This window comes from Drosophila obscura, unplaced genomic scaffold (genome assembly GCF_018151105.1).
Source record: "Drosophila obscura isolate BZ-5 IFL unplaced genomic scaffold, ASM1815110v1 contig_150, whole genome shotgun sequence".
Lineage (NCBI taxonomy): Eukaryota > Metazoa > Arthropoda > Insecta > Diptera > Drosophilidae > Drosophila > Drosophila obscura.
Window position 1 is genome coordinate 8723286 of NW_024542736.1, and position 276235 is coordinate 8999520.

The following is a 276235-nucleotide window of genomic DNA, read 5'->3' on the forward strand; positions in this document are numbered from 1 at the left end:
GATAAGTGGCAAGGAGTCACATTTTTCTAATCATATGGCAAGGAACATAAACATGCACTACCCCCACCCGACACACGAGTTCTGCTGTCACCAGCTTAAGTTCCTTTTATAGTCTTTTATGGACAAAACTTCTATCAGACTGTGTAAAATCAATTCCTAACAATTAACAATTAATTAACAATTAATCGCAACTGAGCATGAAACAGATGAAACCCTCATTAATTTCTATATTTTTAATTATATTAAAAGGAAATATTTACACTATATGTATAAGTTAATACATCTGCCTATATATATATATTTAGTCTGTAACATGATTCCATGGTTCTATCCACTAGCAGCATCCCCATCGTTTGCCTCCAGTTTAGTCTTGCTCTCCCTCTTCAATGGGGGTGCCGAAGCCGATTCTCTTCTTTCACTAGTTTGAATCGCTTCTGGAGCTGGAGTTTGCCTCTCAGCATCATTACCCAACTGATTAGCCTTTGGATCAGTTTCATCTAGAGGCACTTTGGGTGTAGGAGGTGCCCTGCGATTCGGCAAAATCAGACTACTCAGTCCGCCAAAAGGAGCTTCGACTAGAATATACATAACGTACGCAAGCAGCAGGGAGAATCCAAAGTCCTGCCAGAATCGCAGCATCTGAAGAAAAGCGTAAAATTCGTTTATGTTCAAAGGATTCCCAGCAAGAACTAGGCCAAGCAATTACCACATCGTAGTCGGAGAAGTAGGTGTTTACACGGGTGCGTCCAGCGTTCAGGTTCTGAATGAACAAGTGCCACATATAGACACAGTAGGACAGCTTGGATAGCGGCTGCCACAAGGGCGAGCAGAGAAACGAATTGGCCAATCCTCCGTATCCTTGCATGCAGGCAAAAACGACCCAGCTCAAGCCCAGGGGCCAAGCAATCCGTGACAGTGACACATAGAACGCTTCATTCAAAATGGGCAGAGCTTTGGAGTTGGTCCCGCTGTACGGATACATGGCAAAGATGCAGGTAAAGAGCAAGGCCAAGCTGGTCAGCCATCCGAGCCATACAATGGGGCTACTGTGCTTTATCGATTTTCCCCGGATAGTGTGCAGGTAGTACCCAAAAAGGAAGCCAACAAGCCATCCTGATGCTCGTAAGTGTGTGTTTTGAGAGAGACCTAGGTCCCATCCTGAAATTCTGAAGAGTATATGGATTAGATGCGAACGACTTGGTCACGATTTTGAGCACTTACAATGAGTTGTTTTTGATCACCATTATGCTGAAGAGGTAAGCGGCTAGCAAAAGGGTCAAAAGCAGGACAGCGGCGGCGCCTTTTGTTCCCCACTTGTAGACAACAATCAGGAGCAACGGAGCGATGATATAGAGCTGCATATCGATGGCCAAATACCATGTTTGAGCGAGGCACTTTATACAACACAAAAATACTGATTAGTTGAGGCGAATATATGAAATATTAACGACTTACGATCCGGTCAGCGGCATAGTTCTGTATGTAGAGAAGTGTCCAGTACCAATTTTTAATACAGCTATTATAGTAATCAAAGTTCCATGTGCCGAACAGTGGGCCATCGGCCATGAGAGGCAGAACTTTTAGATAGACGAGAATGGCCACAGCCACGATAGGAGTGAGTCGTAGATAGCGATGAAGGTACATCAGCGGAATGTTCAGTTTTCCCTTGGCTCTGCAATGAAACCATTGTTAAGATTCATATAAAAAAGGGTAATATCGAACCTACTTCTCCATTGAACGCAAGGCGACCATTGAGACCAGCATGCCGCTTATAAAGAAAAAAGTATCCACCGCGAAAACGCCCTCATATATTACCACCATGAAAGGTGACTTGGCCCACTGAAAATTGGTGCGAAAAGAGTTGGCCACTTGAGCAATATGAACTATTTAGAAGTGCTTACCTTATACACATCCAGAAAATTGATATTAGGCGATGTTATTCCTATTAAGTAATCATGACCAAAACACACCCAGATCAGGGACATGCCACGCATACCGTGCAGGCAATGGACAACATTGGGGTTGGAATTATTGGAGATACGGAAGAGTCCTCTGGAATTGTAGCGTGCTGAGAATACCCTCAAAATGGCAGGGAGTTTCTCTGCAATAAACATCCTAGAGAATGTCCATAAGACACCATTGAACTGATCGACGTACCTTGATCCTCGCAAAGGAAGTAGTCGTAGAGCGTGGAAAGGACTACGGCTGCACCGAGTACCGACAAAAAAGCACTGAAAGGGGATAGAGAACAATTAACTTCGATTAAGGAGTAAAATCACTTAATTTACATGGTAAAAATGGTGAGTCCATCGTAGGGCTCTCGCTCAGCCGTCTTGCAGGTTCTTTCCTTGACAAAAGTAAGGTCTGCGCTCAGCTCCACTCCAAGTAGTTGCTTAAGGAGTCGTAGCAGCAGCGTGTCCATGTTCGCGGCCGAGCAGGAGGCGGGAAAGCAGACAGCTGTCTGTACATTCATCGGTAACTGCAGCGGTAACTGGGCAAGGCAGTACTTTCCCATCAGATTGTAGTTGGAGGTGATGGCCTGCTCGATGTTAACGCACTCGTCGTAGTGCCCCAGATCCCTGTAATGACCAACTAGAATTCCCGCTGGCAGCGATCCCCACGAGTCAAACACTGTGGAATGAATACATCGATTAGTTAGCCATATACTCCCAAGGGATCAGTTGGAGATCAGTCGTCAACTCACTTCTATATGCCCAAAGGCTGCCGTTAACCAAAGCGGCGGTCAGGTGAGCAAATTCCGCATAGCATTGAAGATCCTGCTGCGTAGGCAGCCGTGATTCGGGCACCAAATCAGACAGAGTTATATTCTGATAGAAGCTCCGGAACTCCTCCGACAAGTGGCGAAGCTTGGCCATGCGCTGGAATTCCTCCACATCCATTTCCATACCCTTGTGTAGCTCCACATCCCAGTTGCTGGCCGTGGCCACGGCCAAGCCAAAAATAAACAGCAGGAGTGTAATTCTAACCATATCTCCCAACGTCTGACTAGCGAATAATTTGAGTCAAGACCACCCCGACCCTTTTTATAACCGATCGATGGAAAATAGGCTGAGATGTCTGACTCTGGCCGGTGATAAGGATTCCTAATAATTCCTAATAATTCCTAATTCCTAGTACGATCGGATTTTTATATCAGATTTCTTAAACTTCAATCAACACACAAAAGTGGGCTTATATTTACTTTTTACAGCACAATCAGTTATTTCTCTCTTTGGTGGTATCTCGAGGGGCAGTGGCACCTCCAAAATCGTACTGATAGCGCCTCTACCACTTTAAATGTATTATTTAATAGAAGAAAATAGTCTTTCCACTCAAATGAAGACTACATGCGATAGCATGTGCCTGAAAGCCTCAAAGTTTAAGTGAAACACATATGAACCAGCTCGGTCATGTGAGTCTTATTTTTGATAAGTGGCAAGGAGTCACATTTTTCTAATCATATGGCAAGGAACATAAACATGCACTACCCCCACCCGACACACGAGTTCTGCTGTCACCAGCTTAAGTTCCTTTTATAGTCTTTTATGGACAAAACTTCTATCAGACTGTGTAAAATCAATTTCCTAACAATTAAATTATTATAGTCTGTCAATCGACAGACCGTGATCGCACCTGAGCATGAAACAGATGAAACCCTCATTAATTTCTATATGGGGGGGCCCCCCCCCCCCGCCCCCCCCGCGCCCCCCCCACGCAACCAGGCACCGCCCCAGCCCCCCCCCCCCCCCCCCACGGCGAAAGCACGGCCCCCCCCCCCCCCCCCCCCCCCCCCCCCCCCCGCCCGCCCCCCCGGGCGACCAACCTATAATATTTATAAATTCTGCTGTGGGGCCCCCCTCGCCCCGTTTTAATTATATTAAAAGGAAATATTTACACTATATGTATAAGTTAATACATCTGCCTATATATATGTATATATTTAGTCTGTAACATGATTCCATGGTTCTATCCACTAGCAGCATCCCCATCGTTTGCCTCCAGTTTAGTCTTGCTCTCCCTCTTCAATGGGGGTGCCGAAGCCGATTCTCTTCTTTCACTAGTTTGAATCGCTTCTGGAGCTGGAGTTTGCCTCTCAGCATCATTACCCAACTGATTAGCCTTTGGATCAGTTTCATCTAGAGGCACTTTGGGTGTAGGAGGGGCCCTGCGATTCGGCAGAATCAGACTACTCAGTCCCCCAAAAGGAGCTTCGACTAGAATATACATAACGTACGCAAGCAGCAGGGAGAATCCAAAGTCCTGCCAGAATCGCAGCATCTGAAGAAAAGCGTTAAATTCGTTTATGTTCAAAGGATTCCCAGCAAGAACTAGGCCAAGCACTTACCACATCGTAGTCGGAGAAGTAGGTGCTTACACGGGTGCGTCCAGCGTTCAGGTTCTGAATGAACAAGTGCCACATATAGACACAGTAGGACAGCTTGGATAGCGGCTGCCACAAGGGCGAGGAGAGGAACGAATTGGCCAATCCTCCGTATCCTTGCATGCAGGCAAAAACGACCCAGCTCAAGCCCAGGGGCCAAGCAATCCGTGACAGTGACACATAGAACGCTTCATTCAAAATGGGCAGAGCTTTGGAATTGGCCCCGCTGTACGGATACATGGCAAAGATGCAGGTAAAGAGCAAGGCCAAGCTGGTCAGCCATCCGAGCCATACAATGGGGCTACTGTGCTTGATCGATTTTCCCCGGATAGTGTGCAGGTAGTACCCAAAGAGGAAGCCAACAAGCCATCCTGATGCTCGTAAGTGTGTGTTTTGAGAGAGATCTATGTCCCCTCCTGAAATTCTGAAGAGTATATGGATTAGATGCGAACGACTTGGTCACGATTTTGAGCACTTACAAGGAGTTGTTCTTGATCACCATTATGCTGAAGAGGTAAGCGGCTAGCAAAAGGGTCAAAAGCATGACAGCGGCGGCGCCTTTTGTTCCCCACTTGTAGACAACAATCAGGAGCAACGGAGCGATGATATAGAGCTGCATATCGATGGCCAAATACCATGTTTGAGCGAGGCACTTTATACACAACAAAAATACTGATTAGTTGAGGTGAATATATGAAATATTAACGACTTACGATCCGGTCAGCGGCATAGTTCTGTATGTAGAGAAGTGTCCAGTACCAATTTTCATTACAGCTATCATAGTTATCAAAGTTCCAGTTGCCGAACAGTGGGCCATCGGCCATGAGAGGCAGAACTTTTAGATAGACGAGAATGGCCACAGCCACGATAGGAGTGAGTCGTAGATAGCGATGAAGGTACATCAGCGGAATGTTCAGTTTTCCCTTGGCTCTGCAATGAAACCATTGTTAAGATTCATATAAAAAAAGGGTAATATCGAACCTACTTCTCCATTGAACGCAAGGCGACCATTGAGACCAGCATGCCGCTTATAAAGAAAAAAGTATCCACCGCGAAAACGCCCTCATATATTACCACCATGAAAGGTGACTTGGCCCACTGAAAATTGGTGCGAAAAGAGTTGGCCACTTGAGCAATATGAACTATTTAGAAGTGCTGACCTTATACACATCCAGAAAATTGATATTAGGCGATGTTATTCCTATTAAGTAATCATGACCAAAACACACCCAGATCAGGGACATGCCACGCATACCGTGCAGGCAATGGACAACATTGGGGTTGGAATTATTGGAGATACGGAAGAGTCCTCTGGAGTTGTAGCGTGCTGAGAATACCCTCAAAATGGCAGGGAGTTTCTCTGCAATAAACATCGTAGAGAATGTCCATAAGACACCATTGAACTGATCGACGTACCTTGATCCTCGCAAAGAAAGTAGTCGTAGAGTGTGGAAAGGACTACGGCTGCACCGAGTACCGACAAAAAAGCACTGAAAGGGGATAGAGAACAATTAACTTCGATTAAGGAGTAAAATCACTTAATTTACATGGTAAAAACGGTGAGCCCATCGTAGGGCTCTCGCTCAGCCGTCTTGCAGGTTCTTTCCTTGACAAAAGTAAGGTCTGCGCTCAGCTCCACTCCAAGTAGTTGCTTAAGGAGTCGTAGCAGCAGCGTGTCCATGTTCGCGGCCGAGCAGGAGGCGGGAAAGCAGACAGCTGTCTGTACATTCATCGGTAACTGCAGCGGTAACTGGGCAAGGCAGTACTTTCCCATCAGATTGTAGTTGGAGGTGATGGCCTGCTCGATGTTAACGCACTCGTCGTAGTGCCCCAGATCCTTGAAATGACCAACTAGAATTCCCGCTGGCAGCGATCCCCACGAGTCAAACACTGTGGAATGAATACATCGATTACTTAGCCATATACTCCCGAGGGATCAGTTGGAGATCAGTCGTCAACTCACTTCTATATGCCCAAAGGCTGCCGTTAACCAAAGCGGCGGTCAGGTGAGCAAATTCCGCATAGCATTGAAGATCCTGCTGCGTAGGCAGCCGTGATTCGGGCACCAAATCAGACAGAGTTATATTCTGATAGAAGCTCCGGAACTCCTCCGACAAGTGGCGAAGCTTGGCCATGCGCTGGAATTCCTCCACATCCATTTCCATACCCTTGTGTAGCTCCACATCCCAGTTGCTGGCCTTGGCCACGGCCAAGCCAAAAATAAACAGCAGGAGTGTAATTCTAACCATATCTCCCAACGTCTGACTAGCGAATAATTTGAGTCAAGACCACCCCGACCCTTTTTATAACCGATCGATGGAAAATAGGCTGAGATGTCTGACTGTGGCCGGTGATAAGGATTCCTAATATATGATTGGCCCAGTACAGGGTTTCGCATCGCGGACATGACTGTGCAATCTAACCGAATTTCCAGTATTCCAAATAAATTCCTAGTAATTCAAATCATTTATGCATATGTAAGTACGATCGGACTCTTCTCGTCTAGTGTTTTGTTTGGGCTTTTGCGATTGTACTTGACTATCTTATCGTGAACATGCATATTCAGGTCCGGATTAACCCTTAGGCAGAAAAGCCAGTTGCATAGGGCCCCCGATTCAAGGGGGACCCTGAATCAAATGCTAACATAACAAATTTTTTAAAAAACAAAATTCCAAATAATGAATAACAAATATATTAGACACTTAAAGTGAACAAAAAAAAAATACAAAATAATCAAACAAAGAAAAAAATGTATACGTTTTTATTTTAAATGATGGTTGGCAGAGTAGAGGGTTAATCCTGCCCTGTGCATATTTAAGGCCTCCTGGCATACAGTATAATCAATGGTTCATCAGAAATCCACTCCCGCACTTTCTGATTTGGATGAATAATAAATAAATAATTTACGATTAACGTTTGGGAAATACCACAGCAACAGTAAATAGTCCAAGAGTCCGAATTAGTAAGTCGGAATCGCCAAAGAAGGGTTGGGGTTTGGCCCAAGGCAATCAGGTGGAAAAAAAGTTAGAATCTTTTCTTATCTAATACTCGTAGTTTCATATGGCATGTGTCTGGTGCCTTTCATTCAAATTAGGGGCGAGTATTGATTGGTTTCAGGTGCTAGTAGCTGTTACTTCTGGATTTAGTTTGATTTAGATTTTTAATTACTTCATTAGCATTTTGCGACATTTGCATAGAACCTAATACTAGTAGTCGGCTGCGTTGGCACGTTTCGTCTCTACAACCACGCCCAACTTTTTATATATGGTTATATATGGTTGCAGACTCGTGTGCCAACTGGCTGAAACCCGCTGAGGATAGTTTATGGGATCATATTTTTCAATTAGAAGTGCCACTACAGACAGGTGGTACAATCGTTAGTCAGCCTGTCACTTCCGTAAGATTCTTGCATGCAATTATTCAAGCTGAGGATTGTCTGACGATTGGCTATGATCTTGATATGCCTGTTTACGAAAAAGTGTCACTGTCATTCATTGCCATGTCCGCGCCATAAGCGAAACTAATCAAAACGTTTCTATGGACGCGACTCTACTTTTATACCCGTACTCAGTCAGTATATGAATTTGTGAGCTTATGATTTATGAAGAATTTTAAGATATTTTTCATTTAACATTTTTTTTTTCTACAACTGTTATCTACATCTACAAAGTACACATATAAAATTTAAGTTATACATACACAATGTAGATTCTACATCTTCTTCACAAATGTCGCGCATTGCACAAGGCAGAGTGTGTGCGAGCGAGAAAGACAATGAAATTAGTTTGCTCTAGCTCTTATAGTCTCTAAGATCTAGGCGCTCATCAAGACGGACAGGCGGAGAGACAGACAGAGACTCGGCTATTGACGATGATCAAGAATATATATACTTTATGGGGTCGGAAACGTTTCCTTACCACAAATCTAATATACCCCTTAACTCTTTTTGAGTAATGGTACAAAAAGGCGAAATCATAGAACACAACAAAGACAACGAAATCGAAATCGCACAGCCAAATATGAAAACAATTAACAATGGGGCGCCGTCGATATGACATTCGTGTTTGATTCGACAAATACCCGATCCGATCCGCTCGCCGGCAGCAGCTGTTAACAGTAAATCTTCCCGCGTCAACTTGTTCAGGGAAATACTTGTCGGGTCGGAAACAAGTTCGATTGCCCAGAGCAGGCAAGTCACAAGCGTGCCTCAGAAATTACACTTTGATCAAAACAGCAGAAAACGAATGGAATCCGAACAGCAGAGGCAGTTGCGTAGAATTATCAAACCCACTTGGCAGATGCGTCATGCTTTCTCTTTGGGGAAGTCCGGATATTGGCGACCGACTAGCCGGCTCCAAAGATGCCTCCTCACCGCTGCTGACGTTGCGCTCTGGAAACGTGACTTAGGTGTGAAACAATCCGATCCGAACCGCACAGAGCTGAGCTGTGCTGTTCTGATCCGAGGTGAGAGATCTCAATCTTTGCATTAGCATAGACACCTATGTATGTATGTACATACGGACAAATGAGGGGAGGAGTGTGTTGGTAGTTCCAGTTCTTGATTGATTGGGCGCACCCAGCTCCGACAATTAGCTCGTGTCTACTCAAATCAATTAGATTTCGATAGTTTGATAATGAACCGTTCTTTCAGATCATTTTTTTAAGCAGCAATCCAAGAAATCCGGCTATATATGTTAATGCCATAACTTTTTCGGCAGGAATGATTCATTAAGTTAAAAACAAAATCACATGAAATGCAAGCACATTTATTCGTAATGCGCATGACCCAAATCTCGTGGGGGAATCCTTTGTATCGCACAGCCCAAACATCCCCTAAGATGATATTATGATGTGTATGCTGAACACGATCTTCCATTGCTTTACTGAAACAATCGACGGAAGGAAGTACATACTACGATTGTTTAATCGTGCGTTTTAAAGCCTGCACTGCTTACAATTTCGCAGAAAATTCAGCGATTTTTATGGGCAATCAACGACGAATACCAGTATGTTTGAGCTTGTTTAAGTGCCGCCAATTATTTTGTTAAATCGACTTATTATAATGCCGTAATTAATGTTTAAGTCTCCATGCTGTGACTTAATTAATACGACTATAAATGTACACACATGTAAATGTGTCTACGGTGCAGTAAAACCAACGCCGAGAATGATATACAACCAATTAATTGGTCCAGTTAGCCATATGTATATTAAATATAAAATTATAACAGATTTGCATCGGCAGAATTATATTAATCAATATCAATTTGGTTCTTTGGATGCATTTGAATTCATAAATTATAATTGATAACCTATGGCATTTGCAATTCAACACAGCTGTCACAGCTGTACTCCTACTCATATCGAAATACAATGGGATACATTATTATTCTTGCTACACAATGTTCGATAATAATGATAATGATGATGGTGGCAATCAACAAGTCCAGGTCCCAGCCCGCAGCCCTTTATTTGTGATCGGTTGACTTGGTTTCTTGCACAGCACTCCCAATAATTATTAATAAAATATGCAATTAATGAAGTAAAATATTGCTCTTTAATTTCCGTATTCAACTTTGTCGTCATATCAATCAAACAAATCTGAACCACAGCTTAGCCTTGTCCGATGCACTTTAAAAACATCTAACAATTAGGAGCAGATTCAGATTCACATTCCAACATAAAAAACAGTTATTAATTTTTTTTATTGAGCATTGATTGTTCTAAAATGTAAGTGTAATGCTATAACTGCAAAATTTCACACCAACTCCATGATGGGAATAAATCATGACTGTTGGAATATGTTAGCATTCTAAAAATGGAATAAACTAAAAGTCAGTGGCGTCCCTCTCACATATGTAGTATGTATGAGTCTGACAAGTACAGCATCGATCTACAAATTGCACAAGACGCGATATACCAAAGCAGTTCTGTACTGCGGCGTGGGTAATTGAAAATCGATTATTTAATTGCGTTTTTACTTTCGCACGATTTAAAATTCTGAAACAATCACACATGAATGTTGGGCCATAAACCGCAGTCTGTCTTGGCCGGAGAGCGACGAGACTCAAGCATGGTCAGTCATAAATTCGACTTTTTTTTAACTTACAACTTACAAACCTTCACAGTCAAGTTCAAATGCATAATTAAGCTGGAAAGGCAGCGTTTAGTTTAGAATAGTAAAAATTTGATAACTGTAAGGCTGAAGGACAAATCGATTTGAATACGTAGAGAGAGATAAATCACTTTCTAGTTTGCTGATACTCGTATCAATGCTATGCTCACTTTCCCACTACCACCACCTTCAACCTGTGTGTCATAGAAATTTAGTTCGATTCCAAACTGCCTAGGGATTTCCAGGCGTGTCAACTAAGCAGAAAAACTTTTTATTGAGAACCGATCAAGCTATGACTGCTCCCGGGGGGGCTGGTCCACATGTCCACGTGTCTGTGAGTTTTGCCTGCCAATTAGCGTGTGTGCGACGGAGACTGCCAGGAATTCCATTTCATTTCCTACGTCATAGAGCGCTGGCCCAGAGCTAAACTAAAAATCCACATATGTATGTACATATGTATGCTGCGAGCGGTAATTGCAGCAGCCCATGTAAGAGCAGGAACTGGTTTGGTTTTTTTTTCTGTCACTCGGTTCTCGTTACCCGTACCGCCATTCTTCATCGAGCGCCGACGACGCTTCGCTTCGCTGCGACTGCGCCGCTGGCCGCGACTGAGTTTGAGGCTGCGGTTGGGGATCGGATATAAAAGTTAGGCGGGTGCTGGGATTCTGATTAGTCTGCGAGCGCCGTTTACAAGTACATAGTACGAGAATTTTTGGGTGTGCGTTACAAGTTTTTTTGGCTGCCAAGCAAAATCAAAGTGAAACGCAAATGAAGTGACCCCCAAAGATATTAAGCAACCAAACAAGAATCAGAAAAGGATTTTCAAATAACAGATAAACGTGCTTAGTGTCAAACGGCAGCAGACAAAGACTTAAAAACAAACAAAAAATTATAACAGTTCGATAAATCCAGTGAAAGTAATTTTACCAATACACACAGTACGTATACGTGATAATTTCATATATTTTTAAGACTATAATATTTTGTTAAGCTTATATAAAAACGATTCTGCGTTCATGCTTACAAACTATTAACTAAATAAGTCCCTGAAAATTTAATGATCAAAGTGAATTACAAAATTAAACAATTTCCGATAGAAAAATTCATCAGGCAAAAAATATTAATGCTAGAAATAATTAAAAAATAAAATTGCAATTAGTTAATTGACAAAATAATTGATTGAAGAAAATAGTTTTCCCTTTTCTGTAGCCATAAAGAACTCATTTAGCTTTAAGTTTATAGATTTTCTTTGAGGTAGGTAACAGCGAAAAACGGGCGAGACCTTACTCGGCTGTTGCCCTTACAAAATTGCAAAAATTCTCACTCTCTGTTCTGTTATTGACAGTAAGCACTTGAATGAATCTGATTATTGAGCTTATATTTTCATTAAATTTAACTAACTCCCGCGTATCATACTTGCTCTGGATGTTTAAATGGAGAGTGAGAGAGAGAGAGAGAGAGAGAGTGCGACAACCCAAAAATATAAACCCAGTTTTTGTTGCTGGCTTCCGTAATTTGTTCCGTTCAGAGGCAAACAAAAAATCGTCACAACCAAGGAAGTGAATGCACTGAAAGTTAACAATCAATTTGCGGGGAAATTAGCTTAAAATACATATACAAAAAACAAAAAGGAAACTTGATTTTGTGGGCCGGTCGTTCTTTGGGAATGCACTCGTAATGCAAACGACAGACAGCGCTCAAGGCAAAAGCAGGGCCATAAAAAGCAATTACCCAAGGAAACACTTGATTAACGATACACTAAATGTGGTCAAAGGCTGCCTGCCAGTTGACAGAATATGAGTTACTACTCTTAGTGTTAGCTAACTGCTTAGCACCTGTTCTTGGCTAACTAGTTGGCTTGTTAGACAAACCATCGTCATACCGAATGTTAGACAATGTATCAAACAATTGACATTTAATTTGCTCCACTAATTTTCCAGCGATTAACAGGGGCTGCAATGGCAGCATAACGTATTGATGGCTTTTTAATTGCAATTGAGTCATTGGTAAGACCGAACGGCTACTAATTATGTTAAGTACGTGCTTTGTGAGTGTCGCTATATCCATTACAACCGCTTAAGACTGAGATAAATAGTGCTGCATAATTTGCATTTGACAGAACAGAATAGAACAGAATGGAATGGATTCTTTTAATGAGCTGCGCTGCGCTAAGCTGAACTTCGCTTTGACGCAAGACATGGGAATATTTATTCATGGATTGGTGTTTGTCTGTTCTTGTGTGGTTTTTTTTCAACCGAGACTTGTCATCCAATTGACTCACAATCGGAAACACAGCGAGCACGGGGGGAACAATAACAAAAACATCCAGCGGTGGAAAAAATAAAAACCCCCACACAGACATGAGCAGATCACAGTCACCCATCGGGTCCGATGCCAGGCGACCCGTGCAGATGCAGGGCGCCCTGCCATGGCTTAAATTAGGAGCTTTTTTTACTCAATTAAGCAAATCAGTCAGGGCACAAACAAACACATACCGCAATCATACTTTTGTGTGTACATACATCGGCAACGAAAATAGAGCGTTTCTAATGTGGCATTTGATTGGTTCGCCTCCCACGACAGTTCGACAGTCGCGAGGCAACAAATTAATTAGCCACACACTTTGAAACAATCACAAGCGGAAAATTTTTTACCCAAATGCTTACGAGACACTACGTATGTATGTAATACTAGATGGATGGATGGATGAATGGATAGATGACTGACCTTAGGCAGTGTTGTTGATCCACAAACGGAGGACCTGGCAGGGGACATGGGCATGCCCGTTGGTAATGCAATCTAACACCCTGCCAAAAGGCAGTTAATAATTATGTAAATTACAAATTACATGGCAGCTGATAATTATGGAACGATTTTCCGAAAGCCTCAAAACTCACTGAAAACAATCTAGCACAAATGCAACCTTGAGCGGAAAATTATAAGCACTGCTGGGTACAGTGGCGGTACTTACACATACTCAAATGTACAAATGTCTGTTCATTTGTAAAGTTGGTCTTAAATGCTTTTCAATCGAGTCGCTGCTGGTGCTGGTGCTGCTGCTGTAAGCCACCTTTGGTAGTTCTGCTTAGCATTTTATGTTTGATTTTTTTTAACGGCAACGGAGGCAATAATAACATTAAATCAGCCGCTTAGATTTCACCTCATCAACGGAGGCAGCGAAGGTGAACAAAAGTCGTTGCCGCTGCTGCTGCGGATGCATTAAACCGATGATGTGAAATGCAGAGACACGGGCGAGCGGTCTTAAGAATACATGCGCCCGGACCACAAACAATGGACATACAGAGATGCGAATAGAGAACACTTCATATATGGCATACACCCATAGCCTTACCCCTATGTGAGCTGCTGCATTGTATGCAGTTAGCACACAGATAGATGGATACTCGTATATAATCAGGCAGACATGGCAGAGTTATGTATGCAAGTGAACAAACTAATTGGACTCACACGGCGCATACGTAATGGGCGCTTGGGAAATAATGTTCGCTGGGCATTGCTTTTACCTTGCCTCGCCTTGCCTCCAATTTGTTACGTATACGCCCCGTCAACGGCTGTAAATTACTTGGCTGCCAAAAAATGTATGCCAAACCAGAATTAGAACCCAAACAAACTCAAAAACCAAAACCAGAACCAAAAAAAACTTGGCCAGCAGCAAAAATTTCGGTTTTTTGTATTGCGCAATTGATCAATAACTTGTTTGGTGCTTAGTAGGCGCCGTCGTTACACCGAGCTTCCACCCACTTGCCACTTGCTTCCACTTGCCCCCCAAGAAGAGGCGGAACCAAATAAATAAATAATTCATTGACCACTTGTCCAAGAAGCCTCCACTCCCACCGCTTCCTGGCCACCTTCGACGCCTGTCTGCGCGCCAGTCTTTCCTGCTTCCCCCTAATTCATGGAAGTGTAATGAGTTCTCAAATCCAATTCCGAAATTAAATCAGAGATTAACATGAGCTAAGGCCAGGGGTACAGGTACAGGTAATTGTTGTTCTTGAGCCTCTGTAGCTCAGTATTTCGGATTAGAGCGCATGGCATTGGGGCCGAACAGACGCAGGCAACTGCCACTGCCACCGACAGCGATACAGTCTCGGTCTCGGACAACCAGAAATTGTCGGCGCAATGACATTTCAGCTGAGTTTTATGACATGCCAATGGAACTTAAACATAAGGTTGGTTGTCTATAAAAGCCTTAACTATGTATTTTGGTCTTGTGGTCAACGAGACTTTATTGCCGCCGCACAGTGCTAACGCTCGGCAAATGGGACAGAGGCGGACTTGGCCAATTGAAATATTTAATGCAATTAACGAGCTTATATGCCGCATTCCAAGCGGTTCTTTAGGCAGCGAGCCAAGTGGCTCGTATACTAAAACTGAAAAAACGTTTATTGTTACCCGAGAAATCCCCCATCCTATCAACGTAAAAAGAGGAAGGTAATAGAGGATGGTTATCTAGATCAAACTTAAAATCGATTCAGTATTCAAAAGGAATCGTTAATGTTAGCCATATGCAAAACAACTTGTCGCTATCTGTATAACATTCCATATTCAACGGCATAATCAAATTATATGTTCTATTTAATCATCCCACGTGTAGGCCCACACACATGTGTAGATAAGTCAGTGCAGTCCGTAATAGTTATGGTCTTATACACATATGTATGTATATGTGGCTATGTAAATGAACTATAAAATATACAGCTGAGCTCCGAGAAGAAGGCTCGTCTATACTCGTAGTTTTCAAGTTGTTTGCCACAAAAGTACAACTATTCCTATTAACTATGGAAATTGTTTGTCAATATTAAAATCTATAATGCTGAAAGAATGAGAACAATTTAATGTGACGGCTGTAATTTATTTTGCATTTACTTGCTGATGCAAATAAGAAGGCAAATCGTTTTACATATACGATTACTCGTAGTAGATTTATTTATGTGATTTCGTAACCGTTTTCGATAATAAAACAGTTTAAAAATGTGTTGAGGAAATTTATTGAATGCTTATCAAGTGTACGATTATTTTCAAATTTGTTTGAGCAGTTGGAATTTACAGCAATACAATTAATTTAAATCTCTGACATACAGGCGATCAGTTCAAATGATTTATTGGGCAATTTTCCAAGTTGAAAAGTGATAAATTTGTATTGGAAAAATTCCACCAAAGAACTAGGTGGGAAAATCAAAAAAATTCTAGATCGACCCTGAACCAGTTGCTTGCCCATGTACGGCTAAAGTATACCCTACACTCGATGAGAGATTTCTTAACTATTTGCCATAGTCCTTTCAAGGCTCCTCATTGCAATAATTGGAAGCTGATATGCGAAATTATAGCCACAACTTTTTCGATTTGGCTGGTATTGTTCATTCGTTATAAATGTGTATGTAGATCATTTAGGACAATACTCTTTACACAAGTTTGCATGTTAAACTCGTTTATATTCATGGGAATTAATTGAATTGCCGCCTCGTGGCCGCAAATAACCTGTCTCTGGGTAATACAAGTTCCCAATTGTAGTACGATCAACCAATATCAGTCAGTGCGGCAAAACTCCACTTTTTAATAATAAAATGATGCAATAAATGATTCAAACCGAGATTAGTTAAGCGATCAACGCTCATTGACTTCCTGACAAGCCCAATAAATATTGTAATGTTTATCCACAGGCACTCGTACGCGTAGCAGTTAATACCGATCCGATATGGGCTCCCTGCCACAGTTGTCGATCGTGAAGGGTCAGCAGCAGGACTTTGTGCCGAGAGCGCTGCACCGCATCTTTGAGGAGCAGCAGCTGCGACACGCCGACAAGGTGGCGCTGATCTACCAGCCAGATACGCCCGGCATGGGAAGGCCTCCCAGCCAGAGCAGCTATCGCCAGATGAACGAGCGGGCCAACCGAGCAGCACGTCTGCTTGTGGCGGAGACCCACGGACGATTCCTGCAGCCCAACAGCGATGGCGACTTCATCGTGGCCGTGTGCATGCAGCCATCGGAGGAGCTGATCACCACGCTGCTGGCCATTTGGAAGGCAGGTGGTGCCTATCTGCCCATCGATCCCAGCTTCCCGGCCAACCGCATCCACCACATTCTCCTGGAGGCTCGCCCAACTCTGGTAGTGCGCGACGACGATGTTGATGCTGGCCGCTTTCAGGGCACACCCTCGCTGTCCGTGACGGAGCTCTATGCCAAGTCGCTTCCACTTAGCGGATCCAACCTGCTCTCGGAGGAAATGCTGCGCGGTGGCAACGACCACATCGCCATTGTGCTCTACACCTCTGGGAGCACGGGCGTACCCAAGGGCGTGCGATTGCCGCATGAGAACATCCTGAACCGCCTGCAGTGGCAGTGGGCCACGTTTCCCTACACGGCCAGCGAGGTGGTCAGCGTGTTCAAGACAGCGCTCACCTTCGTGGACTCCATTGCGGAGCTCTGGGGACCGCTGATGTGCGGACTGGCCATTCTGGTTGTGCCCAAGGCCGTCACCAAGGACCCCCAACGTCTGGTGGCCCTGCTGGAGCGGTACAAGGTCAGGCGTCTGGTGCTTGTGCCTACTCTGCTCCGATCGCTGCTCATGTACCTGAAGATGGAGGGTGGCGGAGCCGCCGAGAAACTGCTCTACAACCTCCAGATCTGGGTGTGCTCCGGCGAGCCGCTCTCCGTGGCGCTGGCCAGCAGCTTCTTCGACTACTTCGACGAGGGCGTTCATCGGCTGTACAACTTTTACGGCTCCACCGAGGTCATGGGAGACGTGACCTACTTCACCTGCGAAAGCAAGAAACAGTTGAGCCTCTACGACAATGTGCCCATTGGTAAGGCAATTTAAAGAGCACCTCCATCTCCTTTGCACAGTCTTACACTCGATCTCTTCTCGATGCACCCCAGGCATTCCCGTGTCCAATACGGTCATCTATCTGCTGGACGCCGACTACCGCCCCGTCAAGAATGGAGAGATTGGCGAAATATTCGCATCGGGATTGAACCTAGCCGCCGGTTATGTGAATGGACGCGATCCAGAGCGCTTCCTGGAGAACCCTCTGGCTGTGGAAAAGAGTAAGTCCTACTTTAGTTACTCGCGATCCATCTTAACCTTTTCTCTGCTTGGCAGAATATGCCCGACTGTATCGTACCGGCGACTATGGCGCTTTGAAGAACGGCAGCATCATGTACGAGGGCCGTACGGACTCACAGGTTAAGATTCGCGGCCATCGCGTGGACCTATCCGAGGTGGAGAAGAATGTGGCCGAGCTGCCACTGGTCGAGAAGGCGATTGTCCTGTGCTACCATGCCGGGCATGTGGATCAGGCCATTCTGGCCTTTGTGAAGCTGCGCGACGATGCGCCGCTCGTAACGGAGCTCCAACTGGAGGCTCGCCTCAAGGACAAGTTGGCCGACTACATGACCCCACAGGTTGTCATCATGGACCACGTACCGCTGCTGGTGAACGGCAAAATCGATCGCCAGGCCCTACTCAAGTCCTACGAGACGGCCAACAACAATGAGGGCGACTCGAGCATTGTGCTGGACTTTGATTACACCCAAGTTCCGGAGGAGCTCAAGCTGACGGCGCGCGATCTATTCGAGACCGTGGGCGGTGTGATTGGCCGCTCGACGCGTGCCACTTTGGCTCCACAAAGCAACTTCTACGAGCTGGGCGGCAACTCCTTGAACTCCATTTTCACCGTGACCCTGCTGCGCGAGAAGGGATACAACATTGGCATTTCCGAGTTCATAGCGGCCAAGAATCTGGGCGAGGTCATTGAGAAAATGGCAGCCAACCACGATGCGGTGCAGCTCGAGGAGGAATCTCTTAATGCCTGTCCGCATCTGAAAATGGAAGCGGTGGCCTTGCGCCTGGACCACCGTCAGCAGGTGATCGAGTGAGTAACCAAAGCCCCCACAATATGCGTGAATAACCAATCTGACATCCAAAATGCTCCATTCCATTCCAGTATCATTGTGGCCAGCTTTTACAACAAGGCAGACTTGGAGCAGTGGCTGAAGCCGGGCGTATTGCGCAGCGACTACAGTGACATTCTCAACGTAAGTGAACCCCCCAAGTCATGGTAGGGTGTGAGGTAATTCGAAGTTATTTTTCAACAGGATATCTGGAACGAATTGGTGGAGCGCGACCTGAGCTTTGTGGTGTACGATCGCAACACAGAGCGGATCATTGGCACCGCCTTGAACTTTGATGCCCGCAATGAGCCCGAAGTGGACATCAAATCAAAGCTGCTCACTGTGTTTGAGTTCCTGGAGTTCTGTGAGGGTCCCATACGGTGAGTACTTTTAGATTTGGATATCAATCAGACAGAATCAATGTTAAACTGGTTCGGGCTTTCAGCGATAACTATTTGCCGAAGGGCCTCAACCAAATCCTGCACTCATTCATGATGGGTACGGCCGAGAAGCTGAATCCGCGCGAGAACATTGCCTGCATGCACTTCATGGAACACGAGGTGCTGCGCGTGGCCCGGGAGAAACAATTCGCCGGCATCTTCACCACCAACACCAGCCCTTTGACCCAACAGCTGGCCGATGTTTATCACTACAAGACGCTCCTCAACTACCAAGTCAATGAGTATGTGCACTCCGACGGTAGCCGTCCCTTCGGCGATGCGCCCGACGATCAGCGCGCCATTGTCCACTGGAAGGAGGTGGGCAAGTAGCACACCATGGACATGGAACCAGAACCAGATCTGCAGCGAATTTAACCCGCACCACGTATTATATTTTCCTAGCCTAGGTTACCCTCTAGTATTAGCTCTAGAAATACTACTGCATAGTGTAACGTCTAATGAAGTTCATAAGTTTGTGTTGACTAGTTGTAAGCATCCGATTTCGAGACAATTAAAGAAATATAAATCGCAGATTTAGAGTCAGTTTTTTCTGCGCTTATTCGACCTTGGAAGGGATTGGGGGGGAGTGCTTCCTACGAATGCGCTAAAGGTTTCAAATTCCAGAATAATGGCAGCCAATCATAAGGTGTTACACGCAGGTCGACTGCCCAAAAGCAACAAATTCGCAGACATTCTCTGCAGCATTCGCTCGGTCGCCCGTCGCTTGTTGTCTATAGCGGCAGACATCAATAGATGGCTTCCCAAGTGATTGATAATGCAATACACAAAATGTTAACATTAAAGCCATAAATACATCTGCTAGGTTTATTTTTGCCTATTACGCATTTCAAGATTTCAGTAATTTATCTGTGGTTAATCTTGTTGTGGCTCATACATACATACATGCATGTACACTCGTATATACTTGCTAGTATACAATATATCTTCTATAACTATTATATATATTTTCATTGAAGTTTTTTTTTAATGAATATCGGAGCTCTTCTGAGGCTCTAAATTTTATGTTGCTGCTAGGTTAATTATACAATTTCTTTGACAATAATTACATAATGCTAGATACACGTCTAAATATATGCAGATTTAAAGTTTACGTTTTTGTTTTGTTTCTTGTGTATACGGGTGAGTGTAAATGTGAATGCGAATGGGCGGGCGTACGTTCTGTCCAAACGAAGCTTCACTATTGGCCTGGCCGCCGTCTTCAACTGCTCTCCAGTGAAGCGTTCAGCCAGAGTACAATGAATGCATGCATGTCGGATGTTCGGGGCTTTGGGAAGCGGGTTTTGCCTAATAAGAACTTGGGTATTTGTGTAAAGGGGTGAAGTGGGCGGGCATGTTTACTACATGATTTAAGCGCTAGTCTTTACTACATACTAAACAACTGTACAGCTAATTTACCTTAATTATTACTTTATAGTTTTCATTATTTCCAGCATTTCTTGGGGTATGGGATTGTGGGCTCTGTGCTGGGGCTGGGGCTTTGGGGGAGGAGGATATCGTGCTGGGGGAGAATGGGAAGGGAGCGGATGATTAGTAACCTAATTGGGGGGCAACGACGCCGATCTTTTTGCCGCTGACGGTGCAGAACGGATGACAAACCAAAATCCATATACGCATATTTTCCAGCATCAGCTTCAGCTGGTTTGGCTGCCTTTTTTTACTTAGTGCTGCGCACTATGCGTATAACCCTTGTGGACTATGAGGCGGCAGTCTGATCCTGCATCCGATAATTCTGGAATGTCTTCCACTCGCCGGTGTTGTAGTCAAGCCTAATGTGCGATTCCACAAGACACAGCGTCGTGTTGCCGTCATCCTGCCGTACTTTTTCCTGAATCAAGGAAAACAAAACAATACAATTACAATGGAAATTCCGATCGCGTTGATGGGAGGAAAACCTTACCTCTGATTCGCCTAATTTAATGACCAAAACGTTTTCATTATTGGGTCGCGGATTCTCACGCAGACCCGCCATGAAACCCAAAATGAGGGCCTTGTCGGGCCGCGAGACACGATTTGCCTTGCGGAACATTTCATGCGCCTTATGTACATGCTCATTCTGGAAGGGATTAAGCGATGGTCAATTTAAATGAAAAACCTGAAAATTGCTTCCAATTCTTACAGAAAGCGAAAGTCCCCGCCGTTGTGGTGCCTGTTGCGTCTGCTGCTGCTGTTGTTGTGCTGCTTGTTGCTGCTGCGGCTGTTGCTGCTGCGCCTGCACTTGCACCTGCACAGTGCGTGGTATAACCGTATTTGGGGTGCCCTGTTGGCCGGCACTGTTCGTGGAGGTGACCAATCGCTGCTGCAGAGTCGGAGCTGGCTTGTGTTGAAGCAGAATTTGCTGCTGCTGCTGCTGGCGCGGCTGCTGTTGCGGTGCCGTTACTGCCGCACCGGCCGATTGAGTAATAATCGTTCGCTGCGTACTGTTCGGCGCCGCCTGCACCTGCACCAGCTGCGGCTGCTGGCCTGGCCGCTGTATCAGCGTCAGGCCCTGCGGCAGCGTGGTCAAACCTCCACCAACGTTCGTCATCACCGGGCGAATGATGGTCTGCTGCGGGGACTGATATTCAAATGGTTTACAAAATGTTTAATTTAATTTATCAACATAATATATTTGTTGCAATCAGCAGCTTTGCAGCTGGACTGCCACTTACATTTCCAATCACATTACTTGGCTGCTGTTGCTGCACAATAACGTGCTGGCCGCCAAGCGAACTGGTTGGAATCAGCGTGGGTAGCATCTGCTTTCCAGGCTGACTCGAATGTTGCTGCTGCATGTGCACTCCCGTCGACGGAGTGGTCTTGACCAGGCTGGGCGGACCTGCCGCCGTGGTTGTCATAAGCGTGGTGCCGAGTCCCTGCAGACCGCCCACATTGCTAATGGGAATCTGCTGGTACATGTCTCCGCCAATGTTCCGCAAAATGACACCCTTTTGGGTGAGTATGATCGTTTTGTTTTTGCCCGTCGTCGGCGACACATTCAGCGCCGAAACTCCACCAGGTCCCACGGTGCTGGTTGGCTGCATCAGTACCTGCGACAGTTTTGGCTGCTGCGTGGCCGTCGTATTGGCCACGATTGTGTGCTGCGGATGGGGCTGCTGCTGTTGCAGCTGGGCCTGCAAGTGCTGCTGCTGTGCGGCCTGTGAAGCTGGCTGAATGGTGACCGGTCTGTTCGGCAGCTGAACATTCTGGATGTTCAGTGTCGTTGACTGCCCGGCGGCGGCGCCAACAGCCGCGGACGTGGCCACCAATGGCGGTGGGTTCGATGAGACCACAGTTGTTGTCTGCTGTTGCTGGCGCACTGGTGTCATCACCACTCCCGACGTTCCCGAGGTCTTTAGCAATATCTTGGTGGGTGCCTGACCATTGCCGCCGGCCGTGGTCTGGTACAGCGTTGTCGTTTGCGGTAAGGGACGCCCGTGTGTAAATGATGTCAGCGTGGGCAGCATCGGTTGCTGTTGCTGTTGCTGCTGCGTCTGCTGCTGATGCTGCTGGGGTGTGGCCAGTATATACTGCGTCTGTTGCTGCTGCTGCTGTTGTTGTGGCTGTTGAGATGTGACCAAGTGCTGCTGTTGAATCTGTTGCATCTGTTGTTGCTGCTGCTGCTGTTGCTGCTGTTGTGATGCTGCCGCTGCTGCGCTCGATGTTCCAGCCTGCTGCTGAGCCCGCTTTGCTGGCTGAATGATCGTCTGCGATATTATCACCGGTCCACTGTTTGTGGCCTGTCTTCAGTTGGCTCAGCGGCATCGTTTTTATGGCTTGTGACGGTATTGTTGTGGTGGTGGTGCCGCTGCTGCTTGCCGTAGCCAATGACTTCTGCGGGGGACAGAGGGAGGGAATTCGTTATTAGCCAACACAATAGTGAAGGAAAGTAAGGAAAACTTACCGCTCGCTGGGCACTGGGCGATGAGGCCAGTATGACGGGTGTCGAGCTGTTGATCAGAATGGGCTGATGTTGTTGCGACGCCTGCTGGATCTGTATCTGTTGCGCTTGACCCTGACCCTGACTGCCGCTTGCTGCCGTAGCCGATGCCGCTCCCGTCGCTGCCGCAGCGGCCGCTTTTGCCTTTGTAGATGTAATTTTTACGGAAATATTATTGGGTAAATTGGCCAGCGGATTGGCCGCTTGTCTCAGCTGCTGCGGGGTGAGTATGGTGGTCGTGGTGGTCGCTGTGCTAGTCGATGGCGATGCCGTGGTTCGCAGCATGGGTTTGATGTCCAGTTTTTCCATTTTGATTGTGGTGTTGCCCACGGTTGTTGTTGCAGTTGCCGTTGCCGTCGTGTTGTTCTGTCGCTTCTGCGGTGATGTGCGGATAAGCAAATGGGGTGTCCGCTGCGCTGCAGCTACTGGTTCTTGCTGCTGTATGATGACACGCTTTTGCTTCTGCGACGGAGACGCCTCGATCTTTTCCAGCTTAATGGTGGCGGGCACTATGATTTCCTCGCTCTTGATCTCGATCTCCTGTTTAATCCGTTTTGGTGTATGGTTGAAGCTGTTGTTGTTGTTATTGTTGTGGTTGTTCAGCTTCTTTCGCGGCGTTTTCTGCTTACTAGCCTCGGCCGCTGGAGTCTTGACCAGCTGTGGTTCTGCCACCACAGTGGCCGGTGCCTGTGCAAAGTCCAGCGTGGTTGTTGCATACTCTGGTGTCTCCGGATCGCACTCCATCGCAATTGCAGTTTTGCCAGCCAGTTCGGGCACCTTGAAGTCATCGTCCTGCGGCTCCTCCAGGCTGCCTGAGCTTTGGTTGAGCCCCTGCGGCTCCGTCTTGATTTCGAAGCTGTTGTTGGCCGATGTGGGCGTGACAGGCGTCTCCCCACCGCTGGCCGTCGCTCCGTCTATGGGCGAGCTATCGCCAGTGTTCGCCGCTGCGGTTGCTGCCGCAGCGGATGCAGCCGCCGCGGCAGCCAGCTCCTTTTTCTCCTTGTTCTTTTGCTGCTCCTCCAGCTGCTGCTCACGCTTGCGCTTCTTGGCCGCCGCGTAGCCCAGCGGCTGTTCTGTGAACTCGATTAGCTTGATGCCGCCATCCTTGCGACCGGCGGGAGTGCGGCTGAGATTGGGTCGCTGGGCCGCGTTGGCCGGCACAGTGGCCGAGCGAAAGCCTGTGGTGGGCATGCGGGAGGGTATGCCCTTGAGGGGCGTGGTATCCGTCATCTTGCGGGGCATGCCGCGCGATCGCAGCGGAATTGTGGGAGCCGAACCCTTCTTCAGCGACGACTGCGCGTCCGCCGACTTGTGGAGCAACTCTGTCCGCAGCTGAACGCTCTTCGGCTTGCGCTTCAGTGTAAAATGCTTCACGGGAGCCGGCTGCTGTCCAACCTAAAGCCGGGTGAGTGAACAAAATGATAAGTTAATGACAAAAATAAAGATAAACTTCATTTACCACCTACCACTGAGATCAACGCATTCTTATTGAGGTACTGACACTCCAGGGGCAGCATTCCCAGGTCGGAATGCTTGTTCACCAATTTTCGCAAATCATTGACCATGTCTGTGAAGATGGGACGAGTGTCCTCGTAGTCGGAGATTTCTGTGTTCAGCGAGCTCGTGGCCGGAAACGTCTTCATCGTCTCGGCCAGCATGGAGACCCACAGCTCCGAGTCGAGCCCGGCCACCTCAATCACCTCCTCCAGCTCGGCCTTCCACTGCAAATGCAACACAACAAAAACAAAAAACAAAGTTAATAATTGGTCGCAGAAACCACCCACAACACACTCACGCACCAACCCACCCACTCACGTACACGTACACACACACACAAATCCATAACGAGAGAGTGTGAGATAGAGAGCGAGAGAGGAGATTGGTAGAGAGAACAATGTGTACACAAAAGTAGAAGTGGCGGGAAACATTTTGTTAATATTTATTTCCCCACCAGAGACCGAAAAACATGAAATTGATGGCTACAGATAAGCTACGAGCAAACAAACCCATGCTCTGGCTGATTAGATTTACAAGTATCACAATTTACGGTTATTTACAGCATTAATTGTATTTCAACAACGAGCGTGGGTGTGTGTGTCTGTGTGTGTATATGTTCTGGTGTACTACCCTTGCAGGTGGGAAGATGGTATAATTGTAGTCATATTTCTATGCGGATGACCTTATCACTTTGGTTTCATAGCATTTTTAAATAATTAGACACAGTGCATCGAATTGCAAGGGTATATACACTTCGGCGCACCGACGTTCGTGTTCATGCACTTTTTCTCATTCATTTTTTTTTTTACACCAACGCCAACCATTTACCTCTTCCACCAGACGGCGCGGAATATGCAGGAAGCTGAGCAGCAACTTCAGTTTAACCTGCGTCTGCAAATCGGGAAAGCATTCCTTGATGTTGCGCAAAACCTCCTTGTTTAATTGCGAGCATATTGAGCCGTTTATCCACGAATCGTTGGATGTTCCCAGTTTATTATGCAGCCACAGTGATGTGTCGCTGTCCCTTACGTTCGCCATTTTTTACGTTTACGCCAATCCCCGCGCGGAGCACATACAACTTTTAGCGTTAAACGATGTCCCGTACTGTTGCACGACACTATTTAATTGAATTTCCCAATTTTAATTATTTTTAACGACACCAAAATACACGTAAAATCCTTCGAAAAATTGTTATAGGAAGCGCACGCACACGCACACAGATGAAAAAAGTGTTGCCGCCAGTGTGACCGCGGATTTTTCTATCGAACATACCGTCTAACCCTCAGAAAAATACCCAAATATACCGTCTCATGTACACAGAAATGATGATCAAATATACCGAAATTTATTTTTTCAAGACTTTACGTTTTTCGTCACTCGTAGGGTTAATAGCAGGGCTGCCAACTTTTAAACTTTTCATGTGGTAAAATATAAACAAAATAGTTAACTTTAAAGCAAGAAATTTAGTTGATTTATGAAATTTCCATTGTTTTGTCTATTATTTGTAGCTAATAATAATAAGCCAAATTTCCAAATCGAGGAATATGATTTCCGAACATGGACAACGATTAACCCATTGGCGACCAGTGGGCACTCTCGATTATGAAACTTGACGAATTTTAGTGCAGTTCAGGTGAAAGATATTAATTCTTATGGGATGGATATTCTAAATGATGGTGGCCAAAAATCGGTTCAGAAAACACCTAGGAAAGGCATGTCAACTGGCGGAAAAATCCTAATCGCAGCCACAGGGGGCGTTGGCATCGGACTGTCAATTGTTTGCGCCTCGTTTGTAGCTCCTGCCTTTCGCAGGATATGCCTTCCATATGTACCGGCGACCACAGAGCAAATCCAGAACGTCCTTAGCTTTCTGCCAAAGAACGCCACCGGCAAGCTGCTGGACATTGGTTCGGGTGATGGTCGCATCGTGTTTGGTGAGTTGCTCCGCTCCCGTTGTGCGACAACGGATCGACGATCAAAGTTATGTTATCTTATATAATCCATTTCAGCGGCGGCCCAGCATACAAAGAGTCTCAAAACCGATGGCGTGGAGCTGAATCCTTGGCTTGTCTACTACTCGCGCTTGGCGGCGCTTCGTCATGGTGCGAGCAGGCAGGCCAGCTTTTACCGGCGTGACCTGTGGAAGTTCGACATCAAAGATTACAACTTTGTGGTCATATTCGGTGTGGAGCAAATGATGAAGGACCTGGAGCACAAACTGATCGCTGAGTGTCCGCACAATACAAAGATCATCGCGTGCCGGTTTAAGCTGCCGAACCTAGAGCCTGAGCGCACCATTGAGGATGGTGTGAACACGGTGTGGTTCTATGACCTCAACAGGCAGACCCGACAAGTGAGCGGCAACAGTTGAGGAATAAACCCGAGTTTATTATTAAATAGTGTAGTTTTATTGTTCTCCATGCTAAGAAAAACTATGCTTAAGATAAATGCTTGAGAGAGAGAGAGGAAAGGGCCCTCCGAGGGCTACGCACGGTAGCAGCGTATTCCACTGAACGAACCACTTTAGTTGGCCAGTAATACAAAATTGTACGAAAATACAAAAAGAGACCAAGGATGGGGGACGAGCTGTGGCGTGGCCAGCGGGAATACAGAATATTAAGGAACAATGGGCGAGGAAAATTGACACGTTTACCACAGAGAAAAGCGGCGAAAACCGCGAAACTGTTGAGGCTAGAAGCGGCGTCCCAAGTAAATGCATTTGCTTCTCTCCTCGCGATAGACCTCGACGAACCCGATCTTTGTATAGAAGTTCAACTGTCCGGGATCCTGATCGGGCACACAGACATGCACACCAAAGCATCCGTTTGCACGCAGTGCAGCCAGCAGGACGGTCAGAATGCGTTTGGTGATGCCGCTATCCCGATCCTCGGCCTCTTTTAGGGTGGCCACAGTCAAAAGGGCCGGAAAGGAGCCGCTCACTTCGGCGGGACACTCCTGCACCTCATCGTAGCTGTTGTGAAACTGATCCAAAAAATGAGCGATTAGCTTATTCAGCTGAACGCTTGACTCATTCACGTCCGCGTCCAGCGTGGGAATATTTTTGGGATACTTTTCACGCAGCTCCGCCATCCAGCACATTTGCATGTTACGCCGAAATACGGCGACATCCAGGGCTGCGCAAGCATAGCCCACAAGAGCACCGTTTTCGTCGTACGCCACTATACAGAGCTGGGGATTGAGCGTTATGTATGGGCCAACAATAGCGTCTGCCACAATATTGGCCACGCTCGAGGGCAGTGGAAAGTTGATGTGGATGTGCTCGGCGCCATCCAGACCGCTGTGCCACTGCAGATAGGTGCGCGTGCAAACGTTAATCACGTCCAGCTCATCGGTATTGCGGTAAGGTCTCAGGAGATAATAGTTGGCCGTCGGCTGCTCCGGCAGCTTGTAGACGAACAGATCATTGCCAGAATCCACAGGCATCAGACGCTGCAAGTCGGCAATCAGTCCTCCGCGAAAGACCCACGGTTCTTGGTCGCCCGACATGAAAGCCTCTTTCCACCCCTTGCTGAACCCTGCGGGCAAAAGATTTGTTAGATTTCCATGCGGATTTTGAGCAATGCTCACGGCACACTTACACGTATAGCTGCCCTCCGTATAGGAGGATATGTTCGGCGGGAACTGCCCCAAGGCCAGCCATTTAATGTAGCAGTTCAGCAGCGAGAGAGCACCAGAAATGTCCCACACATACGAGTACAGCTCGTGGCAGATTTCCTTGTTCTGGCAGTTGGCAATTTTGATCAGCAGCTCCCCGACGCTGCCACATAGCACGTCAAAGTTCTCGCACCGTTGCATCCACTCGCTTACCTCGTGCTTGTTGCTCTTGCTGCCGGCGGAGCGCTCTTTCAGTATGACATTAGCATTGGTCTTTAGCCAGTGGAACTCTTCCAGCAGCTTGAGCGCACGGCTGCCATGCTCAAAGGGTAAATAGAATAGATCACAGAGCAATCCCAGATCTTCCGTAGTTATCTTCGATGCCTCCATAGTCGTTCTGGAAGAAATCAGAGGGAAATGGTCTGGCGTCACTTACAATAGATTATGGCTATAACAGGCACCTACTCAAGATCATGTTCACACATTTCTGTGTTCGATAGCGGTGATGAGGTTGAACTTTCCACGTGCATGCTCTGCAAGCAAAAGAAGTGATTGTCTTTACTTTACTTTGGTCCAAGATTGAATTTAATATTACTCACGTGCACATCGTTCACAGACTCCATGAGGACATCATCGGTGCCCAGCTTGGTGATCTCCTCCTCTTTTGGTGAGACCTGGGAGGCTATGCTGCTGCTGCATTCCATGGGCTCGTTGCCGCCGCCGCTAAGCGGACTCAGACTTGTATCATCCAGCATTGTGTAAACGCTGAGGCTGGCCACTGGCTCCTGCTCCAGCTCCTGCTTCTCCTCCTCCTCCAGAGATGCGTCTAGTTCTTGATCCTTTGATTCGATTTCCAGTTCCACTGCCGGATTTCCCCTGGATGCGATTGACTCGAAGATTTGATTGCCCAAATTCAATCCCACAGACTCAGCCTCAGCGCTCTTGGCCTCCATAATGGGCACTGGAACAATGGAGATTGGTATCTTTTTGGGCAACTCAATGTTGCAAGCAGCTGTGGTTGGTATGGGATTAATAATGTCATCGTTGGTGACCACTTTAGTGGGCGATACCAGGGAGTTCATCACCGGATTGGATATCGGGGTCATCGAGGAGCTGACAGTGCTGCAAACATCGGCCAATGCCTGCAGCTGGGTGGTATTCACTTCGGGCACAGTCCGGGAGTTCGTCGATGTGGTTGTGGTGGTTGTCAGACTCATGCAAGTATTAATCGATGGTATGATCGGTATAATGGGCATGACCATTTGAACTTGCGGCTGTGGCTTGGTTATGGGTCCCCAGGCCTCCTTCTCCACAAAGAACTCTGGCAGCCAGTCCGAAATGGCATTTCTAAAATGAAATATAATCACACAAAATCCATCGGACGCGCTCTAGTACTTACTTGAGAGCCACTCGTGGATGATAAACGTTTTTTGAGAGGAACTCCGTGGGCATTTCATCCTCATTTTCAGTCTCCAGTTTGATATCGGAGCTCAGCGAGCTGTTCATCTTGGAATCCATGCTGCAACGCGACCACGAGGCCAGCGAGTGGATAGCAATAAAGTTGGCGTAGAACTCACAGTTGGGATTGGTCATTACGCCGCGCAGATGGGGGATAAGCTCGGGCGATCGACCAGTGTACGGACCGAGAAAGACACGCTTCTGGTCGTAGTCGTTGGCATGCAAATTGTCCCAAATGCATGGAGGACGTCGCAGGACCTCCGTTATCTCCTGTATGGATGCAATGGATATCGTCTTTGAGATGACTTTGTCCCCCGTCCAGAGTATGTCGATATCAATGTTGAGCTTTGACCCCAAGGTATTTAGATACTCCGATTCCTGTACCGTAGGCACTGCACGGGTGCCACAGTACTGCGTTGGGCAGAACAGAAACTTGGGGCCGCCCAAATGGGTAAAAATCTCATTGGTCACCGAGACATGGGCATTGGCGAATGTCTGGAACACCTCCTTATCGACCTTGGACAGTTCCGACTCAATGTCATCGAAGAGCAATGCATAAGCATCGCATCCGAACTGCGAGACCTGATCCAACTTGCGTTTTAGCGTTGCTATCTCCTTCGGGCTGCTATAGGTCATGTCCAGGCCGGGCGATAGAGCGTAGTAGAAGGCAATGCCGGCTTCCTTTGCGGCCGCAATCAGACCTGAACGCAGAGAAATTAGAATAAAAACAAGACAACGCAGGGAGGCAACTGCTTACTGGATAGATGATCCGCTTCTTCGACAGTGTATAGCTCTCGCCAAAAAGCTCGGTGTTTGTAGTCGTCCTTGGGTGCGTACATGTACGAGTCCATTCCCATCTTTTTGAGTTTGCGAAATAAACCTTTGCGCTGCTCCGTTGTCCAGGGGCGCCCGTAGAAACCTTCAATCACGCCGCAAATAAAGTTCCGCTGAGTATCCTGCTGGGACGCAAGCTGTGGGGCGGCGCCGTGTTCCATTTTTCTCAGGATTTTTAAGACGTGCGAAAACAAAGTTATTTACTTTATTGATGAAATATACCGCATGACCCTTAGAAATATACCGAAATATATACTTGTCATTATCAAAATATACCGTAAATATACTGACGGACACGACCAGATTCGTTGTTATTCCGCGATTTTGATATTCGCCTTAATGTTACTAGTTAGTTAGCCCTCTCAGCCCCAAACAAATAATTTTATCCAATTTCTTAATAAATTTTGTTCAGGATTGGGTAGTTTTCCAAACTCCTTTTTATTGGATTGTTTACATAAAAGGGTTCAAACAAAAACGGCCAAAGCAAGGGCTGTAAAACCATCGATAACACCATCGATGACACATCTATGGTTTTGCATCCCTGATTTCTAAAGTTTTGTTTATCATTTATTTTATTTAGTTTATGAGAAAATGCAGCCTTTTATCGTTATACGCACTTACCGGGAAGATGACGAACTCAAGTGTCAGGATCTGGTGCGGGACTACATTCTGTCGTTCTACACGAAATCCTTCTTCGCTCTGATGGTCCGAGAGGTAACGTTCAAAATCGACTTGGTTGCCTGTTCATACAGGGCTCCATTTAGAATTAGATTCCACTAAATGTTTGTTATGTCTGGCTGTCCAGATTACACTTCAGTTCATAGTCATCACATGGGCGATATTCTTCATATTTCTGGGAGTGCCCCTGCTCTTCTGTACCCTGTCGATACCCGGATGCATCTTCTTTCTATTTACCAGCACGTACTTCGCATTCTACGCCAAGGCAATGGAGCTCATGAAGGTTTGTGGCATCGAATACTGGTAGACCCTCAACTCTTAACTCCTTCCTTTATTTTAGGTGAAACCCTCTCAATCCCTGGTGGCAGAGTGCTATGAGCCATTTATTTTTCGCTGTTCCCCCAAGGAAGCCAGCTATAACATCTTCGTGGAGAACTGCCCATACGATGAGGCTTACAAAAAGAAATTCCGTCGTCGAATTGTGGCCACCATAAGTGTCAAAGACCACCATGCTGTGTACAATGCGGCTTGGATATGTCGCTTTGCGATTGCTTCGGATTATCCCTATCAAAAGATCATGGAGCCCATGATCAGTCTTGTATCGAAGAAATGCCACAGCGGTGGCTATGGCTCGCTAGAGTGCACCATTTCCGAGTGGCAGGAGAATGAACGCGACTTCTATGACGAATATGGCTTTGTCACGCGTCAGATATACCATAAAAAGATCATTGGCAGCAGTCTTTCGGTGATGAAGACACAATTAACGTTCCGTTTGCACACCGATGACAGCATCCAGAAGCGAAACTAAAGCGATGCGAGTGCAATATATAGAGAATCTCGATCAACTGTGAACTTGTAGCACAATATTTAGATATTAATTTTGTTGACTTCTCAGATTCCTTTAACATATTTCGACTCTCCCACCCCACCCGCTTCCAACAGGTTGTAATATATGTATATGTAATGTAAAAAAAACACAGATAATAGCGCGTACATTGCTTTTGTCCTGTTTTTATTATCTCTGGTTTATTCTTTGATTCTATTTAAATAAATAAATAAAATATTTAGTAATAAATAAAATTTGCATAATGGTTTAGCGTTTATTTTGATGCCCGCACATGCAACTATTGGCTTGGCTTGGCTGGCTGGCTGTTCTTTTAGCGCATTTTGCTGTTTATGTAAACTTTTGCTGAAGGTACATTTATTTCTTTCTTTGATGCTTTACAGTTTTTCTTTAGCCCTTGAACGTGTTTTTGTGTATTGTGTTTGAAGTAAAATGTAATTTAGCAAAACGAATCCAATTAATATGCAGCTGCCATGTGTACAAAAAGCTTTAATGCCAGACATGCAATTGAAATCTGTATACATTTCGTATTTATTTGGGATTTTCCTTAGTGTTTCATTTTAGTTACAATCTTCTCTCTGCAGGCGCAACTAATTCTTAAAAAAATAAACTGGAGCTAACCCAGGTCGTTCCGCTCCGCTCCGTTCCGCACTGTAACTGTAACTATGTGTTTAAATTTAGTTTTAGTTTTAGCTTCACTTGCATCAACTATTTAAAGCGTGTTTCAAAACTGGCTGTGAAATTAGCATAGTTTCCCATTATTTATATCTGTTTCCTCCTTTTCTTTTAAGGTAAAATGTATTATTTTGGTTTCGTCGCAAGCAGCCTCCACTAGAGCAGTGCAGTTGCAGATCCTCTCCTGTCCTGCAGTGCAGTGCAGCGTTCGCTTAGAAAAGCTTCACACGCCGCTTCAGCTCGTTGCGCCTCCACTGGGGCAGGCGGTAGAACTCGGATCGGGCGCACTGCAAAATGTGCTCAAACTCAATGTCCGACAAATGACGCTACAGATGATAAACAAATCAAAGGAATTAGCTAACATTCACACGGTGCAAGAATTACACTGGAGTTTACCTCTAGATTACAGCGATCAACGTCCGAGGGCAGACGATAGTTTGTAATAAGCAGTAGATGGTAAGGATAGATCTTGGCTGGCTCATGCACCAACATCGAGTGTGCCATATTGGGCAGACTTCGTCGAATGAGTCCCGCCTGCGGATAGTGGTACGAAAGTGCACCTGAATATGTGCTCGAGGCGGGCAGGTCGCCGCCCATCAAGGCGCGTCTATCTCCCTCGGTAATCGAATCCACAGAAGCTATACAAAAACAATCAAATCATTAGCGGGGATTATGGAGGAGTTAAGTATGAGCAAAACTTACCTTCCGATTTGCCACAGCTCAGGTCTGTGCTGTGCGTTTTGTCGCCCAGTCCTCCATAAGAGAAATCCTGTTTCAAATCAAAAATAAACCAACGTTAATCTCCTTATACTTGGTCTGTGAAAGACTCATGCAAAAACAGGAAGAACCCATAAACAAGTGCAGGGCGAAAGTAACTAAAACTAAAACTAAAAAAAGAAGAATGCCGATCATACGCATACACCAAATAGATATGGAAATTAAAAGAAACTATGGCATTGGAAGCACAACAACAATAGCATATTACGTTACAACGTTACAACGAAAGCAGTCTTACAGTGGCACCATGCATCGTGGCAGCAGCAGATGTTGTGGAACTGAATGTGTGAGATCGTGGGGCCAGGCCGTATCCAGGTTTGGGTACATGACGCAGGGCGCTCACCACTGAGCAGAGTAGTTGTTTTAGCAGTACGAGTAGTCGGATGTATGGATTGGATGATGCAAATGTACGAGTTCAGTTTTGGTTAGTGTGGAATGCGATTAGTGTTCAATGAATGTTTGGGTTTATTTTTGTGTGTGCGTGTGTGTGTGTTGGGAGCGCGGGTCAAGGCAACAAATATGCATACACACAGAGATTTTTGGATAGCATAGAATTAGATTTAGACACACAAGAAAGCAGCAGACCAACCAACCAGTTGAGATGTTATTCAAAATGTTTTTGTTAATTGTTATGCAACGGGGGGCCAACAGGATAAGATCATCCATCCAAATGGAGGAGCAGCCAGCCACCAGCAGCAACAGTAAAAGGATGAGAAAGACACAAACGAATGCAGTCAGCCAGAGGTTAAGGTTAAATGTTAAGAGTTATGGGTTATAATAGAGTGATTCCATTGCCAAATACGTGTATAGTACGAGTACGAATATTGAATAGACTAAGGGACTACAGCACAGCACGAATGAGAATCCAGCACCGGAGAGTTGATCTAGCAACTGGGGGGCAGGGCAGCACTTACTGAGCTGTAGCCGTTGCGTATATAGGGCAGAGTAGTCGTTTTGAATCCGTATCCGGGCTTTGGCGGCGATCGATAGGAATGTATGGCTATAAACGTAATTGGCTATATATAGTATCGAATCGAATCACACCCTAACATACGAGTACGAGACTGGAATATAAGGCTATTAAAGCTAAACGATTTACCATTGTAACTGGGCGCATTTCCCAGCGATTTGCCCAGCGAGCCGCGATAGCTTGTGGACCGATCAAACATTTCATCCTCATAGAAGGGCTTCTGTGAGTCCAGATGGCGTGATGGTGATGCTCCAATGGGTGATTCGTATCTGCAAAAGGCGCATACGAGTCAAAATGATACCAAAGCCATGCAGACGAACGAAAAGGACCTACCTCAACTTGTAGATCGGCTCCTTTGAGGCTGAAGGCGTGCGCGATGCATTGCGAGGATCAAGGTTGTTCTGCTTCCACTTTCGGTACTTGGCGTGCTCCTTCAGATCCTTGGCAATGACAGAACCAATGCCCGAGTTGAGCTTTTCCAGTTGCTCGGCTTCACGTTGAAGGCGTCTGCAAAGGATTTAAAGTTTCATAGTTTGCTCTTATCTTCTCATTTTCTCCACTTACCTTTGCTCTTCGCCATTTTTGGAATTGCCATTCGTTTGCTTGCCATTCTGGACATTCTCATCCTCGTCATCCGAGACGGGCACTCCCTTGTAGGTGTCGCTGTAGCGTCGCCTGCGCTCCGGATCAGTGTATGGATAGGGCGGTGCTGGGAAGTCATCCCTTTCGATTTTCGGCTGCTCTCCGGGCAATGGCTTCTTGGCGTCCGGATAATGCGACAGCTCAATGGGTTCTTCGTTGTTCATGCCCGGACTCTTGGGACGTGGCGTTTCCGATCGTATGGCATCCACCAGCACCTTCATGGCACTTCGCGTGCGCGAATGGGGACGCGAGGGCGGACGACTGCCGGCCACAGAGCCCGCATTGCTGGTCGTCGCATAGGATGCTGGCCGGTGAAAGTGCGGCGAGAGTGGCGTCTTGTCATAGGGATCGATCGGCTTGCGCAGATAATGCGGCGCATCAGTCAGATAACTGTAGGTGTAAATGCGCGATATATCTTCACCGATCGGTCGGCCATACTCGCGGAGTATCAGACCCGGACTGACCGTTCGATAATGCTGAAAGAGTTGCCACATTATTAGCCATTGATTCGAGTACTCGTGGGAGGGGTTTGACATGCAGAGTGCCGTGGGTTTTTGATTATAGATTTTAGTATTCAAAATTATAAATAAGAGAAAATGGCCAAACAAAGAAAAATCATAACCATAAAAATCATAAAACAAACCTTGCGGCTAGAGGAATAAAGTGAACCGTTTATACTCGGAGTTCTGGAGCGGATGTACTGAAAACGAACAGAAATCAAAACGCAAGCTCAAAATAAAGTGAACTAAAATGCAACAAAAGAAATTATAAAATCAATAAAATCAAAAAAAATCAATTGCAGTGTGGTGTGTCGTGATGAGCGATACCAAAAATCGTTCAGCTGAGGAGTGTGGAGGAGGAGGGTGTGTGTGTGGGTGTGCTTAAATGTGCGCAGCATTCAAATTAGTAGCAAGATCAGCAGCCGCTTTTGTGTGTCGTTGGAATCGTTTGCTGTCGAGGATGCCATGTAAAACTATTGGATCTGCATTTACATACCATTTCGCTCAGTGCACTGGAACTCATGCGATCACATTCGGTGTCTGTAAAGTTGCCATTGGAGGCGCCGCCAGCCACCGAAGTGTGGCCGCCACCAACGCCGCCGCCGCCGTTTAGTATAATGCCAGACTCTGAGGGTCCGGGGCCGCAGCGTGGATGCCAAATGGCGCTGCCCTGCAGGTACATTTCCTCACCGTCGCCAAACGGATCGCCGCACTTGGTGCAGCGTGCGCATGTTGGATGGAAGTGATGGTTGTCGCCGGCCTGCAGCACCTTGCCACTGATGAAGCGGTTGCAGTAGGCGCACTTGACGCCGAAGCCCTTCTGATAGCACTTCTCGCAATACGGCACAGCATCCTTGCCCATATACTCGCCGTTCAGCACCACCTGGCAGGCCTTGCACCGGAAACAGGAGACATGCCACTGCCTGTCCAGAGCGACCAGTGCCTGACCCTCCTTCAGCAGCTCCCCGCACCCGGCACAGTCATTGGGATCGTAGTCCTCCTTCAGGTGAGCCTTGTGCGAGACAACGCCGCCGGTTAGCTGCTGGTGGGCGGTGGCCCGAGTGGGACTCTCCGCTGGCGGTGCTGGCGACGACACTGCCGTTTTTCGTGTCGGCGAAACAGGTGCACCGCCGCCACCGCCACCGCCTGACACACAATTCTCGCAAAGGACTTCCTTGCCGGTGTTGGTCACCTTGCTGCCGGATTTGAACGGCTGCTGGCACTTGGAGCACGTAAAGCACTTCTGGTGGTACGTCTTGCCCATGGTGCTGACCACCTCGCCCTCCACATACTGCTGGCACGTGGCACACTTGGTGCCGTACAGCCGCTGATAGTCCGGTATGCAGTAATAGGCGCTGTCTTTTGTAAAGAAACCGCCGGTGGCCAGGGACTTCTTGCACTGGCAACACTGGAAGCAGGCCTTGTGAAAGTGATTGTCGGCCACGCGCAACACCTCGCCGGAGCATTTTTTTGTGCATTTTGCACAGTAAATTTTTTGTTTACCTGCCAGCAGAGAGGAGAGGAGAGAAGAGAAGAACATCGATTATAGATTATTTTAATGCAGATACGACGAGATTAGCGTTCGCTTCTGTTTTAATCCAATTCATTCAATTGACGCCACCCACCGTCGTCGTCCAGATTACGTATGCCGAACGGCAAAGCACTGCTGATGTCATATGCATGTGATGCGATAATGCCCCAACCTTGCCCCGTTTGGCCGGGCACAGCCCCGGGCCCGGGTCCGTTCGAAAGCCCCGTTTGAATGATATATATTCGTATGTGTATGTTCATTGTGTTTGAATAGATATGTAGTACATAAGAGTATGGAACATTTATATATCCCTTTTGGTTTTATTCTACTGACAGTCTAGGCAAAACTCTTTGATACTCGGCACAGATAAATATCGCCCGAAAGGCGGTATGACTCATGCGCAAGGCACACAATTAATCTTATCATTGATAAGGCCAAGGGCGGTATGGTATGCATGCACACACTGTCAGTACACGTACAGATATACATATGTATTATATGTATATATTTTTACTGTTCATTAATGTAGAGTGTACACACAAGTGTGCAGGCGCACTTCACACAAGTGGAACAGGTTAAATAGAACTGACATGTACATATAATACGTATCCGAACAGTTGTCAGCCACTCCACTCCACCACATGTGGGGATATACCTATATTCAGAACAGCCAATATACATTTTAAATACTTGTTAAAATCGATTCAAAAATGGAGCTGATTCGGAGAAGTGCATTCAGATGGTTTGTGAATGTAAACACAGATAAGTTTTAGTTCTTATCAACTGTTTGATCAATGACTGTGTGGGCTTATTCTATCATCAGAGAGCATTGCATAATAGCCACAGGCAGAGAATTTCCAAATATTCATATTTATTGTATTTCCAAACAAAACAGAATTATGTATACGGTTACATGCTTCCACTCGCAAACAAATTCCCCGGCATTCCCACAACGATCAGATTGTCGGAGGGGAGACCAGACCCAGACTCAAAGCCATGACGGCATCACACAAAACGTAACGAAACAATTTGTTGGCCATGACTGATGATGGGTTGATGTTGATCTACCAGTCGGCCGGTTTCTTGCCGGTGCCAGTGCCAGTCCCAGTCGACGCGTCGACCGGCGGGGCCCCAGTGTGCGCTTGATTAAATATACGTAGTAGATCCAACAGATCTAAAACCAGCCAGTTGCAACCGTTCTCTGATTCTCTGGTTCGCTCTTTCTCTTTGCTACTTTGTTTCTGTTTTTCCCGTCTTTTGTCTACGTTTTGTGGGTTTTTCGGTAGAAATGTTCGATAAGCCTCCCCTCCCTCTCAGGTGTGTGTGTTGCTGCGACGAATGAAAGACCAACAACTCAAACGTTAGCTTTTATAATTATTATGACGTACATATATGGGTTGTTATCGCATACAAAAATTCTTGTACAGTTTTTTTTTAAACTTTTCTTTTGTATTTAATTTACAATTTCCCAAAGCCTAGAAAAAACCCATAAATAAATGCCTAAATAAAAGCTTTTCACTATGGAGATGGTAAAAGAAATATGCCGCCGCATTTAGAACCTTATCTTTGTTTGTATTTATAGTAACGCTTTTAATCGAATAATGTTAATCAAAGAAATAGCTTGAATGTTTGCAAAGTATGTTTATTGCCATGGAAAAATCGTTGCGCTTGTTCAAGCCTAGATTAAAATTGAAACTTAATATTATATATATTTTTTGCTCTTATTCTAAGCAATAAAAAATTACTGAGATAGGCTGGGCTGCGATCTCATGTTGCTACCGGAGTAAATTACAAGTACAATGAACTTCAACAAAAAAAAACAAACACTCAAGGGAAACAGTCCTGGGGTGTGTGTGTGTGCTTGGAAAGGAGTAGTAAAATCAATAATAAGTCGTTGACATTAGGCATAGTCATGTACATATGTATGATCCATATCTGTACATCATTGATGATGAACGTAAATAAAGGTCTGTGTGTATATTATTTCAGTTCGATGACGTAAACAGAGAGAGAGAGAGAGAGAGAGAGTCAGTTGTTCAGCGAATTGTCCAATTAGAATGTCCGAACATCTGATAATACGGATATTTTGTGTACAATTGGCTTTTTACGGTGCTGTGGCTTTCGTCACCAGCTTGAACTTCCGTTCAAGGTAATATGTATACATATATATGTATCAAATATTGTGTGTATTTGTGTTTGTTTAAATTTTGTTTGTGTACGTGTTTCGTTTCAATTAATTTCATTTATGTATGTTGTTATCTGCTTGTTTATTATGCAATCTCAGACACTGGAATTTGCATATTGATTTTGGCATTTTGTTTATTGGGTTTTCAGTGTTTTCCGCTCGCATTAGCAGATCCATGATAATTACAACCCAACTCTAAACAATTCCAATGTGAAAATTACATTTTCATGCAACAGACAGACTGACGGACAGAAAGAAAGAGAGAGAGAGAGAGCAGCGCCGAGTTGCCGCCTAGTTAGTATAATAAAACTTTGAGCGCACATTTTCATTTCATTTTTATTGTAATTACGGAGAGGAGAGCGATGTTGTTTGTTGGTAGTGAGTGAATGCCTAGTGCCCCGATGATGTCATCGGCGTCTATATCGCCGCCATCGACCAGCGACAACACGGAGCGGAGCTGCTGCTTTTCTTTATTATTATTTTGGAGTTGTGGCAGAGCAGGCCCGAGCATGTGCCTCACAAACTGGTTAGTGGAGAGGCACACTCGCATTTGAAATACAAACAAAAAATCAAACCGAAAACCCGTCCAGCAACAAGAGCCAGAGCAGAGCAGCAGACAGGGGGCAAGTCCAAGGTTAAAGTCGCGCCTCGCCTGCATGTAGAACGCACATTTAAAGCATAGACGACCCCCCAAACGATTCGATTCTATTCCACAAAAACACACAGTTCGGTGTCGAAATGTCAGTCTGCAGTCGGCAGAGCGAATATTTTAATTAAATTTAGCCGCGCCCCAAAAAGCTTGAACATCCCTAACCTTAAACAGAACGAATGACCTTCTGCGGAAGAAACCGAAACCCCTCACGGGTACACAACACTGTCATGGTCATGTCATGCAGCACAATGTGCACAGAACAAGTGCGTCGTCAAATCCTTGACAGTCTGTTCCCGGGATAATGCAGGTCAAGGCAGTTTGCGGAAACAGGTGGAAGTGAAGCCTGTTGGGGGGATTAGAGTCGAGTCGAATCGTCACAACAATACCAACCCAACTGAAGAAGAGCGTGTTTTTAGCCAAACAATAAATAATCCCCAGAGCAAAAGCAAACATCTCTTTCCACCTCTCATTCATTCCACGCCCACATATCCCCACTCCCACGAATGGTTCTGTGGAGAAGAGCAACAACATAATATATACAAATATATATTCCGGATTGTACATATGTGTGTGTACGTATGGCTGTTTATTTTATGTGTTCTCCGCATTACTCATCAAATTTATATTGCTCTGCAAAGTGTTATTTTATGCTGTGCTACCTGACGATGTACCGCACTGTGGTTTCTACATAAGGTCGGTTTAGAGATCATTCGAAAGTGCTTCCTGTATGCTTATTAGACGAAAAGTGAAAAGAGCCGCCGCCTGCTCGGCAAGAGCACACAGACACACACACGGACGCCGATGACGCTGCAGTCACAAAAATAGCATTCAATTAGGCGAGTGAAAGGAGAGGGCTGAACGAGTTGCCGTGCCTGAAGACGACACAACACAAGAGAAGATGCCACTTTCTATGCAAGTGCTCTGACCTATATAACCCCGCCTGGGAAATGGGGAAATGAAATGAAGGCGAATGCACCACACCACACCGCACCGCACCGCAGCATACAACTCGAACAAGTACTCGTGCACCAACAAATCAACGGATAAATAAATGGGAAAGATCCACTAAATGAATAAGAGGGGCGGACACGGAGGGGCAGGCGGCGAGGCAACTCGTTTGGGTTGCCCCTTTCGTTTTCATTTGAGCACTAGCTAAAAAGGAAACCCCATGCAAGTCAATGTGCGCCTGTCATGAGTTCATTTTGAGTAGTTGCTGCCTGACTACAAGCAATACATGGGGACTATATGGCTATTGTTGAGCCTTTTGCGTGGAGAGCGACGAACGGCGCTGCACATTATGGGGTCCCAGTACCCCCCTACTCCGCTCCGATGTGATTCAAAGCGACTCCTCGAAGCGAAGTCCAAGTCAATTAGGCATTTTAGGCACGCATACAACTACAAGTGTCTCCCGCCCAGCCCAAGCCCCAACGGCAGCCGCAGCACATGAACTCAATTAGGGCCAGAGGCCGGAGAGACGGGACGAACGGATTGTCGAGTAATTAATCACAGCATGGAAGCGAGAGAGAACCAACGGTACATGGTAGGGCTCGTTCATGCACTGAAAGCCATAGAAAAAGCATATTCAGCGCCAGATTCAACGGTAGATTCACAGGTATGGTATGGGGACGGCTCTCACGGGGGGACACCCTAACGGTATCGTGTGTAATTGCAGTTGCATGCACAAGCACGTTGAGGTTTATTCGGTCAGGTTTTTTTCTGAATCGAGTTCTCCCTCCCTTCTCGGATATCACACGTCGATTTGGGGCGCAGCAGTCGATGGCCGACGACGAAGCGACAAACAAAACTTGTTCTTACAACAACTAATATATGACGTCATCATCGCCGTCGCAGCTGAGATATAAAATAGGGAGTGGACGTGGACGAGACCAGACCAGACCGTGCCAATCACATGTGAGAGGGTATGTGTGAGATAGAGAGAGAGGCCCAAAGATCCCCCCACCCCCTAATTTCGAACGTATATTACGGATTCCCAGCTGTCCAATATTGATTAACGGTATTCGTTCCCTTTTCTCGTACTCATTCTTGGATAACTTGCCATAGTCTGCCACTAATACCGATAATGCCATCAGCTTCGCTTCTATCTGAGAAGCAGCAGGGCCCACGGCCCACCACCACCCTCTTTCGATGGCTTTGCGCAGACACACACACGCAAGCAGTGGGAGAGAGAAAGAGAGAGAGGCACAGTATGGCCAGATAACTTACCCATAGCGAGATACAGATACTGCTATGCTCTTCGGACTTGCGCCTGCAAAATGGGGGAGGGAAAGAAACACGCACACACTGACGACACGCACGGGGAAAACACAACTACACGCGCACAGGTCACCACTACTTCCTCTTCACTTCACTAACAAAATTTTTCTTCTGCTTAGATTTTTTCTATTTGTATCTTTCGCCGTATGCATTCGCAATATCTACGTAGCGGGGCAGAGTGCGCGTGTGTGGGTGTGGTGTGGTGTGCTCAACGCGAACTTCCAACTCGATTCGGATTCGGATGCGTGTTTCTGCTCCTTGGGTTCACTAATGTCTTTTGCCGACAAAGATCACAGTGGAAAATGGTGGTTTAATATGCTTTTCATGCGACACAATTTCAAACGGAGGAGCTGCGACCAGACAAAATACCGCACCAGCACCAAGCACCGACAGCAACGACAGGGTGTCAATCGAGGGCACTATCGATAGTATCGATATTTTGCTGCCAGCCTCTACTGTTAACGGTTTTGCGACTATCAAAATAGTATCGAGCTTTTAAAATGTTTGGATTGTCTGCTATATAATACGAAGACACATTTGTAAACAAATCGACAGGTGGCATCTAATTTTGACAATGGAAAAGTTCCTAAAAAGTTTCAATGGTTTTTTAATAATTATTAGAGCTATCACGATAGTATCGATTGTTTTTTGAAAACATTCAACGTTGATATTCCTTGAATTTGATATTCAGTTTAATATTACTAGATAGTTGGCCCTTTCAGCCTTAAACATATAATTTTATGCAATTCCTCAATAAATTTTGTTTATGATTGGCTAGTTTTCAGAACTATTTTTCATTGGATTGTTTACATATTAAGGTTCAAACAAAAACAGCCAAAGCACAAAACGTAAATGTTGACTAAATGTGACGTCAGTTTTGCTGGTCAACCAAGTTTCTTCTATGCGTATGTACTTTTGTATACCTTATTTATTTTAATTGATGTTAAATTTTTTGTTTCAAGCTCCATTGAAACATTATATATGATTTGATCCTAGATTGACATGGTTTTTACCTATTAATGCACATGTTTTGTTTTATAGATATATGTACATTTATCCCGGTTCTGGTGCTGCCAAATTTCGTTGATGTCTTTAAAAAAGAGACTGACCAGTTTCGGCATTAATTGGAGCCTGAAATTACAAACAATATCTCAAGTCCATAATATCCATTTTCTCAAGGTATGCAGATTGTTGCTCATCCCGTGCCAAAGTTGCACAACAATGCTGCTACTTCATTTCCCCATGGAATGACGCAACAATGAATCTTTATTCCATTTGATTTGTATGGGAAAAATTTCAGCAACATGTTGCTGACACAACGATAATGAGGGGAAAGTAGATACTTTTTATCTATGGACTACATTCGATTGACAAGCTTATCTATGGTAATATTCGATAGTTATGTACTGCAAAACTATCGTAACTGTCACGGGTTTTGTGTCATCGATAGATTTGGTGGCATTAAGGGAACGAACTCGTCAAAAATTCAAATTTAAATTTACCAAACTTGGTTGCGACCTAACTTCCGGCCTTGGGAATCTTATCCTTCCGGGTAAACGAAATCACTCGCAACCACTCGCATATATTTTGACTAATTTTGGACAAACTGAACGAACGCCTTCCGAGAACTCTCCACTTTATAAAGTTTAGATGTAAGCATCACATTCACTTTCAGCTTTCCATTCTTTTTGTTGATCGAATACCGCTTCGATGGCCTGGATGGCTTGGCCGACTATCCGGCTGTGACGAATGAGTACCATGGAAAAGTGGACTGGAAAGAAACTAGAGAACGTTCCCGCTCGTTTTTGTGTGTGTTTCCGTTTGAATCTTTACTTAAAACTTTTATTTAAATATGTGTTTTTGTTTTTCATGCGCTTTGCGTGTACATTTGCACAATAAGCTTTCTTAGAAGTTCTTAGTTAACATTACTAACAAATAATTAAATTAATCAATGAATTAATTAATTCATAATAATTCCAAGTGTTTTAAAAACTATCAATAAACTTCATATTCACCCCACTTTGTTAAAATTTAATAGTACATCGAGATTTCGAATAAGTTGAAACATACATACATACATACGCACATATGTACATACGAGAGTGCATGAGGGGGGATACATATATCCACATCATATCTATGTAGGTATCGTACAATATATATATATATATATGTTATTTACTGCATACATTTGCATCTTCTATACTTTCAGTTGCATCCCCGTCGGCCCTGCAGCGGCCCTAGATTGCACCCAATGGATTGTTTCATTTCAGTTAATGTATAAGTGTAATTTCATCTACCAGTGTGTGTGTGTATAGCTTCAATTTCGTTTACTATAATGGTCTTATCGTACGCTGATGCCGTCGCGCCGTCGACCCAATGAATGTGAATAAATTTGACTAAAATCAACGTTTGTTGAATTGGGAACGGATATGATATATGCATGTGTACCTACCGACAATGAATGTGTCTTCGCACTTTGATTCTTAACCTTTAGTTTTTCTTTCAAATTAGTTACAACTACAAATTTCAACTGTATGCATATGTACGTATTTTCTATAGTTTCCATTAGCTAACTCCAACTGCAAGTGGGTGTAGGATCTGCACTCCAAAACTCATCTTGAACTACATCTCTGATACGATACCGACTTGGTAAAAGTATAAGTAAGAGACGTAAAATATATATATATATATATGAATATGGGGGTGTGCAATATCTATTCTTCATCCGAGTCTCCCTCGCTCGAGTAATGTGTTATTTGGGGGCGACGAACAAACGGCGCAGTTATCACTTGTCTACGGGGCGGACACAAATCAGCATTGATTAGCCATTAGCCATCCATCAATCAAGCCATACTTACGCAATGCGTCTGTAATGATTCAGCCATTCCTCCAGCATTTGTGCCACCAGGAGGGGACGTTTGCCCAGTTTTTGTTGCGCCACAAGCAGACCGCCATCGGTTACGCAAACATCCAGCCATTGGCGCATCATCGACTCCTCATTACCCACCTGCCGAAGAGATTTTAATGAATCAGTTTATGAGTCATCGCATGTTTTATATGTAGGTCTCACCTCTGACTGAGTGAGAAAATGAATGGGCAAGAGTTTGAGCTCGCAGTCCATCAGTGGCAGGTAGGTGACATCCTCAACATCGTCGCGTCGACCATCGATGCGAGTGAATGGTTCCATGGGCACCAAAGCGCTAAAGTGACCGCGGGTATAGCCCAGGGCAATGGGCGATTTGGTGCAGAAGTTTTGATCCCAGAACAAAGGCAAGTAGACACCTGGCATGCAACGAATTAGAATTAGAAATATACAAATTTTATATTAGATGTTTGCTCACCTTCGAAACGCGCATATCCAATGTCTTCGCCACGAAAGCTCTTTACGTACTTAACGCCATAAACAATAATTGGACGTCTAAGGATGTGCGCCAGCGCAAAAATGTGCAACTGCTCGAGAGATGAGCCTGGTTGGCTGGCCAGCGAAAGCAGTGTGCTCCAATCATCCTCCCACTGTGATTCCTCCAGAGTGAAGTGCAGCATGGAGGCCTGCAACATTTCGTACTCCTTCCAGCGCGTGAAGAACCTGAAAACACACACGCTCAATGGTAAGCGAAATGCTGCTTCTGCACTCACTTTTGCTTCACTTACACATGTCCACACTGATGCAGTGTGTCGGCCAGGGTACGTCTGAGGATATTGTCGCGATCGAAGACTCCCCATGTGGCCTGCATGGCCGAGTCCAAGAGACAATCGCCAGCACTACGGTTCCACAAAACAAACATACGTGAGCTGAGACGTGCCGTTATCTCCAGCGACCAGTTGAGAGCTGGCGGCGGCGTCTCCAACTGCTTCTGGGCATCTCTATCCAGGAGTTCATCGTACAGCTGCTCCTGTATGGGAATGGGCAATTCCTCAATCTCGGCGGGAAGGGCAAAGGTGGCATGCTTTTGCACATAGTGGCAGGGCAGGCCAGATTTGCGCAATCGAAGCGTATTGGCAAAGTGGCGGCGAATGTCCGCAGCCAGATCCGGCGCCACGTACGAGGGCACACGCTTTATTCCTGGCCCCGAACCAGAGATCTGAGCCAGCAGCATGGGCAGCATTTCCTCGCGATGGAATCGTATGGCCAGGTGGATGAGCGTGTGACCCACATCAAAGGCAGAGTTGCGATTCAATGCGGCTATCTCGTTGCTGGTCAGTGAGCGAGCCGGATTGCCGCCACACGAAAGATACGCTTCCACAGCGCTGTAGTTATTCTCGACGACGCCCAAGCAGGCATTTAGCCACTGCCAGTCCACCTGTCGCCTGATTTGACGCTGACGCCGTTCCTGCCGCTCTTGTAGCGTATCACAGTTGTTGATGGTTTCCGAGGAACCTGCAAAGGCATCCCGTTTAGTTAATTAATGGATAAATATATCAGGGTGTGTTATTGTATGCCTTACCCAGTTGGTAGATGTGCTTTTTATTGAATGAGTTATTGACGCTGACGGTGTCTACGTTCTGCTGCAGCTGCAGCTGTTGCTGATGTTCCTCCTGGATGGTCTGGCTGGAGGAGGCATGCAAGTCGTTTTGTGACCCCCCGATCTCACGCTCGCGTGTCTTGCCGCACATAGAACATTTGATGCTCCTGGGCCAGTTCTCGTAGGTGCACGACTGCAAGAGAATTATTACATACAAGTAGGATATAATATATACACAGGCTTAGGGCCAACCCACATTACACGCCCATTTGGCCATATAGCAATGCTTCGGCTGCAGTGGAACAGTGACAGAGGAAGAGTCCCGCTGCTGCTGCTGTTGTTGTTGTTGTTGATTGGCAGGCCTTTTATTCGGCGACTGGTTGTGTGATGCATTGGCGAGATTGTTCAGATACGTGGCATCGTCGATGGTTGGACTGGGACTCAGACTGAGGCGATTCGAGGCAGTGGCTCCTCTTAACTGTTGATGCTGCTTCTGTTGTTGTCTCGCAGCCGTGTCTATGGTGGATACGAGTTCCGTGTCCGAGCCGCTGATGCGCAGTGCATGCAATGCCTCTCCAGCTCGATCCACGCAATCTGCATCCGCCTCATTGTCATTATCATTGCTGCATTCAATGACATCGCCGCCGCGGTTCGTGCAGCACTGGACGCAACGCACACTACGCGGCCAATTGAGATAGGTGCACACCTTGCATTCCCACTTCTCGCTGTCGGCCACATTGCTCTGCCGTGTCGAGGGCTGCGCATGCAGTGTGTAGCAGGTGGACGTCGGTGTTGGTGTTGGCTCGACGGCAGCCAGCCCAGAGGCTGTCTCCTCTGGAATAGAGCTGCTCTCCTGCGCTGGACTGAGCCTACAAACGAGAGTAAATGGTAGAAATGGCTCAAGGTAGGGGTGGTGTCAAGGCCATACCGAAAGATATCCTCGCTCAGCAGCGCCTTCGATGCCAGGCACATGGTGCATTTCAAGGAGGAAGGGTAGTTCTCGTAGGTGCAGATTTCACATTTCCATTTTTGTGCCTCGTCTTTGGTATCGCACATTGTTTTGTCCGCGGAAACAGCCACAGCGACGCAGCAGTTGCTGTTGCTCCGGACAGTTGTGTGCTTGGTACGTGCTCCTCTAGCTCCCCTAGCCACTCACCTAGTTCTAAGCCTTTGTCCCCGTTCTGTGGCAATCGTTCTAGTTTCGGGATAGAGAGGACGGAGAGCCAATTAAATAATTTCCCTTGTTTAATAAGGTCAAACAATGCAAACGCCACGAAATGTATGTCCTTGACCCTGAGACACATTTCGCGGATACAGATACATTTATATGTACATGTTCATTCGTATGCATTCTGTTGGCCCGAGATGTTTTGATTTCTTTCCTACTGTCGTCACAGATAGCCTTCAGGGGGCCTGGGGTTGCTTACAATTATTTGTTGCTATTTGTATGTACTCGTACATCCATGTATGCACGTATGTATGTATATTTGACAGAAGGAAAGGCGCGCGGGCCTGGGTGCACTGTTTTCCGCGCTAGTTTCTGATTGGATTCATTTTCGTGTCGTATCAGTACCTGGCGCAAACCTATGCAAGGAAGGGAAGGGAAGGCCTTATGTAGCAATGCAATCCAATCCAAGACATCGACTGCATCTGCACTGCAATTCGAATTAACTTTGTGGGCAAATTGACGAAAACTGTTGTCAGCGATCAATGCAGCGCGCTGTTCGCACGCGCCCGTTATAACGTGAATATATTGACTCAATATTGGCAGTAGCGCGCGGGGCAAGTGTAATTGTGGGTGGGAGAATTACACTTACAATTACAAAACAAAGATGAAAAAACTTTCACTCGATTTTGTGGGGCCAAAATATGACTTTTCTCGGCATACACAACAGCACAACACACCACGCACACACTGTACTGTCGATATTTCTTCGATGCCAGGTGTTCGCAGTACAAGGAACTTGGAATTTGGATTATTTGGAAATTCGCTAATTATTTATTTTTTTTATTTATCGTCACATTGCGAGGGCTGGTGTGGATTTCAATCATCTGGTGCAGCTATCGATAATACCATTAAAGTCTATCGATGGCCATCGCATCCCTGGCTGACAGGGTTGACAAACGAGTCGAATAGTTAAAGCGGGAATTAACCCATTGGCATAAATATCCTACCGATATTATCGTATCAAAAATTAAAATTATCGATATAATATCAACTCCATATATAAAACATTTAAAAACATGGATGCATCGAAGCTTTTATCGATGTTTCTCCTCCACTCCTAATAGTTATTCGCGGCAGCTGTACCAAAAAAATAAACAGAATAAAAAAAATCGGTAAATAAATGGTTATAAGGTCGAATAATCCATACATTTTGGCAGCCAATGCGATGGCAGGAACAAGCTGAAGTCGCACTTAAGCAAAATACGCAGGAGTCACCTCCGGCACAATGGCCGCCACGCCGACTACAATGCCTCGCATTCGAGGATGCGTAATTAAAATAAAACGCATTAAGTTCGACGAAGGCGTAATAGAAAAGGGGAAGGAGCCAGTTGCTATCCCATCGCTTGCCTCTCCAGCCGAGGCAGACGCTGGAGCATGCGACACGAGTGTTTTTGAGCCAGCTCGCAACTCCACGATGTGCGTTGCCAAAACACAAACAAGGCAAAAGATGAACGCCACGGCAGCGGATTTAACAAGTAAGTTTTTTGGTACGCTCTAATTCCTTAAAATGTGATAATCCATAACACTTTTGCAGACTCAAATATTTCACCATTTCGCATTCGGGTCAAGAGATTGCGCCTGCCCAATCCCGAGCCAGTGGAGACAGTGCAGCCTACAACTACATCGACAGTTCAATTTCGCGTCAATAGAATCCCCTTGACTAAGCCGGCAGAGACAGCGACATCAGTGCAGGGCACATCACCAGTTCGAGTTCGGATCAAAAGACTCCCCCTGGCTCGGCCAGCGGAGACGACAACATCCGCGCAAAGTACAACGACGCAGGGTGAGCGAGAGAAACGGTTCTTCCACAGAGATCAGCCAGCGCCACGATCACGGTCTTCCGTCACGCGCAATGTCTATGAGTTCCTCTCTCAATCTCAGATTGAAGATGATACAAATCGCGAGGATCCTGCTGCTGATATAATCAAGAAAATGGTAAAGGCCGGGAGGGCGTGCCTAATGGTGCGCTCCAAAAAGGATGGCAGACAACGCGCCAAGCCCATCAAGAAGGTTAGGCCAGTGGGGAAAAGAAGGCAATGCTCTCTAAAAAATTTGGAAAATGCAAAGCCGCAGGAGACTCCGATAGAGAAACATATGCCTATGACGGCGGCCTTGTCGCCGATTCTCGAGCCCGACAATGATGAGGATAGCAGTGATGTTGAAGCACCCAACGCTGGACCATTTCAAGTATCAGTGAGGGTGCATAGCCCTCCACAGGCACGCTTATCTGTCCAACGAAAGGCATCAATGCACCACCCCAACACATCCGTAGTCGAAGGCGCCTACAGTCATTTGGCACGTTCAGTATTGCTTAATGAAACCAAGGCACACGATCCACAAAACTCAATTGAGAGACGCCGCCAACTGGTGAATATGGCGCGCAAATTCGTGAGCACACCGCTGAGTCGTAAGAGCCCAAACAACAATGTCACGGCATCGGCGATTTCCCCAATTCCCCGACAGACTGTGCTGTCCAGTCCTTCAGGTGATGGAGGGGCCTCACCCTGGCGAGTTTCTGACGAATCAGCCATGCCGAATACATTTGTATTCGGTTTCAATACATCCCAGCTGCCATCGTATTCCAGCGATCATATTCAACGCCGCCAGCATGTCTATGTGCCAGACGAAGCAGCAGAAGCAGTGCCAGAGGAAGAGGAACCAGTCGAACAGAATCCAGTCAACGATGAGTCAATTTGTCCGGCCCTGAATGAGCACAGTCTGGGATCGAATGTAAACGATTCGAACGAGGAAAATATGCCGCCGCCAGCTAGTGCAAATAAGACGCTGACAAAATTCAATGATCAGGAGGATGTGGAGAACATTGAAAACGTTGTACATTTGCCAAATCCACGCCGGACGCTGCAGGAACGTGCTCCATTGAAAGACATCAACATATTGGAAGTGGTTACATTGCCATCGTGGAAGAAAAATATCCAAACAGCACCAATAACGCCCACGAAAGCAACTCTCACTACACCAGCTAGGGCGAGTTCTCCGGCGATTCAGTCTTTCGGATTCGATGAGTTCTTGGAGCAGGAAAATAGTCCCAAACGCTGCACCAATTCACCACTAAAAAGGAACAAGACGGTCCACAAACCAAGTAAATCCGGAAATCTGTTTGGCTTTGAGGAATTCATCGAAGAGGATGAATCTGCCGCGTGTAGCTCTCAATCCGCCGCCAATCAAAATGTGACGTTGCACGAGAAACTCCAGCGACTGAAGCAGCTGCGGCCAACGGGCAAGGAACTGCCTCAGGTTTCCAACGCTCCGCTGAGCCGTGAAGTCGATCATTTTGGTGAGTTGCAGCCAAGACAGCGCGACATTCGGGACGTGCTGTGCTCCACCATGTTGGCCGACACGCCGAAACGGCAACCTGCACTGGCTGCAGACGAGTCGGCTGGATTATTCAGAGATTCCGAACCCGATCCGGAGACAACATTTGACGAAAAGGTAAGTGAAATACTTAGTCAGGTCTAGCCAGAAAGTCCATTAGATAAGCGCCCAAAGTCGTCGACGTTGCACACAGTATACAACGTCGAGCCTGATTGGCGCTAGATTAAAACCAAACTGAAACACGTTATTAGTTCCAGTTGAGCCAACAGGGCCGCAAAGATTCAAGTTTATCTTTGTACGGTAGTAAGCAGCTTGCACATAAATCCAATAGCTTCTAACTGTCGCTTTGTTCCCTCTGTAAAAACATTTTGTAATAAACAAAACCCTTCTTTACAGGCACACAGACGCACTTATGTGAAGGAGAAACCCAAGCGCAGGCGAAAGCAACGTGTCCAAGTGCTGTACATCGACAGTGGATCGTCCGAGGACGAGGACGGGGAGAACGAGCCGGACTCGCGTGATAACAGCATCGAATCTCCAAGGAAAAAAGGCCCAGGGCCGCCAAAAAAACGATCACGAAAAGATATCGAGCACGAGGCTAAAATGCAGCAGTATATCACCAGCTTCAACAAGGAGTGCGAGGAGGTGCAGAAGTTTCCACTCATCATTGAATAGCCCATTGGATTATTGTTTTTTATTGTTTTTACTTCCCCCTTCCATCGAAGGAACTTTAAGTTAATGAAGTTAATCTAGCTAACAATATCAGTTTTTCGTATAGGATTACACCTTCATTCTGATAGAGTGCATTAATTATTATGTAATATCCATTCCATGTAAATAACCGGTCAATATTTTGACTAATCTGTGTTCTAACGGAAACGCCCATCTTTCAAAAATATAAAACTGAATTCTGTTCACACAAGTCCAATGCCAAGAAGCGAGAAAATATAATTTTGTCCACAGTGTCAAACAGCATTAGTGGCGATTGTGAAACAATATTCTGATTTACATTAAAAAATTAATTGAATTTTTTTTTTTAAATATAAAAATAATTTATTTTGGACTTCTAACTTAAATATTTAAAATTGGTTGCTAACATAAGACTTAATCAATTCAGTCGCTAATACTCGGAAAGTCTATGTTGGAGATCAACCCAACATCCTTATCACTTTTTAAAACATAAAATGAACTTCAAAAGAATCCATTAATGTAGAAATCTCTATGGCTTCGGGCTCTGATTACGATCGTTAGGAGGGTCCTTAGTCGACCTCCTCGACAGTGGGTCCAGAGTAGCCCCCAAATCCACCGGCCTGCTGGCCACAGTTGGCTCCTGCCGCAGGACCTTGCGCTGCTCCCTGCTGATGCATCTTTGCCATTATCGGGGAACAGTGCTTGGTGAGCTCCTCCATCTTGTGGTCGAACTCCTCCTTCTCGGCGGTGGTGTTCGTGTCCAGCCACTTGATGGCCTCGTCGCACTTCTCCAGGATGGATGCTTTATCGGCCTCGCTCAGTTTATCGGAGCCGGCCTGTTCCACGGCCTGCTTAACGTTGAACACATAGCCCTCCAAGCTGTTGCGGGAGGATATGCGCTGGCGCTGCTTCTCATCCTCGTCGGCGTAGCGCTCTGCCTCGTTCACCATGCGGTCGATATCAGCTTGGGATAGGCGGCCCTTGTCGTTCTGTATGGTAATGTTCTTGGCCTTGCCCGTGCTCATTTCCTTGGCCGTGACGTTGAGGATGCCGTTGGCGTCCAGGTCGAACGTGACTTCGATCTGGGGCACGCCCCGTGGTGCTGGGGGAATTCCCGACAGCTCGAAGGTGCCCAGAGCGTTGTTGTCCTTGGTCAACGCACGCTCGCCCTCGTACACCTGGATGGAGACTCCGGGCTGGTTGTCGGCGTACGTGGAGAAGGTCTTGGTCTGCTTTGAGGGAATGCGGCAGTTGCGCTCGATCAGTTTTGTCATCACTCCGCCAGCAGTCTCTATGCCGAGGGAGAGCGGCGCCACATCCACCAGCAGCACGTCCTGGATCTTGCCGCTTTGGTCGCCACTGAGGATCGCGGCCTGGACAGCAGCCCCGTAGGCCACCGCCTCGTCTGGATTGATGGACAGGTTGAGGCTCTTTCCGTTGAAGAACTGTTGGAGGAGGCTCTGCACTTTCGGAATGCGCGTGGAGCCGCCTACGAGCACGATGTCATGGATCTGGCTCTTGTCCATCTTGGCATCGTTGAGGGCCTTCTCCACCGGCTGCAATGTGTTCCTGAAGAGGTCTGCGCACAGTTCCTCGAAGCGTGCGCGGCTCATCTTGGTGTAGTAGTCGTGGCCCTCGAACAGAGCATCTATCTCAATGGTCGCCTCCGTGCTGGAGGAGAGGGTGCGCTTGGCCCGCTCGGCCGCCGTTCGGAGGCGTCGCAGAGCACGAGGGTTGGTGCGCAGATCCTTCTTGTATTTACGCTTAAACTCATCTGCCAGGTGTGTGACCAGTCGGTTGTCGAAGTCTTCGCCGCCCAGATGGGTGTCTCCGGCAGTGGCCCGGACCTCAAACAGGGATCCCTCGTCGATGGTCAGGATGGACACGTCAAAGGTTCCGCCGCCCAGGTCGAAGATGAGCACATTGCGCTCGCCCTTCAGATTCTTGTCCAGTCCATAGGCTAGCGCGGCCGCCGTCGGCTCATTGACGATTCTGAGCACATTGAGGCCTGCGATGCGGCCAGCATCCTTCGTGGCCTGGCGCTGTGAGTCGTTGAAGTAGGCAGGCACTGTGATGACTGCGTCTGTGATGCTTTCGCCCAGATAAGCCTCGGCCGTCTCCTTCATTTTGACCAGCACCATCGAGCTGATCTCCTCCGGGGAAAAGCGCTTCGGTTCGCCCTTGAACTCAACGCCAATCTTGGGCTTGCCCCCATCGCTTACCACCTTGAACGGCCAGTGCTTGATGTCCTCTGCAATCTTGGGATCGTCGTACTTGCGCCCAATCAGGCGCTTGGCATCGAAAACTGTGTTCATCGGGTTCATTGCCACCTGGTTCTTGGCGGCGTCGCCAATCAGACGCTCCGACTCTGTGAATGCCACATAGCTGGGCGTCGTCCGGTTTCCCTGGTCATTGGCGATAATCTCCACCTTTCCGTGCTGGTAGACACCCACGCAGGAGTACGTGGTGCCCAAGTCGATTCCAATAGCCGGCATTCTGTTTCTGTTTTATATGCGTTTAAGTTGCACTGAAACTTGTATTAATTTCGCTAGTAGTTTGTTCTTCTCAATTGGTATATTTATTTTTTCTTTTGTTCGAATTGAGGAAACTGTTCACTTTGCTTTTTGCAGTTAGTTTTGGTTTTTAGTTTGTTTTGTTTCGCTGTTGAGATGTTTTCTCTTCGCTTGTTTGGATTGAATTGCTGCGAAGAGAATCTGGCGGCTGTATTTATACCCGGCCGCTCTACCAGCGAAACTTCGAGAGCTCTCTTCTAGAAATATCTTGAATGTTACCCTGAATCGCATGCGTCAGAGCGAGACAACAAGTCTTGGCAGCTGACAGCAAAGAGAGCTAAAACAGCTAGTACTCGGAAGAGAGGGTGAATTGTTAACGAAATTTCTCGACTTTTCTCTGTGCCAAAATATCTGTAAACTGACCTAACGCAACAAGCGGTTTTATTTTGTCAATCTAGAAATTTCGGATGATTTCTGGAAACAAATTGGTACAAATTTGTGTCCAGGTGAACTTGCTTTAACTTTATTGCACTTTTATTATTGAATCGACGGTTAGTTAAATGAGAATCACTAAGGAAGCTACAAGTAATTTCGCTGCGCTGTATTTTGTATATACATGCACATATGTACATATGTATTTACAGTGGAAGTTTGGAAACAAATTAAAATTGTCCAGAAATTTCCTGAAAAATTTTCAAAACAATTGTAAGCTACAGTGGATGGAAAATTTGCTGTCAATAAAAATACTGGCTGTATAAAATCACTCGATTACTGGTAATTTGAATTCGAAACCAAATTTTGTCTGCGATAAATGGTCTGCGGGGTCAGTGATCCGGTGGTTTGGTAAACAGGGACATTTCCCCTAGATTAAATATACACCCCCCACCACTTGAATAGAACACCTCATTAAGTCAGTTGTCAATCACCGACATCTCACAAGCCTTACAAACATTTTAGAGACTTAGTTTCTTTTTTTAATTAAAGTCTATTAAATGATTGTAATTTGAAGAGGAGAAGGATTTAGTTCTTATGCTTAAACTATTTTAAAAATATTATCAATAAACAATATCAAAATTCGGGTTTATAATGTGGTGTGTGCGCAGTCGGCGATAGAAAAGATCAAGGAAAGACCAAGATCAAAGAGCGATTGAACGCCATAGAATAGAATGTGACACTTAACTGGACAGATGCACGGGATATAAATATGCCAAGCTATGGACCAAATTCTTGAAATGGAGAAAAGCTCCAGATAACTGGCTAGGGGGTGAAAATTGTGTAGAACTGGCACGTATATCTCAAACGGAACCAATGGGAATGAACGATTGTAATTGTTAAAAAAACTACAGTAAATTTGTGAAAAAACGTTTTAAATTAAACAATTCTGCTTTAAATAAGCCAAAGGGAACACTTTGTAGCGCTGCATGCAGCAGGCTTGAGTTTGCTGCATACAGCGCTCCAAACTTGACAAATGCGTCAAGATTTTTCAATTTGATTAGCACAACAACGATTGTTACTAAACTCATAAATTTTAAATAAATGTCTAAAACAATTAATTCTGATCGTGTTTATATACATATTACTGTTTACTTTTTGAAGAACTTAAAGACGTACAGCATTAATATATATGGGAGCACTGTGGCTTTAAAAACTTGTTTCTTACATAAAAACATACATTTAGCCCACCGAAATTACTTGTAGCTTCCTTAGTGATTCTCATTTAACTAATCCGTCGATTCAATAATAAAAGTGCAATAAAGTTAAAGCAAGTTCACCTGGACACAAATTTGTACCAATTTGTTTCCAGAAATCATCCGAAATTTCTAGATTGACAAAATAAAACCGCTTGTTGCGTTAGGTCAGTTACAGATATTTTGGCACAGAGAAAAGTCGAGAAATTTCGTTAACAATTCACCCTCTCTTCCGAGTACTAGCTGTTTGTGCTCTCTTTGCTGTCAGCTGCCAAGACTTGTTGTCTCGCTCTGACGCATGCGATTCAGGGTAACATTCAAGATATTTCTAGAAGAGAGCTCTCGAAGTTTCGCTGGTAGAGCGGCCGGGTATAAATACAGCCGCCAGATTCTCTTCGCAGCAATTCAATCCAAACAAGCGAAGAGAAAACATCTCAACAGCGAAACAAAAAAAAACTAAAAACCAAAACTAACTGCAAAAAGCAAAGTGAACAGTTTCCTCAATTCGAACAAAAGAAAAAATAAATATACCAATTGAGAAGAACAAACTACTAGCGAAATTAATACAAGTTTCAGTGCAACTTAAACGCATATAAAACAGAAACAGAATGCCGGCTATTGGAATCGACTTGGGCACCACGTACTCCTGCGTGGGTGTCTACCAGCACGGAAAGGTGGAGATTATCGCCAATGACCAGGGAAACCGGACGACGCCCAGCTATGTGGCATTCACAGAGTCGGAGCGTCTGATTGGCGACGCCGCCAAGAACCAGGTGGCAATGAACCCGATGAACACAGTTTTCGATGCCAAGCGCCTGATTGGGCGCAAGTACGACGATCCCAAGATTGCAGAGGACATCAAGCACTGGCCGTTCAAGGTGGTAAGCGATCGGGGCAAGCCCAAGATTGGCGTTGAGTTCAAGGGCGAACCGAAGCGCTTTTCTCCGGAGGAGATCAGCTCGATGGTGCTGGTCAAAATGAAGGAGACGGCCGAGGCTTATCTGGGCGAAAGCATCACAGACGCAGTCATCACAGTGCCTGCCTACTTCAACGACTCACAGCGCCAGGCCACGAAGGATGCTGGCCGCATCGCAGGCCTCAATGTGCTCAGAATCGTCAATGAGCCGACGGCGGCCGCGCTAGCCTATGGACTGGACAAGAATCTGAAGGGCGAGCGCAATGTGCTCATCTTCGACCTGGGCGGCGGAACCTTTGACGTGTCCATCCTGACCATCGACGAGGGATCCCTGTTTGAGGTGCGGGCCACTGCCGGAGACACCCATCTGGGCGGCGAAGACTTCGACAACCGACTGGTCACACACCTGGCAGATGAGTTTAAGCGTAAATACAAGAAGGATCTGCGCACCAACCCTCGTGCTCTGCGACGCCTCCGAACGGCGGCCGAGCGGGCCAAGCGCACCCTCTCCTCCAGCACGGAGGCGACCATTGAGATAGATGCTCTGTTCGAGGGCCACGACTACTACACCAAGATGAGCCGCGCACGCTTCGAGGAACTGTGCGCAGACCTCTTCAGGAACACATTGCAGCCGGTGGAGAAGGCCCTCAACGATGCCAAGATGGACAAGAGCCAGATCCATGACATCGTGCTCGTAGGCGGCTCCACGCGCATTCCGAAAGTGCAGAGCCTCCTCCAACAGTTCTTCAACGGAAAGAGCCTCAACCTGTCCATCAATCCAGACGAGGCGGTGGCCTACGGGGCTGCTGTCCAGGCCGCGATCCTCAGTGGCGACCAAAGCGGCAAGATCCAGGACGTGCTGCTGGTGGATGTGGCGCCGCTCTCCCTCGGCATAGAGACTGCTGGCGGAGTGATGACAAAACTGATCGAGCGCAACTGCCGCATTCCCTCAAAGCAGACCAAGACCTTCTCCACGTACGCCGACAACCAGCCCGGAGTCTCCATCCAGGTGTACGAGGGCGAGCGTGCGTTGACCAAGGACAACAACGCTCTGGGCACCTTCGAGCTGTCGGGAATTCCCCCAGCACCACGAGGCGTGCCCCAGATCGAAGTCACGTTTGACCTGGACGCCAACGGCATCCTCAACGTCACGGCCAAGGAAATGAGCACGGGCAAGGCCAAGAACATTACCATACAGAACGACAAGGGCCGCCTATCCCAAGCTGATATCGACCGCATGGTGAACGAGGCAGAGCGCTACGCCGACGAGGATGAGAAGCAGCGCCAGCGCATATCCTCCCGCAACAGCTTGGAGGGCTATGTGTTCAACGTTAAGCAGGCCGTGGAACAGGCCGGCTCCGATAAACTGAGCGAGGCCGATAAAGCATCCATCCTGGAGAAGTGCGACGAGGCCATCAAGTGGCTGGACACGAACACCACCGCCGAGAAGGAGGAGTTCGACCACAAGATGGAGGAGCTCACCAAGCACTGTTCCCCGATAATGGCAAAGATGCATCAGCAGGGAGCAGCGCAAGGTCCTGCGGCAGGAGCCAACTGTGGCCAGCAGGCCGGTGGATTTGGGGGCTACTCTGGACCCACTGTCGAGGAGGTCGACTAAGGACCCTCCTAACGATCGTAATCAGAGCCCGAAGCCATAGAGATTTCTACATTAATGGATTCTTTTGAAGTTCATTTTATGTTTTAAAAAGTGATAAGGATGTTGGGTTGATCTCCAACATAGACTTTCCGAGTATTAGCGACTGAATTGAGTTAGTTTTATGTTAGCAACCAATTTTAAATGTTTAAGTTAGTAAAAACGACTAAAATAAATATTTTCTATTAATATTTAAAACAAATGCAAAACTCTTTTGATTTATTTTGCCGTTGCTCTGACTTTGCGCTACTTCCCGAAACCCAAAGAAGAGCATATATTTCTCTCGCTCATACTGCCTTGCTTACCCATAACGTATCTTTTAGCGGAATCTAACGGAAAAATGTGCGCCCAGCAGCACATTTTGTGATGTGGAAAATGAGTGGGCAGCCCAATCAGCTGGATAACATCCACAAATTCGCAACCGCCTACAATTTATTTTCATTTGTTATTGAAAGAAATTTAAAGAATGGAGCCGCCCTATGCACCGTTGAGTGAATCCTGCGCCAAGGCGCTGGGCGACAAGGTATACGAGAAACGGAAATTGGCCTCGCAAGAGATCGAAAAGTACGTAAAAAGCAAACAGATTCGAACCAGATTCGTCACTCCTAATCAAAACATTTTGTTGCACTTCCATCATGAAGAATGGTGACGGAATTCAACCACAAGAACAACTCGGGGCAGATTCGTAAACTAATTGAAGTTCTCTCTAATGACTATGCCACATCACGGGACGCGAATCGGCGGAAAGGGGCTCTTATCGGACTGGCAGCAACTGGCTTAGGGCTGGGAAAGGTATGTGTCAGGAATGCACACAACAAATATGTACATAAATTTTAACTGAGATACAAAACCGTGTGTTGTTTTCTCGATGCCAGGACTCGGATAAGTACGTCAATGAACTTGTGACGCCCATACTGAATTGCCTTTCCGATCCAGATTTGCGCGTGCGTTATTTTGCCTGTGAATCGCTGTACAATGTGGTCAAGGTGGCCCGATCCGCTATTATACCCTTTTTTCCAGAGCTATTTGGTGCACTTTCCAGGCTAGTCACTGACTCTGATCAAATGGTGAAGGATGGCAGCGAACTACTGGACCGTTTGCTAAAGGTAAGCTTGGATTACATTTATTTAATGGTCGCAGAATAAGGTCACAACTTTCCTTCTATAAAGGATATTGTTACAGAATCCTCACAGACCTTCAACCTGGAGGCTTTCATTCCACTGCTCAGAGAGCATATCTACGTTAAGGATGCGTTTGGACGCCAATATGTAATCTCATGGATATCGATCTTAAATGCAGTCCCAGATATCAACATGGTCAACTATCTCACGGAGATCCTGGATGGCCTGTTCGTCATGCTCGAGGATAACACACCCGAAATACAGCGCATGTGCGAGACGACAATCAGCCAGTTTCTAAAGTCGATACGCAACGACTCGTCCTCGGTGCGGATGGAGGACACCATTAATACGCTGATCACCCATGCCCAGTCGCCCAACGAGCTGATCAAGTCGATTGCCATCACCTGGATTCGGGAATTCGTGCAAATATTTGGCCCAAATGTATTGCCATTTGCTGGCGGTATATTCACCGCCATTCTGCCCTGCCTCGAATATAATGTGGAATCCAAACGCAGTAAGACACATCAGATTTGGCAGTGCGAAAGGTTAAACTGTATTAAATTACAGCCGTATATTCTTTTGGTTAGGCATAAAGGAGTGTGCCGTGTCTGTGAACAGCTCGATGATGCGACTCGTTTCCACCAAGGAGCTCAAAACGCAGACCATTGCCAAGATTGACTTGCGCTCCATTATGGATGTGCTGTCGCAGTATCTCACGCATAATTCCATGCATACAAAGATCGCTGTGCTGAAATGGATGCATCATTTGTTTACCAATTTTCCCAATGAAATGTCTATGCATGCCAGCAATTTGAATAACAATCTCCTATCCACGCTCGCCGACAACTCTGATGAGGTGGTGCTCCAAAGTCTGTCCGTTCTGGCGGAGATTGTCAACTCGCAGGACACAAGGGGTGAGCAGAAAATCAAGCCCTAAATAATGCAAGTTACGAATTATTTTTTGTAGATCTAAATGACTTTAACAAGACACATTATCGCAAGTTTTTACTTAGCCTTTTGAACCTCTTTAGCGAAGAGAAACTGATTTTGGAAAACAGAGCTAGCCTGATCATAAGGTAAATTCATTTATTCTTGTCAGAAATATGCAAATAAATTAACTGGTTTGCCCATCCAACAGAAATCTGTGTGTGCTGCTGAATGCTGAATACATCTACCGCACATTTGCCGAGATCATTGCAGAGGAAGTGCCCAATTTGAAGTTTGCCTCCACTGTGGTGCGCCTGCTGAATATCATACTATTGACCTCCACGGAGCTGTTGAGTTGCGTACCAGCTTGCGAAACATTTCCAACGAAAAGTCTGCCGATCTGTTTCAATGTCTCTACAAGAGCTGGGCCCACTGCCCGGTCTCCACCCTGTCGCTGTGCTTACTGGCGCAAAGCTATCAACATGTCTCTCAGCTAGTCGTATTATTGTAGGTAATTTCGGCATATCCGTACAACCCTTTCGCTTACCATTTACTTCTCCACTCAAGTGCTGACGTTGAAGTGACTCTGGAACTGCTGAACGAACTGGATAAACTTGTGCAGCTGATCGAATCGCCAATATTTGCACCGCTGCGGCTGACGCTGGTATCGAAAGCGAACAATGGCGCCGATGCACAATATTTGGCACACGCTCTGTTTGGGATTCTCATGTTGCTGCCGCAAACGGAGGCCTTCGACACTCTCCGCAATCGTCTTCAGTGCGTGCCCAACTATTGGGGCCAGGATCGCATGTAAGATGATTGTATTTACTCCGACTTATAGCTACTTACATCAGTGTTTTTTGTGTCTGCCTTAGCGATGAGCAAAGCTCGCTGGAATACAAAAGCGGAATCGATTTTGATGCTCTGCAACAGCACTTCATTAAATTGCAAAAGGCCCACCGGGAACAGCGAATCGTGCATCGAAAGCGTAGCGTAATTACGCCGGAATAATACACCTCTTTAAGCATATTCTATTTAAATAACCTGTGATTAATCGTGCAGTCAGTTCAATCGCATTTTTGTGTGTTTTAATAAACATGATTCCCCCCATATTTACCTAAAACAGGAGATCCCAGAAGTTGAATACAAATTTAGCATTTTTCAATAAATAAGATGATTCGAATAATCGTATTCTTCGTTTGCTCTTCGATTGTTATTTATATTTGCCAATGCCCGTTGGTAAAATTGTACAATGATGCTGATACATTTGCAGGAGGAAGATGGTTTGGTCCATGGTCAGTTCAGCCTTCGACAAGGTCTTTATGCGATGTTTAACTTTATTAAGGATCTCAACTTCGGGTGGTGTGAATGTCTCCACAATCTGAAATACAAGGAGAACACGTAAGACATCATTGTTGTTTGGTAAAAGCCTGGATTTACCTCAGCTATGTATTCGTCAGATTCTCCCCGTTCCTTCATGGTCTCCACAATGCTGTCCAGCCTTTGGGATTTTTCTATAAGACCCTTGTGCTCATTTTTCTCAAAATTGGAACGCTCGATGGTGTTGTAGAGGGACTTGTAGCAAATGTCCAGTAACATCCTCGCAGACTGCAATGAGAAAATAATATATATGAACACTTTCTGAATCAGTGAAAGTGTCTAAATTGTCTTACATCCTTTTCCTTGATCTGAAAGAGATAAAACGACTTCGCCAGACCATTGCCACCGCCACCAGCTTTCTTGATCGCCTTCACGTGTATAAACTGTTCTTGGAACAAATTGTAGGCCAGTGATTTGGCCTCCTTGGCCGGAATCATGGCCTCTTTCTGTAAATCCTCTTGTTCTATAAATTTCTTGAAGCGTATCACACGAAATATGCGTGCCGCCTTCGAACCAAAACGCTCTGTAATCACAGACTCAATGCACGCAAAAGCAAGCGATTGAAATGCGTGCTCCATATCCACAACATACAGACCGCCACCCATGTCACCAACTCTTCGAAGGAAACCGAGGGAGTCATCAGCTAAAATGATTAAACAAAATATGGTACACAAATCGGCCTCTCCCTCCCTGGTTGATTGGTTATTACTTAATAAGCTTATGTACTGATCCAAGTGCTTCATAAGATCCAAATTGTTCGATTTCTTCTCGATTGTCTGTTTAATATCCACAAAAGTGATTTGGTTGGAAAGTTTCTGTGGGGGAGCAAAGAAGAAACAGATTTTTACTCTGTACCATGATCCAATAAGAGTCTCTATACCCACGCGCTGCCAGGGATCCGTTGTTTTGTACATTATCTTCAATATGAAACGAAAGCACTCGGAAGCATTTTCCCCCAGCTTGCGTTCAATGGAGTCTATCATGATGGAGTCCCGAAAGTCCTGATGGAATCGGTCATAGTTGATGTTCCAGATCATGGCACTGTCGCCGGCCTCTGCCAATGTTGCTTCGCCTTTTCGTATCTTCTCTATCAGCTGAAGATCAACGTTGGGATGCCTGAAATAGTCACACTCGTTGCTCTCGAATTTCGGCAGCACCTCATCCTGCTCTTCCGACAATATAAGCTCCGGCCTCTTTATGATATAGTGATCGGTTATCATTTGAAGAAAGGTGTTACGGTGGGATTCGGCACCATCCGCCTTGGTTTCTCCTTCTGATAGGCACTTGATCAGTATAGCGCTCGCTGTATCCGAGCCCGCGTTGATCAGCTCCTCTGCAATAGATGCACCAACATTTCCATACTTTGTTTGCACCATATGAATGTACCTGAAAGCAATTCTCGTTATGTTTTCTTTCTAATTATGTTTTGGATGGCTATAGCTTACCGCGGGTAACGCAGCAGACAGAGAATATCTGGCCGCCTAAGAGAATATTCTGGCACAAATGGATTCAGCTTGGATGCTTCGAAGTTCACCAAACGAAACTTGATTAGCACCGACAGTGCTAGTCCCACCTCCTTCCGGGAAAACTTTGTGGCGTTCGCGATTTGCGACAATGTACGCGTGGTTGCTGAGAACAAGCAATCAGTCACTGACTGCGACACTTTTCCGAAGCACTGCTCCACAATCGCAGAGCACAGATGAGCGTAGTCCGCAGACATGTTTTTTTTTTTTAAAATTCGTTCAGCTGGACAATAACAAACCTCGTTGAATCCAGCTGTTTCGTCTATCGATATCGATAGAACGTTTGTAATATTTTCTCATTCCTACATTCTACCATCGATACATCAACATTTCCAACGAAAAAGGTTTAAATTACTAAAAAAAAAAGCCTACTGCGTGTTGCATATTATTATTTGTTCGTTGTTGTTGATTGTTGAGCTCCTGTAAGGTGATTAAGTGCGCCTAATTCGATCGATGTATGATATCGATGGACAAAACCCATCGATTGATCGATCCCACAGATGGTGTCGATAGTGCCATCGATGGTTTTGCAGTCACTAAGTCCACCGAAAAACAACATATTTTTCAGATACAGTTACGTTACTGTTTTATCTGAATAAATTTAATCTAAGGGGTCTTACCAATGGCCACATGTTGCACCCGGTCAAAAACTACAAGATTCTGGGGTGAAACCCGCGGCCACTATCAGCAATACGCGCGGCCCTTCATTATAAATACAGTTCTCGCCCACATCTTTTACTCGGTTTCATCTTCTAAAAGGTCCAGGAACAAATACTAAAGTTATTTCAGGTTAGAAATTGCGTCAAAATAAACTGGCGATTTATTTTTAACTTATTTTCATTTTCTGCTTAGTGTCTGCAACAATGTCGGACGTGGATTCAGACACAGAGGCTCAAGGTCAGGGGGTAAGTGCTCTGGATGAGTTTCGCGAAAGCTGGCAGCGGGAGCTACAAGTGCAGGCGGAGCACACACAGGTGGACACCGGTGGGTCAACTGGCCCTGGCCATGCCAGTGAGGCTGATATATTGCAGGCCAAAGCGGAGAGTCTGTACCGCACGGCCGTACAGCTGGAGCAAAGAGGAAAGGTCTACGACGCAATACCTTTCTATCGCAAAGCCACGCAGATTGTACCTGACATTGAGTTCAAATTCTATGAGCAACAAAAACTAAAGAACGAAGTCAACAAAAAGTATCATAACCTGGCCAGCGACTTTTCCAAGCAACTTGATCTTGGGCAGCCGCAGCCCGAAGGGATAGAGGGCGGCGACCAGTTGATTGACAACCTATACGAAAAGTTCCAGCATGATCTACGTCAAGAGAATGTGTACAACGGCAAGTTAATAGCATCCAGCAGGGATCCCGGTGTCCTCTCCACAGGACTGCACATATCTGATTTACCGCCCGAAATTGTGATGCGCATTCTGCGCTGGGTGGTATCCTCCCAGTTGGATATGCGCTCACTGGATCAATGCGCCGCTGTCTGCAAAGGTTTCTATGTGTACGCACGCGAGGAGGAGCTCTGGCGACTGGCATGTGCAAAGTAGGTCCCTCTCCCTGCATATTAATTGTATTATCTGATTATCGATTTGCTTGCAGAGTTTGGGGCCACAGCATTGGTACTTTAGATGCCCAAGATGCCGAGAATTCAACCGTCTACTACTCGTGGCGCGACATGTTTATTCGTCGGGAAAGAGTTAATTTTAGCGGGTGTTACATTAGCAAAACCACGTACCTGCGAATGGGCGAAAACAGTTTTCAGGACCAATTCTATCGTCCTGTGCAGCTGGTGGAATATTACCGGTATATTCGATTTATGCCCGATGGCAAGGTTATCATGATGACCAGCGCCGACGAGCCATCGCAGGGTGTCACCAAGATTCGTAACCTGCACAACCTACGACCAGATGTTATGCGTGGTCGCTACCGGCTATTTGGCAACACAGTAACGCTGGTGCTGCAGAAGTCACAGTCACAGTCAAGGGGAACCACCGGAGGACATATGCGCCAGAGACGTGGCAGTGTCATGCCGTTCGACGAGGACTCGAATGCCACACAGTTTCTGATTGAGCTGCGTATCACTCACTCACCCAAACGTCGCTGTGCCCAGTTGGTCTGGGCACACTACACGCTGGTGCAGAAACGCAACAAGGAGGACACTAGCTCCGAGTTTGACCTAACGGACACAAAATATCCTTCGCTGTGGTTCTCGCCTGTAAAGAGTTATCACCTAGACGCCGATGCACCATTGGTCTAAGCTATAAACGTTCCTGTAAGCATGGAAATAAAAAAAAAAAGTATGCAGTGCCTCCCCGAAAAATTGAAAACATCTTCGGGTAGAGTGGAAATAACGAGATATTTTTAGCAACTATCTTTCATCGGCATGTCTAAAAGCGTACAACGTTCTTAACAACTAGAGCATAAAATCTTCCTAGGACAATTGAGAAGCTTAGCTTTCCCCCTTCGGTTACGTGAATGCAGTTTGCGTTTAAAATGTTCTTTCTCTGTAACTATTAGCGCAGCTACAGCATGGCGTGGTTTCTCCGGCTCGCAATTACTTGCGTCAATCTAAGACTCGGACTGCACAACTATGTGCTCATAGCGCATCAGGTCGGGTGTGTCCCAGCAGCTCTTGAGGCAAGTGAAGACCAGCACGTTGCCGTACTCAATTGGTGCATTGCAGCCATTGTGCTGGAATCGAAGCTTGGGAATCAGCGTGGGTAGCAGCTGCACCTCGCAGATGGTTTCGCCCTTGCAGTTCTGACACTTGGGCAGAGGATCGGTGAGCGGTGCCACCAGCAATGGCAACGCATCTCGGGAATACCTGGTACGGGATTTCATGCTTATTATATTGATTCATATTGAGCAAGTTTTCAGGGACAAAATTACCTCAGCACTTGGCCCGGATTTTGTTGAATGGTTGTTATGAAATTGTGAAAAACAATATCGCCATGGGCGGGCAATGCTTTCTCATAAGATTCATGATCGTCACATGGCTCGCCAGACGATGAGGCACCACCACCACCCATTGGGGAATGTGCCGATTCGTCGTCCCTCAGCTTGTACTCCTGATACAGATCACGTATGTGATCCATGGATAAGGTGCCGCCATAGTTCTCAAACTCCTCCACCTTGGCCTTGCTCTCAACATCCACGGCAATGAAGTATGACTTTAGGGTAAGATCCTTAATCTGGGAGAGGGGTCCCAGGGTGGCCGGTATTGAAGTGTGCTTAAGCAAAGCAATTAAGTCACGTTCCGGCTTTTTTGGTGTATCGACCAGGACGACATCATTTTCGGGACCTTCAATCTCGGCACAAATCGTTGCAGTTGCACCTGCGCCAGCAACATCCGCACTGGGAGCGGCAGCTGCTGCACAATTTGCATTCGGATCCTCATCTGCGTTCTGCGGCGAGCTCATGTCGATCTGATTAAAGCCGCAAACCAAGTCATTTTCCACAGACGTGCTCTCGTCTTCGTCGTCTTCATCATCACCAATCTTGACTTGTTCCTGCTTTACCGAGTCCTCCATTTCCATCCCTCCTTTGGCGTACTGCAAAGCATTTAGCCTTACATTCCCATTCCGCTCATTCTGTTCGTCGTCGGCAGTCAGATCCATAGCCTCGTCCATTCTTTCCGAGACATCGTTACGCCCGTTTCCACCGCTGCTGCCCTCACTGTCGCCCCAATCATCCACTCCACTGCACCAGTTTACCGATTGCAATCCACTAGATTTGGGCTTTTTCTTATGCTTGGCAGGCGACGCCGTCGTCTTGACCGATTGCTCAGAGATCACATCAAACTGATTGTCCAAGTGCTGGGTACGGACACACACCCAGCTCTTTGGATTTTGCGAACAGGCGGGGCTCACACACCCAAACACATAAAGACTGCGGTGAAACTGAGATCGATCCAATGGCGCGTACATTTGCACTATCAACGGACGTACCGTGCCGCAAAGCGGACAGGCTGGCACCGTAACCTCATGCCTGGGCCAGTCCTGGTGTAAAAATCAATTTTAATTATCAACGCTCTTGGCCCCAGCCACATTTGCATGTGAGATGTGAGCTACTTACGGGCAGACCACCAATTTTGTTGGTGCTGCTATTCAATAATTGCTCCTGCTTAATTGTAACTTCCTCATCTTCGTATCCTAGGTACACCGTCGACTTATTTTTGGCCATTTTTAATCATTTTTTGACGCTCGTTTTATTATATTTTATGAGAGCGAACAGTGTGACCGCGAATTTATCTGCGCAATATACTGTAATTAATGTGACCGCCCAAGCGTTTTCAAAAATATCGTATCAATTGTATTAAAACATCGAGATGGTCGATAGTACTCCCGATGTTTTTTGACAGTTTAATATTGCAACGCTGTGAAAACCGCGTTTTCCAGCACTTTTCGTCCATTTCCGGCAGCTCTCTTTCTTTCTTCGTTCTTCTTAATAAAAAGAGGACGGTATCTGCGTTTGCAGAATCTTTAATACCATTTATTGGGCTTAAAAATCAACAAACATGGTGAGAAAGTGTGCAACATGAGTGCGTGGGCCGCCGCCAGCTTCATTAACGTGGGTTTTACACACAAAACAATGCGAAAACAGTGAAAATGTGTCGTGAAATTCAGCCTAACCTCCACGTGTTGTGTGTAGTTTAGTGTGTGGTGTGCGGCGGCCAGTGCCATGTTATGGTTTTGGACACGTTTAAACGGACGCTTTTGGTTTTTGTTTACAGAGCTTAGGCAACGCCAGGCCATTGGTCTCCGTGTACACGGAAAAGAATGAGGCTGCCAAGGAGAAGAACATCTGCCTGCCAGCGGTGTTCAAGGCACCCATCCGTCCGGATGTGGTCAACGAGGTGCACCAGCTGCTGCGCCGCAACAACCGCCAGCCGTACGCCGTGAGCGAGCTTGCTGGTAAGTGGCTGCCCCCCCGGAATGCTGGACGTAAACATGGAAAATAATTGATGTTTTTGTTTTTGATCAGGTCACCAAACCTCTGCCGAGTCCTGGGGTACCGGCCGTGCCGTCGCACGTATTCCCCGTGTCCGTGGTGGTGGTACTCACCGTTCCGGCCAGGGTGCCTTCGGCAACATGTGCCGTGGTGGACGCATGTTCGCCCCCACCAAGACCTTCCGTCGCTGGCACCGCAAGGTGAATGTCAACCAGCGCCGCTACGCTCTGGTGTCGGCCATCGCTGCCTCCGGCGTGCCCGCCCTCGTGCAGTCCAAGGGTCATGTCATCGACGGTGTTTCCGAGTTCCCATTGGTTGTCTCCGACGAGGTCCAGAAGCTGCAGAAGACCAAGCAGGCTGTCATCTTCCTGCGTCGCCTGAAGATCTGGGCTGACATCCAAAAGGTGGGTAACAGAGTCAAACGAAACTAATCCAATCGAATCCAGCAACGTGTAAACAACTGACGAGTAGTGACTGATTGTCAGTCTGTTTACGTGCTCCTTGGAGCATTGGTGCGTTGCCAGAATAACTGCTCTCCTAGGCGTTACGAGTGTAACCTGATTCAAAGTTGCAACCGTTTGCAGTGGAGAGCCACAGCCCATCTTAAGCATGTACTTTTGCCATGCAGAAGGTTAACAGATGGAAATCTGGAAACTAATTTTCTTGTCTATGTGCCCTTCAACAGGTGTACAAGTCGCAGCGCTTCCGTGCTGGCCGTGGTACCATGCGCGATCGTCGTCGCGTTGCCCGCCGTGGTCCCCTGGTTGTCTACCACAAGGACGAGGGTCTGCGCAAGGCATTCCGCAACATCCCCGGCATCGAGACCATCAATGTCGACAAGCTGAATCTGCTGAAGCTCGCCCCAGGCGGTCATGTCGGTCGCTTTGTCATCTGGACCGAGTCTGCTTTCTCGCGCCTGAACGATCTTTTCGGCACCTGGAAGAAGCCAGCCACCTTGAAGAAGGGCTACAATCTGCCCCAGCCCAAGATGGCCAACACTGACTTGTCCCGTCTGCTGAAGTCGGAGGAGATCCGCAAAGTTCTGCGCGATCCCCGCAAGCGCGTGTTCCGCAGCGTCCGCCGCCTGAACCCATTGACCAACGTGCGTCAGCTGATCAAGTTGAACCCATACGCCGAGGTGTTGAAGCGCCGTGCCGCTTTGGCTGCCGAGAAGCGCACCGTCGCCAAGGTTCTGGCCAAGGCCAAGAAGCAGAACGTCGAGCTGGCCAAGTCGCACTTCGCCAATGTCGCCACAAAGGCTGCCGCCAACCGCGCCAAGCTCCTGGCTGCCCGCAAGAAGAAGGTCACCGCCAAGAAGCCAGCGGCCAAGAAGTAAACTTACTTTCCCCAAGTAATGCAGACACACACTCTTTTTATATAATAAATAACAAAAGTTGTATGAATTTTATTCATAATACAGTGCGAAAGTAATTACTGATTAAACAATTTAGTCTTAGGCTCTAAGTATTTACTGTTGGTCATTTTGCTGTGCTCCACTCTCTCACTCTCTCTGTCTTTGATTGAGAGAAGCCCTGTTATCAGCCCTGTCGCTCGCCTCTCTGTGATAACGCCAGCAGCAGCAGCCGCCTTCGGGATGCCACGGAATCGGCTGTCGTTATCTTCGTGCAGCGCCGATCTTGGTCGTCGTATATAAGTAAAAGTACTCGTCATATATGTATGTGGCATGTGCAGGGCGCATACATACTTGCTGTCACACGTTAATTGGCATTTAATTAAGCGTCAACCGTGGACGGCCGCTTTTATTCCACTCTGTACACTCGAACCGCTCGGTCCGACGCTCGTCTGTCGCGCATAAAGCACTGTCCTCAGCACAAAGGCAGAAGAAAGGACGCGAATTTGATTCAATTAACTACGAAACTGCGAGAAAAGTACACACTCGAGTAGAGCGACTAGCAGAGTGAAAACCGGTTTAAAAGACTGCACAAGTTCAGCTGTTCCAACAATAAGTTTTGCGCTGCGGTTTAGTGGATGCTGCTAGCCAAAAAGTGGTTTCTATCTGTCATCGTCTCATCTCGTGCCGGGGAAATTAAGCCAAAATCGGCATAAGGAAAAGAATCATACGATATTTTTTTATGCACAACACAGTCAACGCCGAATGGCGGGTCGCGACACGACGGGCGATGTCTGGTTATATTTCGAGTAGAACGCAATAATACAACCCCCACCAACAATACGAACGTAGAGAGGAGAGGAGCTATCAGCAAGCATCAGCGAGAGCGGGAGAGAGTCAGAAGAGAGCGTCGTCGCTGGAACAACACTCAATGTGCGCCGTTTTGTTATTGTTTGTTCAGCAGCAATCGGTACGGTACGGCATCATCTATACATATTTTCCACCCGACCGCCATTGGGCGATAATCAACTAGAAAGGGACGCTGTCTGACATCTCCGGACACTGGACATCAACACCACTGAGAGATACCACGCACTTCCGATCACTTGGCCGGCGGCTGATTGAATACAAATAGTGTTGAAGCCACACGAAGGCAAGACAAGGCAAGCAGCATAACCATGCTATCGACTGTCTTGAACTTTGCCCAGCGTGTCGCTGAGATTTCTTTGCTCGGCGGCATAGAGATTGCATCAGTTGCACTCATCATCTACTATGTGTTTGCGAAAACGAGGTGAGTGTAGTGTTTGTGGGCTGTGGATGGAAGCCAAATAAATCCTACTATTAGAACCTACCGTACCTACTGTATGTACTATGTATGTATGTTCCGTTCCGTTCCTCTTCTGCCAAGTTCAAGTAATTTGCTCCGTGACGCAGGTGGCCTAGGCAGAAGAAGCGCCGTTATTTATAGACGAGAGCGGGGGGCGGGGGCCCTATCCAATGCATGCTTAATGGGCATGTTGTTTATATTGTCGCCGCGCAGGTGGTTGCCGCACCGTCTGACTCACATCGCCTAGCCCTTCGGCTGTATATTTTATATCGCGCGAGCCACAAATGTAAATTTCCGCTTATCACCCCACGTGCCAACAATCCGCCGGTTGCGGGATTAGGCGAAGGAGGGAGGCTGTGAGGCTGCTCTGGGGGTCATCGCGATTTGATTTTACCTGTCATATCAATTTTTTCCTGCTTCCCGAGGAGCCCTGCCCTCGTCTTTGTTGCAGCAATTGCCGTGATAACAACAACCCGTTCGAACGCTTGCGGAACACTCTTGGCAACCATTCTCTTAATTAAAAAGAGGTTTGTCCATACATTTGTGTGTAGATTATGGACTGTAAAATTAGCACTCAATTATCTGATTAGGAATTGGAATTATTCGTATTATTATTTACGTTGCTGAATGTTTAATCGGACACTAAAGCTATCTCGTATTCGCCCCCCATAGCGTATCTCGTTTGAGAATTTGCCCTGTAAAGCACCGCAGCTGATAGCGATAAAAAGGCTTCTAAAATTGGCTTAGAACCATAAACATTATTCTTAATCGAATGTCACGGCAGGTCGAGTACGCGCGCAGCATTCCTGCACACTATTTATATGTATATACATACATATATAAAACACTTGGCTTATCCCATAGAAATTTTCCAGAACATGAGATGATAATTTTTACTAGTTCCAACTAACGACCTATGAGTACACTATACTTGTTTTAAATTACATTTGAAAGTCCTGGCTCTGGCTGCCCGAGTTTCTCATCGATGTGGACATTGGATGATGCTTTGATTTCTTTGTTACAAAGTCTGTTTCCGAGTCCAAGCAGAAACTCTCCACCAAGTCATCCGATAGCGTGTTGTCCGTCGTAGCGTGATCTGAGGGAGTTTGGGGACGGCCACGGCTGTGGCCACCGGCTGCTATGTATTCGCTTGAACTTAAGCTGCCGTCCAAGCTGTCCACCGCCGGACGTTCGTGATATGCAATGTACTCGCGTAGTTCGGCGATGCGTTTCTTCTCCACCTTCGTTTGCTGATTCAGCTGAGCCTCCATTTTGGTGTAGCCGTCGAGCTTGAGCTGCAAGTCGTCATATCGCTGCTCTCTGCGCCAGAAGTGAAGGTTGTCGGATGATCTTTGCTCGCTCTGGAACTTGCTTATCTTCCTGTAGAGCTGGAGAAATTTCGCGGGGTCCTGGAAGTAGTTTGCCACACTAATGGGCATGTCCCGACTAATGGCGATTGACTGCAGTGGGCGCCCGCAAATTGGGCACTTCTTTTCGGCAGCACAAGCTGTTAGGCAGGGGCCGCAGATAATGTGATGACATCGCGTCAATTGGAAGGGAATGGCCGGCTCGATATCGCGTCGTCTCGAGCACTTGTTGCAGTGCACACGAAACATGGTGTATTTTATATTTCAGATAACTTTCAGTGGCGTGGAGAATTCTAACGGAATCTTTATACAAGAAAAGTTATCTGCAATGATGTGGCAGCACAACTAACACCTGGTAGTATCATCTGGTAGCACTGTTTCGGCGGTAGATTTCAAAGACGACATTTATCTGGATTAGTTCATTTTTATTATCATATTTCGTATCAAAACAAAGTAGCATCAGGTGATTTTTTATTTTGATGATTCCAATGGAACAATGGCGGCTCAAAGTTCAATTCTGTGCTATATTTTATGAGCAACTATACACTTATCAGCTGCGCTGCCACAAGCACTTAGTTTAAAATGTATTCTAACTTTAATTCACACATTTGTATGTACATACATAAGTACGTACACATGTATAGAAGAATGTATAGGCTATTGAACTCAAACAAAGTTGGACTGTAGACCTCTGCAACAATCGAAAGAGGTGTTGTATATTTAATTGCGAGCTACTGATTTGAAGCAATCGGTGGTTAATTGGAGACCGAGCAGATTGCAATATAATAATTGATAATAACAATAACGTTTTGCTGTTTGCAGGGCACCCATTATTATCGCCAACTTGTTTCCCAACTTGAATCTGAGCTATCGCACGTCTTTGGGCAAGATCAACACAATTCGCAGCGATCTTCTGGTCACGCTACGTTCAACGAATGTAAGTTACATCCACCCATCCATCACATCCATCATTTAACCCCACCGCAGCTCAAAACTGTGACGCAAATGCATTATCAGTGCATTGATAAGCCAACGCAACGAGTTTCCATTCAATGAATTACAAATAATGAGGAAGACTTTGCTGCAGATTTGAATTTATTTTCACTGCGTTGCCACCTGGTCCTGTTCTGACAATAACAAGACCTGTCGTAATCGATAACCCTATAAGCTGTCGATTGGTTGCAAAAAAAAGCCGGGAGCTGCTATTCGCGCAAGAAATGCTATAATTTTGACTTAAAATCCATATCAGTGGCAGTGTGTAACAAAGAATCTCATATTTATAATGGCATTGGATGGATTTCAAGCTCGTGGCTGGTTCGAGGTAACATTTCATTCACGAACATCAAATATACGCATGGCAATTGCATCACCGCAGTGTTCTGTTCCCTGATCGTTCTCGTTGCAGGAGCCAACAAAGCAAAGCTCTGTCGCACATGGCATTGGCACCGAGAACATGCTGGAGCTGACACCGCATGCTGGCTATAAACCGTTCAATGGATACTTTGATTGGGGCGTAATCTTCCCCTATGTCGCTCAGGTATTTCGCAGCGAGAAGTTCGAATACCGACAGGTAAGCGTCGCGATCAATGCGCCCGCAGTTTGTACCAATAATAAATAACCTAAATACACCCATCCCACGCATGCTGCAGGTTACCGAAATTGTTCACAACGATCCGGCACTCAAACATGCGATTAAACAAGCCGCTGAACAGGCGCTGCGTGAGCAGCGCTATGCCCAAAACGGCCATCGACTGCTCACGCGCAGCGCTAGCGGTGATCAGGCGGAGGAGGACGAGACCAAGGGTATATCCTATCAGGCAATTTTGCGCAAGCAGGAGCAACGTGCCATCAGCATACTGAAGGAAATGGGCTCCACTCTTAATAATGGCCTTCTCGCATTTACATCTTGGATCCTGTACAAGCTGTTGCCATGTTTCCTCTCTGGCGTCGTGACGAACACCAAACAGATTGAAATGCTTAAAACCGCATCGGAGCGCTCGCCGGGTACACCGTTGATATTTGTGCCCCTGCATCGCAGTCACTTGGACTACATAATGGTGACCTTTATATTAACCAACAACGATATACGCAGTCCTCTGGTTGCCGCTGGCAATAACCTGCAGATTCCCGTATTTGGTGGATTGCTTCGTGGTCTTGGGGCCTTTTTCATTAAGCGCAAAATCGATCCAGTGGAGGGCAAGAAGGATGTGCTTTACCGCGCTGCGCTTCACCTATACCTGACCCATGCACTTAAGCAGGGCCACAATGTTGAATTTTTTATCGAGGGCGGACGAACGCGCACGGGCAAACCGTGCATGCCGAAGGGCGGCATCCTCTCTGTGATTGTCAATGCCTTCATGGACGGCAGCATTCCAGATGCTCTCCTAGTGCCCGTGTCGGTCAACTATGAACGGCTCGTCGATGGCAACTTTGTGCGCGAGCAGAAAGGGTGAGAAGAAGATACCCGAGTCCTTCAAAAATGCCATTTCAGGCATCTGGAAGGCACTCAACTCCAAGTACGGCCGAATGCGCATTGACTTCAATGAACCGTACTCGATACGCGAGCTGGTCAATTCGTTTAACCAAATCGCCCGCGAAGATGGCAATGCCAAGATCTACAAGCCTGCAGCCAGGTACGCGCTGCCAAATGCGATTTAATTTCGAATTAATTTTACCTTTTAAATTTTATTTTGGTGTGCAGACCCCTGCAGCACAACCAATCGACATCTTCGCTTTATGGCACCGATGTGGTGTGCGAAGAGCATCGCAATCTCATAGAAAGCATCTCGCGCCAGGTAGTCTTCGACTGTGCAGCTGCCACATCTGTAATGTCCACAAACGCGCTGGCCTTTCTGCTGCTCACCCGCTATCGCCAGGGTGCCGAGGAGCAGCTGCTGGCCGCGGCCTTGGATGATTTGCGAAACTCATTGTCTGGCTGCAAGGATATTGGGTTCGCGGGCGAATCCTCACATGTCTTGGTCTATGCCTGTGAGCTGCTTGGCACAGGTATGTATCTATTAGTTGTAGACCTTCAATTGAAGATGTCTCTCTTAATATGAAGCTTGATTTCTGTAGGTCTGGTTACCCGCACACGTAACGAGAACGGTCGCATGTTCATTCGTGCCATCGACTCAGTGGAGAGCATTATCGAGCTGGCGTACTACTCGAATGCACTGGCCCCGCACTTTGCCCTCAGTTCGATACTGATGACTACGTTCCATTCTCTGCTGCTGTCCGAGTCCCCGGTTGCGGTAGCCGTATCTCGCAAGAAGCTGATTGAAGCGGCATTGGAGAACTGTCAGATCTATCGCTATGAGTTTATACTGAACAAGCCCACACAAGTATTGGAGCACTTGTTGGAGAAACATCTGGACAATCTGTTGTTCCGTGACTACCTTCGATTGCCAGAAGAGGTACGGTACCGATAGATAGGATAAATATCCCGTGACGTCTAGCACTTATTTACATACATATGTGTACGTTCTTCTTTTTTAGGACAAGGACGTACATTTTGAAGACAGCCATAGAGCTAGGAGACTTGCACAACATTTGGACCTGGACGATGATGACTACCTCAGTGGGGATAACAACGAAAATGATGATGAGGGTGCCCAGCTGCTCTACTGTAGCGACACACTTCAGCAGCAGCGCAACATCTGCGAGGTGCTGGCTCCCTTTGCCAGCACATACCTGACGGTGGCCCAAGCCCTGCAGATACTTCACCGCAACTCCATGCTCGAGTCCGAGTTTATTAACTTTGTGATCTACGAATTATCCGCCAAAGTGAAGCGCGGAAGCTGCATCTATGGTGAGTTTATATATACTGAACCAGTATTGCTATGATCTATGGAATGTCTAAATCGGTTTCAATTTCAGCTGAAAGCATATCAACGGATTCCGTGCGCAACTGTCTGAAGCTTTTAGAGAAATGGTCTGTGATTGAGGTGTGCAACCAGCAGGGTATGCGCCTGATCTCGCTCAACACACTGTACGAAATGTCTCGGGAGAGTCTCAATACGATTGTCAAGAAGATAGACGCCATTGTGCCAAAATTAAATGATGGCTACTTTAAGATCAAACCCTAACAACCAAATGGTTTTGATTTATTTTTTGACACTCGACTCGCTCGACGTCTCTTTTGCTGCCACCGTGTGTGTGGTGTGGTGTGGTGTGTATAGTGTATGTATGTATATCCCCACTTAAGATTAAAGTGCATACTCCTAGGATCTTACGACTAAAATATGTCTAGTTTTATAGTCATACGAGAGTTATACCATATATATATATATATATCTATATGTATGTATGATGTATGTATGCCAAAGTGCTCAGCTTTAAACCGTAGCTAAGCGACAAAACAACCAACGAAATCTATATATGAACAAATTCATTTACATAATTTTACATGCATAAAAGGAAACAAAAAAATTGAACAGAAATTAATCTACACTATACTGAACTGATTGATTAAACCTTTTTAATTTTATATATATTTTAGACAAATAGAACACTTAAAAAACATTACACATCCGTGTTTTATTTTGAAATGATAACCAATTGAAGCGTGTGCTTACTGTACTGTTTGAACAATTGTCTGATCTGATATCTCGATAAACGTAACATGTGAGGAATAAATATGCGCGTAATAAAAAATAGTATAATATATATATCTTCATAATCAATTGGGATCCAGCAATAAAAGCAATGGGACATTGCTAAAAACAAAGCAAAAAAAATATAAAAAATACGCTCTTCCTCGTTTTTCTTTCCGTTTTACTGCTCCTTTTTAGCCTCTTGTGGCTCATCGTCGGCGCTCACGTGCTTGACTTTGGGTAAAGACTTCTTTGCCCTTTTGGCCGGAGGTACATGAATGCGAATGGCAGCGCTTTTGCTTCGTTGCTGTTGCTTCAGCTTTAAATTGGATGTCTGCGAAGATTGAGTCTAAATAGGTTAGAATGAACTAAAACAAAAGCCATAATATACTTTACCTTATCTTTGAGCTTGCCGCCTATCTCCCCAGAGCAACGTTCCGAGCCACAGTGGCAGGCTTTCTTTTTGTCATTCAGCAGATCATCCCACAGATAGTTGAACGTCAGCTCCGTTTCCTGCATGGCCAAATGAATGATTGTAATTAGCTTGAATACATTTTTGGCGTTTAATTGTAATGCCTACCGCTGGAATGTCTTTAATGGCAAAGAGTCCCACACGATGGTTGCAGTTGACAGTCCATTTCTGTGTTGTGCAGTTGGGCTCGCACGAATGATTCATGAACCGTGCCAGATTTCCTTTTGGGCCGGCATCGATGATGAAGTCCTTCTCAACACCAAGGAAGTAAAAGTTCTCGTGCCGATCCGTCTGCTTCTCGAGCATGCGCCGCTGGAACTCCTCCTGATTAATAACCTCGCCCACATACTCGATGACGAAATCGCCCTCAGCGATGGGCTCACGACAGACCAGTCCGAAACCCCGGTCATTCATATAGACCACATCCATGCGCGGCGATTTGCGGGTCTCAAACATACGATTCTCGCATCGGTCGCCGCAAAGGCAGTACTCCGGATGGCACTCGTTGAACAGCATCCGATTGAGGCAGTTGGAGTTCGCGCCGCACGGATGCTCATCCTCGGGCCGGCAATCACATGTGCTATGCTCCTCCGGATTGGTCACGAACTTCACGGGCGGCACTGCCTTATTGATCTTGATTTTCACATATGGTGGTGGATTTATCTTGTTGCCGCGTGCCACCATCTGCTCAAGGCGCCTGGCCTTGGTGATTTTCAGAAAGCGCGTGGCCTCCTCTATACCATTATAGAATTTCCTGTGCAGCTGAGACTTGGGCTTCAGCTTCTCCCCATTATCGCCCTCGATATACAGATAGACACGTCGACGTGGTATCCAGCCGTGATCGTGTGTGCCAAAGAATCGCACCACAAACTCACTTTCGCCATGCGCCTTCTTTAGAATGTTGTTGGGTATCTCGGTGGGTGGCAGAATTATGGCCGGCCACCATCGAAAGTTGTTAAACTTTGCCCAGACGATCTCGCCATAGAGCGGCAACCGTCCACTCTCGCACTCCTCGCAGATGTAGTTCTCATGCTTTTCGATCGGTATATCGCGACAGCCAGAGTGCACGGCAATGGGACAGGTCTCGCAGCACAACAGCTCCCCGCCCTTGACGCATATGAAACACCACAGCACATTCAAATGGGCATCGGTCTTGGCCACATTGTGTCGGGGGCAGATGAGGCTCGTGGTGGTCAGCATGCGACTGCCGGCGGGTATGCAGCGCGAGTCCTGATGATACGAGGCTGGACATTTAACGCATCGGGTTAGTTTCGAGCTGCCCACCGGCAAGAATTTACGAGGATTGTCCGAGACGCACGTGTGGCACACGTGCAGGGGACAGCGTGTTAGGGAGCTGCTGACGATCGCCTGTGGCCAGTATTTGCAGCATCCGGCATGGTACTGCCTGCCGCACAGATTTTGGCCACACATTATCATCGTCCCGTCCACTGGTTGGGGTGCCTTTGCTTCGCTTGGCTCCTTCAGCGGCGAGCCGGGTGACGGTGAGGGGTAACTGGGCGGCAAGACTTGCCGACAAATGCAGCAGGTTGCTTCTTCATCAATATTGCACTCATGGCAGATCACCTCAATGGTAGGCGGAGGGGTAGCGATAGTGGCTAACGCATCTGGAGCGTCGCCAGTTATGTGTTCAGCTTCGGGAACGGGCGACGGCGAGGTGGATGAGAATGCACCTTCCAACGCTTTTAGCTTCGTTCCGTCCTTTTTGCTTATGGGCAGTCCATTATTCTTGCTCTCCAGGCAATCGGCATGCATCCAGCTGTGGCAGGTCCGCGAGCACTGCACCAGATTTGAGCCGGGTTTGAAGCAATATTTACAGACGGAGCCACGGTTGAGGCCCCGGAAGAGGTACTTGCTGTCCAGCTGGAATATATCGTCGACAACCTCGTCGATGGGCCGATTCACTGGCTTTTTGGGCTTGGAAATTTCTGAGAGATGCCCATCCGTTGCCATCGCCGCACCACTAGTGGTGATGAATGTCGGCGTACCACTGGGCGTAACAACTGGCGTACGGCTTCGTCGCTCCACCAACGTTTTCAGGCGATTGGATAGCCGCTGTGTGGTGCCGGAGCCGCGTTCCCGATCAACGACTGCCGAGCCAAGCTCCTGAGGCCGATCGATTTCCCCGCAAGCCAACTCTCGCTCTAGTTCGCGCAATTGGAGCTGCTTCAGTGACCAGATATTGCCCACAACGGCCCGAAGAACCTTTTCCACTTTCTCGTCGTGCCGATGGACCATCACATATTCCTTGACGGCATCGAATAGCTGACGAAATTCGGCATTTTCATAGATGCCGCTCGCCGCACTCTGAGGAGTGGCATTCTTCTCGGCGCTTAGCCCAACCTGGGATGGTGTGGTGTCGCCGCCAGTCTCCGCCTCAGCTCCTTTGCTCAGCTTTCGCCGCTTGGTTCGCATCTGGCTCTTCTTGACGGGCGAAAAGGCCGGACTAGTCGGCGTCTCCGAGCGCTCTCGCTTCACGCTCAACAACTGAAGGGGCGGTTTGGAGTGCAAGTTGTCCGTGGAGTCGTACAGGCTGCTACCCACATCCGAAGTGTCCTGCGCCATGGAGTTGGTACGTTTCCGTTTCTGTTTGTTAAGGGTTCTGAAATAGACGAATGGCGAAAAAGGACACTTATTAGCTTTGATCTCTAGGTCTCTCTCTCTCTCTCTCTTTGGTCTGTACTTACACAACGCTCTCATAGATCTTATAGAACTTCTCCAGTCGATCGGAATAGGGCACCTGAGCAACTAGTTGGGCTTCATCGATGGCCTGCTGCCAGACCTCAAGTTTCGTGCGCTTGGGCACCATCGTTCGGTACTTGCCGCTCCTGTTGCCATGCTTGATACGCACCTCCTCGCGTTGATCCTCGAATGCCTTGAGGCCGGCAAAGGTCAGCAGGTTCTCGGGCTTGATCCAGTTGCGGCGCCCGTTATCGGCAAAGAAGCGCACATGCACCTGGATGGGCACGGGCGCGTTGTCCGTGGATGTGCGCTGTGGATGGGTTGGAAGGTTGCCCACAATCTGTCCATACGGATCCGGGCACACCATGCACGGCCAGAAGCAGTAGGAAAAGACCTTGCCCCAATACAGATCACCCACCTGATAGGTGGGCCAACCCGGATCGGTGACAATGGATAAACCTTTGGCGCTGTCCAGGCTCACCGACGATGGCGACTTAACGTATCCGTTCTCCTCTGGCTGTCGAAAGGCCGTCGGGCTCAGATCTCGCGGGGATTTCATGTCGGTTGATGCTGCCGCTGGCAGGGCGAACGCCAATTCAGAGTCTGGGTCGTTCGGTTCGTCAGTGGAATCAATGGTTTTGATACTCGTATCGGCGGGTTCGCCAGGCAGCTCTTGTGCGTGTACGTTGCCTAATGAAGTCCTTGGGCTGCCGACCTCTGGCTCATTTACATCGCAGGAAGAATTTCCAGACTCAGACTCCGACTCAGATTTTACATCCGTATTGAGGGAGACGGTGTCTTCGATGACTGCATCATCAGTGAGTTCTTTTCGCTGTAAATCGCTTGTTCCCTCTTGCTCTTCAATAGCTGAAGATGCTTCCTGGGGCGGCTCTTCCTTCTCCAAATTCGATTCTTCTTTCTGTTCCTCCATTACTGTATTCGCTGCTTCCTCCGTCTGATTTTGCACCTCTGAAGATGCTTCTACTTTCTGCTCCTCCATCTCTAAAGTCGCAGGCGGTTCCTCTGTCCGTTCTTCCATCTCTGCAGTCGCTGCTACCTGGGTTTGCTCTGCCGGCGGACTCGTTTTAGCGGCCCGCTTCAGTTTACGTTTCAGCTTTAAGCGGGCGGCTAGTGGTACCACGTCTTCGGGATCCGTTTCAAAGCCTGTGCTGTTTGGCGAGCTAGCGCCATTTTTGAGTAGCAGCTTCTCGATGGGGCTCATGTAGGTTTTGCTCTCACTGCGATCTAGCAGCGGTGTCCCTTCCACGGTCTTTGGTGATTCTGTTCCCTCGTTATTGTCCCTGGGCTGTACTTCGCAGCTGCTGTTGTTGTTGTTGTTGAGAGCGGCTGCTTGATTGACGCGTCGACGCGTTGTGCGCACAGTGTCGTCCGAGTCGGACAATGGCGTCGGGGAGTTGGCATTTGCATAGCCAATGTATTTGGGGCTCAGCGCCGATTGCAAATTAATTAAATCGCGCTTTCCTGATAACGCGAGCAGACACACAAGAGAGCATAAAGCATATTAGCATACGGCAGAGGCATTCAACGTTAAAGTGTGTGTCATAGTGGGTACTTACTGTTCAATGCGGAGAGACGCTGCTGTTGTTTGATGGCGGATGGCGCATTTTTCGGACTCAATGAGCCATTCAAGTCGTTCTCGGTGAGCTCCAGGTCGCCATCATGGGGTTTAATGCTGCGTCTTTTATGTACCCCCTTTACCGTTTCTAGATGCTCCGTTATCTGGAATGCCGATGCCACGGACGCGGCGTTGCCCGCAGCCGCGTCGTCGGTGGCTATATCAGCATCAGCATGGAACGATCCATTGCATAGGGCATCCACACCATCTGTTTCCGAGTGTGTACCCGCACTTAGCTTCATTATTTGTTTAATTTGCTATACTATATTTGCTAAAATTCCAGCAGAAAACCATCAATCGAAAGAGAAACAGCGCTTCGCGTGCGCCAAAATTTGTATCGGCGTGCAACCATGGGCATCGATAGGCATTGCGAAATTCCGCGTTTCGGTTAATATCTTGTGAAAGAGTGGCATCCCGATTTAGATTTTTATTTATTTATTTTATATCAAAGAAGAGAATAGACAAAAATTAAAATTGTTCAACCTGTAAATATATTAAAGATCTAGAATTAAATACAAATTTTTAAGTTTTGACATTTATGAATAGATCTGTATATTAACTCCCACGAATATTATCTTTTAAATAGATTTTTCATTCCAAACTCTGAGAATAATTATATAGGATTTGAAATAAAGTTCTTACTTCATGGTGTACAAATTTAAATTTTTTAAATAATTTTGCACACCATCCCTGACAGTACTATCGAAGATGACCGTCGATAACGATAACCCGTTTGGACGAAAACAATTCGCAGCGCATGGAAATTCAATAGAAAATACAATGGACGATTTTGTAAAAAACCTCATTGAGGAGGTGAAATCGCAGGGCGTTTTCGACGAATTTCGTTTCAACTGCTGCCTGGCCGATGTGGACACCAAGCCCGCATATCAGAATGTTCGCAATCGGGTGGAGACGGCAGTCCAAGACTTTCTGGCCAAACAACGCTGGACGCCAGACACAAACAAGGTCCAATTGCGCGAAAGGCTGCGCAAGCATTTGCTTGAGTAAGTATTTGGGGGACAAGTATTTATGCAGGCCTGAGGTAACCGAATTGAACGCTCCAAATTTGCAGCTCCGATGTCCTGGAAAAGGGAGTGGATCAAATCGTGGACCAAGTGGTGAATCCGAAGGTTGCCACCATATTTGAGCCAAAGATCGAAAGCATTGCTTACAAGTATCTAGGCATCACACCGCCGCCGCCACCTACCATTGCGCCGCCACCAAGGCCGACGCTGCTGCCAGCGCCGCCGTTGCCGCCATATGCTGGCCACATGAACGGCAGCAGCCTGCTAAATGTGGAGACCTCTGCCGGTCTACTGCCAACCGATCTGGAGCAAATCAGCCCCGACTCTGACCGCGGCACAGTGCAGTCCGATGGCAAGGACGACAGCAAAGAGGATGATCTGCCGCCGGGTGTGGATGATAGGAACTTCGATGATGACACTTCGCCGTCATTTGAGCCGTTGAGCGAGGACAAGCCAGCAAATAAGGACGATCTGAACAATGGGTCCCTGAACACCTTGGACTCGGTGAATGGTGCATCGCAGGCCTCGCAACTATCGCAGGTATCCAGTGATAGTCGCCTCACCATTGCCTCTTACACAGAGTCGGTTGTGGATGGGCGGCAGCCAACGCCCACCAGCAACAGCGTCGAATTAACGCCCAACATGGCCGCTAACATATCAGAGGAGGCGCAGATGCCAAAGTTTAGCGAGAATTCCAACGATGCAAGTGGCGGGAACCATTGCAGTCGACCCTTGCACTTTGACATCAAGCAGGATGCCATCACATTCGAGGGTAGGCATCCAACAATGTAATTTTCCATTATTTATAATCGATTTCCCAACCATTCAGGTACCGAACGCAGGAACTCCGTGTCGGAGAACACGAACGGTGGGTCCCAGGCTTTATCCATTGAGGACGCAATTATGTCCGAGGTAAAAGCCAATATTGAGGATGCCAGCAATGCCTCCATCGAACCTGTACCTGCACATGAGTTGGAACCTGTGGAACAGCCATCTCCACCAAAAATTGAGGCTTTTTCAATGCCCCAACCACCTCAGACGCCACCGCCACCACCACCACCTCAAGCGCCACCGCCGGCTCCTGAGACGCCACCGCCGGCACCTAAGACACCACCACCACCTCAGGCGCCACCACCGGCTCCTGAGGCGCCACCACCGGCACCTAAGACACCACCACCAGCTCCTGAGGCGGCGCCAACGGCTCCTGAGTCGCCTCCACCTGAATCTGAGGCACCACCAACTAAGCCTAAGACGACTGAACTAACAGCGGCACCTGAGATTAGCATCGGATCGTTCTCAGAAGCTATTGCACAAGATTCCAGTCTCAAGATAAATAAAATCCCAGAGGCCGAGTCAAATGGATCGGAAATCGTGAGACAAGAATCGCCTCTGCTGCCCGCCCCGGCCACAGATAAAGTGGAAGAAGTTAAAGAAGATGTGGCCGTAAAGCTGCCGCCACCAAATGAAACTCCCAAAGAAGACGCCACAAAGACGCTGACTTTCGCATCATCCCAGTCGAAGAGCAACTCAAAAGATAAGGACAAGGAGAGGGATAGACGGCACCATACGAGCAGTTCGGATGATAAACAGCGACGCAAAAGCCGGGAGCCAAAGGACCGTGATGCCGATCGCAATCGCCATAAATCGCAATCGCAAAGTAAACATTCCTCTAGCTCCAGCTCGAAGCACTCATCCTCGCACTCCAGCTCGAAGCACAAGAACAGCAGCTCCAGCAGCGCCCAGAAGGACAAGAGCTCTTCCTCAACCTCGTCGAGTAGGACTCATCGCGAATCATCGTCTTCGAAGCGTTCAGCCTCTACATCCTCGTCACGGCACGAAACCTCGTCCTCAAACAAGAAACACAAGTCCAGCTCATCCTCGTCACGCTCTGACCGGGACAAAGAAAGGAGCAAAGACGGCCAAAGCCAGAGCCATCGTAGCCATCAAAGCAGCAGCAGCAGCGGCTCCTCATCCAAGAAGAAAGAACACGAGCGTAGTCGTGACCGTGACCGGAATAAATCCACATCTTCCACAAACTCTACGAGTGCAGCGACGCCAATCGTTCAGGATGATCACAACGAAATCAAGGCAAAGCTGCAAAAGCGCCGGAGCTCAGACTCTAACGATGAGGGCAAGCCGCCGCCCAGCTCTGGCGGGGCATCACACATTGCCCCCCTGACGGATCCCAGTACGGCTAACGAAAAAACCGATGCCCCTGTCCAGTATGGCGACAACTCGAATGGCAATACAAATGGCGGTAGCAATGGTGCCACCGATAGCGCTGTCATTTTGAGCATGGGCAGCAGTGTAATCAATGTCAGTGATATTCTACAGCAATCCACCACCAGCTTCATTGAATTGTGTGCCGCTGGTTCTGGTTCTCAGTCAAAGAAGGACGCGGATCAAGTCGAAAAAGAACCGGAGGATAAGGCACTTTCTGAGGCAATGGAAACAGAGTCAACGCCAGCAGAATCTGCCAAAGAAGATGAACAGAAGAAGCTGAATGAAGAGTTGGTAAAAGTTGAATCTGTACAAGAAGCCCCTGTCCCCGTCCCTGTCACTGAGAAAGTGTGCAAAGAGGCTGATGAGATTTCTATTGATTTAAAGCAAATGGAGAAGTCGCCTACAGACTCGGAGGATTCCCAAATAGCTGATAAAGTATCAGAGGAGGCAGCGACTGAAGAAGCCAACAGCTTGGAGACGCCCGACTCTTTAGCTGAAAAGCAGCAGATTTCAGCAGAGTCTAGCGAAACCCCAACTGAAACCGAAACGGGGGATGTTACATGCTTTGAGCATAACACCGACGAGTTCAAGGCACGCCTGGAGCTCATCAATGTACTGATTGCAGATCGGGATGCTCTGTTGAACAAGTTGAGTGATGAGATTCCCAAGCATGTGATAGATGTACGCGCCTTACGGCGAACCAAATCAAAGCGTAGGTTGGACGGCGGCGCGGCTGGACACCGAGATGGCGACTCTGAGAGCGAAAGCCAGAAAAAGATGCGCGAGACGACACCGCCACAGCTCATAGATCCGAGTAGCAGCAGCTCTTCAGGCAGTCCCGTAAAAAGGTTGCGTCGCAATGAACCGAAGGCCTCACCCACGCCCTCCGACGGCAGCATCAACTCCAAGGAGAACGAAGCGATAGAGAAGCAGGAGCCTGGTGCGTATTTGCCATAGATTAATGCTCTTTTTTTTGAGTAGCGAAACAAAACATTTCGTGTACATGTCTCTCATCCTTTCTCATCTACATTTTGTGATCTCTACCCTCTGACTCTGCTTTCTTTCCACATGCCGATCATGCACATTAGTCCAGTCCTAACAAAATAAAATTTCATGTGGTGGGTAAGCACTTCTCTCTCCCTCATGTCGTTCAGTCTGCTCTGTGGTCAAAATGTTGTTTGCCTGCAATCCGCATCCGAATCGTTTCCGAGAACCCATCCAATTGATTTGTTTGTTTTTGTGTATTCCACAGACGGAGGAGTGTCTGCCAAGCGACTCAGCCAGAAGCTCTGCCAGCAGCAGCGATACACAAACGATGATCTCTACAAGCCCCGTCCAGTTCTGTCGCAGCGTTCGCGTCGACGTGGCTTGGATTCAATCCTCTAGCTAAGAAAAACAAATCAAAAAATATGAAAAACAAAATAAACGAGCGGAAACGTTGTGAGCCGCGGCAAGGCTCGCGGCTCTACCTTTATAACCGATACTCAGTAATCCTACGTAGGCGCCGCCGGAATTGATATCCTGCCGCATGTTTTCTCTCTCTCTGTCTGTCTGTATTTTGTTATCGCTGTTCACAAAAGGGACAGAGATTGATAAGTGGGCAATTTTCAACTTTCCAATTGTATTTGTTTTTTTTTTGAATCGATTTCTGTTTTCAGTAGAATTTGTGGTAACAATAAAATTTTAATTTTAGGTATCCTACACTTTACAGTTTAAGAATAATTGTTGGTGTAGTACATTTAAATACACACAGTGCCGTACTTAAGTGTGGGCACAGCAAAAACTTGTCAGGCTATCGCTTTTTTAAGAGCTTTTCCATCTCGATTTTTAAAAGGCATATAATTTTATCCGAAAATCAATCAATTTTCTATGATTTTATTACATTAGTTTGTACAATTAAAAAAAAAAAGGCTAAAAGTATTGGCACACTAGGTTAGATTAGGTAGAGGCGGCTGTCACTAGGAATCCGACACGCCCAGGCTCATTTTGGTTAACTGGGATCTTCTTCCCTTTTCTATTAAGCTACGGAAAAAATCGTTGTAAGGAGCACGCAGCCTGCTTGCATGTACCTTTTGATGAAGTCCCTGTGAGGGAGCGTATGACAGCGCTGAACCTTATTTTCGGCAGAGTTGTGCGACATCGCGGCACTATTTTCAAATTGTCGCTTTCTTAGGTTACAAAATTGTGCAAAATAATGCAAAAACAAAGGCGCTTCTAAAAATTTGACAATCTTATAGAAAATTGATTCATTTATCGGATATAATTAATTATCTTTTGAATATCGCGATGGATAAGCTCTTAGAAAAGCAGTAAACTAAAAAGTTGTTGCTGTGCCAGCAATTAAGTCCGGCACGGCACTGGATATAGTAATGCATATATATATAAACAATAAAAATAACATGAATTTATTTATAATTATTATTGTGTATTCTGGGGACTGGGGACTGGGTGTGGTTCCCCCCCCTACACATGGCACTTGACTGAGGTTATAATTTTGATATTCTAGAGGCTAGAAGTAGAGGAACAGGGTTCGAGGCATTCAGTAAAGTCAATCAATCGAATGGGTTGGGATGGGATTCAGATCAGTCAAGTGCCAGTGCGAGGAGGCTCTACTCTATTCTACTACTCTGGGACCCAAGGGATGGATGGATGGGTAGGTTCCTGGGGGCCTGGAATAGGATCGAGCGATATCTTTTTTGCGGCTCTCGTTATTATACATATATAATATATTTTGTAACATCTCAGTTTGAAGATGAAAGTGTAATTGGATTACAAATCATTGAATTTTTTTCAATTTATTTTTTCCTGTTGGCGTTTTTGCATTTTTTGCTCTCTAGCTTCGGCTTACTTTACAACGATCAACATAATAGATAATGGTAATATAACTTTACACGAGTTGGGGTTCCACTCAATTCCTTTTTTTTTAACAAGAATTTTTCGCTTTTTGCCTAAAAATTAACTGTGTTTGTTTGTGTGTATGTGTGTTTTAGGGGGGCAGGGGATGTTTGCGTTTTTTTTTTTGGGGTGGGGGAGTGTGAGAGCGAGCGTTTTGTGCAGAACAACAACTACGATTTAACCTCCGACTATGGGAGTGATAACACTCTCTCACCGACTCCTCGCAGAGTATTCATACAAACAGCTAGGGGAAAAAACGAGGCCAGAAGCGACACAGAGAGGCTAGGGCCTAGGGGGCATGGGTACGGGGGGCAGACGTTTCAAACGCCGTGTCCACCTCACCATTGCTTCAATGACACCTGCACCTCTGCCGCCTTCAGCCACCTTTCCCCGCCGCCAACTAATAGCTATGCTTATGTGTTTTAGCTGTCGCCGCTGCAAATGTGTCGAACGCTGGCCGCCTCGCTTGCGGCCACGTCCTTGCGCACAGTCTACGTGCTGGAAAATCCCCGCTCATAGGGGCTCTTCACTTCCGTGTGCCTCGTGTGCAGATTAATGGTGGGCGCAGCCGTGCGTGTGGACAGTTCACAGACCGTTTTAATGGCACCAGCTGCATTGACCGTGGGCGGCGTCGGATGCAGGACAGCGGCATCTTTCTGCGTGGCGGCATCCACGGCCAAAGATTCGGTCGCCAATGACGGATCCTCATCATCGGTTGTGCTCTTTGGCAATACATAGGCCGTTTTGCGGGGCTCTTGCAGCTCGGAGCGACCCGTAATTGACGATTTGTATTGATCACGTTCCAGGCCACACAAATAGAACTTGAAGAACTCGTATGTGGACCAGCAAATGGCCGTCGCAGGCATCGAATACAAGACACGAGCTGTCATTCCCTTGAAGAAACCCAATGGCCCAGCCATGTGGTAAATCTGAAATTCAGAAAGTCAAAGTTAAGTGCATCCTGTTTTGTATCCTTAGATGTATATAGAAATTACCTTGCGACAGGCCTCAATCATGCCCTTTGTTAGACCCGTTTCCTGTGTATTGAGCAGCGTCTTAACTACATCTAGGGGTGTGGTTATGGCCGCTGCACAGGCACCCGCCGCACCACCCGCTACCATATGCACTGGTGGATTATATCTGCGATCCAAATTGAGCTGCAACATTGATACGGTGTTGGCTTAAACACGCCTTTCTTATAGATATGCCAGATGATTGAAATACTCACTTTATTCTGGATAAACTCGTATGTGGTAAAATGTATCGTCTGATATGGTATATTCATGACCAGTTGGGTGCTGTAGGAGCGATAGAAGGCCTTGAAGCCCTCCTTCCGATACACATCACGCATGCAGGTGATAACCGACGAATAGGGTGAATTGTACATTTGCATGCGCTGCTTGATCACCTCCGTGGGATTGGAGATGGCGTCGTGTATGAGCGTGGCCACTGCCCCAGAAATCACTATAACACAGAGGGAGAGAGAGAGACGGTCATTATAGATCATAGTTATGGGGTGATGAGGATGTTCTATAGGGCAGTACTAACCGTAGTTAAGGTGGCTTAGTGATGTGAATTTAGTGAGCGTCTCCTTTGTCATCTCGTAGACACCAAAGTAGAGGGAATGCGCGGGTCCTGCGCCCACAACCACAGCACTGGCTCCACGAATGGGTCTGCAAAAGAATCATTCATTATATTGTTGTTGTTGGGGGGGGGGGATGGTGTATGTTTCAGTTGCTACGTACCTCATTAAACCCTCACGTGTGATCATATTCTGAAAGGTCGACATTATGTTCATGTTGGGTGCTGATGTAAGGCTCTGCATACGCGTCTGTAAATAAATTGGAAACGTTTTAGTGTGCATTTATCTGTCTCTCTCTCTCGCCAGAAAAAGGGGAATTCCATGTTTATCTCTATTTGTTTAGTTATTGTTTGTAAACTTGTTTCTTTGAATAATTATCCGATTAAATCGTGGAGCAAATAGAATTTTTTGTTGCAAAGTCATTATTACTCATGATATTTCCACAAGTCTCCCAACTAAAATAGTCTTTTTTCATTCGCAAACATAAAATATGCATTTCATCGTGATTCAGACGCGAGAAACACTTTTTAATTGTGTCACTATATCGCTTTAATAGGGAGGAAATATATAAATACGTATATGTCTATATAAGTTTATTTTGTCTACGAATTCGCTGGGGGCATAAACATTTAGCAGTCAGTGCCCCGTATTTAAATCGTGGAATAAGTACACATGTACTTATATACTATATACACTGGTAGGTGTGCCCGCAAATCAAATCAAGCTGGAACCACATATAATAGAAGGTGGAGAGCTGAGAGTAGAGTGGAGAGAACAGCGTCCATATATCGTAAATAACAGGGACGTGGGGTTTGCACGAATCAGATAAGATTTCCTGGAAAAAAAAACTGAATTGCATCGTCTGTTTACATGCTTTATAGGGCACACTAGTCTAGTATCATCTGACGACGACGGTGATAACACACGGCCATTCAAGGTGAAGAAAAACCATCCAATGAGTGGCACTTGTTTCTCGAGTGTGGGCGGAGCAATCGGAAGAAATGTGGAAACCGTAATTAAAATGCCATCGAACAAGCTGAAAACTGGGGAAGAGATTACATAAAAGACAGGCAGGGGACAGGCCGATAAAAGGCAAACACACAAAAATATGGGCTCCATGCTCACTCGCATAGATTCCCAGTGCCGTGCCCGGCATTTGGAATTCCGAAAAGTCAATGCATCATGCGCCTCCCTCCGATAAGCAGAAACAGAATGAAATGACAAGCATCGCTATATGCCATTTACAGATAGATTATTTATAAACAGAAACCAGAGACGGCAACAAAGCGAAAAATAATAATCATGTGAATAAAAGTGTTTCAATTGTTGTTCAATTAAACCGTAGAGCTCTGCTGCTCTTGATTTCGTAACTCAATGAAATTAGTTTGTCAACTTGAAACGCAACTGGACTATAACGATGACGCCGGGAATCCCGAATGGGCTTTTCTTTTGGCACCCGTATTGCCTATTGCCTGCTGCCGCCTGTCACAACAACAGAATTCTTAGGAGCTTCGCCCGATTGACTGACACATATGGCCAGTAAAGAAAATCAATATCTTTCTGCTCGAACCGAATGGCGTGAAAAATTGTTGTATAAAGTAGCCAGAAATGGAATCTACTTATCGAGCGGCGGCACGGGCATTGCCTTGCCTTGCCTTGTGGAATATATATTCGTATTTTCTATCGTAAATTTATATGCAAATTTGTGAAATCGAAATTGCAAAGGGCACGCAACGAGGAGCTCATACGATAATGCCGATCAAACTGCCCTGATAGCACATATAGCATAGCAAATCTCGGTTAATGAAGTGGAGGGGCTAATCTAATCGGGAAAAGCATAAACCCACAGAACGTGCTCTGATAAACGCCTCACCCAGCTGAGCACTGAGTGCTGCAGAGTGAGAGAAAAGACCACCCGCCGCAGAGTCTTCGATAGCCAAGGAATTACATCACGATTATGCCAGAGCACTAGCCACGGACGGACATGCAAAATTATTTCGTTTTGTGTACAAGCATTTGTGAGGTTATGTGCACCGTGTTTATGCACTGCTCCGGTTGCCACCCAGTGGTTTAGCGTAAAAAACTCTCATCTCACCTTAACAGAGTCCAGCGGATACATGACCACATGCTCCAGCACGCCAGCGATGGCGCCTGCCGTCATATTTATGCCGACACTGGTCGTCGGCAAACTCTCGTAGTCGTCGATATTCATGGTTTGGCTGGTGGCGTTGGCTGCCCTTGCAATGGGTTCTTCTATTACTCTCCGCAAGCTCCAACCAGTTATGTTCGTCCAGTGGCAAGTGCAAGCGAAACAGGAGACTCACGCACTGCTTGTTATTGGCTTGGCGTTTCTTTTGCTTTGGCTGGCCTGGCCTGCCTGTGTGCTTTCTCTGATTTCGCAGCTATTTGAGCTATTTGCACCGAGCAGCTGATAGGGCTTTACACGACGCACAGTTAATTATTTCGATCGCACGCACATGAAGGCCGGGGCCGGGACTGATTAGATTCCGATTTCTGGTCTGGTTGAACCTCTGGCCCAAAGGACAACATACATATACGTTTAGAATTAGCCGGCGTAGTAGGAGCACTGGGAAATTTTGTTGTATAACACGGACCCGCAAGTGGGGGGGGAACTGGGTGGTGTGGCGATGTATGAATGGGAGTACGCGAAACTACTAATTGACACTGCTGCTGTTGCTCCACCTCCACGCACAACTAGACACGACTAGGCATCGACGAAATGTTGCTCTGCGGTGTCTGCCGATTGGGTTTCTTTGCTCGCCACAAGTTTGTGGCCGAGTGCGGGGCCAATGTGCGATCGTCGTTGAGGGGTTTCGCGGTTGCTGCTGCCGTGGCGCATGCAATCAAGTGGGTACTGGAGATATAATATTTAAATGTACATATCTTTTGATATTGTGTATGCTTGACAACTCACGCAAACGTAACGTTGAATAATTGCAAGAATCATTAAAATTTCTTGCCCGACCCGACTAAACTAACGCATTAGAGGTGTCAAACCATCGAGGGAACTATTGATAGTATCGATATTTTACTGCTAGCCTCTACTATCGACGGTTTAGCGACTATCATGATAGTATCGAGCTACAGTCGTTGCGCTTTTGATATGTTTGGATTGGCTGCTATAAAATACGAAGACACATTTGTAAACAAATCGACAGGTGGCATTTAATTTTTACAATGGACAAGTTCCTAAAAGGTTTCAATGGTTTTTTAATAATTATTTGAGCCCGATACTATTACGATAGTATCGATTGTTTTTTTCAAAACATTCAACGTTGATATTCCTTGAATTTGATATTCCGGTTAAAATTACTAGCTAGCTGGGACTCTCAGCCCTAAGCAAATAGTTTTATCGGATAGATACATAAATTTTCTACAAGATTGGCAAGTTTTCAGAAGTCTTTTTATTGGATTATTTACATATTAAGGTTAAACAAAAAACAACATAAAACGAATGTGACATTGTTTTTGTGGCGCTGCTAGACTCGTGCAATTAGTAGTGGCTGCGGACTGCCATACCATGATATTTTGTGATATGAAATTTGTCAATTTTGATATTCAGTTTAATATTACTAGATAGTTGGCCCTCTCAGCCCTAAAAAAATAATTTTATCCAATTCCTCAATGAATTTTGTTTAGGATTGGCTAGTTTTGACAACTATTTTTAATGGGATTGTTTAGATAATAGGGTTCAAACAAAAACGGCCAAAGCATAGAACGTAAATGTTGACTAAATGTGACGTCAGTGTGGCTGGTGAACCAAGTTTCTTCTATGCGTATGCTTTTGTATACCTTATTTCTTTTAATTGATGTTAAATGTTTTGTTCCAAACTCCATTGAAACATTATTTATGATTTTATCCTAGATTGACATGTTTTTTACCTATAAATGCACATGTTTGTGTTTTGTATATACATTTATCCTGGTTCTGATACCTATACCCGTGAGCTGCCAAATTTCGTTAATATCTCTATAACAGAGATCTATATCTCTATTCAACTACTCAGTTGTTTCTGCATTAATTGGAGCCTGAAATTACAAGCAATATCTCAAGTCTATAATACCCATTTTCCCAAGGTATGCAGATTGTAGCTCATCCCGTGCCAAAATTGCACAACAATGCTGCTACTTCATTTCCCCATGTTGCTGAAAATTTTCCCATACAAATCAAATGTATCTTACGGGAACCGTATGGACGCAACAATGAATCTTCATTCTATATGGCGTTCCCGTAAGATACATGTTTCTCACACCACGAAAAGTCACCACGAAAGCGCTCTCTTCACCACAAAAAAGAGAGCAAATTTTGAAAAACCACCACTGTTTGAGAGCGAAAAATGTCAAGAGTATTTTCTGCTAAATGAGTTTGGCGGTCATTTTCAAAAGTATATATATGGAAAAATAAATAGTTCACTTGATTTGTTTTGTCGAGTGTGATTGGGACCTCAGAAACCTCAGAAACCGAGAAAAAAAATAGCTTAACCCCGCTCTATTTAATCAGGTTAGTAACCAGTAAATATCAACAAAAAAATAATTAATAATTATTTGAGCCCGATACTATCACATATGTGTTGGTGTTGGTGAGCATGTGAGGAAGGCGAAGAGAAACATCGATGGAAACATCGATGCCTCGACGTTTTTAATTTTCTTTGGAAACATCGACGTGTTATGGCGACTATCGATATTTTGTAGTTACCGTGTAGTTATCATGTAAAACAAGTGACATTTTTTTACCTTCTTTGTTTAAACCCTATTTTATAAGTAATCCAATAAAAGAGAGTCTTTGTAATTGTCCAGAGTGTAAAAAATTGATTCGTCTATGGGATAAAATTATGTTTTTGGCTCTGAGGGTCCTATTTATAATGAAGCATTAAATTGAATATCAAAATCGGGGAAATATGATTTTCGTTGGTATATTTACGGTATCTTTTGAAGTATATTTCGGTATATTTCTTAGGGTCGATATCGATAAGTCGGCATATAAATCCGCGTCATTTTTTTTGTGTGTGCAAAGTCGGAAATTTTTCTATTTAAATCAAGCAGGCCCAGTTTATTGAATTGTTGTGACGTGGCCGTTCGGCAGACAGGATTCTATTGTTCCTAGTAAATCAAGTTATATTAAAAATGAAATACTATCTGTTGTTGGGGCTTTTGCTCGTATCAGGTTCGTGTATTCTTGCCACGCTTCAGTGCCAATGCCGGTGTTTTAACCTAATTTTGCGTATTTTCCATTCAATGCATTACTGCAGGCATAAGTCAGATTGCCGCTGAGGATGAGGCAGGTGCCGAGAAAATTGACCTGGATTTGGGTGCATTCAAGGAAGGCTCCAGAACTGGTAAGTTACGCCCCCCCGCTGTTGGAGTTTTTGGTACACGTCAGCGTTGGCCGCACTTACCTTGACGCCATGGTGTTGACGCCCCTTATCTATAATATGCATACCTTACTACTACCACAGATGCTGAGACCCTGAAACGGGAGGAGGAGGCCATCCAGCTGGATGGACTGAATGTTGCGCAGCTGAAAGAATTACGCGAAAAGGTATGTGTAAAATGCTGATGCGGAGAATATGTGCTAAATATTTATTTTGCGTATTTCTTGCGTGGGCAGGCGGAGAAGTTCACCTTCCAGACAGAAGTGAACCGCATGATGAAACTAATCATCAATTCGCTGTACCGCAACAAGGAGATCTTCCTGCGTGAATTGATCTCGAACGCCTCCGATGCCATTGACAAGATTCGTCTGCTGGCCCTCACCGACAGAAAGGAGCTGGAGAGCAACCCCGAGCTGCATATCCGCATCAAGGCTGACAAGGAGAACAAGGCCCTGCATATCATGGACTCGGGCATTGGCATGACACATCAGGACCTGATTAACAATCTGGGCACAATTGCCAAGTCCGGCACTGCCGATTTCCTGGCCAAAATGCAGGATCCCAGCAAGGCGGAGGCTGGGGACATGAACGACATGATTGGGCAGTTCGGTGTGGGCTTTTACTCGGCTTTTTTGGTCGCTGACCGTGTGGTGGTCACCACCAAGCACAACGACGATAAGCAGTACATCTGGGAGTCGGACGCCAACAGCTTTACCATCACCGAAGATCCCCGTGGCGATACCCTCAAGCGGGGCTCGATCATTTCGCTGTACCTGAAGGAAGAGGCCCAGGACTTCCTGGAGGAGGAAACCGTACGCGAGCTGATTCGCAAATATTCGCAGTTCATCAACTTCCCCATTCTGATGTGGTCCAGCAAAACGGTCGATGAGGAGGTGCCCGTGGAGGAGGACGCCGTGGCCGAGCCAGAAAAGACCGAAGATGACGTGGAAGATGTCGATGAAGAGGCCAAGGTTGAGGAGGCCGCCGATGACGACAAGCCAAAGACAAAGAAGGTGTCCAAGACCATCTGGGATTGGCTGCTGATCAACGACAGCAAACCCATTTGGACTCGCAAGCCGGCCGATGTAACAACCGAGGAGTACAACAACTTCTACAAGAGCCTGACCAAGGACTCGAGCGAACCCCTCAGCCAGACCCACTTCATCGCCGAGGGTGAAGTAACCTTCAAGAGTTTGCTGTACGTGCCCAAGGTACAGCCATCCGAGTCATTCAACCGCTACGGCACCAAGTCCGACAACATCAAGCTGTACGTTCGTCGTGTCTTCATCACCGACGAGTTCAATGACATGATGCCCAACTTCTTGAGCTTCATCCGCGGTGTTGTCGACTCTGACGATCTGCCTCTGAATGTGTCGCGTGAAACGCTGCAGCAGCACAAGCTGATCAAGGTTATCAAGAAGAAGCTGGTGCGCAAGGTACTCGACATGCTCAAGAAGCTCGACAAGGAGTCCTACGAACAGTTCTGGAAGGAGTTCTCCACCAAGTAAGTGCTGCGCATTCATCTTTGATGAAATATTTGCTCATTGCTTTCGTAATTCATTTCTTAGCATTAAGTTGGGCGTCATGGAGGATCCCAGCAACCGATCTCGCCTGGCCAAGCTGCTGCGCTTCCAAACCTCCAATGGCAAGGGCGTTACCTCGCTGGCCGAGTATGTGGAGCGCATGAAGTCGAAGCAGGACCACATCTACTACATCGCTGGTGCCAATCGCGTTGAGGTCGAGAAGTCGCCGTTCGTTGAGCGTCTGCTGAGCAAGGGCTACGAGGTGCTCTTCCTGGTCGAGGCTGTTGATGAGTACTGCATCTCGGCCCTGCCCGAATTCGATGGCAAGAAGTTCCAGAACGTGGCCAAGGAGGGATTCAAGCTGAACGAGTCCGAGAAGAGTAAGAAGAACTTCGAGTCGCTGAAGGGCGCCTTTGAGCCTCTCGTCAAATGGCTGAGCGATGTCGCTCTCAAGGATCAGATCTCCAAGGCTCAGGTGTCGGAGCGTTTGAGCAAATCGCCGTGTGCCTTGGTGGCTGGCGTTTTCGGCTGGACCGGCAACATGGAGCGCCTGGCGATGTCCAATGCCCACCAGAAGTCTGATGATCCCTCACGCAGCTACTACCTTAGCCAGAAGAAAACTTTTGAGATCAATCCCCGGCATCCACTGATGCGCGAGCTGTTGCGTCGCGTCGAGGCTGACGAAGCCGATGACACCGCCAAGGATATGGCCGTTATGATGTTCCGCACTGCCACTCTACGCTCTGGCTATATGCTCCAGGAGACGGCCAACTATGCCGACAGCATTGAGCAAATGATGCTCCAGACATTGGGTGGGTCTCTGGACGAACAAATCGAATTGGATGAGGATGACGACACCACTGCCGAGGATACCGAGTCGGGTAGCCAAGAGAACAACGAGAACATCAATGCCGATGACGATGAGGAGGATCAGGCACATGATGAGCTGTAAATCTACCGCTGCAGCGTACCACATAAATTGTATATAGGAGTGTGGAAGTCAGACTGAGTTTATTTACAACACCTTCTGGACGGGCGTTGAGAGGAAGCTGCCGCCGTTTCATCAATATTAATACCTAGACACGTCTTTAGATATTAAGTAACACAATTTCGTAATTATTATGTGGCCCCATCATTACCACAAAACAAATTCAGAAAGCTCTCCATAAGACATAAACATACTTGAAACATTCGCCTGGAAGAAGGTTGAACTCTTATAGATTTTATTTTGATGCAATGAGAATGAGAAATGTATGCATGCAAATCGTACTAAGTAACAAGATTCCAATACAAATAAAGAGTGTTTAATCAGTTCTCCAAGTCGGATTCTAGTGGCTCATCATTAACGGCATTCAGGTATGTGCCGTAAGCCAATTGGTCCCTGATCTGGCGCACTGCCTCCTCAGCAGTAGAAAAATTGAATGTGTCCATAAAGAGACGCACAATCCACAATGGCAGCAGAGCATTGATCTGCATCGATGCATATGCCTGTCAAGCGAGAAATTATCATCAGATCAGATCAGTTTAGATATTAATCGCTCTTCCACCTACTGTTCGGGTGCTATACACTTGGCTCAGTTTCCGGAGCATGCTTTCCTCAACGTCTCGGCGCAGTATATCTATGACATGGAAATGTTGAATGCCCATAAACTGATCTGTTCGCTTGTGGCGGTGCTCCATAAAGAATTGATTCAAGTCGCTTTCGTACTTGGAGAATGTACTTAATACCTCTTCTTTTTCCATTTTATTCATTAGTCTGGCCGATAAAACAATCTTAGAGCTGTAGGTAAATTGCATACAATTCAAATGTAACTCCAAGAACTTACAGAATGTCCACCTTACGTGGAGCTGGTGTTAGCGCTGCTAGCGCATCAGCCAGCTGCATGTATTTGGGTTTAGGTGGCGGCGAGGCTTTCCCATTCCCATTGGCATTAGCTTTTTTCCCAATTGGCGCATCTGCAGAATCGATTTTGTTTGTCTTTTTCTTTTGGCTGAAAATGTGCAATTAATAGAGGTTTTTGGGGCAGGCTTTCTTCTATTACATACCCTATGACAAAGTCGTCTAAATGACTTGGACGCGTTAGTGAACGGTGCGGGCGTCCTGTGGGACTCGGCCCATCAGAATTGGGCCTGGATTGTCTGCCAGTACATTAATGCATTAGTACTGGGCATTAATTGATTCTAGCATTGACCACTTACTCTGATTCTGGTGTATGCGTCCGTTTGGTGGTTTTATTTTCACGTGAAGAGCGACCGCTGTTAGAGGATTTACCTTTCACAGAATCGTGTGATATGGATCTGCGAGCGTTCCGCATTTTTACAGGAACCTTTCTGCCCGGTGGAATCTGTGAAGCTTCTGCTGGTTGGTCACTGTGTGAAGTTAAATAGAATTTGTTTTAATTTTCTTGAATTAATCTTGGAGGGCTTACATTGACTGTGAACGATGCGTCCGCTTGCTTGGTTTATTTTCACGTGACGAGCGACCGCTGTTAGATGATTTTGCTTGCTCAGAATTTACAGAAACTTTTCTATCCGGGGGAACGTACTTATCCTTGTGCGTCTCCTGAGCGGGTTCCAACGTCCGTTTGGTTGGTTTATCGTTGTGCGCTACCTGAGTCTGCACTTCATGGTCGTCGCTGCAAGAAATTTAAATGAGTGCACATGACGTGTGGAGTTTTCTGTGATTTACACACCTAGATTTTGAGGTTGCGGAAGTCTCGCGGTGGTCTCCCTTGCTTACATTGTTAGCACCTTCTTGCGGTATATATTCAATCTGTATATTAAGACTTATATCATTTTTCGACAGTTTATCACCGGGCAAGAGCATCTGGGAAGTTTCCGCATTGAACTCGTTGGATTCCACACGCACTTTCATGTGATCTATTGAAAGGTCTGCGTGCACATTATGAACATCCTGCTCCTGCTCAAGCAGGCCCCACAAGCCGCTCTCTATATTGGCCCAGCGATCAGGCGTCATCCAGTGATATTCATTGGATTTCTTGCCAAAGTGGTTGACCAGGCACGGCCGCACTTTTATCTCGCAGATGATGCGATGCTTTTTGTACTGGAAATGGATAGTAAATTAGATAAACACCGCAGATGGATGTTGCTCTACCTACCTTATAGGTTTGCAGCACAAGCTGGCAATCACCAACGGGATTAAATGCCATTTTGTACAACAAATTAATGATTTATAAACAATACGCGTTTTTTTCTGCGTTCGCGGCAAAATATTTGTGATGCAGAGATGTGTTTCTTCTTTTTTTTACGATAACGATAACGATATGTTAGCGTTGCCAGATGCGAGACAATTTTCAAATTGCTTGCGCGTAAATTTAAAGTCTAACGAATGTCCACCTAATCAATGAACGAACACGAGGGGATTCTTTTTAGTAAGTTCTTGATTATCAGTCGCCGTTTAACATAGGTCAAGTTTTGTAGAGAACTGTTTGTTTACTAATCTGTGTGGTGTGCCAATAAACCACGATTATCGCTGGACGCTGGCTGCTGTGCTGTGCCGAGAGAGGAAAATTAGAAATACTTATTCCCAGTAACACAGATGCTGCCAGTTCTTATCCGCGTTCTGAATTAAACAGTCGTACAGACGTCCGAGCCATAGGTTGAGCGTGCTTGGCTATTTTATTAATTCAAATCGATCAATGACGATTAGCAAAACTATATACATATATACCCATATACATATATATATACTGTGTGTGCGTTGTTCCCATTAATTTATGAATAGGCGCAAAATGTTTTCGAGCTCGAGTCGTACTATGTGGGCAATAGTCTTTATTTACATATCAGTAATATCAGAGCTCAGAGTGCCATGTGAGGCCAGGACAACCGTCACAGATGCACAGGGCAAACCCGAAGCCAGTGAAAATACAGTCAAAGATTCGTCAGCGGAATATCTTCGGATCTATTCCGACCGCATGAAATCGTACATGAATGACAGCGTGGCGCCGTGCGACGACTTCTATGAGTACGCCTGTGGCAATTGGCAGCACGTGAAGCAGGACAGGCAGTCATCCCATAAGCGGAGCAACCTCCTCGATGTCGGTTACACGTTGGGCGATGTGGTCGAGGTGCTGCTGACCAGGAACTCACTGGCTGTGGATCTAAATTACACCGCCGAGCTGCTGATTGCACAACGATTCTATAATGCCTGCCTCGGTGCGGATCTGTACCCGATGCCAGCGGCCGACCCCGCTTATCTGGCGCTTATCAGGTCGATAGGTGGTTTCCCAGCCGTCGACGGTGAGGCATGGAATGCCGCCAATTTCAGCTGGTTCAACATGAGCGCCCACTTGACGAACTATGGCGCCAATGGCCTAATCCATGAGAAGATCCTGCCCCAGTTTCCATTTGTGCCCTACTTCAAGGTGCCGGAACTGGGCTTTGACTACATCGTGCACACCGACAATATCGCCAGCAACGACACCAGAGGTTACAAGTTGAATGAGAAACGTATGCGCGGTTACCTCGAGGCCTACGGCCTGTCCGAGGAGAAGGTTTCGGAGGTGATTGCGGGGGTGTTTGCCTTCTGGCAAGATGCCCTCCTGGTTATCGATCGTTTCGCTGAGGAAAAAGAATGCGAAGAGCATGCGGAAACGGAAGAGATTCCCCCATTTTCTGAATGGAGCAGCTACTATGAGATTGCCTGGAACAGCACCAACTTCCCCGCAGAGAGTCTCGAAAGTTTCTGCGACTTCTACTATGTGGAACTGGACAAGGTGTGCGCCAAGCATAAGCCGGCTGTGGCCAACTATTTGGCCATGCTCCTGTTGTACCGGCTGGATGCCAAACTGAAGGCGGCCAAGTATCAGAAGGAGCACTGCCTACAGACAGTGCAGTACTCACTGCCGTATATATTTGACAGGCTTTACCGTGTGGTATGTTGGTGTTGCGATCGATTAGCGTACGATTAAAAGTCTCTATTTCTCTTCTGCAGGAATACTTCTCCGAAGAGATAAGTGCAGAAATCTCTGGCATTATAATGGAGCTGCGCAAGAGCTTCCGATTGATGCTGGAAAATTCCGAGTGGCTAGACACGGAAACCCGAAGAGAAGCGCTGCAGAAGGAATCCAGCATTGAGCCGATAATTGGTAGCTTTAAGGACGATGAGCTCACCGAGCGCCTCGTTCGAGCTGTCAATAACCTGACTATTGTCGAGCAGAGCTTTGCTCAGACGAACATCAACCTGAGACGCCTTACGACGAAAATAAGACGGTTTAATGGGAACCATTTTAGTGAGCTATCGAATGCCACGAAACCCCTCGAGTTGGTGTGGTCAATGCAGGTCAATGCCTTTTACTATAACATAGACAACTCCATTTACGTGATGGCGGGCATACTGCATCCGCCTGCCTTTCATCAGTTGTGGCCCAACTCCCTAAAGTATGGCACAATTGGTTACTTGGTGGGGCATGAGCTAACGCATGGCTTCGATACGGTCGGCTCCATGTTCGATGGCAGCGGCTCCCAGCGCAACTGGTGGTCCAAAAAGTCCAATGCGGTGTTCAACGAGCGGGCCGAGTGCTATGCTGAGCATTACAGCAATTACCTGATACCAGAGATCAATCGCAAGATCAATGGCAACCAGACCAAGGACGAGAACATTGCTGATAGTGGCGGCTTGCATCAGGCCCTTAGTGCCTATCGCAGCTACATGAAGCAGCAACAGCAGGACAACGAGACGTATCTGGATAAGAATGAGCTGATGCCCGGCCTCGATCTGTCCCCAGAGCAGTTGTTTTTCCTTGGCTTTGCGCAGCTCTGGTGCAATGCATACGAGGAGGAGCACTACTGGGAGGAGCTGTCCAACGAGCACACAATCGACAAGTTTCGGGTCATTGGCGCCGTCACCAATAACGAAGACTTTGCCAAAGTCTACAACTGTCCCGTTGGTAGTCCAATGAATCCACACGCAGAAAGGTGTCGTGTGTGGTAGCGATTGTGTGATCGCGAGTCGATTCCGTAGACCGCTGATAAGCGAAGGGGAATCTTTCTTTACTTATTAACGATCAATTAGTTCAATAAACGCCTGTTGGATCCAGTTTTTCCCAGAACCCTTCTGCATGTATTTGTGTGTGCTTTCCAGATTGATTGCATTTAATGGGCGACCGGTTCTGAGGATTTAAAAGCATCCGCTCCGCGATAGTTCTCAATTAGCAGCGACTTGTAGCGCCGCAAGTGCACACTGAGTCCCTCCTCGCGTTCGCCGGCAGAGAGTATGGCGACACGTGATATTACCAAATGGGAAGGATTCGACTGGCTAAAGCCGCGTATCACATCGATCTCATCGCCAATATCCAACTGAAATGAAGTAATAGTTAGGGAGGATTCTCTAGCCACATGACTCCTTACCTGGACGCTCTTCTTCTGCAGCTTCTTGCCATTGACTCGGATTTTGCTCTCATAGAAATTCAGTTCAACTTTGCTGTGGGGAAAGGGCATGGGTTACGGTACTGTTAATAATAGTGGTACCCGGTTGGACACTCACTTTCTGGCCATTCCTAGACCGGCCTTGAGCAGCAGATCGGCGCGCAGTGAGTTCACCTTGGTCTTGACCACCTTGGAGTCGCGCTCGTCCTTAAACTCTTCGTCCGCTTCATCGTCAGTGTCCAAGTCGTCTGTTGCTCTCGGCGATTTTTTATCATATTTTCGTGTGACGCTGCTGGTGTGAAGTGGTGCCTGAAGTCTGGATGAGATCACATTCGGTATGGCTGTCTTGTTGACCAAACTGCTGGCCGGTGCAGCTGTGTATTTTCCGAGTCTAGATATTTGCCGTAAGCAGCGAAGCATTTTTGGAGCGGAGCGGTCTTAAAAATTACGATAACAAAATCTAGAAACATAACCTAAAAACTACAGCTGATTGGTGGCGGCGTTGCCAGTCATCACTTGGTTTTGCTTGGCGGCTGCTGTTTCTGCTTTTTGTTTCGCTTCTTTTTGGGTTTCTTGTCAGGATTAGGACGGGTGCGGTGGACACTGACTGGCCGATAGCGATGCGTGTCGGTGGGCAGGAAATCATCTTCATCGATGGCTTCCGATGCCTCTACTTCCATATGCTCCACAATCTCTGCCGACTCGGGTATCGTTGGTTCGGATTCCACTTCCACTATGACTTTGCTTTTGGCTTTCATGGCCAAATTACTGAGTGCAGCGCCCAATTGCTGGGTCTCCACCTCGGCATCGACTCGGTCAATCCTTACGCATGACTTGTCACTGGACATCGATATGTAGTCATCGCTCCATTGTTTTTCTGCAACCACCACCTGCGGCACTGAAGCTTTCTGTGCTGTTTTCTCCGGCTGAAGATCTTGCACTTTCGCCTGGCGCTTCTTAAAAGACTTTTTAACTTTGACAGGAATCTTTTGTGGAGCTGGCTTCTGACGGCTCTTCACCCATTGTTCCAAGTCCAGGCTCACAGCAGCCAAGTCCAGAGGCAAGACCAAGGAAAGTGCTCGTACACCGAAAATCTCATAGGTTAGCTCCTCCAGCTTTGGTTGCGCATAAATGGGAGCAATTGGCAATTTAGTGGCGGCACTGGTGGCTATTAGCCGGATGATATGCGATGGCCTCAGACTCAGCGAGACAAACACACACGAAAAGCGCCTCGAATTGATGGCGCGCAAGGAGCTCTCGAGGCCGAGATGTATGTGGCTATTGGTGGCAAATGTCTTTACGGTATGCTCACTGCGTTTTATGGCCTCTAGCAATATCTGGCGAAGCTGCAGCAGCTCATCTTCCCCGAGCACTGGGCTGTAAATTTAAAATTGTCAACAGGCGATTTGAGACAGACCTGTGCTGTGCCTTACCTGTGCTGCTTGTATGGATTGGCCAAGATATTTCGCAACTTGGGCAGAACCTTCTTTTTGCCCTTTGCCTCCTTCTGCTTTATGCTGGCCAAACTCATAGTTAAAAGAAGTTAACACCGTGAGGAAACAAACTTATAATCAAAATAAAATGTGTTTTTTGCTGAGCTGGTGTCGGTGTGGCCAGAGGACCTTAAAATAAAACGCGTTCGGGAATAATTTCAAATTATTTATTATAAATATTTTTATTTTAATTTTCACAGCCAATACGGTTCAGGTCTTGTATCTGAAGAGTATCGGAAATTTCTTGGCTTTGGCTGCACAAAATCGTCAACAAGGGCCGCGCTCCTGAGTGTAGTGGCTGTAACGCCTTCGGTTGTGGTCTCCTCTGAGACGATTGTGCTCGTCTCAATTACTTCAGTAGTTGTGCCGTTTAGGAGGTCTATAAACTCCTCCACTTGGGGATTATATATTAGATTATCTAAATAGGTTGTAGTTTCAATGCCCTCAGTCGTGGCAATTATTTCCAACACTGACGTAGATGTTTCTGGACTCTCTGTCGTAACCACAGTTGGTTCTGTTGTCGTTTCTGATGCTTCCCCGGTCGTTTCCTCCCTAAAGGAGACGGTAGTGGTGTCTATGATGGAAGTTGTTTCAGCGATGCTGCTTGATGTCGTCATCTCGGCCATGCTTGTGGTTGATTCCGGGTTTTCTGTGCTGGTGTGACTTTGCTCTGTTGTGTCCGCTGGTGATTCCGTATCTGTAGTTGTCGTTTGGGCAGTTGTTGCCTCTGTTGTACCTTCCACATCGAAGATATTGCTTGTTGTTGTGGAGATTTCTTCAGTAAAGTGGCTTGTAGATAATTCCGGCTCAACTGTAGTAGCTTCAATGACTGCTTGAATCGTTGTTGTTTCCCATTCTTGGCCGACCGATGGGATGGTTAAATTCAGTTTTCCAGGCTTGTATGGCTCGTACTTCTTTACAATATACGGCTTGTGATTCTTTATGTATTCACTGGCCATTTTCGTCCATTCATCTCGATCAAGAATAGCGTTCAAATTTCCGCTGTTAATATTTGTCTGAATTGACTCGGCATAATGTGCCATCAAAAGGAGAAAACACAATTTTTTCATGACCATGCTGACGCGCTAAGCTGAGACTTTTGACTAATTACTTTTGCAAATTGCGGTGAAATATAACCTAAAGCGATCTACCTGTTTTCAACCTTTCACCCTAAAACCGTTCTACCTGTGTTTGTCAACAAAAAGGTTCACAAACGTGCCATTAGATTTAAATATAAATATTCCCGCCAAGGTCACAGTTTTGTGCGTCTGGTCACACTTTTATTTGTTGGACTGGCAACGCTGCAAATGCCGGTTCCAGCTGGTTTTCGGTGTGAAGAAGAAGAAGAAAAGCGTGCTTGTAATCCGCGTTTTGTGTAAAATATTAAAAATATATATTTGCGTCACGTCTTAGCTCTAATATTTAGACAAAAACTTAACTAAAAGTGAGCTAAAACCTTGGTGAGTTATCTTCGATGCTATAGCAACTCACACAGCGCCGTAATCCTTGGTGGCTAAAAATCGGCAGACGCCGCTGGAGTGTACATTGAATGAAAATATGTTCTTTATATTAGCTCTATAATATCATGGATTCCGATTTATACGATGAGTTTGGCAACTACATTGGCCCCGATCTGGATAGCGACGAGGATGATGACCAGAGTATATATGGGCAGCCCGATGTGCAGGATGACCAAGATGTAAGTACTGCAACGGCAATTTAATCGCAGCATCTGTCTCAATAATACGCTTGGGGTGGTTACACAGGACGCCATGGACGAAGATGAAGCGGAACCACCAGAAGATGAGGACAAGGAGGTAACAGCGGTTGTGCTGCACGAGGATAAACGCTATTATCCTTCGGCCGTGGAGGTGTACGGTCCTGATGTGGAGACCATAGTGCAGGAGGAGGATGCTCAGCCACTGGACAAGCCACTTATTGAGCCGATAAAGAAGCTCAAGTTCCAAATCAAGGAGCAGGAACATCAGGACACCACCTATGACATGGAATTCATGGCCGACCTGATGGACACGCCGCCGCTCATTCGAAACGTGGCACTCGTTGGGCACCTGCATCACGGCAAGACGACTTTCGTTGATTGCCTGATTCGGCAAACGCATCCCCAGTTCGAGAATATGGAGGAGCGCTCCTTGCGCTACACAGACACGCTCTTCACCGAACAGGAACGCGGATGCAGTATTAAGGCCACGCCAGTCACCCTCGTCCTGCAGGATGTCAAGCAGAAGAGCTACTTGCTCAATATTTTCGACACCCCCGGCCATGTTAATTTCTCCGATGAGACCACCGCTGCCATGCGCATGAGCGACGGCGTTGTTCTGTTTATCGATGCTGCGGAGGGTGTTATGCTGAACACTGAACGCCTGCTTAAGCATGCCGTTCAGGAGCGGCAGTCCATTACTGTGTGCATCAACAAGGTGAGTCCGGTATCAGATGCCTCTGGAAAGTAATTTTCTAATGCTCGTCCTCTACTGAAGATTGATCGTCTCATACTGGAGCTTAAGTTGCCGCCTCAGGATGCGTACTTTAAGCTGAAGCACATTGTAGAGGAGGTCAATGGGCTACTCAGGTATGTGGAATTTATTTTACCCATCCATAATTCCACCAATATCGCATCTCTTTCAGCACATACGGCAATGCAGATGACCAACTGTTGGTGTCGCCCATTTTGGGCAATGTTTGCTTTGCCAGTTCGCTGTATGGCTTCTGCTTCACCTTGAAATCGTTTGCCAAACTCTATGCGGACACATATGAGGGTGTGAACTACATTGACTTTGCCAAACGACTCTGGGGCGATATGTACTTCAATAGCAAAACGTAAGTGTCTACTCCACATTATCCGTACTCAATAATTTATCACTGACCCATTGGCAGCCGAAAGTTTTCCAAGAAACAGCCGCATAGCTCTGCGCAGCGCAGTTTCGTGGAGTTCATACTGGAGCCCATGTACAAGCTGATTGCACAGGTTGTGGGTGATGTGGATAGCACGCTGTCGGACACTCTCGCCGAGCTGAATGTACGCGTGTCCAAGGAGGAAATGAAATCGAATATACGGCCCCTGCTGCGACTCGTCTGCAATCGTTTCATGGGCGACTGCAGCGGCTTCGTGGACATGTGCGTGGAGCATATCAAATCCCCACAGGAGAATGCCAAGCGGAAGGTGGATCACATTTATACGGGGCCAAAAGAGGGGGACATCTATCGCGACATGATTACCTGCAATCAGTATGGCACCCTGATGGTTCACAGCTCGAAGATGTATCCGAACGATGACTGCACCTTCTTCCAGGTGCTGGCACGAATTGTTTCCGGCACCCTGCATGCCGGCCAGGAGGTGCGTGTGCTGGGCGAAAACTACACGCTTCAGGATGAAGAGGATTCACGGATACTGCAAGTGGGTCGACTCTGGGTGTTTGAGGCTCGCTATAAGGTCGAGCTAAATCGCGTCCCATCCGGAAATTGGGTGCTCATTGAGGGCATCGATCAGTGTATCGTGAAAACCTCTACTATTGTGGACATCAATGTGCCCGAGGATCTCTACATATTCCGACCGCTCAAGTTCAACACGCAGAGCATTATAAAGATTGCCGTTGAGCCGGTTAATCCCTCGGAGCTGCCCAAAATGCTGGACGGTTTGCGCAAGGTGAACAAATCCTATCCGCTGCTCTCGACCCGCGTAGAGGAGTCGGGTGAGCATGTTATCCTGGGCACTGGCGAGTTGTATTTGGACTGCGTCATGCATGATCTGCGCAAAATGTACTCGGAGATTGACATAAAGGTGGCCGATCCTGTGGTTGCCTTCTGTGAGACTGTCGTGGAGACCAGCTCCCTGAAGTGTTTCGCCGAGACGCCGAACAAAAAGAACAAGCTAACCATGATATCGGAGCCCCTGGAGAAGGGCCTGGCCGAGGACATTGAGAATGGAACCGTTTGCATCAGTTGGAACAAGAAACGCATCGGAGAGTTCTTTCAGGTCAATTACGACTGGGATTTGTTGGCCGCGCGTTCCATCTGGGCCTTTGGCCCCGATTCAACCGGTCCCAATATTCTTGTGGACGATACCCTGCCCTCGGAGGTGGACAAGAATCTGCTGACCGCTGTGAAGGACTCCATTGTGCAGGGCTTCCAATGGGGAACGCGCGAGGGTCCGCTCTGCGAGGAGCCCATACGAAATGTAAAATTCAAGATACTTGACGGTGTCATCGCCAATGAGGCACTTCATCGCGGTGGCGGCCAAATCATTCCCACAGCTCGTCGTGTGTCCTACTCGGCGTTCCTCATGGCCACGCCACGTCTGATGGAGCCGTACCTCTTCGTTGAGGTCCAGGCGCCCGCAGATTGTGTGTCTGCGGTGTACACTGTATTGGCCAGGCGCAGGTGAGTTGATGGAATTTTCGTGTGAGAATTTTCAACGGCAACTTTGTATTCTTATTCTATTTCTAGAGGTCATGTGACACAGGATGCCCCCGTTTCCGGTTCGCCCATCTATACGATCAAAGCCTTTATACCCGCCATCGATTCGTTTGGCTTTGAGACGGATCTGCGAACGCATACCCAGGGTCAGGCATTCTGTTTGTCGGTATTCCATCACTGGCAAATTGTGCCGGGTGATCCACTGGACAAGAGCATCATCATACGACCGCTGGAGCCACAGCAAGCATCGCATTTGGCACGTGAATTCATGATCAAGACACGACGCCGCAAGGGCCTCTCCGAGGATGTGTCCATTAACAAGTTCTTTGACGATCCCATGCTGCTGGAATTGGCCCGACAGGATGTGCTTGTCAACTATCCGCTGTAGTAACACGAATGAGCTAATAAAAAAACTTTTAGACCTAGTTTCTGGAAATTAAGTGTATTTTATTGGCATAGGGGCCCTCTAGGTACTGTATACGTGGCGCCTGTCTCTGCTGTACTGTACTATTAACACGGCTACATCTTAGCTCTTAGCTGACATTAAATGTGTAAAATGCAAATATATTGAGGACCATTTTGTGGTTTATCCGAGTAGGCTTTTGGGGCACAAATACCCAGAGCCTAGAGAGAACAGGGTAGGCGACGACAAAATCTTAATTTTTCCAAATACCCAGATACAAAAATCAGTTCATTAATCGTTCGGCAGTGTTAAGTGTGTAGGTACAAAACAAAACTAAATAATCAAATAAATAAAAATAAATTATACAAATTTTCAACAGGCAAACCCCCTTAAGCACTCATATTTTCGTTATCTCCGACGAATGCCATGTTGACCAGAAAACGCAAACAGAGTCGTGCAAGCAATGCGCCACCCAAGCGGAGTAAGTTTAAGCCTAAATATCCGTAACTAATAATGCAGATGAAATGCTTCTGTCTGTCCACAGCTTGCAACCAGAGCCGGGCCAACAACAACAACAGCAACATCGAAGAACCTTCAACGGGTCTGGGGCTAAATTCAGGGGCTCCAGAGCCGGAGGAGTCTGTGTCGGTGGCAGAGGGTAACAACAACAGACCAGTATCCGGTACGGGCTCAGCGGACAATCAGGCGGGAGCCAGAGAGCAGGAACCACCTCAGCAGGGACCACCAGAACAGGAACCAACAGGCACGGGACTAACAGAAACGGCACCACCAGAACAGGAACCACCAGAAACGACACCACCCGGACAGAACCCACCAGAATCGGCACAACCAGAACCGGAACTGCCACAAACTGAAGCGGCAGGGCCAGAATCTCAGCCCCCTCGTTCCGTTCTAGCTGTTCAGGGGGCACCTGAAGAGGAAAACTTTGTTGGTATCCAATGTCCCAGTCCCGAACCGCTCCCATTATTGATTTTAGGAACAGGTAACGAGCTTTTCTTGTATCGACCTGTGGCCCAATTGTGCACCGACAACCGTCTCGTGCGGCTGGAGGATGTGGTGACCGGCGCTCGCCAGCCAACACTGGGTGCACTCGCGTCGGAATTTTGGAAGACGCTTAAAAGTAATATCATAACCTACATACATAAAGGCCCTCAGCCATAATTAAATTAATAATAAAAATATCGGCCAGACTTAATGTTGATTTCCATTCCACTATTTCTCCTCCCTTGATTTGTGATTGAGGAATATTGACAATAAAGTTCGAAAACTGGCTAATTCTTTTGCCTAGCATATACTTGAAGCCTGCCTCGTTTTATGCATTGTGCATACGAATCCTGCAAGGAAATTTCTCATGGCAACGACTGCCAAGTAAATGCAGTGTGAAGCCAGCCAGTAAATAAAATGTACTATATATTTACTAGGTATTTATTTGAAGCCTTTGTCTGGTGCGGACTTGTCAAATAATTTACATAATAGTATACAGAAAAACAGTTATGATGGTTGCTAGTAGTCCGTCCCTTACTCGCCATTGCCGTTTTGCAGGACCTCCGACTCGTAGCCCTCATGCTCGCCCTGCTCCTCATCGAACTCAACCTCATCATCGGCTGTTGCTTCCTGAAATGGAAATGAAATCGAATAAGTACGGGCGCGGAATGTTGTGTAATATTGATGGAAACGCACCTGGTACTGCTGATACTCGGATATCAGATCGTTCATGTTGCTCTCCGCCTCAGTGAACTCCATCTCGTCCATGCCCTCGCCCGTGTACCAATGCAAGAAGGCCTTGCGACGGAACATGGCGGTGAATTGCTCAGAGATGCGCTTGAAGATCTCCTGAATGGCCGTCGAGTTGCCAATGAATGTGGCGGACATCTTGAGGCCGCGTGGTGGTATATCGCAGACGGCCACCTTCACATTGTTGGGTATCCATTCGACAAAGTAGCTGCTGTTCTTGCTCTGCACATTGAGCATTTGCGTGTCCACCTCCTTCATGGACATGGGACCTGTTAATTATTGAGCGGTAGAGCGTGAACAAAAAAAATGTTGTAATTGTAATCGGAGGGTTAAACAAAATCCATCCGCAATTTCCCCAAAACAATGGCAGTGGCAGTGTTTCCCTTCCCTCCCCAACCCTCCCCGCATTTACATCAAAAGCCAAGTTTTGCTTTGATGAGCGCCAAAGCGCCAAATCCCCAAATCCCTGAATATGAAATACTAAACGGATTCTAAGTCCTAACAGCGCACTTTGCCACCTGGTCGGAGCTGGAGTTGGAGTCGGCTCTTTAGGCGCAAAAGGGACAGAGACAGAGACAGGGATCGGTAACGGTAACGGGGGGGCACCTTGACACAAACAGTCCCAGGAGGTAACTAAAAAAGTTGTTTAAATTCCATCGCTGGCATTTTTGTTTTTGCTGCTGCTGCTGCTTCCGCTGTTTGCTTCTCTCCGAAGAACACATTTTTGTGATTAATTATTTTGCAAGTATTTCTGGCAGTCAGTCGGAGTCGAAGACGGAGACGAAGCCTGAGTGGACGCAGAGAATCGTGCGAGAGGGAGGCGCCCAGTGCAGGCCTCAAAGTCACGTTCAAGCATGATTAGTTAGGCTTGGGGCCCGTGTCAGGGGACGGGTGTGTTCGGTGGTCGTTGTAATTCCCCAATGGATCTTGAAAGTAAATTTCTAATTACGCGCGTTTTGCGAGTCATCAGTCAAAAGGAAAGGCACTGGCAGAAGCCAAAGCCAAAGCCAGAGCCCAATCCCAAAGCCAAAGCTAAAGCTAAAGACCAGGACGAGAGGAACACAAGGAATAGCAAATGAAATATTATGCGGCATACTTTTGGGCGCCGCACAGCAGTTTATTAATTTAAAAATTAGCGCGAAACAACACAAAAAAAATGCCACCCTTACCACACTCACCCCCACCCCCACCCCCTCCCCCTCCCCGTCTGATGCATGCAAAATGCGTGGGTGGTGGGGTGGTTGTTGGTGGGACGCGGAAGGCTAACAAATTTGCGCTACGTGCGCGTTGACGGATTGCAGCCTTTTTAGCCGCCAGGGCCGGGTTGCATTAATCATTTTTAGTGGCGCCCATAAGTAGGCATTCTGTTTGCTAATAAAATTGTCGCTGTTGCGCCCGGGTTGTGCCTTTGCCTTTTCCTTTGCCTCTTGTTCCTACGTGCCCTGCGGCAGCCTATGGCCTGGGCATGGGACAGGTGCGCCCACCAGTTGGCCCTGACAAAGTGACAAAGTTTCACGGATAAGCCGCCATGGCCATGGCCATGGCCATGGGGGTGGCCCGTTTAGATGGATGGATCTGTGCGTTTGCATGAAGGTGTTTCGGGTTTGTTGTTAAAAAACTATTTTTCTTTTTGTAGATTCCTACGCCCCCTGTTGGGGGCGCGGAGAAGTTGCGTCAACAGTTGGGGCTTTAATGGTGGTGGTGGTGGTGGTGGGGCACTTACCACGGAAGATGCATGCACACGTCAGGTAGCGTCCATGTCGGGGATCACAGGCCGTCATCATGTTCTTGGCATCGAACATCTGCTGCGTCAGCTCGGCAACGGTGAGGGCGCGATACTGCTGCGATCCCTTGGCGGTCAGTGGGGCGAAGCCGGGCATGAAGAAGTGCAGACGTGGGAATGGTACCATATTCACCGCCAGCTTGCGCAGATCAGCGTTCAGCTGGCCAGGGAAACGCAGGCAGGTGGTAACGCCAGACATTGTGACCTGATCGTGGGGGTTGGTGGGGGGGGGGTTGAAAGAAATAAAAAATCTCAGTTAGAAAATCATTTCATTTGTTGTTGTGACGTTGTAGTCCATGGCGTGGATCCTGGTGCTTCCGATTCGTGGCTCCGTAACTCCATTTTGGGACTGCTACTTACGGACACCAAGTGATTCAAATCCTCGTAGGTGGGCGAGCATAGACGCAGGCTTTGGTAGCAAATGTCATACAAGGCCTCATTGTCAATGCAAAATGTCTCGTCTGTGTCCACGCACAGTTGATGCGCCGACAATGTGGCATTGTACGGCTCGACCACCACCTCAGACACCTGGATGTGTCACCATTCATTCGAAGGGGTTTGGGTTTGGGGTTTGGGTGTGGGGGTGGATTGAACAAACAAAAACACACGCATTAGAATGGTTTGTTCAACGAATTGCACTTACAGAAACCAAATGATTCAGATCCCCGTAGGTGGGCGACGTGAGCTTCAGCGTGCGGAAGCAGATGTCATAGAGCGCCTCGTTGTCAATGCAGAAGGTCTCGTCTGTGTTCTCCACCAGCTGATGGATGGAGAGCGTTGCATTGTAGGGCTCCACCACAGTATCGGATACCTGATTGATTGTTGTTGGTTAGGCAAAACATGCAATAAAAGAAGGCAAATAAATTATGTTAATTAGCAAACGCTTTTTAATGTTTTTTCTTTTGATTGACAAATGAGGATAAAATGCGTGTCTTTGGTGCTCTTCGTTTGTGGCAAAGATTTCGCTCGAGTCTTGGGCTCAAATCTCAATCCGGGGTCGACAGGTGTGAGCGCAAATGAATGATGAGTCTCTGGCAAATGGCTTTGACAAGTGCCTTTAGGCCATGTACTCGGTTGGATGTTGTCAAAGATGAGCCACTCCGGCCATCTGATTGCTATTTTCTTTGGGGCCGAAATCCAAATTCGGAATTTCGAGCAATTTGCTTTTGGACATGCGACATGAAAAATGCATTCCCAACCAATAGGCGGCTGCAATTCGAATGCACTGCCACAGCATTAGAGAGCCCTATAGTATTCTGTGAGCCTGTGTCGGGCCTGGAGCGGCACTCACGTACCGAGTTGTTGCATAAATGCAGTTGCATGTTGCACAAACATCTACAATCACTCCACCCCCCTGTGTGTGTGTGCTGCAAATTGAAAATTATGTATAATCTTTGCTTTGCCCTCTATATTTGCTCGGGCAAGATGCATTGCTCTGTGGGTGGGGAGAGGGGCAGGGGTTATGGGATGGGGTTATGGGGTGTGGTGTGGTGTGGCATGCGACAAACTTCAGTTCGAGTCTCAGTTTTGGGGCTGTATGCGAAATGTGTGTACACATAAATTGTGGCAATTATTTAATGGTCCCCAGCCAGGCACAGCCCTAGAGTGATAAGGTGGACGATACACACACACACACACACACACACACACACACCTGTACAGTGTGTACACGTACACACATACAGTTAATACTAATGAGTTATGCTCGGGCATATGCGTTCAACATTTTATAGCCAAATATCTGGGCAGAATCTGCTGCAGGATTTACGGAGTGCGTATGCAGCAGCAGCAGCAGCAGCGGCACCAGCACTCCTGGATAATTCCGTGCTGCTCCTTTAATTTGTGGCGTATCCAGAAAAAGGAAGCGAAGTCCGTTTGAACAGTTTATTAACGCTGCTGAATACAATTTTGTTGGCTCTGCATTTGCATAAATTGCCGTAAGAGCGTGGCTGCAAAACGACTGATGATGGCGCATGAAAAACTATTAAAAAATATATAATACGAGTATATATTATATATATATATGTATTTGCATGTCCAGTGCTGTGTCCATGCAGACATATAATGGCCGTTATGGAGTGACAGACCAGACGGGCATGTGTCGGGCTGGGCCGCAATAAAATGACCGCCGAAGCCAAAACATTGCGGTTAGCCCAGCGACCCATAAATAACGACATGCCAAAAGGAAAGGCAAGTATGAATTGGGGCTATAGCAGTTGAGGGCAGGCAAGGGGTCAGGGGAGCGACTGGTCAGTCGTCCCTCCCAATAGTTCTGTCGTTCGTTCGGCATTCAGCCGTGACAGTAATAAATTTAACACACAAATTCGAAGTGTAAGTTTCGTTCTTAAAAATCCATAAAATTTATTGTGTCAAATGTTAATTTCACGCCTCACAGGGCACAGGCACACGCACCCCCCTTCTGTCACCTTTTAGTCCTCAAATTAGAATAAACACTCCAACAGGTTCTTCTAGGGATAGTAGCCATAAATATAAGTTACATATATATGACAAAACACTCTTTGCATATGGGGTTAAAAAAATATGTAGATAAACTACGATTTTATGTGGTTTTTATTGAACAAGAAAGAAAAGCAGCAAGGCAGTTTTTTATGTATTTTCTATGCCAGATTTGCTTTTATATCTTTCCAAGATCTGAACCTGCCAGAGCCAAAGAGTTGCACCGTTAACAGCAAGCTTGCAGCAGATATAATCCTTTATTCAGAAATGATTTTGCTTGCTTTTGTAAGTGAAAGTGAAATGTGTCTAGTCCCTGCGGTGCGTTTCTGCCACCTGCCAATTAATTTTGCACTGAATTGATTTAATTAAATGTCCAAAATGTAATTAAATGCGAATAATGCAAATGAAGGCGTACCACGTGCCACGTCTATATATAACGTGTGTCTATATGTAACAATATATGCAACTGGGTTAATTAAGCACACAATTGAGGCGTGTCAAAAAAAGGCAAGCAACAACATAACAAAAATGATGCGAAGTGCCCACGAGGGGCCCCTGAGGCTGGGTTTAGGTTCGGGTCCGGGTCCAGGGGTCTTCCTTGCCACTAAATTGCATTAAAACTGCACTGCCAATTAGGCTTTAGCCGCCGGTCCAATGGTCGATGGACGGCGCGCTAATTTTGCCTGCAAATTAATTAGAATTATTTGGACAAAGCCGTGAGCGCAACCTGGGCCATGCACAAAGCCCGCCAATTGAATTTGGCGTATGAATTGCATAAATAAAACAACAGTTGTGGCATACTTTCGGACGTGGCTGTGGGTGCGAGGGCGGGGGCGGGTGCGTTGCGGCTTTCGCTAGCTAATTTGGCCAAAAACGCGTGCAGGTGTAAAGCGCTTGCGGGTCTGCGGATTGGGTCGGTTCGGCTTACGTACCCCACATCAATGACACCGTGGTCCCCAAAACCAAAAACAAAAGCGAAAACTACGTGATTTGTAAGCTGATTTTGCTAAGCGGATTGCAATCGTCATGGGCATAATGAGGATGATGTTGAGGATCATGGGGGCAGGGCGGTGGGCGGTCCCACAACTTACCTTCGGTGAGGGCACAACGGAGAAGGTGTTCATAATGCGATCCGGATACTCCTCGCGTATCTTGGAGATAAGCAGCGTGCCCAGGCCAGAGCCAGTGCCGCCGCCCAAAGAGTGGGCCAGCTGGAAGCCCTGCAGGCAATCACAGCCCTCGGACTCCTTGCGCACCACCTCCAGCACAGAGTCGATCAGTTCGGCTCCCTCTGTGTAGTGGCCCTTGGCCCAGTTGTTGCCTGCAATGATAGGAAGGAGGAGCAAAAGGTATATTAACAGGAGGCCATTCACAATTACTTGTTTAATCTATGTACAGAGAGAGAGGGGGACACGGAGGAGCCGCATAGCACAGCTGGACATGTGGAAAATTAATTTTCATTGTCATCCGCAGGCCATTTCATAATTGCAATTATCATCAGTACAGGCAACAGGCAACAGGAGCAGGATGAGGGGTAGGAGCAACGCACTGCCCGAGGCAATTGACCAACGTCAACGAACAGGGAAAACAATCAAGCGGCCTGGACTGGTCTAGCCTGGCCTGGCCACCCCATCCGCTCAATGATAAGCTCTGTGCCTGTGATAACAAGGCCGCATGGTGACTGGCCCATCATGTCATCTGGCCGGTATCTCGTCCTCGTACTTATCAAAGCAATGACAAAAGCCGCACAATGTCCGCTGCTGTTTTCGTTGTCTTTACCACAACTGGTAGAAACAAAAGCATGGCACGACAAGGCACGCATTGAACATGCCACGCATTAATGCGCAGTGCAGCGCAAATGCATTAGCTGATGGGTTGGGTCATGGGTCAGGGGTCAGGGGTCAGCGGGACTTACCCGCTCCGGACTGTCCGTAGACAAAGTTGTCGGGACGAAAGAGCTGACCATACGGTGAGGAGCGCACCGAGTCCATGGTGCCCGGCTCCAGATCGATCAGTATGGCACGTGGCACATACTTGCCGCTGCTCGCCTCATTGTAGTAGACATCGATGCGCTCCAGCTGCATTTTCGACTCTCCATGGTAGTAGCCATTGGGATCGATGCCATGCTCATCGGAGATAATTTCCCAGAACTGCAACAAAAATTTATAAAAAAATAAATAAAAATCATCATAAATAAATCAAAGTTTAAATTCGGTTTCAAAAAATTGATCTAAGTGCTTCATAATAATGGAACCCTAAGCCCATGGAACGGTAACGAAACGATACGAAACCAAACGGTTGATGTATGCAAATATTTGCATATGTATTTGTGTGTGTGCGTGGGACTGTGTGTGCATGTCTTTCGCTCACGTGACGTATGCGTGTTATTTTATGACAGCGAGCGGCGGCACCCCGCCCATTGAAATTTTCGTGCAAATTTCATTTCTTTTTCTTTGCCTCTTTTATTTTTGCACACAGAAATATTATTTTACAATCAATGGTTCCGTTTCGCTTGTGTGTGTGTCTGTGTCTGCGTGTGCTTGTATTGCATTGCTTTGGCAATCAATGCATATAAATACGAGTGTCCTTTTTACATGGCTCTTGGTTTTATTGCCAACGCCATCAGAGTGGAGACCCGTTCCTCCCCTTGCCCGTCCGCCCCCCCGTGTGTCCTTACTTCGCCTATCTGTTGTCGATTTATGCGCGTGCATATGCTGCATACGATATCATACCCCACACTCAATACACACTCACACACACACATGCAAAGAGTGATGGTTGGGAGTTGCATCGAGGGAGCAGAGCGAGCACTTTACATGCCGTGAGCAATTTCTGTTGCATACTTTCAGGGGCTCGCTTCCTGTTCCCTTTATTTTTTATTTTTGCTGCTGCTGTTGTTGTTGTGTAACGAGCGGGAATAATTGAATCCTTTTAGGTGTTTTCACATACACATACACATATGTAACACATACATGTATGTATATTGGAACTTCTCTTTCCGCCCCGCGCCCGCCCCCACGCCAATGCCTCCTTCCTTTCCAAATTTATTTACACAGGAATTTTTCTTGCCTGCCGCATGTTAATTTTTTTTTTGTGTGTGTTTCTTTTCGTGTGTTTTCTGTACAGGTTACCCGCTTTGCTTTTTCTTTTATTTTTCATTGCACAATACGCTTGGCAAAACATTTCACGTTTGCTGCGCATATGAATTTCAAATTTTTAAAAATGTTTCAATCGCTCTGCCCCTCTATCTCTCCTCCCACCGCCATCGCCACCCCTCAGTTCTGGCCAGGTGAACGAGTGTACAGGTGCTGGCATTGGGAGTGGGTGTGGCAGAGTGGCAGTGGGAGTGGGAGTGGCAGTGGCAGTGGGGGTGCATTGGCAAAAATGCTAATTGTGAGAAAATCGCAATGTGCGACCGGCCTGGCCTGGCCTGGCCTCTGCGAGAGTGTGCTCCCCATTGATCGAAATGATTTTTAATGGACTTAAAGGCAGCCATCGCGATGGCTCGGTCGGCAGGGAGAGATAGCCAATGGCTATGAATTTCATTTGTCCTTATTTTATACGCCATTATTATTTTTCTTTTATTTTCCCCTTGGTTCTGCCGCAGGACCAGAGTCAGATTGATTACAAAATATGAATTTTGATGTAAAACACCTGAAGCGCCTGAAGTTAATACAATTTCTGGTTCCTGCCAACAAAAATCAACTGAAATGTTTCGATTTCAGGCTGTATATTCTGCATAGTTTATGACAGCGCTGTGAAGACTTTTTGAATTGGGAAACAGTCCAAAAACAACAAAAATCCTTTATCAGGGAAACACGAAACGAGCAGCGGAGAGCAGCGTTATGCACACGCCATGTATGTGGTTTTCTTTGTACCATTCTCGGGCAGCATTCGCTTTGTGCGTATTGGAGCAATAAGAGTCCCATAGCTCTAAGATCTATTCTTCGAGGAGCTGGCAAAACGAATATTCCGTTGAAAGTTCTAAGATATGTATCTCTTAACCTAAGTGACAGGTCAATAAATAATGAGAAAAAATATAGAAAAGGGTGTATTTTTATTTCGTTTCGTTCCAAAGAATAACCTCCCGTAAATATCTTAAATTATTCATTGGCTTGTTATGTCAATTTTCTGTGTGACATGCCATCGAGCAGCACTTTGACGCTCCAAAAATACTCGTTTACATTCGTGAGTACTCATACATTCATCTGTGCCATAAATAGTTAAGTATCCTGCGCTAAGGCGCTGACAAAAGAGGAACAGAAGTGGGGTACGCCGGTACCAGGGGGGGGGGGGCAAGGTGAAAGTTGTAAAAGTTCCAAACAAAAATATATATATGATAACGCTTGATTGCACATAAATGCTGGTGCCCCCAAAGCTTATGCACATTCTGCCACACACACACACTCAGACACTCACACACGCCCTTTTATCTGTGGATGCTAATCCCAGAGCCGCATAAATGTTTATTCTGCTGCTGCTGCTACTTGAAAAGTTTGTGCTGCTCTTCCATTGGCTCTTAGACACGCAACAATGATAACAAGTTGGCCAAAAACTAGAAGCAAGACAACAAGAAAAATCGCTGGCCAGGAAAACTTTCCGATTGGTGGAAAGTTGTTGGCCCCTTCGCATCGAAATATGACACTCAATTGTACGCTTCGGTGGACACTTTTCGTTTGACAATAACTTTGATTTGCATTGGGAGGCAATCCTTTTGCCTGCCACCCGCATGTCCACCCCACTGTTCCCACTTGTTGCCTCTGGGAAAATTCAAATGTGTGTTCGATAAGCGTTTTCTTTTTGTTGAATTCTATTCTGTGGCATAATTTATTTATGAAAACTTTTGTTAAGTTCTTTGAGCTAGCAGCCCGTCATCCCTGACGCTGGCTTTGTGACATGGACGGGGGTGTGTGTGTGTGTGTGTGAGTGTTTTGAAGTGGGTTGAAGTAGACCCGAGACAGGCCATCAGTTTTCTAAAAAAAAAAAAACCCCACCAAAAGATATCCCCAAAAGTCAGGAGTGGATGTAGAGAAGAAGAAAAAAAAACAATTAACGCTGCCTTCATTTGCTTAAAACTTTTTGCTGGTCTGCGGTCAAAATTGCTTAATTACAAAATTGCGTTCATGTGAAAAAGTCCGGCGCAAAACAGGAGGAGAAGAGAAAACCTGGCTAAAAATACACAGAGAAAAAAAAAGCGAAGAAAAAGAAACTGCGAGACTAAGAACGAAGGACGAAGAAATGATCAAATTAAAAGTAAACAAAGAGCTGCGTGCGTTGACCAAAGCGGCGCCGTTCTGTGGCGTCCCGCTTTTTATGTGTGGCGGCTGCGACTTGAAAGAAATCCAAAATTAAAATTCCCAAAGCGTGTGCACAAAAAAAAAAAAAAAAAAATGAAAGCCCGAAACAAAAGTCAAGTGGGGGGCAAAACTTGCATAAATTAATTGCGGCAAGCTTCTAGTTCCTCCGGCAACAAAAGGGCAATCTAGAAAGGACGCGAGTTGCCGAGACGCCGGAAGTGCATGTCGCACCGGAAGTGCGCGTTGGGAGAAAATGGCAGCGGATTGGTAGCTCGTAGCTCGGCAGCTGAGCTGCGTTTGCATACCAAATGTTTTTATGTTCCACTACCTCGCGGCTCATATAAATAATAAGCAATGGCAGCAATAAATATTAAATGATGGCCAAGTTTGTCTCCAGGCGAATGGATTTGACGAGTCAAAGCGGATTTCTTTGGCAAATGTCTGACGATGTCTTTTTCATACTATTACTTAATTTTCTGTATATTATTATTGGCCATTCCGCTAGATTAAATTATTGTCCCGCCAATAGAGCAATAAATAACAAATTAAAAATAATAATTTAGATCCGGACATTCCAGAAAAAGTATTAAAATTCAATTAAAATATATAATTAAGCAGGCATAAGTTTCGAAAAGTAAAAAATAATAATATTCATTTCTAATTAACATTCAGCGCATTCTCGGCCAATGCATGGCGGCGTAAAAATCATTAAAAATACAAACCGCATATGGATTTGCAATTACTGGGCCTTAATGCCACATACACCCACCACACGCACACACACACACACACCATACGGGACGTGTCCACGTGTGTGTCCTTTCCTCGGCTAGCTTCTTGACCACCCAGCCCACGGCCAGAGCCGTGGTTAAACTAGAATTTCAATTCAATTTTCGGGCCACGGGCATTAAACTAATTATAAAATAATAAACACGATTCCCGTGCGCATTTCGATCATTTGCCAATTTACAAAATGTGCGACAAATCCTCGACGATTTGCGCAACCCAAAAACACTTAAAATCCGAAAGCCCGAAAAGAGTTAATTTATTTTAGTTTTTGCACCATTCCACGACAAATCTATTTGAATGAGAATATAGGGAGGATGTGTGTTTGTGTGTTTCCCATCGAGGATGGGCGGCAATTGCATTTTGGTTATCCATTAGAGTAATGAGCTTTGGCCGCGTATGGGGTTGGGAGTCGGGGGGAGCAACTGCCAAAACCCTTGTCAGCGCCATAAAAAAAGGAATGAAAATGTTCAAATAACACACACTCCACGCTTGAAACTTAACGGCCGCACATCGATGGATGACACTTGACAGTCGACGGGGCCATAAACCATTTTGAGAGCAACAAAAAGAAACAAAACAGGGAAAAAAGTAATCCTCCAATCCCTTCCCACCCCTCCCCGACTTCGGATACAACAGCTCCATCTGCGTGCGCTCCATCCGTCTCCACTGGACTGCTCAAAAATGCAATTTATGTGAGCGTCAGGCGGCAAAAATAACGAATTGTACCCCAAACTACGTTTAATGGTAGGAGGAGATTCAACCCCCAACCCCCTTGGTTGTAGATCGGCAGAGGAGGGGAGGAGGAGCCTGCTGTAAGCATATTTTTTGTAATAACACTAAAAGGATCTTATCGACAGTTCGACAGTTATAACCCGCTCGGCCATGTTGTCTTTATTGGTCAGCACCGTTTAGGGCCATAAAACAGTGCGAATGCCATGGCTATAGCCTGCTTTTAGGGGCTAAAGGATATAGCATACATTTTGGTGTGGTGGTGTGAGGGGGGGGGGGGGTGTCCAGAGAACATAATTAGACTCTCACGTAGGCCTTTCCAGCGCAATGAAGCAATTGGGAGTGCAGCCTGCAATTTATGGCTCTATCCGTGCAAAAGTTTTGCGAATCGTGCGGCACGTATGAGAGTTCGGTAAACGCCAGAAAAATTCACATTTTTTCTCTGTTGGGTTGTGTGTGTGGACTGTGTGTCCGGCGTGTGTGTGTGCGTTTGTGTAAATTACCCTTTGTATCTGGCATGCTGCAGCTCCATTTGCAATTGCATTTATCGTCAAGTGCATCAATTTAAATGTGGCCACTAATTGTCATTATCAGTGCGTGGCGGGCGCCTCGTTTCTCTTACGCTCAATCCCTCTTTATGTTTTTATTGAACAATTTTCAATGGTTTTTTTTTGGGTTGCATGTGTGGAGCATTAAAGTGAGTATGGGCTATTCGCTCATTTGGTAAATTCAAGATATTATGGCAGGCTCTAACTAATTTAATCAACATATATGAGGAGGTGGGACTGCTGAAGCTGCCTGGCTCTTGGCTAAAGACTCTTGTCTAGAGCTCCTGGGATATGCAAATATTTGTTCATTAGTATTGGTCATTCGGCTTTCGGCTTATTGTGTGGTCATATACATATACATGGACATGGACATATGCTTACGCGTGTCTGGATGCAAGGACAACGATGACGCAGCCTAAGTGCAACATCAAATAGCTTATAATTAAAATACGCATAACTCATACGCACAGTTGGCCCCGTGATGCAGCGGGGCTGACAGAGAAGTTCAGCTCAATCGATTGAACAAACAGAAATCAGGCAGAAGATTCGATATTATCCTTTTAGATACTTCTACAGATTCGAGTACATCTCAGAATTCTCTGAAATGCTTATGCTCGTACAAATATTTTCAACATTAATTGTTTCACATTATACAGGTACAACAGCGGTGAAAGCTCCTATGCCTACCCTCGGTTATGGGTAAATATGGAAACAATTGCTTTTGGGGGTTAACCATATGATGGCATCTGTCGCCTCTGTGGTTTCGCTCCTCCCGCATTCGTAATTTGCTGTCAATGTATTGCTTTTTCCCCATGCTACATGATTATATATATATATATATATAAATGTATCTGCATCTAGGTATGGCTTCATTTAACACACACACACACGCAGCTGGCTGTGGCTCTCAAACAATTTCAATTGAGATTTCAATAATTGTCGATTTAGATATGTAAATATTTATTGTATATTTCGTTGGTCCGGTCTGAGAGACCTGCCTACCTATTGACTTAACTAATGTGCATATGGTGTATATGTCTCTCTCCATCTCCCTCTCTCTTTCTGTGCATGTGTATCTGCATCTATGCGTTGTATCTGTCTGTCTGTGTGTGTGTATAGTCTGGGTTTTGCGTGGTTTCGATTGTTTGCTACTCTCCGGCCAGAGCGGAGGGCAAACAGTTTTGATTTGTGCCCAGGTGTCGTAATGATGCCTCCTCCTGATGATGATGATTTCGATCTATGACCTGTTTGGAGCTAGTGGCAAAAATACATATCTTCGAGATACTAAATCGATCCCTCATATTGTCAAGTGTTGTTGCAGGAGTGCTGCTGGTTGGCGGTAGCTCTGAAGGGTTGCCAAAATATTTGCTAATGGCCATATACCCACATTCACCACAGCCCCCTTTTGCACGGACATATGCTTTACGACTGGCGTATGCATATAAACGACTTTCGACTTGCACTTTATCATTTTTTGGATGGGGGTTGGGTTGGGTTGGGGGAGTTGGAGCGATGCTCCAGAAGCAAAGAGGGTAATAATAATAATAATAATATTTATATGGTAAGCGATATGAAGTTCATGCCCCTTGCAAAGTATCTCCACACTTTGCCACCCAAAAGCTGAATAAATAAACAGTGTCAGGAGGCGGAAGTGGAGCCTCTTACTCGTTAGGTATGTGTGTGTGTATGTGGCATCACCATGTGGCATCAAACGGCAAGTACCTGCCCCATCTACCCGTTTCAGGGCAGGGCCATCTGAGGCAAACAAAACCAGAAACCAGGAACAAGAAATAAACGTTAAGCAAGAAGCGAGTGATAGCTCTTCGTGGAAAAGGCTAATCCTTTGCAGTTCTTTCTCTAGGAATTGTACCTTTTCCTAATCCTAAGCCTGTGCCTCCGAGAATCCGCTAATGATTGCAAAACCACAAATCCAAATCCAAAATATGCAGCATAAATTCGAATGCCTATTTACATCGAAATTCAACAACTTTCTAGCTTAATGGATGCCTCGCTTGCCCTTTCCTTTCTCCCAGACATTTTCCTATAATTACTTTAAATATTTGTGGCTGGGTTGTGTGTGTGTGTGTACCTGTCATGTATTGTGCCACACCACATGTGGCAATTTTTTTGCCCGCTCAAACAGCATTATTTTTTATGGATTGTGGTCTTATTGCTGGCTTTATGAAGTGCTGGTCAAATGAATCGCTGTTGTGTTATTAATGACAATAATAGCATTACACTTTTTTGCTGTACGTTTTCTCAAGTGAAGTGCCGCTGCCGCCACTTTAGTATCAAAATAATTCACGCTTTTTATGATCTGCGCTCAAATATTTGTTGGGCATTTAATGATTACTGAAATGCAGTGTACAGAACACAGTGTAAAAACGAAAAAAAAAAAAACCCACGCACGGATAAAGAACTGAACAAACTTTCGCTCTATTAATCAATTTGGAAACATTCTGTATCTGTAGCTGCGACTGCATTTGCTGATAAAACTTGGCCATTTGCTGGGTAATGGAATATATCCTATAACAATTTTTATGATTCCACATTGAAATTAATTTTTATAACGGCCAAGCGTGAATTTCCCTTTGACCATTTTGATGGGCAAGCTGCCTGCGCCTGCCTGTTGGTTTTTTGTGTGTCGTTTTCCCCATCGGATGTTGGTTTTTTTAATTGGCATTTGGAGGCAAAATGGCAAGTAATTTATGTGCGAATAAAAACATATAAAAAATCCAATTAATATTGTTTATCAAATAGACCCGAAATGAAATACAGTACGACTCTGCAAGCGATGCGAGTATATGTATGGGCAATGCAAATACAGAAAGTTGAAAAAAAACTTCAGTGTGTAAAATGTTGTGCAGCTGCAGCAGCAGCAGCAGCACAGCCTCTCCTTTCATTTTATTGGCTATTCCGAAACTAATATGTTTCAGGTTCCAGTTTATAATTGGATTGGAAATCGTTGGAAAACACTCACAAAAATAATTGCAGCGCTCTTCTCTGAGCTTGGGAAAATATTTTTGATTAATTTGCTTTGCGCCAACTTGACAGACCACAAATTTAAATTATGTTTTGATATACGAGTAGAGTCGTATGTGCATGCGGCGCATACATATTCATTTATATTTGCAGAATTTGGCAATCATTAGGCAGTGCGCGGAATGCGATTGTTGATTCTCCGCCAGCCCATTCACCAGTTCACAATTTTGGCAAAGTTATTCGCTTATTTGTGGTTTTGTTTCGACGGGTTTCCGATTTCTTTTCAACGAATCATTTTCCACTTTCCCCCTTTCTCCCCATCCCCTCACTTTATACCTGCCATAAATTATAAAACCGATGCTAATCTCTCAAAGACACACACACACACACACAAATAAATGATAAATATTTTGACCACATTGGTTTTTAATGAGGTTTCCAATTCGCATTTGTTGGGCATTTGGTTCATTTTCTATGCCACTTCTGGGATGTGGAATGAGTTCTAAAAAATACAAATAAATTGTGTGGAAGAAGCCAGTGGAACCGCCAGCAACCACGAATGTGTTAGCGCTGTGATATTTTAGGGTATTTAAAATTCCAAATCACTCGTCTACTTTCCCTCCCAAAATCCCACCCGTATTTATTTAGGCAAACCGTTTCGCATTTTCGTGTATTTGTCTGCACAATTAGTCAACGCAATTTGCAGAAATAACACAGCGAATGAAACGCATGGAAATACAATAGAATTATAATCGAAAACAGAATGCGAGCGGCTAAAGCCAATCTAGATAATTTTTTTTTGTATTTTTGCGAGTGTTTTTCTTTTTATTTTCTGGCTTAATTATGTTTTGGTTTGCAATAAATTTACTACCGTTTTTGTCGAATAACTGTTGGCCACACGATACGCGTTGGCCGGGGCTGCTTATCGGCGGCGCAGGACCCTGTGCAAGGAAGCAATTTGTTGCCCTACAAATCCAAATGCATAAATAATTCGCCGCGTAGGGCAGCGAGGGATAAAAAAGAAACTTTTATTGTAAGCGAGAATAAAGCTATGCGAATTTCAAGTGGCTTTATACGAGAATTGTATTATTAATTTGTACGTAAATACGAGATTACAAGAGTGCAACATATATTTCATGGATATCTGCTATCTGCCAGGGAGTGCAACAGCAGCAGCAGCAGCAGCAGCGGCAGCATCTCTCGTGTAATGCGCAATAATTACAATTTGTGGCATGCAATTTCAATAATATAAAATTACCAAAGTAATTGAAAAAATGTGCAAATATTACCGGGAAGGGCTGGGCAGGCAAAAAAACAATTGCTGTGAATAACAATGGTAATGAAACATATGCCATACCACCCTCTCTCATCCCAAAAGTATGCAATTTGCACATTTGCCAGAGTGTGTGTGGCATGGGGCATGCTGCAGCATGCTGGCTGCAGCAGTGGCAACAGGCTGGGCATTAAGAGCAACATGAGAAATTAATGAGCAAAAGAGCGGAATGCTTTTTAAAAGTGTTGAATAAATAACAAATTGCCATTTGCCGGGAGACTGGTCAACCTGTCGGACCGACCCGAAGCGGCTTATGTGTGCCCAGCCACAAGTGCAGCCGGGAGGGACATGTCACACATGCTACATGCTACATGCTACACGCTGTGGTACTACCTCAAGGAGTTCTCTGTTCTCTCTCTCTTTTGTTTTCTCTGTTTTATTCCTAATATTAATTTTTGTTTTCTTTTTCGTTTGATTTTCTTTTCTCCTTTTGTTGAACGATTTGCATGATGCTCAAAGCAAAATCGTAACGAAGCAAATAATACATACATATGTACATACGTAAATAAGTAATTTTTATATTCCATCATGCCACAGAAACAACAACAGCAACAGCAGCAACAACAATGGCTGTGACAGGTACTGTGTGTTTGTGTGTTCGTGGAAAATATTCATAAAAAATTCCCTTTTGTTTATTCATAATCAGTTTGTGCAACGAAGCGACGGCCAACCATTCAGCCAGCCCCTCCTCCCTGGGATCCATGCTTCGACCACGGCCCACGCCGTTTCTCTATTGCATACACCTAGGCGCAAGCAAGGTATATCCAATATAAGTTAAGGCAAGCAGTTTGCTTGCCCATGCAAATCACCAATCACAGGTAATACTCGCCCTACCCTGCCATACCTCCCATTTAATATACCTTGAACGCAAGGACTCGGTCATATAGCCAGCTGTGTAACTATTCCTGTGTGTGTGTGTGTGTGGAACCTCATTTGGTATGCATAAACGCATTTTTATGTAAATTGAAAAATATTTCGCTAAAAGAATAACAACAACAAAATGGTTTTATATTTCTACCTTTTTTTATTTTACCTTTTTTAGGTATTTATACATATATTTTTTACTTGCGACTCTGCTGCACGCCACTGACCATGCCCTTGCTTTGGAGTTCCCTGTTTTTTGGCCAATTGCTAATCAACGGCACTCAGCAGAGAGCCACGACTAAGACGTTCTCTGTGGGGCACGCGATCTGCATATGCCGAATGGTTAAGGCTTGGCCTCGATGTGCATTTGCCTGATGTGTGTGTGTGTGTGGCAGCAAGAATGGGAATCTAATTGGGTGCAATAGGGAGGGGCATAACCACAAGCATCTAGGTTGCAATTACACTCTAAAAATGGATGGATGGATGGAGTGCATCCCGCACGGAAAGATGCCAACTAAGTTATCAGCTGCTTGTTTTTACAGTCCAACCCCCACCCAACCATCCGACAGCCACATGAAAATTGCATTTGCATATGACCGGGCGCATTACCTATGACGTGCCCCAAAGGAGCTCCCTCTCACTCCCCTGGCCACACCATCATATCGGATAACCATAAAGAAATTATAGCTACGATAGTTTCCAGAGCCAGCCAGGCAGCCAGCGCCAACGCCAACGCTTTCGATAATTCAATTTTGTGCATTATTTTGGTGCTGCTCGATGATGCCATGCCCCATGCCCCATTCTCCATGCCCTTCCATTATAAGCTAAACAAATGTATCCTGAGGCAGGCTTCTACTACGTTCGACATTCAACCTCACACAGACACACATTTGTGTACGTGTACGATGCATCGGAGTGGGAAGGAATTTGCATGTCGTTGAGGCCACGTTGAGGTTCCGTTTCACGTTCCCTTTGGCCTGGCTTATTTCACTCTTTAATTTTATTGTCTCCTGCTTTGGGGTCTCTTTCTGCTTTTCTGCTCTTCTGTTCTTGGCCCCGTCTATAAATTTCATCCGCATTTTCCGACCTCCCTCCCTCCCACAGACATTTTCTCCATCTTTAGATGGCATGTGCCCATGCCTCGTAAATAGATTTTCCCCTGTTATTGTTCGCAAAATGATTTAGGGAAAATTAGGTTTATGTAAATAATGAAAGAAGAAGAAGAGCGCATTTGCCTGCAGGGCTCCAAAAAGAAAGCTGCAAAACATCCTTGGCCAAAAATGCCTTCGCTATGGATATGCCAAATACATACATATGTGATCAATTTTCAGTGGCCTCTGATGCACACCGGAAGATGCCTCAAAGGCATTCTCATAAAAATGAAATTTAAATGAAAACTCAATGTCTATTTATGTCTATATAAATGGGAGACAACAAAAGGTTGAGGAACATGTTTTGGAAACCTGAAAGATGAAGTATTTTATACACTTAAAGAAGCAAGAATGGCTCAATCATTTTACTGTAATTTATTTTCGATGCTGACGATTTTTCGTGCCTCTCTTATAAATTTCTACACTAATAAAAAAAATAGAAACGATCTTTTGGTGTACAAGTACATAAGTTTTATGGTAGGTCTTTCCTACACACTTCGACCTCTGTTGCGCCCATTGTAATAAAGGGAATGCCGCATCCTATTTGTGTTTGCAAACCTTCTTGGAAATATCATGGCCAATTTTAGATGTCACAGCTCTTTTTTTCTATAGAATTAATTTTACAAAGGAGTTACATTTCTAGCGCCTTTTTTCGAGTAGGAATATCATCCCTTAGATTTCTTGTGAGGCAAAGTTTTTACGAGTATGTTCGACATAATTGCAGATGAATTCATGGTTGAATAAAATATTTATTTAAGCATTAATCAATCTGAAATTCGTTTTTTTCCTCCCCTGTGTTTGTGTGCGTGTGTGTTTGTTTGCTCATTGTCCTTTATCGGCAAAGCAATTAGTTTTGCAAAAAATATATTTTTGCATTAAAAAATAAAAAGCGCTTTGGCCATTTACGCTGCTCTGCATAAATTTCACTATTCAATGCGCGCCACGTAGGCAGTTTTGCATAAATTTATTATTTGTTTATTCTGAGGCTGCAGCAATAATTCACACTGACAGCCAATTAATCAGCAAAAGGACATTCAATTAAAGTTCGGGCAATCGGGAAATCGCCAGCGCTCTGTGTGTGTGTGTGTAAAAAACTAAAATGAATAGGGGATGGCCCACAAAATACTACATACAATATGTTCTCTATTATTATTATTATAAAATGTAATGCCGCCAATCTATAAAGTTTCGATAAGCAGAAAATTGCATAAATATTTATAAATAATAGCATATATTTTTTAGATCAACAAAAGCGCCGCCATAAGGGTCGCAAAGTATTATGGCATTTTTTTGGGGGCGTAATCGGGTGCATAAAATTCAATGGGTTTTGTCCCAAAAAGGCTTTTGTATCAATGTAAAGTGTGCGTCCTAATTAACTCAACGAATCACGCAAAAAAGTGCTTTAAAATATGTGCGTGGTGTGGTGTGTTGTATTGTGTGTGTGTTTTTGCCTTTACACATATAAATTTAAGTGGAAAAGCGTGTAAAAAGCAAAACAAAACAAAAAAAGAGAAACGTAACAAAATATGCAAACGGGCGGAGAAAACTGCTCTCTGGGAAATGCAGAGAAAAGACACAGGAACAAAAAAAAACTGTGTCAAACGTCAACGACTGCCCCGCGTAGAGGTTGTTGTTGCTCTTTTTATTTCTGTATATACTCTTGAGGATTGAGGGTATTATGGTTTCGAGCAAATGTTTGCAGAGCATAGAAAATGTATCTTAACATTAACATTAACATTCTGTTAATGCAAACTAGTTTCAGTTACAAATGTCGATTGCCATTCACGTGTGAACGTGCAATGTGTTATCAGTTTAATGAATTTTGTGGTACAAGCTGCCAGAGTATTTAATGCTTCGACTAGCTTTTCCATCATGTTGCTGCTGCTTGATGATTATGTTGTTGGATTTCCATGGCGCCGCAAATTGAGCGAGTGAATGTTAATGCGCTGAATTAGCTTAGAATGGGCATTCACTCCGGTTTTGTTTTTGGATTTACAAGACTCTTTCCATTTTGACATTTTTAATTGCCTGCGAACATGCCACGCAACGGAACAGAACTCTGGGGATGGGACGCTTCTCTGGGACCTTCCATGTTCCATATCTGCCGTCTGCATAAGTCCCTGGGTGTTGCAAGACATAGCTGAGAACAGTATGTAATTGCTATTTTTGGGCTCTGGTTGTTATCGGACTGCCATTGACATCTACTTATGTTTAAAGTTTTGTAAACAAGTTAACTGATTAGACGGGAGCAACTGTGTGATATGACACGCACAGGTAGGCCTTAGTGTGCGTCACTGTTTCAGATACATACATCAGCTGCAAGATACAGATACTACATAAAAGACCCGCTTCTGACGGCTTGCCGGCTTAATTACATGTGCCAGGTGCAATTGGCTACCTTTTCCAGTATTTCAGTATTCCCAAATGAGACAAAACGCAAAGGGAATAGTTTTTCAGCTCTCGTTCATAAAGACAGCTGCTTCCCCGTAAATGAGTTTTGATTGTTGTAAATTCAGTCAACTGTGGAGGGGGGCTCGCAAGTACTAACAATGAGAATGAGCTCGAGAATTGGGCACATGGAATGCCGTGAAAAACTATCCCAAAACGAGTTAGTTGTGGCACCAACACACACATAAACCAGTTAATGACGGGGAAGCATCAAAGAGACAGACAGACAGACAGACAGACCTTCGGTGGAAGTTTCAGAATACCTTCCAGAACAGCATGTAACGCTTTTCTTTTGAAAAAACAGTACACGTATTGTATTTAAATAAACTTGTTCCTGCGATTAGATTACACTTGAGCTTGATCTACTTATGGTTTGTTCCAACATGGGCCGTTGAGATCATCATCCAAACCGCTTTGCTAATTGTTTACACCTGACAGAGGTCGTTCTACACGTTTGCCTTGGATTTGAATGGGCATTTTTATGGTCGTATATGGACAGAATTTTGTTCCCAGGCTGAGCAAATGTGAAATTTGTGCGTAATGCTGATACGTTGTGCATGTATGTGTGTATGAAAGTATCTCCACCGATAAGATAAACCCTAGAGCTGGCACTATAGCTGCGGTTCCATTTCGTTTATTTTATGCTTTTTTGCAACTTTATAGTTTCCTCCAACTAACGGAATCCACCAAAACTCTCTCTCTCTTTTTCTCCCCGCCCCCTATTTCAATTGCCGCCCAGCTGCAAATCTGAGAGACACAGCGCACACACAGAGAGAGCGAGAGCCAGAGTTTGTGCGCGGAGGGGGTGGGGGGTGCGACAAAATCAGAGAGAGCGCGCGCAAGAACGTTTTGCTGCTTTCTCTCTTTCGATTCTGTTTTATAATTAAACATGTGAGGTTAGAAACGTACCGAAAAGTCAGGGAAAGGTGTGTGCGGTCTCTAATTGAATATTAATTATACGCACCTTTGAACCGATCTGATTGCCGCACTGGCCCGCCTGCAGATGTACGATTTCCCTCATATCGAAGACTGTTTGTTACTGTGACTCACACTCAAAGGTTGTGCTGTATTGTATCGATTGAATTGACGGCGGCACACACTATCAATTACTCTCTCTCTTGCAGATGCAGATACACAGAAACACACAAATACGCACACGCGGAAGACCAAAATTTATGTCAGATTTTGGGATGCAGTGAAGCAGCGCTTGTTTGGGCTCAAAATTCGAAAACGGGATCTGCTTGCGATCGTTGCGCGCGTTCACTTTGAGAAATCAAACGGAATGAACGGGCGGGTTGAGAGACCAGAGAGTACAGTGCCAGCGATAGGTAGAGAGAGAGCGAGGTTGAGAGAGAGAGAGAGAGAGAGCGCTGGGGCACACAACAAATAGTTGGCAATGCTGCCGGCTGAAGATGCGGAACCACAGTCCACGGTGTATTAAGGTTAGGTGAGGCCCCTGCACAGAGTGCTCACATGATATTTTCATATGTTGTGCTAGATCGTGCAAGCATGCAACGCACTCACTATTGAAGAGAGAAGGGTGGAAAATAAAATGGATAATCTCGGGTGGTTCGGAAATACCTCACCTAATATTCGTACACCTTGATACGAAGCATACAGAAATGACGTGTTGCCGGCAACAGCGGCAGAACATTCAAGAAAAAAAGTAGGTTGGCAATGTTGTCGACTGGCAGGCCGACCCAAAGTGTATTAATATTGGGTGACTCAATCCCAGAAAAGGCCTCTCCATCACATTCGCTTGTTTTGAAAAGAAGGTGTGGCAAACCAAACCATTGACAAATCGATAGAGCGTGAGCGAGTGCTTACCTCATATCGATTCACCTTGAGCCAGAGCATACAGAGCACTACTTGTTGCCGGCTACAGAGAGAGAAAAAATGCAATAAATAAGTAGCTGGCAATGTCTCCGGCGACCTGATGAGCCGCGTTAAGAAGCGTGGGCTAAACAGAGACAAAAGACGCAGCTTGGGCGACAGCGGCAGCGATGAGATTTCTTTACTGTTTGCCTGCTTTCCACTATATTCTGCTGAGATTTGCCGGTGTGGTGCTGTTGCAGGCGCCAACGCTGCAATTTGCCCTCTCCATTCACGCTTGGTTGGACAGAGAGACAGAGAGAGAGAGCCGGAGCACAGAAATGGGGTGATGACACGTGAACGATAGGTAGGTGCAAAGAACGTCCAATTATACATTCTACATGCCGCGTGTATTACTTGACATGTCTACATTACATTTAATAAGGTTCTGGTAATTCTGGGAAAACAGATTCTATGTAGGAATGTTTATGACAAAGCTTAAGCTGATTTACCAAGGGAATTTCCTTATTACGGTTGTATTTTATTGCCCATGAGATTAAGGACTACCTGACTGATTTACATACAATATTTCTGTTATCTGTAGGGTGTATAGAAATTCTAGTTTTTGTGTGGGGTACAATGGGCAGCGTAACCTTCTCCCTGACTGACTTCACTTTTTCCTTTAGTAGCCCAATTCCTTCATTGTGTTTTTGATAAAATTGGCATAGAACTTGACACTCATGAAAATGTCAGGCTTTGTGGATTCCCCGCACTCATACGTCCAGGCGCTGACGCCGCACACCTCCTTCATGAGCAACAGTGGTCCACCGGAGTCGCCGTCGCAGAGGGTGCGATGTTCGTAGCCGCCGGCGCAGATCACGTTGGGCGGAATGCGGCGGCCAATGGCGCGCTCGCAGGACATCCTATCCACGATTGGCACTCGAATGGTGTGCAGCCTATTGCGGACTCCGAGCCCGGTTCGGCCATCGACGCCCCAGCCGGCGACGGTGACAAACTCCTTGGGAAAGAGCTGGGAGCGACAGATGGTGGCATAGCCAATGCGATTGCTCTTCAGCGTTAGGAAAGTCTTGGCCACGGCTATGTCCGCTATGAACTTCTCTTTGTTATATTCGGGATGAATCTTGATCTTTATGAGCACGTTCTTTGTTGAGGTCTTCGTGTGGCCTTCGAACTGGTTCGTGTGTCCCGCCACCACGTGGAACCATTGCCGGTTCCCAACGTCAAAGCAGTGGGCAGCCGTCAGAATGTGTCGCGTTGACAGGATGGTGCCCGAGCAGACGAGCTTCTTAATGTAGAATACCTGGACGCCAATGCCGCCAAGGTTACCGCTGCTCGTCTCTTCCCCATTGAATATCCTGGGCATTATTCTCGGCACTGTTGTCTCATCGGCCGAAGCTCTGGCGAGGATTAGCAGAGTCACCCAAACTAGTGGCAACATTTTTAGTTGCTTTTCATGGAAAACTGTCGATGCAAGTGGAGAAACTTTCCATTATTCCGGCTCCGTTTCAGTGGTTTGCCCCTCTAAATTGATTCGTTTCTTTGGCTGGTAACGAATTGCACTTTATATGGTGTGGAATGCCAAATAAGATTGTCTAATAATATATGTACATAGTATGGAAATGTATAGAACTTTTCCCTACAGAAAATCGATATGCAATATTCTTATGAAAATTATTTAAGAATTTTAAGATATTTATCATGCATAGAAAGGGTCGTCGTTGAACCCCTTTATAAGTAACTTTACTGTCCAAAGAGGCCTGTACTGTCGGCCTATTATTACGCGACTACTTTTCCATCAGAGTTTGCCTATGTTTGAGTTTGGAAATACATATGTACATCCCTGTATCCTTGGAGCATTTTAATGGGTATTTTTAAGAAATCGCGGCACGTTTTGTTGCCAGTACATTTGCGGTTATGTGCTCATTGCAATACATACACACATATTATGAACATATACTCGTACGCATTCACAAAGAGACAGACACACTGATACTCAAATCTAAGCGCGTATGGATGTGCGTTTGTGTGCGTGTGCCTCTTGCCAAATTGTCGATTTTATTATTTGTGTTTATATGATTTTTCAGCTGTTCTGCATTTTAAAGTGTGTGGGCCAGGGAGAGGGAGAGAGACGACTACAGAGGGTTGTGTTTTCCCCAGCAGCCACACAGCATGCGAGGCGCGTCCTCAGCCTCATTTCTTATTATAATGTGAAAAATATCCTTTTACAAATTCAAAACGTTGAAGTGTGCGATTTCTTTTGTTGCGTTTGCCGATTTTAACAGCTAGATTGAGCCGGTCTATGCATGGTCATGACTCTGTGCATCTCTCTGTGTTCCTGTGTGTCCCTGTGTGAGTGTGTGTGTGTGAGTTTTCATAGGACCCGAGTGTATTGTTGTTCCCTTCCTAGCCGGATCACGTAAATGTTTCGCCTTGTACTCCTCGCTGGCAGTTTAAAATTGCTGCCCAGCTTCAACGAAATATTTATCATTTTGCATTGAAATATCTGGCGCATCATTGAGTTGTAATTTCCTTGCATTCCCTGCATTCGTTACGCCGGTGTCAGTGGCCAAAAGCTAGCAGAGATGATGCTTGAGAATTACACACATCTCGAAGATCTTTGTGATATTACCCGATTGAATGTGATTTTTTATACAAATTCACAATTTATCTCAAATAATTAGCAGACAGATCCTATCCTATCCTCATACTTAGAATTTGCCATATACCCTTAAAAGCTTTTTTAAAAATTAAAAAAACACGTTTTGGCGCTCTGTTGGCATCAGCAGTTAAAAAATACATTACAATTAATGTATTAAAAAGACTGTACCAGAAGATATGTCGAGTCAAAAGATGAAGTTTCCAATTAAAAATATTTTTTGTTGTCTGGTATTTGTTTTGTCCTCTTTTTAGTCTTTATTCTTTAGTGACTATAATTCGCAACAAAATAGTTACTAATAATTAAAACTGTCCGCAGAATGTCAGAGGTGTGACGTTTATTTTTTGTAAATCAACACCATTTCAGAATGAGTTACACCAGGGAGCTGGCTATCTTTGCACCATTCTCATGACCATCTCTAATGGTTACCATATGTGGGGGCGGTCTGCCCACTCATAGTTGGCGCAGTCTGGAGAAGGCTCTTGAAAATTGCTTTTTGATTAAACGGACGCTACACTCCATGATGCTCCATCATTCGCATGCGAAAATCCCACATGCTTTGAAGTTTGAGCAATTTGAGACCGCAAAAAACATTGAATTGGGCGTTGAAGTGCCCTCAAAAGTTACCAAAACCAATCGAGTATTTTGGCACTGCACTGCAATTTTTAGTAAGAGTTGAGTTGAGTTTTTTTTATACATATGTCTCTGCTGCATCCGATTTTAAAAATGGTGTGCTAATTTGATTCAAAAATTGTATGGCATTCAGAAGTGAAACGCACTCGAACCGAACCTCAGCGTGCATTAGTTTTTGGCCAACTTTAGCTGGAAATTCATTTCGATTGCCCATTTGTTTTGTACCGAATATTTTTATGCTGGTTTGGTAAAAAGGGATTTCAGTGTCAGCAAAGCTTTTATTAGTTTAGTTTTTGAAATTAAACGTATTTGCATGTCAGGCTGTCACTCACATGGATTCAATTGCAAGTGGGGACAAAAACACAACAAAAAAAAACCAGGATTCAGCATTTGCATCTCTCTCAGGCTCAGAATATACATACATACATACATCTGTACATACACATATGTACATGTAGTTACTGGTTTGTTTTTTTTTTGTTGCAGTCGGCAAATGTTATAATATTGTTGCTTGATGCCTTTGCTGTCTTTTGTTGCTTAGCTTTTGCCTGCTGCTGCTGTTGCTGCTGCAGTTGCTGCTGCCATGGCAGAGTGTACAATTTAATTGCTTTTTGGGTTTTTGTTCCGTCTGTCACACTGGCTATGTGTGAATATGACAGAACTGCTTGTCGTCTAACCATTTTTGGTACTCGCATTGCACAAAACGAAAATCGAGTTTAACAATTTCAAATTTCACGCCCTTTCCCCAAAAAAACTGGGGAGAGCGACGGAATAAAAGGCATATTCTGGTACGTACAATATATTCCTTTTAACTAAAAAGCTAGAATTTAATTGTCTTTGGATGTACACCAGTATCGTACATACATATGTATATCCTATGGGCGGGGAGTGAGGAGTGGCTGTTGGTGTCAACGGAAGCCTTGCTCTCCCTCTGTTTGTTAGTTGGCTGCCATCGAAATTCCGGATTCAACAGCAAAGTAACCAAAATGCAATTGTTTTGCAATTGGCATTTTGACCACATTCTGACACCCATCCCGGCCCATATGCCCGCCGAGCGAGTGTCAACATCAGCAGCAGCAGCAGCAGCCGCCACTGCAAAATGGCGTAAAAACTATATACGAAAATGTGTCGTACGTAGTGTAGTGGCCATTGTGCTGATAGATATATATGTATGTGAAGATTGCGTAATTTAGTTAGCATTTGAAATGTTTTTCCATTGGCAATCCACTCGATACGACAGAGGGATAGGCACAGGACACAGAACGGGATACGTTCTGTGTCGATATGCTGCAAAAATTCTTAATTGAAAATGAATTTGGTTTTTCGGAAAAATGTTCGGAGGGGGTGGGGATGCTTTTTTTTTTTGGATTGTTTTGCTTTCTACTAATTCGGCATGTTTTGTGTTTTATCTGGATGTGATGGCAGATCGAACAGAACAGCGAGAAGAGAGAGAGAGAGAGAGCCACGACTAGGCAAACACACGAGTATGTGGACAGGGAGGGACATTTGCATATTTTCAGAGCCTGTGAGCCTGTGAGCCTGCGAGCCGACGAGAGCTGTTATCCTTTGGCACAGCTGCGCTGATGTTTACTTAGTGTCGCTGAATCCGAATCTGAATCAGGATGGCATGGGCCTCCCTCCCGCTGCCACCTCTGCATCTGCCGAGTACGATATATGTGCATGGCTGGATACAAAAATTCTAGTCTACATATTTGAATTCGACAATGAACGGAGCAGCTACATAAATGCCTTTGCTCTGTCTCTGAATTTGATGAATGTGGAGAGAGCAATTGCATAGCACTCTCCACTCCCAGCTACCCTACCCAGTCCCTCCTAGTTTCCAGCTGTATCTGTTTCTGTATTTGTTGTGGATGGAATGGATGGGTGCATGCATGGCTGTGGATGTGGATATGGATGTGGCCAGATAGATGGACAGCACCGGAGGCCTCATCTGGCTGCAGCCATACTACTATTTGCCGTTATGCATGCAAATTGCACTAATGAGCGTCACAAAATTTTGCATAGACAAACCACCCAGAACCCACCCCCCGGGCCAAGAGACCGGAGTCTTTGCTTAAAAGGTTTTTGGGGGAAAGCCCTTAAACGAGGTCGACCTCCCGAGAAAACGAAACCACAAAACTTGCCCAGGATGCTGCACTCCAGCTGAAGGGCAGGGCAGTTTTCACGCACGGTCGCGTCGTCCACGGAACTGTGACAGTTTTTTTTTTTTGTTTTGTTTTTGTGTTGTGTTGCCACTGCTGCTGCTGGGTCTGCTCCTGCTGCTGCTGCCATTTTTGCTCATTAGAGTAAATGCACTTAATTAGAGCATGCCAGACCCCATTGGGGGCTAACGCCAAAAAAAAAAGGAACCCCACATCCAGCTATGATTACGCCATTCTTAATAACAAAGATGGGACAAAACCGGACAACATGCTACCCACACTACTGGGAGTGTAAGTGGGAAAAACAATGCAGTTTACAGAGTTTAAATGAGTGCAAATAAATAAATGGCTAAACGAAATGCGACAAATGGTTTGGGGCAAAATGGCAAAAATGGCTTACAAAGTTGCGCATTTTTAGTGGTCGCTTACCACACTCTACTCGCCACTCTCCACTCTCCACACTGCACACTGCACACTGCACTGCTGCTGGCCACGCCAGTAATTTGTGTGCGATATGAGCGGGACAGGACCTCGGAGGTACTTTGCATTTCGCCGTTTTCAATTGTTGTTTCGCATCATTAGCGTCGAGTCAAGTCGAGTCGAGTGTGTGTGTGTGTGTGGCCAGAGCAGATAAAACACTTGCAGTTCTCCTGATTGCCTTGCCTTGGTGGAAGTCATTAAAATTCATTAACATTGATTGCTTTGGCCAGGATTCTTTATGTCCAATGACTTTGTTGCCAGGCCCCAAGGATCGCAGCAGGATGTCTGCTTGAAAAATGTACAAAGTCCCTGCACGATGATCTCTGACATTTGTTAAAGTTTTGCTTTCTCCCATTTTTGGCTGCCTCAAAAACTGGTCCCTGGTCATTTTAGTGCTGCACAAGTGGGAGTGGTGCCGAGGAGGACTGCCCTGTCTGCCCCAGAAAAGCCCAAGGCAGTTGCCAAAGCCAAATGGTGCAATGTGCGAGGGGAAATTGTTTGCCTTTTGCTTGTCTTTGTCGTTTAATTAACTAAAAAATTGCTTTTTTAAATAGTTTCCAGCTACAAGTCAGACGGACAGAAGGAGAGAGTGAGAGAGAAAGAGAGAGAGAAAACGAGAAATTGGCAGTGGGCAAAGGGCCAAAGGGGGGGTGGGGCTGGGTGGGGGTGGTTTCCGCTGGGGCGACTCTCTATTAAAGAAACGCTTGAATAATTTCTGCCTTAGGCCAGTGGGGAGCAGCCATTGGAATATTACCGAGTATGCTTGCCATTTGCTTTGACGCTCGCTTTTAGCTTATTAGATGTTCTGTTCTGTGCTGTTCTGTGTTGTTCTGCTGTTCTGGGCCTTCTGCGTTTGCTCCGGCTCCTGCTGCTGCTGCTGCTGCTGCTCCCCAGGCCTCCGCTCAGAACGCACTTTTCCGCTCCATACTCCAACGCTCGTTATTTAATATGTATTAAAGTGAAATAAAACACTGGCTCTAGCTGCTGCTGTTGTATGTTTGTAGCTGTAGTTACGTTACTCCTGTTGTTGATTGATTAAATATTCTCTTTTGGGTTACTGGAGGAGTGTGCTATTTTTTCACACATCCCTCCAGACTGCTCTCGCATCTCCATCTCCATTCACGACTCTCGGCGGCTCACTCCTACAAGTAGTTGTAATCCAGCGCATATCTCCATTAAATATTCGCAATGTAAATACATAAATACTTGAGTAAGACGCTTAACCGGCACACACACACACTCTGTGCTTACACCCACACACAGATACTCTCACTCACACAAAGATGGTGGCAGGGGAGAGAAATTCCAGTGCCTAGCTTATCGTAGGCTTTGCCACCTCTCCACTTCTGCTCCACCTCTTCCCACCATTCCTTGTTTGTGCAGGAATCTACTTAGCATTAGTGCATGTACTTGGGCTTTGTATTAATTTAACTGAACAGCGTTACAGAGAGAGAGAGAGAGAGAGAGTGGGAAGGACAACAAATGTGGGAGTGGGAGGGATGGTGCTTGATTTTCTGGTTAGTGCCGATCCCTGGAGTGGTCTCCCTCCCCCCGTGAGTGAAACTTTGAGCCGATTGAGGCCACGTCGACTGACGCACATTATAATTAAATTTCCAATTTCAATGCCGATTTGGTGCCGCTATACTAAATGCTGGAGTGGCTGATGCGCCCTAATTTGGATACCATTTTGATTGGATTTCGATGCAGCGAATAATTTTCCACGTTACTAATTACGGGCATCTAAGTGAACTATTTTATGTGCTGCAGTTTTAAGTTGGAAAATTGGAAAATTGGAGGTAGAAAGAAGCTTTTTCTTCGCTTCAGTTTTGATTGAAGGCAAAATTTTAGTGGATATAATTATTATTTTTTTATATATATTTAAATGTAGGTAAATTGTATCTATTGTGCAGATTGAGGCATCTCTTTTTTCTGTTAATCTCCTCCTGTGCCTTTCTCATCAATATTCTTTTAATAAATAATATTTTCTGGCTATTTCTGGTCCTTCGATTACTTTAGTTTAACTGACTTTCACTTGGTTAATTTGATTGCCTTTTTTGTAGGTTATCATTTTAGTATTTCATTTAAGAAACTATGGAAATTGGGACACTAACATTTGTGTGCTTGTCTTAATTACTTTGGACCTTCAAACCTATTCACGGCGGCCAGGTACATAGCGGGTCAAGTACTTTGCCTATAAATAAATATAATTCAAGCAATTTCCGTTGCAGTGCTGGGGCGTGTCCACTTGCCACCGATGTAATGAAGTGCCCCAATCCACACACACAAACATACACACAGCCATGCATGCACTCACTCTCACCTGTGACGTGTACAAATTGCGTCACTGTAACTCCTCATTTCGGCCATTACATCGTTCCCTCTTTTATGTTTTTTTTTTTTTATTCCTGCTCTGCCTTCGTCTTTTAACTACTTTGGGTGGCTGGGTGGGGTCGGGTCTGGTCGGGCAGAACGCAAATTTTTCGGTGCATAAATTAAAATGCAAATCCTCCGCATGGAAAATCCCCCTGTAATTAACATACATTAGCACGAGGAAATGCAAAACTTTTCTTTCCATTTCTTTTTACCCACTTTTCTCTCGCTGTTTTCTGTTTTCTGTGCCTCGTGTCCTCAACGTGGCGCGCTGCCTGGGGTCGGTCTGCGTCTCCGTCTCCTCTGTATGTTTGTGTATGTGTATATTTTCGTTAATTTCTGGACAATGACAGTTAGGTGGTAATGTGGGCAGGGGTGTGGGGTGGCGAGTGGGCGCTAGGTGTCTGTGCGCTAATATAAAAATACAGCAGGGCAGAGCAGGGCATGGCAGAGCAGGGAAGGGCAGTGCAGGGCAGGGTTCATGCATATGCAGAAGTTCTTGTAGTTCCTGTTGTTGGTATGCAAAAAGAGCAAGCGATGGCCTGGCCAAAAGCCAGACCATACACTCCTACAAAAAAAAGTTTATAAAATTACCAAAATAAATTCGCTATTAAAATTTGTATTATATTTCAAGTGAGGTGATGCCTTTCAAGTCTCTACTTGAGACTTGCTTTTGAGAAGTTTTCTGGCTTGTAAAAAATTTAGGAACATTTTCATTTTATTTTTGGAAGGTATTTTGTGTCAATTTTATATTTTGTATTCCAGGAACGATGAGGCAGATTAAAACCGAAATACTTCTCGGACTTTCTCTGTTGTTAAATTGTTTTGTTACTGTGTTTTATTTTATTTTTAAGTTGCTTTTAGTAAGCGAAAAGTGTTTTCTTTGAGGCTTGAATTTATAAAGAGAGAGAGGGTGGTTCTTGGATGGAGTATCAAGGCTTAAGCTTGAGCTTAAATGAGTTGAAAACTCAGACAAAACGAACGACTATGCACTATGTCGTCCATCATTATTGTTAGTATTTTGCGGAGAAGTGAAACAATTATAAGTACCGAGAATATATATTTGTTTATAAAACTAAGACTTTCAGAACGTCTTTTTCTTTGAGTGTACTCTTGACAGTACACACACCACACTGATATAAACTGACACACACACACACACACACACACAGGGACACAGGAGTACTGTGAAACACAGAGAATCGTTTACGTAATGCACAGAGGGTTCGTGTACTCGTATAATGAGTAAATTACACAATCAGCCCTGTCCATTTTTTGGCCAGAACTTGCGCCTCACTTGACTTTCTGCCGGACTTTTCATTTTTCGTCTCTGTTTTGGTTTTTCTCCGCTTTATCCCCCCTCCCCCCACCCCTCTCTCACTGTGTGTATGTTGTGTGCTGCTGCTCTGTATTCGTTTTTTTTTTTTTTGCCTGTTTTAATTTGCAGCTCGATTCTTTTTTGTGCTTGAAATTTTTCCACATGGAAAATTATTTGATTTATTTCCACTTGGACACACTGGCACTGCAATAAATCTTCGTTCAATATGCCAGAGTAGCAGCACAGCGGGCCGCAGTAGGAGGACTCTAGGCACATATGCATTGCTGTATGTGTGTGTGTGTGTGCCCAAGGACATAGTGGCCATCTCATGTGCGTATATGCATCTGTGTGTGCGTGACAGAGAGAGAGAGAAGGGGGATAGTGAGAGGAGCGTACACGCAGTTGAGAACTAAAATTTTATTTAGTGTTTAGTGCGCCTCTCCTGACAGCTGCAATGCAACAACAATTGCAAAACTTCTGCACAAGAATATTCGTGGCCAAAAAATACAATAACTACAGTGGGCAGTGGGACGGGGCAGGCGGGGCGGAAGGAGTGTCCGCTCAAGGAGCAGAATGAGCAACCACAGTAATGCTTTCAATTTTCTTCTTGTGAAAATTTCGGGAACATTTTCTCCAAACTGCAGTAGCAGCAGGGACAGGGGGCAAGGACTGGGACTGGGACTGGGACTGGGACTGGGGGTAGGGACCATCAGGGCCAGTCTGATGGGCACGAGTTATGCTTTTGAGGCTGCGGCTGCGACTGCGGCTCCGGCGTCACCAAAAGCTGCCCAGACGTGCTGGCAGGTCTATAAAATGAAACTTTATTACACATCACACTCAGATGCTCACACACATACAGACACACACACACACACACACACACACACACACACATACACACAGAGATGGGGCATGGGCGCAGCCATTTTGCAACGTAATTGAATTGTTTCAGGCTTCCTTCCGGCAACACATGCAAGGGTCAAAGATGAACCAAAACAGTGGAAAGGGGTAAGTAGTAAGGCGGGGAGGGGGGGGGTCTGAGTGGCGGCTGAGGGAATTTCACACATGGCACACCACCCCCCAATGGCCACGAACCACCACCACCACTTTTCCGACCACTTGTCTTCATTTTCTTTTCGAGTGAAAATTTGCCTATGCTGCTGCACACTTGAGGTTGTTTTTTTTGCTCCTCCTTTTGGAAATTTAATGAAATTTTATTATTATGAACAGGCCCATTAAAGTTTATTGTGCGATGGCGGAGACGGAGACGGCGGCAGAGTCCTGCGGCTATTTGTTTGGGATAGCTGAGAGCGGCGTGTTGGTGTTTGTCCCAGGTTAACCGCCAAAAGTTAGTGCATAGCCGCCCCAGGCGTTGAGGGTGCAACATTAAAAGAATATCTGAGAATCATTTGACCATGAGCTCAAAGGAATTCCTTTGCAGGCAGCAGGATGGCAGGCAGGCAGGCAGGCAGTAGAGTGGTTCCTCCTGCCTGGCTGTTGCCGCTTTTGAAGTGGGTTGTAAAACATGGGCGTTGGAGCATTAAAATAAATACAAATTAAAATATTTCCCTCGATGTGTGTGGTGGGGTCTCTCTCCGCCTAGACCAGAAATTGTTTGAATGAAATGGCCTGGAAGGGCTCCTTTGTGGCAGAAAGGCGGAAAGTGTGCTGTCCAAAGTAGCAGACGTACCCAAAACCCACAATTATATCTTGAACAATGCTGGGGGCCATTCAGGTGTAGGTTTTCATTAATTGTGCGAGACCATATTTTATGCAGAGTTTTATTTTTGTTGAACTTTCGTGAATCATTTATGCGATAAGCGCTTGGATCTTCATCAAATATGCCACAGAACCGATGCCAAATCTACTCGTACATACATATACATACATATATATGTATATATATAAATTAATGTTTTAATTTCACGCTCAAGTTAACATTTAATATTTTGATATGGGACAGGGACAGGGATTTGGGCTGTGGGATGAGAGAGCTTTTCTTTGTTTGCCTCGGAAACACAGATTGGCTGCACTCAAATGAATGACAGTCAGAAGTTGATTGCGGCAGCCCGAACGTAGCTTATCGAATATACAAAAATCAAACGGAAAACGAAAAACGAAAAGTTGAGAGAAATTTCTGACATGATATATCTGTGACGAGTTGCCAATGCACAGGGACCGGGCCGGGCCCTACCCTACCTGTATTCATAACCCAAAGACCATCTTTGGCAGGCAGTATGATTACCAAACCACACGGCAACCATTACCAGCCTCATCATCATGCCCCACCAGTACAACCACAATCAAGTAGAGCTACAAAATATTCAAACCTTTGCCGCCTGAATGCGCCAACGGCACATCGTCCTCGACGACTCGTGCTGGCGCTCTCCTCCTTTGGCACGTCTCTGAAGTTGAGTTGAGTTGAGTTTCATTTTGCCTTTTGTTGCGCTCGACTTGAGCACAAATACCGGAAATTGTTGTCAAGATAATTATTGTTATTTGTTTTTCCACAGAGAGGCACAACATAAACCAGCAACAAGGCTGGAAAAGGGGCTGGTGCTGGTTCGGGCTCGGTTTCAGGTTATGGAGCTACGACGCCTTGTGGCTTGTCCTTGTGCACCGCCAACGCCATCACCACCGCCTTGGTGCTGACTCCTGGCTGCTTTGTTTTCGGTATGTTCATCAATCTGGCAAAAACATCAAAATTCGCCAGCACTTGATGGTGAAGTGAGCACCAGAGCTGAAGCAGAACTCCTTGCCTGTGTGTGGCAAGGGGGGGGATGAGTGGAAAGGGTGGTGGAGAGGGGGCCAGTGCTAGAGGAAACCAGCGTATCCTTGGCCGGGGCAAACGTGCAATTTGCGGTTTCCCGACGGCCAGTGATAGTGGCAGCCCCTTTTGGGATGATGTCCGTGCCCTGCCCCCATTCCCCGTGCCCTGTGGCGGTGGCCCTGTGGTTGGCATCAAACTTTAAGAGTTGATGGAAGTACTCCAAGGCATCCATACCATACCCTTGGATGGGCCAACTGATTAAAATTTGAACACTTGATTGATTCTGAATCTGCCAGCAAACGAGCCGTGCCTCAAGGGTCATGGCTGGGTGCGGGTGCGGGTGCGGTGCGGCAGGCACTTGGCAAGTGTAGCTGTTGCTGCTTCAAAATTTAATAACTAAAGCAAAAATATTTACCTTTTGAGAACCGGAGCTCCGATGCACTTCATCGACATGGCCTCCAACCCCATCCATCGCATCGCATCCCATCCCATTCAGAGTGTTGTGTTGTGTTCTGTTGTCGTTGTGGCAGGTTTCAAGTGCTGCTGCTGGTGGGCGGACGGTAACGGGAAGCGGTGCCATCCTATCGCACTTAAGATGAAGTTTCGTTTACATGCTTCACAACTTGGTTGCTGGTTGTTGGTTGCTGGTTGCTGGTTGCTGGGTCTCGTCAATCACAAAGCCCTGTGCATCATCACACTCTTTGTATCTCAGCCTCAGAGTGCACTTGACATTTGAACTGCGACTGTCAAAGTGACATTCAGTGGCATTCGGGGCAGGCAGGCAGGCAGATGGTAAACTGAGCCTCTCCCCTCCGCCTACCACCTGGCGGGTATGCAATGTAATCACTGACGCAAAGTTTTTACGGCTTTTAATTAACCCTCCGCTCACGGTTATATGTACATGCCCCATGTACGGTGCCTAGAACGAACATACGGTTGGGTGCCGGCACGACTATCAAGATAAGGCAAGAGGCAGGCGGGCAGGTAGCGCAACACCAAAATAAAACTTAAGTAATTAGCAAAAGGAGCTAACTGATTTTACAGAAGGCCAGCGGAACAGGGACTGCAAATGAAGCATGACCCACCTTAAAGCGCCAACCAACCAACCAACCAACCAACATCATCCACTACCAGAAAGGAAGAAAGGCCCAGAAGGCAGAGTTCGGTTTGCACCGAAGCTGCACATACCCTGCCACATTGTAGCCATGGAATGGCCTCAGACCCGCGTTGCAAGCGTTCAGTCGGAATCAAAGTACCCACGGCAAAAGGATCGAAAAAAAGACACGAAACGTAATGAGGCGAAAGAAATAAAAAAGGACTAGCAAGGATAAACAGCAGGGGGTGTGTGGGGGGAGGGGATTGGGACCCAACAAAAGTCACAGAATGTGGCGGAAAGCGTTTAGCGCATTGCAGAGAATCTCCACTCTCTTTCTCTCTCTCTCTCTCTGTGTAGATGAAAATATAACGGAATTAAATTAATTACAATCATTATCGCCTGGTGCACCTGTCTGGCAGTGAGAGGCGGCGGGGTAACCCTTTGCTCCTGCTACGAAATGTTGCAAGCAGTTGGCAGGGAACTAACCAGATAATTTTGCTTCATTAGCGACACACACACAACCACAGTCTGGGGGCACACACAGCAATAAGCAATAAAGTTAATTTGTTCCTGTTACAGGACTCTGCGCTTTCGATCTACAGATTTTGTTTGCTAGTCTCAGAAAGTAATTGAATTGAGATTTTTGATTAGTATTTGCTGAAAAATGGATTCAAGGCTTTGTGAGCTTGTGTGTGTGTCTCAATATTTCATTTGTCACGCCCTAGAATTCAGAGCTGGGAAAAAACCACAATTTACTGCCAAAGCGAATGCCTTTCTCTCTTATTCATGCACTTTTTGCGGAGCTTCCAAAATTATTATTTGTTGTTTAATTAAAACTGCAAATGTCATTGAAAAATGCTGGACAAACTATATAGATGCACATAGCTGGAAGCCAGAAAGCTATTATTGCCTTCAGTAAATTGTGAGATGAGAGAGTCAGAGACAAAGATACGGACAAAAGGCTGAACAAACAGCATTCGGCTTTGGCCATGACAGGTTTTTTGGGGAAGAGTTTTGTAAATAAATATTTATGACCAGCAGCAATGGAATTAATCGCATGCATGTAAAAGACAATTGTAATTTACTGATAATAAATATTAGATGGTCTCTGCCACAGCTTCAGCTTCAGATTCAGCTTCAGCTGCGTAGCCACAGGGCAAAAGCAAAAGGTAAAGCAAAGGTCCTGTCCGACATTCTGGCTAAGAGCTTAACACTGGCTTGAGCCCCAGCGATTGCATGTATCTACATATGCTCGTATTTGTATTTGCACATACATATACTCGTACATATGCCACACTAATTACGACTTACATTATGCATAAACTACGGCCAGGGCATATAAATCAAGTGTGAGGTAACACCAAAAGTTGTATTCCCATTCTCAGTGCCCACTTCCACTTCCACTTGCAATTCCATTCCCATTTGCAGCTGCATTTGAGTTTGGTGCCTTTTGTTTTAGTTTGCATTTGTTGGCCTGGCCTGGCCAACACCCCCCGCTGTGTGTTTGCTATTAATTAAGTTGGAAATAGCTACACGCAAAAGCACTCTTAGGCGACTATTTTTAGGCAGCATGCATGATGGCCGGCGAAAAGCAATTAAAATGCTGCATTCACATTCTGAATGGCTAAAAATTGAGGTGGTCGAGGTGGTGCCTAATGGTCGATGGCTGGCCAAACAAATGCAGCTTGTTATCGACGAGGGAAAAATGTGTTAAATGGCAGCCACACCCATCACAAAACAAAAACAAAACAACAACAACAAAAAAAACAGGTAGCACAGCGCTTCACGCTTAATTTACAAAGCTCATGCAAAAGTGCACGCGGCGTATGCGCAATGTTCCCGTGCAGATGTGATATGTATTTTCTCAAAATATTTGCACGCACTCAGAGCTGGCAGGCAAAATGTTTGCGAGATGTGAGACCTGTGTGTGTGTGTGTGTGTATGTGTGTGTTGCCTGTAAATACAGCAATTTTAATTACAGTGTAATTAGCGACACGAACTGCACGAAAGAAAGGAGCAGCAATGACGACGGCACGGCGAAGGTGCCTGCCTGTACATACATGCACTGCAAAAGCAGAAAGGCTACAGGCGACAGGCGAAAGGCAGGGGGCGTGCTGTCACAAATTGCATGACAATGAATTCAAATCAAACAATGTCTGCCATAATGGCGACATTATGTGGGCAGAGACAGCCGTCAGTCAGTCAAATGGAAAGCAGGGCAGAAGGCAAACGGCAGAGATGCAGACAGCAGCAGGAACCAAACGCACCATGCAAAAAGAAAGTCAGGGATAAACAAAACAAAAAAAAAAACGCCCAATGAAAATGGCAATGGGAGTTCTGCCATGCAAAAGAGAAGTCTGAACACCCTGTAAAATCAGTCATGAAGTTCAGCAACAATCTATACACGATGTACGTACCTTTTCGCAGCTTTCAGCAGCATATTCGCTGCATATGGATATATTTTAAAATTTAAATGAATGATTATCTATACCTACCCTGTAAATAAACTGAAGGTGACATCTCGAATCACGACAGCTTGACGCCGGGCTGCTCATCCGGCAAACAAAGCCGTCACTGAAGCGTGCTCATCGAGTGCTTCAGCTGCCGCTGCCGCTTCCGCTCCTGCAGCTGCTCCACCCGTCTCCAGTCAGCAATCTTCATGCCACATTCGCCAACCTTCCAATGCCGCCCTGTCGGCTCCCTGTTGCTGGCATCATGTCTGGGGTTTTTGCTGGGGCGTCGCGACAATCTTTTGAATCTCGAGTACTTTGGCATGTCATTCGCATTTTAGAGCAGCTAAGCTCCAGTGATAAGCAGCGAAATTAGATTGAATGAAGGTGCAACCAGGGCAGGGGCCAGAGCCAGAGCCAGGGCAGGGGCCAGAGCCAGGACAGAGCCAGGCTAACAAGCATTTTGGCTTGTTGTTGTCACAATTGGCAGGGCAGGACAGGGCATGACAGAACAGACGCAGCAGCAGCAGGAACAGCAACCCTCAAAACTGGTTGCCAAAACCCATGAGGGGTGGCCAAAAGCCACCCTCAACATCGTTTGCTCCTTCACTTATTTCAATTATTTCGCTGTTGTTGCTGCGCTTTAAATATTTATCAATCAGTGGAGTTTGTTAACTTTTCACCAGCCTCCACTTGCTCGTACCCCATTCATTTCACCGTGTTCGCTGCTGGCAAGGTCTTACACCAACAAAAAAAAGAAGAAAAATTGCAACTTGTGTGCTTTCAATTTGCGTTCATGGACTGCGTACTGCATGCCGCCTGATCCCTGCTCCATGCCAGGAGTTACTTATTGGTTGGGGGAGCCCGTAAATCAGCCTATCCACCGCCAGCGTAACGAACTTTCAAAGCTATGCCGAAAATTCCTGGCTTATTGTTTTTCCAGCGTACGCTTGCGGGCGGCTTAGTTGTCAGTCCTGTGGCCTTGAGCTAAGCTGCTGCTGCTGCCACTGTGGGCGCCGCCGCCACCCTAGCGAATTCCTCCTGCTAGCTGCTACCTAATTTCCCACTCATTAATAAATTTATGCAGTTCACTCGGCAGCTCTGACACTGCCTCTGACTCCGCACTGCGGACTCCAGTGCTATGTTTATTAGCCGTATGAAATATGATGTTCGTTGGATGCTCGTCATCCCCCCATGTCTGCTGGTTCTTTGTGCCCCGCATTGTCTGCCTTTTGTGTACATATTGCATACCTTATGGCGCACACGCCCTCATAATAAAGTTACAGGTGGAGACGCGTCGCGTAGGGCATAGGTACGACTGCAGGAAGAGGCATGGGCATACCAGGCACAGTCATAAAGGATAAAGTCAGTTTTTAGTGTGGTTTTTATAGCAATCAAGCAGAAATGAGAGATCCATTTGCAGCTCTTTTGCCCCTCAAATTTACTTTCCTTACAGCCTTATTTTCCCCTTTTTTCAACAAGCTTTCTCTGTAGCGCCAAACAAAGTCTGACTGGCCAAACATTTCGCTGCTATTCACCTGCAGCTACGCAACAAAAAACGTAGCATAGACTCTTCTGACTGACTGTTGCTGCTGGTTGATATACGCGGGGGTTGGCCTGCTCCTGCTCCTGCTGCTGGTCCTGGGCCTGGGCCTGAGCACACTTTTACTTCAGTTTGAACTTAAGCACTTCCTGTTTGATCGGAAGCGCCTCTGGGGAAATTGAAAAAGGCACTTCAGTGCCGGCGACGGCTAAAAAAAAAAAATTAGTTACAATATGGAGCACAGTGCTGGTGGCAGCGGCGGTGGCGGCGGCTCTGTGGGCGGAAGGACAGGGCAGGACAGGACAGAACAAGACAGCACAGGACAGCTTGTTAGTCAGTCAGCCAGGTAGGCAACCATTCAGGTGTGCAGTTGTGCCGTCAGACAGAAAGACAGACAGGCAGACAGACAGACAGAAGGGCAACAGGATGAGGCCTCTTTCAAAATTATATGTATGTAATATGGGTGCTCCTTTACGCCGTCTGTTGTATGTGTGCGTAGTTCATTTTACTGGAAGTGCACTGTGTATCCCTGCTTTCCTTTGTGTGTGTGTATTGCCTTCTTGTTTTACATTTTGGCCAAAAGGAAGTATTAAGTTTGCCCAAGCAGGAAGCTTGTAAGGAAGAGCAGGTGATTTGCCAAATAACCTTCACTGCCAGTCCCTCAAAGCATACCTACCAGGCCATACCAGGCCAGGTTCGCCCGCTTGCCAAATTATGGCATAAATGGCAAAGAATATCATGAGCCTGCCTGCCTGGTGGTGGCGCCAACAACAACAACAACAACAACAACAACAGAGGCAACAAAATACAGCGATAATAATATCCACCGCAAATGGGAGGCCCATAAAAAATAAATCTCCGCCATTATGTCTTTATTAACTGGCGCATCCTCGATGCCTCGTGTCAACTCGTAAGTATACAATTCGCCACATGTGTTACCTACACGACAAGGAGGTTATTAAAAAAGATTTGTCCCTTTCGACTCCTCGTGGTGCACTTGGTCAGCAACATTTTTGGCAGGCAGCGTCTTAATGGCCTCACCAATTGTGACAACTGCCGACGACTGTCGTTGTTTGGTTGCTTTTGCGGGGGCATTACGGCTGACACTTGATGGAGCTTAGGCACAATTGCTATGACAGCGGCGCTGTGTACTCCCCTCCATTCATGTGTGGCATAAATGTATTTAATGGTCAGCAAATATGAAGTTAACGGCTTATTTACAACAGCTGCAATCATTAGAAGCGATTTGGACTTGGACTTTTGGCGTGGGCCTAAAGTCTTCTGGGCTAAGGATTAAGTCTTCAACTCGGTTTTATCAGGGGGATTTCTCGTTGTCTTGTTAAGCACATTTCTGATGGTGTGTGTGTGTGTGTGTGTGGGAGAGAGACAGGGAAAGAGAGCTCGGTACACCCACAAGGTGGGCTGGGCGCATATTCAAATTCCATTTAAGTTTTTTCATTACAAGCCGCGAAAGGAGTCGCCAGGCAGCCTAAGGATTTCGCTTTGCATTCAATTTAGTGCCTGGAAAAAGCTGGAAGACAGTACCCGCCTGGCGATGCGACGACAAAACCCATTTTCAATTTTTTGTTTTTCATTTCCGTTCTTAATTTAAGAATAATACAAATTTATATTCGCATTTTTCCGCCAGCCCAGCAGCCCAGCCGCAAAGCGAGACAACAAAGTACGACTACGAGTACGAATATGCTGGAAAAGTTTGCTCCTTTTGCTCCTTTTGCTCCTCTAGCGGCTTTGGGTTTGATAATTGTGTTCTTCTGCTTTGCTTTGCTTTTCTGCTTGTTGCCGTTGCATTTACTTGCATTTTGTTGCATTCTTTATGCAAATGCGCATCAAATTACATGGGAACCAACTTTGGAAAGCTCCTAAGGCTCGCAGGGCGGGGCGCCCTTTATGCGTTTTTATGTCACGTGACGCAGTTGTTCGCCTTGACTTGTTGCCCATGCCCATGCCCATGCCCATGCTGCCAGTGCCACTGCCTCTGGTCCTGGTCTTGGTTCTGCCTTTAGTTTTATGTACCTCTTGCCACTGCACCTCTGTTTGCTGCCTCAAAGTGCCTTCAACTGGCTGGCAATTGGCATGCAAATGTACGACATCGATTAAAATTTTATTACACGCCATGTTGCAAACAGGGGGGAGGGGAGCAGGAGCCCTGACATGGCAGGGCAATAAATCAAGTCGAGTTTACAGGTAAAGCCAAGGAAAATTGTCAGCTGACAGGACGAGGGGATGGAAGCGAAATGGCTTCGGCAGACAGTCAACGAAATGCGACAGGAAGGAGCTGCTCTAAGCACATCAAATGTGGGATTTAAAATGCCAAACACACAGCAACAACAACAACAACCAGAGTAGGACTCTATCTGTAGCTCTATCTTTTGGTCCTGCTGTTGCTGCTGCTCCTTCTGGCCACATAGCCACGTTGTCCTCGTGGTGCTGGCCTTCGTGCAGCAAGCTCCAAGCTCCAAGCAGCAGACACTTGATGGCGGCACTCTTAAGGTAATTGAATTGAGTGAAATGTTGTCGCTCTTGTTGTTGCACATTTTTTTTTTTTGTTCTTGTTGGCTCGGTCGATGAGACGGATATTTAGAGGGGCGATAGCATGGAATGGGCCAGCAGCAGCAGCATCGAGAAGGAGACTGTCTGTCCTGCCAGCGAGGACAACGCATCGTCGTCGCCGGGAAGGACAAATATTTAATAGCGCTCGTAAAGTCTACCAGGGGCAGGATGCAACATTATGGCCAACATATTTCTACAATATTCAATTTAATTTTGTCAATGTGAACTCGAGTAGCAAGGCAGCTCTCTCGAAAGGTGAGCGACATACTTGTAGAGGCAGCGCACCGTCCCCCTAGGATTTCGCTTACTTTGTATGCGGATCAGCGATATGGACATTGGATGCAGTTCAGCAAAAGATTATTCGAAAGATAGAGGAAGGAACACTAAGGAGCAAAGAGCTGCTGCAGCGCGAGTGATTGGATGGTTTCCAATGAAGATTTTCAAGCGGAGATATTTGGGTTGCATTCAAAGAGCAATGGGTGCAGGTGCAGGTCCAGTGATTCCGCTAATTATAATGGAAATATTCAAGCAGATAGAGTGATTGATTCCTTGAATTTTGTCCTTAAATGAAGAGCGCTCTGCTTATAAGTCTGAGAGCAGACAGAGCCCAGACAGATAAATGCCAGCTGAAATAATAACAACATCGTGTTCCCATTTAATGAGGAGACGGTGGGGGAGTTGGGAGTACGGAGTACGAGCCGGAATAATAAATATTAAACAATAAACAAGCGCATAAACAAGGCCAGCCCGGACAAATCAAATGGGTAATTGAAGCAGCAGCAGCCTCATGTGGCAGTGGTTGAGTGGGTGAGGGATATCCCCCATACCTGTTCTGTGGGGCAAGCAGAGAGTCCTCGCTCTGCTTATAAATAAAACATGGTACAACAACGGATATGTGTGTGTGAGTTTGGGGCAAGAAGTACTTCTTGTATGGGGAGGATGCGGCATACAAAAACTCAAAAAAACAACACAATCCGAAACGAAATAACAAAAAACGCAATGCCAGAGGACAAGCGGCATAGGGTGGTGGGGGGGGGGGGCAACTTGGGTCTGCACTGGGCACATGTCGGGACATGTATGTATACCAATTATACGGGTTATTATTTTCCTTGTACGGAAAAACGAAGAGTGAGAGTGAGAGAGCATGTGGAACAATTTTCAGCCTGTGGCAAGAGGATTTTCAATTTTTGCTAATCTCAAATGAATATACAAGTTCGTTGCCTCCGGGAATGTGTGTGTGGTGGTGGTGGTACACGGAGACTGGAGGACTGGGATCAGCTGAGGGGTGCGGTGGGGAATTGTATAAGATTTGTGGACACATTCCAATAGCAGCCGTACATACTCGTACGGGCACGGACGGACTCTGCCCAGACAGTTGCCGTAAAATGACAAAACAATTTATGCCACATGCATGGCGAAAATCGAATTTAATTAGAAAATTGTTGTGGCCAAGTTGGGTGTTCGGAGGAGGGAGGACTGCAATTGAAGTCGAACACGATATGCACGTAACACAGGATACTGTGCTGCGGTATTGGTCACACACACACACACACACACACAATTGCAATTGCCCATGCCCCCCTAGTATATCGAAGCTGAACAAAAAAATTGGGAAAATAAAAATAAATAAAAATATCTTCAATTTATTTTGACAACGCGGACAAGGCAAATAAAACAAAAATGCACATAGATCCGAAATGAAATTAGAGCAACGCATCAAAGGCATACACCAGAATATATATACGACGAGTATATATAATTTTAATGGATTTAGTGGCCAGAGAAAAATGTCAAAAATGCAATGAAACTACATATTTGGAATATCGCAAGATAGAATTTTACGGATGTATGTACGTACCACAAAAGCAGCGCCGCATCCCAAAACTATTTGTGTTGTCACGTACACGTGGCCTGGTGCGAGGAGCTGGACGGGGTAGCTCGAAAAGATTTTCGACCCAAACAATTTTCCTACGTGACCATACAGGCGGGCTCCTCCATTCTCTGAATCTGTGGCTGTGTGTGGCATACGGGATGTGTGGCGGTCAGCATTGCGCTCAATTGCACGTAAAGAAAAAGCCACAAATTGAAAGGAAATAATGCCGAGCGATTAGCGGAAAAGTAATCGTAAGTAGCGCTGTGCGAAATACGTTTTTGAATTTACAATTACACCGCCAAAATAAGAGTGGCATGGGTTGGGTGGCACGTTGCAAGGGCTCGCTGTTCGTTGATTGTTTCAAATACGCGGACTTGTACTCATTTTCAGTGTGCGATCATTAACATTCCGCCCCTAGCTGTTGGAGCATTCATCTGGATCGAGCATAAGCCCCGCCTCATTCATATTTATCGAAACATATCCACTAATGCCTGAGCTAATGGCCTGGCTAGCAATAAAACCTCAAAATATGACACATGACAGGCAGTAGCATAACTTTGAGGTGGGGGGGGCCATTTAATGAATGGGAAAGTCATTAGCAAGGGAGACCTTTCTTCGGACCGATCAGCGGAAGTTGTTTTGGTTTTCTCGAGCACTGGTTCGACCCCCGTTTTTGGCTGCGCCTCTGCTCTGCTTTGTTAATATTGCTAAGCTCTCACGGCAGCGGAAATTGCTTTGTGCCTTTCACTCCAAATGCTGCAATAAACATCGAAAGCCGTCCGAATGCCAAACGGGCCAGAGTCCGAAAACCCCTGGCTGGTGGCACTGCCTGCTCTCTGCGCTCCCTAGCTTTCAGAGCACTTGGCTCTGCTGGCTTCCGAGCTGCCATCTCCCAGCTCTCATCTCCCAGCTCCCAGCTCCCTGCTATGTCCAGTTAGCTGGCAACCCAGTGGAGCGCAACGCCAGCCCCAGACCAGGCCGCACGCTGGGCCACTGACTTCGACTCCTGTCCGTGCTGCTCACAATGGGAAAACACGGCGGAAGCGCACAATAAATTGCTTATTTATGGCTCAGCTTTTTGGCCATAAGAAACACGCTGTTTTTATTGTTTTTAATCAACTCGAAAAGATTTGCCAAAGCTTATAAAATAGACGCTGTGCTGTGTACACGGCGATGGATGAGCTTCCGGTGGTTCTTGTTTTTGTTGCCACTCCTCTTGGAGCGGAGCGGATCGGATTGGAGTGGATTTCACTTTGTTTCTGGACAGGAAATAATTTTTTGCTTTTCTGTTTCGTGGAATGGGAGAAGGAGTGGGGGCTGCTAACGCCCCACACGGCCCGCTAAGCAGTTGGCCCTGTGTTTTGTAAAATTTAAATTTATGACAGTTTTAAAGTTGACTCTCGGTGGTAGGGTGTCTGTGTCTGTGTCTGCTGCCGGCCTCGACCAGCTTGAGGACTAGCTAGCTAGCCGCTCAAAGGCATTGCCAACTGTTTTCTGTTCTGTTCTGTGTGGCTGCTTCCTTTTTCTAACTTTGTCGCTTTGTTTTCTATGCAAATGGAGGCAGCAAAGTGCACAGCACCATCAGCAGCACCAGAAGCACCCAGAAGCACTAATAACAGCCACCAAAACAACAGCAAAAAAAAAAAAGGATTATATCAGTGCCGAAGCATTGCGTACCCTTGTTGATGGAGGCTATGATTTAAGGTTTAGATGTCGATTAAAATGGGGTGCATATGCAGATGGAAATATTCAAAATCTAAGGCTACAGGAGGCTTTCGTAGAAATTGTAGCACCCGGTCAAAGGGTATCAGAAGAAAAACAACAGCAACAACAACTGAAGAATACGCGTCAAAGGCCACTATTGTTCGGGCACATGTACATGGGAGCATGGAAGTGTGTGTGCGTGTGGAACCGAGAGAGTTCGCTCTCTCTCTCTCTCTCTCTGTCTGTGTGTTTACACATTTATGCATTTTATTCATTTAGTTATTTATCTGTGAATCCTGGGACAAAGTTGTTCCGCTCACACAGAGCCAGCCACACACAAAAGTCCCAACACAAACAAAGGCTGTCAGCTAAATGGGCGTGGCAGTTTGGACCAGGGAGCTAATCGCCTTTTTGCTGGGGCATCTCTACACCCCACCATACAAACTCTCAGTCTTTCCAGCTGTCTGTATCTCTGGTAAGTAGTTTTGCATCGAGGCAGAGGTGTGCTGGAAAGAGGAGAGCAACCACTCAAATGATTAATTAAAGCACCGCAGGGCGCTGCCTGGCCATGCAAATGGCAACCGAAATGAAGCGACTGCACCAGACACGAACAAACCAGTGGAGGAGGTGGAGCAGCAGCATTCCTCGCTCCCCCTCCGAGATATAGAAGAAGGCAGTACGGCAGTACAGTACAGAATATCTGTGTATTTATTTACTTTGCCTTTTCGACTGCAAACAATTTGCGAAATAATTTAACGCTTAATAAAAGCGAAAATCTAATAAACCTTTGAGCTTTTTGTGGCAACAACGGGAGCTGGAACCGCCTAAAAGTATGCACTGAAATGTAATTGCATTTCGTAGAGTTGCCAGGCCTTTGCCTTCTGCTGCCGTTGCTGCTGCTGCTGCTGCTCCGCTCTCCTTGTGTGCTGTGCGCTTCCGCCTGGCCTGGCCGGGTTGTTCACCGTGAATGTTGGTTAATTTAACTTTGGTAAATTATGCGCAAAGCCAGAGCCAGAGCCAGAGCCAGGCAGCATTGTAATCGTAGTGCTAGCTGCAAGCCCTACAGCAGGCGGGTTACGAAAGGATCGGTGGAGTGGTGAGGAGGGTGTCCTAGGGCGTGTGTGTGTCCTGTGTTGTTTGTTGCTTTGAAAATTTAATTTCTGACCAGCCCCACGCCGAACAACAATAACGCATTGGCCATGACTAATTTAGTGCTAATTTTGCACGCATTATGCGCAATTAGATTATTAATGGCAACATTTGTTCGCCAATTATCAGCCAGCAAGCAACCAGCAAAAATTTTAATTAAAATGCTTTAGTTTTGTGTGTTTTTTTTTTGGTTGTTGTTGTTGTTGTTCCGCTTCGAAGGCGGAAATTACAATTTGGATGCATTGATTAGCTCATTAGATTCTGATTGAAAAACGCTTGACAATAAACAATAAAACAAAACAAAATAAACCAAAATGTTTTTTAATTAACTCCGCCGATAAGCGAAATTAAACATTAAAATTACCCATAAAAACAATGCTCAAAAATCACATTTGTTAATTAAAAATACAGTCGATGGCTAAAAATGGGACATTAAATGCGCTGAGAACTTTCGGTAAGTGCCATAAATCCGTAGGGTAACACGATAAGGGCGCAGCTAGCTGCCATTATCAAAAAAGTTGCTTTACTCATTAATGGCCGCAAAAATATACCAACCTTAGAGCTGCTGCCGTGTGTGTGTGGCCAACATGCCGTAAAGCATGCAGATGGGCCAGCATACAGCTGGCCATGTGGCAGCGGCAGGTGCTCACCTGCAGCTGGCATCCGTAACATAAGATGCGCTTAATTAAACAGACAAACCCAGGGCCAGCAGTGGCAGCTGCATTGACAGCTTGCGGCGGATGCATATTCGGTTGGAGTACAAAGCATTGCCCACTGTGTGGCGCACTCATTTCACACAAGAAATCCATGCTGGACAGTGCAAAGGTCGCGTAGGACATACACTTTCCAGAAGGTACATTAAAAGCAGAGCCGACTCTTCAATATTCTAAAAGTCTAACCTGGACTCATTCAGCTCAAGTCGAATAGGAACTGCGGCTCCACATGCTGGAAAATATATCTACTTTTTGGTCTCTCATGTAGAACCAGAACGAACAGGTTAGCTCTTTGAATAACTTTTTGAAGAGTTATTCATTGGAGAGTATTTACCAGCACAGTGCCAAATCAGAGCAGCTGCTCACACTCGGGTGTCCACTTTCGGGCAGCTCCAACAATGCGAAAATCCTGCGCTGACTCTTCTCGCTGCAGCTGTACGTTTTTGTCTAATGGCTTCCGGCACACACACGGACACACCAAACACACACACACACACACACACACACACACAAACGCACTTTACGCACGACTGCTTAGCGCCGCGAATCTTTGTTTTCTCCAACAACTGTGCACACTTCCGCTTTAGCTTCTGTGTTTCGTTGTTTCTGTGTATTGGTTTTTTCTTTCTCGTTGTGGTTTTTGTTTTTGTGGCGCTGACGGCCTTTCAGAATTTTCAAAAACTTATCCACAGTGGCGTCGGAGTTTTTCTTGTTCCGAGCATTCCGTTCCGCGGAACGCCGTATCAGTGCATTGTTCGTAGCAGCGGCGGCACATAATGGACAGGGACAGCGACGTGGTTGCACTTGGAACTAAGAGCATTTTGCAGTGGTTTTTCGCAGTGTCCTGCTCTTTGCTTTGTGCCTTTGTTTTCCGTACTCGAAGTGGCTCTGGTGTGTGTCAGATCTGCTGCAGTTTTACAATGAGCACACAATTGACCAATGGCATGGGAATAGAATTTTCTTTTCACTTTGCCACGGGATTTGACAGGCGAACGAACGAACCCCTTTGGATTTTTGGTTTTCTAAAATTTTGCGACTGTCCATAACTGCATTGAGATGAGCCAAGATCTTTAAAGAAGTTTAAAGTAATACGACTAGCCATTCCCCAGTTTTAGCCTGACTGGGGGGACTTTAATCAATTTTATTGCCAAGAAAAAAATACGCAATTTCTAGCATTTTTTGTTCTTGTGTGTTTTCTGCTATTATTACATTTGTTGTTTAAAAATGTAAATTTATACATAACCCCGGCTGGAAGTGGAGCCGAGCTGGGCAGACATTTGCTTGATTTATGCGCCAGTTGATGACGCTTCAATGGAGCTCTGGAGCTCTGTCGCTGGAGCTGAAGCAACCAAGTTGGGGTCCATAATCAATTAACGAGTGCCGTGGGTTCGGTGCGGCCACAAGGATGACAATGTGTATGGCGATGACGATGACGATGGCGGCTACTACTACTACTCATCCTGTGCTTTGTCTTGGCTCCCCCTCCATGATTGAGTGGGACGGAGTGGCATCCGCAGACACATTAACTATAAATCCACGTTAATTTAGCGCCGGCAGAGCAAACATGATGCCAGAAGCTAGGGCCATAAAGAGCCACCTCACGCCCCGCTTAGATGGCACGTGCAGTTGCATAAGTTTATCAAAAAAGCTCAAAAGAAAAATACGAAGAAGAACAAGAAACAAACAGTGGAAAAGTCAGAGATCTGCAGAGGGCGTCGAGTGCTTAACGGTGAAGATAAACTGCGCACGGGACACAAATAATGTCTGGAGATGAAATTAAGCCGCAAAAGTAAATCACGACGCGCGATGCGCACGAAATGTAAATAAGCCAAATGCCATTGGTCTGAGGGTCTGGGGATTGGTGGGAAAGAGTATGATGAGCCTTGCTCAATAATTTAGAGAAACTGCAAAACCACAATGGGGCCAGGCCAGGCCAGGCCACATGCACACCTTGTGCCTGGGCTGCCGGCGGTGTCTGGGGGTTCCTGGGCCTGTTTTGGGAGCAACCGCTGCCGCCGCCGCCGTCTCTCAAATATTTATGAACCCCTAGCAAACAGACAGACCGAACAACAACCACATCAAGGAGTTGCTGCTGCTGCTGCAGGGGCATCGGAGTGGTTCGGAGTGGCTCGGAAACTTTAGTGATTATTACTGACGTGGTTACGTGACTGTGTTGGAAAGTGTCGAAAATGCGGCACGCGGGAATTCCTACACCGGCCAGGACCCCAGGACCCCGGCAAGAATTCCTCGGCTCTTGCCCTCCGCCCACCCCTTGGCCAGCTGCACATTATTAACAAGTTTTGTGTGTCTCGGCACTGATTTTTCTGTTGCCTGTTGAGAAATAGTCGTAAAAATAAATCCACTAGCCGGCCGGCCGACTGCACGAAGGAATTCGAGTCAAATATTTATGAACCTCCGTCAGAATTTAAGGCGAAATTGCTGTAAAGTGCCATCAGCGCTATCAGCGCGGCATTTAACACTAATTCATAATAAGATGTCGTTGACAGTTAACCCGCGCGCACGTGGCCACAACCATAACCAGAACCAGAACCAGAACCAGGACTGGGCCTTGGCCCTGCTTTCAGTTTTCAGCTTCAAGCTGACAATGAAATTTTTACGCGTTGTCCTGGTTATCCTCACTGTTGTCCGTTGTCCTGTCCGGCTCGACTCGTCTCCTGTCTAACGTGATGAAGGCTGCGACCGCAGCAGCTCTAAAAACTTTTTTAAACCCAGCCCGGACCCCGGACCCGGACCCCCCCCAAAACCGGACCCAGCCAGCACAACAAGCCAAGCATTTTTTTTTTCTATATTTTTTTATGGCCCTTCACCTCTTTGTGTGCTGCGGTTCTTTCGGTTTTGTCCTTTGGTTTTGTCGCGTCTCTGGACGTTTGTTTTATGTTGTCTGTCTATATGCTGGCTCATTTTGGGCTGGAGTTTCTCTAGCTGCGGCTGCTTCTGCCACATTGTGGGGTAAGCTTTTGTGGGAGTGAGCAGTCAGTCTGCTTGGGGTTGAGTCTGCTGGGATGTGCGGGGCGGAAAGCTGTCATAAGCAGATAAGCTGCCGCAATAAGCCCGAGCAGGGATATATTTACTCTGATTTACGAGATTCGCTTTTGCATATGGTAATCTGACCCCCCTTCCCCAAACACCAGATGGAGCGGTACGACTAGCGAGCGTAGAAGCGTTCAGTGAACCTACAAATGTGGTGAAAGTGTTGCCGCAGTCACTGGGGGGCTTACTGGGGTTAGAGGTAATGCACGGATCATGCCAGAGATCCCAGCCAATGCGACGAGCATTGTTGAACTTCTCAGAATAATGTTCGAATTATTGTATCTCTGGGTGCTGGGAGTTGTTTCAGTTTCAAGTTGAAATTGAAAGTCCGACAGTGTATAGATCCTTCATTATCTTCTCATTTCTCGCCAGATTTTTGGCTGCTCCCGCTGAAAGCTTGACTAAGCCAGAAGAGGTCCTGCCATTGTCCTTGGTGCTGATGCTGCTGCTGCTGCTGCCGCTGACAGGGTGAGCGCAAAAATTAAATTTAGATTTAATAGCCTGCAACCTGGCGGGATGGGGGATGTGGGGAAGCCAGCGTTTTGGAGCATTGTTGGGTGCTGGGCAGGGGGTCGCCACTTGCACTCGATGCGCCAAAAGGTGGAGCCAAGCATGAAATTTAATCAACAAAGTGCAGCAAGTTTTTATTCTTTTGCACACTACTTTTTTGCTGCTGCTTGTTGTTTTTTCTTTGCTTTTGTTTTAGCTGAAAGCTCACAAAATTCTGTTTGCCGTGGTCGTGGCGTGGCGTGGTTGTTGCGCAGCTGTTTTTGTTGTGGCAAGCAACCTTAAAATATGTGTCGCCTGCGTGCTTTGTTCTAATACAACGCTTGGGGGGCTCGGGCTCGGGCTTGGGTTTGGGTTTGAGTTTATAGTATAAGCATATTGTGCATATCCTGCCGTCTGCTGCCAGCCAATTTATTTATTAAATTCTGCATGCTACGCGCTGCGATTTGGCTCTGACACTTCTGGTTGCCATGGCGCGGCGCCGCATTCGAGCATCGCATCGCATCGCATCTCGATTCGCATTTGCTTCTTGCCCCCTGTGCTCTCGTGCTGTTCTCCTTTTTGCACAGCCAATTAAATTGGATTAAAAATTCCATTTTCCCTGCAGCAGAGCCGCATATGGGCGCGCGAATTGGATATCCTGAAGCGGGGCTACGGGCGCTACGTGCGCAGCACCAGCGGCTATCAAATACCTCGTTGGGGTCTAATCAAAAAAAGGGCAAGTGCCTGGCAATTTTCGCGTTTATAAACAAATGGTGAGCCAGGCAGAGCCGAAAGTATTGGCGCCAAGACAGACGCGCTCAGCGGCTGTGGGGCGCTGGCTATAGAAAGGTGAAAAATGACGGACGGGGCAAGCGATTCGTGCCCCCGGACCGTACCGAACGGTGGGTGAGCAGAGAAAGCAACGACGAGTTTTGTTAGTTTTTAATTAACTTTTGGCTGCAGGGTAAAACATATTGTGGAAATTAACACACACAAACATGTAGGTAGATACATAGATGTGTGAGGTTAACACGCCCACGCCCAGAGACACAGACCACAGACCCGTCAAAAGGTTAAGAGTGCGTGAGGTGGAGACGTCAGTTCGTCAGTTTTGTTAGAATCACAAACGAATAAATTGACTTCAGCCAAGTGATTGGAAATCGAACAACCTTATCCATAACTTTTCAGATCTAAAACCCAAATGACATTAAATAGAAAGTAATTCCCAATTCGCTTTGGTTACGCGAACACATGCCAGCATTTAAAAGTTTTAAATTTAATTATGCCTGCCATGTATAAACGACAGAGTTGTCTCTCTTTTTGTTTATTTTTTTTTGGTGGTTCTGTGCCGGCTCAGACCGTTGCCTGTGGCAGTGGCTGCAGCTTTTCATGCTGCTGCTGTTACTGGTGCATTGTTAACTTTTGATGTTTTAATATACTACAATTAGGGACTCTGAACCGAGCGAACAGTGAACAAATTGTAACAGAAACTGCAATAATTTTTAACAACATGCAACCCGTCAGTAGCTGGTACCAAGGGGGGACCCAGGGCAAATGATGAACTGCGACCAACGCGCACGGGGCGTATGAGCAATGGCCAGGCATTAAAGCGCGGACCACGGGGCGGAGACTCTGGCTAAAAAATGAGCAGCAGAAAAAACAATGGTGAGCAACAAATTTCGCACTGATTTCCTGCGGTCTTTTGACGGCAATGTTTTAGTTTTTCAAACTGTTTTGCAGTTGTTGACCCTCCTCTCCTTTTCTGCCCCTCGTCCACGTCTGTCCCACTCCTCATGCACATTGCATTTGTTTCTGTGCATGCTGCTGATGTTTGCTTTTGTTTAGTGGTGTTTCCATACCCTTCCAGAGTGCATTCTAATGCAACATAAAAAGCATGAAATATATGCTACCATTTGACATAGCCATCGGTATACATATATGTTCCATGAAGATATGAAACTAAATCGAAAATAAACACGTTAAATTTACACAATTTACACTTTTAATTTAATCAAAATTATATTGCTGCAACAACTTAAAGAGTAGAACAAACTCTGCCTTGCGGGAAACTTATATTTCATGCACATTTTTTGGGGCTGCTGTTAATTTTCTCCTATTTTTATTTGCAACAGAAAATATTTGTATTAGTTATAGTTATTGTTTCTCTAGTCCTGGTGCTGTGTAGAGCAGCAGAGAACAGAAAGTGGAGAGCGGAGATCGCGAGTTGCATGTTTGCATTGCTGCTGTTGCTGCTGCTGCTGTTGTTGCTGCCGTAGTTTGTTGCATAACAAAAGTTAATTAATTGAGTTTGCAAAACTTTTGGCCATAACATAAATTTAAATTGTGGTACATAGCGACTGTGATTTGGTCTGTGAAACGGGGCACATGGCTTACGTGATGGCACTTGACAGGGAACTGGCCCCAGGGTATTTCCCCTTTCGACTACCATCCGACTCCCGTTGCCGCTGCTGCCCTCTCGTCCGATGAATTTATTTCCTCTGCCGCGGATGTTTATAAAATTGCATTTTCCACAAGGCAGAAAGTGCACCACACTGCAACTGCAGTCATTTAGGGCCACTTCATTGCCGGCGCTCACACTCGTAGATTGTGTGGCAAAAAGTTTGAGGCAGCTGCCAGAGTAATGGCGGTTGCTTGCAGCTATTTATGTGGTTGCTCCTCTTATTAGCACTTGACCGAAACACCGATGCAACGCAAAAAAGTTAATCAAATCTGCAAACAAATTTATGTTAACCGCATAATCATTGCGCCAGATGGGTGCATCCTCTGGAGATGGTGATGGAGACATGAGGCAGGCGGCATCCAAGTGCCGCTTGTCACGTGAAATCTTTATTTATAGCCTTCAATAAGTTGCCACAAAACGAATGCTGAGAATGCGTCAGGAGCTGGGGGCATGCATGCAAAAACCATTAAAGGCATTACGGGACTGCCATTTCTCTCAGCCCCCACCCCAAAAAAAAACTGTCCCCCAACCGTGGCGACTCCTCTCAATTTTTCCCTTTTCGCCGCTTGTTTTTATTTACTAGCCCCGTTGTGCGCTGGGCTTTTTATTTTCTTTTCTTATTTTTCGCGTTTGCGGCAAATTAAAAACGATAAATTTGCACTGCGCATATGTGAAGAGTGCATCTCCCCGAGCCCGAGGCTCACAGACAGCTTCCAGAGCTTCCCAGCAGCCGAAACTGCCACAGACAAATCCGCGTGCATCAAGCGGCAGCTTGAGGCTGAGCCCGAGCCCGAGCCCGAGACTGGTCCGGATCCGGACCCGTACCCAGGGCATGGCCCCGGCACAATGCTGACAAATAAACGCCAGAGCGACGGGGCAAAGGCAGAGCAGAGCAGAGCCGCCCAAAACAAATGGCCAAATAAAAGCGTCGCTTCAGCCACGGAAATTGCTGTGCATTGTCATTGCTGTTTCTGTTACAGTTCCTGTCTCTGTTTGCATGTACTCTTTAAGGGGCTATCCTGATTTTGCTCAGAAGTTTGCAATGCACAGATGGAACACTCGAGTTGGAACACTTGGGCATGCCATTCAGCCTGTTTCTATTTAAATAAGTGATTTAGTTGTGGGGCTAAATATGTGAGTAAACTTCAAGCAGTGCCTTACTGGCTTGGGCAGCATAAAAGATTAAACCTTCAAGTTGGAATTACTCATTTTTATACTTGTCGTTAAACTGCAATAGGAAACAACCAATAATTAAATTAAGTCCAAAATTTAATTCCAAATAAAACCCAATATCAGTAAATAAATGAACTTGCAAGGGTATCTAAAGTTTCAGCGCCCAAAGCGAGGCTTCCTTTTGGCCTGCCTTGTTTGCCAGAACTGGGCCTGTGAGAAGCGCGAGCGACAAATTTTTAAGTCATGACTGAAACAATAACAATAAAACAAACGATGGGCGGCGTCCCGTGGTGCTGTACAAAATATTCTTAAGCTCCGAACGCTTCGAATGGGTTGCCGGTCAGTGGTCGGTCCCCTGTCGGTCGGTCCGTGGTCGGTGGCCACTGGTTAGTGGTCGCCGTATGCAGGAAATAAATTCGCGGGCTTTTCGGGCGGCAAGTGCCACATAAATTCTAAATGCATTTGCCCGGATAGGCCACACACACACACACACACACACACACACACACACACACACACACACACACACACACACACACACAAGGAGCGAGCTAGCTGGTTGCAAGGAGCCGCAGGAGACGGAAGTTTGTCCGCTTTTCGTATATGGATGGGCAAATGGGCAAATTCCTGCTGGAATTTCAATTGTAAAATGCTTGTCAAGTGCGAATTGCTGACCGCTTTGTGGGTTGCAAGTATTTGTGGCCATGGCCATGAAGATATCCCATTTCGGAAGGGAAAACTCTTTCTGACTGCAGCCGGAAATGAGCTTTATAACCAATTTATATTCATATTTCCATAATTACCAGCAATAGATTTTTATGGGCGCCATAAGTACGGCTTATCTACGTACTCGTACAGCTGCAAAGAGTCAAGGAAAATGTTCGCCTTGCATTTAAACCTAATGCCAGTGTCAAAATATTCGTTCGGTCGTCGTCGTCGGGCGTTTGGGGCAAATATTGATATATAAAAACATGGCTCATGGCATAGATTTAGCAGCCACCAACCCCGACACCACCGCAAAAAAAAAACGGAGCCAAATGCGTTGCCAACAATCCAATGACAACAAGAACAATAGGCTAGAAAAAAACAACAGGGCAAACAAGGCAATTACAAAGTGCCAAAATGGCACAAGCCATAACATTGCCGACCATCTAAGCCCCCCGTTAGCCGCCATTCTACCCTTTCCGAAAACCCCAAAAACAAATAGCCAAAGCCATTTCAATGTATTTAGCCAGGATCGGTCCACATATGCATATAGCCAGGCCAGGCGACCCCATGGAACCCATGGAAGCTGCTGCTGCTGCCACTGCCACTGGCACTGCTGCTGCTGCGGCTTTTGCAACTGACTCTGGGCAAACTGTCATCAATTTTGCGACTCTGCGTCTCTCTCTCTCTCTCCTCTCACTTTGCCTGTGTGTGTGTGTGTGTGTGTGCCACACAGTGTGGGTCCCGGCGTTTGGTCAATGGCCATATTGACAATATGTATTGAAACTCACTCAAGCTATTAATGCTGAAAGCTTTTATGGCCACTTCAGGCGGCAGCATTGGCAGCAGGAGGGATCATCATGGGGCGCCCCCCCAGGACGACCGCAGCCAGAGGCACCAGCTGGTGTCAGACTCAAAAGTGGTTTGTTCTCCCGTTTTTGTTTTGTTTTTTTTTTTTTCGTTTCTTAGCCAACTAGAAAAAACATTAGCCAAAATATAAACATGAACTTTACATTTGAAATATGAGAGTGTCATACGTTTTGAGAGGCCCACAGAGAACGAGAGAGAGAGAGCGAGTCGCTTGATATTTAAAGGATAACTTTTTCAGCAGCAGCAGGCAGGCAGCCAGGGGCAACCAGACAGTGGCCTGGACTGCCACTGATTTCGGCCAGAATGGGTGTTAACTGTTAAGATGTTGGACACGGCAAATGGTAGATAAGGCACGCACCGACAGCGCGCTGTCTGCACAGGACGCACAGCTGGCAAAATAAGCGGAAAAACTCCGTTTAGCATCAGACACGATATGGACTTTGGATTTGTTGAGGGGATGGGGATGGGGTTGGGGAGAGCTGCCATGGAAGGCTTCTGCAATTGCATAGTTAACGTGTCAATGGCAACCATTGAAGCGTTCTGTCACACCCCAACCCCCAGCCAACAAAAAACACCGCCAAGAATCCAACAGCTGAATATACAGTGGGCAGGGTGGGGGGGGTATAGCAAAAGGAGCACGTGGCAGCATAGATAAAGGCACGAAAAGAAAATGTTGTCTGGGAAAAGTTCTCGAGAAAGTTTCCCTTTAACTTGAACAATTGACTTTTTATTTTTTTGCTTTTTTTTTGTCTGTGGCTGTGTGTTGTTCCTGGACACCCTCCGCCGCCCGGAACACTTGACTGGCGGCCAAAGCTAAAGCCAAAGCCAACCGGTTGCTCCAGCCAAGACCCGAGCGGGGCGACCTTCCAGCCCAGCCGTTCATCCATCTCTATCTATTGGCCTCTTCAGCGCCCCCAACAATTGGAACGTGGCTGCGTTTTTCTTGGCATTGAAATGTTTGCAACCAAGTTATTGTTATTGTTATGCGAATTTCTGTTGCTTCTGGTGGCGTTTTGCTTTTCGCGGGTGGTGTGTCAAATCGACGTCTTCAACACTCGAGTGAAGCGATTGCTGCTGCTGCTGCTGCTGCTGCTGCCTCGTGCCCCATGAAAATGTAAGCGAAAAGTTTGCTTTACTTTTGTGTCACGCTCTGTTGCTTCTGCCAGGCAACGTCCTGGTCCTCGAACCTCCTTCTCCTACTCCTCCTCCTAGTCCTCGACCTCCAAGTCAAATTGAAAATGTTCTCATAATTTCTGGCTGTAAAAGATTTCAATCGTGAATCGTGAAACTTTTTGCGTTCGAGTTTACTTTTTACTGATTTTACAATTGATTTTAATACACACCCCCCACCCAGCCACAGTTGAACAGAAGGGGGCTGGAGGGAGACCCGAAAAAGTTGTTCAAATCTTGTCGATTCAATCGTGCAACTAATTGAAATTTTTGTTAATGAAATTGTTTGAGTAAATGGGTATTAACTTTTGGTTTATTCAGGCCGAGCCGTGTTTCACTTTTGATTAGCATAATGAAAACGAATTAAGATCCAAATAAATGAAACAATTCCTTGACATTTATAATTTTTGAGTACCAGGAATCATGCTGGTCAAATGGGATGAGACCAGACGAGACCAGTCGAGATGAGGTGACAAGCAGCAAAAGCAGAAAAACAAATCCACGAAAACGAGACCCTAATAAAGCCATGTCACAGACAGTCAAGCTGTGCGTACCCCAGACCCAGACCAAATCCCTGTCTCCTACTATAACCATTCTGAACCCAATTGTGGCCAGACCCCTGTCAAATCTCTCTGCGCAAAACGACAAATGAAGAACCCCCTCCGAAAAGAACCAAAGTGCGTGGCAAAGTCGCGACTTTTGCCGCTTAGCTCCTGGAAAATGCTCTGATTAGCCAGCATTCCGGACTGGCAATTGAAGTGCTCGCCCTACCATGGCTGGTGCGATGGCAATCCTCTGCGTCTGCCATTTGCTGATGAGCTCGCTCGGGTTTCAAACCATAACAATGCGAGATTTTAGGGATTTATGATGTTGTCCCATTGGTTCGGGGGGGTGGGGGGCAACGAAAATTTTCCGTCTGTCGGGCCCTTTGTTTTTCCATCTACCACTCACACTTTCAGGGAATTTTCGAACAGAGTTTGGCATGCCTTTCCGATCTGTTTGCCTTCTGTTGGTTGTTTCTTTTGCATGCAGACAATCAAATGCTTGTCGTTACTCATACGCCATGCTGTCCGCTCGTTAGACGGCTAGCTTCTGGATTCAACCGACTCCCGACCGCCAACTGCCGACTGCCGACTGCCATTGTTGTTGTACAAGTCTATGGCCCCCATCATCCACACCAGCACGACCGCCTGTAACAATATTTATTCATGTTAATTAAATTGTGTGAATATCACAATTTTCCATATGACTGCGCACATTTATTGTCTTTCAATTTGCGGCTGTGGTTTCAGTTCCACTCTAAGCGTTGGCGGTGCCCAGTAAGCAGTGCGGGTATATCAGCGGGGTGTCCCACTGGAAAGGGGAAATTGTTTGTTTGTTGATAATCCCATCAAAGTTCTATTCTAGGGTATGCGCCCGTCGATTGTAGTTTGTTTCGCGGTTTACCTAACCATTCCTGGGCTATGATTTGGTTTGCCTTTGTGCACAGGCCTTCATTAGAGCCCGGTGCCGCCTCATCCTTGGTTTGGCTATGGCTCTGACTCTATGATTTCCCTCGCTTAGCTTTTATGACTGTAATCCTGGGACTGCGACACAGGACCGTGGCCTGAACCTGCAACGCATGCAAAAATAGGCAATAATAATTTCTGTTCAATTGCCACTCGCCTTGGCCGCAAATTGCACGCAAGTGACGACGGCTCCATGCCGGAAACTAGTGCCAGGCCAGGCCAGGCCAGTCGCCACGTTGCCGCAGCTGACAAAATAATTTGAAAGCAATTTCCAGCGCCAAATGTCCCTTGTCACTGGCCCAAGGAACAAAAAAAAAATATAGAAAAAACTTTCCACAGCAGATAAAAAAAGGAAATTGTCAAATTCGCACTTTGCCTGTGAGAGAGCGTAAAGGGGAAGAGAAACGAGAATACAATTTTGGGCGCACTGCAATAATATTTCAATATGTAATTTGGCAAATTTCAAATTTTGTGTCCAACTGCAGTCGGAGATCTGGGCCGGGCCGGCAGAGCTCCGTTCCACAGAGCGTTGTACGACAGCGATAATTTCCCCCAAGAATGCAGCATTAACACGAGACGCAGATGGCCAAAGGGCTAGCCATGGAGTGGATTAGATGGCAGCAGGAAGGGATTGGCTGGGACGGGAATGCCATTGGCTGGGCTGGGGTGGATTGTGGAGAGTGGCCTGTGTGTTTGTCATATTTTGCATGCGAAACTAAAAAGGTTTCTGGCTGCTGGCAAATTGATCCCAGCTCACTGGCTTATGAAGGACACGAACAGAACTATTGTCTGGGCGGGAGTGGGAGCCATGGGGATCGTAGGACGGCAGATAATAAACGTTGCTGCAGCTCGCACAAAAGTCGGAAACTGTAGCCGTGGCAACGATTTTCAGCTCCAGCGCCAGCTGTAGTTGTGTGCCAAGGAGTCGTGGCAAGAAGCTGGGACTGAAGCTGTAGCTGGCAACGCAAAAAGCCAACTCTCAAAGGACCTGTGACAGGATAATGCATGCCTGCATTTTAGATGACAATAATGCATTTTTCTTTTAAGGGTAATTTTGCACAATGTTTGCCTCGCCCCCCCCCTCTCTCTTTCTCTATATCTCTCTCTGCCACTTTTCTTGCAACAGACATTGGGGAATTTTAGTGTATAAAAAATATATACATAAATATCTAAAGCACTTTTGTTTATTCTTAAGATTTCTCTGCAACATTCAGCAACGGGGAATATGCAAAATGAGCCCATCAAACGTCACCCGACAACGCCCGGCATAAACCACTTATTGTGCATATCCTGTGTATCCTGCGCACAACTATTTGAAGTATATATATTAAAATTGCACGAAGTGTGGAGAAGTACTTGAAACTTTTGCAGCTAATTAAACTCGCGTTGGAGCTGCAAGCACTGGCAGCCCAGTAGCCATGCTATCCGGGGGTGCCACTCTTTATGGATCTTACATATTTTATGGCACAATAATTTTTCAATTAAGGCAACAACCATTTTGCCTTCTGCTCTCAGCAATAAATGAAATGTTACCGACCAGCTTCCAAATGAACAGACACTTGCTGCTGGCCAAGGCCAAAAGCAAGCAGAAGGCTGAGGACTGAAGATGCTTTTAAGTATTTGTAAATTATGTTAATGACAGCACATTGACTTTATTACGGCCATCAGCCAAGACAGATACTTAGAACTTTGGGTGGGCCAGTGCGACAGAAAGCAACCGAATAATTGGTATAACATTTTCGTTGAAATATTTGTATACCAAAAGATGACAGCAGCCGCAGGTTGCTCTGGCTAACCACATGCATACAACTCTTTAGAGTCTGTCTCGGGTAATAATTTATGGATGACTCCATGCCATACATCACTTGGTTAGACATTGGTTAAAGCCACTTTAAAGACTTTCCCTTGGCAGTTAATCGATTGCACTGCCTGTGCCCGTGCCCATGCCCTTGCCTGTTACCCAGCTTGGGGATTAAGTGAAAAAGTCTGCAAAAATATAGAGAGAGAGAGACAGAGAGGAGAGGGAGCTGTGTTGTGCGTTTCCGGCGGACACGGTGATGCTCAGCAGCTGCCTAGGTCTGTGCCGTGTCTGGGGCTAATCCTCGACAGGCACGTCCTTGTGCTCAACGGAAATCGCCATTCAAAAATTAAGTTCGAGGCGGCGGTGTGGCTATAGAAATGGTGGTGGCCTATGGCACCGTACCCACATGCCACATCGAATGTGCGCACGGCAATTGTGTTTATTTTTCATTTCCTTCAACAGATGCCACATGCCTCACATCCTTGGGACATCCTTATGCTGGCCTGGGTACGGCACTTGATAAATAAACAAAGCCGAGAACTTTTGGGATTCCCCGTCAGTCACGGGGATGACAATTTTCGGTTGGTCTGGCTGGGATTCCACTCTTTAGGGTCGTATTTTTTCCGTCACTGGCGACTAATTTGCAAGACAATTAGAAGGTCCCTGGCCGGGCCGGGCCGGGCCGGGAGACCCAGACGCTCGCTAATGAAAGCGCGCGCGATAAGAAAACTTAACAAATGTCAAATGGGCTGCTGGCTGTCGGCTGCCGGCAAGGATGGAAATTTGAAGGTGCAGGCAGGGCACGGGCAGTGCCGCCAGGCAACGTCTGCGCTGAAAAGTAAAGTAAATGTTTACTTTGGAAATCTGAAATTTGCATAATTTGCCAAGAACCCACCGGCCCCCAGCGAGGGCAGTGCGAGACCGTTGACTGCCGTCTGCCCCGATAAAGGACAAAATAATATTCATAGGTTTTTGGGATGGATGGCCAACAAAAAAAAAAAACAACTTTGGGGCACTTTCATTTGCATTCCCCGTGCTCCGCTTCCGATAATGTCACATGTGTCTAACCAGGATGGGATATCGCTGCTACTGGGGCGATAGTGTCCAAGAGCTGTCAAAGTGGACGCCGGTTGCAATCGTTTGCTGCTGCGGGGGCCAGCGCCAGCGCCAGCGAGCAGGTGTCAGGCGAGCTGTTGTCAGCTGTTTCGGGCTATGTTCAACAGGAGGAAAGGACATACTCTCACACTCTCTGGCGCTGGCTGCGGCTCCGGCTCCGGCTCTTGCTCGGGTTCGAGCTCGACCTCCGTGGTAGTTGTTGTTGCGTTGTATCGTCATTTTTGCAGCCGAGAGCGAGCCACAGCCGGAGCCGGAGTCGTCTCGGAAAATTGCGATACAAGGCTACTGGGAAACTTTCGCTCTCGGTGAGCGGGCGCCTGCTGTTCGTCGTGTTTATATTTTCTGCCTGTTGTTGTATCGAATTTCCCTCCTAAACAACTCGTAAACAAAGCGCAGTGGCGCCGATTCACTGGGGGGCTTTTCGAGCTCTTCAAATGATCTTCCGCGGAAAACTGTACGCGAAATTTTGTGTCCGCCATTTTGTCGACTTCATCGAGTAGTTCAGCATCAGCATCATCATCCATATACTATGGCCGGGCACCTCCCATTTCGGTACATAAGCAGCACATTTTGCCATTTTTACATGGCCCGGAATCAGACTCCGCCTCTGTGTCGTGCCGGGATATATGCAGTTCACGTGGCACTGGCTCTCACTGGGCCGCCGGTGCACTGGTATTGGTGTGCAGCTTGCAGGAAATCGAGAGAGCGCACTGCTCTGGCCTCTGCTCTGCTATTCTTGCGTTTCGGTGGTGGATTGCGACAGCAGCAGGACTTAGACGAACTACACGAATGCTCTATAGTTGGCACGGAAATTGGGAATTTAAATGTATGAGACCTAGGGGATATTTCTATAGTTATTTCGGGCTAGGAGGAGAGGAAATCATTGTGCTACTACAGGATATGAAATATGCAATTAAAAAATTAGATAGAATATTCGAACCCTTCTGAAGAATTTAATATCTCATGAGATTACAAATTTATATTCGATTTTTCTTTAGGATACTGATAAGTAGATGGAGCTTCATGAAATAGAGATAGATTGAAAGATCTGTTTTTTGACGGACTGTCTCAACTTGCAGAGTGCATTGCCAGAGCCGAGTGTAGCACATCCATCGACTAAGCTAGTGCCCCTCAGAGCCAGCCGAAGAGCCATCAAAACAGAGAGCATATAGCTCTGGTCCAACCTGAGAGATACTCGGACTCGTGCACCACTTGGCCTGCAGCCGGCAGCCGGAGTCGGACGAGGGCGAGGACGAAGACGATGGGGCGCAGATGGCTGATATTCGTACCTTGGCTCGTCGTATTCTGGTGGTTGCTTGCCCTGCTCTATGTTCTAGCTCTCTCTCTATCTCTCTCTCTTTGGCTGGCTGGCTGGCTGTCTGTCTGTCTTTTCATGAATATGTGTAAATTAGCATATCAAATGCCATAAATGCCGCTTGTGGGGGGAGACGAGTGCGGCGGAGGGCGTGACACTCTCAGATGCCAGGGTGCGAGTGTGTAGTGTGTGTGTATGGGTGAGCTAAGCGTCTCTCTGTGTGCGTCTATATTCCATTGTTACTCATACGCCACGTTGCACGAGCGAATGAGCGCACGAAGGGCGGCGCGACGTTTGTGGCGGGGTATGAGGACGATTCAAAGCATTGACGTGGTAAGGAACCTGCATCCGTGTGTGTGTGTCTGTGATTTAGTTGCATGCGATAATGTCAACCACAGAGCGAGCCTTTGAGGCTCCCTTCCTACGACTGACCCGACCCGGTTGCTTGGGTTGGTTCGCCTTGCGTGTCCTGCATTGGACGTACTATGTGTGCCTGTGTATGTGTGTGTAATGGGTCTCTTTTTTTTATTTTCGGTGGTGGTGCAGCTCTGCTACTGCTACTGCCACTTCTGCTGCTGCTGCTGCTGCCACTGCTGCCGGTGGACGCCGATTGCCGCCGACTTGACTCTTCAGTGTTAATTCGTCGACACGAGGCGCTGCTTTCAGCTATCAAGTCATCGTTGACATCTCAAGCAATTGTCCTGGAGCGTCAGTGATTCTTGTGCGTAACTCTTCGTGTGGCACGTGCCTCTCCGGGCATCCTCTCGGTGTTTTTTCCCTGTTCTGTTGATTCGTTTGCCTCTCCGAGCCGCGAGTTTTGTTGTGCCTCGCCAAGGCGGAAGCATAAAATTCGATACAACCCAAAGTGGGGCACTGCCGGCTGCCGAGAGGCCTTGTGACTGTGCCCACAGTGTGTGTGTTGCGTGCGCCTCTGTGTTGGTGTCGGCTGAGACTCACAGGAGCTTCGGCCAAGGCCCAGAAGCAGCGCTGCTTTCAAGAGAGTGTGAGTAGCCCCAGCCCCCCCACATCTGCATGGCATGCATTCTGGCTCTCTCTCTCTCTGTCTCTTGCCTCTGTTGTGTTGTGATTCTGTTGTTGACCTTGTTTAAGTTTTCGTAGCTACCACAGCCACTAACACGCCATCTGAGGACAAGCGTACCAGAGGTAGAGCGCATGTGTAGATAGTTCCAGCACAGAAAGATCCTCAATACAAAGAGGATGGAATTTTTGGAAAATAAATATAGCTTAAGAATTTGTTACCCAATTACCAATAAATCTTAGCTCTGTTTATTTCGATTTTGAACTAGATTTCAACAGAAGAGTATTCATGATTTTTCTTTGATTTTGAGGTCTGACTGTGCTCACGTATTGTCTTTATTTTGAATAAGGATTTCAGATGTGATTAAATAAAATTGATTTCAACTGTGGTACGACTTTTCAGGGAATGGAATGAATTTATTAATGATAATTTATAAATGATTTATAGATAGCTTTCAGGATATTTATAAGCAGCCAGTAAAGAGTAAGTGACAGCCAATAAGGTTGGAAGAAGTTTTTAAATATTTTTTAGACAGCGCTCGTAGAGATAAAACCATTTTCAAAGAGTGCAAATACCCACCAACAAAATCAACCCAAATAAAATTAAATTCATGCTTTATAAAGGGGTCAAAACTACTTTGCAAAGACACATTAAAAACCCACTAACGGCATAGTTATGGGAGCTACTTAAAGTACAGCCCACACTTTGGTAATTCTGAAAACAACAAGCGTATTAATAAATGAAAAAGTTCCACAATAACAACCAGATATTCCTCGATACCTACAACAGAGGCAGATCATTAGAGATTTAAGATTTCATTTTTAAAAGAAAAAGCGTGACATTGAAAGAGTTAAAACGCAACCAGAAGACAAGCCCGCTAAATAATTAGCGATTAGTCATAAAACATATGTAAGCCCTTGTATTTGTTAGACGCTGATCGAAATAACCAAAATAATAATAATTAAACTTAAAATTGAGTTGCTGCCCTGAATGAAATCCCATTTTCTATTGTTCGAATGGAACTAGAAAAGGAATTTCTAATTTCAAGCTCATTGCTAATGCATTTATAATAAGTTTGCGATTACATATTTAAATCCCAGATTTAAATCACAACCCTTCGCATGGCATGCCACTACTCCACAGCCAAAGCCCACATTCAGATACGTCCCCATAATTTATGTAGAAACTTTATAATCCAGGCGAGCGAGATTTTTTGTTGCAGGGGCGGCGGTTCATTAATTTATGAATATCAAATTGCATTTTGACATTTGCCAACAAAAACTATTTAAAACTTGTGTCCACCCACATCGAACATACCCATTACCATCTCCATCCCCCACCTGCAGAAGAGTGAACACAATGGCCTTGGTCTCTGGTCCCCACCCAAGCATCCAGACAACCAATCCTGCTGCCAATCCCCCCACTATCATCGGTCCCGACCCTTGTTCGCCTCCACCCAATGGCGATTCAGTTTGATTGAAGCGCCCGCATGTACAGAGAATTTTAAATATTTACAAAGATATTTCAAAAAACGCTTTCGGCATGTTTTGTTTTCTGTTTTCCTGTTTTTTTTTTTTTTTCTACACTCCTTATAATTGTTGTTGCTGCTGCTGCTGCTCTGTGCAGAGGTCCCGAGTGGTCGAGTTCCCCCTCCCCGAATGTTGCTGAAGTGTTTTGCTCACTTTTTGCCCGGGGAGTGGAACCCCTAGTCCAAAAAAAGGGAAAACGAACTTCAAATGTGGCATGAGGGCGGTCTGTTGAGTGGAGTTGAGTCGTGCTGCTGGTGATGGTGGTGTTGCTGCCTGGGGCCGGGGTACTTGAGAGCGCGTGTGTCCTTTTAGGAAAGTGTCAAAAACCGTTGGTCAAAAAACCGTATGGCAATTATTCAACACAATTGAATATGAAGTGTGGCAATGGCAAAGGACGAGGGACAACAGGATGAGGCTGGGGCTGGGGCTGGGGCGGGGACCAAAAAAAGTTGCAGCGCTTGGCAAATAATGAAAAATACACCCACATCAGTATTTTTCGGATGTCTGCACTCGCACACACACACATAAACATAGATACAGGGACACACACACACACAAATACATGCACCCGTAAAGGACCAACACTTTGGCACCCTTTTCATGTGCCTGTGCCCCTTGGTTTTGCTGCTGCTGCTGCCGCTGTAGCTGCTATGTTGTTGCTGTTGTTTTTGTTGCGCAGTTGCTGCTGCCGCCTGGCAATTTTTCGGTGATAAAATATTTAAATTTAATTAAGGCCACCAACGAGCAGCAGCACGATTTCCGAGTCACTGGCAAAGGGAAGATGAAGTGGACCCACAGCCAGAGCCAAAGCCAGTGCCAGTGCCAGAGAAGTAGCGGCAGCAGTAGCACCACTACCATCAAAACAGCAGCTGGACCTTTGACCCTGCATCCTCACCCGGGTACTGCCCGACTGCCCGACTGCCCGACTGCCTCCCTCTCTGGGCTTGGTCCTTTTTGCGCCTTTTTGCATTTGCGTGCAGTGCGTTTTTTGAGGCTTACGGCCGCCGCTGGCCGGCAAAGAAATTCATTAAAAATTTTTGCTTTGATGCTACCAAATTCTTTTTACAAGTTTCTTTGTACTTTCGGCCTTATGACCGGCCCCCTCCCGTCCCCCCACCAACCGAATGTATCTCACAAACAGCAGCAGCAGCAGCAAAAACAACAACAACAACGATAAATACTTTCAAAGGACTTCAACTGTTTGTGAATGTCCTTGCCAGGGGATTACATTTTGGGACCTAACCCCATTCGGTATTTGTAATTAAGCTGCAAGGCCACAAATTCGTAACTCGTCGTGGCATTTATTAGATACAATTCTCAACAATTTAAATCGAACACGATTGCTGCAACAAATTGCTGCCAAAGAGCAAAAGTTTGTGCGTCTCCTGGCATCTTAATCTTCAGGAGGAGTCGAACAAAGTTTCCGTGTTTTTTGGAGTCTTCCCAAACTATTTTGGCTGTCTTGTCTGCCACTGTATGCCACTGCCACTGCCACCAAACTTTTGATCTTGAGTTGTGCAAATATTTTTCATTATGCGGCCAAAGTATTTATGGAATTAAGGTAATTTATTTTGCAAAATTTTTGTCTGGTTGGCATGGCAAAGGTGAGTCTGAGGATGATACATGAATCGAGTTTGCTTGGATTAATTAAGAGCTCCAAAATTGTCTTATGTTTTTAGGGAGAATATACATTTTTTCTTAACTCTTGTTCTTATAAGAAGCTGAAATTTGCCCAGAAATTCCCTGTCATAAACGAGACACGTCTATCTGAATACCTTTATTGGATTTTAGTAACCATCAACCATAGATATTGAATTTTAAGCATACTTTGATACTATTTTCCTGGCCCTGTACAACCGCAGTAGCTCATAGCCCCGTAGCTGGCACTAAATTGATTGATTGAAAATCGCTGGTAATGGAAAAATCCTGTTCACAAATCATTGTTCAAGATTGCAGTCAAGTATGTGATTGATTCCTGATACGGACTGAATCTATTTGGAAGATGAGAAGGTTTCCGTTCCCTCCCATTCCAGGCAGGCAGCTTGACAATTAGCAATGGGCCACTGGCCACTGTCCTCGCCCTCTGCAGGCGCACTCTGATGCAATATTCTATGTCGAGAAATGCGCCTGGAGGCAGTGAGTACCGTACCATGGCTGGACAGGTGTATTGTAGCTGGCCCTGTGTACCTGTTTTGTCACATTTAAAATTCTATTGTTTGCTCTGCTGCAAAGATTCGTTTCTGGCCAAAATGCGTGCACGTAGGCCAGACGGATGGACGGACGGACGGACGGACGGACGCAGAAGTCAACAATGGAGTGTGGACAGAGGCATGCAAATTGGTCAGAGATGCCATGGGGTAGATGTAGATGTAAAGGGAGCCAAGGCGGAGCCAATTTTTCTTGCATTTGCAGTGGGGCTTCAAAGGGAGCCCCGCCCCTGCCTGAATGGGGAACAGAACTGGAAACTTTTTTGGGTTCTGCTGCTGCTGCTGCTGATGGTGTTATTGTTGCTTCTACTACTGTCGGTGCTGTTTGTCCAAGTTGCCATTTCAAGCGTGTTGCAATGAAAAGCAAACTTTTTCTACGTACAACATGGCCGGGGCTCGGGGCACACTAGCAGAACCCCAGCCTGCGCTGTCGGTGGTCCTAGCGCCACGCCCATGGGCAATGGCATTGCACAGAACTCAACAGGGGCACACGGGGCGTATACGAAATTAAAATGCACTCAGCTGAAAAATTGGTTTTCTCGTTCTTGACAAACTTTGAGTGATTTCTGAAAGCCTCTAACGAGTGTCGGGCCCCCATCCCCCCCTCCTCCACGACTCCTTTCTGAGGATGGGCGAATGGTTGGTTGGTCGATGGCGACTTGGAAAGTAAGCAACAAGCAGCAGCCGGAAAAACGAAGAATGGAGGATGGGAAAACCAGCAAAAAGCAACAAAAAAAAAAAACAACAACAACAAACAGCGATATGTAAAGATGTTTTAATTTGCTGAAGGGCGTGGAGAGAGAGTGAGAGAGAAAGAAGAGGTGAAATCAGAAAAACGAAGGCTCGACATTGTTTTGGTAAAATTTGTTTTAATAAGGGGAGAATTGTATTCAAGCGTGCTGAAAGGCTCTCCCACTCTCTCTCTCCCAATCATAAATTATATAAAAAGTCAAGGGTGAACGAAGACAAGGAGAGAGCCACCCCGAAATATTTCCTTGGTTATTTAGAAATTAATGTAGCAAACGAATTCGATATTATTGTAAGCTGCTGCTTCTGCTTTGCTCTTTCTTTCCAGTTGACTTGGGAGATTTGTTGTGGGAAAGATAGCCAACCTGTCCAACGGAAACTCAGCCAGTCCCGCTGCGGGGCTGAGCTTTGTGGGCATCCTGCCCTGCGCCCTCCAGTGGCAGGCTACGGCCAACAGCGGTGCCCCACCGTCGACGGGCAAGGCACCGAAGCTCCTAAGCTACGCTGCTGCCGCGAGAGCAGGCAGTCAGCCCTATGCGATGCCCTCCTCTTCGATCAGCAAGAACTGCTGCGGAAATGGGAGCAGCCAGCCGCCACCGTCCTCTGGTTGCTGCCAGGATTGCCGCTGCTGCAAGCAGAGCTATGAGCACCTGCCCGTGCCACGACTGCAGCACCAGCAGCCACCGCCTCCGCTCTACCAGAACCAGCAACAGCAACAGCCGCCAGCGCTCTACTCGAGTCAGCAACAGCCGCAGCAACAAGTCAGCTGCATCACGACCCTGCAACAGACGACAACCACCCAGCAAATGCAGCAGCTTCCGGCCACACCTGCCCCAGGGTTTGCGTATGGAAATTGCCTGGTTCCGCATGTGCCTGAAACTACGACGACAACAACCTCCAACACATACGTGAGCAATGCTCTTCCGGAAACAGTGCGGCACTGCCACACGAATTGCAGGGGAAATGAGAGCAGCCAGCAACCATGCAGCAACAACAACGGCAACAGCAGCCACCTGGCACCACCAGCCGCACAGCCAATGATCTTTCTGCCCTTCATGTTGCCCATGCAACAGCAGCCGCATATGGCATATCCGCCTCCCTGTGCACCGCCAGAAGATTTCAAGGCACTGATCCATGGGAAACCAGCGCCGCCACCACCACCACCGCCACCGCCACCGCCACCGCCTCCGATCAGAAGCTACCAGCAGATGATGCAACCGCCTCCTCTTGCGTATCAGACGGCTCTGCCCTATCAGAAGACAAAGCCGGCTCCGCCACTGCCGCCACCCCGGAATGTTCAGACCTTAAAGTCCGTGGCATCAACGGCAATCGACGCGTACCAAAGGGTGAGTTTGCCTGGATTATTTGTAGTAAATCAGCAGCACTTAGTCAATAGCCGCTCTGATCCGACTCGGACCTGTAAAATGTTGCAATTTGTTTGTCGCAACGGAGGGAGGAGCAGGAGCAGGAGAGCAGGGACAATGCCACGTATACTAAATATTTATGGGCGTGCTCTGGCAGCACTGCCCAACTTCAATTTACATAAACATAAAAGACAAGCAACATCAACGGGGCACGGGCACGGGACAGGGAGCACTCTTCACGGAGCATCTGCATGCATGTCGGTGAGATTTAGCGCAGCGACAGGACACAAAAAATCAAAGCTACTGGAGAGGGCAAAATCCGCAAGGTACAAGCGGAAGTGAAAGCACAGAGGAAGGGGCTGTAAAACTGCAAAGAGTGTGAGAGAGAGAGAGAGAGAGAGCGAGAGAGATGGTAGGGGGTAGCTGATGGAGCACGGAAAAACTAATGCATAACCTAGTAAGATCATCAACACGAAATTTTACAGCAAACTCATGTCCAAGGATGTGGAAATAAACTTGTTCTTTTTGTTGTCTGCCCGTGCCACTGCCACTGCCACAAGGAGCCCTTGCTCCTACATTCATTCCCTCTTTCGCCAGTGTTGTGTCCTGCGCTCAATGACTTTTGCATTTAATATGAGTAAAGAAGCGCAGGACACAACAAGAAAATATATAGAGGTGCAGAGGTACCCTACAGCACGGCGACGGCGACAAGCCGTGCAGCAGCAAGGAACAGGCTAAAAAGTGAGCTGGACTTGAGGATTGAGGACTGGGGGCTTTGCTGGCTCTCGGCTAGAGTAGAGCTCTGGCCAGCGACATGCAGAACGTGCTGTTTAAATTACTTTGCTGCCCTGCAGATTTCAGATTTCAGGTAAAAGAGTGAGTCCAAGTTGGAGTCCGAGTCCGAGTCCGAGACGGAGTCCGGTGCAAGGACAAGCAGATAGTAGTGTCTGCTGTCGGTTTGCTTTTTCTTGGCCGTGTCCAACGATTCGTTCATTTGATAGCCTTCTGCTGCTGCTACTGTTGTTGCCACTGCTCTGCTTGTGCATACCAGATAAGTTTGTTCTGATTAAGAATCTGCAACACCAACAAATGCGCACAAACACACACAGACACACAATACAAACGCGCTTCGTCAACGCTTCGACTTCCGTTTCCTGTCCTGTAGTTTGTGGGAGTGAGTGGGAGAGCGTAGAGCATCCTGCTGCCGAGTGGTCACTCTCAATGTCTTTATGTGGAGCGGGATTGGGAGGAGGGCCGCTGCCCTGCCAGATTACAATATAAAAATTCATAAGTTTGCTGCCAGCAATTTTCGTTTCATATTTCTGATGACAACCACTGCCACCGACTCTCCTTCCGCCACCATTCTCTCCCTGTTTGTGAGTCTCTTCATTGCTCTTGCTGCTGAAGTGAAATATATTTTACATTTGAAATAAACGTAAGCAAAATGCACATCACAGTCTCGCATCCTTAATGCTGTTCATTCACATGTGCTTAAGTAGTTTTATTTAGGAGAAGAGACTCCCACAACTCGTTGTGAAAGCGCTCTCATGGGCAGGAAGCGCCTTTATCTGTACATTTGAATGTTAAATCTTTCATGAAATTCCTTCTTCTTTTTTTTTTTTTTTTTTGTCGACAGTCCGTCTGTGGGTGGTCTTGTGCTCTGTCTGTCTGTCTGTCCATATCTAATACTAAGTACATATATCCAAACGATGCTCTGTTTTTGGCATACTTTTGAGTGTTTTGTGTCCGTGTGTGTTGCGGTCTTCCATAGACCTTAACAATACTTACTTTACCTCGTCTGGCATTCGCTTTCATTTGTTCCTCCGTGTGTTTCTGGAAAACCCGAGCGCCCTATCATGCACAAAGAAAGCATTTTATGTACTCTCTTTAATGTTTGTACTAGCCCCATTGTTATAATGTACTCCCACCCCCACCCACATGAGTGGTAGCTATACATACATATGTGCTATCTCCTCCTCTGTTTTCCCTCTCTCAGACTGTGTCCGGGTAAATCCACAATGATTTTGGTGCCCGAGCCTGCATTGGAAAGTTTACCCACCGACTTTTGCTTCTGGCTGGCTGCTGTTGCATTTCAAATCACTTGAAGCTTCGGAGTCGGAGTCGGTGTCTCTCCTCACCACTTGACCCGCCCCCAGCATTATGCTGGAAAAACATTTGGTTGCCATCTAATAATTGTTCTGCTCATATTCCATGTGCACTTACGGAGTATTTCAAAGCGGATTTCGGTGCTAGAGTTCGAGTCGCTCCCTCTCTCTCTCTGATTCTCTGCCTGTCTCTGTCTGTTGATGCTTTCGTGTTTTTAATGTTTTTTTGTGCGATGAAGATGAGAGATGGGGATTCACAGCTGCCTAAGCTTTGAGTTGCTTCTCTTTGAGGTGTTCTCGTACTCCATTTGGGTTGTCGAAATCTTTTAGATAATCCCACATCTTGGAAACGAAAGGCTTTACGAATGATGTAGCCACAGGCACTGAGTAAATGTGGAATTCTAAGTAACAAAACAGGCAAGGAAAACCAAAGGTGGGAGCACCACAAACCTAATGGAAATTGAATAAATAATTATGGTAGCTGTGGACTCAAAGACCCTACGTACAAATGTACAAAAAAGCACTGAAAAAAACACAATTTCGACTGTCAACTGGAATTGCTATCTGTGGATATTCTTCGAACATTTTTATTGAGTCATATTTTCAGCTAAAAACGTTTCATTCCATCTCCAATATTTACTTTTCGCACCCAGATGTAGTTTCTTGTTTGCAATTTGTCATCATTTTGCAATAACGCGATTCTGGGTGCTCTTTGGCTTGCCACTTGGCCCCTTGCTTATTGGTTGGCTTGGTTTTTCTGATGTGACCAGCAGCAAGCACATTTGGCTGCGTGATAAAAACAACTCAGGCACTTTGCACTCATTCGACACATCTTTTTTGGTTGCTTGTTTGTGCAGGATCGTGGGGCCTAAAGGGGCTGCCAAAAAGCATTCCGAGAGCCAGAAAATGAGAAAATGGAGAAAGAGTTGCCGCGTAACATCACCAATTTGGATGGTCCGTTGAAAGGGGACAAAAAAAGGAAACAGAAAGAGAAACACTGTTGCCAGTGCAGAAAAGGAGAGGCAATGTTCTAGAGAATCCTTTGGCCGGCAGTGGGAGCCGTGGCTTAATGGAGCTGTGTGGGGGCGAGGGTCAGGAGTGATGCGTAAGTGAATTCATATTTCATATTCCGCGTTAACACGCCAGCAAAAAGCAGACACGAGACACACAAAGGGAACAACACATTCCGAGGGGCGCAAAGATATGACTCTTCGGTGTGATGGATGGTGGTGGCGGGTTGGGGGTCCCAGGTCCACAGAAATGCGTTGACTTCATTGGTGGATTGGTTGAAAGGCAAAAAAGTATCTGCAACCGATGCTGATGCTGTCATTATTTTGCTTAAAGAAATGGGAAACGAAAACTGAAGCGAAACGAAACGAGATGAAATGAAATGAAAGCCGGGCATGTCCTTGTTCCTTGTTCAGGAGGCAAAGGCAGGCAGCAGGCAGCAGTGGAGCAAGGCTGCAACATCTTTGCCATTTCTTTAGCAACAGAAAAGAAATTTGATAGCCTCGCCAAAGGATGCAATATCAAAGGACTGCCTTGTGGCCAGCCAGCGACAGGCGAAAAGAGTCGAAGGAAACCGTTGACAGTCAAACTGGTAAATTGGACAAGCGCATGGCAGCACAGCAGCAGCAGCAGCGGCAAAGACAAAAAAGGCATTTTGAAGACGCAGTAAAGACCAAGCCAAAAGCGCAATCCAAATCAGAACTATGCTCGGGGGTAGCTCCACTATTTGCTGCAGCACGCAGTTCGAAAGCTGCCCATTGTGGCACACTCATGGCCTTAACAGTGGCACAACTGCCAGCATGCCCCCAGCCCCGCGACTGTGGTGACTTTCTCGCCATTCACAGTGCTCTAGCCTGTAAATGCTTGACTGCTCCCAAGGGCTTTTCCCCGTTTCAGGCCACCACCTCCGCTCCAAGCCACCCAATCCAGCCAGCCATTCCATTCGGCTGCTGATCTCACCAACAGCATCTTGGGGCCACAGCCACAGCCACAGCGCTGTTAATTTAATCTGCGGACTGGCCGCGAGGTGGCGTTATTGCGAGTTCTATATCTATCTGCTGCCATGCTGTAGAAGAATGGCCCGAATTTCACCGCATTCGATTGTCCGTGGCCGTGTCCCTGTCCCCTGTCCGTGAGCTCTCTCAATCATCGTCCTGCAGATACAAAGGACACCAGCAGCAGCAGCAGCAGCAGCATCAGCAGCTTCTCTCTTTTTGCCTTTGCTGTTGCTTGCCACTTGAAAGCTTTTACCACAATGCCATACCGAGTGTACCATCTGTGTGTGTGTGAGTGTGTGTTTCCTCTGTGTGCGTGTGTGTTTCCTCTCTGTGTGTGTGTGTGTGTGTTTGCGTGTGAGGCAACCGTCAAGTGCTTCTTTGTTTCTCAGTGACGCTGTTGGCTCTGAATGCGAGGGCGCCAAATTTCAAAAGCAGCCGCGCAAAAAGCTCTTTTTTTGCGTTTCCATTCCAACGGTTTATTTTGCGCGACACTCGACAGGCATGGCATGGCACCGGCACGGGCACAGCACCGTATGGAATGGTCGAGGGGGCCGGGGCTGGGGCAGTGGCAGCCTTTGAAAGTGTAAACGCTGTCAGCCGCTTCACTTTCAATGGCGGCCCGCGATGGCTACGTACACTTGATACGGCCACTGGATAAAATGCTGTGAATTTCCCACGGCCATCTTTTTAAACTCTTTTTAAGTGCTAATTTAATTTAGCGTTAACTTTTTCCAGCTTTTCTCCATTATGTTCTGTTCTGTTCCGTTCCGTACTTTTGTATTCTCTTATTTTTTTTGGTTTCTTGCGTTGGTTGCTTGCTAAGGTCAAACCGCCAGTAACAGCGCGAATTAAATGCAATTGACAGTTGCAATTTCAAACTGGCTGTCAGGCCAAATCCCCAAATACCGCACCCCACCCAGGGCCAGCCAAGGGAAACAACTGAATGGTATGGGTAGTACAAAAAAAAAGTGCAAGGATTGAGCAGATATATACTGAGAGTGGGAAGGGAAGGGGTGGGCAGGAAAGGGAAGCCGGCTAGATCCAAAACTCTGTTGTAACACAATAAAATCCAACCTCAACTGACACAAAGAAAATGTTTTACCGAATCTGGAGCAGGATGAAATCGCTCGTGCGGTGCCGCTGTCCAAGGGGGGCGTGGCATGTCGTGTCGTGTTGTGTTGTGTTTGTGCCGTGTCACTGGCAACAAAAAGATAGACAACACGTAAGCGAAACAACAATGCCCGGGGGAGGCCAGGCCAAGTCGTCCCACCACACTGCTGTCAAATTAGAGGCATTCAGGAGCAGCGCCAAGCCACTCGCAACTTTGTTCGAATGTTCGAATGCCAAAATAATGAGAGATGTACTGCAAAACATTGTCCCTTGAAGGTTTTTGTGGGCTGTAATCAATTAATAAAACCGAGTTAGCTGCACAGATTTCCAACTGCATAGCAACTGCATTATTGTGGCAATTATATTATAGAATTTTCAGTTGTGCAGAAGTTGTCTGGCTTAGAATCATCGAGTGAATTATGTTAAATATTTGGAGTGTGCATAATCTGCATATCTAGTGAGAAAATCATTCGCACAGATTTAGTGTTTATTGAATCAATCATTCTGGTTAACTGAGCAATTTGCGCAAAAGGCGTTGATTCATATTGGCCGCCCAGGCCCCAGCATCGGCCCCAGCACTGCCCAGATGATCAATGATAAATGATAAATGCGGTCGCTGTAATGGCCGGCCCACATGTCTTGGGCGTAATTGAAATGCCAACGCATTGTTTAAATTAAAGTCTAGCAGCTTCCCAGCCGTACACTCTGGCATTTGGCATGCATTCGTCTTGAATTGTAATTTAGTTGCATTGCTCGAAAAACAATAATGGCCCCGAAACAAGCTGCCGTGTGTCAGTTGGGCATTGAAGTTGCCACAAATTTGTGTGCTGCTGTTATGGATAGCTTGAATGTTGCCTATGTACAGTATGTGAAGTGTAGTGTTTGTACTCAACACGAAATAACTATCAGTGTCTCTGTCTGTGTGGAGTGCACTGAGAGAAACTCGTCTTTTGATGCTCATCGAGGGTATAATTATTATATCTCCCGTATAGATTAAAGCATTTCATTCTAAAATAAGAGATCATCAATAAATATCCATTATAATTGTATATATTCTTCATTAAAGATTTCTGCAGCCAAATAACTTTTGAGCAACTCTTAAACTTAGCTACAAGAGAACTTAAACGGGTTTCTCTGTTGCTGTTTTGCTCTCAGTGCAATTGTTATTCTCACTGTAAAATATTTTCGAAAATTCTTGCAAGGTTTATTTTGAAATTTATTCAATGGCAAATATCTAGCAAAAACATTACCTGTGCCACACAGCTTATGTCTCAGCAGCTAAGCCATCGATGGAGTAGCTGCAACATTCGTTGCGATGAGAGGCAAATTAGTATGCTGGGGACCAACGCAACACACCACAAAAGTTGAACCGAGTGGCGTTATGTGGAGAGAGAGGAGAGGAGCAGAGGGGAAAAAGAGATTCAAATTTTCATTCTAAGCTGCTCCTAATGACTGACCTGACCCATGTGAGTTGTTTGTTTCATTTCGTTGCATTTTGTTGGTCAATTAATGTGCATGTCATTTGGTGGCCGTAACTAACGAGAACCTCACCTGAACGGACACCAGACGGAAACGGCAGAGTTTCGCAGCTGGTCATTTCGTTTCTTCATTAAATTAGTGTATGTGGTAGCTTTGACAAAGCGGCTGTCTGTCACTCACCTGGCTCCAGGTGGTACAGCTCCCAATTCCCCCAATTCAAGTCCGCCCGTCCACCCGCCAGAGCTCGTTACGTTGTCATTCCTTGAGGGGCCCGTTCTGGCTTTTGTTTTGTTTAACTTTGGCAACGTGCACGAGCATCTTTATTTTCAATAACAAATAAAAATGTCTTCGGTACAACGTAAAATAAATTGCAGCCACGAGTCTCCGGGTCTCTGTCTGAGGGTCTTCAGGAGTTGGAAGAGGCTTGCGGCTACCCCAACTCGTCAGAACTGTAGCTGGGGGGTAACTGGGACTGTGGCTGGTCTGGATTCGAGTCGAGTCCATTATATTCCTGGGCATTTCCGTTGCTTTTTCGGCATTTAATTGGCCGTATAATTGATTGGAGTTGTTGTTGCTCGGTTTCTTGGTATTGGATCTCCGTCCTCTCCCTTCAAACTCATTATTTTGGGCGTATGTTTGTGTAGCAAAACATTTGAAAATACCGACACACACACACACACACCAGCACGAGGGGAAAAGTTTCCTTTTGCTAAACTACTGTGGGAGGAGTGGCTCTGGCACGGCTGTAGAAATTTGTATTGTGTTGGCTTGTATTCTGTGGTACTGCGTAATTAATTATATTTGCCTGCCTGCTGCCAAAAAATGTCAGTCGGTCTCTAATTATTATTATTATTCCAGCAAGGGGGAGGGCCACAGCGATGCTCGGGTGGTGGTGTTCCAGGTCCGCATATCTCCAGCGTTCATTGGGTCACAGGTTGTTTGACATTAATTGATTTATTTGCCTTTTACATGAATTAGGCGCTGAATATTTGGTTTCATGAAGGAAATTGAGTGCCTCCATAGAGGAGAGTATATGTGGGAGTGAGTGTCTCCGGTTCTACCCTCCTTAAGCATTAAAGATCAATGCCCAATTTTCGCTTAGAACAGAAACCACTAATTAATTAACCAGAAACAAGTTGTGCGTTGGAAATGATTGCCAAATATGAGCCACAAAGTATCTGAAGGCAACTCCTGCTTCTGCTCCTGGCTCCTGACTCCTGGCTGGCTTGCTGCCACTTAGATGATGGTGATGGCTGAGCTTCTGTTTTTGAGTGAAACAAAGTCCGTCTCTCGGGCACATCAGCCGCACTCTCTCGTACTCATTCGCTTTGGCGCTCGCCCAGCTGGAAGATCGAGAGGGCGGCGGCGGTGGCAGCGCCAGCGGTTTGGCTATGGAAAAAAAAGGCAAAAACTTTTTGACAGCGCAACATGCAAAAACAAATTACCAAACAGTCAAACTGTCAATTACGGGGCAATTAGTTGGCTTCGATTAAATGGCAGCCGTTGTTGCCTGTAGTGGCTGTCGTCGCTTAAGCCGTTCTGGGTTCATTTCCAATGGTGGCCCAGCCCCCGCCCCAGCTCCAGTGCCGTCCATCGACGAGGGGATTGCAAATATTTGTGGCTGAAAATTAATGCCTGACAAGTCAGGCAGCCAGGCAGCCAGAATGGAGAAGTTTCTGTGATAATTGGCCAATTGCATTGGCACCGAGCTGTTTGATTTATACTTGCTCGGTGGCTGAGACTCTGGCAAACGATAGCCAGGTGCAGGCTGCATGGTGGCTGCATCCCCAATGGCCACTCAAGCGGCCAATACACAACATTTACAGCTTCGGAGTGCAGTGCTTCCTTTTGCTGGTACCTGTACTGGGGCCTGCTGCACTTTTGGCCCTGCCAAGTGATAAGAAGATAAATGTGCACGTAACTACGAGTATGTATGCACTCGGCTGCTCGTTGCCTGCTGTACCTGCTGCAGCTAATAAATTCATTTCGAGCTGATATAAGAAATGGAATTTGAAAGTTTTATGAGCCTCGACATTGGAAGGGGAAGTGGACTTTTGTTTGTTTGGTTCGGGCTGTCATGGGGCTGGCAGATGGGAAAAACTATGGGAAATTATGAGCGATGTCGCAGCCAGTTTTGCTGCCTCTTGGACGCAGTCTTAGGCCCTGTCGCCGTTGCTGTCGCTGTCGCTGTCTCTATCTGAGCCTCGTCTCCTCTATGCTGGCAACATTTGGCATCGCTCATACGACGTGTGGTCTCAATATGCAATGTTGCGTATCTTTCCGGCACTGCCTGCTATCCCACTTCCGCAGCAAGTGTGTGTGTGTGCTGGTGTTTGTGTGTGTGAGAGCTGCATGCTATCTACTGCACTGCACTTTTGCCGATTGATGCCTTTGGCATGCTTTTGTGTTTGGCTTCATCCTCATCCTCATCCACATCCCCATCCTGCCATCCTGCCATCCACACCCCATCTCCGTCTCGGCTCTGAGTGATGTGAGGCCTAATTTATGGTCCGGACTCGCCAGTTGGCCCGCTCTGCATACCGAAATGGCAAACGGCAACTGTCAAAGCAGGCCGAGCCTGCTTGGCCAGCGCCAATGCAGCAGGAATGGCAACTGCAATAGCAACAGCAACAGCAGAGGCATCAGGAATGGCAACTGCAACGGCAACGGCAGATGCAGCGGGAGAGGGAGAAGGAGAAGGCAGTGGCAACTGCAGGCAGGCAAATTGCATGACATTAGATTGCCGATTGCCCTCGAAACAGCCGCCGGCGATGAGGCGATGCATTGTGGTCGTATAAATTGCATTGCATACTCCGGCGCGCTACTAATTATGCGAACCGCTTTCCCCCTTCCTTTCGTCTGTGCAGCCTCATAAATATGTATTACAGCATATACTTTCACCTGTCACTAGACGCGTCATCAATCAACGTCCATTATGCAAAAGAAATGCAGCAGGAAACGGAAGTGTGGCACATGTACCGTACCATAGAGAACGGCACGCATCGAAAAGGGATCACGTCATGAAAGGATAGAAAAGAAGGAGGGGCAAACTTTGGCTTTTGGAGTCTCTTATAATGAAAAGTATGCCTCGCACTCTCTTTGCATATTTGATAGGTCTGCTGGTCATTAAATTACAAGCAATACCGACATTTGACGTCTCCAATTTGGCCAGGGAATAGAGTAGAGTGGGAACCCAAGTCATGTTCCTTTTTTGGTTTGGCATTCAGGCCTGTCAAATTCTCCAGCTCCAGCTCCCGTTCCCGTTCCTCCTCTGGTGGTCTCACACATACCCCATCCCCATGCCCATACCCATCACCCGTCTTCCTGTCAGTGGCAACAGCAAATGATAAAATGTTCTGCGTCCGGCCAGAGTCAGCTTTCTCCTGCTTTCATCTCCGGATCGGGGACAGAACAACGAAATAATTTAATTTTGCCTGCCATGTTCGCCGCAGGCCGTCGCCCGCTGAATTTGTTTTATTAAAAACTGTACACTATGCTATACGCACACACACACACACACACACACAAACAGAGAGAGAGAGAGATGCAAATACGTATAAAAAAAAGACGAGAAGAAAGAAATGAAATCAAATACTCAAAAATGAACAAATAAAGCAAAAACCAAGACAGCAACAGCGACACAACAGCAAAACACAGAACGGCCCTGAACGAGATGCGTATTACGAGAAGAACAAAAATGCAAAATTGGACAAAATATATTGTTGAGTGTGGGTGGAGGGGGGGAAAGCAGTTATATAATTTCTTTGCAGATTTCCTTTGACGGTTTGACGGTTATTTAATTTGGCGCAGAACTGGGACACGAATCCCACATAATCCATATTCTGTGAATCAATTGAGGCGGCACACCAGACTGAGTAGAAATTCAACGAATATAAATGCGCGCGGATCATTTGTCTTCATTTAGCTTTGGCAATGGTCCACCAATCGTACAATGGTACAAACCTACATATAACCAGCTCAGCTCCTCTTGAAATCATTCATTTCGAATATTATACAGGGGCTTTTGCCCCTTTTGTCTCAATCGTAAATAATAAAAGCGGCATATTCATAAATTTGAAATAACATCAGTGCCATTTAGCGGGACATAAATGCTCTCTGCCAAGGGTCGCTCCATATTCGTATTTAAGATTTTGTTCCGCTCCTCTTTTTTTCATCTTTATTGGCGTTTGTTTTCCCAGGCGTGTGTATCTTCTTTATTGGCCAAACTAATCATGACCCTTTGTGGCCGACACGTGGCCTGAAAACAGCAAACTAGTGGAAACGGGGGGACGGGGGAAAGGGAATGCGAATAATGTACGCTCTGTGGGGCCCGTCAATGTCGAAGGCTGGAATGGAAATGGGGGGAGGAGGCCATCGCCAGCATCCCATAACGCTGAGCATATTTAGAGTCTGTCCTGGCAAATCCTTTAAGTGTCATTCGGTGGCCTTAACATTCAGATAGCCCGGCAAATAGTTTACCGTATTCTTTTTCTGTTTTCCCTGGCTGTTGTTTGCTCACTTTTTATTCCCTGGGATTCGCACATTCGGACACTACTTAATTATGTTCTTAGTCCCTTTTATGTCACAATTTTCATTTCGCAACATCAAATAAAGTAAATGTTCGGACGGACAGCAAGGGGCTCGGCCGGTACGGGGCCTGGCTGGGGGCCAGGGTAAGGGTTCGGGTTCGGGTTCAGTTTCGGGTTTCGGCTTTCAGGTTACCCCCGAAAGTGTTCTGCTGGCCACCGCAATTGTCGTGGCAAGGTAAACAAATATGCGTATATGGCTGGTCTGCTAACTACATTGGCCATTCGCTGCAGTCCCTGCCTGACTGCCTGCCTGATCCCGGCCATCAATGGGGGTTGTTGTTGTTGTTGTTGTTGTGGCTTTGAGGGGTGATGGAACAAATGTGCCTATTTGTAGCCCTGGTGGTGTCTGCCACCCCGTTTGGTGTGTTGTGGCCAGTTGCTATAAAATTTCGTACGGAATGGACATTCGGACTTTTAATATGCTCGAGTAATGTCTGCATTAACAGAATTCATTTGCAGGACATGGGCCAGCCATGCCACCAACCCATACATATCTACCCCATATACTCCATATATGTGTGTGTGTGTGTGCTTGTGTGTTGGAGAAAACAAATTTATGTCGTGCTACTTGCTGAAATTGGATTTCTGGCTGCTGCTTGCTGTTCCTCTACCCCCCCTAGTAGTAGTTATTGTTGTCGTCACATCGTTGCTTTTTAGTTGGACCTACAGCAAAGCAAAAAAAAAAAAAAAAATAACCAAAAGAAAATAAGGGAAAAAGAGACAGGACTTTCACAAGAGGATTGCCGGAGCAGGTTAGGGCATTTGTTTCTATTCTGAAGTTTTACTACGTGTAATCCTTTTTCATGATTTGCAGCCCACTCCATAGTGGACACTTGTCGCACGGTGTCGTCCTTGGCATTAGTCTCAGGATTGTCGTTACACTTTCTCCTCTGTCTCTCTTAGCTCGGTGTCGTAATCAAGTTGAATGCTTCAATTAGGAAATGTCTCCCGCAGCGAGTGCTCTAAATTAGAATGGCTTGGCACGTGCTCTTATTTTTATCCTTATCTATTTATGTGTAATTTTAATGGTCCATCACTTGGCTCCATTGCAGAATGGCAAATTGCCCAGGAACCTGCCCGCCCTGCGTGCCATGGAAATGGCGTTGCGTACGAACTCCTTTGCCACGCCAAATGCTGCTGCAGCTGCCAGCAGAACAGGAGATGAACTGGAGGACGTGGAGGACAGTGATTCGGAAATGGAGTACATGCCGCCGCTGCACAGTGAGTAACAAATACACGCACACACACATGCAGAGAACTCTGAACCCTACGACAGTGGCAAATTCAATTAAAAATTTTTGAAACTCCTCTCCACCTGGCACGTGCGTGACGAGCTTCTGACGAGGACCCAATGATGGTCAGGTGGCCAGTTGATTCTAGTGTCAGCGTCCAGCGTCAGTGTCAGCCGTTTCAATTTACTTTTATGTCTCACAGCCTTATCGCGGCGCAAATTGAAATGAAATCTTGACACAATCAGCATGCCCCATGCCCCATGCCATTTGCCCCGTGCCACTGACATGCACGTACTGCCACGGTAACCAACATCGGAATGGGGAGGTAGATTCTGCTCAGATTGCCCACATACAATTAAGTTAAACGCTGACCATCAATTATGGGACGAGCTGCCTCTAAGCGGTGCTGGCAGCTGGGTGCCGGTGCCTGGTGCCGGTGCCGCTGCCTGGCAATGGGCAAAGTTTTCAGCCCAAATAAATATATTAATGCTGGCGGCAGCAGCAGCAGCAACCTAAAGATGCCGCAGGAGAGGACACGAAAAACATTCAAGTCAAAGCTAAAGCCAAAGCCAAAACCCAAAGTAAAGCGACAAAAAAATGTCAACTTATGCGAAAGTCTCGACCCATTCCCAGTCCCCCCGACTGAGTCTCACATTCAGTTCTATTGTCGTTGTCTCTTAGTCGGATGTTTCGCTAAAGATGATGTCAAAAACTTTTGGTCTGGCAGCCCAGCTGAATGCTGGCAAATGGTCTCCAGATCTCTGTTACTTCCCTGTTTATTTATATTAATATTTTTATCATTTTATGATGACTACAAATGTGGAGGACATTGCCTGTGTCCACCTTCAGTGCGCATAGTGGGGAGAAACTTTCTCGGCCACAACTTAAATTCACTTTAGTTAGTTGTTATATAACCGTATTAATGCGCTGCCGGTGGGTCATTTACATTTCATTTGTGCCCATCGCCCACAAATATGTGGGAATAATGAATACATAAATCATAAATGACAATATTCCCGGACTCGTCTTCAACTAGCGGCCATTGTTTAGCATATTATGTAAGAAATCAATAAGAGGAGATCTCTCACTTCATTATTTCAATCACAACAATGAGTTCTGGCTAGAACTATATGGCCAGGGCACTTTCTGCAACTACAGAAAATAGCGTACAGAAAATATTATTCATTGAACTTTCTATTGCAATAACAACAATAACAATCATTCTTGCAAATAAGTTTCACTGTGGACTTCTCTTAAAATTCTACTGAATGGTAGAAAAATAGAATTCCATCTAAGAAAGAGCTCTCTCTAATGAAAAGCGGACTCAGAAAATTCCTATTAATAATTACCGATGAGTATAAAATGCTCATCTATCCTTGCAATATCTGAAGCAAAATGAACTATTCCCAGAAAATACCTAAAGCGGGGAACTAGCTACAATTTTCTATCAATTCAACAGAAAAATGTAAGATATACACTTACTGCAGAGACAAGTTTTCAAGACTAGTTTTCACAAGAACTTAAATTAATTATTTTCCCAAATGTCTGCATAAAATTAAAAGCCTCAATGAAGCAAGATATTTGGTAAGGAGATTTATTAGGGAATTATTAGGGAATTCTGTTTAGCTCTGAAACTCTTTAAATGAAAAAGACGAATACCAAACGAAGAGCGTAAAATCTTGGTCATTTAATAGATGGCAGCTCTGCAATGCCACCAGCATATGATGTACCCGCGGCTCAGCCTCGTGCCCCAGTCCCCCCCAGCCCCACGGCAGCTGCTGTAAGTGCTTCGCTTTGCAGCTGTTCCAATTTTTAGTGTAAATAACCCCGGCAGCAGAAGCAAGCAGCATCAGCCTTGTTTTTTTTTTTTGTCCAATGCTTGAGTTTTTACCAGCCACCCCCTGGACACGCTTTCCCCTTTGGCACACTTGTCAATATGAAAATGTGGCACCCTACACCCCGTACCCCGTACACCGTACCCCATTGCACGCTGCCACTTGTGCCTGCCGCTGGCGGCTGCTGCTGCTGTTGCATTTTTTCGCTCACCTGAATGTTTGTTCAGTCAGAAAGTTTTGATTTATTTACGGCGCAAGTTTTACATTTTACACGACACTCGCCTCCAATTACACGCCGCTGCCGCTGCCGTTGCCGGTGCCTGCGTCGCTGCCAGCAAACCCTTCCAACTCGACTCATTTACACCTCAGCAACAACCCTCAGCATTGCAGCAGCAGCAGAGGCAGCAGAGGCAGTGCCAGTGCCAGTGGCTGCAACGGTAGTAAAAAAAAAGTAAAACAGAAATACTTTCCTTCAGATTTTAATCGCTCACGTGAGCCCTGGTACAGTGTGTGTCTGTGTGCGTAAGTGTGTGTGTTTTGTATGAGTGTGTGTGTACCTTTCGCAGTTGTTGGTGTTTGTATTTTTTACATATTTAGTCGTCGAGCGGATAATGTGTCGCCATGCTGCCATCGTCATCGTTGTCGTCGTCGTCGTTGTCGGTGTTTTACTTTCAGTTCAGACTGTTACTGTGGCCAAGCGTCATTGTCGTCACGGTTGCGCAGCTCCACGAACTTCTGCATTTGCATAATGCACTTGCTGAGAGATCCGGTAAAGCGTGGCCCGGATCCCAACCCGCTGGCGGGAGTCGTCTGTCCCCGTAAAAGTTCAAAGCTGATCAAATATTCAATGGGATGAGCCCATGGGGAAATCTAACCTATGCCAATGAATGTGCACCACATATGCAGGGTTTTTCTGTACATATATTTAAGATCCATTCGTGGCATAAATAATCAATATATAAAAAACAAGAGTGGATCACTGTTATCCAATTTATGGTTGCTTGCTGGCAAGTCAAGTCTTTTCTTTCTGTTTATTTCCATATTTAGATTTAAGATATGCGTGCCACAAGTTTTTTTTTCTTTCAAGTTTCAACCCTTCTTGAAGGCTTGCATGCCACGAACTCCGATATCTGTTACACAGCCAACGTCAACGTGGCCCAAGTTGCCACAACGTAAGTGTGGGCCTGCAGCGAGTGTTTTGTGCTTGTGTTTGGGCCATGAATAGGCAACAACGGTATGATGGTTGGGGTCCACCCAGTCGGGGGGCCAGCATACATATCCACGTCGTGGTAAATCGATCAGAGACCGCATCGAGGTATAGTAAAATGTCGCCATTTGCGCCATCTCAGCGCTCGGCTCGCTCATCTCTTGGAGTGACCTTGAAAAGACTCACACAAAAACCCGCATAGCCCTATTCATCCTTTTGCATGACCAAAAACCAGGGCCATTTGCGACCTCAGTCGCCAGCCACTTTCCACATTGCCACAAAATGTTCCTCAGACTTTGGTCTTCGTCTTCGTTTTGTCCTCTGCCTTTGCCTTTGCCCGCTTCTAATACGCTTTTGGCCAAAGTAACAGTTGTTCAAATGTTTTCTATTGTTTTCACGCTCAACAAAAGGCAGACAATTAGTTTTCTTAAACGACAAATCAAGTAGAAATTAAGTGGTGGCGGGTCAGGGCAAGAGCTAGAGCTGAAGCCAAATGCCAAGGCACAGACAGGGCCTTCTAGCTCGTTGTGGCTGCTGCTTCTGCCGCTGCTCCTTCTGCTGATGGTGGTGGTAGTTCTCTGGTTATTTGGTGAGAAAGGGCTCACGAATGATAACAAAACAAAAGTGGATTATTGGCTCTCAAGAGCACATAAACAATAGCATGTGCTGCTTTGTGTGCTGCGTCTGAGCCTTTGTTTGCTTGTCTATTGGCGGCATGCCCCGTTCTCGCTTCTCGAGCGGCTCAAGCGGCTCAAACCGCTCACCCCACGACTTTGAGGTTTTCGCATAATGAAGAGTGATGGGTGTGTGCGTGTAAAGGATGTAATCTAAACGCTGTTAGGGCTAGCCACCACAGACAGTGCTGCTCCCAACAGAGCAGAGCCCTGAAAACGAGCATCTAACATGCCACAGAGTGACGCGTATAACAGAAAAGTACATCCATAATTGCTGCCCATAAAAGAAGGGAAATTACCTCTTCGAGGGATATTTGAAAATGGCTTAGCATGGACAACAACCAATTCGAAGATGGGGAAATGCGCATGCCTGAGAGTGGGAAAAGTTCGTGAATCGCTCGCTCGTACTTTTGGGTGCTCGGGTTGGACACTGCCGAGCGCACACTGCTCGGCTATTCCAAAAAGGACTTCGACGCGACGGCGACGCCGACAGAATAACGGTAAGCGAGCCGATATGTTGACTATTTGTGAGGCAGACGAATGCGCTTCGCTTTCAGTTTGAATTGTGTCCTCGTTAAGAAAGGATATTCGTTACATTGTTGTTAAGTTGTTATTATAATTTCTCAAACCAAAAAACCAACCGACAAACCAAAAGCAAACCGACAGCCAACTGCTCGATAAAGAGAATTCAAAATATAAAAAAAAAACCCCAAAAACGTAAGAGAAACTCAAGCCAAAAATCAAGAAAACAACGACGTGTGCGACTCATAAATAAAATAGAAACAAAAAAATACAAATGCGAACTGAAACAAAAAATAATCTTATCAAAAATATAAAAATGCAAAAACTAAAAAAAAACGAAACTTTTTAAACAGATAAAATAAATATTTAAATAAATTTCGCCTATGTTCTTATTTTGTGTGATTTTTAAGTGTTTTTTATAATTTCCTTTGGTGTTTAGATTATTTGCTTGGGTGTTTCGAATTCAGTGAGATCTAGAGTATAAATTTGTGCTATAGCTGCCAAAAGACTTTTATCGCACCGAACTGGTTATAGTTTTTCAGTTGTTCAGTTTTATAGTGGATGAATGGAATTTTATAATTTTTTTTTGCTGCAGGAAGCCCTTGCCTGATCTTCGATTTTCTGAAAATCCATGAATTGATATTTTATATGAAAATCGTTTTGAGTATTGAATTTCTTTGAAAATCGATATGAGTATTAGTATCAGTATTTTGGAAATATTCAACTGAACTTGTTCTGGGTTTCTTGGTCTCGTTGTCGCTTTTGAAAGCATCGATTTTAGTCGCTATTTAAATAGACTACCACAACCGTTTCTGGGTGCATATATGTTTGTTGTTCCCGCTGTGTTTTTGGCCACATTATGTACAACAACAGCAGCAGCATAAAAGAACACAGTGGCAACAACCACAGGAGCCTGCCACTTCGGCTTATGTGGCACATAAACCGACAACGAGCAGCCAATAAATGCTGCTGCCAGCCAACGCCGACTGCCACCGACTGTCGCACTGGGGCGCTCCTTTTCTATATAAAAAAAAGGCCATTGCAGCTGTGTGTGGGTATGTGTTTGGGTGTGTGTGATTCATACTTACACACACACACACACACACACAGGAGTGCTGGGTGTTGTGTGTGTGTTTTGTATTTTTGGTGTGTTTCATGCAATCGTCCTGCTCCTCGTGCTTGTCCTCGTCCTGTTCCCGGTCGTGCTTTTTTGTGTGTCTTCTGGCCGCGAGTGCTTCCTGGCTGTGTGTCCTGGCTTGTCCAAATAAAAATATAAGTTTATATTTATACATAGCATTTGTCTGTCTGTCTGTCCCACTGTCACGCTGTCCCGCAGTCCCCGCAGTCCCTCCGGTTTTCCGACCCTTATCCCTTTGTGAGCATGGCGCTATAAAAACCGGAAGCGTTAGACTGACGTCGAGGCTGCGCCTGATTCTGACACTTGCCAACACTTGGGGCGTACAGGGTGTCAGGCTTTGGGCTTTTGGATGCTGATACTGGCACTGCTTCCTCTGTGTTTCAGGGTGCTTCTGTCGTAAAACCCATCTCCATTTCTTGTACGTACTCGTACTGTTTTTTTTTTTGGCACTTGTACTCTTGTACTCTGCTCCTTTTATGATTATTGTTATAATTTTTTCGCTGTCTGAGCTGTCTGTTTCTGCTTTTGGCACTTAGACATTGCGTTACGCGCACTTTCGATGTTCCCCCTCCCCGCCTCACATAACATTTTATTTTTTCTTGGCTCATGTTACGCTTTGTATGCGTACCAGGCAAGTGGGGAGTGCGCCACGCACGAGCACACAAATCGTAAAATATTAAATTTAATTTCTCAAATGATGTGTGAATGGCTTAGTCTTGATATATGATAATGCTTGAGCCAGAGCCCAAGCCAAAGCTTCAAGAGGAACATAAAAAAAGGGAAGACGTCTGTTTTATAGGTTTTTCTGGGGGCTGGCAGCAATTGTTCAAGAATCAGTGAAAGTTAATTATAATTTTTGTTTGTTTGAGCATTTTTCGTTTTTTAATTTTTTGCTTGACAGAATAATATTAGATATATGCTTAGGAATACCGAAACTCCATTGCATATTTAATAGTATTTTGCCAAGTTTTAAAACCATCAATTTAAATTGTAGAAAAATCAACGGAATTTCCAGCATTTTGTGCATGAGAGATTCTGATTTTGAATTATAAAAAAAGCACACACACACAATTCAAAAACCAAATGAACTTTTTCCACACAAATTTCATTGGTCTGTGATAAGTGAAGGTCAAGCAAAAAGGGAGAATTTTTTATGCAAAATTAAAAAGCAACCACAAACAACACGAAGCGGAACAAACAAAACAGCAAACGGAAAAGAAAACCACAGAAAGGCAGCATTTCAAATTAGTACAATTGTAGAAATTATTTAATGCCCCAAATGATTTGCGCATAAAACTCGACAAAACAACAGCAGAGCAGCAGCAGCAGCATCGACAGCATCGGCAGCAAAAGCAACAACAGTGCGGTTTCACACAAAAAAGGCAGCCATAAAAATTATTTAGCCAAATTATAACACAATTTATTTGCATCATCAACTGCAAGGCGGCAGGCAGGCACTTCATTAAACATCAAAGCGAGCTGTGTTTAACCGCAGAACGTGCGAATTCTACACCGCAATACCAGCAGCAACAGCAACAGCAGCAGCAATAAAAAGCAACACCCACTAAAAGTGCAGCTGCAACAGGAAACGGAAACAAAAACGGTAATACCATGTTGGCCATGCCCACTTTGATGATGCCAGCCACTGCACAGATGACGCTCAGCAGTCAGCCACTGTCGGTGGGCGCCAAGCCCTACGAGACCAAGCTATTGGCCATCCACCAGACGCACATGCAACAGCAGCAGCAGCAACAGGCGCCCTCCCAGCAGCAGCAGCAGCAGCAGAACGTCAAGCAGCAGGCCCAGCAGATGACCATTGTCACCACTCAGCAGCAGCAGCAGCAGCAACAGCAGCAACAACAGCAGCAGCAGCATCCCCAGTCGCAGTCGCCACACCTGCAGCAGCAACACTCGCAGCAGCAGCATTCGCAACAGCAGGCCGTGGCTGCCGCAGCCGCCGCTGCTGCCGCGCACCATCAGCAGCAGCAGGCGGTGGCCGCTGCCGTCTGTGCCGCCCAGCAGCAGGCGGTGGTCGTCCAGCAGCAGCAGTATCAGATTCACTCGCAGCAGCAGTCGCCCCAGCAGCAGGTGCTCAGCATCTCTCCCAAGCAGGGTAAGCAAAACAGCCCTCACCCCTATACAGATACGAGCATATACATATGTACCTATGTACATATGTAATGTATATGTAATTGTCATAGCCGCTATGATGGTGGTAGATGTAATAAACTTCCTCCTTTTGGGTAATGGATGGAGGAACGCTTTAAGGTGCAGGCTCGCCCCATTTGTTTACGAGGCATTCCAACACTTTGGGGCACTTATCGATTGGGTTTTATTGCCAGCTAGAGCCGGAAGGGGCGGGCATAGCTAGGACTAGGCCTAGGGGCTCAGACGCACGAGTCCTTACAAATTTCACGAGTTTTACGAGGAGTTCGGGCAGCAGTTCAAGTAATGCTTTTTATGGTTTCGTCGTAAAAGCCGGCCAAGCCTCTAATAGCCATCTAATGTTATTTGGCCTCAGAACGAGGGCCGCGTGTTTGTCAAAGTTTACGTTTTCACTTATGCTTCTCCCCCTTGAAAACTGAAGACGTTTTCACGTATCCGTAGCCAAGTAGACGTAGCCGTATCTGTGTCCGTGGCCATCACAATTATAGAGCATGCAGCAGGGCAGCGCAAGGTGTCTGACTCAGCTTGTGCCTTTGTGGCTCTGTGCTAAATCAAATAGAAATCAATTTGAAATTATTGACAATTTCCACATTGGCAGTGGCTCAAGCAATGCCTTCGATTCAATTCGATTCTGATCCTGATTCCGATTCCGGCTCTGATTCTCTGATTTTGTCATAGTTGGCATTCTGACTAAACGAACGGTAAACACACTGCCGCACGCCGAGCAAACAGAGAAAAAAAACCTATAGACAGACAGCGTGGGAGGAAAAGTAAATACCAGAGAGGCATCCACAACAACGTTCTTTCGTCTTGCCACAGTGGCAGGTGGCAGTGGTGGGGGGAGCCCTTGTCTGTTGTTTCGTACAGGGGAAAAGTGCACTCGACAAACAGCAAAGACGGTTGGGGGGCTGGCCAAAGACGTTTGAGGAAGACGGCGGCACAGACAGGATACAGCCACACAGACTGCCAATTGTGCCAAGTTGAAGTGCAGCGGTCGTCGTGGCGTATACGTAACATTTAGACGCACGTCCACACTTGACCCGTTGAAAGGCACACAGAGAGCTGCGAGAATTGAAAATCGAAGCGAAGCGAAGAGTTTTTAGGGGTGGGCAAAAGTTTTGTTTGCAAAGTTTGCTGCTGTTGCTTTGCGGCAAATTTGTTTTTAAATTTGCAGTCAGAGTCGTCGACGTCGTCGTCCCTCTCCCAATGTCGAGTGTCTGTTGAAATTTTCAATTGAATTCGTTGTAAGATGCAGAAACAAATTGCCAAAAGAAGAAAGCGGGGGCGCACAGAGACGTAGATAGAGTGAGAGAGAGAGAGAGACCTAAAAAGAATGTAAAAAGTTGTCGTCATTGCGAAGGCAAACAACAGACAAAGGCGCATTGCCAGCAACAACGAAAAAGCGTTCCCAGCATTGAGAGCAACAACGAGAAAGAGAGAGCGTTGAATTTGGCTTATAAAGTGGTCCCCGACGAGGAGTCACTCCCTCTACTTTACCCCCTGAGACCATTCGGTCCGTCTCTGTGTGTGTATCTGTGTGTGTGTGTCCCACCCGCCGAATGTCGTCCTTTGTTAGACCGTAAGGACGTTGACTGATGCGTTCGCCAGGCGTTGGCACAGCTGCCAAGTAGCCCCAACATTCTACCCCCTCTGCTCTGAACGGACGTGGGTGGGAACTTTAAACAGGTGATCGATTTTTCTGCTTGTCACTTTGGCTAAAAACTTTTGAAATAAAATTTAATAAAATGCGATGTGATCCGATCTGAGGCCAGACGGACAGAATTTAATCCGCTTGCAGGCGGCTTGCGACACCTCTCCAGCTGCGTGTTCCCAATTTAAATATGGCATATTTAAATTATAAAATAAAATGAAATAAAATAAAATCAAATAGATTAAGGCTGTTTATGGACCCATTTTGCAATTCCTCACTGAAATTATTTCAATTTATTTCCGTTTTTACTTGCTGCATCGCTTATGCATATGCATTCATATTTAAATCACTCAATATTTCTTTTTTTTTATTGCATAAATAAGCATATTTAGTGATTATTTAAATCCCAAAGATGCAAAAAAAAAGCACACAGAGCTGTATGAATATTTTGATGGAAGGCATCAACCGATTAAACTAGTAATAATTATTGGGAATTAAAATTACTTGACAGTTTTTAATATTAAAGAAATTACTGAAACACTATACGATATTTGCACTCAAATTGTAATCAAAAGCTGAATAATTACCAATTATAGATTCTGTACTTTAAATTCTGAAAATAAATTCAGTATTCAGGAACTGATTTTGAGTTAATGTATTTTCCGCTTACCCGAGCAGACACAAAGGCTGAATCTGATTCGTGTGCGAGTGCGAGTGAGTGTCCTCCCATTCAATCATCCCACTCACTGCACTAATGGTAATGATGATGATGATTATGATGATGATGGGGCGACGATTATTATTGGCAGGCGGCGCATTGCATGCCGAATGCATTTTGTCAACCTGCCTGCCCCATCCAGCAGGCTGCCAGCTGCCTGCTGCTCGCCGCTAACTCATCGCCCATTACCGTCATTATTGTGGCCGTTAAGTACGTTTGCAGCCATTATCGGAGGTCTTGTCGCTGGTCGTGTCTGCAGTTATGCTTTAAATATGCCAACAACGTCCTCGATGGCTCCTCCTGATGGCAATTTCACCCCACTTCCACTTCCATGGCACTCGTCTCGCCCGCTCCCGTTCCCGCTCCCGCTCCCGCTCTGATGTGCTCTGCTCAATGGTTTTTAAAATTGAAAACTATATATCAATTGCCTAGGCGAAGAGCATAGTTTGTCCGTCGATAGTCTGGACCGGAGCAGCAGTCGCCGGCCTTGCCATTGTCGCCTCCTCCTTGTGCTCGTTGCTTTTGTTGTCTGGCTCTCTGGTTCTCTGCCTCCTGGTGCTGGTTTCTCCAGTTTCCAGCTCTGGCGCCTGCTTCCATCTGCTTGCATCTCCTCTGTGGTTGTTGTTGCGCCGCCTTTCTTATGGGCTTTCATTTATTTGCTATTAACCTGTCATTGTTCATTTTTATTATTGTGCGGTTTTTATGCCCTGCTCGCCTCGCCTCGCCTTTTTTTTTTCGCTTTGTCTGTTCGGCTCTGGCCGCTGTTGCTATTGCAATCCTGTCTCGCGGCATTTTCCGGCACTTGGCAACTCTGCACACGAGTCTGTACGAGTTTGGGTATGAGTATGAGTATGAGTATGTGTGTCTCAGCGTGTCTAGTCATGTGTATGGGTGTGTGCGTGTGCAATAAATTGTTATTATCGCTACGTTGCAGCATGTCGTCGTCCTTTTGGAGGACAAGCCGTGTCCACCGCCTCCAGCACCGCCGGGTACGGGTCCGCTTTGCCCGTCGCTTGTCCTTTCCGCTGCTGCCGTCGTCGACAGGCAGTGCAAAAGATTTATAACTTTTATTATTATTGAAGCTTATTTGCCGTTTAATACTTGCCGCATTTATCTGGCACCGACTTCGGCACAGCTCAGCCATAGTTTACGACTGGAAAATCAATCATACGCCATGCTGACGCCAAGTCAAGCTCCCAAGCTCGCAAGCTCCATGAGCGTCACCTGCCAGGCGTGTCCCTGTTCCTATCCCTGTCCCTGTCGTCTTGTATTCATTTTTCACAAACAAGAACAGCGACTGACACTCATTGATGTTGGGTGTCATTAATGTCTTTGCCCTCCTGTCCATTCGCTGTCCACTTTGGCCTCTAGACACTCCCCCCACCAGACGCCCAGTCCGCCCGCACTTGGGTGCCGGAATGCAGCACAGGAGTTTGAAGAATACACAAAGCACATCAGTCTTATATATACTCGTATATGGCGATATGGCGGAGTTCAGAGAAGTCCTACAACGCGCCTGTTTGGCGGGCGGGGGGTTCGGTAAGAGCTCTAAGCCGGTCACTTAATTTAGAGGGGGGCCATGCCCCCATGCCCAAGTGGACTGTAGATTAGTATGCCCGTCGGCTGTCCAGCGGGCTGATGCCTTGTTATTAAGTGGACGCTGCAGTTCCATTTCTACCTCCACCTTCGCTGGCAACGCCAGTGGCAAATTCATACTCGTACTTGGAGAGAGAGGAGAAAACTTTTAACAAACGTCAGTTCTCCGATTCCTCCTGGTTCCGTTGTTGGCTTAGCCACAGACATCCACTACCTCTCTCTCTCTCTCTCTCTGTCTCTCTGTGTCTCTCTGTCTCTAACTCTCTGGTGCAGTTTTTTATTCCTTGGCTCTTTTGTTTTTTGTTAAATGCCAGCAAACAACAAAAGCAGCATAAGGCAGTTTGGACAGCCGGGATGAGCATACAACTACGTAGCTAATACTTTAGCAGCCGGATTAGGTTCAATTGGAGCGGGGTGAAGCGGGCTATGGTGGGCGCTGGCGGGCTCTGGGCTCTGGCCACACAGTCGTGAGAAACAGTCGGGAAAACAGAAAAAAATCTCAAGCACACACACACACACACACACATTCAGGGAAACACACACATTCAGGGAAAGAGAGAGAGAGAGAGAGAGAGAGAGAGAGAGAGAGAGAGTGAGGAAGAAATAAAAACTGTTGTACCAAGCATTAAAGTTTAAACGTTGGTAAATTCCTACAGCTTCCGCTTAGTTGGACTTCATGACAGTCACTGTGGGGACAATGAAGCGCTTGACTGGACAATGCCAGCCCAGGCAGTTGTGTGGCTGTGGCTGTGGCTGTAACTGTGTGCGCTATGCGAGTGGGGTTTTTGTGTGTGTCGTTTTTGGTTGGGTGCCCCGCCAGGTGCGTCAAAGTGCGTGCTGCGGGGGATGCCAATGAAAAGGCAGATTAGAAAAATCGATCAAGCTGCACAGTGCTTGGGCCGTTTCAGTTTTGCCTCCTCTGTTCTCTCCTCTTTAAAGCCTTCAAAATGCTGCCGTTGGGCATCCTGCGGGCACTGTAATATTTGATACACTCGCACAACATTTTATATGTACAGTCTACACTCGTTCCCACATGCAAATGTATAATGTGTCCTCCTGTTCCTCTTTCTGTCTGTCTGTCCGTCTGGCGGTCTTCCTGTCGAAAAAAAAATCGATGTTGGCAGCAGCGGCAGCAGCTTTAAAAACCGCTTTCCCCTCGAGGTCAGCTTGGGGTCAGGCCAGAGCCCGAGCCAGAGCCGTGGCGAGTCGAGCCTGGCAGCCATTTTGCAATTTCGGTTGCACTGAGAGCCGCCTTCTCGCCTTTGTCTTTGTCTCTGGCTGGCGCCTGGGACTACCGCCAGCCACAGTGGCACAATGCAGTCAACGCATTTGACAGTGTCATTCCAGCTGGCAGGGACAGGGGCAGGGGCAGGGGCGGCGTAGAGTGTCCTGCCAGGGATCTGGCATTCACATCAAAGCGTATTCCGGCGGTAGCGCAGGGGCGTAGACGCGCAAAATAGTAACTGCACCGCTGTACCGCCCCTTCTTTCTTGGCTGCGTCTAACTACGCTTCTGGCTGCTGCTGTTGGGTGCTGTTGGCTGCTATTCCAGCCCCGTCGTTATCTTGGCCATGCTCTGGCCCTGACCATCGTCAACAGCATCCACTCTTGCCTCTCTCGTTGTGTCGCCGCTGCTCAAATGACTAACAGCAGATGGGGCGGCGACCGCACACAGAAACCCACAAAGCCACATCCGTCTGTGCCCCGCTTTTGGTCTCGTTGGGGTCTCGGGTGGGTTGGGTTTGGGTTTGGGTTTGGGGTTGGGGGCATGGCCTTTTGTTCCGCAGCTGCCGCGTGACCAGGCCAAACAAGCAGCCCGCAGATCGTGCAGCCACCCCGACCCACTCCACTCCACTGCTTTTGTGGCAGCCCCGACAGTTGCCCGTTCGCTGATTTGTATATTCCGTGGCAGCATAATTTATTGATTGAGTGTTTGGCCAGTCCGCCAGCCACCTCAATGTCCCCTGGTTCCGATTCCGACTTTCAATTGTCATTGCGAATATTTCTCTTCATTTTTCTGTTCTCTCCCGCTGTCCCCCTGTCTGTCATTTTTTGTTGCTTCCGTTTTTGTTTTGCTTCTTTGGGTTCGGTTTTTTGTGTGCTGCTGGTTTGATTTTGTCAGCTACGCTTTGTTGCGCTTTTCGCCAGCTCTGCACCAGGAGAAGCCACCGAGCTCTGCCACCGTACCACCGTCTCCGCACCGTTGAAAATTTAAATTGGTTTGTTTTGTACTGTGGCGGCTTCTGTGTGTATGTGTGTGTGTGTGCCCCATGCCCCACGCTTCTGATTCTAGCTGCTCTGCCATAAAATTGCAAATTGCAATTCGTTGCCACGACTCGTTGGCACGTCCCCGCTGATGCCACTGGTCTCTCCTCTCACCCACTCAAGATGTCTGCCAGACATCAGCGACGGCATCTCCTCCTGCTCTCTCTGGCTCCCTGTCTCCCTGTCTCCCCATGTTGCGCATCGTTGACAAAGTTACGAGAAACTGTGGTGAATTTTGTTTGAATTTTCGCATGCAACTGCCACCGACCAGCAGTCACTAGCCACACCAGCAGTTGCTGCCGCTCCACAGCTCCAACTCTAGTTGTTGCTCCATCTTCACAGCTAAACCGCCAGCTTGGGGCCGCCTGCCCCGGCCCCTGCCCCTGCCCCTGCAACCAATCCAAACCGTAGCTTGTTGGTCTGGCAACTCGTTGCGGCTGGCAAGCGTTGATGAATGAAATGCAGTTAACACCCGAAAAGCATTGCCGCTTCTGTTGCTGCCACCGAGCTTCTGATTTGTCTCCCACCTCTCTCTCTCTCTCTCTCACTCTCTCTCTCTCTCTCTGTCTCTCTGTGGCGCCAGCTTGTGCGCCATTCGGCTTTGTGCGCTCCAATTAATCATGACTCCAGGCTGGGATGGGGCCGGGGCCTCTCATCCCAATCACTTTCTGCTTCATTAATGATCGCAGCCAGCCGCAAAAGATAAGAGTCGCAAAAACAATTTTTAATCATAATGGGATCAGGACCGGGCACAGTCCCCCATACCTCGGCACACAGCCAATCTGAGGGCCATTGCCAACCCCAAGCGAGTGGGCCCAGGGCTTTGTCAAACTTGTTGAGGCGCCCGCATCGGCAGGAACAAGACAACACAAAGACAGGACAGCATGTCGAACAGGCGGCGGCGGCGGCGGCGGCAGCGTGGAGGTGTTGCCGTTTAATGATAACAATAAAACAGCTCAAACAGCGAGAGGAGGCATCAATGTCACATATGTGTAGAAGCTTGGGGGAGACAGACTGAAAGAGAGGGTGAGTCTGGGGGGCAGAGTTTGTTGTGGCACCAGCAACTTTCAACTTTTACGGCGCACGAGCAGCAACAAAAATAAAAGCATGAGGGTGCTTTGAAAAATTGCGACAGCAGCAGGCTCAGCAGCAGCAGCGTTAAATCAAAAAATTATATAGTCATATAGTCAGGAACACACACATGGCAGCAGCATAACAGGAGCAACATGTTTGATATTTGGGTGCGGGCGCTGACATGGGCACACCTCCGCCCCCCCACCATGTGATAAAAGCGATAGGAAAGAAGAGCTGCAAAAGCGACTCACAGGGCGAGGGAGGGCTGGCACCACGGCTGGCAAAAATTAATTTATAATAGGCATCCTTTATGAGATGACAAGGATGCTGAATAAGATAATGGCATCAACGAGCAGCCCAGCACCAGCCTCAGCCTCAGCCCCAGCTCAGCTCCGACAAGCAGACAAATGGCGGTGGCGGAACAGCAAAAGGCGTAGTCCGGGCGGTGCCATGTTTTGGCAAATAACGAAATTACTTAACGCAGTGGGGCGATGGGAGCGAGTGGAGTGAGCAGCGAGGCAGCGAGCAGCGAGGCAGAGAAGCGAAGCAGTGGCGAAGGGAACAGCCACCGATGAAAGCCGAAGGAAAATAAGATGAAGCTTGTAAGCTGTTGCTAATAAATATTTAAAAATGTTTTTGCTGTTTTCCTTTCTGCCACATCTGCATACACAATACATACATATGTATGTACGGCTAGTATGTGTGTGCTTGGGGGGGAAAATGAGAAAATGTGATTTAAGGCGGTCTGATTGTCAGCAGATAGGCACAGAGCTTCAGGGTTGGGGCGAGCTACCAGCTCCCAGTGTGAAGCAGCAATTAATTATGCAAGCTGGGGAGGGGGTTGAGGTGGTCAAGGCGAATCGGGGGTGCGTTGAACTCTGTGGCAGGTGATGGACTTTAAACGGACTTTTGTCTCGCAATTTTAAACACCTAATTCAAGAGTTATATTTGCGTCGTCTAGCTGCAAATGAACACGACAGAGTGCGGAGGGGCCCTCCATTTAATGTGTCTCATTGGCATTAACAACCGACTGGAGTTGCACCATCACAAGCACGATGAGCACACACATATATACACTTCCAAGTGATGGCTGATACAAGGCGCTCTGGCAATAAAATGTATTTTATGAGCAAATTATGTTTATTAGTGCGTCAAAATGTCAACATTATGCACGACAAAATACATATTAAAAAGTATATGTTTGTGTAAAGAGAAAGAAATATGATGCTCGACATTAAGATGAGTGGAACCACCACACCACCCCCAAAAGCACACAAAAGCACACAAAAACACACTCCAAAAGATACGTAAACTCACTCTCTGGGACAAAGAAGAAGGTCATAAAAAGTACGCTGCCTGCCCTTTGGTAGACAATTTACAGAGTAAGGTAATTTGCCCCTCCGCCCCCTCCTAGTCAACGACAGAGTGCTGGTCAAAGTGCAGGAAGCCAAAGGGCAAAGCTGCTGATTCTCGATGGCCACAAAAAGTGGATGAGATGCCAGACAAGAAGCTGCAGCTGCAGCTGCATGCTGCTGGCTTCAGGCATTGTAATGCTGCGCCCTTGCCTGTTGTCTACATTGTGTGGCAGCAAATATAATTCGATTTGCACACACACACAAAGCAACCCCTTTAAGATCCCACACCAACACAGGGCACACGATTCGAATATGAAAATGAAAATCATCGTAAAATTTGCTGTGGAAAAAAAAAACCTTGTGGGATGCGCCCTAAAACCCGGCAAAGCCAACGAACCGGGCAACAACAAGCAAATTACAACGGCGGATCGCATCTGGCGGTGGCAGGGGCAGTGGCAGGGGCAGTGGCAGGGGGCAGTGGCAGGGGGCACAGCCACATTGTTGCATCATAGAACGCGCCGCGATGCATGCTAAAAGTAATGCACAATGACAAACGCTTGCAACCACTGCAGCCTTCCCAAATACGGCCAAGCCCCCATCTGGGCACCCCCCCCAACCCACACACAGAGACACAAAGACTGGGCCAGCATATAAAAATAGTTTCAGCCAACGATTGCCGGCTAGGAGGAGCGACTGGAGACCCCTAAAAGCCCCAAGCTCAAGCTCTAGCTCTAGCTGGAGGTTCCTGCCCGTTACAGCCCCCACCCACTTGGTGGAGTACTGAGGGGGGGGGGGCGACACTGCAGCCCACGCAGTGCCAACGCGCATGACGCGGCTCCTCCAACTGGCTGGCTAGCTGGCTGGCTGGGCTGGCGGAAGCTGACGAAATGTTGCCGATGAGCATTGCTAACGATGTGGGCAAAAACAACGCCTACAACGACGACGGCCAGGACGACTACGAGGAGGACTACGATGACGATGACGATGAGAACGACGACGAGAATGGCAGCAACAAAATTGCAGCTGGCCAAGTTGCTTTCTCCACTTTCTTTCTGCGAGGGAATTGCATTATCTGCTCGGGTGTGTGCCTGTCTCTGTCTCTATGTCTGTGTGTGCCTGTGTGGGTGTGGGTGTGTGTTGCGTTGCGTTTTTATTTGCCGTCTGTCTTTGTTGCTATTTTCCATTTTGCAGCTTCGGCTGCTTTCATTTTCTTCCGCACTGCCCCCGCCCCTGCTTTTGGTTTTTCCTCGTTCGTTGCTCGTCGGCGGTTGGGCGTAAAACTTTTAAATTAGAAATTTTTGTTAGTGGCGGCTATCGAGGGTGAGGAGGAGGGGTGAAGTGTTGGGACGCCAGCACTCAATAGTTTTTTACACTTTGTTAGTCGGTTAGTTTTTTGTTTCAGTGTTTCGCCAGTGGTTGTTGTTCTTGCTGCATTGTGGTTTTCATCGCCACTCGCCAGTTGCTATTAATTTTTAATTTTTCTGTACTTTACTCCCCCCGAAACCCCCATCCACAGCCCATTCCATGTGCCACAGTTTGCGGCAGACATACGCGGACAACTATGATGGGGCTAAAGGCAAAAGTTTATAATGCAATTTGGCGGCTTGGCTGTTAACTAAGGCAAACACAGTGGGAGAGTGAGAGATTCGCAAGAAATACACTTATATTCCATTTAATTTATAAGCCAAATAAAGGCACTTGCCGAGCCACATCGATGGCTGTTTAATAGCAGATTGGATTCCGCTTTGTATGCCAATGCCATTTGTGGCTTAAGCCCCAACCCCATCGCACCTTTCCACCAGGGCGCACCACGCACCCCATTAACGTTTCGGGCTCTGAAAAGTAGGCAACACTTTTTTTTTGGCGTCGTTATTTCGACTCCTTTGTGCGACGCCTCCTCCAGGTTTGTTATTACCTATTTGCACTGGCTGGCAGCCGTCGTTCGGTGGCTACGAGTTTAACAAAAGATGATGTGATTGAATTGCCTCCCTCCCCCACCACACCCAGCAACAACAACAAAGAAAGGAACTTGAAGCCAGAGATAATTTCAGCAATAGGCGTCACCTAATGGCATTCCCCAAATTGTTTGTTGAACAGAAGGCATCGTCGAATGAAAGCCCAGACTGGGGCTGGGGCTGGGACTGGAGATTGTGAAACGCCCCAAAGACGGTGGCCGGTTTCCACCCACATTCGCAGATACACACACACACACACACACAGATAAACAGCCACACAAAAAAGGTTGTCATGCTGCCAAGAAGCGGGCAAGACGATGACAAAAAAAAACCAACAACTTAATACCCAGCTGATGCCTATTAAGCACAGCATTTGTGGCACTCCCAAGCTCCCATTCCATCCCACTCCAGCCATGGAGCCACCGCTGTGCAGCGCTGCGTGTGTCTTGCCTTGATTTTGTGGCTGTGATATTTTCATTTGCTTGATTTGTTTTGGCATAATTTTGCCTGCGACTCGTCCCGTCTTTGCTTTGCTTTTCTTTCATTTTTTGTTGTTGTGTGTTTGTGTGTGTGTTCCTTGGGAAAGCTTCAGTAAATAATTGTGAATTCTCTGTGTGGGTTCGTATGGGTGTTATGGATGAGTTTGGTGTTTGGCTATGGCTGGGTGTGTGCCTGTGGGTGGGTGTGTTCTGTGTTGTGTGTGTGGTTGGCATTGGTAAACCGCAAATCAGCATTTTTTGCCAAGTGGAGAAACTGAATAATGGCCTCCCCGGCACACATTAAGCATTCGCCGCAGTTTCTCATCCACCCACAATCCCCAATTCCGGCAGCTGCCTGATTTTGGGGTGAGGGTGCCAATGCCAATGCCAATAACAATGCCAATGGCCCCCGGCTCAAGTGACGATGCACACGTAGCAACAATAATTTCAGCTAATTGCTCTCTGAACAGCAATTTAAATGCGAAATGAATTCTGTGCATTGCGTGTGGCAGCACACACACAGAGAGAGGGAGAGAGTGAGAGAGAAGGACAGATAAAGGGTCGAAGCTGGGGAGCCAAAAATAGTTCTACCCAATTCATTTCATTTGTAGCTGCCTGCTGCTGCTGCTTCTGCTGCTACTGATGCTGGGTGCTCCGGCTTGGCTCCTCAATCGAGCAGCTTTGCCAGTTGTAATGAAATTACGCATACGCTGGCTGCGTGCGCCCGACTTCTGGCTGCATATTAAAAACGAGTTTGCCGGTGCCCCCGAATTGCGGGGGCCTGCACTCACACAAAAATCCACTCAGACAGTCGGGGACGGACATGGACATGGACTCTGAAACTGACCCACACTCGTGCATGGACACGGACACGGACACGGACACCACAGACCGACCGTCTCGTCATACATGACGACTGTGACTTTCATTGCAATTCATATCTAAGCGCAGACATCGCCTGGCTCGAAAAATGGCAAAAATTAAATTTGTCTCTCGACTGACAAATGTCCCCCGAGAGGGTAAAACCAGAAAAGTACTTGACGATACGTAAAAAGTCAAGTCAAATTGCAGGCGGGGCGGGGCAGGCCAGGGCACAGGCCCCAGACCAGCCAGACCGGCTCTTTCATAAGTCAGCTTGTAATGTTGTTAAGCATCCAAAGATACTGTCACTGTAGTGGCCACAGAATGGGAATGATAGGGAGTGCTGTACGAGAGTACAAGAAGGAGGCAGCACACACACACACACACATTTGCCATGCTCCTCTGGTTATATCTGCAGCTTTTGTATCTTTAGTGCTGGCGGCGTTTGGCGAATGTTGTGTGGGGAGGGGGGGGGCCAAACGTAAAGTCAGAGTAGTAGGGAAACTTCAAGTTGGTTGGTGGTGCCTGGTGCGGGTTCAACCACTGCTACTGCTGCTGCTACTGCTACTGCTTCTGGTTATGGTCCAGGAACTGGTCCTGGTGCTGGTGCTGGTCCTGGTTCCTGGGTTGGGCTCAAGAGCAGCTGATGTTGATGATGATACACACTCAAGTGCGCTTTGGGTACAGCAGTTGAGTAAATATACAAACACACTACACAGACGCACACACACACACACACACACACACACTCACAAAGAGAAAGCTATATGCGCAATATGGCGTACTGGGACCCAGACCGCTGCTGACGTTGACGTTGACTTTGGCGCTGTTGCCGCTTTTACTTATTTATGCCAATTTTTGGCTTGAACGTCTCCCTCTCTCTCTCTGTGTCTGTGCCTGTGCCTTTGGCTGTGTGGGGAGTGCCTACCGGATTGAAGCCCCCGTTTTGTTGGCTTCTATTTAAGCATTTAAAGCAAGATGCTACGTGAGACGCATGCCAAGATACCTCTCTGCCTATCTAACCGTACACTTGGAAAAGTTTTCGCTGGAAATTGGCAAAGAAATTCCACGCCAAGAAGTCGTCTCAAATGGATGAATTTATAAATGTATTAGGAGCTTGTCATGTTGTATTAGACCCTAATATTTCATACAAATTGAGCTCAGATTGAATGCGGTAGGAGGAGCTCGCAAATGCTCGTACTGAAACGTTTCCGCATGCCTGTAACTGACTTATGGGTCTGGGGAAGAGCAGTTGTTCAAAATGTTTTTAAGAACGCGACAAAACCCAGGAGACATTGAAGTCTATCTATTGGTCCGTCCCATTCAAACCAACGAACCAAACCCCACCAACGAACCAACGAACCAAGCAGCCAGCACGAATTTAACCATCGGAAATCACTTGGGAATATCGCTGTGGCTGCGGCTTTGCCTGTGCCTGGGTGGGTTCTCCTCTGCACTCGCATTGGTTTTATTTCATTAGTTCTGCGCCAATTTAAATATTTAACGAACATTGCCAGTTGATAGCATTTGCCGGCAGCTTTAAATTGACAAAAGAGAGTTTTGCCAGAGAGCGATAGAAAAATGAAATGAACGCGACTGTGGCATAGATTAAATTTCCGCTCTTATGAATGCGCGTGGCTAATAGAAACGATGGCGCCTCTTGTGCGGCTCTCTGTGCATAGATGGCTGTGTAGGGGGGGCTGGGGTGGAGCAACTCGCACAACAGTTGCATATATTTTGAGCTAGGTTTTGTATGCGACTATGCGACGCTCCCCTGCTGACTCTAGCATCGGTCCCAGACTGGCATTCGTCAGTTTCAAATGTCCGAAAAAAGAAATCCAATTTGCCGGGCCCCGCGCTAGCAATGCCCCATGGACATGCGTTAATAAAAAATAAAAAAATAAAGTGCGCATAGCGTACCAAAAAAAAAGAGAAACCATGGCGTGGGTGGGGGTGGGAACTGCACGGATGAACAAAAAACTGGCGACGGCTGCCAGGTTTCGGTCTCCGGCCGTGTCGTGGGGTGGACGGGGACGAGGCCGTAGCCGTAGCCGTAGCCAGGAGAACGTGTAGAAAATAAAAATTTCTATTTAAATGGCAAAAATCAACAAATGCAACGCAAAACAATCTAAAACACAAATCGAAATTAAATGACCGCACTTGCACACCAAAGCGGGCTACACTCACACACAGATACACACACACACACACACACACACCCTCACGGAGAGAGGCAGCTGGGAACATGGCAAAAACAAGCCACTCGTCCCAAAAACAAAAGAAACAAACAAAAAAAGATGTAGAGGCAAAAAAATGCCCAGCAAGTGACTGAAATAAAGTGCAGCAGCTGCGCAGCTGGCCAACAAAAACAAAAAAAGGTAAGGCTAGAATGGTGGGAGGTGGAGGAGGAGGAGGAGGAGGATGGTGACGGTCAGAGAAGCGGCTGGCTTCCATGTGAGTGAGCGTGGTGCGGATTGGTAGGGACAGAGAAGGATACTAGACGCGGGATGTGCAATTTCAACATTTCATTCAGCGACGAGTTTTGAATTTGATTTGCGAGGTTTTTTTTCGTTGGTTTTTGTTCGTTTTACCTCTATTGGGTTATTGTTGCTGCTGAATCGAAAAGGGGGAACCTTGGCTTTGGTCCATGAGCCATTTTAGAGCTGTAAGTCTTTAATTGAAATTTAAATGTTGAGAGATGTAAAAGGGCAGTATCCCAATGTAGGTCTAAGTCTATCAAAGGAAGGATCTTTGAATGATGATTCGGGCATATATTAAGAGAGGCTTGATGTATGTAGCTCAGCACGGACAGAGGTCTGCGGACCTTGAACAAGTAAAAAATCTGCTCCATCTGTATGCCCTTACCTCCAGCACACATATTTCTATCATTGGGAATGACCTCACATTGTTGGCTTCACACTTTCACACTTGTCTCTCCCTCCCCCTCTCTCGCTCTCGCTCTCTGCTGGCAACCAAATTAATTAACTGTAAACGTGCAAAACTAAATGAAGTCACTTGCTAGCTGTGCGAGGGAGAAACCTTTTCCAGAAACCAGAAAAAAATAAAATAAATATAACCCAGGGAAACCCAACCCAAGTGGCAAACGCTTTACAATTAACAGTCCAACGCCCAGCGCCATAAACTCGAGCTGAAGCTGAATCCGATCCTAAACCCAAACACAGGTATCGCCCCGGTTAGAGGCATATGTACAAGTCATGTCCGGGAAAAAAAAGGGAAAACTATAGCTAGTGTTTTAGGCGCCTAACACGGGCACGGGCAGTGGGACAGCCCTCCCCCATCCCGAACCAGGCACCTCTGTAAGTGTGGATATATCAACACCTACACACAGACAGCAGAGACACACACACAGAGACAGAGAGAGCGACAGCGACAGAGACAGAGACAATAAGTGTAATGGATTTGCTGGGTCAGAAAGAGAGAGCAAGTTGCAGCGGAAAATAAAAACGGTAACCGCAATTTGACCCAGGTTTTTACTTGCTTTACATTTCGTGGCGCCCCGACAAATATGCAGATTGGAATAGAGGGTTGCTAGCTGGTTGGGGAGGGGGGTGTGGGGGTGGGTTAACGAGCAGCATACCTGTGTCGCGTTTACTTTCAACATGTGCCAGCAGCAGCAGCGGCAGCAGCAGCAGCGGCAGCAGATACATTTTCCAACGGTTGGGTGAGGGTGTTTGTCTGTTGCGCCCGTTTTGGCAAACGCTTACAACAGCGTTAAATGGGGGTTCATTGGGGGTTGTTGCGGGCTCTTGCAAAGAGGCTGAGGCTGCTGGGCATGGTGTGCCCGTGTATGCCGGTGCGGAGTGCCGGAGTGCGTGTGTGCTTGGGCTTGATATAACTAACCGAAACCCAATGCAAACACATGGATGGAGGACGGTCAGAGCTGTGGAGCAATATAGATTCTTTGTGTCCCCCCCCTCCCTACCACACCCCATTTTCCGACTTTCGATTCTGTTTTGTTTGGACGGGCGCTTTCGCTTGTTCTGGCCGGAGCAACATACGCAATTTCCATTTCATTTTCCATGTCTATACGTATGTATGTTTGTGTATGTGTGTGTACTTTCTAATGTATAAGGCCACATGTTCGTTTTGCCAAGAGGGAGAGAGAGAGAGAGAGAGAGGGGAACCGAACCCCTAATGCATTCCTTGGGCAACTACTCTCTGGCCTGCCTTTTTTCGATTCTTGATACGCAAATTCCTTGTCTCCGTCTCCGTTTCTGGTTGGGCACCGCTTTTGTTGTTACGGTTTGCCTGTTCTGTTTCTGTTTTGCTTAGTTCTATTCTGTTCTGTTCTGTTCTGCTGCTGCATTGTCTTTTCACACAATTGTCAACACAGTAAATGCAAATCGGCAAACCCCCCACCCACCCATCGAGCTGCAAAATTGGAAAACAAGCGCCTACTGGCATTTAAATGCGAAATTTGCACGCGATCAGCAAGCGGAATGGGCCTACAACGTGTGAGTGCCCTGATTGTATTATAAGCAGGGGGACCCCATCAATCCTCCACTCCATGGTCGGCCCTTTTGTGCCACATTTAAATCAAATTATTGACATTTGTTTAAAGGCAACGCAGGCGACTTCTATACAAATGACTTAAATTTTGGCCAGCACTTCAAGCTTCGAAGCAGCAAAATCAGCACTAAATACGAACCAGGCACAAGCACAAGCCCAAGCCCTTTTGCCTGGCTGCCTGGATGATAAGAGCCGGACGGAGGGGGTGGCTGGGTGGCTGATTGGGGGAAGTTGCCCCGGGGGCAGCAACCCTTTGCCGCATTTGCGTTTGCTGTTGCCTCTGTTGCCTTTGCCTTTGTCATGTTTTGTTTTTAATAGTTACTGAATCTCATTAGAATTTAGATGAGTCTTAATGAGTCATTGTTTTACACGTTAGATGTTGCCACGGGTCGCGACGTAGGATGAAGGGCAAGCGACGAAGACGAAGACAACGACGACGTCGACTCTGACGCCGGTAGCAACAGAAGCAACAGCAACAACAACAACAACAACAGGGGGGACTCGAACTCACAGGGATTTGAAAATAGTGCTGAACTCAGGAGACGTACAATAGCCCAAAAGTTTCCGAGTCGAGGCACAAAAAGGTGGAAACGTGGCTGCCAGGAATGCCTCTGTTCCTGCCACCACCCACGCACACAAATGCCTCGAAATGACACAGAGAGAATCGCAACGCGCGGCGGCACAACACAATGAAATTTTCATTTGATCTGCGCGACGCGACGACTTGATGAGGCTGCGTCCTGTCCACAGCACCACAACCCTCCGGGGCCACAGCATTGCAAAGCCTTTGCCACAAAACGAAATAGGAAAAGGTTGTTGCCACCAGCAGCAGACGCCACAGCAGCAGCAGTCGCAGCAGAAGGAGCAGCAGCATCGTTGTGGCAGCTACACAATACAGTAGAAACGAAACGAAACGAAACGAGTGACTGCCTCATTTAAGTGGCAACTTAAATGCCACGCACACTTGCGGAAATGATGCTGACTCCGGCTCCTCAGATAACCAAGATACTCACCGGCACGACGCGACCTGGGAGTCACAGTCAGCGTCTGAGAGAGAGAGAGAGAGGCAGAGCCAAAGCCAGTGCCAATGCTATCCTCAAAGGGAAAAAATGTGGTTAAAGGATTGCGGCTTTGCAGCTTGCGGTAATCAACATTAAAAATCAGCATTATCATCAGCCCAGGCGACGTCTAATGGTGACAATGACAGCGACAGGAAACCGGGGTCGGGGTCGGGGCCGGGGCCGGGGCCGGGGACCAGGATCTGGATGGGGCAAAGTTGAAAGTTGAAATTCCTTAAAGTGACTGCAGTTTCATTAGCGACTCAAGTTGATTGGCTTTCAGAATGTTCCACAAACAGAACAGCAGCAGATGGCTGCCTGCTGCATTTAGTTGGGGGAGGAGCGTAATTAAGATGAAATTAAAGCGTAAAGTTTGCTTTAAGTTCGCCTCTTGCCACGACTCTTACGCTGGCCAACGCTAATTAGATTTTTTAGTTTCATTTAGCAGCAGAAGCATCAGCAGAAGTAGAAGCAGCAGCAGCAGGCCATGTCCATCTAGTCCATTCCACTCCAGACCCTCTCTCATGCTGCATGCAAATGAATGAAATTAAAAGCACATTATACTTTATAATGCGAGATGATTTGAGCCAAGCAAATTTAATTTAAAGATTTGCTGAGTTGCCAAGATGCTGCCACATCTCCACAGCTCCACCCCCAAGTCCGACCCCTAAAGGGCCCTCCCCAAAGTCCAATGGCGTGTCATATATCAAAGAATATCCCCCAGATAACCGCAGTGCCAAATTGTGGGCATAAGTGACTCTCAAAAGCACATAAATGTGGCAGGGACCATCCTCACAGACTGACGAACGGATGGATGGATGGATGGATGGAGCCCACTGATTGGGACTTGGGATCGGTATGGTGTAATGTGGTAAGCGGGTGACTGTATGGGGCAGGCAACTCGGCATTGATCAAAGTCATAAGTCAGCGGCATACAAATCTCCATGTAAATATCCTTTTACAGTTGAGTTGTCCTTTTTAGGGACAGCCCAGCCCAGGCCATGGCATTGGCAGTGGCAGTGGCTCTCCATCAGGGCACGTCTAAGCAACTGGATTATTAACATTTCAATATAATTTGTGCTGCTGCTGTGTGGGAGGCTGTGGGCTGTCTGCGAGCAGCATTCATATTCGTATTCTTGTGAGCAGCGTCTGGGTCTGGGTCGTGGTCGGGGTCGGTTCGTTGTGGATGTCGGATGAGAACCCCAAACTTTTTCCTGCTGACGACTGGGAAAATTAACGCGCCTCAGGACTTTGATCCCTTTTTTTTTATATGTATATGTATGTATGTATGCGTGTAGTATATGTATATTTGCCAATCCCCCCAGCAACCCCCCTGCTGCTGCTGCTTCTGCTGCTGATTCTGCTGCTGCGTGTTAGTCTTCTGTATTTGCTTACATATTCATCAATTTTTGGGTTAAGTTGTGGGCGGCTCTGGCTGCGGGTCTCTCTGTGGCCCGCACGTTTTGCGGTTGCTAGCGTCAAATTGTTTTGCTTGTTTTGGGGCTCTCACATGACAGCGGGCAGTCCCAGCAGTCGGTCAGCTGGTGGTTTGTCAGCCGCCAACTAAACGCTTTTAGCTCTAATGCAGTCCAGGTTCCCCCCTCCCCAACATTTAGCCGCGACACAGTTCATAATTGCCATTAGAGGCATACGCCATGTGGTCTTACCCCAGCAAAAATCCAGCAAAATGGAATTGACAAATGAGACTGCAGCGCGTATTATGAATAATATATGAAAAACGATTGCTAAATATATCGATGAGAGTACTCTAGCTAATTCTTTTCATTTGAGACTTTAACTTTTCGTAGCTGAAGGTGTCCTCGAGGGGCGCAGTGCGTGTAATTAAACGTTGCAGCTTATGTAAGACAAACAGGAAATAAGGTTTAGCACAAACGCATAAATAACAACGGGGAAAATCAGTAAGCGCTCCCTCCCTCTGCCCCTCTCTCGTACTGTACGTACAGTGGAGAACATAAATAAACGCATACACAAACAATGAAAGCGGATAACATAAAATTTACAACAACTAAGACCAACAAGAACAAGAGGCAGAGACAGAGGCAGGCCTAAGGAAGGCATAAAACTGGATAGCTATACTATACACACACACACACACACAGACACACACATATGTACGTAGTAGGAAACGCACACATTCGCACTGAGTAGAGTAGCTTCCGTCTTTAATCAAATGGTACAAGGGGGCGTTGCCGGCTGGCACTGGCAACACTGCTGACACACTTAGTCCAACCGACTTGAGCACTCCACTCACTATCCTTGCGACGAGGTTGTTAACGCTTGCCAGCCAGCACAGAACAGCAAAGCCATGGGGGACAGGGCAGGGACAGGGACAGGGACAGGGCACGGACAGGTGCGTCCTCGGCAAATATACAAAACACTTGTAACTTGCCGTACGCCTAGAAAGGATTTATGATTAATTTATGTGCTCATTTGTGTGTGTGTGTTTGCTGTATGTACTAGTATACGTACATATACATATGTAAAGGTAAGACAACGACAACGAGCCGAATGAAATGATGGTAAAAACTTAATTAACTCATTACACATACGCACCGTTTTAATCAGCAAACGAGTCGACAGGGAAAACGGAAACAGCAACAGCAGCAACAGAAACAAGGAAAAAAAATGAAAGGCAGCCTCTACCTGGGTCTGCAGCTCGGCAACCGCTTGACATGCTGACACCGAAGGCAATATGCGATGGGTATGGCGCTTGGGGGTTGGGCGCTGCCAATCGAGGGATTTCGCGGTGCAAATTTAAAGCAGCCTTTGACTGCAATTAGTGGCCGACTCGTTTGTCTGTCTTCCACACGCAGAAAGGCAGACATACATATAATCAAGACCAGGGGTAGAAGGACCTCATATGTACGTGCATTACGTATGGTAGTCCTACGTACTGTCAGGGTGAAAGGGCTACGAGCCCGAGCCTGTGCCTGAACCTGGCAGTCCTCCAGTCATTCGCATGTTGCGTGCATGCCTCAATTGGCGGCCCTTGCCTTTGAGTTGACGTTGTGCAAAAGGGCGAAAGCAATAACCTGAGCACAGTTACAGGCAACGGCAGCCAGTCAGGCAGAGGGGAGCCAGCCTGCGCGACTGACGATTGATTTACAATAATGGTAACTACTCGAACCGAGCTGGAGTAAGGAGAAAACGCCGACCCGTAGTCGGAGCCGGAACCGGAGCCAGAACGACTCGGGGGAAACCCGCAAAGCTGCTCGCGGACCCCTTTCGACTGACTTCACAATGGGCTCATTAACGGTGGCGTATACGCAATTTCCAATTAAATAAAAAGTGTGCAAGCACACACACACCGTCATCTATAAATATGTACATACATTGTATGTGTGTGTATGCTTATGTATGGTTACATAAGTGAACACGCACAGATTTACCCGTTATGGCTTGTGAGCGTAAAACTATGTGTGTGCGTATGTGTGTTTAAAAGACCAACATAACATCGCAGTCAGAGAACGATTCAACTTATTCAGAGCCGCCTGATGCCGGTGTCGCTGCCAACCAGTGCCCCCGCGTCCCGTCTCCATCAGTTGCGCAGCCCTGGCTAGGTGGCAGGAGGGTGGAAAATTCCTTTTAATATTTATTTAAAACAAAAGCTTTCCGCATTTCGCTTTTGCCCAGTGCTGTGGCGACAGCAATGGCAGCGGCAGCGGCAACGGCGACGCTGCCGTTAATTTTTCGCTTTGCTTTTCATTTTCGCAAAATTACCGGAAATGTTAATTTCTGCACGTGCAGCAGGCCAGGCCAGGCCAGGCCAGACCAGGCCGAAGGACGCAGGAGCCAGGAGCCAGGAGCCGGGACATGCAGCAGTGGGGCAGGCAAGTCGGTCGCCAGTTCGAAGTCGAACCAACAGCGTCGTCAGACCCAGACCCAGCCCTAGCCCTAGCCCTAGTCCTAGTCCTAGTCCCTACTGAATAGTGCTAATTATTTAGGGTAAGAATTCTCTCAGTGTGTGTGTGTGTGTGTTAGTGTGAGTGAGTGGGTGTGGGTGTGGGGCAGGGGCTGGCGCTGGTACTGGGGCTTAGGGTGGGGTTGGAACGACCCCCAAAAAATGTTGCACTGCATTGGCCCTTAACCCATTACCACCCCACGTGCGTCGCTGTGTGCTGGCTATGCCTCTACTTTGTGTCTTAGCTCTGGAGCTCAGCGCTGAGCAGAACTGACACAAGAGCGCACGAAGGACAACGTAAACGACAGCGACGAGGACGACGACGACGACGACGACAGTCGCGACTTTTTCTGTGCCAAAGAGACAAAGCACACAAAAATAATAATAAATGATTGCAATTTGTATATGTGTGTGTGTATTCGTGTGTGGTTGAGAATGTCTATGTGTATGTGTATGTTTGCTTTTGCATGTGAGAGGCAACCCTCACCCGCTGCACTTGTGTTTGTGCAGCCTGCATGACAGCGAGAGGCTTTGAGTTTGTGCACTCGCCGCATGTGGCATAGATACATATGTATACAATATACAGTATACTCGTACTACACACACACACACACAATGTTTGGCTTGACGAAGCCAGATTCGAGCGTGCAAAAGTTTACTTAGATGAATGGGTTAATTAGTATTAATGGCAGGTTCTTCAGAAGGAAAGTGAACCAACACAAAGGACAAGCAACATTCGAAAGATGTCACATGATATGATACGATGTGATGTGATGTCATGTCATGACTTGAATGAGTTGGGAAAGTTTTCCATTTGGTTGCTGCGAAAAACTAAACCATCTTTGGGGCCAGCAGCTCTTGTCAAGTTTTTGAGCCTGTCATCAGCCAAGACTCATCAATCTGCGCGGCTTGGCGGCTCTTCTTTGTGATTTCAATTAACTTATCTCTGCTTATGCAGCATAAAATTATATATGAGAAACTTTTCATTGCTCCTCCTGTGATTTTTTCTTTTCTTTTTATCTTTTTTTTTTCTTTTTTTTTTGTGTGAAAATATGCATTAAAGCAGAAGAAGCATAAGAGCGGGGTAATAAAATGCGATATAAAAGCGCATGACTTGAGATTCCTTTTTTGATTTGAGTTTTTATCTGGCGCATATTTTGTGAGACTCACGATGTGCCGCCAGGGGCAACGGCAACGGCAAAGGCAACCCTTTCCGGGGCATAGCACAGCACATTGATACTACTTCCTCGTAACCGTAACCAAGGCTCACACTGATATCTCACACTCTCTCTCTCCTCTCTCTCTTATTTTGCAGAACAATTCCACATCTTTGTCGGTGACTTGAGCTCAGAAATTGAAACTCAGCAATTGCGCGAAGCATTCACACCATTCGGCGAAATCTCGTAAGTATTAAAATGCAAATTTTCCATTTGCCAGTTAACTTGGAATTGCCTTTATACAGTCTTCCAGTCTTCCAACTCCCCGTTTCCTTTTCCATTTCATTTTTCTTTCTTTCCTTATTTTTTTTCTGACAATTTTTCTGTCACACATTCCCTGATTATTGGCAGGCGCGTGAGGAGGCTTTTCGTATGGTTCGTTTTGTTCCGTAAGCCGCTTGCCGGAGACCATAAAAAATTCATAACCGAGCGGGAGGGAAAAATGAATTTATGCAAATTTCACTTTTGCCGAACTCTTTTCGCTGCCACTGTGCACGATGCTGCCTCTGCGCTGGAAAGTACACAGAAAGTGTCGCTGCTCTTGGCCTCGCCTCGCTTCGGTTTTGTGTGTTGCCACCACAAAAATATAGACCATCCGGGCCCAGGCCCCTGGCCGCTCATTCAAATATTTAAGTTGCTATTTTCGGCTTGAAAAGGCTGGGTCCACCATCAGCAGCAGCAGAAGAACCACCATAGCCACCCGTAGCAACAGTGGCAATGGCAGCATCAAAAACTTGGCTTAATTAACTTCTGTTTAATCGCAAAGTTTCGAGTCAAAATGTTAGTCTGCCCTCTTGGGAGTGCTGTAGCCCACACAGCCCGGAGGCAGCTTATCAAAAATTACGCTAAAGTATTTGATTTTTGGATTTCTCGCTTGTTTGGATTCGCTTCAGGATTCAGTCAGCCAGTCAATCAGGCAATCTGCTCATCCAAACTGCTCTCCCCCTTCCCACACCACTAAAGGGGTGGCTGAATTTAAATTTTAATAATTTGAAAATCATGCTAATGATTATGACCCTGATTCGGTTAAAGGATTTTTGGTCTTGTGCTCACTCAGATCTACTAATGAGCAGGGCCCTGTCCCTGTCCCATCCTTATTCTCCGCCAATATGAAGGCATTCCATTCCCAATTGACAGCCGTATCGATGGCTACGCATTTCAGCCTTATTGAGCAATCGATTGGCACCTTTCTGATACATATCGCTGACATCATTATCACCGATACTCGTACATGTCCCACATCGAAACAGGCATGAGAAAACGACTACCCAACCGCGTTGCGTCCTGATTATCTCAGAGACAGAGAGAGACAGGGGGGACAGGCACATAGGCAGAGCAGGAGACAAAGAGACTCCGCCAGTTGTTGCTGGCTTAAAGAACTTTATTTCTTTGGTTTTTCTTTTGCGTGAGTCGATCTGGTTGCCGACATGTCAAAACGCTTAACGCACAAAGTCGGGATGGGGTGGCCCCGGATTCGGTCGTGCGGCTCCCAGGGATCAGGACCCGTCGTCCGACTTTCTTGTCAAAAACTTTTATGCGTGCGCTGCGTTGTTTGCCCTTTTTCCGCCATTGAGCCTTGTTGTTGCCTGGTTTTGGCATTATGTTTTGGGGGCCAGGGCTGGGCGCATTTTTGTTTCGTTTTGTTAAATGCGCGGCGCGTGTGAATATTTAATAAGTCGCCTGGCTTTTGGCCCGGCCCCTCCAAGCACCAACAAAATCCACACCCACATACTACCAACCCAGGAGCCAGGGGTCCCTCGGCATTTTACTTATAATAATCATAAAAAAAAAGTTGCCGTCGTCCAGCGTCGTCGTCAACTTCTTTGCCATCGCCGTTGCCGCTGCCGTTGCCGCCACTGTGGTTTATGTTTCATAAATGAAAAGTAAACTGCAGAGCTGGGGGTAATTGCCAAAGTTTCCTGGCAGCTCGGCTTAGTTTTGGGCCGCGACCCTAGTGTCGAGGCACCAATTGCCGAAATTAGATGTCGTAGAATTGCTGTGGGGAAATCAATTTGAGAGTCGGAAGTCCAGCAATTGAGCGGAGTGGCCGGTTGGCCGGTCGCTTTTAATATAAGTGACCAAAATGAGCGGATATTTTTTATACCCGTACTCGAAGAGTTAAGGGGTATATGTATTAGATTTGTGGCAATAGCGGGTGTGTGAAACGCAGAGAATGAATCTACATCTACAGTATGTAGAAGCTAGATAACGTAGATATTGATGTAGTGTAGTGAAGTGTAAAATATTTTAAAATTCTACATATATCAGAAGCTCTCAATTTTATATACTGGTTGAGTACGGGTATTAAAGTAGAGTCGCGTCCACAGAAGCGACTCACACATTCCTTCTCGTTTATGGTTATGATTGTAGTTCGATTTGCGGAGTGGAACGAAAAAGCTTACGACCGAAATTATTCAAATGAAAAAAATTACAATGTCATAAATCATCTACTGGCAGCCCAAATATTGTCCACTCTTTATCAGGGCCTATCCCTTTAAAGCTCCGATGACTTGTGCAATCCGCGTGCCTTCTTGGCATCTCAAATCTTCATCAACCTCGTTGTCGTCGTCGTCGTTGTCGTTCCCCATGTTGGGCGGCCAAGCAAACTGTAAGATAAATAATAAAAAGTTTTCAGCATGAGGTCAGATTTCTAATTTCCGAATTACAAGAGACCACGGCCACGCCCACTCCGCAAACACAAACACAATTGGGGGATAGAGAGCAGAGAAACCAGAAACGAGCAGAGAGATCCGACCAGACCACACCAGACCAGAGTGCACACAAAATATATTTGTATTTTGTACTCGAACGGAAATATTTGAACACGTCGGCCAGTCCCTCGCAGAGCCTGGGGAGTTGTCTTTATTCGAAATTTGCATAAATTTTAAAGTTTGTCAAGTTTTTTTCTTTGTTTCCGTAGAGGGTGGAAAAATATTTAACAAAATTTTTAAGCTGAAATGTCTTTAATGTATTCTTTGCTTTCTTTTCTCTCTTTTTAGCGACTGTCGCGTGGTGCGCGATCCACAAACCTTGAAGTCGAAGGGCTATGGGTTTGTGTCCTTCATCAAGAAATCGGTAAGCATTATCGGATGCATTAGCATATTTAAGTGCATATTTATGCAGTAACTTTGCTCATTCCTTTTGTGTGCCCTCTGCACCCAAAATCTTGCTCGTACTCTGATTCTGACTGTGTCTCTGTCTTCATTATCGCCCCGCAGGAAGCCGAGAGCGCCATTACGGCCATGAATGGCCAGTGGCTTGGCTCCCGTTCAATTCGCACGAATTGGGCCACACGGAAACCGCCGGCGAGTAAAGGTAAGGAAATCATGAGTGTCACCTGGCCCCTGCACCCCCCACCCTGTTTTCTGTGTCTGCCTCACCGACCCTCCCTCCGTTCAGGCCAGAGAAGTTTCCGGTGTGCGTACAACCCGGGGACTCAGGGCCAGACATACTCGTATCAAGCAGCATTGTTGTTGTGGCTGTTGCTTGGAGTCGACGCGTCGTTCTTATTACAGGAAATTATGGCAATGAATGCCAAAGGTAGCCAGCCCGACAGCAGACAGAATTCGGTCGAATTTTGGGGAGGATTCCAGGCATTGAAGGACCATGGACCGGCAGCCAACAACCAACAACCGCTTGCTATTTATAAACGCCACACAAATTTTCCGCCAGATTATGTTTTCTTAATATTTGTCCTTTCTCTTGTTGTAAAAATGAAAAACGGCACGCGCTTAATTTCCGTGATGGGCTGTACCCAATTTGGTTTAAACTTTTTCAATTAGTCGTGTCGGAGATGGGACCCAAAAATACATATAAAAAGCGACTAGAGGCATTCAATTAGGGATCCCAGCGAATCAATTTTCATTTAGCCACGTCCCAGCGCACACGCCCTACCCCCAGAAATTTTATGACGGTGGCTCGTTGTCAACCGCATATATATATATATATGTATATCCAACTGTAAACGTAACTATATCGCTGCCGGCATAATCATTATTAACAGCGGACAAACATGCTCGAAGTACATGCCCGTGAATGCGGAAACGGGAGCCGCCACCGTTCGTCTGTTCTGTCGTTAGTCTTTCATAAATCAAAACTTAACGCGTATTTGCATGTTTTAACATAATTTTTATTTGTTAGAAACATACAGACACAGAGACACACCCCAAGTGTGTTGGAAGGAGGTGGCTTTTGGGAGAGAGGGTAAATCAGATAAATAAATTTTGCCAACACGAAACTATTATCATAAAAGGCTCACACACACACACAGAGGGTAAAATTTCATGGTTATACAACAAACATTCGGCATTCTTTAAGCTTCACACACACACAGATATTCACACAAAGATACAAGGATACACCCCCCACAAACACACACAGAAAGAAACTATAGTTGGAGCCAAGGTGGAATTTATCGTGCAAAGGCCTGAAATTGTTGAAGGGTTCGCATTTCGGGGCTCAAACGAACCCTTGCTAGAGGGAAGAGGACAGGCCAGGACAGGACAGCACAGAAGCGTAGTAGTGTACTCGCATAATATTTTCCCTTTTGCATTTATATTGTTGTCATAAAAAACGCCTATGAAAGCTTAAGCGTATTTTTATTGGTCTCATTGTTTATTGGACTGTGTCACGGTTTTGTCTGCTCGATGCCATTCCAGTCTTCGTCTACGATTGGCTCGAGAGTGGAGTGGAGTGGAGCAGAGCAATGGCTGGATCGGGGCTTTGGTGGGCGGTAGTTTTGGATCCTGTAATACAAGTTATTATTAGCAATTTGACAGCGTTATAATTTTGATTTTTTGATCGCCTCAAGTGCTGCCGAGTCAGCAGCCAAAATCGAAGAATCGAAGATGTGGCCGTGTCCCATTCGGTGAAGGGTTTTATACGCGTATGTGCCCGCTTGCATATGTACGGTACATATGTATGTATCCGTATATGGGCAGGGGACAGGGACTGGGATCGGGGCTAGGGATTGGTTTTATGGCCTGCCTAGTTGTTGCTGCTGTGACGTGGAATGGTGGCTGCTGGCGAACTTTACGATTTGTAGCACTCAACTCATTTCGCATTTGGCATTCGGCATTCGCATTACTTCATGTTTTACGCAGCCACTTTGCTCGATTCTTTGGCAATTCAGCGCCCGAGTACGGGTTGGCCTGGCATTTTTATGTTTTAAGCAGGCTGCACATTTTATGCTCCCGGCAATCAGTCCGCCGTCCTTCGCTCTTCGTCCTCCATCCGCGTTTAGTGAGCCACTCATGTGGCTGTGTATGCCACAACCCTCTCTGTATGTGTGTTTGTATATGTGTGCCCCATTGTTGAAAGAGATTTACGATCCGACGCAATTGCGCATTTTACAGTTTTGACAATTTTGGCGTCGCTTTGCAATTTCGTGCCCCGCTAAAAGTTTTTCCCTTCTTTTTTTGTATTTTCGGGTTTTATAACGAACGCATTTGCCGCGGTCCCCTTTTTTTATTGTTCAAAGGCCGAGAGCTCGTGGCAAAAGTTTTTACAAAGTTTTACTTTTGTTAAAAGATTACCTGAGATTCTCGCCGCCATCTCTCCACTCCAATGCATGCCCATAAATAAGGGCTAAAAATACCAACAAGCTCATTATGGTAATAACTTAATTAACCAGAAACAATATGCCGACGACAACGGCGAACAAAGACGGCAATGTTGTATGACAAATTTCTTTGGCAAAACTATTTGACTTTTGACTGCAGAAAGCTCCCCTTCCCTCCCCGTAGGAGCCGGTGGAAGTGTGTGCTGGTGGCATGGTGGGTGTGGGTGTGGGTGTGTGGGTGGCAGCAACTTGGTTGAATTTTTTTTTGGGTTGAGCGAGACTGAAGTTATGTGGCCTCGTTACCTGGCAGTCACCAGCCGATGCAATAAATCAAAATTTTATGCAGAGTTGAGCACAATTAAGTAAAAGTTTAAATGCCTGAATGCATTCTGGGCTGGTGGGGGCTGCGGCTATACGTAGTAAAATCCTAGAGAAAGAGGCATGAGCAACGGAGAAAAATAGCTGGAACGTAGAAGAACTGAAAAAGATTTAATAATAACATTGAATTTGATGAAACCTTGAAGGTTTTTAGCTTTGATTTGCCCATTTTGTTTTGATTTAAATTTATACTGAAGATCAAGTCTTGTTTATGTTTTAATTTAGATCTAAATATCCCTGACTCCATATACTTCTGTTCCTTTCCTACAAAACAATAAAGACAGTATGATTTAGGACTAAAATTATTTTTTGTTGGTTGCCAACACGCGTCAGAATTAGCACATAGCCACGCCCATGCGATACGCCCTCCCAGACCTCCGACTGAACGAACGAACATTCCTTGCATATTAATTACTTTTGAATTTCCTCAAGTACCCAGCCAGCCAGCCTGCCCCGAGGCGTTGTTGTTGCTGTTGTTGCGACTCTGTGTAAAAATGTGAATTATTTATGTTAATGATTTGGTGATTATTTCATGATTTAGTTTTACATGCCTATAATTGCTCATTAAAATTTCAAATCGTTAGGAAAATGGGAGCGAAGCACTCAAAACAGCTGGCCGTACCGTACAGGTATTTGGCAATGTAATGGCTCCTGGCTGCCGGACTGTAATTATTTGTGGGTTCGCCTCTGTCAGTCCAGGCCATGCGCCAGGCCAGGCCAGGCCAGAAGCAGAAACAGAACCAGAAACCGAAACGAGCGAGAATGGAGTGGAATGCACTCGCTGTAGTTTGTCGTAGACAAAAATATGCGATAATTATGGCCACGCTCCCGCACTTAAATGGGGGGCCGAGTGTTTTAATTTGCGGCGGACATGAAATGAAACGAAGCGAGCTGGTCTTTACCTGACAGGGTGCGGGGGGGATGGGGTTCGGTATAGGGTCTCTGGGCTAAGGACTGACTGTCCACCAACAAGCACACACTCCGCCTCAAGGCTGAGCACGTACAAGAATATGGGTGGTGGGTGGAGGGGATGGTGGGGGGGGGGGGCTGCTTGCTGACTGCAGTTTCAAAATTTAATTACACGTATTCAAAAGCGTAAAAAAGAAATTACAGAATAAAAAATATAGAAACAAGTTTAGCCGATAATAAAGTTACTCTTACCCCTTAGCCTTACCACAGCTCCATATATGGGACAAGGACAGGACGAAAATTACAGAATCGATTCTACTATTGCTTCAAATCAATAAATATATATCAGGTTCTTTAATCTGGTCATGCTGAGCATCACGGAAAACCAGTTACACCTTCAGAAAGGGTATTCAAAATGAAGCGAGGGCAACACAAACACAAAGCAAAGTGCAAATTAGTGAAACATGGCGCTCAAAACTATGCAATGCCGTTTGCGTGTGGCAAAGTGTATAAGTGGGAGAGAGTGTGGTGTTTCCATGAGTGTGTGTGTGTGTGTGCGTGGCCAAAGCGCATACATTTGTGGCGAAAGCTTTCAAAAGTATTTGCGAGCTTGTTAGTTTTTCGGTGCACCCTCGCCATGAAGCCTGCTTCTGGTTATGTACCCAGTGCGTTTGTGTGTGTTTGTGTATGCAGAAGCGGTCTATAGCAATCCTGTTGCATGTCATTGAGCCATATTTTTGTGTTTTGTTTGGCATGTTCGCTGCACAGCCCAACACAACAACACACAAATCCCGACCACCAGGCAGTCAGGCAGGCAGCTCTGCAATGGCATTTTGATGGGCTTTCTCAGCGTATGAGGTAGAGCAGGATAAGTGGAAGGAGGCTCTTCAAGTTGTTGTGCCATTGAGAGGCCATGTTGAATCAGCTCTCAGGGGGTAGTGATACGCCAATGGGGGCAGCTGAACAACGTCTTGAAATTAATTTAAAGCGTTCGCTGCACATTCAATTTCCACATTGATCTAATGAAATCCCTGAAGGGTAAAGGCAGCCATTGTATTTAATTTTCAGCGCCAGTTCCAAGTCTGCTCCATTTCCACATCGATCTATTATACGAATCTCTTAAGTACGGATGTATACATACAGCCTGGCACTTCCTTTCACACGGTTACATAATCGATCCAGCACAATCTCAGTCATTAGGTATACAACAATGGAATCGTGCTCAGCTGTACGTTGGAGGTGAACGAGTCAGCCGCTCACAATGGCCGCAGAAATGTTTCAGAGCTAAACAAAGACATAAACACGCAAAGCTGACATTATTTTTAAAAGTGCAAATTTAGTTTTAACCTCAAAGGAAGTAATTAGTGTAACTTTTGCATACAAATACGTGCATACATACCAAATACTTGTAGCAAAAGGTGGGCGACAGGGGCGAACCAACCGAACAATCCAATCCGAACAGCAGCAACATCAACGGCAATCAGGGTCTCGTACAGTGAGTGCAAAAAGTGCACGGCACTGCACACGGTACAGCTACAGCTACAGTGCACGGCACAGTACACCGACAATAAAACGGCATACGAAATATATGTATACATATATCCGCAAAATACGTATAATAAAAAATGCAATAACAACCGCAACAATTTTAAATATGCAACAACAATGGCAGAGAGGTAAATGGTGCCGTGTCGCCGCCACCCCCTGCCTGATACACAGATACTCTCAGAGGAACCAGCACACACACACACACATACACAGATACTCACACTCGAGCATATTGACTAAGTGCATGCGGTTATTTTAATTACCAAAACGTTACACAGACCGAGGCACACTCATGTACATATATGTAGCTCTCGTTGCCGTTGCCGTTGCCATTGCCAATGCGGGTAAATCCGTTAATTAATTTGCATATTAATCATGCAGTTGGTGAACAAAAAACGCACCACTCCATGGTGTACGGTGTACGGTGTACAGTCACAAAAAAGTTCTGGCCATAAATTTCTTTTTGAGATGGACACATTAAAACCAGATCCATCACAGGGTAACACTTGGTCTCACACATTTTCGTCTCTTTTTTTGTCCGCAGAGAACATCAAGCCGTTGACCTTCGATGAGGTCTACAATCAGAGCAGTCCCTCCAATTGCACCGTTTATGTTGGCGGCGTAAACAGCGCCCTCACCGCCCTCAGCGAGGAGGTGCTCCAGAAGACATTCGCGCCCTATGGAGCGATACAAGAGATTCGAGTCTTCAAGGACAAGGGCTATGCCTTTGTGCGGTAAGTACAGCAATGCAGCATAGCAATCGGCTTTCATTTCTCACCTTTCACTTACTTATTTTGGAATATTTTTTGGTCTTTGCAGCTTCTCCACCAAGGAGGCCGCCACCCATGCCATCGTCGGGGTACACAACACAGAACTTAATGCCCAGCCCGTAAGTGCTCGTGGGGCAAGGAGAGCGGCGATCCGAACAATGCCCAGACCATCGCCACACAGGCACTCAATAGCGCCGCCGCTGCCGCCGCCGGGTTCCCCTATGGGTTGGGGGCAACTGCAGCCGCCGCATATGGGCAGCAGCTGGCGGCCACCGGCTGCTGGTACTCGCCCACACCCACATACCAGGCCTCCTCGGCCCCGGCCACAGCTGTGACCCCGGCGGCGGCCAGTGCCGCTGCCGTGCAGAACCAATTCCTGCAGGGCATCCAGGGCTACCACTTTGGCCAGTACGGCGGCTATCAGCAGGGATATATGGGGTAAGGACTCTCAATAGGCTATTGTCATTGGATCCGGGCTCAATAATTTTATTAGCTGATTTGCCTGTGTCTCTGTGTCCCGAATATGTCCATAATACCGCGAATGATATGCAGAGCATGCCAATCCCACCCACATTGGTTTGTTCTTTGTGAAATAATTGAACCGCCACGGGGGATCGACTGCAAGTGCGACAACGACAACGGGAGCGACAAGGGGAACGACAGACAGCATGACGGATGACTGAATTCATTTGCTAATTGCGAAACTTTTTCATTTGCACCGTAGCACCGTCGCGTCGGTCTGCGGCCGTATGAACTGCATTTCCGTGTGTCGGGCTGTCAACATAACGTGCTATTTGCATCGCAGTCGCGTAAATTTGTTTTCCATGCTCTCGTTTCCATTCCTTGTCATCTGTCGTCTGGCTGTGATAATTGTGGCGCACACCACGCTTCAGGGACCATTTCTGTACAGGCAGATCAGTAAATGTGCTTTCCCGTCCCGTACCGTTCCCACCAAACTCTACTCTCGGCTTATGTGTTTCGGGGACTTCCTGCCCCTTCTGTTTTTTTCGTTGCAGTATGGGAGTGCAGATACCGGCCACATGGCAAGGCGTCACCCAGGCCCAGATCTCTCCTGCACAGCAAATGGCAACGGGCGTGGCCGGGACTGCCATACCGCAGGCAGCCGGCGTGGTCGCTTACCCGATACAGCAGTTCCAAGTGAGCCCACAGGTATGTACCAGCCAACACTAGTACCAGCAAATACATTCAGATACTCATACACTCATACACTCGCACACTCGTACATGAACGACTATGCTGCCCGAGTACATTGAAACATTTTTCGTACATTTCTGGTACATTTCTCGTACGTTTGTTGAAAGTTTTGAATGCATTTTTGACTCTTTTGTGCTATTTTTTTTTGTTTGGATTTGATTACTTCAATTATTTATTAGTTCTTCAGTTACGTTTGGGAGTTGTGAACATATTTTTGGTTTGCAATAAAAATATTCCAATTATTTAGGTATTTCAGCTTCTATTATTATTTTGCATTTGGTTATCGAATGCACACACACACACACACACACACAAACATATATTGAAACTGTTGTATATGCATGCCATGGAATCAGTGAATGTGTTTGGAATACCGTTAACATTAATATTGTAAGGAATATTTCCCAAAAAGTTAGGCTTCAAATATATATTCCAGTTATTGGGCATTCGTTTGTATTTAATACATGAAAAAACATACATGTAGTAAACTAATATTATTCAGAGTTCTATTTGTCCATATTGTGTTACTTTTTCGTTGTGGGGCAAAAGCGCATGAATCGCATATGGATCTGTTTTCGGTTTCCATATGCATACGTACTCGTTTAATCCTTAAAATGCTCGGTACTGCTAGATACGTATACGTAACACACATTTTTCAGTCTGTTTGTGAATTTATTTGCTAATCCCGAGCTCTAGCATAATTCAAAAGCGTTATCTTTCTCTCTCTCTCGCTGGACAGCAAACAGTGGGCATACAATTTATTATTGCATATCAAATAACGTACTGTTTGTTTGTAAAATCAAATTCCTGCATATACCGTTTTTTTCTGCATTAAAATTAATTTTTTTCCGACTACTACTTTTTTCCAATTTTGACTAACACCCATATTATTTTTTAAGGTTTATCCTTTACTCTTGCAGGCACAGTAAGCGCAAAAACAAAACACGAATAAGCCAGAGAAAAAAGCCAAAAAAAAAAACCATAACAAAATTTCCAAGTACAGCTGCTATTCTGAAACAGAAACAAAACCAAACTGAGCTGTAAATAAAATGCGAAGCGCAAAATCCAAAAATTGCAAAAAACCCCATTGATGGCAACTAAAAGTTTTGGCGAGTTTAGTGAGCTGCACCCCTCCCCCCAGAAAAATCTATGCTAAAGCTAAATGCAACACACATATACATGACACACACACATACAAACATATACACATAATAATTATATACCTATAAATATACATACATATATATCAAAAATAGAGCATAACAAAAATATTTGTAAAACGGACGCCAAGGCAAACAATTATTATGTATATGCAAAAAGCAAAGAAAATCGAAAATATTTTTAACCCTAGTTGCTTCCACTCAAAACATACACACAAAATACACACACAGATACATACACCCACTGACATTATGCAAACATAATTTAATGCTTTATGTAAATGTGTTGGAGCATGCCGCGTATAAAAAATAACAATAATTAATTGAGGGAGGATGGCAAGAATTACATGCAAAAATGGCGTACATACTCGTAAATAAAATGGAGGGGGACGACTCTACAGTTCGGGTGAAGGAAGGCATAAATTGAGAGAGTGTGAATAAATCACACACACACACACACCCGCACATACATACATCAATGCGTCTGGCGTACACTCTAACAAATATACATATACGCATACAATTCAGGCAGGGCAGAGCGAAATTAAATTAAAATAAACATAATTAAAAATGCGTTAAAATTAATTAGGCGCACACACACACACACACACATGTAAATATTTATTTGCGTGTGTGTGTGTGCGTGTGAGTGGGCAAACAAAAATCTAGCCAGCCAGCCAGCCCTTCATCTCACCTTAATTTCTTATAGCCCCTTCAACACCAAGGAAAATCCCACACAATTGTGTACTATTGCCTTCCTTTGAACCCAGTTTTGGTTTTAGCTTAGCAGCAGCACACAAGCTCACACTATGCCAGCACTCAGGCACTCGCAGAGGGTCACACACACACAACTCACACACAAACATAGCACTAGTGCCTATAACTATGATAGATGAGGTGAATATTTTACTAAGCGCAGCACTGCAGCAGCCTACACACACACACGCTTAGAGACAACTGCCAATATAAGTACTCGTACTAGTGTGCCAATCTGCAATGAATTGGCCAATCCTTGTCATGTCTGGCTACCATTTTCCTATAGAACTATCGCACTTTGATTTGTGATTGATCAGCAATTGAAAGACAGGTTCCTAAAAGGTCTACACACGCACACAGACACAAAAGAAACGCAAGCACACAAGCACTCGCAGTTGAAAGTATCTGACTAACTATGAAATATGAAGGCATTAGAGAGGAGAAGGCACAGCAGCGCCACCACCACCCAAGCGAGGACAGTAATAGACACAAACTTGTACCACTGGCCCTGTCCCCCCTAATCGATATCTCTCTCTCTCTCTCTCTATCTGTATCACTCTTTTTGTTCCCCCCATAAGGCTTCAGCAGCTACTGCAGCTAAGCGTTTAATTTGTTTGAAATTTGAATTTAATTTGATTATGATTTAAGTTTGCCTATTTTTTGTTCAACAAGCTTCATGAGAGATTTGTATGTAAAAAAGCAGCCGCCCCACACAAGCAGCCACAAAAATGTTTCAACCTCACCCAAAAAACATTTCAAACCCGTACACACTCTAATTGCCAATTTATATCTTGTTCATGTGTATGGTTTTATTTCAGTTGCCAGAAGAGGAATGGCTAGCTGCAAATATGTTGTGTTAGTTCTCTGTTGTTTAGGCCAAAACGAAAACGAAACGAAAACGAAACCCAAACCAATACCAATACCAAACCGAACCGATAACTAAACAAAATATGCATATAGCTACAGATATATGAATAGTAATATAGAGAGAGAAGAACTCCCCCATACACAAGTAAAATATATTGAAAACAATCAAAGTATGCCATCGAATGATATTAATTGATATTAGCTAATCGAGCATAGCCGTAATAAAATAGATATTATCACATAATCATATAAGCCAACAAAAACACTTCAGTGCGAATGCAGCAGCAGGAGCAGCAGCAGCAGCAGAAACAGAAGCAGAAGCAGAAACAGGAACAGCTCAGTCACAGAAATGAAACATAAATAATCTAATTATCTAGAAGAAGAAGGGAGGAAGAAGTCCCTCACAGACAAGAACACGATACCGATGATACTGATACCGATACCTAAGCAAGCATTAATCAACTTATGAATACAACACACACGAAAATTTATCCAGAAGAACATGAGAGACAGCTAACCTAGAAGGATACTCGTACAAGACAGGGGCATTCCTTCCCTTTCAAGGAAGCCTACAGATATGGTACACAAACTGGGTAAATGGCAGTACATGAATGTGAAACATAAAATAGCCATACAAAAAACGAACAACTAAAAGTGTAGCATATACTATAAATAGATATAGAGATGGTTGATATATAGAGTATACAGCATATGCATTAAACAAACATGCTTATATAACATACTATACAAAACGGTATTGATAGAGAACCCTCACTCATACTCACACCCAGAAAAACCAACAACCCACACCCACTCCACACTCACACTCACACTTCCCACTTCCCACTCAGACGAATAGGAATACTTGTACACGGTATTTACATACAGAGAAGAAAAACTATGGGCATATGGTAAATTATATTTATTGCATATTGTGTTGCATGTGTTGGATGATAAATCACATATAGATGTTCAAAATGAAAACCAATTAAAATGATGACAACAACAAATAAAAATCACAAGTAATAGAAATAGTATACACGGATACACTTACATACATACATACATACATCCATACGTGAGTGTATGATGGGCTTCGTATGCAACGGATATAAAGCTTCAAATATTTTCCATGGACAGAGGTCGGGCACAATTTGCATTTGACACGCCCCAAATCCCAAATTGTGGCTGTTAGGGCATTTTTTAGTGAAATTTTTGGCAGCAAAAGAGGCTGAATAGAAAGGAATAGAAAGAGCATTTAGTTACTTGGGTGTGGCCCGAGCACGAGTACGATATATGTATGTCTATTGATAATCGAAAACCACAAACACACACACATAGCCTAGTATGGATATATTTTTGTGTTAGCTAGATGGTAGATGGATGCTCACTCATTATGATTAGCCATGGTCGCAGAGTTTTAGCCGCGGATCGGAGGGAGTAGACGGAGATGGAGACCCACGAAGACCCACGGAGACACACACCATGTAACTGTAGACACTAGGGGCAGTTGTACTGTATATTTAAATGTTTTTAGCACTAGAAATTAGAGAAACTACGAGAAGCATTGCATGTTTAACCAGGACGGCAAACGACTTAGATGTAGATGTGATTTTAAAGCGGGGTGGGATTGGACTGGTATGGACTGGTATCGGAGCGATAGAGGAACGAAGAGAAATGCATTTTTCTGTTGTCATTTCATTTTCTAGAAATTTTTTGTTATGTATCAAAAGCGGGAAAGAAAAATTTCATAATATTGTTGACCAAACAAAAAAAAAAATAAATAAAATAAAACAAACACACAAAGAAAAAAAAAAAAAATAATTCAAAGAGAAACCAAAACTGTTTCGGTGAAAACCTAAATTTGGCTATAAGGAAATGGAGAAGAAGAAAAAAGAAGTGAAGAACATTTATAAGAGCAAAAGTTTATAGTTAAGAAAAACAAAAAAAAGAAACCAAAACAAAAAAAAAATATTATCGGTTTGTTTGTTAATGTTTGCGCTACATATCAGTAAAGAGTTAAAAAAAATGGGTAGTTGGCACATAGAAGAACTAGAGAAGAGTTGGAAACTAAATAGGAATTACGAGTAGCTGTGGAACGCGAGAGATGATCCAACAGGCGGACGATGACGACGAACTAAATAATATACAAATACAAACAAATATATATAGATATATATATATACATATATATGAATAAATGCTGTAAATGTATGTATTTATGTTGTGTATCTACGAAATGTGCTAAGACATTTATATACGTCTATATATATATATATACACACATACATATACAAAGTATTTATAAACACGTGAAGACCCACATGAAACCCAGAAGCCAGTCCAGCGGGACCTGGGCCCCAGAAAAATTGTAGTCACCCCACAAAAGACATCAAGAAAGAAGAACAATATTAAGAACTATAGCAGCACTTGGTCAGATGATTGCAATTCCCCATCTCAGGTTCTGTTCCGATCATACCAAGCTCAGAGCTCACTTGAGTCGCGTATTGGTCACGTTAATTTGATTCTGCAGCGCCTATGTGTTCGTTTGGTTTGAGCTCCAAGCAATGGATTCCACACACACACTGAAATGATTGTAGCTATTAGCCATAAACTACAATTACAAATTAGTCAATTCGAAGTGTAATTATTGAAATGCTGAAGGAAATGCAGGAGCAGTTAGCAAAATTTTGTCACACGCAGCGCGAAGGATGAGTCGCTTTCGGGGCGGGCACATAGCATAAATTGAAACTAAATGAAATGAGATCAACTTGCAACCAGGCAGAACCGAAATCAATCAAATAAAAGTATTATCTAAGATACAAAACAAGTAAACCAAATAGATATATATATATATACATATAGTATATACGAGTGCATACATACATACATACATACATATATGTGTTGCATGTGCAAACAGATCCCTTCGAGGCAAATGGCAAATGAATACTAATTATCCGAATTCTGAATGTGTTTTCGTATGTTTAATTACACAATAATCTAGATACAAACCAAGCAGAACTGGATTTAATTTGAAGGCAGCCACAAACCCAAATCAAATCAAATCAAATCTGAGAGACATACATAGATACACAAACACATAAGTAAATATGTAAGTGTGGAAGGGATACGAATACAGCAGAATACTAGCATTAGCGTAACACTAGAATCTAAAATGTGCTAGCCTCGAGGGCCGGTGGAACCAAATCAAGCAGGCGGGAGGCAGGAGGCAGCAGTGCAACAACCAACATATTTTTATGCAATAAACCAAAACAAAAAGCAAAAACAAAAAGGGCATGTTGTGCAATTAAAATTACACTAAGATTCCAAAACAAATCAAATACAAATGTAGAAAAAAATCAAAACGATGAGCAAACAACCAAAAGCTGCTAACAAAACCAACACCCAAGGAAAACCAAAAAGCTAAAGCAAAAACGACAGAGTTTTGGAGAGCATTCAAACACACTCAAACACACACACACAGACCAGAAAACAAAATATTCACACATAACTACACCACATCACACACACACACAAATGCATATATAGATATCGATATTATACGAAAAGCATATATATATATATATACACATATATATGTATATGTATATACAGAAGTAAAATATGATAAGTAAATAGCAAATAACTAACGTAAACAAAGTATAGATATCGACTGCAGTATTGCAAATATTTTGTAGAAATTTAAGCATGTTTGAGTGTGTTTTAGGACAAGGACACGAAAACACAAGGGCAAAAGGCAAACAGAATGGGAAAAAATCGAAAATATTGTAGCAGAATACAAACAGCAAACAACAACAAAAAAAAAAAACAGCAAGAACAAAGCCGAAAATACCATTGGAAACCTAATCTAAATCATAAGCTAAGTATTAAATATACACGAAAACAGAATATATATATACATAAGTCTATACGTATGTATGTATATGTATATATATCTATATATATACCATACATAAATATGTCATCGGAAATCACAAAAACTGACACAGAAACAAACACAACACACACACCACACACATAACACAAACACAAACTGCATTTGCATAAGAAAACACAAATACACACAAGTGAAACAAAGTAACGAATATTAAAGAAAAGTTAATCAAATTAAGCATACCAAAAAAACCATTCAAAAGAAAAAAGTATTTATAGTTGAACAAAAAAAAAAAAAATACAAGAAAAACCAAAAAGAGAAGAAAAACATTTTGGTAGCGTATTTGTATACCAACGCGCCAAAAGAAAATGGGAAATCAAAGAACATTATACAAAAAGCAAAATTCAGCATATAAAATGTGGAGCAGTACGCTATGGGAGATGGTCCCAAGAGCGGGCTACCATTATAAGTAGGGGAAGGTTTTAGAGCTAGACGCAGGGTTGCTGCTGCCAGTGTTGCAGGACGCGAAATGCATAGAGAAATTATACATAGGTGACAGAAAACACACACACACAAAAGAAAAAGAACAACAGACGATGGAAAGACGGAAAGATGGTAAAAGAAAATAACAACTGCAACATAGAAACAACGGAAATAAGTAAATATACCGAATAAACAACAAAAATTATATTATGTATACATAAATATATTGAAAGAAAACAAATAAAATGATCAAAAAAATTTTGTAAAAATAAAAAAAATACAATTGCATTTTTATCCAGTTGAGTCTGGGAATCAGGGAATTTTATTCTTAGATTTCTGGAGTAGGTGGTTCACTCGATTTCACTTCAATTTTTTGAGTATTCATCGAAATCCAGTCATCCGAGAGCGAAGTTTTAAACAAGATCGTATACGTTTCTGTCGTGTTTTCTGTGGACGCTTGTAAACGGTGCTGATATTGGTTTCAGTCTCATTTATTATTGTTTCTTGCTGTATTCTCGAACGATCGAGGTCAACCATATGGTACCGATTCCACCAACATAGGAGAAGATTTTGCATTATGCGTATCGTTTTCTGTATTTTATCGTCCCAGTGCCTGGCTGCTGACTTGTACTCTGGTATCCCTGGGGCCATCTCTGCTGCCACGCTGCCGCATACCACTCATGGCTATCGCTGGGTTTTTCCCATTTTGTGTGAGCAGCTTTCCATTTACACAAATGACACGGAGAAGACGTTCTGCTACTTATGCGTATGCCCCACAGGTGAGTTCGTTAAAAACATTTATGCCTCGGATGGCAGCACCAGAACCCAGTCGCAGCAGCATCACCAGGACCTGCCATGGTGCTCTTTCCTTTCCGCCCCCACTGCCTTGTCCCTTTCCCAGACCGAAACACCAACCCCCACGCCAGGCGAATCCCACCAAGGATGGATTGTCATAACAAAGGCAAAAGACAACACGTGCAACAATAACAAATCAAAAATTTACAAAAACAGAAAAACGACAAAATGCTGCGGGGGCATGGAAAATAGAGAAAGTATGGAAGGTAAAGGACGGAAAGGGACTGCCAGGGAGTGCGCAGCAAGTGGAAGGAAGCACACGGAGAAAATAACCCGGAAAAAAAATGCAAAGCGGAGAAAAATGTTTAAAACATATTTTTTTGCCAATTTTTTTTTTTTTCGCGACTGCTGTTTGCTTTTTTTCGCTTCGCATCTTGTTTCACATTCTGCCGCAGGTTAAAACCAGCAGACATACGCACACAGAGGCCGGAGCCCAAGCCCCCCAAGCTCCCTCCATTTATATTTATTGTGCACGCGTGTGAGTGTGTGCTATTATCACAAAGATTTGGAGGGCACAGACACACGGATACCGATACGGACACGGACACGGACTCGGATCGCGACAGATGTTTGTGTATATGTGAGTGCTGTACGCTCCATGACGGCTGCATTTTTAAGCAACATATGCGACGGGGTTTTTACTTTCACTTCCTCGAGCTGTACATACATATGCACGTGTAGGGGAGAGAGTGTTGTGCGTGTGTGTGCGTGTGAGCAAAATAATGGCGCTATGTTTGATTTGCATTGCAAATCGGAGTAATTTTGCAAAATGTCTTCCTATAAGAGAAACAATATGTTTTATTTACTTACATTTGACTTTGATTTCACTGTGTCATCCGCAACCGTCGTCGCCTTTCGTCCTTCTGTCTGCCCGTTGGAGGCGTGCACATGTTGACTTGAATTTCCTTTGCCCCGTTCCTTAACGAAACCAAAAGAGAAAAAGAGAAAAACAAATAAAATAAAAAGTGAAATCTAAGCTTAAGCAATAGATGGGAGTAGAGCTGAAAAAAATAAATTGTTTGAGTTGGAAATGCTGTGTACACATAGAGTAGTACATTTTGTTAGAGCCGCATGATGCGTAGTCAAGGTCTTTCCTTGGGGGACACTCGTACATTCATGTCGGGTTCTACTAGACCAAAATTGCTCAATTGCTGCTCAAACAATCGCAGGCACTAATGGAAGTCAAGAGCTACATTCAATCAACGATTTTCGTTAAATTTGCCCACTTGGTGCACATTCTTAGGTTATCAAAGTACTCGAATAATACAGAAACTTAAAAAATACTCAAGATATGAAATATGGAAAAGATCTGGCGTATCCACTTAGATCAGATGTCACCCCAACCAGCACTTCGCGATATTTCAGCAAATATTATGGCCGCCTTCAAATGCTCTCCGTCCAGTGGCTGGCACCTGCATTTTGTGGCATGCCCACATGCCAGCACGTGCATTACCTCTCTGCCACACGGCGTGGGGCTTTGCCTCTGCCTCTGCCTCTTCCTCTGGCTGTGGCTGTTTAGTTAATAATTCCCGTGCATGGGGCTGACGGACCGACTATGACGAGGACGACACGGGAATAAGAAGCATTTTCTGCATAACAGGATATTTGCAAAATATCAAGAATGTATCAGCAGCAGCAGCAGCAGCTGCAGTCGGATGTCACTTGGATGGCAGCCGGGGATGAAGATGACGTTGAGGATGAGGAGGAAAAGGACGTGCAGCTGTGTGACGGAAACCGGAAATGCGCAAATAGCAAGGCACTGAAGATTTTTACGCTCAGCACGACTTGGAATAGCATCGGTTCGGGCTCTGTGGGGCCGCATGCAGAGTTTCTGCAGTGTAGCCCGTTGCCTGAGTGGCTGTATGGCCATGTCCTCCTGCTAGCAGATTAGACACTCAACAGGACAAGTGCAACAATGCAAGTGGCAGGAGACAATGCCGGTCGACAGCAGATATGCATTTGCGTGTTCTCTCTCTCTCTCTATCTGTCTCTCCTGTGTTATGCTCTCCGACATGGACATGGCCGCAGTGCCAGGAGGCTATCCGACAGTGGAGTAGCAGCACCAGAAGCAACACTAGCCCCTCCAGCCGAGTTTTCCAAATACTTTTGCACTGACCAAAGCTCTAATTGGGTCCGATATATGTCCAATATACTATATCATTAACATACAAGGTAGTTGGTTATTTATGGGCAAGGACCACCCGCTTTGGTGGGACGCAACCGAATTTTGGAAATGGCATATTACCGGACACTTAGCGCTACCGGACTGCTAACTGATACAGATGCCACCCCAAGGAAAACACGTGCCCTCGTCCAGTACTCGGGCAGCGCAGGAGCAGCGTGGACAACGACAACCACAACAACAACGAAACATATTGAAGCAAACAATTTTTGCAGACAAACATCAGCAGCAGGCCCGGCAGGAGCAAGAGCAAGAGCAGGAGCACAGGAGCAGGAGCAGAGTGGGACACAATGTCCTGCATCGTTACAGGTAGCCGAATATCCTCGGCTCATAACACAAAACAGAACAAATGTCCTTTGCTGATAAAGCCTCATAATAAATGTCGACCTTTCGTTTTTCCATTTATATTATCAACTCAGACTCCTGCTGCAGGGGGGGTGGGGAGGGGACGCAGGGACTATGGTCGAGGAGGAGGCTGGTACAGGGCGAGGTCTCATTGTGGCTGCTGTGTGCTACCTGCAACATACATACTTAGTATATTAAAATTTATAACAAACAATGCGACCCACAAAGAGGGTGGGAGCCCACCCTCCTGAACTGTTGGGTGAACACAACATTCCGGATGCCCTAACCGTGGCGAGAGTATAGTGTTTTGATCAGCTTAAATGTATAAATGAATAACTTTTCTGTTGCTGCAGCTCTGGGAAATTACCTCCAGTGATATGCTGCGAGAGAGAAACTTTTCTGATGCTCACAAAGTAAGCTGATTTATGCAGGTGAAAGCGAAACTTATGATCGCCAACCCTTACACTTTATGCAAAAGTACAAAAAAGAGCACCCTGCATGCAGTACTAAACTTTTATTTTTTAGCACTGCTCTTTTTATAGACCTGGGCGCAGGGAAAATCAAAGCTTCCTGTTGTGGCCTGACCAAGGACATCGTGGGGCAAAGGCAGCTGAATTTATGTTATTTCCTTGTTGCCGGCATATCAGATAAGCTAATAAAAAATATTATAATTATATATATCTGACGGTGAGGAGCTCCTAGGAAGCTCTAGATCCACTTGAAGGGTCCCACCTGATACCCTGTGGCCCATCCCATCCCGTCCCGTCCCTTCCCGTCTGTATGTAAGTCTATCTGTCTGTCTGTTCTGTTCTGTCAGTGGCCAATGGCTGGGCCGCAGCGCCTTGGGCTGTGCGCAGCTGAAGCGAAATAAGCCATAAGGACAATTTAGACTTTGAAGTGCCATTGCCATGCGAACTTATTTTAATTAGACGCGCACACATAAATGCTTAACGCTCTTGCCTTGCCGCAGAACGCTTCTGCGGTGCCCCAGAATGGGTCTACTCCTCTTCCTTCCTCCTCCTCCTCCTTCGCCTTCACCTCAGAGACAATGCGACCGCAACATAAAAACAGGTGGACAGCCTGTGGGCCTCGATCTCGCCTTGGCTCTGGCTCTGGCCATGGGCTGTGGGGGAATGTGTTTGCTGTGGCTGTGTCGTGTCGTGTAACTCACATTAACCGATGCCATGCAATGCAGCCATAATAAGAGGCGGGCACAAGTTTAATTAGTGCAGCCAGTGAGGCCAAAGGTAAGCGGAAGCCTGTGGCCAACGTTGCGTATGAGCAATGTGTGTTCGTGTGATAAAATGGCCATGCCGCATCCAAGGTTGAGTCAGAGAGAACGGGTGTAAGAGTGTTTTTCTGTGTGTGTGTGTGTGTACTTTTATTGCTGTCATCCATCTGAGAAGTAAAACTCTTATGGTCATAAAACTCGAGAACGCATAGAACGCGCAGAGCCAAAAAAAGCGGTTCGGTTCGGTTCGGGGATTGCCTGAGACCACAAAAAACAAAGAGAAGAAAAAAACGAGTTCCCGAGTGCTGAACTAATAATGGCACCTGTCAAAATTCGTTAGCCTGCAGCCAGAGCAAAGTTACAACCAGATAGATTGAGAGGGAGCGAGCAACTTTGGTCCAGTCCGAATGACGAGACTCAAGCGACATTCATAGTGATGTGGTTTGGCAGTTTTGTGTCATTTGTTGAACATAACCCACCCATCGGCTGCCATCGCACACACAGACCTTGAGTCGCTCACTCGGATATGTCTGATATGCCCTGAAGGACGCTGAAAAATGAATGAAAAATGAAAAAAGAAAACAGAAAGAGAAAAGGAATCCCATCGCGCTGAAGACAATGAAATTTATCGCCCAACCACAAAAGCCACAAACAGCAAATACCACCACAAAAACATCGTGACATCTAATAAAGGTCAAAAGGGAGTTGTGAAGGCAGGGGTAGGTCGGTGGGTCAGGTGAAAGCTTTGTACACCCACGGAGTATGAATGTGATGTCTAAGACTGCGCTTTAGTTATGCATTTTATGAGAGACCTTGCAGGTTTCTGATGGCTCTGTGGCTCTGCTCTGCTCATGGGATTATGGCTATAAAGCGGCGCATAAAGTCTGCTTGACCCTGGGATTCTTAAGCCACCCCCTGCCACAGGCTACATATATGCGAGTACCTCTAATGATGATGATCATCTGGGTCTTTTTTTGGTTAAGCAAAAAACTATAATCGTTTTTGGGGGGATGGCAAAAATGTCGCCGTGGTCCGACAAAGCCGCAAACACTTCATGAAACGCAACAACATGAGGATATAGATGGAGTAGGAGCAGCTGCAGCAACAGCAGGAGCTGGCGCTGGACACGACATGTGTGGCATGTGCCACACGCATGCGTTGCATGCCAATGCTGGGTTGCCATATAAACAGAATAAGAAACTGCATAGAATTTGCAATGGCAATGAGTACGGATAGGGATTGGGACAGGGACAGGGGACAGCGGCAGCTGGCCAAAGTCGAAGGAAGTCGGTTGGTAGCCATGTCAACGGCTAAATGACACTGGGACTATGGCCCTATGTCCTGCTGTGTGCGGCTGTGTTCCACTTCCGGTGACAATGTGCAATGGTGGCAAAAGGAATGAATGCAACGACGACGACGTGCAAGTGAACGAGCCGGATGAATGGTCAGTGGCAATGCACAAAAGCCGGCGACTCGATTTGGGATTGCAACAGGAACATGAACAGGGATAGGAATAGGAATAGGACCGGCAATAGTGAGAGCGATGTTTGCTCTTTACGTATTTGTATATTTGTCTGCGAATTCAAAACAGTTGCCATGTGGCCAATATTTGAAATACATGTTCTCTCTCGCTCCCTCTCACTCTTTCTCTCTCTTCTGTCTGTCTCTCATTCTTGGGCGAAATTCATATCATTCTTGGCTGTCCAACTGTCTGCCGCTCTACCATGATTTATGAAGAAGGGACATGTGTAATTTAAAGCTCATAAATTTGTCGTTTCACTGCGAAAAGAAAGCCGTTGGCCAACTGTCAGTGCAGCATTCACAACGATTGTTTTAGCTCCAAAGGCGACTCTTGGGTCGCATGGGAAACGCAATTACAGATTAAGTATTTGGGTCCATTCAGGCTGTTTGTCGTCCCTTTTGTGGCTGCTTTGCTGCGTCTCTGTTTGGCTATGACTTTAATGATGCCACAAAAGCTGAGCTAAGCTGCAAATATGCAACAATAAATTCCATTAATTGCATTTTATTTCGATTATCAGCGACCACAGACGCCTCTCCACATAAATGTCAATTGCGGTCATTGAATATTAGAGTGGTCCCGTTCCCGTTCCCACTCGCACTCCCACATCTAATGTCTAATTTTTGCTCATTAATTTCATTCAACATTTTTATGCATTGTCATAAAACTCATTTTATGTGGCGCACACACATATCGTCCGGCCCCATGTGTCCTGTTCCTGTTGTTTGCCTAATTAGATTAGTAAGTCGCATGCCTTGGTAGCCAAGTTTTGGCTGGTCATAGAGGAGGCTGGATTCGGATGATTTCCCCCCTAACGATTGACTTTTGTCTGCTGCTGTTCATATGTGAAATGCCAGTTCCTAATTGGTTTGTCTGGCCAGCTTTTTTTTTGGCCAGCTTTATTTGCCGGATTTTCTTCATTTAATTGGAACACTTCCAAAGCTGCATTTTCTCTATTCTGATCGAAAAATGGTCGGTGCATTGTTAATTAATTAAATGGCAACAGAGTCTGATGTTTGTGCTGCAAGTTCGTTAAAAATCATGTTGGTTGTGATATCATTGTAAGCCAGTCCAGTTCCAGTGGCGCTTCCAGCAAAGGGGTGCAGAATTATATTCCTGAGCCCCTCCTTGGTTAATCCCAGCCTATGAAACGGTCGGAAGAACTTTGTAGCTGCAACAACTATAAAGTAGAGATATATATATGTATGCACTCGAAGCTTTTGTTCGTTCTGAGAAGCACATACGAGCGAGCACTCGTATGTACATGCAACCTGAAGCGTTTGGCTGTTTGGCAAGCAGAAATGGTCCAAAATGGTACGTTATCAGTGCGTATACTTGATTTTTATACGCACACTTAAGCAAATAACTGCAGGCATTATTTCAAAATTCGAAAATTAAAAGTAAACAACATAGAGCCAGAGAGGTAGTCGGGGCAAGCAGGCAGGCAGAAAGGCAGGCAGAAGGCAGGCATCCATAGACGGAGCCATGGCAGATGGCCATAAGAAAAATACACACATAAATGCAGAGAGAGAGAATTCTGTGAACGAGCAGCATTGATGGGTGGCGGAGGCGGGAAAAGTTTTAATATAAAGTGATGCGAAATGTTTTCCTTGCGAATTTACCTTCAATTTATGCATTTATGAATATGTAAGCACATTCGAGTCTTTGCTCTGCTGCCGGGCTGTTGGAGTGCAGTCAAGTGGCAAGCAGGCATACAGATTCCCACATATACAACAAACATACACCTATACGCAGCCACACCTTCACGCATACACCTCACACACACAGACACACATGCATGCATGCATTTATGCACATTGATTAATAAAACGCATTTGGCTAAGAAGTTTTGCGCTCGAAAAGCATTCCCATTGCTCAGCCGCAAGACATTTCGTGATGCGCAAAATCAGAACATCAAATATTTATGGTTTAATGTTTTATTTACCGTCCCCCCAACAGTCCTAGCCCGGAAAAACATACACCCAAAGAAACCCAATGAATCGACAGATTCGAGGGGAGCACACCTGTAGATGCCCTTTCAGATGCATACCCTTTCAGAGGGACAACATCGATTAACCATGGAAAGTACTCCCCGGAAAGGGTACACAAATTATTCTGGCCATGTGCAAAAACAACGAATTTCAATATGCAAGCAGCCAAATTTTCATTTTGACCCCAAGAGCTGCCTGTGTTGTGTTGTGTTGTGATGTGATGTGTTGTGGCAAAGGATTTAATTTGGACTTTTTTCGTAAACAGATTGTTTATCATGGATTTACATGCGGATAACCATGAGGTGGCGTGGGGTGGAGAAGGGATGTGATGGGATGTGATGGGATGGTGTGGCGATTGGCATGCAAGTGAACTTTGGGCAGTCGAAAACAATTTCAAATCAAAAGTTAATCAATTACTGGCAAAGTCGCAAAGTGTCATGAATTTAACATGACAGCGTCGCACTGCCAGCACTGCCAGCACAGCCAGCACGACAACACGCTTTGCATTAAACACAAGTCAGAGGCCGGCCCCCCGAAAATCAATCGGCCCACTGCCACTGCCGATGTCCCGCCCACATGTTCGGCAATTAGCGTGACAATTTGAAAGGTTGAAAGCCACCTTTGCCGACCGTCAATCATTATTTTTCCAGCCATATTTGCGGCCATTAAATTGCGTACACGATCAAGTTCCCATCGATTCATCTACGAGAATATATACATACAAATATCCTTGGCAGAGCCGTAAAACTGGAAACCCTTTTATGAGTCCTCATTGCTCGTTACGCAAATAGCACCGGCAAAGGCTATGCCGAGTCGACAGTGCGTTTTCTCTGTCAGTTTTAGTGACTGTAAAACGTTTTGTTGATTCTGGCATTGGTGCGCCGCCAGCAGGCAAAAACATAAAACAAATAAACTTTCCGTTGACATTTCTTTACGACAATCAATTTATGACATTTATGATAGGCAAATGGCACGCGCTAATCAATGCGTCGTCAACTTTGCCCTCTCTGCCATGTCCTCTGTCCTCCCCATCTTCCCCCAAAAGGACTCTCTGTCGTTACGCATTGTTTGTTAACGCGGGTTGGGCTGGCCACGGTTCGGTTCGGTTCGGTTCGGTTCGGAAGAAAGGTACAATAGAATGTAGGGCTAATAGTCCTTTGCCACGATATGGAAAACGATTCGTGTTGACAAAATTAAATGATCATTGAGACAATTGCCAAACAAGTGGAAGAAGTTGATATATAATTTAACGACAGAGAACCCCAGTACCATAAGCGAAGGCAGATAAGTAAACAGTTTATTGGGTGAAAAGAGTAATCAATTCGCAGAGACTTTCAAGCGGTGAGAGCCATCCATTAAATTCAAATTCATGACTATTTCTAGCAGGGGAGAGAGTAAATCGAAAAGTAAGAATATGCTGGCAAAATTAGTATAATCCTGTATTCAAAAGGAAATGCAGAATTTATTGCTTGTCTATTGGTATGCAAATTACTTGTTAAAATAGTTTATGGCCTCCCCTGTGCTGCCGCAGAAATGCCTATGTATGTCGCCACTCTTAAATATTTATTTTGAGGCATCTGTTTGGTACTGCCCCAACCCCAATTGGCTGTCATAAAACGTAGTTCCACTTGCGAATGTATTAAATCAGCGGAGTGTGTCTGAGCGCGGATCCTTATGCGGGCTGCGTACTTTGCATAAATCCAGCCCCAGCCACAAGTCGATGTCCTTTAAAAGCCAACAACAACAGTTCGGCTACATAATAATGGCAATAACAATAAAAGCCGAAAGGACATTTACACGCACTCCAACTACAAATAAAGTAACTAGTTGAAGACAGTGGGGAGGGGGATAAGGGATATATGGGTGTTCGAGTGGACGATAAATAAATTAGAAAGTTGCTAAAGCGAAAAACGTTGAAATGTCAACGCAGTCAAGTTTTCATACCCGAGAGCTCATTGTCACCCAGTGGTATGCGGGATTCGGTAGCAGGTCAGACAGCGACACTGCTACCGAGGCGGACTTGGGAATGGGAACGAAAGCGACACCGACACCGACACCGTTGTCGACGCACTGCGACATAATGGCGACCACTTTGCGTTTTCTATGCTTAATTTACTTAAAAGGACGGGCGGCCGACGGCTGCAATGCCGCACCAAAGTGCACTGATACATGGACGCGCCCCAAACTGTTGTGACTTAGGCTGCAAAGACATGGAGGGGACATGAACACGAACACGCAATGCAATGTGACCATTGGACTGAACTGGACTGGGTTGGGGTTGGGACTGAGGCTGGGGTTGGGGTTTACTCTCTTGTTGGGTGTATTTTACATTTCACGCACAATTTTCCATGGCACGCAATTTGCCGCTTATGGTAAAACAGTGTTTTGTGCATGGCAGGGGCCGCCTTTGTGGCGCTTTTGCTATTTTAAAACGTTGCCCCACACACACACACATCGGATCCATCGGATGGGGCAGAGAGCTCTTGACTCTCATATCACATGCAGAGCGGCACATGCAGGCGACAGCTTAGCGAGTGCTAAGCAAGTCCCCGTCATAGTCGCATATTACATCACTCGCTGAGTGACTGAACCCAATCCAGTTCATACCACCATCCCCATCCCAGTGTCATCCCCTACTTGGCCTTTTCTTCAGCCATGTCACGTTGTTGTTAGCATTCCCAATGAGCCAGGGCAATGGCTGAGGGGTGGGACGGGGACATGTGCGTGGCAAAATAGTTGAAATAGTTGATGCGCACTTTTCAGCGGTTTCGAATTGGGCTTGGCCCCTGAACCCAGCCCCTGTACGCAGCTCCAACCCCACAGAAAGCATTTCTGGAGACAGCCCCGTTGAATTGTTAATAACATTTTGGGGAGTCACGCATTTAAATGAGGCTCACGTACGCAGACGATTTGTCACAAAATAATTTTTACGACTTTACGACTTCATTGCCAGTGACCAGAACCCCAGTACACAGAACCCAGAACCCCATTCGTAGACCCTTGAAATCTGCAACCCTCCCAGATAATTGCTTTGTTGGTGCCTCCCTGCCGCCTGCCGCCTGTCGCCGACTGTGACAATCCGTGTTCGATTTGAGAGCCGAGTGTAAGATACTTTGAGCGCCACGGGCGGTGTCCTCAAGGTTGGCGTGTCAGGGCTCACTTAAACCTTTAACGCCAACTTAGCTAGCATTAGGTGGCAACTGTACATCATTATATACACACACACAACTCACACACGAACTCAGCCACTGAGAGAGAGACACTCAGTTATGGAGGAGAGTCGTCTCGGGCACGGCTCATGCCTGATTGCATTTATTTTGATTCCTTCCCGGCCGGGCCCGGCCTTGTCAGTGTCTCAATAACAACTGCAAATACGAGTCCCACTCGTTGAACGTTGAAAGTTTGCCCTGCCCTGCCCACAGTCGACTCAAATCAACTGAAGTCGATTGGTGGCTGCGGTTGCGGTTGCCAAGCAGCGAACTCTGCAAATGAAATTAAACGCATTGCCATTTCCCTAGCTGTCGATGTCTCATGCACAGCACCACCAGCACCCCAGTCGAAGCCCTAGGCTCCACTCCCGAATATAGCCCCACCACTGACGTTGTCGAATTTAAATGACGTGCGAAACAAGAATTTAATTTTCTACTAGTCGCAGTCCCAGTCGCAGTACCAGACCCAAGCCCGATCCCAGTCTCAGTCCGCTGTTCAATTTTTATTTGCTGCTCGTTCCAGGAGCCGGGTTTCGTCCTCGTCGATGTCGTTCGTCGGTTACTAACTCACATCGCTAGACGTTTGGCAAAATGACAAATTTGCAGCGCATGTTGTCCCCCCGAAAAGAGTGGAGTGGAGCCCGAGTGGGCTCGAGGCCGGGCTGTAGCCAATGGCGCGGCATTTTGGGTTTTAGTTTCAGTTACCCTTCGTCGCGTCGGGTCGGCTTGTGGTTGTTTGTCTGCCAAAATGCGTTGCCTACTTTTAGGCGGGCATAATGAAATTCCAACTTTTGACTTATTGACGACGACAGTGAGGACGAGGACGAGGACAAGGACGAGGCCAAGAAGTAGAATGGAAATGAGGACAACCAGCCCCCACAATCAGCCCCACAGCCAGCTCCAATACCAGCCGTGTCCTCTGTTGCTCCTCTTGTTGTGGTTACCGATGCCGACGCTTGCGCTCTACCTATGTACCCATGGAACGTGTCCCTTATCAGAACTCGGCCTGTTCCAAAAATCGGATGCAACTTCCACTTGCATAGCCCAAAAACTACGGCAAATTTGCCTCATTAGATGGCCACATTTAAGCTTAGATCGGAATTTTATGTAGTGTCCATCAATTTCAGGTCCGTAATTGCTAGACACTTTTCCACTCGTTTTAAGTACAGCATCAGGCAACACAGACAAATAGCAAACGCTCATTATATGACATAATACTTTCATTTAAGCAAAAACAACCAGCAACCAGGAACCAGCAACCAGAGACCAAAACGAGCTGGAATTTCCATCGATATTTGTTAGATTGGCACCGAACAAAAGTGCGAGAAGATGTGCTGCTCCATTCCACTGGCCTTTCAAACGAATTTCAAAACTCTGTCTCCGTGATCCAGTTGCATGTTAATTAAAAACATTATTCTGGTGGAGAGCCCCCGTGAAGGGGGGTTTGGGAACACAAGACACAAGCTGATAATTAAGGCCTGAAGAAGTCCCCTTTGTGTTTCGAAAATTAGTTGCATTTACAAATAACTTTAAATTGGCCAGGGCCAAAGCCGAAGCTGTTGCCATGTTAAGTTTCGTTTCGCTTAGTTTCGTTTCGTTGCAGTGTGGAGCATTTCGAGTCCGAGGCTGCAGTTCTAAGCGACTAGCAACTAATTTAGTTGCCATTTCCCAGAGGATCCCATCTCAGACAGATATTCGGAGCTACAACACAAGCAGAATAGGGACAGGGACAGCGACAGGGACCCTGGCGTTTTGGCGGAGATTACTTTTAATGAATGTGCCAAAAAGTATTGTGCATAAATTTGCGTTGCCTATCTGCAGGCGCAGGAAATTGCGCAATTTTCTAGATGTTTTCACACCGCACAAAGTGGAATCCAAATTTTTGTGAATTTTCCTTTGGCACATTTTCGCCTTTGTCTTCGATAGACCAAGACAGGGGGCGGGGGGACAGGACAGACAGCCGGAATCACGCCTTACTGGGCATTATATTGCTCGCTTTCAGTTCTTCGTTTTTGGTATGATTTTCGATTCGCGATTCGTTTCGATTCCCGCTATGTGGCACCTTTAAAGCCACATCCACATCCGCGTCGCTCGTTTGGCATTCAATGAAAATTAATTTTAATTGACTTTCGCTGAACTCGGGGGCGGGCTGCTTGGGGCATGTCAATATTTACATGCCACGCATAAATTATCTACACATTTAGGCACACGCATTAGGCACCACAATGGCCAATTTCCGAGTCTGAGTCGAGAGCCACTGACCCGCGGCTAGTGGCCAGCGGCCAGCGGCCAGTGGCCAGTGGGCAGTGGGCAGCCATCAGCCATCAGGCACCAGCCCCGGGCGATAGCGACCATAGTTGAGCAGCTTATTAACAGGCCAACACGCAGGCACGCACGCTAGCACGGCAAAAAGCACAGGCAATCAAAATTATCCTGAACAGCTCTCCACCACGCCCGTCTCACACCAGGACCACACCCAGCACCAATCCAATCCACACGCCCAGACGCGACGCAATGCCATCGAACTTTTACGCATTGTTTATGTTAACAAAATGTGAATAAATGAGCCGTACGAACGACAACGACGCTGAGGAAAGCGACAACAAAGGGCAATTAAATTCCAGGCCGAATAAAGTCGACAGGACAGGCTAAGAACAACAACAGGTGTTCAGGTTTACAGGGTTGGCTTAGCCAACAAAAGGAAACAACACAACAACAGTAACAGCAACTACAAAAAAAAAAACCAAATAAATCAAATTGGGAGCGACAGGCACTCACCCACCCCTCCCCCGAAAGCACACGCACCAGCCCAGTGCCCCAGCACCCCCACAGTACCGACAGCACCCACAGCACCACTTGGCCGTAAGTAGCAGGACTTGACCGGCATCAGGACATTGTGTATCGAACGTTTTATCGCTTATGCAGCCACTTGGTCGTCGCCATCGTCGTCGCTGTTTGCTCAAGTGGTTCGCGTGTTAATTGTCGAGGAATGTGCATAACACGGCGATAATAATGAACTCCAGCCGAACCTTATGCCCCAGTCTCAGAGCCAGACCCAGACCCATACCCATACCCATACCCAACTCCAGTAAAGCTCCTGCTGCGGCAGTTCAGTCCAGTCTCTCTAACGTGCTCAGTGACAATTCAAAATGTACTGTCCAAATGGCCGCAGCTCAGCGCCGGAGGTGGAAAAACAGTGGCCAAAGTAACGCATAATAAAATGGAGCAGCGAAGGCATAAATATAAGCAAAGAGTCCGAAAAAGGAAAAGCGAAGAGGAAGTGCGACTTTTCCACGCGCCTTAACAAGAGTGGGGGCTGGGGGTGGAGGCAAGCCCACTGAGAAATAAAGCTGATCGATAGTACAGCAGATACTATGTATGAAGAGTCATTTATTTACCCCAATAGACTTATTAGTAGTTCTGGCGATCAAAAGCTGGGAGATGCTACTCCTACCTTCATATTTGTTATGGACACTGTAGTATCTTTTGGGCTGTTCATTAGATTCTGTCGTCCATTACATTCACTTCCGTTTACTTTTATCGCTTTTAATTTCGTTTATTTTTGTTGCTCCCTTTGGTGTTTCATGGCGGGCTCATTTGTCGCCGTGTGTTTGCTCGTTTATTTTATTTAGCAATTTATTTCACACATTCCCCATTTCCCTAGCCGACGGTATGTCTTGTGGTGGTTACTGTTTTTAATTTTTGGCTATTATGAGAGGCAGGCCGTAAGGAGATCGGGATCCCAACTCTACACACAAAATATGGGTGGTTCAGGGACCCTCGGAGGACCCAGGGCAGGGCCAAAATTATGGCCACACATATAAATTGTCAAGCGACCATTCATCTTGCAGAATAAATGTTGCAATTTGTTGGCTTTTGCTTTGCGCGGCTGCCCGAAAGAAGATGGCTGCTGCTAGATAGACCCCACTTCCGCTTCCTGCCAGGGCCTGGCCCGACCCGGCCCGGCCCGGCCCATCCCTACGCACAAAAGTCCGCTACGTTTTTTATTCAGCCTCTCACCATCCGCTCCGACTTTATGCGCGCACCTTTGCTGACCGCTCACAGGGACCTGCAGGGTTCGGGGTAGTCCGGGGCGCCGACCCCAAACGAGGGCTGTAAATTTCATTGCAATGTGAAAGAAGAGACATAGAGAGAAAGGGAGAGAGAGAGTGTGTATGTGTGAGTGTGTCAGTAAGCGTGTGAGGCGACACAAATAACTCAGAGTTTGCAGTGCTGCTGCTGCTGCTGCTGCTGCTGCCTCGTCGCTCGGGCGCCTTTCATTAGACGGAACTGGAACTGACTTTGGCCTCTGCCTCCGCTGACCATTTGCGGGCATATATTTGCGCACAATTAATTATTATAAATGTCGTGGTCTCCGGGCCCCGTTCGTCCGGCGTCCGGCGTCCGTCCAGCTACACAACCAGAAACCGTACCAGTAACAGTAACAGCGCAAGAGTCAGAGTCGGAGCCGGACTGCAGGCTAGCGAAATTGTTTATGAGAATTTATGATTACAATATTAGTGTGTCGCACTGTATCTTTTCGCCTAGCACTGTCCTCATTCCCATACCGCCACTGTCCCCGGGGAGGCTGTGTGGCCCTGGCCTTTGTCTTTTAAATTATAGCTGCATGCGTTTTATTTATTATTCCGGATTCGCCCGGCAATTGCATTCCACGGCTTTGCCTGATGGCAGGTGCAGGTTCCCATAGCCAAAGCCATATATTTGTATATGTACATATGTATATGTATGGCCAAACATTCATGCCATATATGGCAAGCTGATTATGATTATCGCCTCTTTATCCCCCCATATATGGTAGTATTGTTTACGTGTTTGTGGGTGTTTGTATTGGCAATGCGTGTGTGTGTGTGTGTGTGTGTGGGTGCTGGGTATTGATACCCTGTTTACAATTGAATTCACACGACTTCATTCACGTTTATTCAGGGGAAAAACTTTTTAATGCCTTCAAGTGCAAACAAACCAAGCGATACAATCGCACACACACACACACACAGATACGCACACAGACGTACGACTGTTCGAATGACAGCCACAAAAGGACCCGCCGCCGCACTGATGACATTTTCCTTTTCCATTTCGTATTCTTTTGCCTGCTCTCCGATTTCCTACCCCACTCTGATTTATATTTACTTAAATGATCTTTTATTTATTTACTCAACGATTTTTGATTTATTTATTCTTTCTTTCTTTATTTCGGTCTGTGTGTGTGTGTGTGTGTGTGTGAATGCTTTTTCCAAGTGGGGTGCAGAGTTTCCCATCATTTTAAGGTACTTTCGGTGAGGTTGCGAGTAGCTTTGGATGGGCTCTACTTTGAGCCCTATTAGGCTTGGAAAAGACGGATGGGATGGGATGGCCCCGCAAATGCCAAAGCCTTGGCTGGAGAGCATTATTTCCACATTCATCATTGCAACATTTTTCGCTGGAACACTAATTTAAGCACCTCGTCGCCGTCGCCGTCGCCGTCGTCGTCGCTGCCCCTCTGTCAAACTTCATGCAGCTAATTATGCGCTAAGTAGACACCGTAACTACAGTAGCGGCAGGAAGACCAGCGCCAGGCTGTGCTGGGGTGGCCAGAGGATAATTTATGGCCACGATTGCAGCCAAAAATCCTTTGTCGAAAAGTTGCAAATACCTGGAACTTAATGTTGGACTTTGAACTGGCGCGTAACGTTCTCGACTCTATAGCAGCGCTCCGCACCGCACCCAAACATGATAAATGTTATGCGGAAGCCAGCAACCGCCCAATGGACAACCCAATCCAACCCACTGCGCTGCGTGGACCCCTCGGCGTGGCAACGTAGTAACCAAGAGGCCGTCAATACGCAAATATGGGAGCCATCGCTGAATGGCAGCGGAATCCACGCCACGGTTGCAGCCCAGAAATGTATATTAGCGGGGGGTAACGGGAACGGCATCTCGGGTACTTGCATTGTACGGCTCATTGTGCAAGGCATACGGCTTTGCATGAGGGACAGACGGGGGCAGTGGCAGTGGCAGGGGCAGGGACATATACAGGGCTGGGTCGAGGCTCCATGTAGGCGTGTGCTAATGCAGCAGATAAACACTGCCAAATGCTATGAAAATCTTTGGTTATTTGTCACAGCGCGTGGCTATAACTGCGAGTTGTGTGTGTACCGTGTGCTCTCCAGCTCTCCAGCAGGGACATTAAAGACTCACACACCATGTCCAGCTGTAAAATAGAGAAGGAAATTGAATTATAATGAGCTCAGCTTTCCTTCCAAACACAAACACAGACTCTGGCCCAGAGTTAGAGTTAGGCAGGGAAAGACATAACTTTTTGAGCGCGACATTTTTAGTTTTCGGCTCGTCGTTTCACACGCTGCCAAAATGTTTCCGCTTCCGCTGGCAGTCTCAACTTTTTCCCACTGCCGACTTGCTGTATATGCCCTTGTTTTTTTTTGTTCTTCTCTTTTGGGTTCAGAATAAAGTTTCGCGCATGCCAGAAGCGATGACACTCCGAGAGGCTGGCCAAAACAGAAGCTGTAGTGCAACTTTCGCTGGAAGTTGAACTTTGGATTGGCCGCGGACATGAAACAAACCGGAAACATGCGGCCACAAAAACGTTGAATCGCCGCCAGGGTTGCGCCTTATTGGCCCATTGACTTCTCCAGGGTTGTGCTAAGCCACATTCATAATATTTATGAATAGTGGTACAATCCTTCATCGATTTGTAACCTGCATACCCCACGAGCTGCAATTTTAAGCAGGAAAAGTGGCACATTTTAAGCAGGAAAAGTGGCACAGTAAAATACACTTGACGAAAACAAAAAGAACGCTCCATAGAAACGTTTGAAAATCAAAATTAATGGTGGGGAAAACTGTGGGAGCATTACATTAAAAAAACAAGCCTAATTGCTCACTCTACTTTTAAGCCTGTATTTTTTTGTTTGAACACACAAAGGGAATGTTTTTAATTATTTTTAATTGAAAACTTCCAAGTAGCTTCGTTTTCTTTGATATTTTAGCCGGTACGGTGCGGTACGGCTGACACATATTTCAAAAATTACACTTTGCCTGCCACTCCCCGACAGCCAACCCTTGCCATTATCTGCAGGGTTGCCTTGGTGTTTAAGTTTGGAAAACGCGTGCAAAATATGCAGTCGGCACGAACCTTTCTGCCCGATTCCAGTCCCAATCCCAACCCTATCCGACCCCGCGACACAGTTCGTTCGTGTTTGGTGGCAAAGCTACTCGAACTCATTTGGAATTTTTTTTTTTCTAATTACTTTAGGGATTAATTTGGAGCAGCCCGCAAAGTGCACAGACACACACCCAAAGGTATTTCCATACAGAGAGAGAGAGAGAGAGTGAAGGGACCGGGACCTGTACGAGCAACACGTTTCTTTACTTTTAATTTCAATTACTTTCATTACACGAGCCAAATGCGTTCAAATGAAGCAAAACAGGCAACGAGTCCAGGGTAAAAAAAATATATATACATAAATGTAAATATATTTCAGGGCATAAGTGAAATGTATGTGCAAGCAGAGGGATAGGTGAGAGGAGAGACACCTACCATACCCCCATCCCCACCGGCACTTTTCCACATGAAAGTCGTAAAAAAATGTACGATTACTCGGGAAAACTCAAGCGTAGAAAAAAGTTAACTTATTAATTTTCATAAGAGTAATTTTGTGTATTTTATGTTTGATGAGTGTGTGTGTGCTTATGTTTGACGGGGGGAGTGTAGCAGGTGTAGGAGTCAGGCCAGGCAAAGACAAACAAACAAAATATGTATGAAAGGCAACCACAGCAACAAATGCTGACTGCTGGCTGTTGACTGGTGTGGGGGGGCAGTGGAAGCCCTGGCGCCGTTAAACGGTTAAGGACATGCAAAAAGGGCGCGCTCTGATGAGTTGATGAAGTGTTCAACGCCTGGCTGGCTCCACGGGGCACGGTGAATGGATATTGTATGGAATGGTGCATGGGGCATGGGGCATGGGGCGACCCGCGGCGCAAATAAAAAGTCAGGTTTTTAACTAAATGACTTTTTGTTGTTGTGCACACGCATTGCTACACACAAACGCACTCAGAGTGCGGTAGGAGCCAACACACGGGCCTATCCTGCCCTGCCCTGCCCTGGCCTGCCCTATTCTGCCCTGGCCTGCATGTCGGCGGCGGTGCTGCTGGTGCCTTGTATCGTAATTATTTTGATGGCGGCAACCTTTTTTATACACACACACAGAAATATGTATTTGGCCAAATGTGTGGCAGCGTTAAGTAAAACGGTCAGAGCCTCACCTTTTCCGCAGAACCCAATGCCTAGTGCCCAGTCCCCGTGCCATGGGTGACCGGTGACCCAGTGGCCCCCACTGAACGACTATGTGTGTGTGTGTGTGAATGTGTGTTGTGGCTGTCTCGTTGATTATGGCTGATAACAAATTATTCACTTGGGAGCACACTTCAGCCGACTTTGGCAAACATATAGCCCCCCCCACACACACACAGACACAGAGACCCTTGCAAGTGTTGGTTTTGCCTGGATTACATGAGACCAATGCATTGGCTTGGGGCAGGACTCTTATATGTACTCACGCCTCTCGCTCAGGGTCCCTGCTCTGCGTGCCGAAAATTAATGAAAAGCGGCGGCTTGTGCCAGCGCCAACCGCCAACCGCCAACCGCCAACGTCGCGACGGCCGCTGCCATCGCTGACGTTGCCTATTTGTGTTTGCTTTTTTTTGTTGTATATTATATATTCGATTTTCCTTGTTCCACTCCGAGCACTTTTTTGTTAGGCTCTCGGTGACATTGTGATAAACATCAGCGTACTTTTGAGTGGCATTATGCCCCGGGCATTATGCATACGCAGCGTGGCCATTGAGTATATGAAAGCGAAAGCAGAAAGCCTCTTGGCCGCTGCATACTTGAGTACGTATTCAGATCTGCTGATAATATCCCCCCAATCAATATATCGACGTGAATGGGTATATAAATATATAACAAAGGAAATGGTTACGATTCAAAGGGTGGACCGACCTCAGTCCAATCAACGTTCGATCACGGATTCTCTCCGCAGCAAAACAGCAGATCACACACATCAAAATTGGTCCCAGCCCAAAGACTAATAGCTGAAGCTGGTACTGGTGCTGTTGCTGTTGCTGGAGTGGGCTCCATTGAGCAGTGTCCAGAACGGACTCATAAAAATAACAGTTCCAAAATCAAACGCTGGCGGAAATAGACAGCACAACTTCCGGACACAGGGCCGGTCCGCTGATGCTGATGGGCCAATAAAAAGGACACAACTGGCCAAACGCCCCCCAGAGGCTGGGTCGAGGCATGATTCCCGCCCGAGTGTTGTTTTATTATGCGAAACAAGCGAAGGAACAAACAAGAGAAATGCCAGCAAATTCGTGTTTAAAAAAAAAAAATAGCAACAAGAGGCGATTGGTGGCAGTCTGGGCGTGGCAGTTGCCCTGTAACAGGACAGTGAGGATTGTGGGCCAGCTGCGACAGCCATGGAACGAGTCGCCATTTATCTTAATCTACCTTTTAACTTATCTCGTTGCTGGGTTTGAACTTTTTTTCTTTGGCCAGAACGAACAGAACAGAACAGAGCAGTTTCTCTTCTCTCTCTTGGATTGTCTGTTCTGTTCTGTTCTTCTGCCTTTGGCGCTATCTTTGCTTTTGTTGCAACAAAAATCAATTAATTATTTATCACTTAAACTCTCCGCCACTTGTCATTATGTCATTGTTTGCTCATTGCCTTGGGGGTCTTTGCTTGTGAAGAAGGGAATCTTGGGCGACCGTCGTCGCGAGAAATCGAGCTAAAATTTTTCCTTGCCTTCGACTTTATCAATACTCAATTGAGACGGAAGAAGGAGGCGCTCTGGCCCTTGGCTTGGGAGTGTGGGTTCCTTGGGGGGATCGCTGGTTGCTTGGTCCTGGAAACAGCAGCAGCAGCAGCGGCATTAGCTGACCCCATTGATGTTTGTGCGCTTAACTTCTTGCCGGCAGTTTGTCTCAGCGGGCCTCTGTTCCGGCTCTGCTTGTTGCCATTACGATGCCGCTGCCGCTGCCGATGCCGATTGCCGATGCCTGCCAGCAGTTTTTCTTCTTATTTTATTTTACTTAATACTTATGTTGGCATTTTTTCTTCGGCTCCAGAGTCCGGGGGCCATCCCGTTGCCAATGTCGTCGCTTTGGCCTTTTGCAACAATCGAAATCCCCAATTGACAAAAAGAAAACCAATTTAGCAGACAACGACAACTGTTGTGGCGAGTGGTCGGTACTGGTACTGGTCCTGCTCCTGGTCCGTCTGCTTGGATGTGGCCTCTGCCTCTTCTCTGGGCGTGGATTCAAGTTGAGTCCTCTCATTCCCAGCTGTGATAAATTCATCAGGTGAATGCCAAAGCATTGGCGCAAATATGCTGCTCCACTCGCCCTCGCCCTCGCCCTCACACTCGGTCCCTGCTCCCTGCTCCCAGCTCTTGATGTGGCTGACTTTAGCTGGGGCCTGGCTGCGGCTTGGCCTGTCGCCGCATCAAACGACAATTGAATTTGCCATGTTGAAAACTTGGTCGGCCGCCACCACAATATCGAACCCTACAAAAGCCCCTTAGCTCGAACAGTACATGTCCTTGTCCAGGAGTCTGAGATGGAGCAGAAGCTGAGACCCCCAGGCAACAGCAAGAGAGCACATGCAGCATGCCACATGCCACATGCCGCACAGCACATTCCTTGGCCAGTCGTTGTTATTTATTTAGTTTTGTTTGCCGTTGGCATGCCTTCAATTAATGTCAATTCGTTTTTAAGTAAGATATCGATACGGAGAACGACGAGGAGGACGAGCTCGAGCCTGTGTCCAGGTCAAACTCGTTCAAGGCTCTGGCTCCAGCTAACAACGAAACGCATCAAATGAAATGAAAACGTATGGGCCAGGCAATTCGTCTATATTTGGGCCAACTAATATACCCAATAGGGCCCCCTCCAGCTGGGGCTGGGGCCAGGTCAGGTGATCAGCCCCATCAGCCCGACGACAGTTGATGTGTGGATATAAACCTAATGCTAATGTCTTGCCCTCCTCATCGTTCACATCGTGCTCGTGCTCGTCATCGTCATCGTTGTCTATCTAGCAGAGTTCTCGTAGACTGTTTGGCCTAATGGAAGGGTAGCACAAAAATATTTTCCATTATGTTTGAATGCAATAAATTACCTGTAAAGGCAACGGACAAAAAGCACACACTTTCCCCCGTCGTCAGGAGGGAGTCGAATGGCAGCAGGATAAGGGATAGGGTAAGGAAAAGGAAAAGGGAAAGGGGACATATGTACGCACATTAATTTACTTTTGTTGTCACTTTGCCAGTGGGCCACATTCGAAGTGCGCTGCCGGCAGGAAAATAAAACAAATACCCCGTACAAATGACAAGCCAGCGAAAGAGGCAGAAACGGAGTGGTGCAGGCCATGTGGTACAGAAAGAGACGTAGACGCCAGAGCTACACCGCGAAAAAATAATTCACAATTTTTGGAAATTTTCAAACATTATTACACAATTATTAGTATGCATTATTCCTGTGTGGAGCCTATCCATTGGGTACTCAAATATGGCAATTAATTTTAGAAATGGATCTTGATTTGTTCAAGTGTAAAGATGGAGCTGGAGGCAGGACCAGGGATTGGGCTTTGGCTTGGGACAGCTACAGAAACAGAAGGAATGAGGTGTGGTACTGTGGACATCCTTCTGGTGGATGTGGGGGGTCCGGGTGCTGGGCTCCTTGGTAACCTCCCTGCCAGTTTGATATGTAAATGTGTGGCGCACACATTTCGGGCCGAATGTAATGGAATTGTATGACATTACTTTTAATTAAAAGCGCACAACATTTTTGGCCAGCAAGTTGAGTGCCGGGCTTTCAGCCTGTCCTTCTGTGTGTGTCTCTCTATGTGGCTTTTCCACTCTTTTGGCAGCTAGGTGTGAAGTGTTTTCCATTTGGGACAGTGGACAGTGGACACTGGACAGTGGACAGCACAGCAAGTAGAAAGCAGTCAGCAAGGGGCTAAGGCCAGCCAGCACTTATTGTTAGACAGCTGCCAAGTTGGGAAGATGCTCTATGGCTATAGCCTCCACTTTATAGACTTATCAATTGTATTAAATCTAAGAGCAGCAACGGAAATTGCAAGCAATTCAATTGCAATCATAGAAAACGGTCAAGTATTCGAAACATAGGTAGAACAAAACTCTCAACATTCAGATAAAATAAATACAAAAGTAGGGAAGGAGAGAGGGAGAAAGAGTGGAGCTGGTGGATGGCAGATAAATCAGAAGTTTAGCGGAAAAACTCATCAATAAATGGACCGTCAATGGAATGGCAAGGACTCGATGAACCTTTTGTGGAAAGTGTTGTGACATTTTCTTCATTTCGTATAAGAATTGTGCAAACAAACAATGGAAACTTGCTCACAACTCAAGTGCATTGAAGGAATCAAACAGGCCAAATAGAACCCCACAACACCATATCTCATGGAGATCTCGCTCCACTGATTCTGTGGTTAAAATAAAAACAATATTCAGTATTGTTAACCTTCTCTTACCCCACACACACTTTATGAGCTACTGAGCGTAAAAACCCAAAATTGCGAATAATGCGAATCACGTGGCCCTCTCTCTTTCTCTATCACTCTGCCTATGACCTGCCACCTCAATATACACTCGCGCTCACAAAAAACAGCGGGAAGCGATACTTGTGGATGGAGTACAAAGAGTGCAAAGAGCACGGGGCCCTATCGCACAATCAGCCATTACCGAACGCGATTCCAGTTGAGTATTTTGGTTCCATTCGATTCGATTCGCAGGCAAATCATAAAAACGAATGAGTAAAATCAAATGGAAAATCAATGAAGCCAGGCCATCAATAGCCATCCGGGGGAGGGATGGCTGGCTGGATGGATGTATGGCTGGCTGGATGGGAGGATGGGTCGTCGTCAGTCGCGGTTTGCATAAATTCCGATATGGCCGAAAAAAGAAGGGCTTGCCTGGTAATGCAGCACTCGCATTACTTTTATTTGGAATTGGAAACGTTTTGCCCAAAACGCTTTTAATTGGTCTGCATGGGCATCATCGGGCATCGGTTCTTTATGCAAAAACCAACAATGCCGCTGCTGGTTGTTGCTCTAGAGGAGGGGATTTCCAGTGGCAATGCTGGGGGGTAGATTTCCCCCTCAGTGGCTATGTGGGGAGAGTCGGCTGCTGGCTCGTTTTTCCTTCGACCGCTGAACCCAAAATAATTAAAAGTATTTGGCGTCTGTAAAGTAATTTTTAATTAAGTTGAAGTGGTCCAAAAGTGCGTCGCAGGATGGGTCTAGTGGGTCCAGCAATGGACCAATGCGGGGCGGGATGGAGTGGTGCTGCTTTCGGAGGTTGCTTATTACCGAGCATAAACATAAACAATTTTAGAAATTAAATGATAATTTCAGAATATTTACATAATTTTATGCATTATCTCTTGACGGTGGCCAAACAAAAAAAAGGTGGCCCCAGCCTCTTCCTCCGTGGCACTCCAGTGGAAACTTTTGTTGTTCTGTTTTTGCAGGTTTTCATTTTCACGCCGCCAAAAAACGATAAATAGATGTGGATGGAGTCATTGTAGGGTTTGTATAGGAATTCGGCTCGGATCATCCGACCGCCTGGACTCATTTTCTTTCTTTGCAAATATTTGGCTTATGAAATTTCATTGTTTTTGGCCGGCAGTACCGGCCGAACGCTTCTCTAATCTCAATCCAAATGATTGCTATCAGCAGCCACCAAATTGATTTTAGTTTCATTTACGTTTCCGGCTCCTGTCTACGCCCTCTGCCTCTCTGCTCGGGACTGCTGGCCGCGTACGTCCTGCTGTCATTGCATTTGGCAGGGATTTCGCATAAATATTTATGACGGAAGGCGGGCGGTCCGACAAATGGACAGAACAGAGCCGGACCCAACCAAACCGAACTGAAACTGGAGCGGTGCTGAGAGAGGCGCCGCGTGGCATCAAGTGGCGGCCTGGTCAGGAGTGTTTTACCCCTCTACCCAACCCTATTGGATGACGGCCAAGTGCAATGAAATTCTATTTGCGCCCGTTTCAGTTTTCGTTTGAGTGGATCTCCTTCGTCTCCCGGCGCGTTGCCATTTTATTTTTTGTTCGCTCTTTCCGTTTCAAGTTTTAATTAAGTGCAAATTAGAAGGGTGTGCCGTACCATCTTTTTTTTCGCGTTGCAGGGGAAGCCAAGTTCAGTTCAGGCTGTTGATGGAATGAGAATGAAAATTTAATGCCACACCATTATATCTGAACTATTCGGTGGGAGTGATATATATATATATACATGTATATCTGCTGGATCTAGCATCTTCCTTCAACCCCCCCCCTCAGATCAGTGTGCGAAAACTTAATTAGCAAACATTTTTAATGGCAGAAGCATCCCCAACGCTGCGGATGGGGTAACATTTTAATGTTCTTGGCAATTTGGTTATAAATTACAACTATTATTTTAATATTTTCACACATTTTGTTCGCCGGCGCCCAGCGTGGAAAATGAGCGTGAGTGAGCAAGGAAAATGGCGAATGAGTGGTGGGTGGGGGGAGGGGAAAAAGGGAAAGCGAGAGTGTCTGGTAATGCTAGCTGTAAGTAACATTATTTGCACCTCCATGAAGCTCACAAGCAGCCGGCAATTATTGAAATAAATTTACGAGCTTGAAACAAATTATGGTAAGGAAATGGAAGAAGTCAGTCCTCCCTCCCTCCACCTCCTACACCCACCAAGCCCACAATCCGAGACCCCGCAGCAGATTCCGGCAGAGAGCAGAGTACCGTGTGAGCAGCTAATGAGCGAGGCAGCGAAGGCAAAGTGAAATGAAGGAGTTGGAAATTGTGGATGGAGATGGAAAAGGAAATTGGTGTGGGAGGTGGGTAGGTGGGTAGGTGGGGAGTCTGGGGCTTGAAGAGGCTGCCACATTGTTATGAAACTTTGCATATGAATGATAATAAAGGGGCTGGGTCTTTGGTGGCAGAAAGAACACATTAATATGCTGCATAATTATGCGATAACCCTGTTACGGGTGGGAAGAAGTACACGTACTCGCCTATCCCAGGCTTCTGTACTGTCTGTCTCTTTCAGGCTTCTTCTATTTGTCTATCCCTTGCTCAAACTTGCTCTCTTTCTCCATGCGTTTCATTGGCTCTCCGGGTGGTTAAGCCAAACCATAACTGAACAACAAAGCAGAGCCTGAACCCAACTGAACTGAGATGAACAGAACAGGACATAACGCTACATAACGTTAACGCTAATGATGCCACCAACAACAGCAACAGCAGCAACAACAACAGCAACAGCAAACTCATCGCAAAGGTGTGTACCAGGTGTGCCTGTGTGTGTGTGTGTAAGTATTGGGTGTTACATGCTGCAAAGTACTCCCCAAAGTGCCCCTAAATGCAAGGAATGACAGTCATTTCATATTTGTTGTACTCCAAGGGACGCGCTCTCTCCTGCTGCCTCCTGCTGCTCTCTCTCTCCCTCTCTCTCTCTCTGTGTCCTGTTCCCGGCTAAGGCTACGCACACACAGGGATCTCGTGTCATAAAATTAAATACTTCACTGGAGAATTAAATGCAGTAAAAAGTGGGCGTGACAACCCACAACCGACAACCCACAGTCCACACACAACCCTAAACAACCGCACAGACACAACAAACACACCTTCTTCCCTCATCAGGTACGAGGTACTTCAATATTAGATCCCTGTCCCAGTTCCAGTCCCAGTCCGAGTGGGAAAGAGGGCAAAGTCGGGCCAAATGGGACATGCACAAGTCCTTGTAAATACCAGGGGCGTTGCTTTGGCTGACAACTGTAAAATAAAGCTAATAATAAGTTAAAAGCTAAAAGTGTTTTCATTATTACGATTATTACGGATTGCCTGTTTTCCTCTCCCCCCCTGGCTGGTGAAATGATCTCTTTCTCTTCCAGAAGTACGCAGACGGATTGTGAAACGGCACTAATAAATATATAAACTGCAAAACGCCAAACAGCAACAGCAAAACGGCAACTGGAGCTGCAAGCATATTAAGCCAGCCCCAGCCCCAGCCCTCCAGTCCACTCCACCCAACCATTAGTGGAAGCCAGACCAAGAGTTGAGCTCAATTCGCAGTAACGTCCAGACCCAGCTCAGGGCCCTAAGCTGGCCTGTGTGGAGTCGGGTCATAAAGTATTGTAAAGGTGTATTAGCTGGCCGTGCTTTAAGCCCAATCTGGGCGTGCTGACCACACACTCTCACAGCAGAACCCACAAATCGCATTGCTGGCATATTGACGTGCCAAAGGATTTCAGCTCAGCTGTCAAATCGGGTACCAAGAGCTGCCAACCGCTTGCGTAGCGCGCGAATTGAAATTGATGGCAGCTCCAGCTCCGCCACTCCACTCCACTCCACTCTCTCCCATCTGACCGGATCGACTTAGGGCTGCCAACTGAACATTTTAAGTTGGACAGCGGCTGCTAAAATGGTTATGCGAATCAATGCTCACATGTTGTGCGAATACTTAAGGTACAAATGTATTCAACTAAAGCTCTTCATCGACTTGGCTTGTTTTATCCACATTTATAATGCATATTTAACGCCTCACTCGACCGCATGCACGCACACAAAAGCTTTGTCATTTGGGATCTTGGAAAGTCTCTCTGCCACAACCATTCAGCACAGCATTCATCCCTCTGGATGAATGGATATTCAATCCCTCTGGCTGTGTGTCTGCTCAAAGCTAAGCCGCTGCCGTGGCCGCTTTGCCCATTTGGATCGACATGAATCGAATTGCATTTGGCCGGAAATTGCATGTTCCCGATTGCTATAATTAAAACTAACTAGCGCTGATTTAGCCAAGATGTTACATTGGGGTCGGCTTGGGGTTGTGGGTTTTCGGTTTTGGGTGCGGGCGAGTGAAAGGGTGCGAGGGCTTTCGCGTTGACTGTCTTGTCTTGAGCAGGCGGCGATGCGGTTTTGTTAAAATTACATTCGCCAAAGTTTTATCGCAGCAGCGTCCCCTGCCCTGCCCTGCCGCTGCCTCGTGCCTTGTGCCTTGTGCCAGTGGCAGCGGCAGTAAGCGACTACTGCGGCAGTGTGGCATGATATCAGCGCCGTAATTAATTGCGGCCGCTGCATTTCAGGGTGGCCATGGCAATTGTGGCGTGCAAATTAAAAGCCAGCAGCAAGTGAGCGGATCGGTTGGTTGTTCTACGAAAAAGTTGTGCAAAACAAACACTTTGAAACCAGAAGAAAAACAGAAACTGAAGGCAAAAAAAACCACAAAAAAGCGACGCAGGCAATGACTGAGCGCCGCTCTGCCACAGGGCAGGAACAGCAACAGAAACAGAAACCGAGTCTGTTGTTGTTGAAAGGAGCAGTGGCAGGAGCAGGAGGAGGAGCAGGAAGTAGAAGGCGCAGGGCAGGCATCGATAGACAAATAAAAATAGGTGTACATATAATAATAAAACGAGGGCGAACCGCGGCATATCCTGTTGGCAATTTACGGTTAGCTGGTAAAAGTGAAAAGTGAAAAGAAACACTCACTCATGGCCGTGGGGCCAGCAAAATGTCTTCGATTTCAAAGTGCTCTACTCTGAGTCGTTGTGCCTGTTGTGCTGTGTTGTGTTGTGGTTGCTGCAGCCGCTAATGGCGGTGCGGTGCGGTGGTTAGAGCGTTGGAGTGTTGCCGCTGACGACAGTGCCACAATAAAGCCGAATACGACACGGCAGACATGGAACTGGAACCGTCAGTTCCTGGAGGAGGACACCAAGCAGTGAGCAGCGAGCAGCGGCCCAAAAGTGTCGCAGCAAATTGAGTGGGAAAGGCAACAAATCACATCAAAAACATATTTGAATATTTGCCGTCACTTAGCTTTCAGGACGAGCTGAGCCTGCGGTGATGGTGGGAGGATTTAGGATGGGTTGTTCAATAAAGGAGGATAGGGAGGGGGGCCCAGGTCGTATAGCCGCCCGGTTTCGATGTCGCTGCCAGTGTTTGACTAAGCGTCAGGGAGGCGCAGTCAATGAAATCGACACTTTTCCAGCATGCAGGCGCTGAAGAAGCTTTCAGCGAAGGGTTCCATACACTGCCCCAACGAGAGGGTTCGCTTGGCACGGCCCAAAGGTACCGATGGGAGATGGGAATGGGTACGGATGGGTTTTCTCGCAGTGCAGGACCTGCCAAGTGCTCGATGATAAAGAGGTGAAATCTGTACAGTTTACTTTTGGCCCTGGCCCTCGTGCTGGTGCTGGTTCTGTCTGAGCTGTCTCTCATTTTTCGGTAAGCAAAGCTTAACCGTTAGCTGACACTTTGTATACAGCAGTGGGACAGTGGGGCAGTGGGGCGGGCGAGCGCAGGGCTTATGCCTATCCACCTGCCACCAAATGGGGATCCGCACCCGTACCGGGATTATATGTGAGAGTGAGTGTGTGTTTGTATGTGTTTGTATGTGTGTGCGTGAGTGCGCTGTTTACATGTGTACTGTGAGCAGAATGCCTTCGGCAAAAGTGTACATTACGAAGTTTTAAATTACACAAACACACAGGGATACAGGGACACAAAGGAAAGTACAAAGAGAGTATATGAGTGTGCGAAAAGGGAGAGAGAGACGGAGAGAGAGAGAACCGCAAGGATATGTGGTGGCCTGCTCGCGTCATGCTTCTTATTGGAGAGGGGTAACACGATTTTGGTAGGCATTTCTGAGCCTGCTATATCTGGTATACATTTGGCAAGTATACCCAAGTTGATGCAGCTCTCAGTTTCGAATCTATCTTTATTCTTGCTGCTGGAAGGATCATTAAATTATATCCATACATAAATCCGGAAACCATCCAAATAATTCAGCCAAACTGCATCCATATACTCGCGTATTTTATGCAGAAACAACAGCTGTGGAAGTGTATCTAAAGTCTCGGCTCCCAAAGGTGTCCTCTCCTTTCCTTCTTGTCTTCGTCTTGGCATCGCTTGTCGCGTGTGTGTGTGCTGGTGTGTGTTGATACTCCTGACGGTAATGGAATGAAATGGGGAGGAAATATTGCTGGGTAGTGGGTCCGCAAAGCGAGTCCTGCGGGGTGTTGTATCAATGGCAACTCTGGGATTGGCGGCTGCACGTGTCAAAATTTGCGCAAAGGATATACAAAGTAACTCATGCTAATTTCGCCCATTGTTACTATTGTAGAGAGTTGCCATCGAATTGTGTCTGTGCATGTGCTTAAGCTGTGCGGTGTGAGGCTTTTGTGTAAATTATAAAGCGGCACGAGCTACATATAATGGATAATGGTTAAGTGGACTGGAATTGTAAATTAGATTTAAAAAAAAATAAAAATAAATAAAGGAATATCTATACTTTAAATTTGTAGAAAAAAAATCTGTGTGTAAGCGGCATTACATGATGTTTTTTTTTAATGATAGCCAGAGAATGTGGTTTGGTTTGCACAAACAAATTTTTGCTTTTCTATATATAGATAGTAAGTAAATAAATTTATACCAACCTCTACTCTTATGGGATGTTATCTGCTGTGATGTTACAGCAGCATATGCGACTCCAGGCGACTCGAGCACTTCAGTGGGTCAGGCAGGCATCCGACTTAAGCTTTAATTTCGTCTAAGTAAGCACATTGACAGCCGTAAAAGACTACACACAGAAACAGAGGCCATTTACACAACAGCTTTTTCCTCTCTTTCCTTTCTACCTTGCTGCCTTTTTCGAAGGCTTTGCATATTTGCATGCGTTCAGGATACATTCAGGACTACAGCTGCAGTGCAGTGCAGTGTAGTGCAGTGGCTGGCAGAGTTTTCTGTGACAAAGTCGCAATTTCCGTTTTATTCTATCTTATTTCAGAAGCTGGCTTCTAGTTACAGGTGAGATGGTAGTAGGCCAGTAATGCAAATGGGAATGGCAATGGCAACGGCAACTGTTAATTGACTGGCCTATGTGCGACCTTTGGCTTTCCACATTTCAACTGCATCTCACCCTGCACCTCACCCTTGCTGGGCAAATACAATTTGCGGTTGCATTTGGTTCGGTTACGTTACCTACATAATTTGACCGCACGCAAAGTGCACAACTTTTTAAATGTCAAGTGTCGGAGCCGTAGCAGGCCAGGCCAGGCCAGGCCAGGCCAAGCCTTGCATTGTCACCGAATTGCCAATGGCATTCACTGATAATTTGAGCGCCATGGCTGCCCATAATTATTGGGCGTGACGTCAAAGCCAGCATCTCTCACATGCGTTGATGCCAGTTGATGGCATTGCTGCCGCACTCCCCCTCCCGGAGAAAACTTATAAGGAGCAGCTGCTAACTGCCTGCAATTGCTGCAGCAGCAGCGGCTTCCGCGTGACCCCGTTTGCCCATTCATTTCCATTTCCATTATCATTATCAAAACTGTTCTCTGATGGTATTTCGTACCTCTCACAATAGCAGATGAATGGGTGCTCTCCATAGCCAGCACACTTATAACTATTCTGTGCATTCAGTCAGATCAGATTAACTTCATTCGGTTCTTAGCTGCCGAAAGAATAGCGAGCAATGTTGCTGGCAGCTGCAGAGTACCAGGTACCCTTTAGTCGAGTCTTCTGCTGAAATTCCTTCAGTTGTTGTCTTTCCTTTCCTTTCCGTGCATGTGTGCGAGTGTGTGTATGTCTGATTAAAGCGGCCTTGTGGGGGGTGTGTGTGTGTTTGGGTGAGTGTGCCTTAGATGGCAGCATCATCATCAGAAGCAGAGGCAGGAGCAGGAAGCAACGGCAACCGCCGCACTTCTTAAAAAAGCAATTACATTAAAAAGGATATGGTTGTGGCAGCCTTTTTTGCTGGCTGGCTGCTTGGAAGGAGCTGCCGCTGCCGCTCACGTTACGTATACGTTATCGTAATGCCTGCTTACGTGTGCTGCTGCTGCTGCTGCCGCCGCTACAGGACGTCTCGTCGCATCGCATCGCATCGCGTCCACTGAGTGTGTCTCTTAAATGTTCATTAAATTGGATTTTTAGTGCGCATCGTAAAAAATTCAAAGCGCCCATTTAATTCGCCCGCCAACAGCTACGAGTTCGAGTAGAGCAGCAACAGGAGCAGGAGCTGCGGTAGTCCCGGCCTGGATTGGACGAAAAGCTGAGCAGAAGGTGCCACACAGCGGAGGAGCAGCAGCGGTGCTGCTTGGTCTCTGGCGCTTGGTCAGCACTTCAGTTCTGGAGCTCATAAAAGCAGACGAGTAGCAGGTCGTGGACTGCAACTGGAACTGGAACTGAAACTGGAACTCCTTTTCGAAGACGAAGTCGATCCAAATTGAAATATTTTGCAATCCTATTGATTTTCCGTTTAATGCTGCGCTGCATATTGAATGGCTGGCCAATGCAGCAAGTGCGCATTACTGTCCCTGCCACTGCCCCTCCCCTTAGCCACACTTTTGAGCCTGGAAAAAAAACTCCACCCCCTCCCTATACGTAGTAGTTGTCATTATGTTTGAGAGACGGATCCGAGCGCGGGTCCAGCTTAGTTTTTATTTGTTTATTTTGCAGTTCGTTGGGGAGACTGCGGGAGCAGCGTGGAAAAACCTTTTTACGGCAAATTGTGCTGCATTTTAAGCGGAAATGATGCGCGTCCTGCGGCATCACATCCTGGCCATAAAATGGCCGTGCCTCTACGCCTCCCACATCGCTCTCCCTCTCCTCGCTCACTCTTGCCACACTTCCACGCGGCTGTGAGGCGTTTTTGTTGGTTTTTCTTTCAGCAAAATATTTGCATATTCATCTCTAAACAAAACACCAACTTTTCCGGGAAAGACAAACGGCAAACGGCATAAAAAAATAAAATAAACATTTGAAAGAAGAAAGCGGCAGCGGCAGCAGGAAGGAGCAAAGTTTAATGGCCAACATGGCCATGACCAGAGCAGAGCAGAGCGGTGCAGAGCGATGGGTGCTGGGGTGCTGCGTTTTTTCTGTGCCCCTCTAGCAGGCCATCTCTATCTGGTGGAAGTGGCCCATTAGGCGGTCGCCTCCTGGCCGTCATGCCAGGCTGCGGCATATTGGCAAAAAACTCCAAATAATTGACACCAGCCAGCGACATCTGATGTGAAGGCTATGGGACGCTGCAGCCACCTGACGACTGTTGTTGTTGCCCCCTATTTTTTTTGCTTTTTTCTTTTTTTTTTTGGGTGCAACTGCGTGGCATCAGCGATGTATTTTCTAATTGCCTTATCGCTTTCAGCGTTAACAGGCGCCAGAGCGCGAGGACTCAAAGTCCTTTGACGATGAGTGGACACTTTTGAAGTTTGGTCAGATGAGAAAAAAGAAAAAAAAGAACATGCACCCATAGAGAGGAGAAACAGTGTTAATTGCAATTTGACTTGCGATTCGTGTTTGCATTTTCAAATGGATTTTTTGGCACTTGCCGGTCTGAAGCAGAAATATTTCATAAGTGTTGGCCAAAGGGATCAATTAATGTCGCTGTCTGTCGCTGACAAACCGCATCAGCGATCGCGTTTTCATCATCGTTTGATTGCGGTGTCAGAGTCGTCGGAGTCGTCGTCTCTTGGCAACTGCACAGCGACAAACTGTTTCACATCGAATTGCATGCGGATGGAGCCAGGAAGGAGCCAATGCCTGGAATGGCCTGAAGCATGGGCTGGGACTTGCCATTTGCTTAATTGCCAGGGATATACGAGAGGGAGTACGAGTAGGTGTCTCCATCTGACTGGGGGTTAATTGAAAAACCGTCGCAGCAAAAAGGCATAATAATTGTAGACAACTTTTGCGACACCCAAGGCACCCGGGCCACACATAGCCATAAAATAAGAAAAATTCACCTTCTCCACATGCAAACTTTGAAGCACTTTGCCGGCTGCCTTGAAAGATGGTCCACAGTCGGGCAAAAACTTAAGGATACAGTCGTGTTGCGTTGCTGCTGGGGTAGTGTCGAGTCTGTGGGGGAATGGGATGGCAGAATGGCAGGATGGCAGGATGGCAGGACAGAAAATTTATGGCATTGACCACAAAATGTGTTAGTGAGTCCGTTCTACATGTGAGTGCTGCTGGCTGCTGCTGCTCCTGCTGGCTGCAGCTAAAACTTCACTTTGTCAGTAACTTTCGGGAAAAGTCTAGCAAGTGCGCTACTAAATAAAAATTTATGCTGGGCGACACACGACGTCTGCAAGGTGCTGGGTGAGGGGGGGGACACAGCGACAGAGACACACGCAAACTATTGCACAAGACACTTGACCATTTGCACACTTATGCAATTATGAAATTGCCATAGAAAGTGACACTTTTATTCGTCATCCTGCCAGCCATTGTCCTTTTGGTTTTGGGCAGATGGAGCAGCGAACAGAGGGGGGAAAAAAAATCAAGAAAATTGCGCAACGAAAACTCTTAACAAAGTCATTTGGTCCAGATGCTGCCAGTTAAGTTAGTGAGAGCTACGAACTGTTCTCCCTGTGTTTTTTTGGGGGAGGAGTTGCTCGGTACTCGGTGCTCCCGAAAAGGAACAGCCGCCCAAACAA

At 46.1% G+C, this 276235-nt stretch overlaps 34 protein-coding genes and 1 non-coding gene across 49 annotated transcripts; 17 read left to right on the forward strand and 18 right to left on the reverse strand.

The window, feature by feature from the left end:
• Positions 1-253: 253 nt before the first annotated feature.
• Positions 254-3005, reverse strand: LOC111080455 (nose resistant to fluoxetine protein 6). The gene is made up of 9 exons (XM_022376081.2): positions 2705-3005; positions 2289-2631; positions 2158-2231; positions 1902-2101; positions 1727-1839; positions 1456-1672; positions 1222-1394; positions 707-1166; positions 254-639 (listed from the first exon to the last, which is right to left on the reverse strand). The coding sequence occupies exons 1-9, from the start codon at positions 2988-2990 to the stop codon at positions 328-330; spliced, it is 2178 nt and encodes a 725-aa protein (XP_022231773.2). The 5' UTR covers positions 2991-3005; the 3' UTR covers positions 254-327.
• A 934-nt stretch (positions 3006-3939) lies between these two features.
• LOC121403816 (nose resistant to fluoxetine protein 6-like) lies at positions 3940-6979 on the reverse strand. Its single transcript, XM_041591635.1, has 9 exons — positions 6345-6979; positions 5929-6271; positions 5798-5871; positions 5542-5741; positions 5367-5479; positions 5095-5311; positions 4861-5033; positions 4346-4805; positions 3940-4278 (listed from the first exon to the last, which is right to left on the reverse strand). Exons 1-9 carry the CDS (start codon positions 6628-6630, stop codon positions 3967-3969), a joined length of 2178 nt encoding a protein of 725 aa, XP_041447569.1. The 5' UTR covers positions 6631-6979; the 3' UTR covers positions 3940-3966.
• Positions 6980-11162: 4183 nt separating this feature from the next.
• LOC111080458 (mycosubtilin synthase subunit C) lies at positions 11163-19376 on the forward strand. The gene is made up of 7 exons (XM_022376083.2): positions 11163-11434; positions 16178-17320; positions 17394-17561; positions 17617-18388; positions 18461-18551; positions 18612-18787; positions 18853-19376. Exons 2-7 carry the CDS (start codon positions 16213-16215, stop codon positions 19175-19177), a joined length of 2640 nt encoding a protein of 879 aa, XP_022231775.1. The 5' UTR covers positions 11163-11434; positions 16178-16212; the 3' UTR covers positions 19178-19376.
• Positions 19377-19643: 267 nt separating this feature from the next.
• Positions 19644-25531, reverse strand: LOC111080452 (negative elongation factor A). The gene is given in 8 exon segments (XM_022376077.2): positions 19644-20693; positions 20766-20921; positions 20985-21422; positions 21517-22584; positions 22586-22678; positions 22749-24179; positions 24251-24505; positions 25110-25531. Coding segments are annotated over 8 exon segments (3822 nt in total). The 5' UTR covers positions 25320-25531; the 3' UTR covers positions 19644-20522.
• A 260-nt stretch (positions 25532-25791) lies between these two features.
• LOC111080454 (ATP synthase subunit C lysine N-methyltransferase) lies at positions 25792-26678 on the forward strand. Its single transcript, XM_022376080.2, has 2 exons — positions 25792-26215; positions 26291-26678. Exons 1-2 carry the CDS (start codon positions 25939-25941, stop codon positions 26650-26652), a joined length of 639 nt encoding a protein of 212 aa, XP_022231772.2. The 5' UTR covers positions 25792-25938; the 3' UTR covers positions 26653-26678.
• LOC111080453 (protein O-GlcNAcase) lies at positions 26656-30409 on the reverse strand. Of its 2 annotated transcripts, XM_022376078.2 has the most exons (6): positions 30112-30409; positions 29296-30055; positions 28496-29243; positions 28362-28429; positions 27881-28293; positions 26656-27817 (listed from the first exon to the last, which is right to left on the reverse strand). In XM_022376078.2, the coding sequence occupies exons 1-6, from the start codon at positions 30347-30349 to the stop codon at positions 26973-26975; spliced, it is 3072 nt and encodes a 1023-aa protein (XP_022231770.2). In that variant the 5' UTR covers positions 30350-30409; the 3' UTR covers positions 26656-26972. The 2 variants fall into 2 exon arrangements, with proteins under 2 accessions (XP_022231770.2, XP_022231771.2); XM_022376079.2 differs by lacking the exons at positions 29296-30055; positions 30112-30409 and having other exon boundaries at positions 28496-28908; positions 28967-29053.
• A 318-nt stretch (positions 30410-30727) lies between these two features.
• LOC111080467 lies at positions 30728-31945 on the forward strand. The gene is made up of 3 exons (XM_022376101.2): positions 30728-30902; positions 30994-31149; positions 31207-31945. The coding sequence occupies exons 1-3, from the start codon at positions 30780-30782 to the stop codon at positions 31672-31674; spliced, it is 747 nt and encodes a 248-aa protein (XP_022231793.2). The 5' UTR covers positions 30728-30779; the 3' UTR covers positions 31675-31945.
• LOC111080463 (actin-binding LIM protein 3) lies at positions 31858-42314 on the reverse strand. Of its 6 annotated transcripts, none has more exons than XM_022376094.2 (10): positions 41866-42314; positions 35771-36777; positions 35418-35474; positions 34697-35250; positions 34466-34639; positions 34262-34401; positions 33401-33507; positions 33088-33154; positions 32782-33023; positions 31858-32711 (listed from the first exon to the last, which is right to left on the reverse strand). In XM_022376094.2, exons 1-10 carry the CDS (start codon positions 41867-41869, stop codon positions 32598-32600), a joined length of 2466 nt encoding a protein of 821 aa, XP_022231786.2. In that variant the 5' UTR covers positions 41870-42314; the 3' UTR covers positions 31858-32597. The 6 variants fall into 6 exon arrangements, with proteins under 6 accessions (XP_022231786.2, XP_022231781.2, XP_022231782.2 ...); XM_022376089.2 differs by lacking the exon at positions 41866-42314 and adding an exon at positions 36900-37083; XM_022376090.2 differs by lacking the exons at positions 33401-33507; positions 41866-42314 and adding exons at positions 34077-34162; positions 36900-37080.
• A 1445-nt stretch (positions 42315-43759) lies between these two features.
• On the reverse strand, positions 43760-48424 carry LOC111080466 (ubiquitin thioesterase trabid). 3 transcript variants are annotated; one of them, XM_022376096.2, is made up of 9 exons: positions 48200-48424; positions 47311-47577; positions 46639-47251; positions 46365-46575; positions 45571-46297; positions 45261-45505; positions 44990-45201; positions 44778-44926; positions 43760-44712 (listed from the first exon to the last, which is right to left on the reverse strand). In XM_022376096.2, the coding sequence occupies exons 2-9, from the start codon at positions 47436-47438 to the stop codon at positions 44634-44636; spliced, it is 2364 nt and encodes a 787-aa protein (XP_022231788.2). In that variant the 5' UTR covers positions 47439-47577; positions 48200-48424; the 3' UTR covers positions 43760-44633. The 3 variants fall into 3 exon arrangements, with proteins under 3 accessions (XP_022231788.2, XP_022231789.2, XP_022231790.2); XM_022376097.2 differs by lacking the exon at positions 48200-48424 and adding an exon at positions 47956-48158; XM_022376098.2 differs by lacking the exon at positions 48200-48424 and adding an exon at positions 47810-47918.
• A 217-nt stretch (positions 48425-48641) lies between these two features.
• Positions 48642-52131, forward strand: LOC111080465 (protein dalmatian). Its single transcript, XM_022376095.2, has 3 exons — positions 48642-49085; positions 49145-51060; positions 51340-52131. Exons 1-3 carry the CDS (start codon positions 48836-48838, stop codon positions 51616-51618), a joined length of 2445 nt encoding a protein of 814 aa, XP_022231787.2. The 5' UTR covers positions 48642-48835; the 3' UTR covers positions 51619-52131.
• LOC121403850 lies at positions 51105-51264 on the forward strand. The gene has a single exon (XR_005967505.1).
• On the reverse strand, positions 52010-54334 carry LOC111075934 (major heat shock 70 kDa protein Ba). The gene has a single exon (XM_022369462.2). It carries the CDS (start codon positions 54126-54128, stop codon positions 52203-52205), a length of 1926 nt encoding a protein of 641 aa, XP_022225154.1. The 5' UTR covers positions 54129-54334; the 3' UTR covers positions 52010-52202.
• Positions 54335-56288: 1954 nt separating this feature from the next.
• On the forward strand, positions 56289-58570 carry LOC111075935 (major heat shock 70 kDa protein Ba-like). The gene has a single exon (XM_041591720.1). It carries the CDS (start codon positions 56443-56445, stop codon positions 58366-58368), a length of 1926 nt encoding a protein of 641 aa, XP_041447654.1. The 5' UTR covers positions 56289-56442; the 3' UTR covers positions 58369-58570.
• A 226-nt stretch (positions 58571-58796) lies between these two features.
• On the forward strand, positions 58797-61575 carry LOC111075928 (protein VAC14 homolog). Its single transcript, XM_022369454.2, is given in 10 exon segments — positions 58797-58968; positions 59046-59196; positions 59280-59510; positions 59574-60039; positions 60113-60439; positions 60493-60601; positions 60664-60800; positions 60803-60959; positions 61020-61262; positions 61328-61575. Coding segments are annotated over 10 exon segments (2055 nt in total). The 5' UTR covers positions 58797-58870; the 3' UTR covers positions 61464-61575.
• LOC111075929 (DNA-directed RNA polymerase III subunit RPC3) lies at positions 60965-63671 on the reverse strand. 2 transcript variants are annotated; one of them, XM_022369455.2, is made up of 8 exons: positions 63278-63664; positions 62717-63218; positions 62542-62647; positions 62126-62475; positions 61893-62060; positions 61570-61833; positions 61302-61496; positions 60965-61241 (listed from the first exon to the last, which is right to left on the reverse strand). In XM_022369455.2, exons 1-6 carry the CDS (start codon positions 63550-63552, stop codon positions 61666-61668), a joined length of 1569 nt encoding a protein of 522 aa, XP_022225147.2. In that variant the 5' UTR covers positions 63553-63664; the 3' UTR covers positions 60965-61241; positions 61302-61496; positions 61570-61665. The 2 variants fall into 2 exon arrangements, with proteins under 2 accessions (XP_022225147.2, XP_041447544.1); XM_041591610.1 differs by lacking the exons at positions 60965-61241; positions 61302-61496; positions 61570-61833; positions 61893-62060 and having other exon boundaries at positions 62383-62475; positions 62713-63218; positions 63278-63671.
• Positions 63672-63885: 214 nt separating this feature from the next.
• Positions 63886-65672, forward strand: LOC111075931 (F-box only protein 9). The gene is made up of 3 exons (XM_022369458.2): positions 63886-64144; positions 64208-64895; positions 64952-65672. The coding sequence occupies exons 2-3, from the start codon at positions 64219-64221 to the stop codon at positions 65607-65609; spliced, it is 1335 nt and encodes a 444-aa protein (XP_022225150.2). The 5' UTR covers positions 63886-64144; positions 64208-64218; the 3' UTR covers positions 65610-65672.
• Positions 65673-65691: 19 nt separating this feature from the next.
• Positions 65692-67617, reverse strand: LOC111075930 (programmed cell death protein 2-like). Its single transcript, XM_022369457.2, has 3 exons — positions 67427-67617; positions 66242-67350; positions 65692-66176 (listed from the first exon to the last, which is right to left on the reverse strand). Exons 1-3 carry the CDS (start codon positions 67532-67534, stop codon positions 65921-65923), a joined length of 1473 nt encoding a protein of 490 aa, XP_022225149.2. The 5' UTR covers positions 67535-67617; the 3' UTR covers positions 65692-65920.
• Positions 67618-67761: 144 nt separating this feature from the next.
• Positions 67762-69745, forward strand: LOC111075938 (60S ribosomal protein L4). Its single transcript, XM_022369467.2, has 4 exons — positions 67762-67871; positions 68085-68265; positions 68336-68706; positions 68988-69745. Exons 1-4 carry the CDS (start codon positions 67869-67871, stop codon positions 69636-69638), a joined length of 1206 nt encoding a protein of 401 aa, XP_022225159.1. The 5' UTR covers positions 67762-67868; the 3' UTR covers positions 69639-69745.
• Positions 69746-70042: 297 nt separating this feature from the next.
• LOC111075937 (glycerol-3-phosphate acyltransferase 1, mitochondrial) lies at positions 70043-76868 on the forward strand. Its single transcript, XM_022369465.2, is given in 9 exon segments — positions 70043-70944; positions 73170-73284; positions 73753-73917; positions 73997-74791; positions 74793-74980; positions 75049-75353; positions 75423-75760; positions 75843-76155; positions 76224-76868. Coding segments are annotated over 9 exon segments (2541 nt in total). The 5' UTR covers positions 70043-70831; the 3' UTR covers positions 76433-76868.
• LOC111075939 (RING finger protein narya) lies at positions 71768-73449 on the reverse strand. Its single transcript, XM_022369468.2, has one exon. The coding sequence runs from the start codon at positions 72594-72596 to the stop codon at positions 71922-71924; it is 675 nt and encodes a 224-aa protein (XP_022225160.1). The 5' UTR covers positions 72597-73449; the 3' UTR covers positions 71768-71921.
• LOC111075936 (probable histone-lysine N-methyltransferase Mes-4) lies at positions 76455-82205 on the reverse strand. The gene is made up of 5 exons (XM_022369464.2): positions 81689-82205; positions 80117-81593; positions 77520-80031; positions 77336-77452; positions 76455-77273 (listed from the first exon to the last, which is right to left on the reverse strand). The coding sequence occupies exons 1-5, from the start codon at positions 81987-81989 to the stop codon at positions 77121-77123; spliced, it is 4560 nt and encodes a 1519-aa protein (XP_022225156.2). The 5' UTR covers positions 81990-82205; the 3' UTR covers positions 76455-77120.
• Positions 82206-82441: 236 nt separating this feature from the next.
• Positions 82442-87377, forward strand: LOC111075922 (serine-rich adhesin for platelets). 2 transcript variants are annotated; one of them, XM_022369445.2, is made up of 4 exons: positions 82442-82751; positions 82820-83544; positions 83602-85935; positions 86084-86161. In XM_022369445.2, the coding sequence occupies exons 1-4, from the start codon at positions 82456-82458 to the stop codon at positions 86092-86094; spliced, it is 3366 nt and encodes a 1121-aa protein (XP_022225137.2). In that variant the 5' UTR covers positions 82442-82455; the 3' UTR covers positions 86095-86161. The 2 variants fall into 2 exon arrangements, with proteins under 2 accessions (XP_022225137.2, XP_022225136.2); XM_022369444.2 differs by lacking the exon at positions 86084-86161 and adding an exon at positions 86248-87377 and having other exon boundaries at positions 82443-82751.
• A 933-nt stretch (positions 87378-88310) lies between these two features.
• LOC111075924 (mitoferrin) lies at positions 88311-92498 on the reverse strand. The gene is made up of 7 exons (XM_022369446.2): positions 92408-92498; positions 91568-92347; positions 89636-89721; positions 89439-89563; positions 89119-89354; positions 88886-89047; positions 88311-88819 (listed from the first exon to the last, which is right to left on the reverse strand). The coding sequence occupies exons 2-7, from the start codon at positions 91682-91684 to the stop codon at positions 88382-88384; spliced, it is 1164 nt and encodes a 387-aa protein (XP_022225138.1). The 5' UTR covers positions 91685-92347; positions 92408-92498; the 3' UTR covers positions 88311-88381.
• Positions 92499-94489: 1991 nt separating this feature from the next.
• On the forward strand, positions 94490-97708 carry LOC111075917 (endoplasmin). Its single transcript, XM_022369437.2, has 5 exons — positions 94490-94657; positions 94743-94829; positions 94950-95032; positions 95102-96369; positions 96434-97708. Exons 1-5 carry the CDS (start codon positions 94618-94620, stop codon positions 97338-97340), a joined length of 2385 nt encoding a protein of 794 aa, XP_022225129.2. The 5' UTR covers positions 94490-94617; the 3' UTR covers positions 97341-97708.
• LOC111075919 (uncharacterized protein CG4951) lies at positions 97180-99637 on the reverse strand. 3 transcript variants are annotated; one of them, XM_022369440.2, is made up of 9 exons: positions 99508-99637; positions 99082-99452; positions 98935-99024; positions 98818-98874; positions 98588-98758; positions 98435-98527; positions 98215-98379; positions 97940-98144; positions 97180-97876 (listed from the first exon to the last, which is right to left on the reverse strand). In XM_022369440.2, the coding sequence occupies exons 1-9, from the start codon at positions 99556-99558 to the stop codon at positions 97697-97699; spliced, it is 1383 nt and encodes a 460-aa protein (XP_022225132.2). In that variant the 5' UTR covers positions 99559-99637; the 3' UTR covers positions 97180-97696. The 3 variants fall into 3 exon arrangements, with proteins under 3 accessions (XP_022225132.2, XP_022225131.2, XP_022225133.2); XM_022369439.2 differs by having other exon boundaries at positions 97181-97876; positions 98818-99024; positions 99508-99636; XM_022369441.2 differs by having other exon boundaries at positions 97699-97876; positions 97936-98144; positions 98818-99024.
• A 323-nt stretch (positions 99638-99960) lies between these two features.
• LOC111075918 (neprilysin-2) lies at positions 99961-102459 on the forward strand. Its single transcript, XM_022369438.2, has 2 exons — positions 99961-101283; positions 101343-102459. The coding sequence occupies exons 1-2, from the start codon at positions 100126-100128 to the stop codon at positions 102339-102341; spliced, it is 2157 nt and encodes a 718-aa protein (XP_022225130.1). The 5' UTR covers positions 99961-100125; the 3' UTR covers positions 102342-102459.
• LOC111075921 (mitochondrial transcription rescue factor 1) lies at positions 102443-103275 on the reverse strand. Its single transcript, XM_022369443.2, has 3 exons — positions 102894-103275; positions 102758-102830; positions 102443-102706 (listed from the first exon to the last, which is right to left on the reverse strand). Exons 1-3 carry the CDS (start codon positions 103193-103195, stop codon positions 102503-102505), a joined length of 579 nt encoding a protein of 192 aa, XP_022225135.1. The 5' UTR covers positions 103196-103275; the 3' UTR covers positions 102443-102502.
• On the reverse strand, positions 103204-104379 carry LOC111075920. The gene is made up of 2 exons (XM_022369442.2): positions 104209-104379; positions 103204-104152 (listed from the first exon to the last, which is right to left on the reverse strand). The coding sequence occupies exons 1-2, from the start codon at positions 104304-104306 to the stop codon at positions 103288-103290; spliced, it is 963 nt and encodes a 320-aa protein (XP_022225134.2). The 5' UTR covers positions 104307-104379; the 3' UTR covers positions 103204-103287.
• Positions 104380-104462: 83 nt separating this feature from the next.
• On the reverse strand, positions 104463-105368 carry LOC111081984 (mucin-5AC; the record flags this gene model as incomplete). Its single annotated transcript, XM_041596376.1, is given in 2 exon segments — positions 104463-104575; positions 104609-105368. Coding segments are annotated over 2 exon segments (873 nt in total), but the record flags the coding sequence as incomplete, so codon positions are not given.
• Positions 105369-105833: 465 nt separating this feature from the next.
• On the forward strand, positions 105834-109135 carry LOC111075925 (116 kDa U5 small nuclear ribonucleoprotein component). Its single transcript, XM_022369449.2, has 6 exons — positions 105834-105967; positions 106035-106703; positions 106764-106855; positions 106912-107103; positions 107161-108663; positions 108730-109135. The coding sequence occupies exons 1-6, from the start codon at positions 105854-105856 to the stop codon at positions 109085-109087; spliced, it is 2928 nt and encodes a 975-aa protein (XP_022225141.2). The 5' UTR covers positions 105834-105853; the 3' UTR covers positions 109088-109135.
• Positions 109136-109313: 178 nt separating this feature from the next.
• Positions 109314-110366, forward strand: LOC111081983 (fibrous sheath CABYR-binding protein-like). 2 transcript variants are annotated; one of them, XM_022378153.2, is made up of 3 exons: positions 109314-109418; positions 109482-109583; positions 109647-110366. In XM_022378153.2, the coding sequence occupies exons 2-3, from the start codon at positions 109529-109531 to the stop codon at positions 110282-110284; spliced, it is 693 nt and encodes a 230-aa protein (XP_022233845.2). In that variant the 5' UTR covers positions 109314-109418; positions 109482-109528; the 3' UTR covers positions 110285-110366. The 2 variants fall into 2 exon arrangements, with proteins under 2 accessions (XP_022233845.2, XP_022233846.2); XM_022378154.2 differs by having other exon boundaries at positions 109330-109422.
• Positions 110367-110536: 170 nt separating this feature from the next.
• LOC111075926 (tubulin beta chain) lies at positions 110537-132526 on the reverse strand. 2 transcript variants are annotated; one of them, XM_022369451.2, is made up of 7 exons: positions 132203-132526; positions 117013-117247; positions 116189-116418; positions 113001-113168; positions 112581-112845; positions 110804-111126; positions 110537-110737 (listed from the first exon to the last, which is right to left on the reverse strand). In XM_022369451.2, the coding sequence occupies exons 1-7, from the start codon at positions 132257-132259 to the stop codon at positions 110642-110644; spliced, it is 1374 nt and encodes a 457-aa protein (XP_022225143.1). In that variant the 5' UTR covers positions 132260-132526; the 3' UTR covers positions 110537-110641. The 2 variants fall into 2 exon arrangements, with proteins under 2 accessions (XP_022225143.1, XP_022225142.1); XM_022369450.2 differs by lacking the exon at positions 113001-113168 and adding an exon at positions 113284-113451 and having other exon boundaries at positions 132203-132525.
• Positions 132527-133570: 1044 nt separating this feature from the next.
• Positions 133571-134545, reverse strand: LOC111075933 (seminase). The gene has a single exon (XM_022369461.2). The coding sequence runs from the start codon at positions 134507-134509 to the stop codon at positions 133733-133735; it is 777 nt and encodes a 258-aa protein (XP_022225153.1). The 5' UTR covers positions 134510-134545; the 3' UTR covers positions 133571-133732.
• Positions 134546-180279: 45734 nt separating this feature from the next.
• On the forward strand, positions 180280-181849 carry LOC121405534 (formin-like protein 20). Its single transcript, XM_041596377.1, has 2 exons — positions 180280-181086; positions 181799-181849. The coding sequence occupies exons 1-2, from the start codon at positions 180280-180282 to the stop codon at positions 181847-181849; spliced, it is 858 nt and encodes a 285-aa protein (XP_041452311.1).
• An 18238-nt stretch (positions 181850-200087) lies between these two features.
• LOC111075932 (nucleolysin TIA-1) lies at positions 200088-235291 on the forward strand. The gene is given in 9 exon segments (XM_022369460.2): positions 200088-201114; positions 223946-224033; positions 226847-226922; positions 227066-227162; positions 232787-232976; positions 233062-233129; positions 233132-233450; positions 234029-234182; positions 235127-235291. Coding segments are annotated over 9 exon segments (1524 nt in total). The 5' UTR covers positions 200088-200612; the 3' UTR covers positions 235157-235291.
• Positions 235292-276235: the final 40944 nt, after the last annotated feature.

What these genes read in the sequence shown, in the direction of transcription:
- LOC111080455 (XM_022376081.2), bottom strand. Translation starts at nt 2,990, where the DNA reads ATGGTTAGAATTACACTCCTGCTGTTTATTTTTGGCTTGGCCGTGGCC. An exon ending in CTTCCTTTGCGAGGATCAAG is followed by an intron (nt 2,102 to 2,157) that starts GTACGTCGATCA and finishes TGTTTATTGCAG; the next exon opens with AGAAACTCCCTGCCATTTTG. An exon ending in ACTTCTCCGACTACGATGTG is followed by an intron (nt 640 to 706) that starts GTAATTGCTTGG and finishes GCTTTTCTTCAG; the next exon opens with ATGCTGCGATTCTGGCAGGA.
- LOC121403816 (XM_041591635.1), bottom strand. Translation starts at nt 6,630, where the DNA reads ATGGTTAGAATTACACTCCTGCTGTTTATTTTTGGCTTGGCCGTGGCC. An exon ending in CAGCCTTTGGGCATATAGAA is followed by an intron (nt 6,272 to 6,344) that starts GTGAGTTGACGA and finishes TTCATTCCACAG; the next exon opens with TGTTTGACTCGTGGGGATCG. An exon ending in GTGATCAAGAACAACTCCTT is followed by an intron (nt 4,806 to 4,860) that starts GTAAGTGCTCAA and finishes TATACTCTTCAG; the next exon opens with AATTTCAGGAGGGGACATAG.
- LOC111080458 (XM_022376083.2), top strand. Translation starts at nt 16,213, where the DNA reads ATGGGCTCCCTGCCACAGTTGTCGATCGTGAAGGGTCAGCAGCAGGAC. An exon ending in CTACGACAATGTGCCCATTG is followed by an intron (nt 17,321 to 17,393) that starts GTAAGGCAATTT and finishes GATGCACCCCAG; the next exon opens with GCATTCCCGTGTCCAATACG. An exon ending in ACTACAGTGACATTCTCAAC is followed by an intron (nt 18,552 to 18,611) that starts GTAAGTGAACCC and finishes ATTTTTCAACAG; the next exon opens with GATATCTGGAACGAATTGGT.
- LOC111080454 (XM_022376080.2), top strand. Translation starts at nt 25,939, where the DNA reads ATGGATATTCTAAATGATGGTGGCCAAAAATCGGTTCAGAAAACACCT. An exon ending in TGATGGTCGCATCGTGTTTG is followed by an intron (nt 26,216 to 26,290) that starts GTGAGTTGCTCC and finishes AATCCATTTCAG; the next exon opens with CGGCGGCCCAGCATACAAAG.
- LOC111080453 (XM_022376078.2), bottom strand. Translation starts at nt 30,349, where the DNA reads ATGGAACACGGCGCCGCCCCACAGCTTGCGTCCCAGCAGGATACTCAG. An exon ending in AGAAGCGGATCATCTATCCA is followed by an intron (nt 30,056 to 30,111) that starts GTAAGCAGTTGC and finishes CTCTGCGTTCAG; the next exon opens with GTCTGATTGCGGCCGCAAAG. An exon ending in ATGTGTGAACATGATCTTGA is followed by an intron (nt 28,294 to 28,361) that starts GTAGGTGCCTGT and finishes GATTTCTTCCAG; the next exon opens with AACGACTATGGAGGCATCGA.
- LOC111080467 (XM_022376101.2), top strand. Translation starts at nt 30,780, where the DNA reads ATGCAGCCTTTTATCGTTATACGCACTTACCGGGAAGATGACGAACTC. An exon ending in TCGCTCTGATGGTCCGAGAG is followed by an intron (nt 30,903 to 30,993) that starts GTAACGTTCAAA and finishes CTGGCTGTCCAG; the next exon opens with ATTACACTTCAGTTCATAGT. An exon ending in AGGCAATGGAGCTCATGAAG is followed by an intron (nt 31,150 to 31,206) that starts GTTTGTGGCATC and finishes CCTTTATTTTAG; the next exon opens with GTGAAACCCTCTCAATCCCT.
- LOC111080463 (XM_022376089.2), bottom strand. Translation starts at nt 37,065, where the DNA reads ATGAACATACACATACGAATATATATCATTCAAACGGGGCTTTCGAAC. An exon ending in TTTATTCCTCTAGCCGCAAG is followed by an intron (nt 35,251 to 35,417) that starts GTTTGTTTTATG and finishes CAACTCTTTCAG; the next exon opens with CATTATCGAACGGTCAGTCC. An exon ending in GAGCCGATCTACAAGTTGAG is followed by an intron (nt 34,402 to 34,465) that starts GTAGGTCCTTTT and finishes CGCCTTTTGCAG; the next exon opens with ATACGAATCACCCATTGGAG.
- LOC111080466 (XM_022376096.2), bottom strand. Translation starts at nt 47,438, where the DNA reads ATGTGCGATACCAAAGACGAGGCACAAAAATGGAAATGTGAAATCTGC. An exon ending in CTGAGCGAGGATATCTTTCG is followed by an intron (nt 47,252 to 47,310) that starts GTATGGCCTTGA and finishes TCTCGTTTGTAG; the next exon opens with GCTCAGTCCAGCGCAGGAGA. An exon ending in CTGCATCAGTGTGGACATGT is followed by an intron (nt 45,506 to 45,570) that starts GTAAGTGAAGCA and finishes GTGTGTTTTCAG; the next exon opens with GTTCTTCACGCGCTGGAAGG.
- LOC111080465 (XM_022376095.2), top strand. Translation starts at nt 48,836, where the DNA reads ATGGCCGCCACGCCGACTACAATGCCTCGCATTCGAGGATGCGTAATT. An exon ending in CACGGCAGCGGATTTAACAA is followed by an intron (nt 49,086 to 49,144) that starts GTAAGTTTTTTG and finishes ACACTTTTGCAG; the next exon opens with ACTCAAATATTTCACCATTT. An exon ending in AGACAACATTTGACGAAAAG is followed by an intron (nt 51,061 to 51,339) that starts GTAAGTGAAATA and finishes CCTTCTTTACAG; the next exon opens with GCACACAGACGCACTTATGT.
- LOC111075934 (XM_022369462.2), bottom strand. Translation starts at nt 54,128, where the DNA reads ATGCCGGCTATTGGAATCGACTTGGGCACCACGTACTCCTGCGTGGGT.
- LOC111075935 (XM_041591720.1), top strand. Translation starts at nt 56,443, where the DNA reads ATGCCGGCTATTGGAATCGACTTGGGCACCACGTACTCCTGCGTGGGT.
- LOC111075929 (XM_022369455.2), bottom strand. Translation starts at nt 63,552, where the DNA reads ATGTCTGCGGACTACGCTCATCTGTGCTCTGCGATTGTGGAGCAGTGC. An exon ending in TGTCTGCTGCGTTACCCGCG is followed by an intron (nt 63,219 to 63,277) that starts GTAAGCTATAGC and finishes AATTGCTTTCAG; the next exon opens with GTACATTCATATGGTGCAAA. An exon ending in CAACGGATCCCTGGCAGCGC is followed by an intron (nt 62,648 to 62,716) that starts GTGGGTATAGAG and finishes GCTCCCCCACAG; the next exon opens with AAACTTTCCAACCAAATCAC.
- LOC111075931 (XM_022369458.2), top strand. Translation starts at nt 64,219, where the DNA reads ATGTCGGACGTGGATTCAGACACAGAGGCTCAAGGTCAGGGGGTAAGT. An exon ending in TGGCGACTGGCATGTGCAAA is followed by an intron (nt 64,896 to 64,951) that starts GTAGGTCCCTCT and finishes ATTTGCTTGCAG; the next exon opens with AGTTTGGGGCCACAGCATTG.
- LOC111075930 (XM_022369457.2), bottom strand. Translation starts at nt 67,534, where the DNA reads ATGGCCAAAAATAAGTCGACGGTGTACCTAGGATACGAAGATGAGGAA. An exon ending in ACAAAATTGGTGGTCTGCCC is followed by an intron (nt 67,351 to 67,426) that starts GTAAGTAGCTCA and finishes TTTTTACACCAG; the next exon opens with GACTGGCCCAGGCATGAGGT. An exon ending in AATCCGGGCCAAGTGCTGAG is followed by an intron (nt 66,177 to 66,241) that starts GTAATTTTGTCC and finishes ATCCCGTACCAG; the next exon opens with GTATTCCCGAGATGCGTTGC.
- LOC111075938 (XM_022369467.2), top strand. An exon ending in CGCCGTGAGCGAGCTTGCTG is followed by an intron (nt 68,266 to 68,335) that starts GTAAGTGGCTGC and finishes GTTTTTGATCAG; the next exon opens with GTCACCAAACCTCTGCCGAG. An exon ending in TCTGGGCTGACATCCAAAAG is followed by an intron (nt 68,707 to 68,987) that starts GTGGGTAACAGA and finishes GCCCTTCAACAG; the next exon opens with GTGTACAAGTCGCAGCGCTT.
- LOC111075939 (XM_022369468.2), bottom strand. Translation starts at nt 72,596, where the DNA reads ATGTTTCGTGTGCACTGCAACAAGTGCTCGAGACGACGCGATATCGAG.
- LOC111075936 (XM_022369464.2), bottom strand. Translation starts at nt 81,989, where the DNA reads ATGAAGCTAAGTGCGGGTACACACTCGGAAACAGATGGTGTGGATGCC. An exon ending in GCGTCTCTCCGCATTGAACA is followed by an intron (nt 81,594 to 81,688) that starts GTAAGTACCCAC and finishes TCGCGTTATCAG; the next exon opens with GAAAGCGCGATTTAATTAAT. An exon ending in AAGATCTATGAGAGCGTTGT is followed by an intron (nt 80,032 to 80,116) that starts GTAAGTACAGAC and finishes CGTCTATTTCAG; the next exon opens with AACCCTTAACAAACAGAAAC.
- LOC111075922 (XM_022369444.2), top strand. Translation starts at nt 82,456, where the DNA reads ATGACCGTCGATAACGATAACCCGTTTGGACGAAAACAATTCGCAGCG. An exon ending in CTGCGCAAGCATTTGCTTGA is followed by an intron (nt 82,752 to 82,819) that starts GTAAGTATTTGG and finishes CCAAATTTGCAG; the next exon opens with CTCCGATGTCCTGGAAAAGG. An exon ending in GGATGCCATCACATTCGAGG is followed by an intron (nt 83,545 to 83,601) that starts GTAGGCATCCAA and finishes CCAACCATTCAG; the next exon opens with GTACCGAACGCAGGAACTCC.
- LOC111075924 (XM_022369446.2), bottom strand. Translation starts at nt 91,684, where the DNA reads ATGAATATCGACGACTACGAGAGTTTGCCGACGACCAGTGTCGGCATA. An exon ending in ACACGTGAGGGTTTAATGAG is followed by an intron (nt 89,564 to 89,635) that starts GTACGTAGCAAC and finishes ATTCTTTTGCAG; the next exon opens with ACCCATTCGTGGAGCCAGTG. An exon ending in ACTAAGCCACCTTAACTACG is followed by an intron (nt 89,355 to 89,438) that starts GTTAGTACTGCC and finishes TCTGTGTTATAG; the next exon opens with TGATTTCTGGGGCAGTGGCC.
- LOC111075917 (XM_022369437.2), top strand. Translation starts at nt 94,618, where the DNA reads ATGAAATACTATCTGTTGTTGGGGCTTTTGCTCGTATCAG. An exon ending in CAAGGAAGGCTCCAGAACTG is followed by an intron (nt 94,830 to 94,949) that starts GTAAGTTACGCC and finishes CTACTACCACAG; the next exon opens with ATGCTGAGACCCTGAAACGG. An exon ending in TGAAAGAATTACGCGAAAAG is followed by an intron (nt 95,033 to 95,101) that starts GTATGTGTAAAA and finishes TTGCGTGGGCAG; the next exon opens with GCGGAGAAGTTCACCTTCCA.
- LOC111075919 (XM_022369439.2), bottom strand. Translation starts at nt 99,558, where the DNA reads ATGGCATTTAATCCCGTTGGTGATTGCCAGCTTGTGCTGCAAACCTAT. An exon ending in TTGTGCTGCAAACCTATAAG is followed by an intron (nt 99,453 to 99,507) that starts GTAGGTAGAGCA and finishes ATCCATTTCCAG; the next exon opens with TACAAAAAGCATCGCATCAT. An exon ending in ACGCATACACCAGAATCAGA is followed by an intron (nt 98,528 to 98,587) that starts GTAAGTGGTCAA and finishes ATGTACTGGCAG; the next exon opens with ACAATCCAGGCCCAATTCTG.
- LOC111075918 (XM_022369438.2), top strand. Translation starts at nt 100,126, where the DNA reads ATGAATAGGCGCAAAATGTTTTCGAGCTCGAGTCGTACTATGTGGGCA. An exon ending in TTGACAGGCTTTACCGTGTG is followed by an intron (nt 101,284 to 101,342) that starts GTATGTTGGTGT and finishes TCTCTTCTGCAG; the next exon opens with GAATACTTCTCCGAAGAGAT.
- LOC111075921 (XM_022369443.2), bottom strand. Translation starts at nt 103,195, where the DNA reads ATGCTTCGCTGCTTACGGCAAATATCTAGACTCGGAAAATACACAGCT. An exon ending in GGTCTAGGAATGGCCAGAAA is followed by an intron (nt 102,831 to 102,893) that starts GTGAGTGTCCAA and finishes CTTTCCCCACAG; the next exon opens with CAAAGTTGAACTGAATTTCT. An exon ending in TGCAGAAGAAGAGCGTCCAG is followed by an intron (nt 102,707 to 102,757) that starts GTAAGGAGTCAT and finishes ACTTCATTTCAG; the next exon opens with TTGGATATTGGCGATGAGAT.
- LOC111075920 (XM_022369442.2), bottom strand. Translation starts at nt 104,306, where the DNA reads ATGAGTTTGGCCAGCATAAAGCAGAAGGAGGCAAAGGGCAAAAAGAAG. An exon ending in AATCCATACAAGCAGCACAG is followed by an intron (nt 104,153 to 104,208) that starts GTAAGGCACAGC and finishes TTAAATTTACAG; the next exon opens with CCCAGTGCTCGGGGAAGATG.
- LOC111075925 (XM_022369449.2), top strand. Translation starts at nt 105,854, where the DNA reads ATGGATTCCGATTTATACGATGAGTTTGGCAACTACATTGGCCCCGAT. An exon ending in ATGTACTTCAATAGCAAAAC is followed by an intron (nt 107,104 to 107,160) that starts GTAAGTGTCTAC and finishes ACCCATTGGCAG; the next exon opens with CCGAAAGTTTTCCAAGAAAC. An exon ending in ACTGTATTGGCCAGGCGCAG is followed by an intron (nt 108,664 to 108,729) that starts GTGAGTTGATGG and finishes TTCTATTTCTAG; the next exon opens with AGGTCATGTGACACAGGATG.
- LOC111081983 (XM_022378153.2), top strand. Translation starts at nt 109,529, where the DNA reads ATGTTGACCAGAAAACGCAAACAGAGTCGTGCAAGCAATGCGCCACCC. An exon ending in CAATGCGCCACCCAAGCGGA is followed by an intron (nt 109,584 to 109,646) that starts GTAAGTTTAAGC and finishes GTCTGTCCACAG; the next exon opens with CTTGCAACCAGAGCCGGGCC.
- LOC111075926 (XM_022369451.2), bottom strand. Translation starts at nt 132,259, where the DNA reads ATGAGGGAAATCGTACATCTGCAGGCGGGCCAGTGCGGCAATCAGATC. An exon ending in GTGTGCATGCATCTTCCGTG is followed by an intron (nt 111,127 to 112,580) that starts GTAAGTGCCCCA and finishes AATAATTAACAG; the next exon opens with GTCCCATGTCCATGAAGGAG. An exon ending in CCGAGTATCAGCAGTACCAG is followed by an intron (nt 110,738 to 110,803) that starts GTGCGTTTCCAT and finishes TTTCCATTTCAG; the next exon opens with GAAGCAACAGCCGATGATGA.
- LOC111075933 (XM_022369461.2), bottom strand. Translation starts at nt 134,509, where the DNA reads ATGTTGCCACTAGTTTGGGTGACTCTGCTAATCCTCGCCAGAGCTTCG.
- LOC121405534 (XM_041596377.1), top strand. Translation starts at nt 180,280, where the DNA reads ATGCCCTCCTCTTCGATCAGCAAGAACTGCTGCGGAAATGGGAGCAGC. An exon ending in CAATCGACGCGTACCAAAGG is followed by an intron (nt 181,087 to 181,798) that starts GTGAGTTTGCCT and finishes GGTACCCTACAG; the next exon opens with CACGGCGACGGCGACAAGCC.